At 40.1% G+C, this 288358-nt stretch overlaps 2 protein-coding genes across 2 annotated transcripts; one reads left to right on the forward strand and one right to left on the reverse strand.

The window, feature by feature from the left end:
• Positions 1 to 9959: 9959 nt before the first annotated feature.
• On the forward strand, positions 9960 to 184520 carry LOC126419822 (putative fatty acyl-CoA reductase CG5065). The gene is made up of 8 exons (XM_050087052.1): positions 9960 to 10300; positions 75621 to 75869; positions 79791 to 79936; positions 80024 to 80133; positions 109643 to 109835; positions 136143 to 136385; positions 162686 to 162943; positions 184307 to 184520. Exons 1-8 carry the CDS (start codon positions 10079 to 10081, stop codon positions 184386 to 184388), a joined length of 1503 nt encoding a protein of 500 aa, XP_049943009.1. The 5' UTR covers positions 9960 to 10078; the 3' UTR covers positions 184389 to 184520.
• A 21153-nt stretch (positions 184521 to 205673) lies between these two features.
• Positions 205674 to 206878, reverse strand: LOC126419497 (piggyBac transposable element-derived protein 1-like). Its single transcript, XM_050086687.1, has 2 exons — positions 206171 to 206878; positions 205674 to 206057 (listed from the first exon to the last, which is right to left on the reverse strand). The coding sequence occupies exons 1-2, from the start codon at positions 206876 to 206878 to the stop codon at positions 205674 to 205676; spliced, it is 1092 nt and encodes a 363-aa protein (XP_049942644.1).
• Positions 206879 to 288358: the final 81480 nt, after the last annotated feature.

The raw sequence follows: 288358 nt of genomic DNA on the forward strand, positions 1-288358 counted from the left end.
TATGGGTGTGTTCATTGGCTGAGTTGATGTGTAGGTGAAGGATTAGGTGGGTGAGGGCAATGGATTGTTCAGTTTGAAACTGGTATAGGGACTGATGGAAAGAAGGGTTGCAGCAAGAGATGGGAACTTTAAGTGTGACGCCTTTGGGGGCAATTCCAAAGGTCAGACAAGTCTAAGAAAATAAAATATGCGAGCGTAATCTGGCTAGGGTGAGGGTATGATTGCTGAGGGAATGTAAATAAAACTTAATGGTGTTGTTGTGGGGGTGTTGTGAGGGTGACATGGTATTAGAAGGTGGAAAGTGTAACATGAGGTTGAAATGAAAATGAAAATAAAAATATATGGGGAGAGATAAAGGTGAACTAGAAAGTAACTGGAGATCTGTTGTGAAAAAAGGCGAAAAAGTGTTGGTTAAAGCTGGGCTATGTTGATCCTGTGGTGAACTTGGGTTGGTAGACAACGATGTGCACAAAGGTTAGGTGGTTGTGTTGCCGCCAAAACACGTTAAAGGATGGAGCAATTCGGGAAAATTTCGAAAAAATTGCGTGTAAATGTATTAAACGGAGTGGTTTAGTGGTGGCAGATTATGAAAATGAGGCTAACAATTGTCTGGCGAAGAAATAATGACGTTAAAACCTGTGGGAAACGGCTAAAAATATCAGTGATGTGGGAAAAACGGAAATGGAAATAAAGCGAAAGTTATCAGAACTAGCCAAAATGGTTGTTTAATAGGTGAAAGGAACTGTTTGTGCTAGAAACAGAGGTTTTTATAGCAGTGGTAGTGTTGAAAGCGGAAAAAATTTTTTTGGTTATGGTTTGGAAGTGGGTGACGTATTATTGAGTGTATATAGGCGGTATAAAATTGTGTAGTAGATTACGGTAAACAGGAGAAGGTGAATACAAAGTGAAACTACTGACAAAAACAAAAAGAGAAAATAGGACGACAGAAAAGATTTCGAAATGCAACAGTGCCAATAACAAACATAATTGTTGGGTTCAAATTAATGATATGAATAGAATAGAGGGAAACATTGCACCTGGGAAAAATATATCTAAAAACAAAGATGATGTGACATACCAAACGATGGAGAAATTCGAGAAAATTTCGAAAAAACTGCCCTGAAATGAGATCCATCCTTCATGCAATCCTCACCACTCCAACAAGTGTGTCTTTACGCCATCCACCTAACCTTCGTAACCTCTTAGTTCATCCCTATGAAATCCCCAAACCACCTTCCCTACCCACTGGCTCCTACCCTTGTAACCGCCCCCGATGTAAAACCTGTCCCATGCACCCTCCCACCACAACCTACTCCAGTCCTGTAGCCCGGAAGGTGTACACAATCAAAGGCAGAGCCACGTGTGAAAGCACCCATGTGATTTACCAGCTGACCTGCCTACACTGTGACACATTCTATGTGGGAATGACCAGCAACAAACTGTCCATTCACATGAATGGACACAGGCAGACAGTGTTTGTTGGTAATGAGGATCACCCTGTGGCTAAACATGCCTTGATGGACGGCCAGCACATCTTAGCACAGTGTTACACCGTCCGGGTAATCTGGATACTTCCCACTAACACCAACCTATCCAAACTCCGGAGATGGGAACTTGCTCTTCAATATATCCTCTCTTCCCGTTATCCATCAGGCGTCAATCTCCACTAATTTCAAGTTGCCGCCACTCATACTTCACCTGTCATTCAACAACATCTTTGCATCTGCGCTTCCACCTCGACTGACATCTCTGCCAAAACTCTTTGCCTCTGTATAAGTCCGCTTGTGTCTGTATTAGAGATGGGCAAACTGAAACACATAACTGTTTCGAAACAAATGAAACAGTACAATGTAATGTTTCGATATGCTGTTTCGAAACAGTGAAACAATTTGTGTTTTGTAATCTAATAAACCTACACATTTTATCACCTTGAATGTCTACTGTGTAAGTATGTCCATATAAACATAAATGAGGTGCGAGAGCACTAATCATGTCGCAGAAAGTATGAAACTATCACTTAGGCGTCTTGGCAGTTTCATATTTCCTGCAGAATGTACTGCTTTGGTGTCATGTGACTTTCATACTTTTCAATTGGCTGAGGACAGCCATAGCATTACATGCAGTCTCCCATCCTTCATCAAAGACTCCAACCACTTTCTCGAACACCTGGAATCCTGTTACCCCCAGAAACCATCCTTGTAACCATTGATGCCACTTCCTTATACACAAATATCCCGCACGTCCAGGGCCTCGCTGTGATGGAGCACTTCCTTTCATGCTGATCAGCTGCCACCCTACCTAAAACTGCTTTCCATATTACCTTAGCCAGCTTCATCCTGACCCACAACTTCTTCACTTTTGAAGGCCAGACATACCAACAATTAAAGGGAACAGCCATGGGTACCAGGATGGCCCCCTTGTAGGCCAACCTATTCATGGGTCGCTTAGAGCAAGCCTTCTTGGTTACCCAGGCCTGCCAACCCAAAGTTTGGTACAGATTTATTGATGACATCTTCATGATCAGGACTCACAGTGAAGAAGAACTCCAGAATTTCCTCTCCAACCTCAACTTCTTTGGATCCATCAGATTCACCTGGTCCTACTCCAAATCCCATGCCACTTTCCTTGATGTTGACCTCCACTTGTCCAATGGCAAGCTTCACACGTCCGTCCACATCAAACCCACCAACAAGCAACAGTACCTCCATTATGACAGCTGCCACCCATTCCACATCAAAGGGTGCATTCCCTACAGCCTAGGTCTTCGTGGCAAATGAATCTGCGCCAGTCCGGAATCCCTGAACCATTACACCAACAACCTGACAACAGCTTTCGCATCCCGCAACTACCCTTCCGACCTGGTAAAGAAGCAAATAACCAGAGCCACTTCCTCATCCTCTCAAACCCAGAACCTCCCACAGAAGAACCACAAAAGTGCCCCACTGGTGACAGGATACTTTCCGGGACTGGATCAGACTCTGAATGTGGCTCTCCAGCAGGGATACGACTTCCTCATATCCTGCCCTGAAATGAGATCCATCCTTCATGAAGTCCTCCACACTCCACCAAGAGTGTCTTTCCGCCGTCCATCTAACCTTCGTAAGCTCTTAGTTCATCCCTATGAAATCCCGAAACCACCTTCCCTACCCTCTGGCTCCTACCCTTGTAACCGCCCCCGAATCTCGTCCGACACAGAGCGGAATTAAACATCACTGTTTCGATACAATCAGTCCGTTCCAAGCACAGGTGGAGTGAAACAGCCCTATTTTGAAACAACGATACAGTTTCTGTGTCTGGCTCGAGATCGAGACAAGGGCGGAATGAAACACCGCTGTTTCGAAACAGTGAACCACAGCCGTTCCGAAACACTGAAACAGTTCCACGTATCGATAAACTATATCAAAACATAGAAACAGTGGCCAAGTCTAGTCTGTATATGTGTAGATGGATATGTGTGTGTGTGTGTGCGAGTGTATACCCGTCCTTTTTTTCCCCCTAACGTAAGTCTCCGCTCCCACAATTGGAATGACTCCTTACCCTCTCCCTTAAAACCCACATGCTTTCATCTTTCCCTCTCCTTCCCTCTTTCCTGACGAAGCAACCGTTGGTTGCGAAAGCTAGAATTTTGTGTATATGTTTGTGTTTGTTTGTGTGTCTATCAACATGCCAGCATTTTCGTTTGGTAAGTCACATCATCTTTTTTTTTAGATATATTTTTCCCACGTGGAATGTTTCCCTCTATTATATTCATATCATTAATTTGAACCCAACAGTTATGTTTGTTATTGTCACTGTTGCATTTTGAAATCTTTTCTGTCGTCTTATTTTCTCTTTTTGTTTTTGCCAGTAGTTTCACTTTGTATTCACCTTTTCCTTTTTACCATAATCTACTATACAATTTTATCCCGCCTATATATACTCAATAATACGTCACCCACTTCCAAACCATAACCAAAAAAATTTTTTTCCACTTTCAACCCTACCGCTGCTAAAAAATCCACCATTTCTAGTTCACAAACAGTTCCTTTCACCTATTAAACAACCATTTCGGCTAGTTCTGATAACTTTTGCTTTATTTCCATTTCTGTTTTTCCCACATCACTGATATTTTTAGCCATTTCCCACAGGTTTTAACGTCATTATTTCTTCGCCAGACAATTGTATACCTCATTTTCATAATCTGCCACCACTAAACCACTCCGTTTAATACATTTAAACGCAGTTTTTTCGAAATTTTCCCGAATTCCTCCATCCTTTAACGTGTTTTGGCGGCAACACAACCACCTAACCTTTGTGCACATCGTTGTCTACCAACCCAAGTTCACCACAGGATCAACATAGCCCAGCTTTAACCAACACTTTTTCGCCTTATTTCACAACAGATCTCCAGTTACTTTCTAGTTCACCTTTATCTCTCCCCATATATTTTTATTTTCATTTTCATTTCAACCTCATGTTACACTTTCCACCTTCTAATACCATGTCACCCTCACAACACCCCCACAACAACACCATTAAGTTTTATTTACATTCCCTCAGCAATCATACCCTCACCCTAGCCAGATTACGCTCGCATATTTTATTTTCTTAGGCTTGTCTGACATTTGGCATTGCCCCCAAAGGCCTCACACTTGAAGTTCCCATCTCTTGTTGCAACCCTTCTTTCCATCAGTCCCTATACCAGTTTCAAACTGAACAATCCATTGCCCTCACCCACCTAATCCTTCACCTACACATCAACTCAGCCAATGAACACACCCATATCCCTAATAAAAGTCCTCAATCTTTCCTCTCCCACATCCACACCGGCTGTTCAGAGCATTCTCCTACAGGCCAACCACAAATTAGAACAGCATGCCACCCGTCACCTCAAAAACTATCCAATCTCCTGGTTTCCCACCTCCGGAAAGGCAACTCACTCACCCTTCACAACCTTTCCAGCAAACCTCAAGCTCCTCTCAATGCACACAAACCCAGTCTCTCCCATCTACTCAATCTCCCACTTCCAGCTCCACTCCCTCCAAAACCTCAAAATTCCAATCAACACAATCTGGAACCACATCACCCTAATTTAGTAGTTAACCTTTCCTCCAAACCTCTCGCCCAATCCGAAACCTCTGTCCTATCCAAAGGCCTCACCTTCAGCCCCACTCCCAGACTCAACCAAACAGCATTCGTCAAAGATTTACTGTCCTACACTCGTACTCTCTGCTGGAAATATCACTTTGCCATGAAGAAAAATGATCCTAATCCTACTCCTAATTATCCAACTCCCCAAGACACTATCCAAATTGAACCCTGCCTGGAACAGTTCCGTCCTCCATCACAGCGGGACCCACCTCCTCTTCCTCAAAATCACCCCCTCCAAACCTTCCAGGAATTTCTGACTTCCAGCCTTGCCTCTCAATCCTTCTTAAAAAACCTTAATCCTACTCCCAACATCACCACTGCTGAAGCCCAGGCTATCCGTGATCTGAAGGCTGACCGATCCATCGTCATCCTTCCGGCGGACAAGGGTTCCACAACCGTGGTACTTGATCGTCGGGAGTATGTGGCTGAGGGACTGCATCAGCTTTCAGACAACACCACATACAAAGTTCGCCAAGGTAATCCCATTCCTGATGTCCAGGCGGAGCTTCAAGGAATCCTCAGAACCTTAGGCCCCCTACAAAACCTTTCACCTGACTCCATCAACCTCCTGACTCCACCGACACTCCGCACCCCTACCTTCTACGTTCTTCCTAAAATTCACAAACCCAATCATCCCAGCCACCCCATTGTAGCTGGTTACCAAGCCCCCACAGAACGTATCTCTGCCTACGTAGATCAACACCTTCAACACATTACATGCAGTCTCCCATCCTTCATCAAAGACACCAACCACTTTCTCGAACGCCTGGAATCCTTACGGAATGTGTTACCCCCAGAAACCATCCTTGTAACCATTGATGCCACTTCCTTATACACAAATATCCCGCACGTCCAGGGCCTCGCTGTGATGGAGCACTTCCTTTCATGCCGATCACCTGCCACCCTACCTAAAACTTCTTTCCTTATTACCTTAGCCAGCTTCATCCTGACTCACAACTTCTTCACTTTTGAAGGCCAGACATACCAACAATTAAAGGGAACAGCCATGGGTACCAGGATGGCCCCCTCGTATGCCAACCTATTCATGGGTCACTTAGAGGAAGCCTTCTTGGTTACCCAGGCCTGCCAACCCAAAGTTTGGTACAGATTTATTGATGACATCTTCGTGATCTGGACTCACAGTGAAGAAGAACTCCAGAATTTCCTCTCCAACTTCAACTCCTTTGGTTCCATCAGATTCACCTGGTCCTACTCCAAATCCCATGCCACTTTCCTTGATGTTGACCTCCACTTGTCCAATGGCCAGCTTCACACGTCCGTCCACATCAAACCCACCAACAAGCAACAGTACCACCATTATGACAGCTGCCACCCATTCCACATCAAAGGGTGCATTCCCTATAGCCTTGGTCTTCGTGGCAAACGAATCTGCTCAAGTCCGGAATCCCTGAACCATTACACCAACAACCTGACAACAGCTTTCGCATCTTGCAACTACCCTCCCGACCTGGTACAGAAGCAAATAACCAGAGCCACTTCCTCAGCCTCTCAAACCCAGAACCACCCACAGAAGAACCACAAAAGTGCCCCACTGGTGACAGGATACTTTCCGAGACTGGATCAGACTCTGAATGTGGCTCTCCAGCAGGGATACGACTTCCTCAAATCCTGCCCTGAAATGAGATCCATCCTTCATGAAATCCTCCACACTCCTCCAAGAGTGTCTTTCCACTGTAACCTCTTAGTTCATCCCTATGAAATCCTGAAACCACCTTCCCTACCCTCTTGCTCCTACCCTTGTAACCGCCCCCGGTGTAAAACCTGTCCCATGCACCCTCCCACCACCACCTATTCCACTCCTGTAACCCGGAAGGTGTACACGATCAAAGGCAGAGCCACATGTGAAAGCATCCACATGATTTACCAACTGACCTGCCTACACTGTGACGCATTCTATGTGGGAATGACCAGCAACAAACTGTCCATTCGCATGAATGGACACAGGGAGACAGTGTTTGTTGGTAATGAGGATCACCCTGTGGCTAAACATGCCTTGGTGCACGGCCAGCACATCTTGGCACAGTGTTACACCGTCCGGGTTATCTGGATACTTCCCACTAACACCAACCTATCCGAACTCCGGAGATGGGAACTTGCTCTTCAGTATATCCTCTCTTCCTGTTATCCAGCAGGCCTGAATCTCCGCTAATTTCAAGTTGCCGCCACTCATACCTCAGCTGTCATTCAACAACATCTTTGCCTCTGCACTTCCACCTCGACTGACATCTCTGCCCAAACTCTTTGCCTCTGTGTATGTCTGCTTGTGTCTGTATATGTGTGGATGGATATGTGTGTGTGTGCGAGTGTATACCCGTCCTTTTTTCCCCCTAAGGTAAGTCTTTCCGCTCCCGGGATTGGAATGACTCCTTACCCTCTCCCTTAAAACCCACATCCTTTCGTCTTTCCCTCTCCTTCCCTCTTTCCTGATGAAGCAAACGTTGGTTGCAAAAGATAGAATTTTGTGTGTATGTTTGTGTGTCTATTGACGTGCCAGCGCTTTCGTTTGGTAAGTCACATCATCTTTGTTTTTAGATATATTTTTCCCACGTGGAATATTTCCCTCTATTATATTCAAAGAATTAATTTATTTACAGAAAATTACATTCACACTATTTGTAAGAACAATTCTTTGATCTTAGTTGTCAAATGGTGAAGAATTCATAGTAGATCCAAATTTTAACTACTATAGGAATGAAACTTATTACCATTCACATCCACTACACAATAGAGATACACTGTAATCTGAATTTAATAAAAACTACCTAGTACTTAAACATTTTTATTGATAATTTTATAAAACTAAATACTATAACTTAACTTCAGTGTAGACTTACAATGATGTTGCAAACATATTTTCTCACTATAACACATCATATCTTCTTGGTACGCATATGCTAATATTGCAGCTGTAAATCCATTAAAATTAAACTGCTGTAACCACAGAATTGTAAACAGCATTGTCTTAACAATTAATTTAGCTTATTTAGGCAAAAATACAACAATGAGACATCCCTTGTGTGCAAAACTCATCACAGCACCTGCTATAGCAACGGCAAAAACAACATATTAATATCAGCTAACCTATGTCACTGGAGAAATTACCATCTTTGAATATTATGAACAGCTATCCTACATCTCCATGGAAATTATCACATTTTGATATTTTACAATTAAATTTAACAATTTTGTCTAAAATTCTACAAAATACATGATAGAATTACTGAACAGCACATGAGTTGCAGAACTGTCAGCAAGGGCCAGTTTAACTTTCAATTGGCTGTTCAACAGATTATGCAGTTTTTGCCCTTGAAAATGAATTCCTTGAGTCTCTAAATAGAAAATTGATGACATTTAACGCTTTCTTTTGATTATGGAAGTTCCCATATTGTTATGCTGGAAGCCAAATTGGTTGGAATTAGGGGTGTTGATGGTAATTGGCTACAATCAGATCTCCAGGACAGAAAATAAAAGATAATTTTAAATAGCTCAAGTGGGATGTGGGACACCTCTGCTCAATATGAACAGTCTTCTATCAGTTGTGTTATGCCTCAAGGCTCAATTCTAGGGCCACTGTTGCTTTGATCTTCGTAAATGATCTACCTGTGTGTGCGAGCCTGCCCTTTGATTTTACTTTATTTACTGCTGATAACATCATTATCATGAGTGGATGATCAAGTGACACTTTTGATGAGTCCACAAATGACATGCTCTCTGAAGTGGTTGACTGGTTCAGTGCAAATGGTATTTCACTGAATTCAAGTAAGACCAAATTCATTCAGCTCTGCACAAACTCTAAAAATGAGAGAGAAATAAATGTAACTTGTGGAAATCAACTGATAGAAAGAATTGATGTATCTAAATTCCTTGGAGTGCATACTGAAAAAAAATGAACTGATACACTCATATCCAACAGAACCTAATAAGAGTGAGCTCAGCTACATATGCTATCAAAATGATGTCTTCCACTAGAGACTTAAAAACCACAAAGTGTCCACATACTTTGGCTATTTTCACTCCTTTTAATGTTATGGAATTATCTTCAGGGGGAAGTCAGATTGGCAAAGAAAATTTATGAGGCTCCCAAAAAATACTAATAGAATTATGTGTAGAATACCTCACAGAGCTTCATGCTGTAACCTTTTCAAAAAGTTTCAAATAATAACTACTGGACACCAATACATATATTCATTTACATGTTTTGTAATCAAGGACTCTGCTCTAGATGGCTGTAATAGAAACTGTCACAGATATGAAAAAGAGGGAAGGAAAAACTGCATTATGAACTTAAGAACCTGACAGTGGTGTAAAGAGATGCCAAATGGTATGAAACAGAAATTTTTACCTCTCACCAAACAGATAAGACATCAAATAGACAGTGAATATATTTAAAGCTAAATTAAAGAAGAGTTTTATGCATGAAAAGGGACATTCTATTTAGAAAGGACTAAATAACTCTCTGTGATAAATTATTCAACTGCATGTCAGATGGTTGTCTTTTATAAATGTGCAATCCTTTTTTTTTATGAACTACTCTGAAGGAAAGATTTTTGATGAAGTTCATGTTGCACATAAATATATACTACTACATAAAAATGAGTGATCTGCATTAACCACTGTTAGTGAAACTGCATCTCTCTTCTAAAATGTAATACTGATAGGTCCATTGTTTTCAAATTATTGAATATTAATGAGAGTGTGACTTGCTGATACTGAACTGCCCATGTGGAAGTAATTAGCATATTCATTGCGACAGTAAGCTAGGACAATGCGTACTTCCTGTATTTGTTCTCTGTCATTCTGCAGCTTATTACCAGGGAAGTCAAGTGCACTTGTTTTCTGTGGTGGTAGCGTATGTCATAATTTGAACATATATCTCTCAGTAGACTTTTTCTCCAAAAGGAAGAAAATAATTTAATTTTGAAAAAAAATGACAAACTGTGAGTCACACCAGTGTGAAGAAGAGAAAAGATATGTTTCGGGGTTCTTTAAAGGAAAATCAGTATTTGTAACTGGAGCTACTGGTTTTATGGGGAAAGTCCTCATAGAAAAATTATTGCGATCTTGCCCTGACATTGGAAATGTGTATGTACTAGTGAGAGAAAAAAGAAAAAATCCATATGAACGTATCAAGGATCTTACTGCAAAACCTGTAAGTATAAAAAAACTTTTTCTTTCACACTGACATTTTAATGTGCAAATTTGTCATTTGTGAGTTTTGGAAATATTTTATGAAGACACTCATCATACTATAATTTTTATTTTGGTGTCATAAAAGACATTAATTTCAATGTTTTAGTGCTGAGTTCTTGAATAGTTTTCTTATTTTCTGGAAATCCTCATAGTTGATTCAAGGATGATGACATCATATTAGTATATATCTCATAAAATATTTTAAACATAAGTAAAATTATTTTTATTGGCTGTCATTTGGCAACCTATTAGTTTAGACACTGCAGTTACTTCATCAGTGGCTAGTACAGTACGTTATTAGAGTGGTACTTTCCAGATTTATAAATTAAATACATTATGCAGAAACTACAGTATTGTGTCATACATATTTCTGATAACATACGCATATTACAATAATTGCTGTACTGGCTACAGGATAAAAATTCTTGATGTCATAATATATGCATTTAATTTTATTTTCTAATGAGGAAACTAACTGATTCAGGTAAATTATTTGTAGTGGATAATTGTCCAGATATTGCAATTCACAATAAGGCTGACATTAATTGAATTATCTTAGACACTCTCTTCATTTAAAAATAAGAATGAAAAGTATAAAAGTAATACAAAGGGTAGGAAGTTAGAAACTGCAGAGCATACAAAGATAAGTTACATTCAACAGGTCAAAAGAAACTTGTAGTGAGCAAGCTGAAAGGGAAACTTACATAATTCCTCTCATTCACATTTATGTCTCTGTTTCTTCTTATCTTTCCTTCCTCCCTTCTTTCACTTTGTCAGTTAGATCAAAAGGAACTTGTAGTAACCAAGCTAAATCAGAAACTTACGTAATTCCTCTCATTTTTGTTTATCTCTTTGTTTCTTCTTATCTTTCCTTCCTCCCTTCTTTCTCTTTGTAGGTCAGTCTCAGTTTTTTCCACTATGTCTGACATTATGTTAATGAGTTACTTTCAAGTTATATGGATCATTTGCAGCATAAAGTTAATCATACTGTTGTGGAATACAGAGTGTACATATACAAGTTAGTAATTCCTACTCACCATCTTTTACACATCACAATAATATAAATTCTTCTATGGAACAGAAGGAGCTTCAATTTGTTTTCAAATTTCACTTTGCTGTTTGTCAGAAATTTTGGTTGGTGCATTGTGTGCACCCCTTTCTGTTTTAAAGACAGCCCTAATTAGGAGTGATGAATGTCATTTTTTCTTCTGGCAGGGGAATTATGTACACCATTGTTCCTTTTGAACAGGATTTTTTATTCCACAGCCAATGAAAGAGAAGAAGGTCAAGATAAATAATAATGAATACAGCATAGTCACATTGCCAGCTCCACCTACAACAGAAATTCAGCAACCCAGGTCTCATTAAAAATAAATAAATAAATAAAATTTTGTGCCAAAATATTCAGTGCTTAGGCAACAAAACACTTGAAGTGAGAGTGGTCCTGAATGAAAAAGAACCAGATATATTGTGTATCAGTGAGCAGCATAATAATAAGAAACTATGATTTGATTAATTATTTCTGTAGATCAAAACGTAAAGTTGGAGGTGTTGCCATATATATGAACAAAATTGGAAGTCTACAAGATTCTGTATACTGTAAATATGTAAACCTTCCAGCTTGCATTGAAAAAGATTTTGAAATTACTAGCGTAATGAGTGAAGAGCTCAGAATTATCTGTGTATACAGGTCACCAAGTGGTAATATTACAACATTTCTGAAAAAAACTAGGAAAATTATTATACAAGATGAAAATGAAAGATGATGTAATATGTGGAGACTATAACATAGATATGGGTGAAGAATCAAAACCAAAACAGAAATTGAAAGGGACATTATTACAGTGTAACATGAAAACAATTATATCTGTACCTGTAAGAGTGACTGATCAGAGTCAGAGCATCATTGACAACATAACCACAAATATTTTAAATAGTAAATGTGAAGCAAAAGTTCTACAGACAGCAATCTCTAACCATCATGGATCAATAATTCACATCAACATAAATAGGAACTCAAAAACAGAAGAAATGTGAGATAAGAGAGAAGTCAGGATTATCAACGTACAAAACAACACTAAGGAAAGAAGAATGGGTCAAAACGATGCAAGCACAAGGTACAAATGAGAAGTATGAAGCATTTCTTAACACACTAGTGCATCACTTTCATGTAGTCTTCACCACAGTAGCGTCTCAGAAAAAGCAGGATCACAGTAAGAAATGGATTATGAAAGAAATAACTGAACTCAGGACTAGAGTGAAGGAACTCAGACAAGCAGGGAATATGGAGACATATAAATAGTATCAGAAGAATTAGTAAGAGAAGCAAAGCCATTTCAACAAACAGAGCCATACCAAATTCAAATCAAAAAGTAAAACAACATGGTATATAATCAGTAGTGGAAGATATAGCCAAAAAGTGTAAAAAAACAGCAATTTTATTAAGTCAATGCGAACTAATATACTAAACAACAACTTTATAGATGCTGTACAAAATTTAAAAGGGGAAACAAATCATCAATGGTCAAAGCATGTTAAAAAACACTTGACCAACCATCACACTCAATGTTCCTGGAACCAGTGACAAAGCAGAACTCATAAAAATAATCCAGAAATTAAAACCGTATAAGTCTGAGGGAGATGGTGAAGTATAAAATTGTATAATAAAACATGTGAATGAAGAAATAATCAGACCTCTTTTGGATATTGCAGACTGCTCATTTAGAGAAGGAGTATTCCCAGAAAAATTAAAAGTAAACAAAGTAGAACCAATATTTAAGAAAGGAGACAAAAATGATCCAAATAATTACAGACCAGTGTCTTTAATCTCTGATTTCTCAAAAATACTAAAGATATTCATGCATAGTAAGTTGACCACATTCCTGGAGAAACACAATATTCTGATTCCAGTACGACACAGTTTCCAAAAAGGGAAATCTACAGAAACTACCATCTCAAGCCTCACAGAATCCATTATCGATGACTTAGACAAAAGAATGTCTGTGTCTGCTATGTTTCTGGATTTGTCTACAGCATTTGACACAATCACCAGTACTACACTTATGAAAAAACTTGAAAGCTGTGGTATTCGCAGACATGCAGCCAATTGTATAAAATCATACATCAGCAACAGCAAGCAGTTTGTGGAAATGGAAACTCGATGCATATCTGAAGTCAGAAATATTAAGAACGGAGTGCCTCAAGGATCTGTACTTGACCCACTTCTGATCAACCTATTTGTAAACAATATTGATGTCAATGAGAAAGATAAAAATATACTATATGCAGATGACATGACATTAATGAATACAGAAAAAAATCTGAAAATACTGGAAAGAAGTGCATTTATGTCAATAAATAACACATTACAGTGGCTTATACAAAATTATGTAATTTTAAATCTAAAGAAGAAAATGTTCATGGTGTCCACAAATAGAGAAAAGCAAGACCACATAGATATATCCATAGATGAAACAAGACTGGAACAAGCTACCACTATTAAATTTTTGGGGATTACAGTTGACAATAAGCCTCAATGGAGTCAACATATAGATAATATTTACTGTAAATTAAGCACTGCAATATACGTTATGATACAGCTTGAACATTATGCCAACAAGGAGCTTCTATATGCAGTGTACCATGCTCCATTTGTGCCACACCTACAATATGGAATTACTATTTGAGAAAATTCCAGCAGCAAAATTACAAAAAGTATATTTACATTGCAAAAAAAGCTGTTAGGACCATCTTTAACAAGAAACAAAGTGACTCATGCAGAACTGTTTTGCATAGTCTAAAAATACTGACATTTTCATCTGGAACTGCAGTACTAGAAAGAAATGCAGCCATTCATACATATGAAACATGAAACGAAGGCCAGCTGAGAAGTATACAACAGTGACTGAGAGTTGATGAAAAAGGTCCTTGATACTCAGGTGTCAAACTCATAAAGCGCCTTCCAAAGAGTTTGTAGGACAATGTTAGCAAAAAGACATTCCAAAAAGTTTTAAAGTATTATTTAATGGAAAAAGAATTTTATAGTGTAGAAGAGAATATGTATGAATGAAAATGCTAGTATTACTGTTATAGGGGTACTGTAACTAATAGAACATATTATGATAAGTAAATAACTTGAGAACATGAATACTGAGGAAAAAATGTAAATATGAGTATAATGTAGTATGCAAATAATTTTCAGGTCCTAGAAAAGGGCTGAAAAATGTGTGCAACATTATTATAAGTATTACCTCTTAGATGTATTTAATTGTAATAAATAGGTTAAATACTGCAAGAAAATAGGTTTAAGTTGACTTTTCCTATATTACAAGTACACACTTTGTGCAAAATGTAATCAAATGGGACCAAATAAAAATCAGTCAATCAATCAATCAATCAGTTGATTATTTATAGTTCGCATCTCGTGGTCGTGCGGTAGCATTCTCGCTTCCCACGCCCGGGTTCCTGGGTTCAATTCCCGGCGGGGTCAAGGATTTTCTCTGCCTCGTGATGGCTGGGTGTTGTGTGCTGTCCTTAGGTTAGTTAGGTTTAAGTAGTTCTAAGTTCTAAGGGACTGATGACCATTGATGTTAAGTCCCATAGTGCTCAGAGCCATTTGAACCATTTGATTATTTATAAGAAACATAATGAGGGAATAAACCTACTGTGAAGCAGTAGTCAAAATGCCTAACTCCATAAACAGATGTCTACAAATTGATTGTGGGTGAGCACCACATATTATTCTTATAGCAATGAGATCTTTCTTTTTTAAAAATGAGTTACCCCAAAACATTATTCTATATCACATTATTGAATGAAAATATGCAAAATATGCCAGCTTACTGATTTTTCTCTTCCCAAGATTTGTAGGTCTCTGAGTGCAAATGTGTGCAAACTAAATTGTTTTAGCAGCTACAGAATCTGCTTTTACAGTTTAAATTCTCATCAATATGGAAACCTAGAAGTTTTGAAGTTTCCATCCTATTTAGTATTTCCTCACCATGTGTTACACTTACAGTACTTACTTCAGTACCTCTAGATGTGTAGAAGTGAATATGTTATTTCTTTCTAAAATCAAGAGTGATACCATTCACCAAAAACTGTCAATGATAATTTTAAAAACATCATTTACCATTTCTTGTGTTTCTATATGTAGGCTTGGGTTGATTACAATAATAGTGTCATCCACAAAAGAACTAATTCTGCTTGTTGCATATTAGACAGAAGATTGTTCATACAAATATGAGTAACAGTAACCTTGTGAAACCCTATATATGATTTCTCCTTTCTGCATTCTTTTGATTAGATATGACTTTTACACTATCAACCCCACAAAACTGCAGTGTATCTATAAGAATATTATGGTTCACATGGTTAAATGCCTTAGATATGGCACAGAAATTACCAACCAGTGCTATCTTGTCATTTCAGGTTTCTAAAATGTGATAAGTGAACATCAAAATGGCATTCTCAGTAGAGAGGTCTACTGATGATATTATTGTTGCTTATGTGGGATACTATTCTAGTACCCACCTCCTTCTCAAAAATTTTGATAAACTTCTGATAGAAGGGTTTAATGATGGCATATTTCAGTCTCTCTGGAAAAATAACTTGAGTCAGTGATGCATTACATATTTAAGGGCTTATGACATGGGAAACATTTTAGTACTCTGGTGGAAACAAAATCAAATCCAGATAAGTTTTTATTTGTGAGACAATATAAAAGTGTAATGGGTATTTATTTATTGTTTTTTGTGATCAATGTTGTGACAATATCACAGGATATGGAATGTGTCTTAAATCTGTGATAGCACATAAAAACAAAACAGTAAACTGTAACTTAGATTCTACTACAGAAAATCAATTTTGAGAGATAAATAAATATTACAAAATAATAAGCGTTACAGAAAATGATTATTGCAAAGTATGTGTTTACAATAAAGAATAGACAGGATTACAAACGTAGATATGGGCATATATTTGCAGTTAATAATACAAGAAATGCTAAACACTGTAGTTCTGGAACTCTTCTATCATATAAAATAATCATCGTAATAAGAACTGCCTTAAAGTATTTTTAAACAAGACCTCATCTGCTACCAAACACTTAATTCTTGAAGGGAGGGCATTAAAAATCTTACAGCCAGTGAAATGTACTCCTTTCTGTATCATACTTAGGTTTGCCTGTTCATAGTGGATATCATGTTTTCATCTCATCTTATAACTATGAACTCACTATTCAGTTTAAAAATGATTTTTCTTTCCTTATGAAGCACATCAAAGAGAATATATATATTGAACACTGGATGCAAGGATTCGAAGCTACTTAAAAAGATTCCTACATGTGGCTCTGGGATGGACTGCACACATGATCATTATGGCTCTTTTTGGTGCACACAGTATTTTTTTAGCCAGTGACTGGTTTCCCCAAAATATAATTCCATATGCCACAATGGCGTGAAAATAACCATAATAGGCTGACTTCATGGTTTCCATACTTCAATAAGAAGAAACAACTTGTAATGCATAAGGTGTTGAACTCAATCTTTTGCATAGATCCAGGATGTGGTTTGACCAGTTCAGTTTGCTGTCAATATGCAGGCCTAGGTATTTTGAGGTATCGACCCTGGTTATCACCTGCTCACCTATTTTTACTACTATTTTTTCATCTTTGAATGATGTATGGAACTGAACATGGTTTGTTTTAGTTTAATTTAAAGAAAGGTCATTAATGTTAAACCAATTCACTGTTTCACTTAAAACCTTATTTGTTATTTCCTCAAGTTTATCTACTGAATTATCAATAAGTAGTAGTAGTGTCATCAGCAAAAATGGTGAATTTACAATATTTTGTACAGAGAGGCAGATCACTTAAAAAGATAATAAAAAGTAAGGGGCCAAGAACTGAGCCTTGGGGCACTCCACATGTGATGGTGCGCCTTTCTGAACAAAATGGGACTCCATTTTGACTATCCACTACAACTTTCTTTTTCCTCTCTGACAGGTATGAGACAAGCCATTTCCCTAATGATCCCTTTATACCAAGATACGAACATGCAGAAAACATCACGTCGTAAATTTTGTGACATGCTTGTGGGAAGACTGAGACAGAGAAAAGAACGACCAACACACTGATGTTTGTACATATTATGGTACCACATTTCAAAATATTTGCACATCCTGAATGTTGTTGTTGTTGTGTTCTTCAGTCCAGTGACTGGTTTGATGCATTCATGCTACTCTACTCTCTGCAAGCTTCTTCATCTCCCAGTACCTACTACAACCTACATACTTCTGAATATGCTTAGTGTAATCATCTCTTGTTCTCCCTCTATGATTTTTACCCTCCATGCTGCCCTCCAGTACTAAATTGGTGATCCATTGATGCCTCAGAACATATCCTACCAATTGATCCATTCTTCTAGTCAAGTTGTGCCACAAACTCCTCTTCTTCCCAATTCTATTGAATACCTCCTCATCAGTTATGTGAGCTACCCATCTAAACTTCATCATCCTTCTGTAGCACCACATTTTGAAAGCTGCTATTTCCTTCTTGTCTAAACTATACATCGTCAATGTTTCACTTCCATACATGGCTACACTCCATACAAATACTTTCAGAAAAAACTTCCTGACACTTAAATCTATACTCGATGTTAACAAATTTCTCTTCTTCAGAAATACTTTCCTTACCATAGGCAGTCTACATTTTATTTCCTCTCTACTTTGACCATCATGAGTCATTGTGCTCCCCAAATAGCAAAGTTCATCTACTACTTTAAGTGCCTTATTTCCTAATCTAATTCCCTCAACCTCACCTGACCTCATTTGACTATGGTCCGTTACCTAGTTTTGCTTTTATTGATGTTCATCTCATATCCTCCTTTCAAGACACTCTCCATTCGGTTCAACTGCTCTTCCAGGTCCTTTGCTGTCTCTGACAGAATTACGACATTGGCAAAACTCAAAGTTTTTATTTGTTCTCCATGGATTTTAATTCCTACTCCAAACTTTTCTTTTGGATACTTTACTGCTTGCTCAATACACAAATTGAATAACATCAGGGATAGGCTACAACCCTGTCTCACTCCCTTCCCACCCACTGCTTCCCTTTCTTGTCCCTCAACTCTTATAACCATCATCTGGTTTCTGTACAAATTGTAAATAGCCTTTTGCTTCCTGTATTTTAGCCCCTGCCACCTTCAGAATTCGAAAGAGAGTATTCCAGTTAACATTATCTAAAGCTTTCTCTAAGTCTACAAATGCTAGAAATGTAGGTTTGCCTTTACTTAATCTATCTTCTAATGTAAGTCATAAAGTCAGTGTTGCCTCATGTGTTCCATCATTTTCTATGGAATCCAAATTGATCTTTGCTGAGGTCAGCTTCTACCCGTTTTCCCATTCATCTGTAAAGAATTTGTGTTAGTATTTTGCAGCTGTGACATATTGAATTGATTGTTCGGTAATTTTCACATCTGTCAACACCTGCTTTCTTTGGGATTGGAATCATTATATTCTTCTTGAAGTCTGAGGGTATTTCGTCTGTCTCATACATCTTGCTCACTAGAGGGAAGAGTTTTGTCAAGGCTGGCTCTCCCAAGGCTATCAGTAGTTCTAATTGAATGTTGTATACCCCCAGGGCTTTGTTTTGCCTTAGGTCTTTCTATGCTCTATCAAACTCTTCACACAGTATCATACATCCCATTTCATCTTCATCTGTATCCTCTTCGATTTCCATAATATTGTCCTCAAGTACATGACCCCTGTATAGACCCTCTACATACTCCTTCCTCCTTTTTGCCTTCCCTTCTTTGCTTAGGACTGGGTTTCCATCTGAGCTCTGGATATTCGTACAAGTGGTTCTCTTTTCTCTAAAGGTCTCTTTAATTTTCCTTTAGGTAGTATCTATCTTACCCCTAGTGAAATAAGCCTCTACATCCTTACATTTGTCCTTTAGCCATCCCTGCTTAGCCATTTTGCACTTCCTGTCGATCCCATTTTTGAGATGTTTGTATTCCTTCTTGCCTGCTTGATTTACTGTACAGTATTTTTATATTTTCTCCTGTCATCAATTAAATGCAATATTTCTCCTGTTACCCAAGGATTTCTACTAGCCCTTGTCTTTTTATGTACTTGATCCTCTGCTGCCTTTACTATTTCATCTCTCAAAGTTACCCATTTTCTTCTACTGTATTTCTTTCACTTTTTCTTGTCAATCATTTCCTAATGCTCTCTGTGAAACTCTCTGCAGCATCTGGTTCTTTCAGTTTATTGAGGTCCCATCTCTTTGAATTCCCACTTTCATACAGTTTCGTCAGTTTAATCTACAGTTCATAACCAATATATTGTGGTCAGAGTCCACATCTGTCCCTGGAAATGTCTTACAATTTAAAAACTGGTCCCTAAATCTCTGTCTTACCATTATATAATCTATCTGAAACCTTCCAGTGCCTCCAGGCCTCTTCCATGTATACAACCTTCTTTCATGATTCTTGAACCAAGTGTTAGCAATGATTAAGTTATGCTATGTGCAAAATTCTACCAGGCAGCTTCCTCTTTCATTCCTTACCCCAATTCCATATTCACCTACTACCTTTCCTTCTCCTCCTTTTCCTACTATTGAATTCCAGTTCCTCATGACTATTAAATTTTCAGCTCCCTTAACTACCTCATGTCTATCTTGGCTACAACAATGCATTCACTATGCTGTTCTCAGTAGCTTACCCACTTTTTATTCATTGAACCTACTCCTGCATTACCCCTATTTGATTTTGTATTTATAACCCTGTATTCCCCTGACTGAAGTCTTGCTCCTCCTGCTACCAAACTTCACTAATTCCCACCATATCTAACTTTAACCTGTCCATTTTCCTTTTTAAATTGTCTAACCTATCTGCCTGATTAAGGGATCTGACATTCTACACTCTGATATGTAGCATGCCAGTTTTCTTTCTCCTGATAACGATGTCCTCCTGAGTAGTCCCTAACTGGAGATCCGAATGGGGGACTATTTTACCTCTGGAATACTGCAACTACTGAAAAGGCTGCTGCCCATCTTAAGGAACCACACATTTATCTGGCCTCTCAAAAGATACCTCTCCATTGTGGATACATCTATGGTACAGCTATCTGTATTGCTGAGGCACACAAACCTCCCCACCAATGGCAAGGTCCACGGTTCAGGGGGGGAGCACATCTTGTATAATTTGAATTTTATGTGAGCTGCTTTTTCAGTGTATTGATGTAATTTTTCTCTTGACTGTCATGTTCCTATACTTTCTGCCATATTTAAAAAAGTGATTATTTAACATATTTTCTTCCTGTGACCCATCATTTATAGCACTCCCATTTAATTCAATAGTTATGTTATAGTGTTCTGTGGCTGGTTACATTTTTCTTTGTTCACTACATTCCACTTAGCCTTCAATTGGTTGTCAGAATTACTGGTTTCTGACATAAAGCACTTTTTTCTTGATTTTTTAAAACTTTTCATGGTAATTTTGTGTAGTTTTTGTAGTTTGCAACTGCTACAATATCTATACTTGTTCTTGCCAACAGATACATTTCCTGTTTCCTTTCACAAGATACCTTAATCTCTCTAGTGATCCATGTTTTTTTACATAGCCATTTAATGTTCTTTCTGATTAGCTTATGCAAGAAGCTATTTTGAAATACTGGTATGAATTTATCATGGAATAGCTTAAATTTCATGCCATTATTTGATTCATTACAAATTTCATCCCGGGTCATCTCTTGTAAACTATCCATAAAAAAAATTGTTCTGGAGTCATTAATTATTCTAACTGATTTTCAATGAATATTATCAATCTAATTTATCCTAACTAACTGTGTCTCATGAAAAGAGAGAGTTTATGTTACTTGATTTAAAGTTATTTTCATAATTAATAAAATATTTTCAGGTTTCAAGCTACGTCAAGTGGTTAACTGCCTACAGACTTTCAGCAGAGATCTCCTCTGCCATTGTCAAGTGGTTGACTGTTGTGTGAATGTTAGCATCATGTCACCAGTGATGTCTCTGTTGCTCAGTCCCACATCATGTGTGGTAAAGTTTTGGCGGCATTACCACTGTGACTGCTTCAACTCCTCAGTTACAGGAACTCAGGGCATACTCAACTACAATTCACCATCTTTATTGAGGGTGTTGTCCAGTATTTTGATCTCTATTGTTCGATTTATTATGCTATCTGAGAAGCCACTGGTCCATTTAATAATAGAAGTTATTTTCTTGCTTTGAGCTTCATCAAAGAAAACATTATCGGTTAGTGTCCTACCTTCCTTATCCACCAGTGCTGGAAAGTATTGACATCACATTGCAGTATCCTTTAGAAAATATACATTGGAGTCACCACAGACTTAGCTGTTTTCTACTGTCTGCTAGATAGCATATATTAAGGAATCCAAATTCCTCATAAGCAGTTCAATATTTTCTAGTGGTCTCTATATACAGTTACAATTAAAAATGGATTATTAATTCACAAGCATACACTTCTATGTGGTGGTCACTACAAAATCTGCTTTCCTCAGTGTTTTTTAACTTGTGTCCTATCTTATGTAACAACTGCTCCTTTTTGCATGTTAGTTCTACATTAGTAAGATGCTAGTGTGTAATCTTTTGTATTTAATTTTTCTTACTCTGTTGTGATGATGTGCTCAGATAGGCACAGGTTGTTTATCTTTTCAGAACCCTCTAAATTTTCCAAATAGACAATAAGCATTTCTACTTATTACTTAGTCCTCTAATATTCTGATGAAAAACTCTAATCTTACTTCTCTATTTTATCAGTCATTCTGTGGGGATTTTCTGTTAATTTGTCTTCTTTCATACTGGGGTGCCAGAATCCTGCTTCTAATCTAAACAGGTACTTTTCTGACACCAGTAACTACAGGACTCTTGCTTTGTGTGATGGTGGCCCCCTGTATAATTTTTACAATAAGCTCAGCCAACCTATCTTTCCCTCTGTTATTCAGGTGTAGAAATAGGCACTGCATTGATATGGGATTTTTTTTCAGTCAGCAGCAGCCTGCTCAGCTGTGTTCCACAGCTTATAGCAGTGTTAACTCAGAGCTGGTCAAGGTGCTATAGGACCTTCACAAAATTCACACTTGTATTCTCTCTCTCTCTCTCTTACACACACACACACACACACACACACACACACACACACACACACAAGTATGATATTACATTGGGATCATGGGGTATTTAACAGAAATTTGTGGTCTACAAAACCTAGTATTGATTTTTATTGTGGTTCCATGCCTGGATCACAGTAACACATAACAGAAAACAGCTTTTGAGCTCTAGCTCTTTTCCTACCAATAGTACACACATTCACATGCGTAATCACACAGATGCCCAAACATACATTCCTGTGGCTACAGCAAGACTAGTTATTGATTATTGAAAACAGTTGCCTCAGCTGATAGAGATGGTGAGAGAAGGATGCGTGGAAGGGGTTGCCAGAAAGACGCATGACTTTGGACAGATGACTTTGAGGCTACACAACAAGATGAAAAGAGTACTGAGGGTACAAAAAAAAGCTTCTTTACCACTCCCCTGTCTCCATCAGCTCACTCAACTGCTTTTAATAATCAAGTATCAGTAATCAGTCATGCCACTGCCATAGGAATGTGCGTTTTGGTGTCCACATTGTTATGTGTGCGAATGTGTGTACTATTGCTAGAAAAGGAGGCAGTGCTTGAAAGCTAGTGTGAGTACTGTTTTCTATTATGTGTTACTGTGCACCAGGCATCAATCTACTATAGGTGGGAGTCTGCCTTTCCCATCTGCAAATCCCTGTTATTGTTGTAGTTCTGAGATCTCTGTGACCTTTGTTGACGGCTGACTACCAATCAGCCCATTTACAAGATTTGAGGTACGTTAATTTGTGTATTTATTTATTCACTCAGCAATTGATGATTTATCAGTTGTGTAGTATCTATTGCTATAATACAAAGAAAATAAATAGCTTTAAAATACATACATACAGAATATATATGAGGTGGAATCCAAAATTTTCGGGGCTGGTGCTGCCATCTGTAAAGTAGGAATAGTATATCTTTGCACTGCTACGTGGCGAGAGCTGCATATCTGATGAGTCAGTGTGCAGAGTGGCATTCAGCTGGGAGGACATGTTGCATGTCCACAGTAATTTCCGTAATACTCTGGGTTTGGTGTGTGGAGATTTTATGATCAGAAGGCACAGCATGTTGAAGTGTGCATGGACCTTAGTCAGACCACATCTGACGATCCAATCTTCTTGTGACAGGGTATCATCTGATGATCCAACCTTCTTGTGACAGGGTATCACTAACAATGAGAGCTGTATTTACAGTTATAACCCAGAGACAAAGCAACAGTAGTCCCAGTGGAAGAGCCTGGGCTCTCTGAGACCCAAAAAAGTGAGGCAGGTGAAGAGCAAAGTGAAGAGCATGATGATCATTTTCTTTGATACCAAGGGAATTGTGCACAAAGAATTCATCCCACCCAACCAAACAGTGAATTCCGTGTACTACTGTGACGTTTTGTGATGGCTTCATGAAAATGTGCGGCGACGACAGCCCATACTTTGGCATCAAGGGAACTGGCTGCTGCATCACAACGATTTGCCTCGTCACACGTCCTTGCTCACCAGGACCTTTTTGGCAAAAAACAACATATCAGATGTATGCCACCCACCATACTCCAGATTTGGCACCTTTCGACTTCGTGCTATTCCCAAAACTGAAACTAAAGTTGAAAGGCCATCAGTTGGACACTCTAGAGAGGATTCAAGAAGCGTCACTGGCAGTGATAAACACCCTCAAAGAACAGGACTTCCAGAAATCGTTTGACCAGTGGCAGTTATCATGTTGTTGTTGTTATTGTTGTGGTCTTCAGTCATGAGACTGGTTTGATGCAGCTCTCCATGCTACTCTATCCTGTGCAAGCTTCTTCATCTCCCAGTACCTACTGCAACCTACATCCTTCTGAATCTGCTTAGTGTATTCATCTCTTGGTCTCCCTCTACGATTTTTACCCTCCACGCTGCCCTCCAATACCAACCGATCCCTTCTTCTGGTCAAGTTGTGCCACAAACTTCTCTTCTCCCCAATCCTATTCAATACTTCCTCGTTAGTTATGTGATCTACCCATCTAATCTTCAGCATTCTTCTGTAGCACCACATTTCAAAAGCTTCTATTCTCTTCTTGTCCAAACTATTTATCGTCCATGTTTCATTTCAATACATAGCTACACTCCATACAAATACTTTCAGAAATAACTTCCTCACACTTAAATCTACACTCGATGTTAACAAATTTCTCTTCTTCAGAAACGCTTTCCTTGCCATTGCCAGTCTACATTTTATACCCTCTCTACTTTGACCATCATCAGTTATATTGCTCCCCAAATAGCAAAACTCCTTTACTACTTTAAGTGTCTCATATCCTAATCTAATTCCCTCAGCATCATCCGATTTAATTCGACTACATTCCATTATCCTCATTTTGCTTTTGTTGATGTTCATCTTATATCCTCCTTTCAAGATGCTATCCATTCCGTTCAACTGCTCTTTCAAGTCCTTTGCTGTCTCTGACAGAATTACAATGTCATCGGCAAACCTCACAGTTTTTATTTCTTCTCCATGGATTTTGATACCTACTCTGAATTTTTCTTTTGTTTCCTTTACTGCTTGCTCAATATACAGATTGAATAACATCGGGGAGAGGCTAAAACCCTGTCTTACTCCCTTCCCAAAGACTGCTTCCCTTTCATGTCCCTCGACTCTTATAACTGCCATCTGGTTTCTGTACAGATCGTAAATAGCCTTTCGCTCCCTGTATTTTAGCCCTGCCACCTTCAGAATTTGAAAGAGAGTATTCCAGTCAACATTGTCAAAAGCTTTCTCTAAGTCTACAAATGCTAGAAACATAGGTTTGCCTTTCCTTAATCTTTCTTCTAAGATAAGTCGTAAGGTCAGTATTGCCTCATATGTTCCAGTACTTCTACAGAATCCAAACTGATCATCCCCGTGGCCAGCTTCTACTAGTTTTTCCATTCGTCTGTAAAGAATTCGTGTTAGTATTTTGCAGCTGTGGCTTATTAAACTGATAGTTCAGTAATTTTCACATCTGTCAACACCTGCTTTCTTTGGGATTGGAATCATTATATTCTTCTTGAAGTCTGAGGGTATTTCGCCTGTTTCATACATCTTGCTCACCAGATGGTAGAGTTTTGTCAGGACTGGCTCTCCCAAGGCTGTCAGTAGTTCCAATGGAATGTTGCTACTCCGGGGGCCTTGTTTCGACTCAGGTCTTTCAGTGCTCTGTCAAACTCTTCACAGTATCATATCTCCCATTTCATCTTCATCTACATCCTCTTCCATTTCCATAATATTGTCCTCAAGTACATCACCCTTGTATAGACCCTCTATATACTCCTTCCACCTTTCTGCATTCCCTTCTTTGCTTAGAACTGGGTTTCCATCTGAGCTCTTGATGTTCTTACAAGTGGTTCTCCTATCTCCAAAGGTCTCTTTAATTTTCCTGTAGGTGGTATCTATCTTACCCCTCATGAGATAAGCCTCTACATCCTTACATTTGTCCTCTAGCCATCCCTGCTTAGCCATTTTGCACTTCCTGTCGATCTCATTTTTGAGACGTTTGTATTCCTTTTTCCCTGCTTCATTTACTGCATTTTTATATTTTCTGCTTTCATCAATTAAATTCAATATTCCTTCTGTTACCCAAGGATTTCTACTAGCCTTCGTCTTTTTACCTACTTGATCCTCTGCTGCCTTCACTACTTCCTCCCTCAAAGCTACCCATTCTCTTCTACTGTATTTCTTTCCCCCATTCCTGTCAATTGTTCCCTTATGCTCTCCCTGAAACTCTGTACAACCTCTGGTACTTTCAGTTTATCCAGGTTCCATCTCCTTAAGTTCCCACCTTTTTGCAGTTTCTTCAGTTTTAATCTACAGTTCATAACCAATAGATTGTGGTCAGAGTCCACATCTGCCCTTGGGAATATCTTACAATTTAAAACCTGGTTCCTAAGTCTCTGTCTTACCATTATATAATCTATCTAATACCTTTTAGTATCTCCAGGGTTCTTCCATGTATACAATCTTCTTTCATGATTCTTAAACCAAGTGTTCGCCATGATTAAGTTATGCTCTGTGCAAAATTCTACCAGATGGCTTCCTCTTTCATTTCTCTCCCCCAATCCATATTCACCCACTATGTTTCCTTCTCTCCCTTTTCCTACCCTCGAATTCCAGTCACCCATGACTATTAAATTTTCGTCACTCTTCATTATCTGAATAATTTCTTTTATCTCGTCATACATTTCTTCAATTTCTTCGTCATCTGCAGAGCTAGTTGGCATATAAACTTGTACTACTGTAGTAGGTGTGGGCTTCGTATCTATCTTGGCCACAATAATGCGTTCACTATGCTGTTTGTAGTAGCTTACCCGCATTCCTATTTTCCTATTCATTATTAAACCTACTCCTGCATTACCCCTATTTGATCTTGTGTTTATAGCCCTGTAGTCACCTGACCAGAAGTCTTGTTCCTCCTGCCACCGAACTTCACTAATTCCCACTATATCTAACTTTAACCTATCCATTTCCCTTTTTAAATTTTCTAACCTACCTGCCCGATTAAGTGATCTTACATTCCATGCTCTGATTTGTAGAACACCAGTTTCCTTTCTCCTGATAATGACATCCTCTTGAGTAGTCCCCACCCGGAGATCCGAATGGGGGACTATTTTAACTCCGGAATATTTTACCCAAGAGGACGGCATCATCATTTAATCATACAGTAACGCTGCATGCCCTCGGGAAAACTTACGGCCGTAGTTTCCCCTTGCTTTCATCCGTTCGCAGTACCAGCACAGCGAGGCCGTTTTGGTTATTGTTACAAGGCCAGATCAGTCAATCATCCAGACTGTTGCCCCTGCAACTACTGAAAAGGCTGCTGCCCCTCTTCAGGAACCACTTGTTTGTCTGGCCTCTCAACTGATACCCCTCCGTTGAGGTTGCACCTACGTATGGCTATCTGTATCGCTGAGGCACGCAAGCTTCCCCACCAATGCCAAGATCCATGGCTCATGGGGGGAGGGGCAGTTATCATATGTCTCAGAATTTTAAAAGTGGTGTTTGAGGTACAAATTAATTTTACATAATAGAAGATAGTTTACTAGTAAGTAAGTACTCAGTAATGTTTTTTCTGTTTCAAGTAGTGAATTTTTGTTGGCTTTTAATACATGAATCTTAAGTTTGCTTCTTATATACACTGACAGAATACACAAATTCTTCTTCTTCTTCATGTAAATGATTAACACTTTTTAGTTAAAATGATTGGGCCATAATTTCTTATTCCTTTAAGGTTCCATATAATTTTACTCTATTGTTAAAGAAAATTGGATTTAACAGTAATGTTTCAAATATGGAGCTTGTATATAACCAATCTGGCCAAAACAAGAAGGTTAAAACTGAGTATGGTATCATCAGATAGGTAACCAAATCTCACAAACATCCACTTCAAGTGCAAGACAGTAAGAGTTGAACTCAGTGCTTCTATTATTCACTGAGTGGTCTCCATTATTGCTAAATTATTTACATTTAACCAGAACTTTCCTTACTAACAATATTGCTTGATTATTTTTAAGAAAAACAAACAAATGTACTTAAAGAAAAGATGAACTAATTGCAACCTACATCTATATCTACACTCTAGAAACCACTGAAAGATCATGCCAGAGCCATGTCTATATAGATGCAACTCTATGATATGGAAAACCATACTGATTGATAGGGATGTACTTATCACTCTCTTAGAATGTCATTGCACTAGCGTACAAACAGACTTTCATGTATATGTCAAATAATCCTGTCACCTTTATTGATGATTCTGTTTTTATTACACCATGATCAGTTTCAAGTTGTGTTCCAGCTCATTGTTGTTAGATGCTACACACTTTTAATGATTGTTGGAGATTAATGTGTAACTGTGGCAAGATAGAACGAACAAAGCTAGTAAGAACTGAATGTGATGAGGCACCAGTAATTATTTATGTCAATGATGTAAACTTGAGGTATTTACATCAATGATGTAAATAATTCCTGATGTGTCACCACATTCAATGTGTTATTTTTTCCTCCCCCCCCCCCCCCCCAATCCCCCCCTCCCCTATGTTTCCACAGATATGCAAAACAACCACCAAAATGTTACAATCATTAAAAGTGTCACAACCTGATAGTGAGCTGCTAAGCAAGTTAGCAAGTTGAGACCAAACAATGTAAAATCCAAGATGGAATAACCACAGTATTATGAAAAGGGTAGTTTGCTACTCACTGTTTAAAGGATACTGCTATAGATTTGAACTTTCAGCCAAAAGGCCTTCTTCTACAGCAGAAAACACACACACACACATTCATACAATCACAATTGACATGTGTATGACCACTCTTCCTAGCTGCTGAGGCCTAACAATGTAGAGCAACAGCACCTGAAGCACCTGATGGGAGAAGCAATCTGTGGACAGTGGGGGTAAGGAGGCGACTGGTGTGGGAGGAGGGAGAGATAGCAGGGTAGGGGTAGCATAACACATATCCCTGTTTGTGCAAGTATGCAGAGATGTGGTGAGGACAAGGTAGGGCTGCTAGGTGCAATATGGTGATTTGAAGAGGGAGGGAAGGCAAAAAGGAAAGTTGTAGAGCAGGAGAAAAGGACTAGTGCATGCATTGGTGGAATAGAAAGTTGCATAAGCTGAAGTGGAAGCAGGGAATGGGATAGGTAGGTAAAGGACTGGGACTAATGGAGTTTGAGGCCATAATGGTTACAGGAAGATGGATATATTGCAGGGAGAGTTCCTACCCAAGCAATTCAGAAAATCTGGTGTTGTTAAGAAGAATCCATATGGTGTAGGCTGTGAAGCAGTCTTGAAATGAAGCAGTATGTTCAGCAACTGGGAAGTAAAGCTGTCTCTTTGCTCTTTGGACACACTTTGTGGCAATTCACATGGACAGACTGTTTGTAGGTTGTCATACCCACATAGAAAGCAGCACAGTGGTTGCAGTTTAGCTTACAGTTCACATGACTGCTTTCACAGCTATCTCTGCCTTTGATGAGACAGGTGATGTCTGTGGAGTGAAGTAGGTGGTGGTGGTGGTGGTGGTGGTGGTGGTGGGTGAGTGTTAGGGCAGGTCTCACATCTAGGTCTATTGCAGAGATTCAACTATGAGGCAAGGGGTTGGAAGCAGGGGTGGAGTAGGGATGGAAAAAAGGAAGGAAGATTAGTTTAACGTCCTGTTGGCATCAAGGTCATTAGATATGGAGTACAAGATTGGATTTTGTCAAGGGTTGGGAAGGAAATTTGCTGTATCCTTTCAAAGGAACCATCCTGGAATTTGCCTGAGCAGGGATGCACAAAGATATAGTGGAAGCTTGGTGGGAAGTGAACTACTTCTGTGAAAGGAGTGAGAAAGATAGTCGGTAGGGGGGGGGGGGGGAGGGGGGGTTGGTGATTGGGGGGGGGGGGGGTGTTGTTCTCGATAATTACATGCTGATTGTCAATTTACGTAAAATGAATCACATATATATGAACATTGTCAAGTTGTTACGCTAGCAGGAACTAACAGATATTAAAGCCTATAGAAAGTAAAACTCCGGTATGTGGCAAGTATCTCTGTTCCCACATGTTAACTTTCACATGAGCTCCTGCTTATATGTTGTGTCTCTTCAACAAAAAAGTCACTTCTGTCTTTACAGTAGTGTCTTCTCATATCTCCATCGAATACAGAGTGTTTCAACCTACAGTGGTGACTCCAAACTTGTTTTCATTTGTGAATTTTTTATTCCTTTTCTTGTCTTACCATTACTCATTATTGACCAACAGATGATAGATCACCAACCTTGCAGTGCTTTGTATCAAACTTTGAATGCAAAGCACAGGCAACATCGAAAACAGCAGAGCTCTTCATGCTGTACCAGGCTACACAGTACATCCAGTGACACAGGCTTTTCAATCATGTCATCTGCTCCGACTCTCTCAGTGGCCTTTAAAGCCTCTGTGTGCTGTACATCTTCCATCCCTTAGCGCAACAGGTCCAGGAAAGTGGTCACTTGCTCACTCTTGGTGGAGCCACTGTGACGTTTATGTGTATTCCTGGTCATGTTGTTCTGACAGGAAATGAGGCCGTTGATGCTGCTGCCATGGCTCCAATCCTCATACCTCAGCCTGCTAGTTCTTACATTCTCCCTGATGATCTCTGTATTGCTGTCTGTCAGCAGGTGGTGTCACTTTGACACCACCACTGGTCCTCCCTTCATGAGATCAACCTCCAGGTTACTAAGTCTCTCCCAGTGGCTTGGACGACCTCCTCTCAGCCCTCTCGCAGTGAGGAGATCATTTTAGCTCAGTTGCATATTGGGCACTGTCTTTTTAGCCATTGCTATTTATTAAGTGGTGCTCCCCCACCACTTTGTACTCACTGCACTCAACCTTTGATTGTCCACCATTTCCTGATGGAATGCCATTAAAAGTGGTTAAAACCACTTACATTCTTGTTTGTGTTTGTTGTCTGAGTAATTGGCCATTTTAGTGAATGATGCATGGGCTGTCAACTGCTTTTTACTTCTTATTCATTGTGCCAATATAGTGATGCCCATTTAATTTTTAGTTCATGACCTTTGTTTCTCTATGGCGTATTTTATAGCCTTTTCTCCACATCCCTGTTTTAACTGTCTTCTCTTCTGCTGATTAGGATTAATGTGTAGTCATTTTTAATTCCTCTCTTTCTCTTGGTGTTCTAAACTTCTGATGTGGGCATGTATGACCCTAGTTGTTTTTGTTCCCCAAAAACAAAATGAATAAACAAACATCGAAATTGTGAGCACCAGCTTCAGATGGTTATGGATCTACATGTCACACTGGCCTTTAAGCAACAAACCTAACCACATCTGTGCCACAAAGATGTTATCTGCATACTATAGCTCTGCTCCAAACAGCAGCATACGATGGCCACCATGTTCTGTGTGCCATCACAGATTATGGCCATTGCATATTGAAACAATAATTCATACCGCAATCTTATGTCCTGATGCATCTACCACACCCATTGTCATCTTATCCACAACATATGGAAGACAGTTATTACAGATTCATGTTCTGAGGTAGCATTTGGCCTTCCAACCTACCGCCTTGTCCTTTGACAATCATTATTGTTCCATCCGCACTGGTAGTTTTCTCATCTGCACCTGCTACATCTTACAACACATATGGCAATATCTCCCTGCCCCCATGACCTCCTACTGTGACTTCCTGGTGATGTGTCACATTCTCCTCCCACCTCAGATGTCGCCATTAGGCAAGATTTTGCAACATCTACCAAGGAGATATCAGTGCAGCCTCCTACATCACCACCTCCTCCGCAGCATATGGCGATTCAACCATTGGCTGCACAACACATTCTCGCAGAAAGATTTCCTTACCTGCCTAAACTACAGAATGAAAATCTGAAGATTTGGTTTGCCCTGACCTGCTAGACTTGCACGGAATACTGTATGATGATGCTTGGTTTATTTGCTTAGTTAGTAACCTAAGTGATCACATCGCTCTTATCCTACAACTGAGCCCACCAGCACAGCCCACAAATTCTATGAAAAAAGAAAGAATCATCGAACACCTTCTGCATCCACCATCAGAAGCTGCACACAACATATTCTGTGCAGAACACCTCGGCACAAGATCAGTTTCATAGCTGTGGAGGCACCTGTAGGTGCGGGTGTGACATGCAGTCATGCCTGACATTGCACTGTGGATATTATGACTCATCAAGGTTCCACATGAACTCCAATTGCAGTTCCTCTCCTACTCTGCCAACCATTTGGAGAGCAAGCTTCAGATGGCATACCAGGCCTACAAAATTATCAGACAAAAGCAACCACTCTCAACCACAAATGCTGCAGTGGATTAGAAAGTTGGTCACAGTGGCTCCACATCCCCTCCTCTGATGATGTATTTGGGTGGTAGAGATCCATCAATGTGTCCTGTTAACTCACCATCCATATGGCCATGCAAATGACATGCAGCACAACAGATGGTGCAGTGGTCTACTGCCTTACCTTCCACCTGTAGTACCCATTCTGCTGGTTCCGTGTCACCTTTGGCATTGTGACAAAAAATGCCGCCCTTCCTGTGCTGACCCAAACTCCATGCACAGGTCGGTTTTGATGCTGTGGCTCATTACACTCCTGCAGGGTACTTTTCAGACAACAGTCATCGAATACGGCAACATGTGGACAGCTCTATGTCTCAAACAGTACAATAACATGAACTTTCTCATGGATACTGGAGCATACATCAGAATCATATCATCGTACTGTGCTCCACTCAGTTAATTACCACGAACCCTTTTCTTTCCTTAACAGCTCACACACAAATGTTCACAGGTGCAGTGGAACTCTGGGTCCAGCTTTCACTGCAGATGCAGTTCATTTGGATATTCCACATTGTGGACATTGCTGCCCCTGATCTTAGTACTGACTTTCCATAGAAATTCATTCTCTCTCCAGACATAGAGACAGCATCCCTGATCCATCATGTGACAAACACTCACATCCTAGGCTTTTTTGGTCCTTCTGCTAGTACGTCTTCCTCGTGATCTGATCAGCTTCTCCTAGCCCTATCCAAGCATGCAATGCTGACAGCTTGCCCTCACCAACACAGTATCCGAGCTCACTAGTCAGTGCACTGAGACTGATACATATTACCATTATACCATCCACAACCACTACACCCCTGCCTCCACAAGCTAAGATCAGTGACATCCCTCCTCCAAGTGTTTTGTCTTTTTGCACTAACTCTTTGCAAGATGGTAATTGTGTTCTTTTCTAGCATACTCAAGTTATACAACTAAGTGCTATCACTAATGGACTAATAGTACTTGTTACAGGATAATGATGACAGAAGGTCCTCCCATGCTTTACAAAGCATGATGCCTCACCACTAAAAAAATATGTCATGATAAAGCAGTCATTAACAAGCTTTTATGTGTGGGCATTGTACACCCTTCAGAGAGTATGCTGATTATCAGAAACTTAATGCTCATAGTATTATGGACTGTTATCCCACCCCTCACATTCAAGACTTTGACCAACTGCTTAATGGAGCATGAATGTTTAGTGTTCTTGGTAGTCGCAAAGCATACTGCCCCTGCCATATTCTTATGTTCAAACACAAGAGCCCCAAAACAGCAATTATTATACCATTTGAATTATCTGAATACTAATTTATGTCTTACAACCAGAAAAATATGGCTTGGACTTGACAAAAGTTCATTGCCTCCATTTTATTTAACCTACCTTACTGTAACATCTGACTCAACAATATCCTGATCTCATCCCACTCTGCCAAGGAACATGATCAAACCTGACCTAGATTCTGACTGCACTTCCTTATAATGGCGTCAGAGTTAGCCACAATAAATCATATTTCAGCTGTACAGATGCCAGCTTCCTTGGTCATAGCATCACTGTGTCATATTTATCCATGACCTTCTGTTATATATGACCTGCAGCAATTTGTGTCTTTTCTTGTTGGCATGATCAATTTTTATCATAGACATTTGCCCCATGCCACATCTCCCCAGGCCCAACTGACATGGAAGGTACAGTGATCAGCTGAAATGATTCAAGCATTTGGTGCAATTAAGACTGAATTTTTCAATGCTATCATGCTCATGCACCCCCTACAGGATGCTCGCACATCTGTCACAGCTGATGTTAGTGATATTTTGATTGGCACAGTTTCACAACAGAATGTTGGTGATAAAACCAAAGCCCTTCAGCTTTTCTAGAAACAAATTCATTTCTGCTCAATGCAAGTGGTCAGCTTTTGACTGTGAATTACTTGTAGTTTACAAGTCTGTATGATATTTCTATGATGACACTGAACCACATGACCTTCCTCCAAGGAGATTCCACCACATGGACTTCATCATCCAATATATCACTGACATTTGGCACTCCAGAGTGACAGACAATGAGGTTGCAGATTACCTGTCATGAGTGACCTCTGTCACTTCTCCACTGGACTTGAACTGGCTCATCTCCAAGCGGATGATTCTGAACTTCAGAATCTTCAGCAGGACCCTAACTCAAGACTGACCTCAGTTTCCGACTGCCTTTCTGGTTCCTCACATCTGATACTAAGTGTCACGTCTGTGGATAACCTCTGCACTTCATTCCAGCTCCCCTCTGTTGGACAGGTTTCACAGCTATCCACAACTGCATGCATCCAGCCATCAAGGCTACAACCTGTCTCATCATGGAATGTTTTGTTTACACACTCTTCCAAAGACTGCAAGAGCTGACAAGTGGGAGAAATATTACACAGTCAGCTTGACGGCTCATCCATCAAAGTTGCTGACAAGAATAATATACAGAAGAATGGAAAAGAAAATTGAGGATGTGTTAGATGATGGTCAGTTTAGCTTTAGGAAAGGTAAAGGCACCAGAGAGCAATTCTGATATTGTGGTTGATAATGGAAGCAAGACTAAAGAAAAATCAAGACTCGTTCATAGGATTTGTTGACCTGGAAAAAGTGTTTGACAATGTAAAATGGTGTGAGATGTTCAAAATCCTGATAAAAATAGGGGTAAGTTGTAGGGAAAGACAGGTAATATACAATAAGTACAAGAACCAAGAGGAAATAATAAGAGTGGGAGACAAAGAATGAAGTGCTCAGATTAAAAAGAGTGTAAGACAGGAATGTAGTCATTCATCCCTACTGTTCAATCTGTAAATAAAAAAGTGATTATGTAAATAAAAGAAAGGTTCAAGAGTGAAATTAAAATTCATGATTAAAGGATATCAATGATAAGATTCGGTGATGACACTGCTATCCTCAGTGAAAGTGAATAAAAATGATCTGCTGAATGAAATGAACAGTCTAATGAGTAAAGAATATGGACTGAAAGTAAATCAAAGAGGAAGATGAAAGTAATGAGAAGTTGCAGGAGTGAGAACAGCAGGAAATTTAACATCAGGATTGGTGATCATGAAGCAGATGAAGTCCAGAAATTCTGCTACCTAGGCAACAATTAACCCATGATGGTTGGAGCAAGGAGGACTCCATTAGTATAAAACATAGGCCTTAATTTGAGGAAAAAAAGTCTGAGAATGTACATTTTGAGCACAGAATTGTATGGTAGTGAAACATGGATTATTCGAAAACCAGAGAAGAGAAGCAAAGTATTTGAGATGTGGTGTTACAGAAAAATGTTGAGAGTTAAGTGGACTGATAAGGTAAGGAATGAGGTTGCTCTCTAGGGAATCAGTGAAGGAAGGAATATATGGAAAATGCTAATGAGAGGCAGGCACAGGATGGTAGGACATCTGTCATGACATCAGGGAATAACTTCCACAGTACAGGAGAGAGCTGTAGAAGGTAAAACTGTACAGGAAAGCAGAGATTGGAATACACCCAGCAAATAATTGTGGATGTTGGTTACAGTTGCTACTGTGAGATGAAGAGGTAGTTGACATTCACATCTCCAACTTTGCCCAACCTCCAAGAAATCATCTAGCCATGCCTTCCTTAGAAACTTTCCATGACATTGGTGCTTATACAACCACGTGTGTTGGTTCCTTCAATGCTATTTGACTATCTGACGTCTCTAAGCACCTTCCCACCAGTTCAATGTGTACTTTCTCTCCCTCGTGCCCAGCACTGCTGGAGTAATGGACAGGAGGGGCACTGTGGAAGCTGTCAATAACCAAACAAACTACTCCTGTGGTGAGTTGTGATCTTTGATGTCAGTCTCTGATCTCATGTGTTAACTTTTGCAAATACTTTTTTCTCACATCTTCATTGAGTACAGTGCGTGACAATCCACAGGAATATAATGGAAGTTATATGTTATGCATAGGAAATACATGGCACATAGCTCCACATAAGATATTGCTGACATTAACATATAAAAGAAATGGCATGATTTTCATGATTGTATGAGACATAAAATACAATGGAAACTGTGTCTATTTTTCAATGCAAGCTGATAGTTGAATAAATCTTTGGGTTTTTTTGGAAGGAAGGCTTATATACTTCAAACTCTTCTTAGATATTCAGTTTATAACCCTTGTCAACCATATGTAAAATTTCCACATTAAGGACAACAGGAGGAGGAAGTGTGTTTCTCACTTTTGAGATGTTCTGCAAAGGTCGACTTACATGAATTTTCACCCTCTTCATTGAACAAATGCTCTTGAAAGTTGGTCTTAAATGTCCTCCCTGTCTGTCTTACATATGTCCTGTATAAAATTTAGACATATATTCATTGAATTTTGTACAGCCAAGATGTGAAAAATTTGTGAGTTGTAAGATTTTCATTATGTATAAAGAGCTGCTTGGTGGCATTATTGGTGGTAAATGACCCAATGACGTCATATTTTTTAAGCAAATTAGTTATACAATATGAAATATCACCTAGAAATGTAATTGCAATGTATTTCTTAAGAGTAAACTCATGTTTATTGATTATACAGGAATTTATATTCTTATTATTGGTTTTGTTTCTAGAAAGGAATGCATTAGTGGTCTAGGGATAGTATCTTTGATTAGTAATCAAAACATCCTTGATCTCGGGTTCAAAACCTATCATCCCTTAAATTTTGATTAATAATGAAACTGGTGGCTCAAGACTTCTGGCATAAGAAGTCACTCTCATTCTGCCAATGGCCATATCAAAGAAGGCAGAGGAGCAGAGAAAGGTTCACGGTACTCTCTTGTTCTAGGGGTGGGAAACTGCCCCTAAGGGTGGAAGAATCAGCAATCAGCAATGATCAATGGCTTGAGGACGTAGAAGGCAGTGGAAACCATTGCATTAAAGACACATAACATGTATCCACAAGACATGTGGCCTGTAATTGAAAAAAAAGTGTCTTGATGATCTCTCCATTGGCTAAAGGTTCCAGAATAATCCACCATTCAGACCTGTAGGAGGGGACTGCCATGGGTGAGGTGACCATGAGAAAAAGACTGAATAACCAACAAAAGGATAATGTTTTACGAGTTGGGGTGTGGAATGTCAGAAGCTTGAACATGGTAGGGAAGCCAGAAAATATGAAAAGGGAAATGCTAAGGCTCAATCTAGATACTGTAAGGCTCAGGAAGTGAAAGGGAAAGAAGACAAGGACATCTGGTCAGATGAGTGCAGGTTAATATCAACAACAGCAGAAAATGGCATAATGGGAGAGGTATTCATTATGAATAGGAAGGTAGGGCAGAGGGTGTGTTACTGTAAAAAGTTTACTGACAGGGTTATTCTTATGACAATTGACAACAAACCAACACCGACAATGAAAGTTCAGGAATACATGCCAATGTCACAAGCTGGAGATGAAGAGATAGAGAAAGTATATGAGGGTAATACAGTATGTAAAGGAAGATGAAATTCTAATAGTCATGGGCAACTGGATGCAGTTGTAGTGGAAGAAGTAGAAGAAAAGGTTGCAGTAGAATATGGGCTTGGGACAAGGAATGAGAGAGGAGAAAGGCTAATCAAGTTCTGTAATAAATTTCAGCTAGTAGTAGTGAATGCTCTGTTCCAGAATCACAAGAGGAGGGGGCATACTTGGAAAAGGCTGGGTGATATGGGAAGACTTCTGTTAGATTACATCATGGTCAAACAGAGATTCCAAAACCAGATATTGGATTTTAAAGCATACCCAGGAGCAGATACAGATTCAGATCAGAATGTGGTAGTGATGATGATTAAGCTGAAATTTGAGAGATTAGTCTGGAAGAATAAATAGGTGAGGGAATTAGGTTAGGAAATGAGACACTAAAAGCTGTACATGAGTTTTGCTATTTGGAAGGTAAAATAACTGATAATGGCCAAAGTAGACAGAATATAAAATGTAGCAAAGCATTTCTGAGGAGGAGAAATTTATTAACATCAAACATACATGGTCCACTCAATTAAGGTGACCACCACCTATGTTGGACATCAATGTGCAATAATCACTCACATTTGGCTGGTGACAGCACTAGTAGTGGAGCATATATGAAGCATGTCAGGGTATACAGGAAATAGTGCAGTCATTGTTTTAATGCGGAAATTGAACAATTTACCTGACTTCCAAAGGTGCATAATCACTGGCTTTTGGGCAAACATGGAAGCATTGCCAAAATGGTTTTGTTTGTAATCTGTCTGCATACTGCCATGATTAAAGCATACCACGCATGACAATATGACACTATCCAAAACTGGCACTGAGGTAATCAAGGTGTATTATGGGCCAGGGATGGCAGGGGTGAATGACAACTGTGGAGATGTGTACAGGTGAATAGACATACAACTGTTGTGCAAGTGACAAATCAGATGAACCAAGGGGATACTAACAGTGTCTCCTCAATTACTATTCAATGAACATTGTTGCGAATGTTTCTTCACAGCAGGTGCCTCTCGATGCACCCATGCTGACTGCTGCTCATCAGTGACAAAGGCTGGAATTTACCTGTCAGTGCCACTGCTGCACATCCACTGACAGGTAACAGGTGGCCCTTTCAGATGAATTATATTTTATGCTCCAACAGACAGATGGCTGTTGCTGTGTATGATGTGCAATGTCTGTCTGTCTGAAAGCAAACACACTGCATATGTTATGTCAGGGGAATTTTTTTGTGGTGTTCCCTGGATGATCTCATTATTCTGGAAGGCACAACAGATGCAATCATATTTGGGGACCATGTCCACTTCTACAAGCAATTTATTCTTCCTTGGCACAATGACATCTACTAAAGAATGATACAATACATGTGAAGCTCTTCTCTAAGGCCACAGATACAGTAATTAGGAATATCTAGGTAGACAGTACAGTTGAAGAGGAATGGAAATCTCTAAAAAGAACAATCACAGAAGTTGGAAAGGAAAACATAGGTACAAAGATGGTAATTGTGAAGAAACCAAAGGTAACAGCAGAAATAATTCAGCTGATAGATGAATGAAGGAAGTAGAAAAATGTTCAGGGAAATCCAGGAATACAGAAATACAAGTCACTGAAGAATAAAATAATCAGGAAATGCAGGGAATTAAGACAAAATGGCTGGATGAAAAATCTGAAGAAATAAAAAAGGAAATGATTTTTGAAAGGACTGATACAGCATTTAGGAAAGTCAAAACAACCTTCAGTGAAATTAAAAGCAACAGTGGTAACATTAAGAGTGCAATGGGAATTCCACTGTTAAATGCAGAGGAGATAGTGGATAGGTGGAAAGCATAGATTGAAGGCCTCTATGAGGGAGAAGATTTGTCTGATATGATAGAAGAAGAAACAGGAGATGATTTAGAAGAGATAGGGGATCCAGTGTTAGAATCAGAATTTAAGAGAGCTTTGCAGAACTTGGTGTCAAATAAGGCAGAAGGGATAGATAACTTTCCATCAGAATTTCTAAAATCACTGGGGGGAAGTCGCAACAAAATGACTATTCACGTTTGTGTGTAGAATGTATGAGTCGGAAACATACCATCCCGACCTTCGGAAAAATATCATCACACAATTCTGAAGACAGCAAGATCTGACAGCTGCAAGAATTATCAAACAATCATCTTAACAGCTCATGCATCTGAGATGCAGACAAGTATAATATACAGAAGACTGGAAATGAAAATTGAGGATGTGTCAGACAATGATTAATTTTGGTGTTAGGAAAGGCCAAGAGACTAGGGAGGCAATTCTAATGTGATTGATAATGGAAGCAAGACTAAACAAAAATCAAGAAATGTTCATAGGATTTGTTGACCTGGAAAAAAACATTCAACAATGAAAAATCCTGACAAAAATAGGGGTAAGCTACTGGGAGAGATGGATAATATGCAATACATACAAGAGCCAAGAGGAAGAAATAAGAGTGGATTACAAAGAATGAAATGCTCAGATTAAAAAGAATGTAAGAATGGGATGTAGTCTTTTGCCCCTACTTTTCAGTGTGCACATCTAAGAAGTACTGATGGAAATAAAAGAAAGGTTCAGGAGTGGGATTAAAAGTCAACGTGAAAGGATATCAATGATACATCTTGCTGATGACATTGCTAACCTGAGTGAAAGTGAAGAAGAATTACATGGTCTGTTAAATGGAATGAACAGTCTAATGAGTACAGAATATGGATTGAAAGTAAGTAAAAGAAAGATGGAAGTAATGTGGAACAGAAGAAATGAGAACAGTGTGGACTGATGGTTGTAAAGTAGATGAAGTTAAGGAATTCTACTTCCTAGGCAGCAAAATAGCCAATGATGAATGGAGCAAGGGGGACACCTAAAGCAGACTAGCACTGGCAGAAAGAGCATTCCTGGCTAAGAGAAGCCTACTAGTACCAAATATAGGCCTTAATTTGTGGAAGAAATTTCTAAGAAAGCACATTTGGAGCACCGCATTGTATGGTAGTGAAACATGGACTGTGGAAAAACCAGAAGAGAAGAGAATCAAAGAATTTGAGATGTGGTACTACAGATGAATGTTGAAATATAAGTGGATTGATAATGTAATGAATGATGAGCTTCTGTGCAGAATCAGAGAGCAAAGAAAAATGTGGGAAACACTGATAAAGTGAAGGGCCAGGGTGATAGGGCGCCTGTTATGACATCAGGGAATAACTTCCATGGTACTAGAGGGAGCTGTAGAAGGCAGAATCTGTAGAGGAAGACAGATATTGGAATACATCCAGCAAATAATTGAGGATGCATGTTGCAAGTGCTACACTGAGATGAAGTGCTCGGCACATGAGAAGAATTCGTGACAGGCCACATCAAACCAGTCAGAAGACTGATAACTTAAAAAAAGTTTTTATACAAAGTTTGCTTCATATCAGTTTTTGAGTGCTATATACTTTAAGTTACTATGTTCAGTAGCAATATCAGTAGTCATTAGGGGGACCTAAATCATATGGTCGATCGTAGTGTGAAAGAATACTGATTTGTGCTTAAGGGGGTGGTGAGAAGAAGCTTGAATGATGTTATCTGTTGTGGTGGATTTGCTGTAAATATCGAAGTTTCGTATGTAAATTTAATTTTAGGATGGAAGCAATTCAGGGATTCACTAAGCAGTACCATATCATCCACGACACTGTTTAGTACAATGATAGTAGCATCAACATACTATCTATAGAAAGAAATACTATTAGCTAGAATGGGACAAGAATTAAAAAAGAAGTATTTCAAAATGATTAATGAACATGTCAGCTAGAAATCCAGCTAGGTAGTTTCCCATAGCAAGGCCTTCAACTTGTTAACATAGCTGATCATTGAAACTGAAGTAATTGTACTCTAGAACAAGTCTCAAAAACATTATAAAATCTTTAATTTCATCTCAATTCAATTTCTTGTGCTTAGTGAAATTGTCTTCAATAATATGAATCATTTCATTTACTGGAATGGTGTGGTCTACGGTCTGAAGACTGGTCTGGTGCAGCTCTCAATGCTACTCTATCCTGGGTTAGCCTCTTCGCCTCCAGATACCTACTGCAACCTATATCATTTTGAGCCCACATACAGTATTTATCTCTTCATCCCCATGTGCAGTATTTATACCCATGCTTCCCTTCAGTACTAAATTGGTGGCCCCTTGATGTCTCGGAATGTGTCCTATCAACCAATCCCTTCTTCTAATCAGGTTGTGCCACAAATTTCTTTTCTACCCAATATTTAGTACCTCCTCATTAGTTATGTGATCCACCCACCTAATCTTCATCATTCTTCTATAGCACTCATTTTATAATATTCTACCCTCTTCTTGTCTGAACTGCTTATCATCCACATTTCACTTCCACACAAGGCTACACTCCAGACAAATACCCTTAGAATAGACTTCCTAACACTTTAATCTACACTGTCCAGTCACATTAATGTGAACACCTGTTGAAAGCCTGAGTAATCACCTTTTTGAGTGTGGACTACTATGAGATGTGCAGGGAGAGTCAGTGAGGTTCAAAAGGGTACTGAAAGAGATGTGGAGCCATGATGCACTAGGTTTCTTGGCTGAGGATCCATAGTGCAAACAGCTCAATCAAGGTGTTCCCACAGACTCTCAATTGGGTTTAAATCCAGAGAGTTTAGTGGCCAATGGAATCTAGTAAACTCATCCTGGTGCTCTTCAAACCACGCATGCGAGCATTGTAACATGCAGCACTATCCTGCTGGTAGATGTCATTGAGCCAAGGAAGACTAATTGCTTGTAGAGGTGGACATGGTCCCCAAGGTTGGTTGCATCCATTGTGCCTTCCATAATAATGAGATCACCCAGGGGTCAATACAAAAAAATTCCCCAGACAATAACATATGCAGGGTGTTTGCTTTCAGGCATAGCACATCATACTCAACAACAGCCATCTGTCTTTTGGAGCATAAAATATAATTTATGTGAAAAGGTCATCTGTTGCCTGTCAATGGATGTGCAGCAGTGGTTTTGACAAGCAAATTCCAGCCTTTGTCACTGATGAACAGCACTCAGTGTGGATGCATGGACAGGCAGTTGCTGTGAAGGAATATACGCAGCAATGTTCGTTGAATAGTCATTGAGGAGACACTGTTGGTATCCCTTTGGTTTATCTCACTGGTCACTTGTGTAACTTCCCTTGACCAGTATTAGATGGTTGAAGAGACTGATAAGTTCAGTGACCTACCTGTTATTATTGGTTTAAAGTGAAGATATAATGCGAGGTGGAGCATTTCGCCTGTGCAAGCAAAATATTTATTCCGTGACTTAGAATTGCTCCATGGTGAGTGAAGAAAAGTTAGAAAATTGGAATGTGGTGGGACTTTGTTATGAAACAGGATCATGAGAGGACGTATAGGAAGTGTGTGCAATGAGACAGTCATTGGTAGCCACCATATCAGATAATTTGTGTTTTTGAGATTCACAAGCAATACGTAATGTTAATGCGGGGTTTAGTAATGTTCGTAATGCAGTCTGTTGCATTTCAAAGGTAATTGCACATATTTAATTTTGATCAAGGGATTCTGTGGTGAACTATTATGTACTATAAGCTTGTATAGGACTTCGAACATTTGATGGTTGATGTTTGCTGTAGAACCTGCTTCAATAACACAGTCAAAGGAATAGAGAAAGTTTTCTCTGCTAAAAAGAACTCATTTCACTCGCAGACAATCATTGAATGACCAAATGGAATGGCACTGTTCCAATTCAAGAAGATCCTATAAAAGGTTTCTTTCTCTTACATTTAAAAAATTTTACAGGCAGCCGTTGGAGTCAGCAGCTGCTTCTCCACCATGAGATTAAGTTGTCTATGTGTATGAAATTATGTATGCTGTGGGAGTAGTCGATGCCAATCAACAGAGTTTCCCTCACAGACATACAAACGGAGACATTACACACACTAGTTCAATAACAATGAGTTTAATATTACCAGCTTGAAAAATGTTAAATTCTTCTTTTGAGCATAAAAAACAGGAATCTTGGACAACAGTTACATGTCTATTTGCGTGTACAAATCTGCACAGCTGTTGTTCTTCCCTGCCATCTCTGGCCCATTATACAGCTTGGTTGCCTCAGTGCCAGTTTTGGATAGTGTCATATTGCCATGCATGGTATTCTTTAATCATGGCAGCATGCAGACAGATTACAAACAAAACATTTTGGCAATGCTTCTATGCTTAGCTCAAAAGCCAATGATCATACACTGCTGGAAGTCAGATAAATTGTTCTGTTTCCACATTACAACAATGACTGCACTATTTCCTGTATCTCCTGACATGCTTTGTATATGATCCACTACTCCACCTGCCAAATGTGAGTGGTTATTGCACATTGATGCCCAACATAGGTGGTGGTCACCTTGATTGAGTGGACCATGTAGATTTGATGTTAATAAATTTCTCATCTTCACAAATGCTTTTCATACCTTTGCAAGTCTACATTTTATATCCTCTCTAATTTGGCCATTATCAGTTATTTTACCTTCCAAATAGTAAAACTCATCTACAACTTTTAGTGTCTCATTTCCTAACCTAATTGCCTCAGCATTGGCTGTCCTTTTCTACGCGGTCTGTATAAAAAGTATCCGACCTTTGATTTTCCCATGAAAAATAGACATAATAGTGCAATGCCACAGTACACAGTAAAGGAAGAGACATTCATGTGCATGTGTGAATTTTGTCCCCACCTTCCAGAGCTTCAGTCACTACCTATTGGCCACTGATTAAGGTGCTACACAATGTGTTCGTCGGATTACCGATTCTCTCAATATGGCTGAACGTTTGAGCTAAGATACTGCATCAAATTTTGTCAAAAGCTTGGTGATCCTCAAAGCAAAACAATACGTAAGATTCAGCAGGTGTTTGGAAAAGATGCAACGGGTGTAACACAAATTAAGGAGTGGTTCAACTGATTCAGAAATGGCCACACAGGAGCAGAGAGTGACCAGAGTTCTGGCAAGCCCCAAACTGCTTGGAGTGCAGCTGTTGTTGTGAGGGTGCCAAATTTGGTGATGGCAGATCATCGTTTGACCATGCGGGAGACTGCCCAAGAGGTTGGAGTGGGTAGTAGAGATTGGTCATTCGTGAACTAACAGGTCCAAAGGAACGGTTCATCAAGATGAACAGAATGAGCAACGAATGAATTCTAAGGAACAGTCTTTCATAGTTCACTTCATTCATGGCTTTCTACTTATAGTTCCCAGAAATGGGAAATGATTGGCCTCGTTCCTACAACAGCACGTTGGACAGTCTTGTTCCAGCTTCAGACCCATTCCCATCGATCTTGGTCATGGCTTTCTACTTATAGTTCCCGGGAATGGGAAATGGTCAGTCTCATTCCCATGACAGCACATTTGCCAGTCTTGTTCAAGCCTCGATCCCATTGCCATATGTCTAGGTCTTGCTTGGCTGGACTCATCCTTCTTTGTGTGGTCGTTCATCGCAGTTCCACTGCCAACTGCTCATAGTTATTTCAGTATAGAGTTGTTCATTCCGGTTCTTTTTGTATTCTATTCAGCATCCATGACTGCTAATTAAAATTTATTTTATAATTCCATAAATTACATAAAATTACGTGGTATGTAAGACACACATCTTTTTAGGCAACAAAACAGCATATCAGCTTACTTCACTATTTCTTGTAATATTACCTTCAAGTTCATTTCTTATGTATGTCCCCTCTATATACTCCTTCTACCTTTCATTTTTCTCTTCTTTGCTTAGTACTGGTTTTCCATCTGAGCTCTTGATATTCATACAGCTGCTTCTCTTATCTCCAAAGACTTTTTCAATTTTCCTGTCTGTGGCATCTCTCTCTCTCTCTCTCTCTCTCTCTCTATTAGTTATATATACTTTTATATCCTTACATTTGCCCTCGACCTTTTTCTGCATCATTTTTATATTTTCTTCTTTCATCAAGCACATTCAATATCACCTTTGGTATTGAAGTATTTCTATTGGAAACCGTCTTTGTAACTAATTGATACATTGTTGCTATCACTATTTCATCTCTAAAAGTTTCTCATTCATTTCTCCTGCATTTATTTCCCCTGTTCCAATCAATCACTACCTTATGCTCCCTCTGAAACTCTCAAGTCCTCTGGTTCTTTCATCTTATCTTGATACCATCTCTTTAATTTCCTACCTTTTTGCAACTTCTTGAGTTTTAATCTACAGTTCATAACCAATAAATAGTGGTCAGATTCTCCATTTGCCCATAGAAATATCTTATAGTTAAAAATGTGGCTCTGATATGTCTGTCTTACCATTATATAATCAATCTGGAATCTATTACCATTATATAATCAATCTGAAATCTACTGGTGTCTCCATATACCTTACATGTACAAAGCATTCTTTCATGATCCTTAAACCAGGTATTAGCAAATATTAAATTATGCTCTTTATGAAATTCTACCAGGTGATTTCTCTTCCATTCATTCCCCTTAGGCCATATTCACCTGCTATTTTTCCTTTTCTACCTCAACTTACTATTGAATTCCAGTCCCCTTTCAGAATTAAAATTTCCTCTTCCTTAAGTATGTGAATAATTTCTTTTATCTCATCTTATATTTTTTTCTGATCCCTTCATCATCTGTGGAGCTAGTTCACAGATATACTTGTACTACTGTGATGGATGTTGGCTTTTATCTTGGCTATGATAATGCATTCACTATGGTGCTCATAGTAGCTTTCCCACAGTCCTGTTTTCTTATTCATTACTAGATCTTCTCTTGCATTAGCTCTATTTGATTTTGTATTTATAACCCTGTACACACCTGACCAGAAGTCCCATTTATCCTGCCATCAAACATCGCTAATCTGCAGTATATCCAACTTTATCACACCCATTTCTCTTTTCAAAGTTTCTAACCTACCTGCTTCAGTAAGAGATACTTACCTACCCAATTAAGGGATCTAACATTCCACACACTGATCTATAGAACACCAGTTTTATATTTCATTATGATGATATCTCCCATTTGAAGATCCAAGTGGGGGACTACTTTACCTCTGAGAAATTCTACCCAAGAGGATGCAGTCATCATTTAACTATACAGTAGACCTGTATGTCTACATCTACATCTACATCTACATCCATACTCCGCAAGCCACCTGACAGTGTGTGGCAGAGGGGAAAATAACAGCTGTAGTTTCCCATTGCTTTCAGCAGTATCAACACAGCAAGACATTGTTGGCTGAAGTTACAAAACCAGATCAGTCAGGCATCCAGACTGTTACCCCTACAACTACTGCAGTCCCTCTTCAGGAACCACGTATTTGTCTGCCTCTCAACAGATAGTGCTTTGTTGTGGTAGTAATCTTCTTTAGCTTCTTACTGGCACACATCATTGTAAAAAGAGAATTATTTTTGCAAATTCCTGGCAGATTAAAATGGAGGGCAGGTCGTGAGTCATGTTTGGGTAGCTCAGTCGGTAGAGCACTTGCCCGCAAAATGCAAAGATCCTGAGTTCGAGTCTTGTTCTGGCACACAGTTTTAATCTGCCAGGGAGTTTCATATCAGCACACACTCTGCTGAAGAGTGAAAATCTTATTCTGGAAACATCCCCTAGGCTGTGGCTAAGCCATGTCCCCACAATAGCCTTTGTTCCAGGAGTGCTAGTTCTGCGAGGTTTGCAGAAGAGTTTCTGTGAAGTTTGGAAAGTGGGAGATGAGGTACTGGCAGAACTGAAGCTGTGAGGATAGGTCACAAGTCATGCTTGGGTAGCTCAGTTGGTAGAGCACTTGACTGCAAAAGACAAAGATCCTGAGTTCAAGTCTCGGTCCAACGCATAGTTTTAACTTGCCAGGAAGTTTCATATCAGCGCACACTCTGCTGCAGAGTGAAAATGTCATTCTAGAATTATTTTTATTTTTATTTCTGTGACTACTCTTATTAGTTTTGTTTGTAACAAGCTCATCGACTTTGGAACTTATTTCAGCTTGTTCACATCTGTCAAGCAAAGTGGTATTCACGGCAGTTTTGACATCAACAATCATTTCAGTAACATTGAGCTGATCTAGAGAGGTTTTGATGTTATGTTTAAGACATCTACTTAAAATATTAGGTTGTGCTGTGACAGAGATTTTGTTGGTTTTGGTAATGATCCTCTCATAGAAATAAAAATTAAGGACATTTTAAGTTGGTTTATTTTTATAACAATAAGTTTTTTGGCTTTTTCGTGGTGTTGCTGAATGATCAGATCTCACTCCACAGTTAACCACACATGAATGGATTTTAAAATAATATCCAACTGTGTGGCAAGTATAACAGCTAAACTTTAGTGTTAAGAGAATCTTTCTTACTGTATATATCACATGTTATTAATCAAGTGAGTCACACTTTGCTTCATAGCTGCACAAAGAGTTTTCCTTAATTTTTGTATATACTGACATATTTAGGAATCAGATTTTGTAAAAGCCCTGTTTGTTACAGAAAACATGTTGGCTGGCTTCAAGGATTTTGACCTAAATGTTTCTACATGTGCAACACCTTTTTAACCTGACTAGGTAGTAGATTTTTATAATTTTATGTATAGCTGTTATTTTCTCAGCAACTGTAGTATATGTTCCATACAAAAAATGATGGTGAAAAATGGTATGCAAAAATCTGAGAAAAACATAAAAAAGAATGAGTCTTTATGTATGAAAAAAAAAAAAAAAATGAAAAAAAATTGTGATTCGACCAGGAAAATTTTACTGCTGTGATGATAAAGCAAACAAAGTCATTACAAGATCAAAATCTAGTGAAAAAACTGTGGCAAATGTAAATTCAGTGACATCCATATGTAAACATTGTGACTAATATTGTCTCATTTTTAACTACAAAAAACAGTGAAATCAATGAGCTTTAAAAGGCTGTAACCTTATTGGAGAAACAGCTGCAGAATCTTGGCTGTAAAAGTCAACAACCAGAGCATCGACTCTAGAAGAAAGAAATATCGGATACCAGTGATGTAAACAAAGCAAGAACCACAGTGGGAACCAGCACAAAACTTGGAAATATAAAAGTACATGCATTAAAAAGCTATAATGACAAACATGATTCTACAAACAATGTTATGCAGAAACATATGAGTCCAGATAAAAATTACAAATAACAACAGCCATGCAATGTAAATTTTTCTCACATGTTGCATCATAAACCAAGAAATATGATTAAAAATTCAGTTGACTGGCCTCTAGTGTGCAAAAAAGGACAAAAAGTCTTAATTTTTGCTGATAATCACAGACATCAGACAGCAGAAAAGGTGGCACATACACAAACTAACGCGAATGTCCAGGCCCATGTCAAGCCAGGCGAAGGCATTGGAAAAAAAAAAATAAAATAAAATAAAATAAAAATAAAAAATAAAAAAAAAAAATTAAAAAAAATGAAAAAAAAAATGGTGAAATCGTGTGAAACCCTTTACTCTAAAGACCGTGTCATAATTTGTGCAGGTGCAAATGATTTGCCAGTGGCAGCTGCTGTGTTGGGGCACAATAGCACATAAACATCATAACTTTTGACAGCTTGTGGATTTATTGGTTATTCTTCTTCGTATGCAGTTAAACATAATGTAGATGCAGTAATCTGAAATACACAGCACTACGTATACCACACCATGCTACAAATTGCTCCTTTTGACTCAGTGAAACTTGGCATCAGCATCGCGAGACCACATTCACTTGTGCATGCTTTAAGGAGCTTCTTCGCATGCACAACTGGCGTGATGTAGTTGTCTTACGGGCCAAATACATATGGATTTGATAAACGATGTGCAAAGTCCACAGCATGCACAGCTAGCCCTTACCATTCAGCTACAAATTATGTCAATGCCACTAGGTGGTAGCACATCGCAGCAGACTTTTATCTATGTTCACCATAAATCCTGCTAGGCTGTAGCATACTACACAAATATGCAAGTTCACTCTATAGTAAAATTACATCGCACATCAGTGTATGTTACAGTTACACTGGTAGAAAAAAAAAAACCTATTTTGTGGGATTCTGAATGAGGTATAGTACATTAAGTTTTAGATTTTATAACAGAGTAATCCATTTGAGGTGGTGAGAACAAGAAAGCACATCACTATCTATTGTGAGACTGTAACATTTATTCATGCTTCTGTGTCTGTTGATCTTATGGTGGGTCAGGTTTATTTGTACTGTAGGACCACATTGTACATATATCTGAACATCCATGAAAAGCTGTCTCACTGGTTTCTCTGACATTCACTTAAGTATGGGGGGGGTTTTGAGACAGTGCACTTTTGGTCTTTATGGCTCTCTGCACGTCATTTGTATTCTAGTCAAGTGAACTCATTGGTAGATAGTACTGCTTGAATTTAATCATTTCCACAAATGATGATTTGTGTTTGGAGTTGGTTGCCTACTGCCAGGAATCAGCTGTCCCGTGGACTGCCAACATGAAATCTGTTGAGCCTGGATTAAGTGCTTACAGAAAACAATATTACCAGGGAAAGCTAGCTGCAAAGAAACAAGGGCATATCAGATCAGATCCACTGTCTGAGAAAGTAACAAAATCAAATAAGTGCAACTACAAGTGAATATTTAACAAAGAGGTTTATAATAAGCACATGTTTTTATGTGGGTGCAACGTAAGAATGCCAGATTTTCAGCCCAGAAGTTAATTTGTAAACTATTATTAGGGATCTCGTACACTTATTCAAAAAAATTAAAAAAGTACAAAAACTCCTACTTACACAAAAATGCAAAATGGATAATAGTGAAGCCTTAGCATTATTTTGTTCTTGCCATAAACTGTACTTAATCATATGCAAAACAACCAAGAACAACATAAACAATTCTTTTCTTTCAGACAAGTCATGCATATTATTATTGACAGTGGCTGAAGTTGTATAAATTTGTTGATAAGCATAACTGCTATGCAGCAGATGCTATTAATTTTGCACTCTCATATTTATCTGAATTAAAAAATTTGTGATCACCCGGAATGTATACCTACAAGCTGCCACTGGATGTTGCCAGAGATAAGGGTAGTAAACTCATACTGTTCATGAAAGTGTGCTACGCAAATTAGGCAACAAAAATGTATCTGTTGTGAATCAACCACCCAGGTATGACCTACCTCCTTCGTCATGCATAAATAAATTAATAGGAAGAGTAAACAAAGAGAGATGAAGTTCCATGTGTGAACTATTACTTCACATCTCCCAGCGGAGGGTGCTGGGAGCACAGAGTGAGCACTGTGGCTGTTGAGGGGAGAGGTGGGGTGAGGAGGGGAAGTAGCTCTGCCTCCATGTACTGCAAGCATGCAGTGTAAACGTGTTTCTTAAACTTCCACAAAAGCAGCTATGTTTAGGACAGAGTTAACCATCAGTTAAATACTTTGTGCTATCAAAATTGAGATCACTGTTTGTACTAACATATTAAATAAAGACATTAACATCCTACATTATCAATTACCGTATCAAAATAAATGCAGAATTAGAAGTAGGTAAAATTTATGACACTAGGTATGAAAGATAACTTACTATTTATTTTTTAAATTTTTGATGCCACACATTTCAGCAAAGCTATAATAACAATTAGCACAATTGTATAATGAAACAAGAATGAAACAGGCCAACTTTGTTGAAGCTTCTGAGAATTCCGATGCACTAACAGTTTCACTTTCACATGTAATCATTTTCTTCAAATCGTCACTTGTATCTGAAGTGCCGATGTCGACAATGTGGTTGTCAATGGCTTTTTCCATCACACCATCATGCCTCCAGTACTCCTGCTCAAGCTGTTGTACCTTTTTGCAGTAACCTTTCCAGTCTTCCTCAGTAACAGCCTGAAAACAAGCACTTGCAAGAGTCAACAGATTTTCAGATGACATTTCATCTGTAATGTTGCATTCCTGAAAGGATCTTATTATTTTTGCCCATGCTAGCTCAATGCCATTCAAATCACAATTGCATGGCGGCAAGCAAATTACTTTCTTGTTGCCAGTATGGCAACTGCATACGACTTTGCTGCCGCCCTATTCTCCTGAATCTGGGAGTACAGAGCCTCCTTTGTCATAGTCCCATCACATTGGATTTTTCTATTCTGCAGCTACTGTATCATAGATACTTTCCTATCATATTTAGTGGGTGGTTTGTTGAGTTGTCTGCTGTGATAAGGTGCATTGTCCATGATTATTATAGGTATGTGGAGGAAGATTTGGGAGTACAAGTTCTTCAAACCATTTTTTGAAATTAGCAGAATTCATCTGCCCATGGTAATCTCCCTGGGTTGATTTGGCCCAGAACTTTAGCTTTGTCTGCCTAACAAATCCATTTTTAGACCCTACACTTCCAACTATTAGTTTCTTTTTATGAACTGAAACTGCATTCAAATATTTTGAGAAATGGGTTAAAGCATACAATTAGTCATTACTATAAGTATCTGTCCTTCTACTGGTTCTATCAGTAAAAGAGTACAGTCAAAACACAGCTACTACACTCTGACAGCAACAGCATAGCTATGCGAATGACATAGCAGGCAACAAAGCAGACAACAAAGGCAGTGTACACTGCACAGTTGGCAACATGTATAAATCACCACTCTACGCCACACCATGAAATTTCTCTACTGCAGACGATAGTTTCCAATCTGGAACTAGGGGGCACCAATATGAAGTGATAGTTCCCATACAGTATGCAAAAAAATTTCTGTATGTGAATTCAATAAACGTAAGCATGTAAGACATATGAGTCATGGCCTTCAGTTAACTCACAGTGGGAAACAATTTTTGGTTGAAGAAATCTGTTGTTAGCACATTTGAGTCACAAGAGGCATAGTATAGAAGCAGTTCAAAGTACTTGGGACAAATGAGTCATAAAGAGAGATGCAATACTTATAAAAAGGGCAGAAGATATTTTTTGGGAAGTAGACTGTATCACAAAAAGATGTGATGCAGACCTAAATTGCAAATACAGACTAAAGATTGTACACCAGAATGTATGGTCATTAACAAACAAAGTTGATGAAATAAATATACTCCTCAACAGTGAATGGAAAGATGTTTCAGTTTTATGTTTTTCTGAACATTGGTTACAAAATGAACATTTGCAATACTTAAAAATATTGCATTTTAACCTTGCAAATTGGTTTTTTAGACTGGAATCAAAACAGGAGGGATCTTGTATATATGTAAAAGAAGATGTAGATTATAACAATACAGCCCCTGTATGCACACTAGGTTCTGAAAGAGACTTTGAAATCTCTGTTGAGTTAATGTCTGCAAAAAACAAATTATTTTATGTGTGTGTAGATCTCCTCTTAGCAATATCAGTGGTTAAAAAAACAACATAAGTGGTTAAAAAAAAGAAGAAGAAAAAGAAGAAGACTGGACCGTGCTTTAGTCAAACTTAAGACAACTGGGAAAACAATGGTACTGTGTGGAGATTTTAATACTGACTTTCTGAGCCATAGCCCTCAGAGGAAAAAGTTCTTAAATGTTAAATAAAAGCCTACAATCTATGTCTGACTGTTAGCTGTCTGATACATGTAACAAAAACTAGTGTCATTCTCCTTGATCTGGTATGTGTAAAAATGGACAAGTGTACACCAGAAAACTTTGATACCGGCTATAGTTACCACCTTTTGCAATTACTAACCATACAGTTCCGTACAGTGAATGGTATGATGCCATTAATAAATATAGACCTTAATCAGAAGCATATAGCTAAGGTAGAATATTCCAAATTTTTAGGTATGTCCATTGATGAGAGATTAAATTGGAAGAAACACATTGATGATCTGCTGAATCGTTTGAGTTCAGCTACTTATGTAATAAGGGTCATTGCAAATTTTGGTGATAAACATCTTAGTAAATTAGCTTACTACGCCTATTTTCACTCATTGCTTTCATATGGCATAATATTTTGGGGTAATTCATCACTGAGGAATAAAGTATTTATTGCACAAAAGCGTGTAATCAGAATAATAGCTGGAGTCCACCCAAGATCTTCCTGCAGACATTTATTTAAGGATCTAGGGATATTCACAGTAGCTTCTCAGTATATATACTCTCTTATGAAATTTGTTATTAACAACCAAACCCAATTCAAAAGTAATAGCAGTGTGCATAACTACAATACTAGGAGAAAGGACGATCTTCACTATTCAAGATTAAATCTAACTTTGGCACAGAAAGGGGTGAATTATACTGGCACTAAAGTCTTTGGTCACTTACCAAATAGTATCAAAAGTCTGACAGATAACCAACAAGTATTTAAGAAGAAATTAAAAGAATTTCTGAATGACAACTCCTTCTACTCCATAGAGGAATTTTTAGATATAAATTAAGAAAAAAAAATATTAAAAAAATAAAAAAATAAAATAAAAAAATAAAAATTAAAAAATAAAGAAAAAAAAACACAAAAAAATAAAGTTGTTATATTAACTTAAGTATGTTGTTAAATTAACCTAATTATGTCATGCATTGGAAAATTCGACTCGTTCCACATCATTACGAAATATCGTATTCATGATCCATGGAACTAGTATTAATCTAATCTAATCTAATCTAATCTATACCTGCAAATCACATTTCAACAAGTGTACAAAATATTATCCATAAAAGGCTTACAATCAGTATCTAATCAGTGACCAGTCTTGGAGAGAAGTATGTGATACTTCTATTACCAATGGAAAGATGGAAAATTTTTTGAACATATTCAAGCATAACTTTGACATGGCTTTTCCACAAAGGAAATTGATTTCCAGAAGCACAGACAGATTCAAAAACTGGATATTATCAGTCATTAGAGTATCTTGTAAAAGGAAGCAGGAACTTTTTATTGCACTCAAAAACTGACGGCAGTTGAGAATTTCTTAGTTATTTCAAAAAATACAAGAAAGGTTTGAAATGTGTCATAAAAGAGACAAAAATTAAGGGAAACTACAGATCTATTATGAAGTCATCCAACAAAACTAAGTCCATGTGGAAAGCTGTCCAGGATCCTCCAAGGAGGAAGACAACTGACAAAAATTTTGTGATCACATGATGGCAAGAATGTCACTGACCCTAGGGCTTCAGTTCTTATCACACAACTGTTGCTGGAAAATTAGTGAAGAAAAAACCGGTAATGCACCTAATACAACACTGAAAAAACTTTCATCCATTGAAATAAATAATATATCCATGTTCCTCAGTCAAATAGGCCCAACAGAACTCCTAAATACCATTAATTCACTGAAGAGTAATTATTCAGCTGTATTGATGATATTCCAGAATATATTATGAAAATAATAGCAAGACACATACTCTCTCCTTTATTAGACATATGCAACTCATCCTTTTTATGAGGTGTCTTTTCACAGCAACTGAAAATAGCGAAAGTAATACCTCTATATAAAAAAAGTTGATCAGCAATGTATGGGTAACTATAGGCTCGTGTCACTACTATCAGTGTTTTCAAAAATTCTTGAAAAAGTGTTCGTTTCACAACAAACTGCATTCTTCAACAAAAATATTATTTATGGATGTCAACATGGCTGAAGACCACAGTGATCAACTGAAACAGCCACTTTCAACCTGATAAACCATCTCTTAAATACAGTGGACAGTCACAGAAAAATCTTACATTTATTCTTGGACCTAACAAAAGCTTTTGGTGTGATTGATCATTCTGTGCTCCAGAGAAAGTTTGAATGGTATAGTGTAAGAAGTGTCCCAAATCAGTGCATTAAATCCTATTTGGAATATCACTCTCAGGCAACTGAAATTAAGTACATGGAAGGAAATGAAGTCAGGGTACACCATTCAGAATCATGTGGACTAAGTCATGGTGATGCACAGGGCTCTATTTTAGATCCCTTCATTTTTTTGGTATTCGTTAATGATTTTCGATTATGTGTTATGGATTCTGAACCAGTACTGTGTGCACATTGCACCAGTCTATTGATAGAAGGAAATGAAGAAGAAAATCTTACTGCATCTGCAATATTAATGTGACAAATGAAATTACGTCTATGAATATGTCTGTCAAGCACATAAGAAGATTAAGAACCACATGCTTAACAAATGCCACTACAGTATAAGTGAATAACTCTGCTCAACTGTATAAGAATATATGATATCATAAATGTGACAGATGAAATCACAACATCAAGGAATAGGTCTGTCAAGCACATAAGAAATTATGTTATAAAAACACTTATTAGTTGTATACTGTATTAAACATAAGATAGATTCATATGAATTCAGCATAGAAAAAACTTTTGTAATGATATTATATAGTTGTTGAAATGTTTCCTGACAAATCCTATATCACAAATGTGATCACTGGGATGATAATAAATAAATAAAAGTTATTACAAAAAAAGTCTGCATGGTTTACCAGAAACAGGCTAATAGTTAATAGTTAATCCCCAAAAAACAACACTTGTGAATTTCTACACTGATCAAAATAAAAATGCATCACAACCAGTAATATGTATAGATAACCAAAACATTAGTGCTGTCACTGAAATTAAATTCCTTGGGATACATATACAGAAAAATCTTAAATGGAGCTCTCATATCACATCCCTAAATTCAGAATTAGTAGAAATGAGTTACATATTAAGAATTCTTTTCAACAATACAAATGCAGAAATAGTTAGGGCTGTATACTTTGTTCATGTACATTCAATACTGAAGTACATTATCATTTTCTGGGGAAATCTACACCAGGCCAAAACAGTTTTTAGGAAACAAAAGGCAGTTATTAGAATAATGAAACAAGCAAGCAGTAGAAAACCATGCAAACCTTTCTTTAAATATCTAAAGATCTTACCTCTTCCCTGCATTTATATAGTGGAAGGAGTTGTGCACATCAAAAAATTGTACTGAGAAAAGAAAACCTTTTTCCTCAAACAAAAATATCCATGATTACAGTACCAGGTCAGACAGTGAAATACGTGTTAGTCATTGTAACACCACATTATGTGAAAAAGGTGTATATCACGCAAGAACAAAACTATACAATAGATTACCTAGACATATAAAATCTCTTCCTGAACTACTACTACTACAACTACAGTACTTTAAAAAGTCCATGACAGCCTACATTCTGAAAAACTGCTACTACGCAATCTCACAGTATTTATGAAAGAAAAAGTGTAATTTGGTTATAATAGAGGGAAACATTCCACGTAGGAAATATACATCTAAAAACAAAAACAAGATATATAGATAGATATATAAAAAGTGTAATTTGTATCTTAAATTGCAAAAATAAGTCATTAATAAACAGTATTTAATAAAATTTGTAACTATTAACTGTATAGATCCAATTTGTTATAAAAATTTAAATGATGTATCAATATAATGGAAGGAAACATTCCACGTGGGAAAAATTATATATAAAAACAAAGATGAGGTGACTTACCGAACAAAAGCGCTGGCAGGTCGATAGACACACAAACAAAAACAAACATACACACAAAATTCAAGCTTTTGCAACAAACTGTTGCCTCATCAGGAAAGAGGGAAGGAGAGGGGAAGACGAAAGGAAGTGGGTTTCAAGGGAGAGGGTAAGGAGTCATTCCAATCCCGGGAGCGGAAAGACTTACCTTAGGGGGAAAAAAGGACAGGTATACACTTGCACACACGCACATATCCATCCACACATACAGACACAAGTAGACATATTTAAAGACAAAGAGTTTGGCCAGAGATGTCAGTTGAGGCAGAAGTGTAGAGGCAAAGAAGTTGTTGAAAGACAGGTGAGGTATGAGTGGCGGCAACTTGAAATTAGCGGAGATTGAGGCCTGGCGGATGACGAGAAGAGAGGATATACTGAAGGGCAAGTTCCCATCTCCGGAGTTCGGATAGGTTGGTGTTGGTGGGAAGTATCCAGATAACCCGGACGGTGTAACACTGTGCCAAGATGTGCTGGCTGTGCACCAAGGCATGTTTAGCCACAGGGTGATCCTCATTACCAACAAACACTGTCTGCCTGTGTCCATTCATGCGAATGGACAGTTTGTTGCTGGTCATTCCCACATAGAATGCATCACAGTGTAGGCAGGTCAGTTGGTAAATCACGTGGGTGCTTTCACACGTGGCTCTGCCTCTGATCGTGTACACCTTCCGGGTTACAGGACTGGAGTAGGTGGTGGTGGGAGGGTGCATGGGACAGGTTTTGCATCGGGGGCGGTTACTCATCAGGAAAGAGGGAAGGAGAGGGGAAGACGAAAGGAAGTGGGTTTTAAGGGAGAGGGTAAGGAGTCATTCCAATCCCGGGAGCGGAAAGACTTACCTTACTCCTAATGATCCGACTCCTCAAGACACCATCCAAATTGAACCCTGCCTGGAACAGTTCCATCCTCCGTCACAGCGGGACCCACCTCCTCTTCCTCAAAATCACCCTCTCCAAACCTTCCAGGAATTTCTGACTTCCAGCCTTGCATCTCAATCCTTCTTAAAAAACCTTAATCCTACACCCAACATCACCACTGCTGAAGCCCAGGCTATCCGTGATCTGAAGGCTGACCGATTCATCGTCATTCTTCCGGCGGACAAGGGTTCCACGACCGTGGTAGTTGATCGTCGGGAGTATGTGGCTGAGGGACTGCGTCAGCTTTCAGACAACACCACATACAAAGTTTGCCAAGGTAACCCCATTCCCGATGTCCAGGCGGAGCTTCAAGGAATCCTCAGAACCTTAGGCCCCCTGCAAAACCTTTCACCTGACTCCATCAACCTCCTGACCCCACCGACACCCCGCACCCCTACCTTCTACCTTCTTCCTAAAATCCACAAACCCAATCATCCCGGCCGCCCCATTGGAGCTGGTTACCAAGCCCCCACAGAACGTATCTCTGCCTACGTAGATCAACACCTTCAACCCATTACATGCAGTCTCCCATCCTTCATCAAGGACACCAACCACTTCCTTGAACGCCTGGAATCCTTACGGAATGTGTTACCCCCAGAAACCATCCTTGTAACCATTGATGCCACTTCCTTATACACAAATATTCCGCACGTCCAGGGCCTCGCTGCGATGGAGCATTTCCTTTCACGCCGATCACCTGCCACCCTACCTAAAACCTCCTTCCTCATCACCTTAGCCAGCTTCATCCTGACCCACAACTTCTTCACTTTTGAGGGCCAGACATACCAACAATTAAAGGGAACAGCCATGGGCACCAGGATGGCCCCCTCGTACGCCAACCTATTCATGGGTCGCTTAGAGGAAGCCTTCTTGGTTACCCAAGTCTGCCAACCCAAAGTTTGGTACAGATTTATTGATGACATCTTCATGATCTGGACTCATAGTGAAGAAGAACTCCAGAATTTCCTCTCCAACCTCAACTCCTTTGGTTCCATCAGTTTCACCTGGTCCTACTCCAAATCCCATGCCACTTTCCTTGACGTTGACCTCCACCTGTCCAATGGCCAACTTCACACGTCCGTCCACATCCAACCCACCAACAAGCAACAGTACCTCCATTATGACAGCTGCCACCCATTCCACATCAAACGGTCCCTTCCCTACAGCCTAGGTCTTCGTGGCAAACGAATCTGCTCCAGTCCGGAATCCCTGAATCATTACACCAACAACCTGAAAACAGCTTTCGCATCCCGCAACTACCCTCCCGACCTGGTACAGAAGCAAATAACCAGAGCCACTTCCTCGTCCCCTCAAACCCAGAATCCCCCACAGAAGAACCACAAAAGTGCCCCACTTGTGACAGGATACTTTCCGGGACTGGACCAGACTCTGAATGTGGCTTTCCAGCAGGGATACGACTTCCTCAAATCCTGCCCTGAAATGAGATCCATCCTTCATGAAATCCTCCCCACTCCGCCAAGAGTGTCTTTCTGCCGTCCACCTAACCTTCGTAACCTGTTAGTTCATCCCTATGAAATCCCCAAACCACCTTCCCTACCCTCTGGCTCCTATCCTTGTAACCACCCCTGATGCAAAACCTGTCCCATGCACCCTCCCACCACCACCTACTCCAGTCCTGTAACCCGGAAGGTGTACACGATCAGAGGCAGAGCCACGTGTGAAAGCACCCACGTGATTTACCAACTGACCTGCCTACACTGTGATGCATTCTATGTGGGAATGACCAGCAACAAACTGTCCATTCGCATGAATGGACACAGGCAGACAGTGTTTGTTGGTAATGAGGATCACCCTGTGGCTAAACATGCCTTGGTGCACAGCCAGCACATCTTGGCACAGTGTTACACCGTCCGGGTTATCTGGATACTTCCCACCAACACCAACCTATCCGAACTCCGGAGATGGGAACTTGCCCTTCAGTATATCCTCTCTTCTCGTCATCCACCAGGCCTCAATCTCCGCTAATTTCAAGTTGCCGCCACTCATACCTCACCTGTCTTTCAACAACTTCTTTGCCTCTACACTTCTGCCTCGACTGACATCTCTGCCCAAACTCTTTGTCTTTAAATATGTCTGCTTGTGTCTGTATGTGTGGATGGATATGTGCGTGTGTGCAAGTGTATACCTGTCCTTTTTTCCCCCTAAGGTAAGTCTTTCCGCTCCCGGGATTGGAATGACTCCTTACCCTCTCCCTTAAAACCCACTTCCTTTCGTCTTCCCCTCTCCTTCCCTCTTTCCTGATGAGGCAACAGTTTGTTGCAAAAGCTTGAATTTTGTGTGTATGTTTGTGTTTGTTTGTGTGTCTATCGACCTGCCAGCGCTTTTGTTCGGTAAGTCACCTCATCTTTGTTTTTATATATAATTTAAATGATGTATGTTTGATTTTTGTAAAACCAATAGATAAAAGGTTTTCAGTCCAATGTCCTGTGTATGATATATGTACTGAAAAAGATATTTGCATGGACAAATGAAAGCTCACCTACCACAGGGATTATACAAGGAGTGTTCAATAAGTAATGCAACACATTTTTTTTCTGAAAGCAGGTTGGTTTTATTCAGGTTTCCAATATACCTTATTATTGCCCCATTCTCTTGACTACAAAACCATACTTTTCAGCATGATCTCCATTAAATTTGATGGTCTTATGCCACTTTACTTGTAGTGGTTCCACCTGCTTTACTCCTTCATTGATTGTCTTCGGTGTCAACGTACTGCGTTGCTACACTGGCTGAAAAATGGAGTTTGTAATTTGGACGTTGACTACGGTAAATAATGCAGCCAATAGATGCACAGTTACATTTCACAGTATTTTAATTTCACTGTTCACAACCCCCCAATAAAACACAGCTATTTGGCCAGTGCACAATTGTTTAATTTTCAATAAGCCTCATTAGGTTTGCATGCAAACCTCCACACACTGCTACAATAGTTTCCTGTTGAAACCCTAAGAGCAGTAAAACCTAACCACCAAGTTCACAGTTCTTGAAGAATAGAAAGATACGTATGGAACAGACATTGTTGTTGTTTGAACACACAGCCTAATTGTGTAACACTGTTCGACAGTTAAGTTGAAGCATTGTTGTTATTCTAACCAACAATGGCTCCTTGTCTGACGCTTGGCCATGGACTGACTGTCTCTTGACCAAAAATCGGGCCCTTATATATCGTCACAATAATAGGTGCTGAAAGTACATATTGTTCAAATTTTAATTTACAGAAATTACAATAAAAACTTAACTCATTAAATTTACTGAATACATTGAAACATTGGTTCTTTTTAACAGTTTCTTCTACTACAAGGGTTAGGCCGAATTATTTGTATAAATGCTGAAATTAACAAATATAGTTATGCAAACAATACTTTTGACAAAATTGTTAATTAATTTGGAATTAATGAAGAGTTGGTTTTGCTAACAATGTTTTTGAAAAGAACCAAATAGATAATTTAGGATTAGTAGCATTTTGTCTTCCAAACATTTATAATTAGTGCAGAATTTATATTTGTTTATATGTCAATAATAGAATTAAAGATACGAAACAATTACTGATTTCACCCTATAATGAAAGATACTAAATAGTAATAGTCAAAATAAATTATAAAATCAATTACATACATAAAACTAAGCATAAAATTAGATCTGATGTTATATTCTTCAAAACTGAGGCCAGTCTTTCTCTTTTACGAAAATGCAGATTATATTCATGTATGCTAATGGCAAATAGTTAAAAGTGAAAAAACGAATTTAAGGAGGCAGATGGCAAAACAAGAGGGGAATTAAAATTATCTCAGCTTGCTTCATCACATTCTGAGAAGGCCTATATGCTTGCATGTTATCACTCTACTGGTTGATGCTGGAGCCAATGTCTTGCTGCATCAAAAACCTATCATCATTCACATATTGCATCCTGGGCCAAACAGACAGAAGTCAGAAGGTGTGAGATTCAGGGTGTGGGGTGGATGAGGAAGAACAGTCCAGTGAAGTTTTGTGAGTTCCTCTCGGGTGCACATACACGTCTGAGGCCTTGCATTGTAATGGAGAAGGAGAGGTTTGTCTGCATTTTTTGTGGCAACAAACACACTGAAGTTGTTTCTTCAATTTCCTGAGAGTAGCCCAATACACTTGAGAGTTGTTGCACTTTGAGGGAGGACATCAAGCAAAATTACTCTTTCAGAGTACCAGATAACTGACACCATCTGAGTGTGCAGCTTTGAACTTTTTCTTCAGAAGTGAGGTGATGTGATACCACCCCATGAATTTGCTGTTTTGTTTCCAGTTCAGAGTGATGAATCCATGTTTCATCACCTGTGGCTATGTTTGACAAAAAATTGCAACATGCAAGCAATTCTGTACAGATGCTCCTTCATTGTTTTTTGTGGGTCTTCTGTAAGGCAGTGAGAAACCAGTGGGCTCACTCCTCTTAGTACCCCAACTGGCAGATGAGGGTGTCAGTACTACTAACAGAAATGTCCATTTGACCAGCGAGATGTTTGTGATCTGTCACCTCGAATGAGTGTGTCTGCATGTTTCGACACTGCAGGAGTCACAGCTGTGGGTGGCTGGCATGCAGGAGATCAGACACGTTTGTGCAACCTTGTTGCAATGATGACAGATGCCTCACCCAATGACTCACCGTGCATTTGTTCACTGACAGTTCTCCAAAGATTTTCTGCAAATGCCTGTGAATATCTATGATGTCCTTGTTTTCTGGCAAAATAAAATGACAGCTTTCTGCTTGGAACACACGTCTGTTACAGACACCTTTTTGAGCACTGCCACCTATCAGAACTTCATGAAACCGTAGGGGCTGAAGTGGAGTATTTCATAATGTCCCACAGCAAATTCTGCATTTTTTCAAATGAAATTGGCCGAGAAAAAAAGTGTTGCATTACTGAACCAACTTTTGATGTGAAAATTGCCATGAATACCATCTTGCTTGATAGATATGAACAAGCTTAAATAAATTGCAAAGTTGATGAGCTCATCGCAAATGAAATTAAGAGCAGTCATAGAAATAAAAAGAAAAGCTATTTATTAGTCATGAACTGTACATTAAAACTGAAGAAATTGCAAAAAGGTAGGAAATTAAGGAGATGCTACCAAGATAAGATGAAAGAAACAGAAGGTGTGACAGTTTCAGAGAGAGACTTAGGCAATGATGACTGAAACAGAGTCAAGGAAAACAGAAGAAAACCCAGCAGAAATGCTTAAATATTACAGGTGACACTGAATGTAATTAATGAAAGAAGAAAATATAAAATCCTGCAAATGAACCAGGTGGAAGGGAACACAAACATCTAAAAGGTGAGATTGAGTGGAAGTGCAAAATGGTTAAGCAGAAATAGCTAGAGAGCAAACGTATGGGTATAGAAGCATATGTAACTAGGGGAGAATGAGAGACCACCTACAGGAAAACTGAATAGGTCTTTGGGGATAAGAGAAGCATCTGTATGAATATCAAGAGCACAGATGAAAAACCAGTACTGAGCAAAGAAGGAAAAAGTGGAAGTTGAAAGGAGTACATAGAGGGGCTATACAAGGTAAATGAACTTCAAGGTAATGTTACAGAACAGGAAGTGAACACGGATGAAGATGAGACGGGAGGTATGATACTGTGAGAAGAATATGACAGAGAGCTGTGAGGTCTAAGCTGAAACAAGGCCCCTGGAGTAGGTGACATTATGTCATTACTATTGATAACCTTTCCAGAGCCATCCATCGCAAAACTATTCCTTCTGGTTTGCAAGATGTAGCAGACAGGAATAATACCCTCAGACTTCAAGTGTAATCTAATAATTGGAATTCCAAAGAAACCAGATGCTGATAGGTGTGAATATCACCAAAGTACCAGTTTAATAAGTTATTGTTTGCAAAATACTAACACAAATTCTTTACAGAAGGATGGAAAAACTGTTAGAAGTTGACCTCTGAGATCAGTTTGGACTCTGGAGAAACGTAGGAACACGCAAGGCAGTAGTGACTCTACAGTATTAGAAGATAGGATAAGGAAAGGCAAACATACATTCATAGCATTTATAGACTTAGAGAAAGCTTTTGACCATTATGACTGGAAAACACACTTTGAAGCTGTAGAGGTACAGTGCTAAAATGCATGGACCAAAATGTTATTTACAACTTGAACAGAAACCAGATGGCAGCTATAACAGTTGAGGGGCATGAAAGGGAAGAAATGGTTGAAAAGGATATAAGAGAGATTTGTAGGCTATCTTCAATGTTGTTCAACCTGAACACTGAGAGAGCATTAAAGGAAACCAAAGAAAAATTTGGAGAAGTAATTGAAGTACAGGGTGAAGAAATAAAAATTTGAAATTTGCCAATGACATTGTAATCTTATCAGAGATGGAAAAGGATCTGGAAGAATAGTTGAATGGAATGAACAATATATTAAATTCAGTGTAATATATGTCTGAGTTTAGTGAGGTCTATGACACTGAAATCAGAGACATTGATTGTAAAGATGATTGCACTTGCAGATGAATGTCATAAGGACATAGGGGAACTGTATCATGTGGTGCACTGGGAAGGGTGGAGGACTGGATAGAGTCACCATTGCTTGCAGCGAGACCCTCATCATGAGTCTGTTCCTGAGGTGAATCTGCGGTTGGAGGAGGGTACTCGTCCAGTGTCCAAGCTGGTTTAACGTTGTTAATAGAAACTGTTTGACATTTCCCACTGAGAAGGATGTTTGTTGCGTTATTTGCATGGCTAAGTACCCTATGCTGACTGGAGTATGGAGGCTGGAGGGCTGCCTGGACTGTGTCATCGTGTAGCATGATGAACTTACAATGTTCCAGATCATTGTGTGTGAACACTTGCAACAGGATGTCAGTACACAGGATTGGTGTGCATATAGTAGTGAAGTGAGAACACATGAGCTCATCTACAGCAGAAAGCTTGTACCAAGATGGGAGTTCAGTGTCCTGAACAAACTCTGCATGTAGCATTAGAGGCTCACCAGAAAGTGAGGGAGGCATTCGGGTCATCTTTGTGAGCTGAGCAGATGCCAATTAAGACCAACAGCAGGGACTCTAACTAGGAACCACTGTCATATACCATCTCTGTTGCGATCATTGGACAGCTTTTTATAATGGTTTGATTACCAACGAGCTGTCTGCAAAGATGAACGACCACTGCCAAATTGTGACCAAGAGCAAAGTAGACCACGCTGGGACACAACATGCATCTGAACATAAAATTCTTGATTTCAGTGAGTGCTTCATGCCAAAGCCATCTGGATCCTCCCCATCACCACCAACTTTTCTTAACTGCACAGATAGAAGTTATCCTCATATCACATTCTCCCCTTCTAAAACTATCCCAGGCTCATCTATGGTAACCAACTGTCCCCCATCTTCCATCCAACAGTTTCCACCACTTCTGTACTGTTTTTTCTTCCTCAATCTTGTCTTCTACCATCTTTGTGTGCCACTCTCTGCCAATGTACCTCTCTGTCTTTCCCCTTTCCCTCTCCTCTCCTTCTTGCCACACAGCCACTTGGTGCTGTGCCTGTTGGCAATCTAGACCATTTACACTGTGGCAGACAGCATTCTTCTGTTCCCTCCCCTCCTCCCCCCCTCCAGTCACCACCCTTCCCCTTCCACACTCCCTCCAGATTGCTGCTTCAGTTCTACATGACAGCTGCATTACAGACCAGCTGCCAGAGATGGCTGTCATGTGTTTGTGACATGTACTTGCTTGTGTGTATGTGTGTGTATGTGCATGTGTGTGTGTGTGTGTGTGTGTGTGTGTGTGTGTGTAGTTCTACATGACAGCTGCATTACAGACCAGCTGCCAGAGATGGCTGTCATGTGTTTGTGACATGTACTTGCTTGTGTGTATGTGTGTGTATGTGCATGTGTGTGTGTGTGTGTGTGTGTGTGTGTGTGTGTGTGTGTGTGTGTGTGTGTGTGTTTGAGTGTGAGCTGACAAAGGCTTTGGCCAAAGTCTAATGTGTGTCTTTCCTTTGTGCCTGTCTGCAACTCAGCATGTCATCTTTAAGGTAAATAGCAATCTATCTTTTCCTTATATTGCTCATTTGAAAAAAAAAAAAAAAAAATGTAGATATTATCAGTTTATTAAGCTATCATCAGCACAAAGCAAAAGCAACCAAGATTTGAGTCTAGACCTTCTTTAACATAAACAGTTTAAAACATCATTTACTCTTTGATTCCAAATTCTGGATGGTTTTTGTAACCTGTACATAACCCTCTTTAACGTCAAAGCATTTCATTTATCATTTCAAAGATTAAAACTTTCAAGTTTGCCTAGAAAAACTTCCTCTTTGAGAGTGTCATTTATAGAGACTGTATTATCAAGATGTGTGATATTTGAATCTAATTCAACAGATAAAACCATTAAAAATTTAAGTATAGAATGCCTTACCACAGAAGAAAAGATTTAATAATAATCAGTTCCAGCTTTCCAAGTAAACCCCCTGCCACTAACCTAGCACAATGCTCCATTTCCCTTCTCTGTGGACTTTTTTCTTGAATACCTATTTCCACAGCACAACACTAGCACTTTCTGGAAGATTTACCACTACCCAAGCATTGTGGTCTTCAAAAGCTTGTATTTTTTCATCCATAATATGTTTCCAACCTTTTGTTTCAAGTCTCAAAATGCCCTCCTGAATGGTTGTTGGGCTCTCCATTTGAATTGAAGTTCCAGCAGAAACGTGGGTCTCATAATCATCAAATCTTCTGTTTTATCTGCTTTGTCACTGTGAACTTCTTATCTTCTTCACTTCATCTTCTTGTGAAACAAGTTTTTGATCATCAGTTTTTTTCTCTGATCTTAATGAGTTTTCTGAAGTATCATGCAGTATAGGCTCAGCTTTTTCTTTTTCTTTATTTTCCCCTACTGAACTCATGATTTCTTGATGAGTCTTTATTTCATTTCCTACATGATTAACATTTTCCATTGTAGTCACATCTCAGCTTATCACTGCATCATGTGTTTCTGTATCATAAAGCCTGAGGTGTCCTGTCATGGTCTGCACCGTTCGGCTTCCCCCATCAGGGGTTCGAGTCCTTCCTCGGACATGGGTGTGTGTGCCGTCCTTAATGTAAATTAGTTTAATTTAGATTAAGTAGTGTGTAAGCTTAGTGACTGATGACCTCAGCAGTTTGGTCCAGAAGCCCTTACCATAAATTTCCAATTTTCCATAAAGCTTGTCGCAAGCTGGGTGTGTTGTACTTGCGATCTCGTTATCGTATTCTTGTTTGCAGCAAGAATAAGATATGCATGATGTATATTACTTCATTTAGGCAAGAAGTTATTTTTAGCTTACATAACAGCAGGAAAAACATTACGAAACATTTCCAGTGCCACAAATATTACCAGTTTTTTGGCAACTAAGTCCACCCCGATAACTGAGTGGTCAGTGCAGCAGTCTGCCATGCCAAGGGGTCTGGGTTCAATTCCCAGCTGGGTCAGAGATTTTCCCTGCCCAAGGACTGGGTGTTGTGTTGTCCTCATTATCATTTCATCATCATCAGTGGAAGGCAATGGGAAACTACCACTTGAATCATTTCCCCAGAGGCTCATGTGGTGGACCTCTCTGACGAGGCTTCCCCCATGACAAGACCTGCCAGAAGTGACGTCCCTGAAGTGTGCCAGGAAGTATATCTGTCATCTGCAATGCATTTTCCATTCAATTGGAGCTGGTGATGGTGCTGGGTGGTGGGCGGAGGTTTTGCCTGATTGCATTGCAGATGTGAATGTGAAGAGTCTGGTTTCACTCTATCGATGGAATCATTATTCATCTTGCCATTGATGATGATATCAAATGTTTTGTCACTTCTACTGACAACATGATGTGGAACATTATATGGTGGTGTGAGTGGCAGTTTGATGCCCTCTACTCGCAACATTAAATATGGACAGGATCGTAGCTCCCGGGGTATGAATGCTTGAGATGTACCATGGCATGATGCTTGTTGCAGTCAGATCTGCATCAGCCTTTTTCTGAGGAGGATGACAAATACTGGTGTATTAACATCATCCAATGAAATCACATGTGGGTAGACAAACTCACTGGGAAGCTGTAGGACTTCTTCATATACAAGTTCTTCTGGTGAGGTATCTAGATACAGTTTATACATGTTACGTAGGCTGAGCAAAACCAGTGGTAATGCTGAGGTCCATTGTGATTCGTGGCACATTAAGACGGCCTTAAGAGATGGGTGCCGGTGTTCAATCATGCCATTACTCGCAGGATGGTAACTTGTTGTTGTGTGATGCAATGCACCATGAAATTTACTTAGTTGGGCAAATAGATCAGATTCTGTGGTAATATGAGGCGGACAACCAAAATGGGCAATCCAGTGTGACACAAATGCAATGGCTAGCATCTCAGTAGAAATGTTATCTACCGGAATAGCTTCTGGCCAGTGTGTGAATCAGTCTGTTACTGTCAATAGGTAACATTGTGCTTCTGAAGGGGGCAGCACACCTACTACATCAATATGAATATGGGCAAACCATGCTGTTCTGTCTGGAAATTTGCCCACCGGTGCAGAGACATGGCGAGAAATCTTGCTGTGCTGACACTGTACGCCTAGATGAGCCCATGTGCGACAGTCTTTTTTTATTCCAGGCCACACAAAATGGCTAGCTATTAGTGTAATTGTTGCCTTCATGCTGGAGTGGCACAAATTATGTAAACTTGTGAAGGCTTGCTTGCGTAGCACCATTTTCCCAGTTGAAAAGTCACAATACAGCTTTGCGTTTATACCTGGAATGTTAATTGGCTGAAACTGAAAATATGCATCTTGTAAACAATCTCAAAGTTTTAGGTCAGACTCCTGTGCTTGGGCTAGATGTGTGAAATTACAGTCTTTGTGATGCTGCCCACCCAGGATAGACTGTCTGCAATGACACTGTCAATTCCCGTTATTTGCCGTACTTAGTGAATTGTGTGATGAACTTCTGTTGGTTATATTGTCTTGGAGAACATTTGTCATTATTTTGCCAAAAGGTATAGGTGAGGGGTTTATGGTCTGTAAAAATGACAAAAACTCTAACTTCCAGTTGTGTACGGAAATATTTAGTGGATTCACAAACAGCCAACAATTTGCGATCGTATGCACTCCATTATTGCTGCACAGGAAATAGCTTTCATGAGAGGAATGTGAGAGGCTGCCAGGATATGTCTACATATTGTTGCAAGACAGCACTGATTGCCATCTTGCTAGCATCTACTACCAGTGCAAGAGGTGCTTCCAAAGCTGGATGTGCAAGAAGGACTGCATCTGCTATACCTTTTTTTATGCTTCGAATGCATTTTTCATCAACTCTGTCCACAATACCAAAGTTTTGCCTTTAACCTCAGGACCAGCTAAAGCTGTGGTAAGCAGCTCTTGGAATTCTGCCACATGAAGTAGGTGATGTCGGTAGAAATTAAGGACTCCCAAGTATCGTTGTAGTTCTTTAGCAGTTTCTGGCTGGGGAATATTCAATATACCCTCTACTTTCTCTGGTAATGACAGTGGTCGATTTGATGAAATCCAGTGGCCTAAAAAAGTAACCTCTGTCTAGCCAAAAACACACTTTGAGGTGTTCAACACTACTCCGTATTCATCAGTGTGTTTAAATACCTCAAGTAGGTGCTATTTGTGTTCTTCTGGGTCTCTGAAAAGATGAGTGTATCATCAAGATATGCAAAACAACACTGCAAACTTTGCAAAACGGAATCTATAAATCTTTGCCATGTCTGGGCAGCATTTCTCAATCTGAACGTCATAAACAGGCTTTCAAACAGACCAAATGGTATTATAATGGCCATTTTTGGAATGTCTATTTTGGCAATAGGAATCTGTGTATAAGCCTTTGCGCAATCTAATACGCTAAACAACTTTTTTCCACATAATGCATAATTACAATGTTTCAAGAGAGGAACAGGGTACTGATCTGGTATTGTCCTAGCATTCAAGGCTTGGTAATCACCACAAGTATGGCACACACCATTCTTTTTTGGCACTAAATGGAGGGGTGATGACCAAGGCCTACTAGATGGGCAAATGAGGCCTTCCTTCAGCACTGTATTAAGTTCCTCCTCGGCAACAGTGTATCAGTCAGGAGCAAGGTGCCTGGGTCTACACAAAATTGGAGGGCCTGCAGTAGTATTGATATAATGACGGTATTGTGACTCTCCTATTGTAGGCCCCAGGAGGTCTTGTGATAGCCGGGAATTGTTCTAGAGGTAAGGTATTTGTATCAATTTGGCATTCTATACTGCCCTGCTATGTCAGAATCCATCAGCAGATAGTCCCATGATGTTGTCTATTAGGCAGGCATTGGCGATGTCTGGCAGCAGTCAATAATGCGCAAAGAAATTGGCTCCAATTATAGGCTCGGTTATGTTCGCCATGGTGAAATTCCACTTCAAGGTGCGACATAATCCCAGGTCCAACTCGATGTGCTGCATTCCATATGTCACAATGGTTGAGTTATTAGCCATGGAAAGGCAAAATGAGTTGGCTGGCTGATACTTGTGTAACTGGGTCCATGATAAAATACTTAAGTTGGAACCTGTGTCCATCAAAAACTTGCACCACGTATTGCAATCTGTCACAAAGAGATGCAAGGATGGCAACCAACAGTCCAGAGTGACTACTTCTGCCTGTCACTTACAGCTGAGAAAGGTACATGGCAAACTACAGTTGTGCACCTGACCTCCGAATTTCCTGTGGTACCAACACGTCTGCCTGGGTGGAATCTTCAGCAGTGGCGGAATTTGTCGAGGAACAACTTCTAGATCTTCTGTGGGACTGTTCTCTAGTTTACCTGTTGGAGAGTATTTCACCCATCTGCTTACTCAGCGTGTTGACCTTACTCATGAGACTGTTGTAATCAGCTCACGTTACCGCTGAGGTCCTTTTACATGCTGTCGAAATTTCAGGGCAGGAGGTGGGTAAGATGGCATCTTGAATTCATTGTGCCAGGTCCACAAAAAAAGGCATCTCATGACATGTCCATTTGCAATGCTATATGGCTTTCATCTATGAGACTGTTGTAATCAGCTCACGTTACCGCTGAGGTCCTTTTACATGCTGTCGAAATTTCAGGGCAGGAGGTGGGTAAGATGGCATCTTGAATTCATTGTGCCAGGTCCACAAAAAAAGGCATCTCATGACATGTCCATTTGCAATGCTATATGGCTTTCACCTGTGCCAGCAGACGGCTGCTCCACAATGTGCATAGTAATGAATCAGGCACCATGCATGCATCAACCTTGCTTCTTAAATGATGGAGGTACTGCAATGGTCTTCTGTCACTGACATCCTTTTGTGTGAGAACCTGATGCACTCATTTTTCCTGTGAAGCAGACACTTCTCGAATTAATTCAGTCTTTAATTTCACTAATGGTTCCGTATTTGGAGGTGAAGCTATGACATCTTGAACCTCAGCTGTGAGCAGTGGTCCAGCTGACTGACCAGCAGTCTGAACTCAGTGGAGTTGGCAGTCACTCCAGTGCAGAGGAATCTCACTTCCACCTGTGCAAACCATACTGCTAGGTCGTGGGGCCAAAATGGGGGTCTGTTCCCGCACCAATTTCCAATTCTTGAAGTTCACTGCTAGCCATTTGTGCAGCTGGTTTATTCTCTCTCTAGCTGTTATCACATTGGGGTCACCACTGTCGCAAGCTGGGTGTGTTGTACTTGCGATCTCATTATCATGTTCTTGTTCACAGTGAGAATATAATTCTGTCCAACGCTTTATTTAGACAAGAAGCTACTTTTAGCTCACATAACAGCAGGAAAAACATTATGAAACATTTCCAGTGCCATGGATATTACCAGTTTTTTGGTAACTAAGTGAGGAAATTGTAACAGTAACAAGAATACTGTAAAAGTCAAAGCAAATTATTAAATTCGTGGAGCCTCAAAAGTAAAAGCAAATTATTAAATTCATGGATCATGTGGTGCAGCAAGGAGAAAGCATCTCACAGTGCTCCTGGCGATCAGTGCACGAACCCTGTTGACATGTGCCAGCCAATTAGCTGATTAACTGACATCTGTTTTGGCTGATGCCCAACTACAAGCCTATAACGTTTTGTGGTATAGCATTATCACACTCAGGTAATTTCCTTTGCCTTTTTATCCCATTTTGTACTCTTAACTTTGGGAATATGCATTATGACCTTGCTTCCAATTATCCTGAGATGACTAATGCTTGGTTTCTAACCACTCCTCAGTTCATTGAGTGTTTTGTTTCCTAAACTTAAACCCGTTGACCTTTCTACTGAAGCATTTTGTTCTGGTATATAACTATTAGTCAGCTGATGTCATCCCAGGCTTTTTCAGCAAACTGTTAAATCTCGCACAACAGAATTCTTTGCCAATATATGTTCTCACTGTTTTGATTTCCTTTTATTGCTGTTTTTTTTTCTTTTTTTTCATGAGTCTCATCCTCTGTCTTCAGGAACTATATGAACCCATTTTGGTGTGACCATTGTCGAAAACAAGAAAATACTTTACACCACTTTATTACTTACTGTGGTCCACACAGATCTGCTTGTAGAACTTTAAGTAGCTTAAGTGCCTTGATGTGGAAAAGGCTGTCTTGTTTTCTTGCTTGTCTTCATTACAAACCACACAATTTTGTTGACCAATGTTAATCTTAACATCTTCACACATCATTCTTTCAACTGCACCATTTTTCATCATTATAAGATCCTTAGCATTTAAATGACCAAATGTTCTATGCTAAATAGACGTAGTAACCATTCCTAAAAAAAATTCTTCTCCTGTCAGTGTTCAGCTTATAAACATCATTAATGAGACCTGCAGCTACAACTGTTTCCTGATTGTTATTAAAAATATTACAGTGATCACTACCAAATTCAGCTGAGTTCTTGTTCAGTCAGTCTGCACACAGATAGTAAATCTGTTGTTAGTTACGCAGCACACACAGCATTTTTCACTATAATATCATAGAAGGTCCTCCCAACTGCTGTTGCTAAATAAATTACTTCAGAGTACAACACTAGACTCAATCTGATTTGCTGCCACAATTTTATGCATGCTAACACTGTTCACTGTAATCTTCATCCAATTTTTATTTGCTGTGAGATGCACACTAGCACCCAAATCAACATATCAGTCACTGCTGTTATAAGAACCATTTAAAAATGTTGCCCTGAAGACATTTCAGGTTATATTTTATCTGATATCTTTTCTCTCACTGTTAGAGCATTTACCTTTAAAATGTAGTTGCTTTTTGCACTTCTCTCTTTTCAGAGTCAACAAACAACAATTGCAGTTTCTACCAAATCCACTGTCACTTCTGCTCCTTTTGCATTCTTGTAGAAACATGGTTCAATAGCAAGAATTATTTTCACTTGAACCTTGGCATCTTTGTTTCAACAACTTCTGAGACACATTTTGCAGTCCTTTGAGAATTAAGCATGTTCTTGATTGCAGATGCCCAATCTCCATAATTGCTGTACCCTTTCAGCTTCGACACATTCATAAAATAATTCGTCACCTTCTGTTTTGAGTAAAACAACAGTATTTCCTGGACTTCAAATAATGACATGTTATTCCTGACATTTTAACCATTTTAATTGAAAGTTATCTGGATACCTGTCAAGAATTCTGTTGCATGTAGGTTCTGCTTATTATCTACTTCTACGGAGATCACTGGTAGGCAAATTACTGAACTCTTTATCAGACCACGTCATGTTAAAAGAAACTTAGATATTCTACTGCACTCAGTGCTACAGGATGTTCATCAAACAGACATAATACACATGGCTCACTTGGTATGAGCAAAGCAAAGACACTTACATGTAAAAGAAAGACATACTAATGATCACAGCTCACACAGACCACACATATTTAATTTGAATGCTTTGATTAAGCTCAACAGATATAAGCACTTTTAAATTTATAGCAATTTATGGTTATGTTATTTTTATTAAGCAACTATATTTCTGCAGATATTGCAGGAGGAATGGAACAGAAACTGAATAGATATTGTATTACAAATACTTTACTTGCGATGAACAACAACCAATGTGTGCAATGCATATGGATGACATTGATGACAAAGAATGTGTAAATGAATGATACAACTCAGTTGAAACTTGTAATGCATAAGTAAAATAATTTGCCACTTGAACAGCATTTGACTGAAACACTGAACTTTAAAATGCTAAAATTCGACCAGACATTTCATATAAAATCACAAAAAGTCTATTTTGGCTGAAACATAATGCATGAATGTTAGGTATCTGTTCTTTCATGTAGATGAAAATTTTATTATTTTATTATGAAAGATATGTTCATCAATATTTGGGATGCTCAAGTTTAGATTACAACTCAATCTGAAGTTGAACTGCCATCTGCCACTATTTCTAAGAAGTCAAACAGAGTTTAGTAAATAGCACTACTTACATTTGGCTAAAAACAATGAGACAAACAAAATATGTCTATGATGTTAAATTTCAGAATGAAAGTGCTCTGCATGACTTAATTATATAGTCCTTGACTGGTCACATATCATCCACATCTTTCATTACTTTTCGAGCAGCAAATGTGTATGTCTAGTTTCTTCCAATAAGTGGTAACTCTTTCCAGATACTGGCATGGAAAATCTTGGCTGAAGTATAGCCTAAATAATGGGATGAAGAAATAGAAAATCATGGTGCAATATATACAAATATGAGTGGTCAACAGTACTGGTATTTAACTTCAAGAGTAGAATTACTTGTGGTCTACAAACTAGTGAGCAATGTTTAATTAATATCATTCTTAGCTAGAAGTCTCTTTGGTACTTTTGGCTGCAAACAATGGGACAAACAAAATATGTCTACGATGTTAAATTTCAGAATGAAAGCGTCCTGCATGGCTTAATTATATAGCCCTTGACTGGTCACATATCATCCACATCTTTCCATAGTTATCCAACAGCAAATATGAATGTCTAGTTTCTTTCAATAAGTGGTAACTCTTTCCAGATACTGGCATGGAAAATCTTGGCTGAAGTATAGCCTAAATAATGGGATGAAGAAATATGAAATCATGGTGTCATATATACAAATATGAGTGGTCAACAGTACTGGTATTTAACTTCAGGAGTAGAATTACTTGCGGCCTACAAACTATATGGGGAATGTTTAATTAAGATCATTCATAATTAGAAGTCTCTTTGGTTACTTCATTATATTGTAAATTTCATATGTGAAATAAATTATGAAAATCAGTAATTTTCTCATTACTGGAAATTTGGTATAATCATGAGCAAGCATCTGATTAACCATTCTGTCTTGTTTCTTATTTAATCTATCAGACTTGCAGATACATTCAATAGAAAATTAGTGTGTGTAATTTTGAAGTTTTAATATCTATGACTTTAATCATTTCAGTTTTGAAGTTTTAATATTTATGACTTTAATCATTTCAGCTCTTTGATGTTGTGAAAAAGCAAAGACCAGAAGCTATTGAAAAACTTAAACCAGTGAAAGGCGATGTAACAGAGCTTGGGCTTGGGCTCAGTGATGAAGATCGTGATTTACTAGTACGGGAAGTCAGTGTTGTTTTTCATGCTGCAGCAAGTGTACGTTTTGATGATAGTCTTGCCTATGCAACAATATTAAATGTAAGGGGAACACGTGAGACTATTAACCTTGCCATGGAGATGAAGAATCTGAAGGTCAGTTGAAAGACATGTAAAAACACTGTACTAATGTAACAAATTCAATTCAGAAACTACTGTGACAGGTTTTAAATATAACAAACATTGAAACACAGATTATTCCAGTTAGTGAAAAAATTGTTAGAACAAGAACCAGGAGAATATTAATTCAGTAATCATCAAATATTTGATAACAAATGAACCAGAAAATAAAAATTGAAAATCTCTTACATGAATATATAAAAAACCAAATCATGTATAATTATATATAAAAACAAAGATGAGGTGACTTACCGAACGAAAGTGCTGGCAGATCGATAGACACACAAACAAACACAAACATACACACAAAATTCAAGCTTTCGCAACAAACTGTTGCCTCATCAGGAAAGAGGGAAGGAGAGGGGAAGACGAAAGGAAGTGGGTTTTAAGGGAGAGGGTAAGGAGTCATTCCAATCCCGGGAGCGGAAAGACTTACCTTAGGGGGAAAAAAGGACAGGTATACACTCGCACACACGCACATATCCATCCACACATACAGACACAAGCAGACATATTTAAAGACAAAGAGTTTGGGCAGAGATGTCAGTCGAGGCAGAAGTGTAGAGGCAAAGAAGTTGTTGAAAGACAGGTGAGGTATGAGTGGCGGCAACTTGAAATTAGCGGAGATTGAGGCCTGGCGGATGACGAGAAAAGAGGATATACTGAAGGGCAAGTTCCCATCTCCGGAGTTCGGATAGGTTGGTGTTGGTGGGAAGTATCCAGATAACCCGGACGGTGTAACACTGTGTCAAGATGTGCTGGCTGTGCACCAAGGCATGTTTAGCCACAGGGTGATCCTCATTACCAACAAACACTGTCTGCCTGTGTCCATTCATGCGAATGGACAGTTTGTTGCTGGTCATTCCCACATAGAATGCATCACAGTGTAGGCAGGTCAGTTGGTAAATCACGTGGGTGCTTTCACACGTGGCTCTGCCTTTGATCGTGTACACCTTCCGGGTTACAGGACTGGAGTAGGTGGTGGTGGGAGGGTGCATGGGACAGGTTTTGCATCGGGGGCGGTTACAAGGATAGGAGCCAGAGGGTAGGGAAGGTGGTTTGGGGATTTCATAGGGATGAACTAACAGGTTACGAAGGTTAGGTGGACGGCGGAAAGACACTCTTGGCGGAGTGGGGAGGATTTCATGAAGAATGGATCTCATTTCAGGGCAGGATTTGAGGAAGTCGTATCTCTGCTGGAGAGCCACATTCAGAGTCTGGTCCAGTCCTGGTATGTATCCTGTCACAAGTGGGGCACTTTTGTGGTTCTTCTGTGGGGGATTCTGGGTTTGAGGGGACGAGGAAGTGGCTCTGGTTATTTGCTTCTGTACCAGGTCGGGAGGGTAGTTGCGGGATGCGAAAGCTGTTTTCAGGTTGTTGGTGTAATGATTCAGGGATTCCGGACTGGAGCAGATTCGTTTGCCACGAAGACCTAGGCTGTAGGGAAGGGACCGTTTGATGTGGAATGGGTGGCAGCTGTCATAATGGAGGTATTGTTGCTTGTTGGTGGGTTTGATGTGGACGGACGTGTGAAGTTGGCCATTGGACAGGTGGAGGTCAACATCAAGGAAAGTGGCATGGGATTTGGAGTAGGACCAGGTGAATCTGATGGAACCAAAGGAGTTGAGGTTGGAGAGGAAATTCTGGAGTTCTTCTTCACTGTGAGTCCAGATCATGAAGATGTCATCAATAAATCTGTACCTTTCTTTTAATGATTTCCAGCCCAAATCCTGTATCATTTCTGTGACACTCTCTCCCATATTTTGCAATAATACAAAATGTACTGCCTTTCTTTGAACTTTTTCAATGTACTCCATCAGTCCTATCTGGTAAGGATCCCACACTGTGCAGCAGCATTCTAAAAGAAGATGGACAAGCATAGTGTAGGCAGTCTCCTTAGTAGGTCTGTTACATTTTATGTGTCCTGGCAATAAAACACAGCCTTTGGTTAGCCTTCCCCACAACATTTTCTATATGTTCTTTCCAATTTAAGTTGTTCGTAACTGTAATACCTAGGTATTTAGTTGAATTTATGGCTTTTAGATTAGACTGATTTATCATGTAACCAAAGCTTAACAAGTTCCTTTTTGCACTCATGTGGATGACCTCACACTTTTCATTATTTAGGGTCAACTGCCACTTTTCACACCATTCAGATATTTTTTCTAAATCGTTTTGCAGTTTGTTTTGATCTTCTGATGTATTTATTAGTTGATAATCGACAGTGTCATCTGCAAACAACTGAAGACAGCTACTCATATTGCCTCCCAAATCGGTTATATAGATAAGGAACAGCAGAGAGCCTATAACACTACCGTGGGTAATGCCTGAAATCACTTCTGTTTTACTCAATAACTTTCCATCAGTTACAATGAACTGTGACCTCTCTGACAGGAAATCGCAACTCCAGTCACATAACTGAGATGATATTCCATAAACACTCAAGTGAAACTAAATAATTTGCCCCTGATTAGGAACTTTTAATATGTCACAAAATCAGTTTACTTTCTGACGCAATATGAAAACACGAGATCTGTGGCTATTAGATGTTAAATTTACATGCAGAAACTCAAGAAATTAAACTATTAAAGCACACAGATGATACAATAAAATTCGCTCCTGGTTAGGAACTCATAAATGACACAAAAGCGTTTACTTCCCTGTTGCTGCGTCTGTCTCGGTTGGCTACTGCTGACTGACTGGTACTAAGATGAGAAATTGTCATTTGTGTGAAATTCAATGTAGGTAATGTATTTAATGCTTCTGTAAAATGGTGCATACTTTTTCAAAATATGAGGTTACATTAGCCCATGCCAAAAATATCCCAAAACGAAGACAAGGGGGTGCTAGAATCTGATGGTGTTCATGTGTCCCAGAAATGGGACTGAGATGAGTGATGAGGGTGCTAATGCAAAACTTTATGGGAAAGACAAAGTCTTACTGCAAATGGCCAAAACAAAAGATAAACAACATTTTTCTTGGGAAGATTTGATAAGAATTATCAGTCTAACATGACTAACAAAATGTAGCTATTTTTAAGTAACAGAGCTTCATTAATTTTCATAAGAAGGCTCATATCCATACCATTCAGTGTCTTTACATATGACATAGTTTCTTTGCAGATAGTTACCATAGTGTAACACATAACTCGAAAATTAATTAGTCAATTAATGAAAGATACAACACTTGCATATTTGCAGGTAAACGTTTTTGACAATACTGGAAAAATGTATTTGGAATCCTCTCTATGGCACTATCATTTGGTTTCTTGCCACATATAAAAACACAGGCAAAACTTGGGCCAAGGTAACCACAGTTTATGGTAACTGATTTTGTGTGTTAATTATGTAGGGCTCTATACTTTCAGATGAAGCAGCATGTCTATCCACACAATGGCAACTTTAAAGCATTGATCATTTATGCATATTATTATTATTATTATATTATTATTATTATTGATAGTGGCTGAAGTTGTGTAAATTTGTTGATGAACATAACTGTTATACAGCAGATGGTATTAATTTTGCACTCTCATATTTATCTGAATTTAAAAATTTGTGAACACTCAAAATGTATACCTACGAGCCATCTCCAGTTGTAACATATATAGTTTGATAAGTACCTGTTTGTGTTCTATCCTAAAGTAGGAAATACATTCAAAATCTTGAAAACTCAATATTTAATCAGTATTTTTTTCTGTTCTTGTGTCTGGAATCTCTGTTGTTATCGCCTTCCTGATTAGTAAGAAGATAAGACCTCTTTCTCACATTTTATCTAGAAATAATCACTTAATATTATAACAAATTCTAAAATCATTGACAATGTTCAAAACATGTTACTACTTATTTAATTTACATATTTGGAATTTTCATATGTGATGTATTTAAGTATTTCTAGGTATTTGTTCACATCTCGACAGCTTATTGTAATCTGCATGAAACAGTTGTTGAAGAGAAGCTGTATCCAGCTCCTGCTGACTGGCGAGAAATGATAAGCATAGCTGAGAATACAGAAGATCTCACATTAAGGATACTCACCCCGAAGTGAGAAGACAACTTATATCTACCATTGGTCAAATTCTGAATTAACCTATAGCTAAGTCTAAAACTGATTTTCTTTTTCACTTCTAGGATTCTGGGAACATATCCAAATACTTACACATTCTCCAAAGGCCTGGCAGAGCATTTAGTAAATGATCACAGTGACAGAATTCCTTCAGTCATAATTCGACCAACTATCTGTAAGTTCTGAAATGGTAGTACGTGGAAAATCATGGTAGTTCAGTCATTATGAACTGTTAGTGTTATGGTGTTGCTGTTAATGTATATAACTGGAAACCACAAGCAGTGTTCTGCACAGAATACCTAAATTATAATCAACAACATGAATTAGGATAAATTATTAGTCACCATATAGAGGAAAAATTGATCAATGGAAAGGCACATTTAAAGTATGATTAAATGCTGGATAAGGTTCTTCATCAGATATGCAAGGTAGACTATTTTAATCCATAACAGAGATGAGATAGAGCAAAACATTTTAGATAAAAGTTGTAAGTGGCAAAGAGGTTCAAGCATTGCTACTAATGGCCATCACCTTTAATGTGATTTTCAAGGTGATTTGTAGGTTATAGTGATTTTTAAAATGGGAACCATAATATTTAATTTAAGAGTTTAACAGAGCAACAAATTTTGTGTAGAAAGTGATACATTGTTCAAGGTAATGGCAAGATTCAATGAAGGGTAAAAAAGGAAATATTTTTTTAGTTCTAGTAGAGATTAACTTGGAAAGGAGGAGGGATACAGCAAAATACAATGTTAGATTCAAATTGGAAGCGAGATGAGTGATCATGTACAATTACCAATAACCCTGATCTTAAAGGTAAGTATCAAAGGTCATTCAAAGTTGAGTTCAGTTCATGGTTATGTCTGATCTGAATTTTATCTTTCAGTTAAGGTGTTTTGTATCTAACATTGTATTTCGGTGAATAGCTCCTCTATTCTGAGTAAATCACTACAAAAACTGAAAATATATTTGTTTATTTGACCTTCATTGAACCTTGGCATGACCTTAGACAATGCATCACTCTATACATAAAATTTGGTGCTCTTTTCTGAATATTAAATCAAATATTAGCATTTCCATTTTAAAAAATCACTTCAATCTCCAAATTACCTTCAAAATCACATTCAACATCATGGTCATTAATAGCAATGGGTGTCCCTTTTGCTACACACACACACACACACACACACACACACACACACACACACACACACACACACACACACACATACATACATACACAGCATATGGCCCCTGCTGCCTCTAGCTGATGAGGCCTTGCTGCTACTAGAATCTAACCAAGAGATGAAAGTGGCTGTGTGTGTGTGTGTGTGTGTGTGTGTGTGTGTGTGTGTGTGTGTGTGTGTGTGTGTGTGTGTTTTCTGCATCTGATGAAGGACATTGTCCAATAGCTTATCCAAAAGTCTACTTCTAAATCTGCTTGTCTGCTGCTCAATGCCTCCTCTGTGCAGTGAGTAATAATCTGTCATAATTTATGTTGCTATTCCATCCTAGATTTTCCACTGTATAAATTCAAATCAGTTACACAAACACTAGCCATTTTATCAGATATTATTTCTGATAAGGACTCACACTCTGTTGACTCTCAGATTTCTTCTATATGTTCTTATTATTACTCTAAGAGTGCTCAACAAAAATGGAAATATTGGTTTCTGGTGGCTGCTGTCTATCCAGATCCGTAAGTATGACACAGAATTTAAAGATTTGTTGAGTATTACATACACCAGCCGATGAGTTGTCTTGATAGTAATTTATTTTGTATGTAGCCATTTTCTTTACTACCACTGATTCTACAATAATATTATAGTAGCTCATATCCATCTAGATGAATTTTTCCACTGATAGCAGACATCTTGCATGATATAGATACAATATTATGAAGCTTCTCAAGATACCATGTCAGCTGCACTATAAATAGGACCAAGGTATGAAAATGCAAGTTGACAGATATTAAGTACAAGATGTTTGGTTAACAGAAAGACAGTGATCAAAGACTTCAATAACACCATATCAGATACAATTGCAGCTCATATCACAAAGCCCTTAGAATTATTAGCAATATGTTGAAGCTTTCAGGGGCAGAAAAGAAATTTACAGGAACTTGTTGGTAATGAAAGGACTGAAATGAGTGACCACTAAATGAAAGCTATACAAGCCTGTAGGCTCTGAAGAAGAACTTAAATTCAGAAATTGAGATATACTTCAGTTTATGTGGCTATTCATTGATCAATACACATACTATACAATGAATGGTTGTTTTCACTCATACATTATTTGTGTTCCATCCAGGAGTTTCTATTAGCACATTGAGTAGATATAACAATTAAAGGTATATTGTACAGGTTTCGTGCTAAATTTACTTGGTCACGTGTAGCTAGTGTAAGCACAAATAGTGTTAAGCTGTATAATGACAGTTTATTGTCAATGAAGCACACAGATCAAGTTTCTCAGGGTTGCTTCTCTGCTGTTAAAATACACTGTTCCATATCTCTGACGATTCTACTTTTTGATGGGATTTATGGAAAATGATGACTGAATGATATTGATAAACAAGTGAATTGTAATTCAGCTAGCCCACAGGTATTAATGGATTCTCTATGATCCTTTGGACAGATAATTTTTTTCAATGATTGAGGGAGTATAAAAAAGGAGAAGGGGCAGCAAAGTTCATACACAGAACCATCACCCTGTATCACCCACAAATGTTTCTAGCACAAGTTCCCACATGGTAATCTGTGGGGAATGAAATTAACTTTTCCAATATAGATTCCAAGAATAATTGATTTGATGTCTTGTATAATGGCTGTGAGTATCACAGTATGTCTGCTGGTGTTTCAGGTCAATAACTGTAGGAAATTTAAAACAGCAAAAATATAAAGACCACTCATTGATTAGACCTACTATAGGTATAGAAAGGGTTTTCTTGCATGGGGAGTCCCTTTGTATTGTCCCCTCAAACAGGGCTTGGTTACTGGTAGTTGCACAATATCTTAAGAAGTTGACAGTTGGTTTTTTCATGTCTTGAAGTCTCGTTTGTTGATATACTGAAAAGATGTTCTGGAAACTGATACTATAAAGGGTAGTTTCAAATAATGTAGACCACATAACACCAGGTGATTCAAAAAGAAAGAACAATTTTCAAGTGTTTATTACAGGCAAACTATAAATGATAGAAACAAATTGTGCATGTCACTGCATAGAGGAAGGTTCAATGATTGACACAGATGCGCTGTTGTTTGCTTGTAGCAACATGGCAACCACATCACAAAAGAACTCATTTTGTGTGTTGGAATTTGTGCAAAGGCAATCCATTGGTCAAGTGCAATGTGCATTCCACCATCAATTTAGCGAGAATCCACCTCCATACGAGCAGATTTATCACTGGCAGATTTCTCGGAAGCTGGTTGCTTGCATACACATAGGGAATAGCACTAGTTGGCCACATATGTCTGATGAAAATGCTGAGCATATGCAAGATGAATCAATGGAACTCTAGGAAGTTCACAAGGTGGGCAGGCCAGAAACATCAACTTCCTCAGAAAAAGGTGTGGTATGTTCTGATCTGAAACAATTCCTGCATATGAGACCTTACAAGTTGCAGTTACTACAGCAATTGTATGCTGTTGTCTATAACAGAAGGTAAGAATTTTACATTTCAGTTCTCCAGGGTATGGCAGAGGACACTTTTTCTGAATGGCTCATCTTTTCAAATGAATTGATATTTCAGCTCCCTGATCAAACAAACTGCCATAATGTAAGAATTTGGGGGTAAAAAAATCCTGGCATTGTCATATAACATCAAAGAGACTTACTGAAATCAAATGTATTTTGTGCCATTTCTGTTCACAAAGTATATGGACTTTTCTTTTTGGTGGAGGAAACTGTGGCAGAAGTGTCATATCTGGACACGATGCAAAATTGATTATTTCCTTGACTTCATGAAGATTCCAATGACTTTATTCTCTCACCTTCACTCTCACCTTGAGGTGTGTCATTATCTTAACTACACCATTGCACAACACAGGGTCACAAAAGGTTTTCAAGAAGATTTTGTACATTGATTTTGGCCTCCTAGGTCACCAGACCTCACATTTTGTGATGTGATTTTTTTCTGTGGTGGTACATTAAAGACAGAGTATTTATCCCACCTGTGGCAGCTACTTTTCAAGAACTGAGAAATTGAAGCTGTCAAATCGATAAAGAAGGACCAGTTGATTCATGTGTGGAATGAAATGGACTACTGTTTTGATGTTTCTCAAGCAACACACAGTGCTTATGTTTATTGTGTCATATAGTTTCATGAAACTTTGAACCTTCCCCTATACACTGACATTTGCAATCTATTTCTAGCCTTCATAGTTTGTTGGCAACAGACAATTGAAACCTGTTATTTCGTTTTGAATCTGCATGCAGATAAATTTTAAGTGGTTCATCTCACTTTATTTGCACTACAACATTGTGGTGGCCAGTTCCAGTTTTACAAATCACAGTTTGTACACATAAAGAGACACATATCCTTTCCTTCACTCATACTGTTGGGTCCAGGAATCCTGCCTACTAGATTTGACAGACAAACAAACAAACAACTCCTATTAATGAGTTTTATTTCAACAAGAAAATTACAATACTTAACTTTGCTAGATGTGTCACAAACAAAGTGTGGCATACAAAATCAGTCTTTTCAGAATAGACAAATACAAGTCTGTGCTATGTAGAGCTTGCTAATAAAGTCACTAACGCTGACACTGCTATCAAAGTGCCTAACACTGAAGCTGCTATCCAAGTGGGCTGCCACTAGTCGAGCATGGTGCTTTGGTGCTCTTCACCTAGGAGCCACTGCTGTCACGTTGAAGTCCTGGAAGGGAGGCCCATCAGCATGCTATTGGCTGACCCCTTCTCACAGCATTCTCTCCTTTGTTGTTCCCAACAGGCATGCCAGTGCTTGACTTTATACTGTAAAATTCGTCCCCCCCCCCCCCCCCCCCCCAATCAAAATCATATATGGAGCACAACAACAGGAGGGGAGGCAGGAGCATGGACGGTCTGATGGACCAGAAGTTGTGGCTGCAGCGTCACACTTTTGGTCGTACCCTGCCATTTGACCGTCCCTCTGGTGGAAACATCACCCGAGAAACACCCAGAAGTTTTTGCATCCACCTCCTGAGGCCCATAACAAGATGTAGAAGGTGTCGAGCATGGCGACATGGACAGTAGGATGAGAGGAGGTGGAGGAGGCGAAGGCTCCATCTCAATGGTGTCATCCCACAGTGTTGGGATGACAACCTCTGGCAGTGGCTGCTGTGGCTACACTGTCCTCAGGATCCGTGAACCTGGGGGAGGAGATACAGAAGGATCACTGTGCACATGACAGAGGCGAATTTGATTGTGATCTCAGCACTGCTGTCTGGTTCTGAAATGAGATATTCGCATGCGCCAAGTCAACGAAGGATCTCACCTTGTGACCATTGTCTTATGCCCCTAAAAACCCTGAAAAACACAATATCATGTGGCGTAACCTTCAGCGCCAGATGCTGAGGAGTGTGGAGCAGGTGGAGCAGTATCTGATTGGCAGCGGCCGTGGAGCAGTTCCTGTGACAATGGTCCATACCATGGATGCGAACAATACGAAGCAAGAAACAATTCCATTGCTTGATCCCTGGTGTGTGCACTGCAAAGTTCGGCCGTTTTCTGCCTGAAGATTCTAACAAAATGTTCTGCTTTGCCATTTGACTGTGGATGGAATGATGCACTAGTTAGATGCTGTATGCCATTGCATTCACACAATGTTTTGAATTCATTTGACGTGAACTTAGTGCCGTTGTCTGATACTATGACTTCAGGCAAACCTTTGAGGCTAAAAATAGAGGACAACACCTAGACTGTGGTATGTGGTGTCGTTGAATTCATTGGCACAGCAAACAGAAACTTGCTATAAGAGTCTAACACAATCAACCAACGAATGTTGAAAAAAGAACCCACAAAGTCTATGTGGACACATTGCCATGGTGATTACAACTTAGGCCAAGCAGAGAATTTTTGTGGCAGAGCAGACTGATTTTCCACACATACATGACATCATAATGTCATCTGTCCTGTTTGGGTGTCCATACCCTGTCAAGTACAGTGTCGACATGCTGACTGTTTCGTACAAACAATCCACCAGTGTCCTTGGCAAAGTAACTGCAACACTTCTTTTTGCAAATCTTTTGTATCAACACACATGACTGTCCAGTGTCATTTTGAATGAGAATCACACCTTGGTACATAGCAAGGCTATGCCAATGTGCAAAGTATCGTCTCATGACAGATTCCACGATGCTATGTAATGAGTGAGGCCAAGATGTGCAAATATATTTTAGCAAAATGTTCAAATCTGAATCAGCTTCTGTGGCCTGTGCAATTTTGTACAGTTCAGAGGAAAAGATTGAAGCAACACAGAATCCTGAGCATCAATGTGACAACAGGATGCAGCAGAAGCATCAAAGTGTATATCAGGGCCAATCGAAAGACGTGGAAATGTGTCCGAATTACTATGTTGAGCTGGCAGATGATACACAATCTTGTACTGGTATTGAGACAACAACAAAGCCCATCTTTGCAATTTTTGGGCAGTTCATACAGGAACCGATTTCATCAGATGAAACAAGGCATGCAATGGCTTGTGATCTGTTACGAAGTAGAATTTTCTGCCATACAAATAGTGGTGGAATTTGGTGACACCATACACAATAGCCAATGCCTTTTCTCTATTTGTGAATAGCTACACTGAGCTTTGGACAACACTTTTGATGCAAAAGTAATAGGCCTGTCTCTATCACCAAATCCATGTGAAAGCACTGCACCAATTCCCTAATGAGAAGTGTCAACTTGCAGCGCAACTGGTTTGTCAGCATCAAAGAGAACCAAGCATCGATCACTGAGCAATGCATCTTTAAGGTTTTGAAAAGCTTCTTGGCACTCATCTGTCTAAACAAAGGGCACATTCTTGTGATGTACGTGATGCAATGAAGCTGCAATTTGTGTGGCACTCGGTATGAACCGAATATAATAGTTCATTTTCCCTAAGACTGACTACAATTCTGTGATATTGTGAGTAACTGGCAGGTCACGTATGGCTAACAAATTCGACTGAAGGGGATGTACACCTTGACTGTTTATAACGTGACCAAGATACTGCAACTCAGGTTTAAAAAAATCATTCTTGTCCAGTCTACACTTTAGTTCTGTATCAGCTAACACACGAAACAAAGCACACAAATTTGCAATGTGTTCTTCAGGTGTATGACTGCTATGACAATATTGTCCAAATAGTTTGAACAGTTTGGTATTTTAGCAGTCAGCTGTTCCAAATATGATTGGAAAATGGTGAGTGCAGAAGCACTACCAAAAGGCAAATGCAAATATTCCAACAATCCCAAATGAGTGCTCACAACACACACGGTTTTAGATTCTTCATCTAGTGATATTTGAAGATATGTGTCCTGCAAATCAGTTTTTCAAAAGTAGCAAACAGTGTCTAATCTGTCCATGAGATCCTCTGGGCATGGCAAATAGATAAGTATCAATCACAGTTTATTGATTGACTGTAGACTTAAAGTCAACACAGAGGTGAATGTGACCTAAAGGTTTAGTGAGCAAAACCAGTGGACTTGCCGACTGACTAGCTTGTATGGGCGCAATACCTGCTATCTTGCAATTCTTTAAGTTCAGCAGAAGCTTTATCCCATAATGCAACAGGAACAGTTCTGCCCCAGCAAAATTTTGGCTGAGCATTTTCTTTCATAATAATACATGCAACAAAATTGTTAGCACTGCCTAAACCTTCAGAAAATAGTTCAGGGAATGCTTTCAGCAAGCTAGCTACACTGTCTTTGGCATTGAATGCAGTCACTGACAACACATTGTCCTGAATTTGAAAGCCAAACAAATTAAGGCCAAATACGTTCTCACAATCAGATGATTGTAGTTCAGTGAATGTCACAGGCAAAGCACATTTTCCAAATATGAGAATGTCTTGTCCAGTATAAGCCCTGCAGTAGGCTTTGAATACACTGCATTGATTACATGGGCCTTTTGACTATATTTTTGTGATTGGGGAGAAGTCTTATCTTTGTTCCATTGCAAACATGCAGTTTGTATGTGACCTTTCTTGCCACAAGCGTAACACTGTGCTTGTCTGGACAGGCAATCTAGGCATTTGTGCAGTGTATAACACTGAGGGTGTGACTATGTTCTATTTACTGATGTAGCTGCCCAGTTAGAGAACTATTTATGAAGCTTGGCACATGCATGCTGTTGCTGCCTACTGGGCCAGTTGTGAGCAAGGGATGACTCAACCAGACAAATTGGTGACTGCTCAACTTTATCAGGCGCTATGGCACATGAATCATACTGACCTAGAACTTGCACTATGTGCTGAAATGTTGGATCTTACTGTTTCAAAATCTGTTCTCGAAGGTTGAAATCAGTTACACTGTACATGATCGCATCACGCAACATAACTTCTGAATATAAAGCACCACGAGCACATCCGAATTTGAATTTCTTAGTCATACCCCACAAATCCATTACCACTCAGGATAAGTTTGTTCTGATGTTTCCTCATTCACTTGTTGGTCATGATAGGTAGACAGCCTATAACCTAATCATAGGAAATATCTCTCAGAGTGGTGTTACGGAACAATTTCTGGATGAGGCAAAAGACGGTACTTCCTACCAATGACAAAAAGCAATGTAGTTTCCCAGTACCTGACACTTTGTGAGCAATGATGTGAGCTTCATACTGTTGCAACCACTCGAGCCATTCCTCTTCTTTTTCATTAAAATGGCGAAAAGGTGTTATGGTACTAGGAGCTACAGTTTATGCATGTGGCATTGTGTTAGTTGTTTGGTTCATCAGTAACTGTTGTACTGTTCAAAAGGGTTGCAGTCTGCTGGCCTGAAACTGAAACGTTTGTCTTAGCTGCATTCCATCTATTGCTTGCAGCTGAGGTGCCTAAGCAGGGGTTGGGAGAGATGGGTTGCTAGTATTAGAATATGCAAATGGAATAAACAGACAATGCAAGCAATAAAAACAAACACACAAGCAAAGAAAATTTCTGCAACGCCCACCTGAAAACAATTAATAGTAAAAACACTATAAGAGACACTGTTCAAACATGTAAACAAACTCCTGCAAAGAAAAGACAAGGTAGAATTAAGCCGCCAGCAAAACACAAAATCTCACGACAAATCTGTGGCAGCTATTGCCTCTGGGTGAAAAACATGAACAGGTTTTAATGTTGATGTTCGTTCATCTTGTCGCCAATCTTGTTGTGTCTATGAATCCTGCCTACTCAGTTCACTAGACAAACAAACAAACAACTTGTATTAACAAGTTTTATTACAACAAGAAATTTACAATACTTATCTTTGCTAGATGTGTCACAAGCAGAGGGTGAGATACAACGTAATCAGTCTTCTCCAGCACAGACAAATACAAGTCTGTGCTACACAGAGCTAGCTAACGAAGTTGCTAATGATGATGCTGCTATAGAAAAGCCTAACATTGAAGCTGCTAGCCAAGTGGGCTGCCACCAGTTGGGTAGAGCGCTTATGACCTCCTCACCTAGGGGCCGCTGCTGTCATGTTGTCATCCTGGAAGGGAGGTTGGTCAGCGTGCAATTGGCAGACCCCTTCTCATAGCCTTTTCTGCTTTGTTGTTCCCAACTGGCATGCTGGTGCTTGACTTCATGCCATAACACATACATTTGGAAAAGAACTCTCCTAACCATTAATCAGAGTCATGGTCCTTGTAGAATTTCACAGAGGTGTAATATAAAGTGACAGAAGCATGAAAGCAGTAGTGCATGACATAATTTGTAGAATGGTCAACAGAATTCGTAACACTGTTCAGTAAATACTGTTTGAGGAATATTGACATACTGATGGTGAGTATGAATACTGGCAGCAGACTTATTGTACATAGATCTTACTCGAGTGATTACCAACCTCTCTTACTCATGTGATTACCAGCCATTAACTACATGATTTGACTTAGAGGGCTTGTATGTGTGCTGGCTGGTCACAGACTTTGAGTCAAATTGGCCTGATTATGTTATCCAATCACTTGCCTGTCACAGACTCTAATGTGACCTGACTGGAGGTGTTATTCAGTTACTTGCTAGTAGCGGAGTGGTGATTTTGGTGGAAGGCTTACTATTTAAAGACATGCAAAAGGATATGATGTTATTTCTGAAACTGCTTAATGTTTTGAGAAGCAGCTAGGTTAGATTTTCTATTCTGCATGGGCTCTGAGATGTTACTACTATTTGGTTTATGAAAAATGTTTGAGGTTAGTAATTCACAAAAATATCTGGAACATTATTATTCATGTGTCATCTAAATCCCATACTAATGACTCTGGCATTGATCTTGAAATAAATTGTTTGTGAACCTAAATTATTCGAAATCTTAGCTACTGACTGAATTTAATAATGAGAGAGAAAATACAGTAATAACATTACGTCATTGAAGCTCAGAATCTTGCAGGCATCAAGACAAAAGAGGCAACTGAAATTTTGAGGATCCGAATGTTTACTGTCAATTATTTCATAAGTTAATTAATTTCGGATACTTTAAAATATGTTCTCAGAAAGTTGGGACTGTCTGCATTGAAATGAATGGTAACTACAAGGTGTGTCCTGAGAGTAATGTGTCATATCTTTTTGTGACATGACTATAACTTGCAGAGCAGTCAGACTGATGGGTACTCTTAGCTTTCCAGTGGTAGGCCACTCAATTTCCTCCATGATCTTCAAGTGTTAGGATGGCTTTTTGCATGAACCTCTATTAGTGGTTGCATTGAACTTACAATGGAGAAAACTTTAGAGCAATGATATGAATAATTTTTTTTGTGAAGCTCAGCAAGATGCTGCTGAAAACTTTTGGAACGCATGGGGATGATTGCCTTTCTATATTGCAGTTGAACAGGGGGCACAAGATGTTTAGAGAAGGTCAGGTGGAGGTCACCAACAAGGCACACAAGGACAACAGTCAAGATTACAATTGAATGACCATGTGATTTGTGTGCACCAGTTACTGAATTCAGCCCTTCAAATGAATGCTGGCTTGACATCAGGATTATGTGACTTACTGCAAATGTTTGTTCATGAGATTGCGTTGGAAGACTTGACCATGTAGAAGGTTTATGCAAAACTTGTGACCAGAGTTTTGATCGACACCAAAGGGAAATATGAACTAAGGCACTTTTGTGAAGATGATCCCATTTCTTGCACTATGTGTTCAATGGGGAGGAGTCATGGGTCTTTCAGAGGCAGAGTGTAGAATGGCACACAATGTTGCCACCTCACCAGAAGGAGGCTTGCGCAAGCAAAGATCATTAGTGCTCAGTTTTAGAAGGAAGTGCTCCAAAGATTGCATTACATGGTTGCCTGCATCCAAAAGGTCTTCTGCTCTTTGTGGAAACTGCACCATGAAAATGTGCCAGCCCACACCTTCTTTGTTGTCACAGCCTACGTGACATGGATGGATGTGACAGTGGTGCTGCAACTGCACTACAGTCCCAACATGGCCCCAGCGGACTTCGTTTTGTTGCCTCAGCTGAAAAGGGACCTCAAAGGAAAGTGTATTGAATTCAACAACACACAAGTTACTTCAGTGGCTTCCCTGAAGATTATCCTGATTGAGGAGTTCCAGAAAGTTTATAATGCATGATGCAGAAGGGTCATACTACAAAGAATTTTAAGTTGTTGGGTCTATGTGATTAGTAAATTAAAAAAAAGCATTGTATTGCTTTCTGGACAAACCCTGTATACCTCCTTTGCTGCTGTTTAGCTCAAAGTGTTTATTTTACTAGATGACATCACTGTAACTTCACTTATCCATGATTTTTAATTACTCTGGGTTCTAGTAAAACCATTTGCATCATTGTTATTAGAAACACAAATGTAAACAATTGAATGATAAATAACAGCTTGACACCTTCCTGTACATGTCACATATTATGTGTACACCTACACTATATATAGAATGTAAAACAAAAGAATTGTAGTCTTTCATGGATTCTGGAAGAAGAAAACATAACAGTTGAATTAGTTCCCAACTTGCTACATTCATCACCTCACCCCCCCCCCCCACCCCCCCACCCCCACCCCTCTGCCAAACTGAATGAGACAGACAGTTGTGGACAAATAGTTGACTGGGTAATTCAGTGGCCTGTAAGTTTGTCACATAAAGAAAACAACATTATCATAATAAATTAAAAGAATTTTCACCTTAGGTATTTAAAGTAAATGTTACCTAACAGCCTTCCTTGCCCACTTGATAACATCAGTTTTTACAAACATTCAAAAGAGATAAATAAATTGCATTTTATGGTATTACAGTATTTCACAATATATTTATTATATTGCTCTATACTCCCATAGCTTGCTTGCACTGCTTCATCAATTTTTCACTGTATTAATAAAAATTTATTACTAACCACTAGCGGCATTTTTACAAAAAACCACTCTCACTGCCTAGTGTAGACCCATTCTGTGAGTCCTCTTTTATATTTTCACTTGTAACCATGGATAAGGTGTGTTCAGCATGTGTAAACATGAAAAAGCAAACAAATTTTCTACATTTGTGCACTAGCAAGCATTTTATTTGTACCTGTAATAAATATGTTTTCTCGTTATTTGCACATTTGTTATTCATCACAAATGTACATGACTTGTAATTTAATACAAAAAGAAAATTTAAAACTGAACATGTATAGGAATAGAAAGCGAAAGGAAGCTGTTTTATTTACTTGATTGGTCCCATCTGAAATATGATCAATTAAATTTCTTGAAATTCAAATTATATTAGTGAAATTATCATCATTTTCTAAAATTTATATCAGAAGAGCAATCACATTCCAAAGGAGGTAAACATTATAGGAATGGAATGAACTTACAGCAGCATATATTCAGTAAGTCATCACACAAATTAATATTTCAGTTAGCTTTTTCAAACAATTTCTTAAGAGAGTTTCGTTGCTATAATCATTTTTATGTAGAGTACCAAACTGTTCCTGGTTGCAATGCCATACTTTTAAGTAGATTGTCAACAAGCTGCTTCATTTATTTATTTAGCATCCAATAGATCACACATGTAATATAGGATTTGTCATTTGATTACACGTAACACATAACAACACATACACATAATAAATGGACAAACATATTCAAACAGCAAAACAAATTACATACACATAGTACATAAGTAGTGTACAAGAACTTATTACACAAAAACAAAAGTACGCACTCATGATAAACAATTATAGATAATGAACTACGCCTTATACACAAAACGTATTATGGATGCTTAACAGATTTTTCATAAGTACCATAATTACAAAGTTGAAAACATAATTATTTTAGTTTAAATTTTTTTAAAAGTAAGTACAGGTTTCAATCCACAGCCTGAGACTGGTATTCATTTACACTGAAGTAGCATTTCTCCATCAAGTATTTTTTTACTTCACGCTTGAAATTATTTTTGCCTTTCAATTCTTTAACTTGAGATGGAAGTGCATTTAAAAGCTTTATTCCTAAGTGGCTAACATGTTTCTGACTTCTAGTTTTTGCTACATATGGAATGTGGAAGTCTTTACAATGCCTTGTATTGTGATCATAGTAGCTTGAGTTGGTTTGGAGATCACAGTTATTTTTACTGATCATTTCCAGGCATTTAAAAATATATATCAATGGTATTGTCAGTATCTGAATAAGGGCCTACAGTGAGTTTGTGGTGGGCTGTGTGTCATGATACGAATAGCTCTTTTTTGCATAATAAAAATGTCATTTAGTCTTGACCTGGTTTTTCCCCAAAAACTTATGCCATAGCTTGCAACTGATTGGAAATATCTAAAGTACACTGCTCTAATACATTCCTTGCTACATACCTTGGATATTATTCTTAAAGCAAAACATGCTGAGCTAAGTTTCTGTGTAAGATATACACTGTGTTCATTCCAGTTTAAATCTTGGTCAATTCGCATTCCCAAAAAATTTGTGGTGCACACTTTTTCTATTTGTTTGCCATCCACCATAAGGCACATATTTTCCCCTTGACACTTGCTTCCATTCTGTATAAAGTTTGTTTTTTTGTATTTAATGTCAGCTTATTTGAATAAAACCATGACTGTATGTATGAGAGCATTTTTTCTGCTGTAGTACACAATGATTCTTTTATATCACTAATTATGATACTCGTGTCATCTGCAAATAGTAGAATTTTGGCTGAGCTTTTTGGAGCCTGTATACCATTGATATAAATTAGAAATAACAATGGGCCCAGATTGCTGCCCTGTGGAACACCTATTTCAATTTGTTTTGGTTCAGATATGAGTTTAAAATTGTGAAGATTGTTGAATGACCTCAGCTCAACAACTTGTGACCTGGTTTGCAGATAAGATTCAAACCATTTTTTAACAGTCCCCATGATGCCTATTGCTTGAAGTTTCCCTAGTAATATTACATGGTTCACAGTATCGAAAGCTTTGGATAAAACAAGATTAATTCCAACAACCTGTTTATTTGACTCCGAATTACTTACTATTTCTGTTATGTAGTCCAATATGGCTGTTTCTGTACTGTGCCCTGCTCGAAAACCATGTTGTTGTTGTTTTCTTCAGTCCTGAGACTGATTTGATGCAGCTCTCCATGCTACTCTATCCTGTGCAAGCTTCTTCATCTCGCAGTACCTATTGCAGCCTACATCCTTCTAAATCTGCTTAGTGTATTCATCTCTTGGTCTCCCTCTACGATTTTTACCCTCCACGCTGCCCTCCAGTACTAAATTGATGATGCTTTAATGCCTCAGAACATGTCCTACCAACCGATCCCTTCATCTAGTCAAGTTGTGCCACAAACTCCTCTTCTCCCCAATTCTATTGAATACCTCCTCATTAGTTATGTGATCTACCCATCTAATCTTCGACATTCTTCTGTAGCACCACATTTTGAAAGCTTCTATTCTCTTCTTGTCTAAACTATTTATTGTCCATGTTTCACTTCCATACATGGCTACACTCCATACAAATACTTTCAGAAACCACTTCCTGACACTTAAATCTATACTCGATGTTAACAAATTACTCTTCTTCAGAAAGGCTTTCCTTGCCATTGCCAGTCTACATTTTATATCCTCCCTACTTCGACGATCATCAGTTATTTTGCTCCCCAAATAGCAAAACTCCTTTACTACTTTAAGTGTCTCATTTCCTAATCTAATTCCCTCAGCATCACCCGATTTAATTCGACTACATTCCATTATCCACGTTTTGCTTTTGTTGATGTTCATCTTATACTCTCCTTTCAAGACACTGTCCACTCCATTCAGCTGCTCTTCCAAGTCCTTTGCTGTCTCTGACAGAATTACAATGTCATTGGCGAACCTCAAAGTTTTTATTTCTTCTCCATGGATTTTAATGCCTACTCTGAACTTTTCTTTTGTTTCCTTCACTGCTTGCTCAATATACAGATTGAATAACATCGAGGAGAGGCTACAACCCTGTCTCACTCCCTTCCCAACCACTGCTTCCCTTTCATGCCCCTCGACTCTTATAACTGCCATCTGATTTCTGTACAGATTGTAAATAGCCTTTCACTTCCTGTATTTTACCCCTGCCACCTTTAGAATTTGAAAGAGAGTATTCCAGTCAACATTGTCAAAAGGTTTCTCTAAGTCCATAAATGCTAGAAACATAGGTTTGCCTTTCCTTAATCTTTCTTCTAAGATAAGGTGTATGGTCAGTACTGCCTCACATGTTCCAACATTTCTACAGAATCCAAACTGATCTGTCAGGAGGTCAGCTTCTACCAGTTTATCCACTCGTCTGTAAAGAATTTGCAATAGTATTTTGCAGCTGTGACTTATTAAACTTATAGTTTGGTAATTTTCACACCTGTCAACACCTGCTTTCTTTGGGATTGGAATTATTATATTCTTCTTGAAGTCTGAGAGTATTTCGCCTGTCTCATACATCTTGCTCACCAGATGGTAGAGTTTTGTCATGACTGGATCTCCCAAGGCAGTCAGTAGTTCTAATGGGATGTTGTCTACTCCCAGGGCCTTGTTTTGCCTTTGGCCTTTCACTGCTCTGTCAAACTCTTCACGCAGTATCGTATCTCCCATTTCATCTTCATCTACATCCTCTTCCATTTCCATAATATTGCCCTCAAGTACATCGCCCTTGTATAGCCCCTCTATATACTCCTTCCACCTTTCTGCTTTCCCTTCTTTGCTTAGAACTGGGTTTCCATCTGAGCTCTTGAGATTCATACAAGTGGTTCTCTTTTCTCCAAAGGTCTCTTTAATTTTCCTGTAGGTTGTATCTATCTTACCCCTAGTGAGATCAGCCTCTACATCCTTACATTTGTCCTCTAGCCATGTCTGCTTAGCCATTTTGCACTTCCTGTCGATCTCATTTCTGAGACGTTTGTATTCCTTTTTGCCTGCTTCATTTACTGCATTTTTGTATTTTCTCCTTTCATCAATTAAATTCAATATTTCTTCTGTTACCCAAGGATTTCTACTAGCCCTCATCTTTTTACCTACTTGATCCTCTGCTGCCTTCACTACTTCATCCCTCAAAGCTACCCATTCTTCTTCTACTGTATTTCTTTCCCCCATTCCTATCAATTGTTCCTTTGTGCTCTCCCTGAAACACTCTACAACCTCTGGTTCTTTCAGTTTATCCAGGTCCCATCTTCTTAAATTCCCACCTTTTTGCAGTTTCTTCAGTTTTAATCTACAGTTCATAACCAATAGATTGTGGTCAGAGTCCACATCTGCCCCTGGAAATGTCTTACAATTTAAAACCTGGTTCCTAAATCTCTGTCTTACCATTATATAATCTGTCTGAAACCTGTCAGTATCTCCAGGATTCTTCCATGTATATAACCTTTTTTTATGATTCTTGAATCAAGTGTTAGCTATGATTAAGTTTTGCTCTGTGCAAAATTCTACCAGGCGGCTTCCTCTTTCATTCCTTACCCCCAATCCATAGTCACCTACCATGCTTCCTTCTCTCCCTTTTCCTACTACCGAATTCAGTCACCCATGACTATTAAATTTTTGTCTCCCTTCACTATCTGAATAATTTCTTTTATTTCATCATACATTTCATCAATTTCTTCATCATATACAGGGCTAGTTGGCATATAAACTTGTACTACTGTAGTAGGCGTGGGCTTCGTGTCTATCTTGGCCACAATAATGCGTTCACTATGCTGTTTGTAGTAGCTTACCCGCATTCCTATTATCCTATTCATTATTAAACCTACTCCTGCATTACCTCTATTTGATTTTGTGTTTATAACCCTTTAGTCACCTGACCAGAAGTCTTGTTCCTCCTGCCACCGAACTTCACTAATTCCCACTATATCTAACTTTAACCTATCCATTTCCCTTTTTAAATTTTCTAACCTACCTGCCCAATTAAGGGATCTGACATTCCATGCTCCGATCTGTAGAACACCAGTTTTCTTTCTCCTGATAATGACGCCCTCTTGAGTAGTCCCCGCCCGGAGATCCGAATGGGGGACTATTTTACGTCCGGAATATTTTACCCAAGAGGACGTTATCATCATTTAACCATACGGTAAAGCTGCATGCCCTCAGGAAAAATTACGGCTGTAGTTTCCCCTTGCTTTCAACCGTTTGCAGTACCAGCACAGCAAGGCCACTTTGGTTAGTGTTACAACGCCAGATCAGTCAATCAACCAGACTGTTGCCCCTGCAACTACTGAAAAGGCTGCTGCCCCACTTCAGGAACCACATGTTTGTCTGGCCTCTCAACAGATACCCCTCCATTGTGGTTGCACCTATGGTACGGCTATCTGTATTGTTGAGGCAAGCAAGCCTCCCCACCAATGGCAAGGTCCATGGTTCATGGGGGGGAATTAAACATTATGTTTTGCAAACTGTTTGCTTTATTATCAACTTAAAAAATTCTTTCGGTTCTCAATGCACTTTTTAGTTGAGCATCATTATAACTCTAATAATTTGTCCACGGCAGCTACTGGCAATTTAGCAACAAACCTCTTTGCTCTGGCCACCTTTGCTTTTACTGCACTCACCTATTTCATTCCAGTATTCCTTACACTAACTTGCACTAACTGTTTTTCATGTTTTTTATTGATTTCATTGTTACCTACAAAAGTTTCACTGTTTCCTTTAACCAGATCAATACTGTCAGTAATATTATTATTATCATTGCATAAATTACTCGGAAATACAGTTAAATTCTTGTTTATTCCCATATTTCTTACATAATTAATAAATTTCATACTCTCTTTCCTCCACCACTCAGGATAAACTCTTTTACATGAACCTGCCAATTTTTTCACATTTCCTGATCAAATTGTCCATCCCCAACATCTATCCAAGCTATACAAAGAAAAATATTATTCAACAGTTCACTGACAGCTTTGTTCTGAATACTTTCAGTAACCAAATTACAAGCCTCATTTGACTTCGTATTCAAGGCATTCAATTTTTATTATTTCCATTAACTTGATTAAATTTTCTCTTCTTCTCCATCAAAACCATTATTTACATTATAAGTATTACCATTAACCATATTTTCTCTCTTGGTTTCAACACTATCTAATACTTTGTAGGAAAAGACAGATTGCTACTTATCATAAAGAAGACATGTCAAGTTGCAGACAGGCACAATTATGAAGGTTATTTGAAAAGTTCTTGGAACGGAATAGAAAAAAATTACTTCCATCACTGAAACTTTTTTTATTTTTCAATGTAGTCTCCTTGTAGATTAATGCACTTGGTCCAACAATGCTCATGTGCCTTGATCCCATCTTGAAAATGACTTTGTTTTGTCTCTGGGGTACAGTAGTGCACCCAAGTTTCATCTGTGGTCACAAACCAGTGCAAGAAATCTTGTTTGTTTCTCCTAAAATGGGCCAAACATTGTTCCGATATGCCCATTCTCATGCATTTTAGATCCAGAATCAAGAGTTGCGTCACCTATCTTGCAGATAATTTTTTCATTTCTAATTCTTCAATTAAATGTGATATACCCTTTCGGTTGGCATCTGGCAACCATGAGCAATTTCACGTACTTTCAATCGGTGATCCTTCATGACCATTTTGTGCACTTTTGCAATGATTTCTGGAGTAGTGACACATTTTGGCTGACCATTGTGCAGATCATCGTCTAAGCTTTGTTGATCAAATTTAAATTCATTTGTCCACTTGGTAACAGTTGAATATGAAGGAGCAGAGTCCCCCAGTGTATTCTGGAAATCAGCATGAATGTCCTTTGTTTTCATACCTTTCTTCACAAAGTACTTAATTACTACTCGAATTTCGATTTTTTTTTCCATCTTTGCAAATCACTACACTGGAACAACAACAGAACCACGTCACAGATACAGCTATCTTCCAAGAGCATTGACATGGGAAGTGTTTACAGGAAACAGTCCAATGAATATCAAGTGAACAACTCGTTGCAATAGTGCTGACCTCTCCTGGTGATTCTGAAAACTTTTCAAACCACATTCATAAATGACTCTCACATAAAGCTTTTGCCACACCCTTCATCAGTAAAACACACACACACACACACACACACACACACACACACACATACACACACACACAAGCTAGCAAACCTCATGTACACATGACTGCCAACAGCAGCATCTTAGGCCAGAATGCCACATCACGTGGGATGCAAACAGTAATTTGGCGGGGGCAGAGAAGGGGAAGGGATAGTAGTATATGGGTGGAGAAAGAGACAAATGGTGTCTGGTGGAATGTGCAGGGACCTGACTGCCAACAGGAGCAGCATCAGAAGATTGTGAGGTGAGGCAGGGAGGTGGGAGAAAAAAGGACCCAAAACGGCAGCGAGTGGGGAGAGACACACAGGTGCATTGGCTGTACACATTGTTCATAAATTCGTCAGTTGAATAGTAGCACCTGTGTATTCACCTCACACGTCAGAGAAAAATGAGCTTTGTCTGTCCATAGGCTGTTCAACTTCAATCCTTGGGAGAAAGTGGAGAGGGAAGTCAACACGTCGTTGTTTGTCCTGTGGTATGAGCTGCTGTACAACATGGATCTTGTATAGATACTATTTGAGAATGGACTGAAGCAACTTTGGTACAGTGGACAATGGGATGTTCAACTGCTGTGATGTAGCATGTGCACTGTCTGACCATCAGGAATTATTTGCAGTGTTGTCTGCCATAGCAGCAACGATTTCATCAACCACCTGTGGTGTAACCAGTAGCCGGAGTGACGCCCAGTTCATCTGAACTTCTTCATCATGTTCTGCACAGCAAATGGAGAAAGAGGGCCCTCCCATAACCCTTTTAGCTGGCGATATCCTCGAAGCGCAGCTGCAGCATTACTGGTGTTTTGATAATAGAGCTTCACCCATAATGCCCTGCTCCTTTTGTCCAAGTATCAAAAGTGCACTGCGACTGGTCAGGTGTGTGAGACCATGAATCATGATGGCCATAGTTGGAACTGGATGGTGGTGCTGTGACACATGGATATCATGCACTCCATACTTTGGACATTAATGCTACCACATTTGGTACGAGTACAGTATGGTAACTAGTTTCCATGTTATAATGAGTTAAATAGGGAAAGTTTAATTATAACCACCCAGTATTTGAAGCTCGTCTTGAATACTTTACTTTTCAAGAATTTTAAATAAAGCAATCAGAAGTGAGACTGGGTGGTAGTTGGTAGCATCAGACCTATGACCTTTTTTATGCAATGGTTTAACAAAAGCACATTTTGGTCTGTCTGAAAAGATGCACTGTTTCAAACAGCTACTATGTATGTGGCTGAGAATCCTTCTTATCCATTGGGAAAAAGCTTTTAGTACTCTGTTGGAAATGCCATCAATTCCATGCGACGTTTTATTTTTGAGTAAATTATTATTTTCCTAATTTCAGTAGGAGAGGTGCGTTGAGTTTCAGTTTTATCAAGTTGCTTAGGTATTGCCTCTTCCATGCACAGCATTGTATTTTCTAATGATTAACTGGATCCTGCTTTCTCTAGAACACTCAAAAAATGATTATTAAAAATATTTTCTACTTCTGACTTTTTGGTATCAAACTTTTCATTGAGTTTGTTATAAACACAGTCTTCCTGTGCTCTCAGTTGCCCTGTTTCCTTTTGAACAATATTCCAAATTGTTTTAATTTTATTATCAGAGATGCCAATCTCAGACTAATTGCACATACTCCTAGGCTTTTTAATAACTTTTCTTAACACAGAGCAGTAATTTTCACAATGGTTGATGTTTCTGGATCATTAGTCCTTGTAGCTATAAGATACATTTCCCTTTTTAGATTACAAGATATTTTTAACCCTTTAGTAAGCCATGGGTTTTTAGAGAGTGCCTTATAATTATGTTTCACTGTTTTCAAATATACTCATAAAGGTATAATGAAACAGGTTAAATTTTAATTTAGCATCTAGTTCCCTGTACACCTCCACACAGTCTAATTGTTGCAAGCTTTTCCTAAAATTTGCAATTGTTAAATTGTTAACTAAGTGTACTATTTTGGAGGACTGTTTCGCATTAGTGTATGGAGCTATGTCATATATTGTAACTAGCCGTACATCACGATGAGACAGACCATTCTTAACAGAAAAAGTTTTTGTTTGATTGAAATTGTCTTGGTTTATAAAAACATTATCTGTCAGTGTGCTGCTTTTCTGTACCACCTGAGTAGGAAAATCAGTAACTGACATCAAATTGAGAGAACCAAGTAATATTTCAAGGTCAAGATTTCTATTGGACTCTTTCAGAAAATCTACTCTGTAATCCCCACAAACAATAATTTGCTTCCCTCTGTCTGAGAGATCGAACAACAAAGAATCTAAGTTTTTCAAAAATAGTTGAAATATTCCCAATGAGGAGCTATACACAGCTACAATTGTAAAAGTGAGGACACATGACACATGAACTGATGCACTGTTCTGGTGTGACATCCAAGTCTGCTTTTGCACAATACGGGCCTCTTCCTGAATCCCTCAAAGATGCTAAAATTACCCGATAGATCTCCTTGTTAACCATGCAACAGGCAGTTCAAATTCCTGATGGAAAATGCCTTGTCAGTCAAGAAAACACAGCCATCATCTCCTCGATTTCTGACTGACTCGTGCACGATGTTTTTGATCAGTCAATCCTTTGCACACCCACTGCAACAGATGCACCATTATTTCAACATCACAGCTATAAACTCACATCTCATCTCCTGTTATGATGTTCTTAGGGAAGTTTTCACTGCCATTTACACTAGCAAGCAGTTATTGACTGATTTCAGCATAATCTCAAACTTCTACAAAACTTTTTCTCACTGGCTTACGGAATGATGAAAGTAAAAATTTTATTGGTCACTATGTTTTCACTATTCATGCAGTAAAACTTCAGCATCAAACATGATATTTTAATTTATTATTTCTTTACTATTAACTCTATTTGCAAAACACTTTGCAGACAGTACCTACATACATAATTGAATGTGCCTGCAAAATTATATCATTGTATAACATATAGGTCATAAACATTGAGCACTTGCTTTTGCTTAAAATGTTGCAAAAATTACCCAGATTACATTCATCCAGTGTTTCACAAGGAAGTTTGATTCTTTAAAAAATTGGGGGTTTACTGATTGCTACTAATCTGACAAACAGCAGGTGTACATGTTTATTTCAAAGGTTATGGCTTGGTGACTAATGGCCACAAAGAAATGAGACTAATGACAATTTGTTGTCTAAAACTGCCACTAGGTGTGCTCAGTAGCAGCAGTGGGTTCAATTGTTCACACATTATTTCAGAAGTTCAGTCTTTTTTCAAATACCTAATCTAAAAGTAACTATGACTAGTCATTTACAAAATATTTCTTTTTTTGTGAGCTGTTTTTTTTAACATTTTCAGGCTTATTTCCAGATGAGGAATGCACATATATATATATATATATTCATACTTGTAACATGATGCTGGACACTGGAAGATGCTTCACAATGAAACAGTAAAAACATGAACAGAATGGGTGAGGCAGCAATCTGTGGCTGTTTGCTGATGATGCTGTGGTGAACTGGAAGATGTCATCTTTGAGTGACTGTTGGAGGATACAAGATTACTTAGATAAAATTTATAGTTGATTTGATAAATGGCAGCTTGCTCTGAATGTAGAAAAATATAAGTTAATGCAGATGAGTAGGAAAAACAATCCTGTAATGACTGAATACAAACATTGGTGACGTGCTACTTGACACAGCCACATCAATTAAATATCTATAGTGGCCAGCACAAAAATAGGGCTTCAAAGTCATCTCACCATCTTAGAGCATTGCCAGTTTTTTTTTATAGCTACAACTTGAAATGTTCATAAAAATTTAAAAAAAAATATTGGGCAACTCTATTTTTACTCTAGAATTGATGGAGTACTTTTCAAAAGAAAATTCTCACTAGCTGCTAAGGGGGAAAAAAAAGCCTAACGTTACAAGGAATTTTGGAGGAAAATAATATTTTACTTCAACCTATGGTAGTAGCAGAATCACCAATGTAATTGGACTAAGAAAAAATGAACATCCTCAAAGATTACAGATCCATATGCTACACCTTTTATTTCAAAAACATAAAAGTATTCTGAGATAAAAAAATAAAATATTGTAAGAGGTGTGAAACTGCTGACTGCATAGTGAAAAATGTTGTCGCTGATTAATTTTTGTTCTGTAGGACTTCAAAGGAACTTTCCATGAGAAAATTTTTAAGAAAGCTGCAAAATTATTTTTGGTAAAATTCAGACATCATTATTGTATCATATCACGTACAGAGGCAAATTACTTCTGCAATATTCCTTGCGCAGCAGCATGCAAGTCACTGTAGGCTGTCGCCAAGAGTTTTGTTCAGACAGCTTGCTTTAATATGACCAAGAATATTCCCTACTTTCCAAAAACATTTTACTGGGTGCTAATGCATATCCTTTGTCATTGCATCCATCACTCAAAATGACAATATACACTATACAGCAGTAATTGTAGTTATTTTGAGGCCAATATTTTCACTGAAGTCAAGCAAAATATTTGTTTGAAAGGTTTTGTGAGACCTAAGTTTTATCTAAATTTGCTGTAAGCCTATTATTCTCAGTATGCAATATGTGCTTGGTACACAAAAACCTTGTTCTTTTTATTTATTTTTTTTATTTATTTTATTTATTATCATCCCAATGATCACATTTGTGATATAGGATTTGTCATGGTACATTTTAACACCTATATAATATCTTTACAAAATTTGTATCTGTGCTGAATTCATATTAATCTATCTTATGTTTAATACAATATAGAACTAATAAGTGTTTTTATAACATAATTTATTATGCACTGATGTAATTTCATTTGTCACATTAACTTAAACATATATTTTATACAGTTGCGCAGAGATATTCACTTATGCTGTAAAAGCATTTGTCAAGCATGTGGTTCTTTAGAACAGTTTTAAATTTATCCTTATTTTCCAGCTCTTTGATATGTTTTGGTAGTGCATTAAAAAGTTTGATGCCTTGATTACATACATGTTTCTGGCTTCGGGTCCTTGTTACAGCTTGTATGTGGAGATCTTTACATTGCTGTGTATCGTAATTATGGAAGTCTGTATTGGTTTTCATTTTGCCCTGATTTCTTTTGATCACCAACAGACATTTCAGAATGTATAATGATGGAATTGTTAAAATTTTCAATGCTTTAAAAAGGGGCCTACAATGTGTTTGAGGTGGGCTGTGGGTTATTATCCGAATAGCACGTTTTTGCAATTTGAAAATCTCATTTAGATGACAATTTGTTTTTCCCCAGAATACTATCCCATAGGATGCAATGGACTGAAAATAGCCAAAATATACTAATCTGGTACAGTGATTACTACAAACTCTTGAAATTATTCTAAGCACAAAACATGCTGAATTTAGTTTTAGTGCTAAGTTCACCACATGGTCCTTCCAATTAATCTTCTCATCAATGTGTATACCCAGGAATTTTGCACACTGTACTCTTTCAAGTTGTTTGCCCTCCATTGTGGGATTTAGGTCGTCCTGTTCACTTATTTTTCCATATTGCACATAATTAGTTTTTTTTGCATTCAGTGTTAGCTTGTTAGCACTAAACCATTTTTGTATATCTTGTAGGACATGGTCCACAGTACTGTGCAATGACTGCTTCATATCACTAACTATTAAACTAGTATCATCAGCAAATAACATTATTCTAGCTTTTATCTCTGACACCTGAATATCATTAATGTAAATGAGGAACAGCAAGGGGCCTAATAAACTTCCTTGCGGTACTCCTACTGTGACCTCCCTTGGATCTGATCTTAGTTTAATTTTTTGATTAATATTTGGTGCTGTAATTTCAACCACCTGCATCCTCTTTTCCAGATAAGACTCAAACCACTTTTTTACCGGTCCTCTGATACCTATAGCTTCAAGCTTTTTCAAAAGTGTGCTGTGGTCAACAGTGTCAAAGGCTTTTGACAAATCTAGATTTATCCCAACTACACTATTTCCCTCTTCCAATTTAGTGATTATTTCTTTTGTATATTCTAGTACAGCTGTTTCGGTACTCCTCCCAGCTTGAAATCCATGCTGATTACTGTTTATCAGATTGTGTATATTAAGATAATGTGTGACTCTATATTTCATTAGTATCTCTAAAACTTTAGAGAAAGTTGGGAGGAGTGAGACAGGTCTGTAGTTTTCTATTTTAAGTTTATCACCCTTTTTTCAACAGGGGAATGACTTTAGAAATTTTCAGTTTTTGTGGAAACATGCCCTCAGCCATTGACAAGTTTGCTATGTGCACCAATGGTTTTGCTATCTGATTAGCTGTTTTCTTTACTAATATTATTGGCACCTCATCTACTCCAGCTGACATTTTGGACTTCAGACTTTTAATCACTTTTAAAACTTCCTTTTCGTTTGTTGGAACTGCCATCATACTGCTGGCTGCCTTGGGTGCTTCCATCTTAATCTACTCCCCAAGATTCCTGCTTAATGTCTGGGGTACCTTTAAAAAGTAATTATTTATATAATTAGGCATGGCATATTTATCTACCATTTTATTCTCCTCATCTTTTAGAATAATTTCCTTGTCTTTGGTAGGTACCCCAGTTTCTTTTCTCACAATTTCCCATGCTATTTTAGTTTTATTTCTGGACTGTTTTATTTCCATATTATTACATAATAACTTTGCATTTGCAATTACTCTGCGGTATATTTTCCTATACCTCTTTACATATTCTATAAAATCAATATTTGTACACTCCCTCAACTCTGAATTCAGTTTTTTCATGTTTTCACATGATTTCTTAATTCCAAGAGTCACCCAAGAACTTGACTTTATGTATCCAGTAGACTTGACTCTGGTCAGTTTCTTTGGAAAACACATCTCAAAGTTCATCATATAAATCGACGCAAATACACTATATGCCTCATCTGTACTTGACCGTTTCATAACATCTAACCAATTTTCATTTTCTAAGATACTTATGAATGATGACAGCTGTCCACAGAGAAGTTTCTTTTGTAAATATTATTTACACCTTTATCTTCCTTTGACCGTAAAGGGATTTCAATGGTGAGAGCATTGTGGTCAGACAATCCTAAATCTATGTTTGTTACCTCTATGTCAGTTTCTGACATATTTGAGAAAATGTTATCTATGACTTACTACTCTTACTACTGCAATGTCTCTGTCTTGTGTTACAAATTTCATCCATCATTACAGTTTCTGAATTAAAAACCAAGTGGGCAGAGGAGATAGTGCATAGAAGTGACTGGCCAGAATAATCAGTTTTATCATGGAAATTATGCTGCATTTCTCTATCCATTGGATACTATCCTCTGTCATACTAAAGTAATACAATTCTACATTCTAGCTTTTTGTAAAAGTCATCAAATATCATGGACTTCTATGCTCTTCTTGGAGAATCAGAATAGGTGCTGGGAATGTTCTGATGTTACTGCACTGTTTACATATACACTCGATACAGAAGCACCAAAATGTTTTGTCATTTTATGAACTGCATTACCCTTACAATGAAACAGCCAATAAATCCTTCTATGAAAAAAAGGAGTTATATTCCGAGTGTAGAAGTAAACCGAATGCAGTAAGATTATATCAGAATGTAAAGACATTCAATATAGGTTTTTAGGAAACACTGTTATTAATTAATGCAGAATTGACTGTCTTATTTTAATTGACAGTTACTGTTGAGTAAACTAATTGTTACCACTTGTGATAAATTTATCAGACATTTACTGTAAGGGATAAACAGTCGCAGTATGTCCTCTGTAACTAAATGAACAGACAAACATTTAAATCAAGTCAGCTTCTTACATAGGGTCTTCTGGTTCCGTGTCTTCAGATTCACTGTTGCTTGTTTCAGCCAAGTGTATCATCACAGATTCCACTACGGTGTCTCTCAAATCCTGGTTCAAGAAACCAGTTTCATGAAATGCTTCTGCATGTTTTACACACCTCTCCCAGTCCTGCTGAGTAACATGTTAGCTTCTCGACATCAGCAAGTTTGAAAGTAGTATTTCTTTTCTCTACTTCTAACTTTACTTGGGCCCATATCAATTCAATGGGATTATGCTGGCAGTGATACGGTGGTAGACATATCACTTGGTGTCCCATTTCATTTGATAGTTAATGTAATTCATGTCTTTTTGGCACCTATGATTTCTTCCTAAGACAGGAGTTCAGCCTTCATTTCATCAACTGAAAATGAAACATTCTTTCTCTTTAACCACTCCATAATATCTGCCTCATGCCAATTTGAACGTGGCAGCTTTTCTATCTGAATGGAGTTGTAGCTGGCATTATCCATCATGATAATTGACCCTTCTTCCAGCGCAGACAACAGTCAAATAAGGCAATTCTTAAAAACTTCTCCATTCATTTCTGAATGGTAATCTGATTGGCAAGAACTTTTCCCATCATGAAAACTAAGTTTGGCCTGGTATGAAGCCTATGGTTAATGAATCAGTGTGGGCAATAATTAATCGGCCACCTCCACCAGTAGGCACTTTCAAACCGCCATTTCCTTTGGAGTTGTGCCATATATACTTATTGGTGTGGTTCTGTGAAACTCAAGTTTCATCGAAATACACTACAGGCCTCATGTCTTTAGCACACAAGAAGTGCATTGCACACAAAAACTTAGCTCTTGTTGCTGCAAGTCTTGGTGTTCCATTAAGAATTTCCGTCCATCATTACACTTCTTGAATTTGGAACCAAGGGAGCAGAGAAGATGAAGACCAGAGGCCTCTGAGCCCAAGTAATTAATTTTTTCATGAGGTCAGCCTGTATGTTTTTAGCCGTTGGATCCTCTCCTCTGTCATAATATCCAAGTACAGTTCTACCCATGAGCTCTTTGTTAAAATCAACAAAGGTAATCGATTTCTGTTCACATTTGTATCCCTTTCTTGGAGAATTAAAACACTCATTCATGTCTGGAGATTCTGCCAATGACACAGATTTGATATAGCATGGTGACACTGAGCTTTCTGCTTCTCTGACTTACTGCACAGCTAATGGTACCTACATGGCAACAAAGCTGAGAGGCAGTCAGATCACAGCCCACAGCCCCTGCTCGCAACAGGCAGTGGCTGTGACCTTGAGAACTCTTCTTTTGTGCCAGTCACTCTAGGCATAACCTTGCAAAGTTAATTGAAATGAAACAAACACATATATGCAGTAATAGGGAAAGAAAATGGTTGACTTTGGTTTATGGGGAGAATTTTAGGAAAGTAGGGCTCATCTATAAAAGAGACCACATACAGAACATTAGTGTGACCCATTCTTGAGTAGTGCTTGAGTATTTGGGATTCCCACTGAAATGGATTAATGAAAGAAATCAAGGTTACCAGATTTGTCACTAGTAGGTTCTATCAATGTGTCAGTGCTACAGAGATGATTTGTGAATTCAATTGGGAATACTTGGAGGGAAGACAATGTTCTTTTCCCAAAACACTATTGAGAAAATTTAGAGAACCTGCACTTGAAGCTGACTGCAGAATGATCCTACTGTCACCAACATACATTGTACATAAGCACCATGTAGATAAGATAAGAGAAAGTAGGGGTCATACAGAGGCATATAGAGTGTTATTTTTCCCTTGTTCTCTCTGTGTGTGGAATAAGAGAGCAAATGATTAGTAATGGTACAAAGTATGCTCTGCTGTGTGCCATACTGTGGCTTTTGGGATGTGTACGTAAATGTAGAAGTAAATGTATTTTTCTGCATGTTACACCTGAAGATGAGCCTGGGAATGTTAAACAACTAGTTAATGAAAATAGGAAAATATTTCATAAGTGGCTGATCACTGCATACATACTCATTACATAATTCTTTCAACAAAAAGCTTCTGACAAAGCACTTTTCCTAATGCTGCATCTTCCAGCTTCATGGAATATCTATTTCTGAAAGTTTTAAGAGAGTGTTCAGTATGTGTGTCATATCAAATTTTATTTTGTAGTATATTTAAGATTGTATTTCTAAAAATCTAATAATTTTATAAAATTTTATATAATTATAATATGTATCTTTGTTACTAAATGAAAGTATTTTTTTCCAGTGATTTCAACAACTAAAGAACCATTTCCAGGATGGGGAGATACATTCAATGGTCCAGTTGGTCTTTTAATCGCTGCATCAATGGGTGTTGTACATGTCAGCTATTCACGTAGGAGTTGTGTGGCTGACTACATGCCGGTAGATATTGCTGTCAATGCTACAATACTTGCAGCATGGAAAAAAGGAACTGAAAGGTCTGAAATAATTTAAAAAAACTGCTTCACAAGATTTTGCTTTTATACATTTAATGTTTCATTAGAGAAACACTGAAATATTCCAGCAGAATGTTAAGGAAGGAGAAGTTCACAAACTGACTGCAAACAGTTTAATGCTACAGATGGGATTGAAATGCAGTCAGACAAATAAGTAATGTAAAACATCAAGTCTGTGAATAAAATTTAGCAATAAACAAAGGAAGAGTTGAAAGAAGTAGATAGCTGTATGATAATCAAACAATGGAAAATCCAGGGTGGAATGTAACAATATTATGAAACGGAAAGTTGCTGCTCACCATATAGCGGAGATGCTGTTGCAGATAGGCACAACAAAAAAGACTGTCACAAATAAAGCTTTCGTCCATAAAGGCCTTCATCAACAATAGACATAGTCATCAAAAAGGAAAGAAGTAAAAAGACTGAGTGTGATGGTGGAATGATGGCTGTGTAGTGCTGAAATGGGAACAGGGCAGGGGCTGGATAGGTGAGGACAGTGACTAATGAAGGTTGAGGCCAGGAGGGTTGCAGGAATGTAGGATGTATTGCAGAGAACGTTCCAACCTGCACAGTTCAAAAAGCTGATGCCGGTGGGGAGGATCCATATGGCACAGGCTGTGAAGCAGGCATTGAAATGAAGGATGCCATGTCTGGCAGCGTGTTCAGCAATAGGGTGGTTCACTTGTTTCTTGGCCACAGTTTGCTGGTGGCCATTCATGTGGACAGGCAGCTTGCTGGTTGTCATGCCCACATAGAATGCAGCACAGTGTTTGCAGCTTACCTTGTAGATCACATGACTGGTTTCACACGTAGCCCTCCCTTTGATGGGATAGGTGATGTTTGTGATCAGACTGGAGTAGGTGGTGGTTGAGGGAAATATGGGACAGATCTTGCATCTAGGTCTGTTACAGTGTTATGAGCCATGAGGTAAGGAGTTGGGAGGTGAGATTGTGTAAGAATGGATGAGTATATAGTGTAGGTCGATGGATGTTGGAATACCATTGTGGAAGGGGTGGGAAGGATAGTGGATAGGACATTTATAACTTCAGGGCACAACAAAACCCTGGTGGAGAATGTAATTCAGTTGCTCCAGTCCTAGGTGGTACCGAGTTATGAGGGGAATGCTCCTCTATGGCCAGACGGTGGGACTTTGGAAGGTGGTTGGAGACTGGAAAGATAAGGCACAGGAGATTTGTTTTTTTTTTGCAGGGTTAAGATGATAATTACGGTTTGTCCAGGCTTCAATGAGACTCTCGGTATATTTCGAGAGGGACCACTGGTCACTGCAGATGCAACAACCACAGGTGGCTAGGCTTTATGGAAGGGACTTCTTGGAATGAAACTGGTGGCAGCTGTTGAAATGGAGGTATTGCTGGTGGTTAGTAGGTTTGATATAGACGGAAGTACTGATGTAGCCATCATTGAGGTGGAGGTCAACACTTAGGAAGGTGGCTTTTTAGGTTGAGCAGGACTAGGTAAAGCAAATGGGGGAGAAGTTGTTTAGGTATTGCAGGAATGTAGATAGGGTGTCCTCACCCGCAATCCAGATCACAAAGATGTCATCAATGAATCTGAACCAGGTGATGGGTCTAGGTTTGAAAGTTTCCAGGAAGGATTCCTCTAGTTGGCCCATGAATATGTTGGCATAGGATGGTGGCATGCAGGTGTCTATAGCTGTACCCCGAATTTGTTCATAGGTAATGCCCTCAAAGGAGAAGTAATTGTGGGTGAGGCTATAGTTTTGTCATGTCTGAAATTAGAAATGCCCTGCCCACTATCCTTCCCACCCCTCCCACAGTGATATTCTGCTGTCCACCGAACCTACACAATATACTCATCCACCCTAACACAACCCATGCTCCCAACCCATTACCTCATGCCTCATACCCCTGTAACAGACCAAGATGCAAGACTTGTCCCATACAGCCTCCCAGCACCACCTACTCCGGTCTGGTCATGAACATCATCTATCCCCTCAAAGGCAGGGCTACCTGTGAAACCAGTCATGTGATCTACAAGCTAAGCTGCAACCACTATGCTGCATTCTATATGGGCATGGTGACCAACAAGCTGTCTGTCAGCATGGATGGTCACCCACAAACTGTGGCCAAGAAACAATTGGACCACCCTTTTGCTGAACATGCTGCCAAACATGACATCCTTCATCATTTCAATGACTGCTTCATAGCTTGTGCCATATGGATCCTTCCCACCAACACCAGCTTTTCTGAACTGCGAAGGTGGGAATTCTGCCTGGAATACATCCTACGTTCCTGTAACTCTCCTGGCCTCAGCCTTCGTTAGTCACTGTCCTCACCCATCCAGCCCCTTCCCTGTCTCCTTTTCTGCCCCCCCCCCCCCCTGCACTGGTGCTGCAGCTTCCAGTCTGGTTTCAGTTGCCTGAGACTGCAGTCCAGGCATGTGTGTGAATTGCGTTAGCACACGCGCCCGTGTGTGTGTGTGTGTGTGTGTATACGTCTATTGTTGATGAAGGCCTTTATGGCCGAAAGCTTTATTTGTGACAGTCTTTTCATTGTACCTATTTGTTACTCGGCATTTGCGCTATATGGTGAGTAGCAAATTTCCTTTTCATAATATATGTACTATAAATGTTAGAAAAATGAATGTGTTTGAATGATAAAAAGTATGTGAAAGGGAGGAAATGAGAAACATGGAAGCAAGAAGGAAATGTTAATGGTATTGGAGGTGGCATGGTTAAGAGACAGAACATGGCAAATGAAAAGTTTGTAAAACTAGTTTATGATTAGGAAACTGTGAACTATGGAGGACTTTGCAGAATTTGTGACTTTCATAGCTATTAAATTTGTTATCCATTATCATTGTCATTTTTATCAGCCCTTTTCAGCATGCAGCATGCTGGTTGAGTCCCTGTTAGTTGTGTCCAGGACTTAAGTGATAATGAAATGGTTGTGGGAACTCCTTTTGCAATGTCAATGAAGTGAGAGGGATAAAAATTCTTGATTGCTTAAGAACAGGTAGTGGAATGGAGTGGATTTCCAGGCACAATAGACCCATTGTAAAGGTAGGAAGTTCCTCAGGTTTAATTAGTTATTGACAGAATCTGACTGGGACTTATTTCTTCAAGCTTTTGCCTTACTAGAAGTGGTATCTTACAGTTGGCTGGCTTTTTACCTAATCATGTAGTTGACACAAAGGCAGTTCAGCTTTATTCTAATTCTGTCAAATTTCTGCTACTTGTTATAGAAATGAGAACTACTGATGTCCATTATTCTATGTGCACACTACGATCTCTGTTATAACTCAATACTACTTTGCTGAATACTTATCCAACCAGACCACAGACTCCTTCGCCATATATTACTAGTTTCTTACAGATTGCCTCAGCATAAATTCACTCTCTCATGACTTCAATCACTGTCACTTCATAGCTCCCTGACTGTCATTCTCCTGATGGCTGCTTCTAGGATGGCTACTCACTTATGGCTCTTTTCTCCAGACTGAATTCTCTCTGATGCCACCCCTGAGCTACCACAAGGATTCTGGAACTTTTCCTGTTTCTACAGACATTGTGTCTCGTATATGGCAATCTTTCCCTTGTGGCTCACTAGGCTCTGGAACTTTTTCAACACAAAGATATCTCTCTAGAGTTTTGAGTGTGATGGCCTTATCAGGATCATGACAACTATGAAATGTATACTTCCTCTTCATTACCAGTCCCCTAAAAGCTTTACTTTGGTTAAGCAGACAGCACATCTTATGATGGCTGCTTGGCTTTAACACCTGCTTATGTCACCTTACCACATTACACTTGTGTTAGTTCATGCAGCTATAATGAAATTTTCATCCCTAGAGTAATTAATGAGCATTAAACAATGTGCCTTAAATATATCATCATAAGAAAGGCACATACAAATTCTATTTGTAATTCAGTACATATTTTACATTCCAATATTACAGAGTGTATACTTCCAAAGAGATAGAGGGGCTGGCCAGTACTTACCTCAGCTCAGTACAGCCGATAGATACACATAAAACAGAACCGAAAATTTACGTTCCTAGCTTTCGGAACAAATGTTCCTTCATCGGGGAGGAGAGAGGGGAAAGAAAGGGAAGAAGGGAAAGGAGATTCAGTTACTCACAACCCAGGTTATGAAGCAACAGGGAAAGGAAAATAGGGAGGGTAGCAAGGATGGAGGCATGGTTGTCAGAGGGAAGCCAAAGATATTCTACTGTAAGTACTGTGTCAGCTTCAAACCAAAGAGGATGCATACAGAAGTAAAGAGGTATATAGTATAAAGATAAACACAACTATGTAGGATGAAAAGATGCGTGAATGGCTAAAGAGGAAAGGGAAAGAGGAGAAGACTGAAGAGTAAATGGGATTGAGGTTGTTTAACGTAGGTTCAGTCCAGGGGGATGGTGGGATGAAAGGATGTGTTGGAGTGCAAGTTCCCATCTGCGCAGTTCAGAGGGACTGGTGTTGGGTGGGAGAAGCCAAATGGCACATACGGTGTAGCAGGTTCCTAGGTCCCTAGAATTATGCTGGAGGGCATGCTCCGCTACTGGGTATTGGGCATCTCCTAGGCGGACAGTTCGTCTGTGTCCGTTCATGCGCTCAGCCAGTTTAGTTGTTGTCATGCCGATGTAAAAGGCTGTGCAGTGCAGGCATGTCAGTTGATAAATGACATGTGTAGTTTCACACGTGGCCCTGCCTTGAATTGTGTATGTTTTACCAGGAGCAGGGCTGAAGTAGGTGGTTGTGGGGGGATGCATGGGGCAGGAAAAGGAATCTGAATTTCACCTGGTCCTTCTCCAAAACCCAAGCCACCTTCCTGGATGTTGACCTTCATCTTGTTGAAGGTCACATCCACACCTCTGTCCATATCAAACCCACAAACAAACAACAGTACCTTCACTTTGATAGCTGCCATCCTTTCCACATCAAACGCTCCCTTCCCTACAGCCTAGGTATTTGTGGCAAACGTATCTGCTCCAGTGACGAATCCCTCAACAATTACACCAATAACCTGACCAATGCTTTCCTCTCCCGCAACTATCCTGCAGACCTTGTCCACAAACAGATTTCCCGAGCAATACATTCCTCCCCATCCAACAACAATGTTCCTACCCCCAGACCACACAGAAGCATCCCCCTTGTCACCCAATATTATCCTGGCCTTGAAAACATCAACAAATTACTCCGCCAGGGATATGACTTTCTCAAGTCAACCCCTGAAATGAGATCATCCCTTGACAAAATTCTCCCCACACCACCCAGAGTTGCCTTTCGTCGCCCCCCTAACCTCCGTAACATCCTTGTTAAACCCTACAATATTCCCAGACCACCTTCTCTACCCAGCGGTTCCTACCCCTGTAACCGACCCCGCTGCAAAACCTGCCCCATGCATCCCCCCACAACCACCTACTTCAGCCCTGCTACTGGTAAAACATACACAATTCAAGGCAGGGCCACGTGTGAAACTACACATGTCATTTATCAACTGACATGCCTGCACTGCACAGCCTTTTACATCGGCATGACAACAACTAAACTGGCTGAGCGCATGAACGGACACAGACGAACTGTCCGCCTAGGAGATGCCCAATACCCAGTAGCGGAGCATGCCCTCCAGCATAATTCTAGGGACCTAGGAACCTGCTACACCGTATGTGCCATTTGGCTTCTCCCACCCAAAACCAGTCCCTCTGAACTGCGCAGATGGGAACTTGCACTCCAACACATCCTTTCATCCCGCCATCCCCCTGGACTGAACCTACGTTAAACAACCTCAATCCCATTTACTCTTCAGTCTTCTCCTCTTTCCCTTTCCTCTTTAGCCATTCACGCATCTTTTCATCCTACATAGTTGTGTTTATCTTTATACTATATACCTCTTTACTTCTGTATGCATCCTCTTTGGTTTGAAGCTGGCACAGTACTTACAGTAGAATATCTTTGGCTTCCCTCTGACAACCATGCCTCCATCCTTGCTACCCTCCCTATTTTCCTTTCCCTGTTGCTTCATAACCTGGGTTGTGAGTAACTGAATCTCCTTTCCCTTCTTCCCTTTCTTTCCCCTCTCTCCTCCCCGATGAAGGAACATTTGTTCCGAAAGCTAGGAACATAAATTTTTGGTTCTGTTTTATGTGTATCTATCGGCTGTACTGAGCTGAGGTAAGTACTGGCCAGCCCCTCTATCTCTTTGTTAGTAATTGTTTCACATCTCATATGAGATTTTCCATTAATCATTTAGAGTGTATACTTCATCATCTATTTTTTACATATACTTCATTTTTATCTCCCTGAGGATTCTCTTTGTATATTTCTAGGTCCTCAGATCTCTCTCATTGTCCTAAAGGTAACTTTGTAGTATCTGTGGTATTTACCATGGTAGTCTTTACACAAAATGAGTGGAAACATTTTTCTCCTCCAAACTAATTGGAAAGAGTGTTGTACATGTACTTGCAACACAGACAATACAAACAACAGTAATAAATTACAACTATTATCAGTAAACTTATATTCACACACATGGTTATTGGGTAGTGCTGTATACGAGGGTTGTTTTTTAAGAAAGGGCCGTTCGCGTGTCTAGTCCCGTAGTTCGCGCGGATGCTGCAACAAGCCACTTGCCAGCATCCTTCCCATTCACACTGATGCAAGTTGCAGCTCTGTAGCTGACGTGTATGCATCACTGTGCTACTTTATAATGTTTACGATTATTGAATCGCCCGCCGCGTGTGAGATACGGTCAGTGATATGTTTTTTGACCGTGAGAAGCCTATCAGCTGCCGAAATTCATCATCAGTTAACAGAAGTTTATGGCGTGAATGCAATGAGTGAAGGTAAAGTGTGTCAATGGGTTAGAGAGTTTAAAAATGGCCATCAAAATGTCCATGATGAAGAACGCTCAGGCCAGCCATCTGTGATCACTGATGATTTGGTGGCTGCAGTCAAAACAAAGATTCGTGAGGACAGAAGATTCACAATTTCCACTCTTTCTTTGGAATTTCCACAAGTTTCAAGATCGGTTTTGTACAAAATTGTGTCTGGAAACCTAAACTTTAAGAAACTGTGTTCTCGGTGGGTACCCAGACTCCTCACGGAGGACCACAAAGGGAAGAGATTTGCCACTTCATTGGACTTTTTGATTCATTACGAGGAAGAAGGGGATGACATGTTGAGCCAAATTGTCACTGGAGATGAAACATGGGTATCCCATATCACACACAACCTCACCCGTCAAGGTCAAAGCCAAACAGACGCTGTCAAAGTGCAAGATTATGGCAACTGTGTTCTGGGACCGGCGCGGTGTTTTGCTAGTGGACTTTATCCCACAAGGAACGACAATCAACTCAGATGCCTACTGAGAAACTTTAAAGAAGCTCCACAGAGCAATTCAAAACAAAAGGTGCAGCAGGCTGACAAAAGGAGTTTTGCTCCTGCACGATAACGCTAGGCCTCACACCTCTCAAAAAACTCGGGATTTGATTGATTCTTTTGGCTGGGAAGTTTTGGACCATGCACCATACAGCCCCGACCTTGCTCCTAGCGATTTTCACCTTTTCCGGTACCTGAAACACCATCTTGGTGGTCAGCACTTCAATGACGATGGTGAAGTGAAAGTGGTCGTGAACTCTTGGCTGTCGGAGCAGGCGGCCGAATTATTTGAAGAGGAAATTAAAAACTTAGTTGTACGGTATGACAAGTGCTTAAATAAACAAGGCAACTATGTAGAAAAATAGGTAAAACCATGTAGAATCAGAAAATAAAAGTTTTTTTACAAAAGTATTTGTATCTTTTTTTTAAAATGAAAACGGCCCGTACTTAAAAAACAACCCTCGTATTTTTTTCTCAGTGTAATTCATTCTGCTATTCAAGTACAAGTTTATTGGTATCTTCCAAACACTTACCTGTGACAAATGGTAATAATCCAAACTCATTAAAACTGATGGCCTGGGACAGATTCTCAGCATGTGCAACTGTCGTGTGTCCCTCATTCCGAACTATGTACAATCTATGGGAAATGTTTTACTTATAATAATTTATCTGTGCACTTCTCATGCACATACAAGGACACATTACAAATGTTTATTTATACATTTTGCTTTCTTTATCTTTTTGTTACATGATAATTAGCATGCTGAAAGTTTAGCATACAATTTCTAACTGGTATTTGTATGTACATACTCATTTCCTGGCTGTATATGTGTGTATTTTCCCTTTTAATTATTCACCTTAACATCTTATACATATTGAGTGTTGTATTCTCAGTTAGCAAGGCACTAATCACATAACTGACAACATTACCAGACACAAATATATGTAGGTCCATTATCTTCAGAAGTAAGTAGCTGCCAACCTCTGAAACAGGTACTGAGACTCTCATGTTCGTGAGATCATACTGATTCAATCTTAAAGCTGAAAGTTCAGGATGGAATAACTGTCTCTGTCCACCATCTGCCTATATCATGTTCCCTGTTCCTGTAACAGAACACACGCGCGCACACACACACACACACACACACACACACACACACACACACACACACACACCTTCCACGCCACCAACACACTTACAGATTCTTTCCTCTTCTATACTTCTCTGTCTTTCCTCCCATAACCCTCCCAGCACAGCCTCCTCACCTAATGAAGCTGCACCTAGCAGCTCTATCCTGTCCTCAGCCATGTCCCTGAATGCTCCTTCAATCAGCACTAGCATCTGCCACTGTCTCTACGCTGTTAACCCTCTCCCTGCTTGCCCCATGTCTCCTCCTTACTCCCACTACCCAACTCAAATAGACTGCTACTCATGTCTGATACAGTCAGGTAGTAGTGCACAGAGAAAGATCCCTTGTGTGTGTGAATGAGATTTTTTTCCAATTGTGCCTGTCTGTGACTCAGTGGCTCCACCTTGTGACAAATAAATGTTAAATACTTAACTATTTGCCCCAGATTTATTACATGTGGTGCCAAAATACCCTTTTGGGTATGCACTATGTCACTGACTCACAGTTCATGTTCAGTACCTACTTTGTTGAACAATAATTTGTTCAGCAATCATTACGAATGCAGCAAGCCTTTTTTAAACTGTCATCCATGTCTTAATAAGTAGCTTGCAAATTTTGCTAATTTTGTAGTTTTAGAATCCTGTTTCATAATAACTATTTGTTAGTTGCAACTAAATTTGCAGTTTGAATCAACCCTGACAGTGTGGTTCGTACTACAGCTTCTTCTTTTTTGGAGAGTATAAGAAGTTTTATGACCTGACCTCCTTTGCCTATATTAGTCTTACAACAGGCAGCATTAGTCTTGTCCAGAGTTATGATCAATCTCTTTCTGATTTATCCTACAGAGTTAAAGATTCCCCATTTTTGCAACTGCTGAACCAAATCTTTTGTGTGTTCCAGTTTCTTTAGATTTTACTTCACTTTGTTGCTTAATATAAGATTGCATTCAGTTCTACTAAAATCTACCTTATGTAAAATTAAGGAAAGGCAACCACTCAGCTGTAGTGGATTGATGCATAGGACACAGAAACATATAGTAGAAAATAGCATTTACACTAGCTTTCAAGCACTAGCTCTTTTTCTAGCAATAGCACACACATTCATGCACACACAACAGCACAGACACCAAAATGCACACTCCTGTGGCCACAGAAAGACTAATTATTTAAGCTTGATCGATGATAACAGTTCCCTTAGCTGATGGATGTAGGGAGGGGATAGGGAAGAATGCAAGGAGAGATGTAGGGAGAGGGAGAGAGGAGAACAGCGAGAGGGATAGGGGGGAACAGAGAGGGGAAAAAGGGAGGGAGGGAAAAGAAGATAAACGTGAAGATGAAGAGGGAGAAAGTGAGAGGTAAGAGAAGAGAGAGGTGTTGTAAAGGGGGCAGAAGAGAGATGAGAGGAGAAGGAGTGGGAGAATGCTCACATAGAGGGGTGCAGGGTGGGGGAGGAAGATTGGTGGGAGATGGCAGTGCGTGATCTGGACAGAGAAGGAATGGTGTGGACAGAAGACAGTAGGGAAAAGACCGGTGCCCACAGGAAATATGTTCCTGCAATGGTCTTGGGACATCACATTAGTTCCCTTGTGCAACAAACATTGTGAACGCTCAGCTATATCTGGGACCAGGTGGGAAATCAGTGCATCAATAAAAGGTACCCAGTTAAGTCCTTTAACTTGTCAAATGTTACTGAGAACATGAGTCAATTTAAAATGCAAGTTCAGAGAATCATGTATTAGAAGAGAGTATCCAAATGGCCTCTCCATTTTTGCCCCCTCTCAGTTCTTCCTTCCCTTTTCCTGTATCTCTTTTAGTTGTAACCGCTGCATTTTTTCATCATGTTGTGCAGCCATGAAATCATCTGGCTAAAGAGCTGCCTCTTTCCCACTGTCCCTTACATCAGTCCTTTCCCATCTCCTCCTCACAACTATCAGCTCAGGCAACTGCTATTAATAATTGAGTATCAATAATTAGTCTTGCTGTGGCCATGGGTAAGTGTGTTTGAATTTCCGCGTGGTTGTGTGTACATGAATGTGAGCACTAGTGCTAGAAAAGGTGCTAGTGCTCAAAAGCTAGTGTCAATGACATTTTCTGTTCATTGTTTCTGTGCTCCAAACATTGATCCACTATAGGTCAGTGGTTGCTTTTCCTTAATTTTCTGTATGTTCCATCCAGGAATTTTCATTATAGTTAATGTCTTAACTTACTTAATTTCTCTTGGCACTGTTGAGCTACCTAATTTTCCACTCTGATTATCTTATAAAATTTCTCTATCATAGTTTTCAAATTCATGTATGTTACAGTATTTTGTGTTGGTTTGTAATCTCCACCTCATCGTGGTAACATATTCCTGGAGGTACCTCTATTTCCTGAATCTTCACAATGTTATCCAAGATTCCTTGTACCTTCATTACACCACAGCACAACATATCGGCATACAATGAAACATTCTCATCTGTAAATTAAAATGACTATAGTCTACTCACTTCTGTTGGGACAGACTTTGTAAGTATAATACATTAAAGATAGGTCTTCAATATATTCACAGGCACCTTCGTTATCTTGTTCCTGTCAGTTTTGATCATTACATTCAGTTAATCTATCACTATTACTTCATACAGTTCTCTAAATTGTGAGTCTGACTTCTTCAATTGACCACTTCTCACTGTTACATTGTCTAGCAAAACTTTGTATTATATCTCTAATTATTTAGGATTCTGCATTCTGCCATACTGAGCTGTACTGGTTTCTTTTGCTTTCCTAATTTCTTGCACACCACTTGGAGGGTTTCTTGCATCCACATTGTAAGTTGATACACTTATACCTTGTAATTGTACTGAAAAGTTCTTGTTTCTCACAGTAGTATTACCAGAATATTAGCTGTTCTTTCAAACATTAGTTCAAATGGAATGTATCCTGTACTATTTTGTGGAATCATGTTGAACACAACTGTTTGAATGGTACCCATAGATCTCAGTTACTATGCTCCTTACTTATAAAATGTCATATGTACTCCACTAGTGTCATACGCATTCTCTCTAACGGTCTGTTATTTTGTGGGTGGAATACTGTTGTTTATACCTCCTTGATTCACTTCATTTTGCATACTTCTGTGAGTACTTTGCTAATAAAATTCAATCCCTCCTCATTTTATAGTACTAACAGAATTCTCAGCTGCAATATAGCCTCTTCCACAATTTTTTGTTACTGTCTCAGCATCTTGGTGCTCTGTTGGAGCCACTACAGTAAACAGTAAAGGTAGGAAGCAAGGAAGATTGCCATCATTAGAGATGGAGCACAATGCAGATTAAGAAAGGATGAGGAAGGAAATAAGCTGTGCCCTTTAGAAAGGAACCATCTTGGCATTTGCCTGGAGCAGTTTAGGAAAAACACTCAAAACCTAAACCATGATGGCCAGAAAGGGATTTGAATGGCCATCCTGAATGTGAGCCCAGTGTGCTAATCACCATGCAACCTTACCTGGTCCTTAATTGAAATGTTAGTATGTATCTATTTCTTGTCTCTGTTACACTTAATGGACCAACTATACCCATACTGCACATGCTCTTTTAGTGTGCTTCCATAGCAAATAATATTATTCAAATATACTAGAAAATTTTTTCATTGTAATACTGACAAAGCAGCATCCATTAACTTCTGAAAAGTGCTTGATGAATTTTTTAGTTCTGTGGGCATTCTCATGTATTCTAAGTAAAGGAAGTTCACCCGGTTTTTCATTTTCCAAATATGTGGTTGTATCCAATAGCTAAATATATTTCTCTTCTCCCCACTGGTCCAATATTTCACTGACATTAGGGATGAGGAAAGCCTCTCCAACCAAAATGTCATTCATCTTCTAGTACTCTGTCATGAATCTATATTTTATTTGCCTGCTGGCATCCCCTTTCTAGGGCACAAACCTTGGTCTTTGACTTCCAACAGTGTCTTCCAAAATTTTTTCTACACATTCTTATACAATTTTCTTCTGTGCTTCATGAATTCTGTAGGGACATTTATGACATTCCATGTATGCTTTTGTAATACATGAAGTGCACGCATCATTGTTTCAGTGTGTGACAATTTGTCACCCATTAAGTAAAACATATCACAATATTGACTACAGAGCATATCTAACTCTTACTTTTCCTCTCCTTTTAAATGTCTTATACATCCAGCTTCCCTTACATGAACTGTGCAATTCCTAAATGTTTCCATTTGGTTTAGTCCTGCCTGGGTTATCCTATCAGGCAGTACTCTCACTAACTCTTCTGCCTTGTTGATGATTATGGGCTTAAAAAGACTAAACATCTATGGTCAGCAGTATCCTATTCACATCATTCCCTGGGAAGGAATCTGTGTACCCCCATCAATCTGTGTCTCAAGTAAATTTCAAACAATGGAAAATGCAGGGTGGAATGTAACAATATTATGAGAAGGAAAGTTGCTACTCACTACATGCAACTCAGCATCTCCGCTATGTGGTGAGTAGCAACTCTCCTTCTAATAATATTGCCTCAAGTAAATTTCATGTGTAATTATAAGAATGTTTTCACAAATGTTTGCATTGCATATAGCCAAGGTGGGATGAGGGTACCAGCCCAGGACAAACCAGACGGAAGTGGGAAACTGCCTAAAAACCATATCCTGACTTGCTGTCTCACCAACCCTCATTGTTAATCCATGAGATAGATTAGATATATGTCAGACCCACCTCCCTGTGTTCTAGAAGTAGCACGTTGATGTTTGGTTCTGCCATTACTGAATATAAGTCACACTTGAACTCATTTGTATGTAGCAGGTTTATTAAACATTTTTCTTGTTTTATGTATAGCATTGACTCTGGTACATAAATGTCTTTCAGTACCTCCTGCTTCCATATCAAACGAGGAAATGCTCTGCTGTTTCACAAACAGAATTTGTTCTTTCCTCCATCTTATTGTAATATCCAATCTTGTTTTGATAACTCATCCTTTTACAATATGCCTATATTAGTTACCTCATGACTTGTATTAGTTTCAAACCTCAATCTCTGTTTGTCCATACCAAGCAGATTATTTGTTCCCCATTTGTGACATCCACTCATTTTCTTCTTGCACAGTTTGTGTGGGATTTACTTCATACTTTTACAGGTTTTTGTTTGTGACACCTGATTATGAGTTCTTGGAAAACCAATGGCTTTTTCTCATGTACTGTTCACAGGAAATTTTCTGACCTTGAGTTCTGAACTTTCTTTTATCACATCATTTTGCTTCTTCAAAAAATCTCAACCTGTTTAAAGGGAATGTCCTATCCTCTTCCTTTGACTTGGAATCAGTGTTCTACTGGTACCATTCCCACCATGAGTGAACACAGTTTTGTAGATCCTAATATGTCCATTGCAACTTGCATGACTCCTTTCAGTCTCCAAATATATTTGATAATGAATTTTTATTCAGAAGCTGCTCCTCCTGTAGGAGGTTTTGTGTGCTTGTCTATCACGTAATAATTTTACATATTTCCTGACATCACGACACTCAGCCATAATTATCTCTTTTCCACTGTGCAGTTTTGGACTCTAATCTTCCATTTTACTGTGGTGACATGTGATGGTGTTGTGTTCCACTTTCATCATTTCCCTTTGGGTTCACTAATCTCATCTCTCTACCCTTTGACCCGATACATCAATACTGATTCCATCTGTAACATTTAGGTGTCTTACAATCTTGCATATTGTGACATCGTTCATAGATAACTATCCTCATACATTTGGTACCTATATGTCCTGTTTTTCATAATGATAGCATCAAGTCGGAAACCATTTGCCCTCACTTCAATTCCCTGCTTTGCCTAAGGTCTACTTCTTTACAGGCTGCTGTAGGGAACTTATCCCTTTCTTTTATCAACAGTAATGAACTTTCTTCTTGTAATGTGGCTTCTACTGAATCACTCATCTTATTTCTTCTCCTTGACTCCTGACAATAGACTGCATCCTATCATTCATTAAACCTTATATGAAACATACCTGTCCTGTGGCATATACTGAGTCTAATGCACTTCTTAGTTGTGCTGCTTCAGTCACTCTCATTCCAAACAATTTTGATAGCTCATTGATATGATTACTCCATGAAGCTATTGATTCCTAAAATTCTGCCTGTCTCAGAGCATGTGGCAGTCATAAAAATCAATCATTATTTTATCTGGATAGTTGTACTCCAGAATTTCCCACGCTAGACCAAGTGTATTGGTGTTGTCAGACATTGTTCATTTTGTCCTTGCACCCCAGTTACTTTTAATCTTACTATTAAAATACTAAAGCTTTATCTTCCAAACTGACAGCTGCTTTCATATTTTTGTTGAATTCCCTCAGTTCTAGCTTATTTCCATTTAAAGACTTACTAATTAACACTAGTGTATTCCTAGCAAAGGTGCCCGTATGATAGTTTGTGGGGCAGGGGGACTAGACCTCGGGGTATGCACTATTTTTAATATTTTGAAAGACAAATGGTGACCTTTAGTCAGGCATTATAAAGTTCCAGTACTCACTGTTAAAAATTTGCATAATACTGACTTTTAAATGATTTTCTTGAAAGAAAAACACCTGACTACACTACATTTTTTTCTTTCCCGGAGTGAGTGGGGGTGTGTAGCCCCCAGGTATAGGCGTCCTTAATTCCTAGCACTTATACCACATGGCTACTGGCAAGACTCATGGTACATAGTCGAAACATAACCTAGTAAATAAAACTGATATGACCTGCCTGCATTATTCTTCGTATTGTAGTCCAGTGACATTGTCTTAACTTGCACATCTTGTTACAAGTTCTGATGATTCTGGATGGTCTCATTTACTCTTCCTGTAATGTGGCTGGTTCAAACAGATTCTTTTGGGCTTTTGGGCATGCTTCCTTCTTATTTGTGTAACCTGCCTGTTTTTGACAGATTCTGCTAGGCTTCCTTCTCCTTCTCCCTCTCCTTCTCCTTCTCCTTCTCCTTTCCTTCTCCTTCTCCTTCTTACAGTATTTGTGTTGGAGAGGTTGAATGGATTTTCTTCCTACTCTCTACTCCCATGTTCCCTATAGTGATACATGATGTCAGAAATGTTGCTAAGAACAGCCCCACATCTGACATCAAAACTATTTTATCTTGCATCCCCATTAGTTGGACTTGAACAGAAATAAAGTGGTTAAAAGATGTTCCTTTTGCAGTGTCAATGAAATGAAAGGGAGAGGACACCTTAATTGCTTAAGAACACTAATGGGATGGAGTGGACCAAAAGGCACAACAGATCTGTTATAATAGTAGGAAGCTGACTTAATGTCATTGATAGAACCTGAATGAGATTTATTCCTTGAAATATTTTTCCTTGTCTGAAGAGGTGTCTTACAATTGGCTGACCTGATACCTAATTATGCTGTAGAGACAAAAGCAGTTCACCTTTGTTCTACTTCTACAAAATCTCTACTGCTTGTCTTAGATATGAGAACCACTGATGTAAACACACTGTTAGATCACCTGATGCTACTGTGCTGAATACTTATCCATTCAGATCACATGCCAATGGCGATGTGTTACTGGTTAGAGAACTATGAAGCTCCACAGTAATTGAGCAGAGTTCCAGGAAGATGTGTAAGGTGAATTTAGACAATAAAGAGAAAGAGATACAAGTATAGAATAACATGAAAAAAAAAAACACCTAGAGTATAAAAGCAATGAAATGAATTATGAAAGTCAAATATATGGTGGAGAATGTGCTCCCAGTTTTGTAGGCACCATTAAGAATGATTCAAACAACTACAATGGAATGGAGATCACAGTGAAATATATCTTCTTTTATGCAATATTTTGTCTTATGCACCTGGGTACTCAAAATTTTAATGTATGCTACTCGAGTATGTAAATAGCCAAACCAACTGCCTGTATAATTTTATTTCATAACATATTTCTCAGTGTGATCAATGGAACTGCTCACCAGGTACACTATCAATTATTTATTTATCCTTACTGTCAATCATGAAATATTTCTCAGAACACCACACCAGGCTCATTATTCTTGGTACATCATTACTATTAGTTTTTGGAATTCCATACCTCAGTTGGTAAAAATGGAACCCTTATAGGATAACTCTGCTGTCTGTTGGTTTGTCTGTCTGACTATTAAAAATCCCTTTTCTCAGGACTTGGTAGAATTATCAAGTTGAAATTTGTTATATAATAAGATCTATGCTAACTTGGTGATGTAAAAAAATTGAATCTTCTAAGTCAATCCAATCAAAAGATATGGTCATTTATCTCACATATTTTGATACTCTCAGACTCACTCATCATAATCTGCAGGATACTTTCCATTGACCTAGAATCATGAAATTCAGAAGAAGCAAGGTTATACAGTACAAAATTAGAAAATTGTTAATTTGTAATTATACATGAAAAAATATTCTTTCATTGTTTGTTAACCAACTTCAACCTAAAACATTCTTGAAAGTCTTGGAATTCCTGGAACTGATATCAATGTCAATAACAGGCAAAAAGCATCAAGATTCTTGATTGCTTGGACAGATCAACTGTCTATATACATACTCACACCTAACTGACTTTTTATTCTGCCAAACATAACAAACATACATTCTAGGTTATTCACTAACAAATTCTTATTCAAATTCTCGTTTTTCCCTACATTTCTTCCAACTACTTTCTTCTATCCTCTTAATAATTTCTTGGATTCTGTTAAATAATTGAAATAAAATTTGTATTTTATTTATTAAAAGGATGGCAAGGACTTTCTCCCTCTCCAACTCATGTATTGCTCAAAGACCAAGATATAATTGTGACCCATAAAAACGTTTAATTATTTACTGTGGTTCTTGTTGTTACATTTATTTCTTAGTTTACTTGCTGTTTGGATCATCTCCTGATTATCACTGTTCCATATTTTCTGTCACTTCAGCCTACAGATTGTCCAAGAAGTACTGTTACTACTAGATCAAGACAGTGTCTTAGATAATGAAGCACATACATACAAAAATTATCTAGTCAGCAGATATGAATGAGCACCATCATGCCTTACACAGAGTTATATGCATCTACATTCACTCCTTAACATCTGGTAGACCGTCTCATGAATTATGCTTCAGAAGACTTCCTCAACACTGTTGCACATTTTTTCATTAGTCATGTAGCAATGCTAAGCAACACAGAACTTGACTGCTCTCCATAAAGAGCTGTCTGCCACAGTGAACTCTGGGCTTTTTGGTGGCCAAGTCAATGAGGCTGGAGATTTTGCTGAATCAAACCCAGTCCTATGATATTCAAATTGTTAATCAAAGAAACTCATGCACGTGAATAGCAAAAAGTGTTGGAGCTTTGTACTGTTGTAACCACACATGATCCATGATTACCTTGTCTTCAAGTAGTTTGTAATATGTCCAAATAAATATTTCAATTCACATACTCTTAAAAAAATTCTCTGGAAAGGTCTTGTAATATCTTCACAGCCTATATTATATTATGAGGTGAGTTCTGTTCAAACCCCTGCATGTAAAGAGAAATTTCCTTAGATCTAAAAACTATGTTATTTCTCAGTTAGCTATGGTATATTGCACATTCATCATAAAATAACACTATTAAACAAGAAATGGAATTTGGAAATTGTGACAATGAAGCACAACAGGCTAAAATTCACATTTCTGTGTTTTTGGCTATTATTCATGCACAGACATTAGTCTGAAATCTATCACTAAAAACTTTTTAAATGATTTAATGCATAGCTGGCTGCAGTTAAAGAAATTCACCTGCTCTTTTGTGAATGAATTTTGTTGGAGACTGTTTAGTTGAGTAACAGCAGCAGTTCTGGATTAGCCATGTAGCAAGAGTTAGCAAATGCTACTGGCCAGCACATTAGTGGGCCCTGCACATTAGTGGGCCCTGCACCTGCGTACACGAATGGTATTCTACCCAATGTTCAATGGAAAGATGATGGTGTCAAAGTCTGTAATGAGAAGTAATATTTTAGCTCATTGCTTTAAATGAGTGCTGGCCACACTATACACTGTGTGTCATAAGATGAAAACATAGCAATGTTGTCCGAGCTAGTCATAGTAACCAGTCAGTTAGAAGAGGATACTACTGATTACCAATAAGATTCATCATAAAATAACACTATTAAACGAGACATGGAATTTGGAAATTGTGACAACGAAGCACAACAGGCTGCAATTCACAGTTCTGTGTTTCACTTTTGTAAAATATTGAATCAAAACACCTTCAGCCATCTAAATTACAAGTTATTATTTTATTTGAGCAACCATTTTCTGAGCTACATTATGACATCTTCAGTCCCTGTGTAAAGTCAACAATGATAATAGCATGACAGTGTAAATGTTACATTTAGTGGTAATATGTAGTAACATATAACAATAACAAATTGTAGAGGGAGTAACATCAAAGTCAAAGGTAAATTAAGGAATAAAATGAGAGAACAGTTGCATACTTTATTTATACAACACCAAACTTTAAGGGGAGTAACATCAAAGTTAAAGATAATATATATGACATATAATCATAAAAAAGAACCTACTAAATGGAGGTCAATATTGCATGTTACACATCGATTATAATGGTGTAATGCTAATGTCAATTCCTGTGAAACATCTGGGGCAAAACAATCACAGTCACATACTTATGTGTGCACACTGTAGGTAAAATATTTATTTATATATTGTCATATGCTAATAAAACATAAAACAACTTACTATAGGTCATCCCGTGATAATCATCTGTATCACAATGTTCTGTATACTCTTCTTTTGTTTCAGCATTTGTCCCACGTGCCAGCAGGGTCCACAACATGTGTCCATTATCTCCATTTCACTCTGTCATGGGCTGCATCTGGGCGGATGTTCATGTATTTAATGTCTTTATGAACTGTATCAGCCCAACATTGCTTAGGTCATCCTTTGGGTCTATTGCCGATGACTTCAAGTGTGTAACCTGCCTTGGCAATAGAGTCATCACCAGCCTGTCAAACATGCCCAAACCATCGAAGACGACTCTCGTGTGTCTTGTCTTGGATCAGTGCAACACCAAACTGTTGCCTAATGCTGTCATTAGAAATGTGATCTAACGTAGTGAGGCCCATTGTCCACCTTAGCATCTTCATTTCCATTACACTTAGATGGCATTCTGTCTCAACTGTAGTCGGCCAGCACTCACAACCATACAAGGTGATTGGTCAGATGACAGTGCGATAGATTTTTGATTTTAAATTATCTTTCATACTGTGATTGCAAGTGACTCCGGTTATTGTTCGCCACTTCATCCAGCCTGCTTGAGTTGTGGTGTTGACCTCTTCAGTGAGTCAGCCATCAACTAATAAAACAAGAATATAAAGTTACAACAATGCAGTCTATCGATCAAAGATTCATAAGGTGCAACTTGTGTAGTAAAAATATTTTAATGAATAAAACTGTGAATTTAATGTAATATACTGTAACAAATTCCCACTAAGCAGGAAGTATTGAAATATATGAAAAAGGTCATAACCAACATTATCATGAAAGTGAGAAGTCTTCTGGTAGGCAGAGACTATGAAGTAAATCTAAAGGAGAGTACTGCATTACATATGCAGAAAATAAGAAAAGCATTCATTTCAATCAGAACAACCAAAGCCACATACCTCTATATGACACTTAGTCCTTAAGTAGGGTAAGACATAGAAAAGTATGACGTATCACCAGAAAAATGATCAGAAAACATATCAGGGTATACTATGAAATGTGTAACACGTCAGTTGGTACCTTCATGATAGTTGGTTAAATGAAAATATTCCTTAAATTATCTTTAACTTTGATGTTATTCACCATACAGTTTGGTGTTGTATGTTACCACATGTTACCACAGTACATAATACTTACATATCCCTTTTATTATGTATGTCACACAGTTATCGTTGTTATCATTACACAGGGATCTGAAGACTGCTTAATGCAGTGCTGAAACTGGTTGCTCAAATAAAATGACAAGTGGAAATTTAGATGGCTGAAGGTGTTTTGATTCAAAATTTTATACTCAACAGCAGAGATCCCACAACCATCTGTATAAAGTTATTTTTGTAAGTCTTTTATTACAATAATTCATTCCTTCTACACTGTATGTACTTTTCTTAAAGTACTTTTTATACAAGCTGTATAGAGTGAAGGTTGCTTTCTTGTTGGTGGACTATTGTTGTCTAACAAGTTGTAATTTCATGGCTGCTGCGTGCCTTTCATGATGTTGCATCTTTGACAGTTGGATAAATGAATTGGATACAATACTACTGTTTAACAACAGTAGAAAATATTAATAGAGTCAGATATTTGCAATTCATATCACTATGTAACTATCAGTTATTGGTGTTTGATCTGATAGTAAAACATTATCATTATAATTCATTTCCTTCTGAATACAGTAATAATGACTAATAACGACTATCACTTGGAATGAAATGCTGGAGCACTTGCAAGTGACTAGCATTTTGCTATTGTCATCTGATCAAAACCTTAACATGGTATACATCCTTTATATGGTACTTTCAAGCAATGGGATCCATATTTTGATATATTGAAGCAAAAACAAAAGTGTTGACCTGCTGTGAAGAATATAAACAACAGACTTAAAGATGAAACAAGCATAATATAAAGTAGGACAATTTCAGTGGCTCTTCTACACTTGATGAAACAGGAGAAATTTAAATGCCTAGATGACATTTTGAAATTCAGGCATTTATTGTCATAGCTGAGACTGTGCTGTCTCCATTAGCTAAATGCATGGAATCATACTATCATGTGACTAGTGTATTTCGAATACTTTGGTGATTTAAATCTTTAAAAGCAGAAGAAATCTTGAAAAGATCTCAATTATTATTGTTAGTGCTTAGCCAGATGATTTGGAAGAAAGTCTAGTTGATGAATTGATGCAGTTTGCTGAGATGTTCAAAGCAGATGTGGCTGCTGCTATTGACAGCAGAAAGCACAAGCCCCTGTAACTGCAGTTTTATATACTTTTAATGGAAAATCCATCAGCATCATGCTTCCCAAATGTAGAAATAATCTTAAGCATTAACTTGTCTTTAATGATCACCAATAGCAGTGGAGAATGTTCTGTTTCAAAATTAAAACATACTAAAAATGAGTTATACAGTTATATGAAAATGATATATTGATACTCACTATATAGTGGAGCTACTGAGTCAAAGGCAGACATAACAAAAAGACTACTAAACAAGTATGATTTCAGCCAAAAGGGCTTCTTCTGCATTAGATTACATACACATAAGGACGCATGCAAATGCAACTCACACACACATGACCACTGTCTTTCACTGCTGACGCCAGACTACTTCTTTTCAAGTGCTGTTCTATTTTATATCCTAAACTTTGAGGCCTAAAGCAACCCAAGGGCCTGTTCTACAATTTGCTATGGGCCCTGTGCTGACTTCATCTGTTGATGGAAAGCAGTGCACGTTTGCTCTCATGTTGTGTTACATCCACTATGTGGTCTATCATTGACACTACCTGAAACAAAAGTATTTTCCTCCCAATCAAGTAAGGGTGCTTCATAAGGTGCGGCTTTGTCAAAGCAATCTCTAAATGCTTTCTCATTACCTCTGTTACTTTATTCTCTGTGTTCTGGACATTTGTACATGGCACAAGTGCATGTGCATGCATGCAAGCATGCACATGTACACACACACACACACACACACACACACACACACACATACACACACACACACACACAAACACCCTAACTGTACGAATTCAAGAGGGGTGCGGGAACTTTTCAGACACCATATGTGTATTTTCTTAATGACTGCTATTTAATCTAAGATTTACTCCCTTTATTTCAATGTGTCTCCAGGTAAATGCTTATGTCTCCAATCACATGTATGTCTGTCTCATCAATTACCATTCCGTAATATTTATTTCTAACAGTCTCATTGCTCTATGCACTCATTTGTCTTTGACCCTAAAATATTCCAGCAGCTTTAGTTTTCTTCCTTTTTCTCTCTCTCTTCTCTCTCTCTCTCACTCTCTCTCTCTCTCTCCCTCTCCCTCAATCCCAGAAAAGAAATTCAAAAACTTTCACAGCGCATACTTATTTTGCAAATATCACTGAAAACTTCAATTCCTTTTGAGAAGTGGAGGGTTATTACTACTCCGAGTTGAATTGTGAGATTTTTCATTGATGCTGTATTCTGTATATAATACAGTTCACACATTGTCGCCTAGAAGAAGGTGTAATTAGATGAATGATGAACACTAACTTCCATTAATGTAATACTCTTGAAGATGTATTGCCCACCTGGCGAGTCGCCTGTTGGATCCTTAAGACTTGTCAATCAAAAAAGTGAATGATGGCCTGTCACAACTGTGAATGGCCTTCCAAAAAAATACTGTCGAAATTTACACATGGCCCAGATCACAGCAAGTCATTCTCTTTGTGTAGTTGAGTAGTTTCTCTTGGCTTTTGTATGTGTCCTAGAAGCATAGGCTATAACCTTCTCTTTTCCATCTGAAATTTGCACCAGAACAGCACCGATCACATGCCTGCTGGCATCTGTGTGTAGTTCTGTAGGTGCTCTCTCATCATACAGACTAAGTACATGGTCAGTCATAAGAGCTTTTCACAGCACATCAAAAGAATCTTGTTTAGCTCCACCCCAGATAAATTTAGCATCAGCTTTTAACAACTCTTGGAATGGCGTGGCTTTGATACAAAAGTCTTTCATAAAATGACATTAATAAAAACATAATCTGAGGAAGCTTCCCACATCTCTAATACTTTTAGGAATAGGAAAATCCATTAGATTTCACCTCTTCTGGATCTGACTGCACACCTTTGTTTGACACTAGGTGTCCAAGTATTTCGATTTCCTTTGCTCCAAAGAGACACTTTCTTGGATTAAGTTTCAGTCCGTCTTGTTGGAGACACTTAAGAATGGCCCTCAGTCTTTTTATATGTTCATCAAATGTCTCTGAGAACACTATAATGTCATCTAAATAGCAGAGACACATCATCCACTTCAGGTGTCTTAGAAGATTATCCATCATCCGTTCAAAAGCTGCTGGTGCATTACACAAAGCAAACGGCATTACCTTAAACTCAAACAGGCCCTCAGAGGTGATGAATGCAGCTTCCTCACGATCAGTCTCATTCACTTTGATTTGCCAGTATCCCAAGTACATGTCCATGGTTGAGAAAAACTTAGCCCCCTTCAGACAATCTAGTGTATCGTCAATTCGTGGAAGAGGCTAAATGTCTTTTTTAGTTATCTTATTAAGCTTCCTGTAATCAACACAAAAGTGCCAACTGCCATCCTTCTTCCTGACAAGGACCACTGGTGCTGACCTTGGGCTCTTAGAAGGCTAAATGACATCATTCTTCATCATTTTCTCTACCTCATCGTCAATTATTCAACGTTCCATTGCTGACGTATGGTATGCTCTCTGGCTGTTGGTTGATGATTTCCAGTGCTAATCCAGTGCTTCACCATCGATTTGTCTAATTTGCTCTTCACCTGTGGACTGAACTATTCAGAGAACTCTTGAAGAATGGCAAGGAGCTTCTTCTGTTGTTCCTTAGTGAGATCTAGTGATAGTTGAGCTAGAAGATCTTGTCTTGTAGTGGTAGCACTAATTTCGCCCACAGACTCAGCATGGGAGGTTTCTATTATGCTCAGCTGTTCTTCAATTAACAGCTCAGCATTTGCTATGCACATGCATCTTGGAGGGGTCTATGGTTCTCAGTGACAGTTAAGTATTCACAATTCACTGAATCCATTCTTAAACAAGACGACAGAAGCTGGGATGACCAAGTTATTCTTCAGTGGTATGCTTCTCTTACATTCCACTACAAGATCCATGGGTTGATGCATGGCATGACTTGTGACAGGTACCTCTCTAGCACTGACTGCAGAAATGATCACTTCATCCAGCACACATAGTTTCCACACACTCGGATGCGCATCTTCCTGTCCACAGTATCTCATCTCGTTTAGCATAAACTTCGAGTGACCACAGTCTATAATTGCCTGAGAAGCTTTCAAAAAGTTTCATCTGAGAATGACGTTATGACTACACTCTTGTAATATGATGACCCTGACTGGTGTGTTAGGGAGCATCCTCTCCAGTGGCTAGCTTGTGGCAATGGTGACCTACGTCATCCTGTACCCACGTCTTCTTGTTCATCTTCGTCGTCCCGGAGTTGGCATTGACTAAGACCGGTCTACTGTCTTCTAGTGCAGGTCTCATCAAATATCCACTGCCTTTCTCATCAGCAGTGGAAACATACTGGTTGTTTATCCTGGGTCCTCCAGACGTCAGTCTTCCTTGGTGCGCAAACAGGTTCCTTATGCAGCATTGTAGGAATGTAATTATATGTGGGTCTCGACTTTTCCACCATTTTAAAGGGAAATGAAGGATGAGAGATTGGGTTCAATGTCTGTTCCACTTCCTCCCTTATGACCTCTTCAAATGCCTTGGTTTTTTGCTCACTGTGCAATCCAAGTACCTTCTGAACTATCTCTCTCACTATCTGACGAAGAACACTTGTGAAATCAGTTCCTTCCACCATCACAGACATCAATACGACATTTGGGAGCCATTCAAACTTCTTGCATGTAATTCTTTTTTGATGCATTGTGTCACTGAATTGGTACCATTTTATGAAGTCGTCTGCTGTCGAAACCTCCTTCAGGAGTAGGGCTTGATACATGTCCTCAGCAACATCCTTCATGAGATGTGCAACCCTATCTTCCTCCTTCATTCTAGGATCCACTATTTTACTCATCTCCAAGATGTCTTGAATGTAGGATGCTGTAGCTTTTCCTAGACGCTGTGCCCTGCACTTTAATTTATCTTCAGCATTGCATTTCTGTCGTCGTGCGGTGCCGAAATACTTGCGCAGTTCCACCTGAAATACTTCCGAGCTTGTGAACTTTTCCTCATTGTTCTCATACCATTGTTTGGCAGTGCCCTCTAAGTAAAGAAATACATTAGCCAAACACATGGTGTCATCCCATTTGTTAAATTTGGCTATATGCTCATATATCTTCAGCCACTTGTTTGGATCTTGACCATCATCACCAGAGAACACAAATGGATGTCTCATGTAGTGGCACACAGTTGCTGTCATGATAATGTCCTCTTCTTCTTCTGTCTCCAATAGATTGTGATCTGTTAAATATGGCTCAAACTCTGGTTTCTCGCCACATAAATGGCGGCTCTGTCATCGCCTGATGGGAGCCACTATGTCATCAATAATGTGTGCTATCACAAGTTCTGATACCCGGCGCCTCGACCGGAATAATGTCACATAGATGAAGGTGTAATTAGATGAATGACAAACACTAATTTCATTTAATGAAGGTTTATTCAGCACTTGCACACACAAGAGCGTGGATCCAACTGCCTCTGACTAGAACACATGCAGTATTTAACAGCTACAGAACATTCCAGTACAATGATTCTTGACATTTGTGGATACTTCTAGAATGTACTTAAACCAAATATAGATATTAAAAGTGTACAGTCCATGTGAGTTGTGAACTCATGACCCTCCATGCAAGAGTTTAGTATCATAACCACTACACCATGGTGCTACTCAGTTTTTTCTCCGACAATATTGTTTGTGTTTGATTTTATGCACTATGAGAATTTGTTGAACACAGAAAATATAAAAAATACAGAAAGTGTTCAGTATAAAATATACTCTTATTTGGACAATGTTTTCAGTAATCTGTTAATATAATGTGCTATATAATGCTTAATATATTATTTTGCAGTTCACCAAAGGAAGTCAGTATATATCAATGTTCAAGTCATAAACACCAAGCATTAACTTTGAAGGAGGTTGTGGATATAGGACAAAATCTAATTTGGGATTATCCTCTGGGATACTGTCTATGGTATCCGTCTGGAGTTATTACAGATAACTGGTTTATATATTTCATAGCAGCTATGATGTTCCATATAATACCTGCAGTATTCTTTGACCTGCTACTGAGGATAGCTGGGAAAAAACCAATGTAAGTTAATAGAGACATTAATAGTTTATTTGTGCCATTAACCACATTTTAAATGCTATAATTATTAGTGTATTATTACTATTAGACTGTGTTACTTAGTGTGTGACAAGCAGTGTCAACATTAGTAACACAAATCAGAGCAGACTGGAAATTATAGAAGCTTTATGACTTTCATTGTTGTTCTTCCCTTCAGTCCAAAGACTGATCTGATGCAGTTTTCCACACAAATTTATATTGTGGAAACCTGCATGCTCTGACCCACAGAATGCCAGATTTGTTTCTTCTGATGAAATCCTGTGAGCTCCATTTTCAGCTGTTTGGTACTGTATTGATTCATGGACTGATTTATTTCCTTTTCCTTGTCTGATCTGAGCTTGTAATCTGTTTGCAATGCCACTGTCATGCAGAAGATGTTAAATCACAGTCTTCCTTTCATACTTACATATAAATTATCACCCACTAGATAAATATTCAAGAAATCACCCACCAGTCACAGTAACATTGGATAATGATGTTATTAATATTAGGGCCATAAGACAGCACAGTCATAACAGGCTTAAATGGTTGGATGATATAGTGCTGCAGATGAATTAAATGATACTTATACTACTGGAAGCAATAGAATAGTGAAATAGATCTATGAGAAGTTAAAAAAATGTAATAATTAAAAATAGATATATTCAAACTAAGAACTATGTGTTTACACATTAGTAATATAAAACATAGCAAAAAAATTACACTGTTATCCCATAAACTTGAGAATGAGATGAGAACTTGAAATTTAATGTATTAGGTGGGTGATACAGTCTTTGTTATCACCTAAAGTAATGGGCAAATTCAGCAGCTAAATTACAAACTGCTCTCCCGTATACAGACTGGGCTCACTCTTCTAAAATGTGCCACACAAATAGTCGTATGTCATAGGCACTGCACATTGGTTGAAGGTGCAATACATGTGTCTCAGGGCAATGCTCAATCTAGAGGATACTGAGAAGGGATTTACAAGGGCACTTCAGAAAGTAACCATTGTTCTAGTGTGTATGTGTTTGTGGAATGTGGCCATTGTCACATCTGCATGTTCTCTGACACATTAAGAGTCTAATTGTGAAAGTATGAATCTTGTTCTTTCATGTGGTCACTTGTTGTAACCTCAAGACATGACCACTGTAATAAAAACTCCCACAAAGTATGAAGTGCAAGCAGTAATAAGAATTCTTTCAGTGCAAAAAATTTCAGCAGCTGACCTGCATTATCTACTGTGTATTGTACATGGTCCGAATATTACAAGTGGAAGTGTTGTGCAGCAGTGGATCCAATTTTTTTGAAAGTGATAGAATAAATATTCATGACATAGAGAGGAGGTTATGGCTATGTTTTTTTGGGATGTCAAGGAAGTTTTGGTGGTTGAATTTATGGAGCATGGTAGGATTATCACTTCAGATGTCTACTGTGAAACTTCAAAGAAACTTAAGCAAGCCATTACAACAAACACTTGTAAGCTGTAGTTTTGAGATGTAGAATTATTTTTCTATGCAAGCTTTTTATTTACAACCAAATGGAGGTTGCCTTCCGAACTGCCTTGGATTTTACTCTTGTGGCGGGAGTGAGCCACAACACTGCCATGTTACAGACTACACCACTCACAATGTGTTGTCCTTCATTCACACTCAATTGCTCCATGTGAAGTATGATGTTGTGCCTCAACAGTGAGGTAACTCTGCAACAGTAGGTAGCATGCAGACACACTTGACTGTTGCATCTTCCACTTTGTTTCCCCAAATCCCAACATGTCCCAGTACCCAACAGAATTTCACCATCTGCCTTTGAAGTTGTAAGTTGATAAGGGTATTCTGAATGAAATAGTCTGGTTGCTTTGTTGACTACATGCATTGGGTGAATGGAAGCATGCACAGTAATTTCAAGTAAATAAGGAATTTTGTAGCTGAAATACATATTTACACTCTTGTGTCTTAAATATCATACATATCTCTGCATCACAAATAGTGACTTTGTTTGGCAAGTGGATCTTGAGAACATGATGAAGAGAACCACAGAAAATCTACCTAAGCTTGTACCATTGTTTAGACTCACAAGGTAAAATAATTGTGGAGTTCTTGTGAAATCAATTGGTAAATATGATCTGGCCAGTCTTCTTCTGGTACTCCAGTAATTCTACAGTAATAACAGAATATACTACCACCACGGGGACAAAAATAGGGATTAGTATATCTGGTCCACAACAAGTGTGACAATGTCTTGTTTTCTGAAGATACCAAAAAGCTTTGTGGCCCATGGGTACAAAAGCAATTCACAGGGAAGGTGGAATACTGGTAAACATGGGTCAGACAAGAACCTATACACCCAACAAACCATGAGGAGCTACCACTGGATGTATAATGTTGGCTCAACTGCCTCAACAAGGTGATTCACTATGGGGCTAGTTGGTTCAGATGGTTCAAATGGCTCTGAGTACTATGGGACTTAACATCTGAGGTCATCAGTCCCCTAGAACTTTGAACTACTTAAACCTAACTAACCTAAGGACACCACAACATCCATGTCCGAGGCAGGATTCGAACCTGCGACCGTAGCAGTCGCATGGTTCCAAGCTGGAGCACCTAGAACCGCACAACCACCGTGGCCAGCTCAGGGCTAGTACTGTAGGTTTCTGTGACTAGCCCAATCCACTCATAGTGAGTGATGTTGATGGCCCTTCAACACATAAGCTTGTTGACTGAAACATCTGGCACTCACACCTCAGAAAGAACCATATAAAAGCCTTGCACAGCAGGCAAAGTCAAAACAATGGACATTCCAGACTAGAATAACAACAATACTATGAAAAGCATAGATTATGGTAAAATGGAAATGAGTGTTTGGCATCATTGGCCGGGAGGCCCCTCATGGAACAGGTCCGTCCGCCTTGGTGCAGGTCTTATTACATTCGACGCTACATTAGACAGCCTGTGCGCCAGATGGTGATGAAATGATGATTAAGATAACACAACACCCAGTCTATGAGCAGAGAAAAATCCCCAACCCAGCTGTGAATTGAACCCGGGCCCGTAGGATGGCACTCCGTCATGCAGACCACTCAGCTATCGGGGCGGACATAGATATGGTGAGTAGCAATCTATCCGCTTCCGTAATATTGTCCTCCACAGCTGGAACAGATATAGTCTGGCCTACCCTTATGTCCTATAACTAAGGTATTTTTTGACAATGAGTGCTTTTTCATCCAGTTTTATCAAAAGGAAAACTCACTTGTGAAAATTATAAAATTATGACAGATTGGAATGGCAAGTACTTACTTTCAGGAGACAGGCTTTTAGTGCTGCTGAAAGATTCATATAAAAATAGAGAAGCTGTCCTAGCTTTTACAACTGTTAGCTTCATCCTCAGGGAGGAAATAGGGTTACAGATGCAAGGCAGGTTTCTCAGACATCAGTTTGAGAGTAACCCATATGTTGTGGGGATGATGGGAGGCAGCTGGCAGAGAAAGAGTAGGAGGTCAAGGAGAGTACACAAGAGTGACAGAACAATAAAATGAGAAGTAAAGGTGGATTAAGAGAAAGAGAAGAGAGCATTGAAATTAGGAACTAGGGGAAACTAGAGGAGGATGTGAGGGAAAACCAGAGAGGGAGAGATGGGGACGGGAGACAGAGAAGAAAGAGGGAGGGAAAGGTAAAGGTAAAAAAGTAAGAAGTAACTAGAGAAAATTTTAAGAAAGGGACATTGTGTTGTTAACAGAGGTTAAGTAAAGGATGGTAACAGTGGGCATGGGTATGTTGGTCAGCAATTTCCCATCCTTGCAGTTCACAGAAACTATTATATCCAAGATATTAGAATATCCAAGACACTAGTATATCCAAGATGGAATCTGAATGAGACACACAACTACTTTCCTCCATAAAAGTACTTCTCTATTTAAGAATAAATAGTGGTAAATTTAAATTTGTTTTGTTTTCTATGTTTGCTGTAATGTCTGCTTCAATTGCGCTTTTTCTGAAAAACAACTTGTGTCACTTGAAGTACTGGCTGTGTTGAAGTATGCCAGAATCTTGCATGACATGAACATTGAAAACCATATTTAAGTTTTCTTAATAATATACATTTCATTAGATCAAGGCAGCTAATAGCTTCAGTAGATCTATTCTTACCCTAAAAGTGTAATTAGATGTTTCTAAATTGTATTTCTTAACCCATTTTATATCCTCTACTAATTAAATAAACACAATATAGGGCTAAATTTTCAGAGTTACAAAGCATTTAAAAACCTAACCAAACAGTTTTGGTAAAGCAAATTCTCTAAAAACAAAGAAACTACTAACTCATTCTATTTCCATTACTGGTATATCTCTAAATCAGCAAAAAAAAGACAACAGCACAAAAAACTTTTAGTGTGTCAGTTTTGCTTGTATTTGAAACTTAACACATGCAACAGTGGGACCATGGAATCATTCCATTCAACATTAATCACTACATGTAATAAGACACTTATCCCACTGGGAGACAAGACAATCAATTTCTGTTTTGTAGAATGCATTCAGCCACTGACGAATCAACAACCTCACTTCCTCATCTGACTGAAACCGATGTCCACACATGTCTTCAGCATGCTAAAGAAAGATCTGGGCTGTAGAGTAGCCTTTGCCCAATTGTTAGCGTGAGCATGGGCATTGTTGTGTAACTGGATGATTCCATCTGACAGCATTCCAAAAGCCCAAGAGCAAACAGCAAAACCAACAGTGGAAACATCTCACATCTCCCACACCAAAGAGTGTTGTGACTCGCCGATCATTCAAAGTGCCGCCACGCAGTTATGCATGTCCTCTACATGTGGCGCTGCCTCCCAGCCATGCAGCAGCTGTGCCACCTACACGGCCAGCCAGCCAGTGGCCACTAGACTTGGAATCAGTGCTCATTTGAATGTTACTGTGTTCACATGTCTTGCTTTGTCAACTTGCTCAGTGACTTACATGTGTTGTGTCGTTTTGAAATATATGTGTTCAACTTGATGTTATAACAAATGGTGACAAGGTAGTGGAATTTTCCTTTTCATCATTGACCCATAGGTTTCCATGGCTACTTTAGAGCAACTATTGCCAGGTCTCATTGAACAGCAAACGTTTCTCACATCGGTGATTCACGATTTTGGCGCGGCATCCAATGCGGGCCGTTTCTCGTCGTTGTCTCTACCTCCTTGTCCTCCTTACGATGAGATGGTGGAAGACTGGTCTGATTATGAAAAACGTCTTCGACATCACTTCTTGGCATTTCATGTCATGGATGAACAAACATGTAAGTCTCTGTTCCTTTCATGGATTTCACCTCAAATGTATCGATTGTTGTCACAATAGGCTCCTTTGAAAGATCCTGTGTCTTTGTCCTTTGCTGAAATGTATATATTGTGTGAAATGTATATTTTCATAAGCAAATGCATGTGGTAGCCTCTCGTGTTGCCTTTTATTGTTGTCAAAAACAACCGAATCAATCCTATCGCGCTTGGGCTGCTGAGCTTCACGGCCTCAGTCGAAAGTGTCAATTTGTTACTGATGTTCACAAAGAATCCTACGCAGATTCCATGGTACGGGATGCTATTACCCGGTCGGCACACGACAAAGAAGTGAGCCAATGTGCCCTTCAGTTGGCAAATCCGACTCTAGATGAAATCCTCTCCATCGCGCAGTCTTTTGAAATTTCTCACACCACTGGAGCGCAAATAGTGATGTGGGGTGACGTCGGGGGACATACAACCTCTGTGCGCTGTTGACGATGCGTGCGGCATGTCCCTGCCAGCTGACGTGGCCGCAGTATGCTCCCACGTGCAGCCTTGGCCTAACCGTAAACAACCCTCTCAGAAACTGCAGCAAAATGCCCAGCAACTTCCACACCAGGGAAATTTCCAAAGTATTTAAAGCAGGCAAGAGTTATACCTCTCCTAATTAAAAGTAATGGAGAAGACATAGAAAATTACTGGCCGATTTACCTGCTATCACTATTTTCAAAAATAACAGAATCAGTTATGAGTTACTTCAATAAATACAAACCTTTTAAGTGATTCACAGTTTGGTTTCGAAGGTGCAGAAATACAGAATCAGTCGTAGAATTCACAAAAGTGTTACTTTATGATCTTGAGAAAGACAAATGTATCACAGGCATATTTTTATATCTTCCTGAGGCTTTTGATACTGTTGTCCATGACATTCTATTAGAAAAGCTGATATAATGCTGCTGCCAGGCTTTTAGCTAAAATAATAAGAAATAGTGAGAAAGCTACCATGAAGCATTGCATTAACAGCCACAGACCTGTAGCTGCAAGTGTGGTGGCCTGTGGATCACAATAATACACACACAAGGGGATTGAAAGATGAGGCTAGTCATGCTCACCAGAAACCTGCACCACACAGCAGTAATGATTGTAGCAGGTGGGGTGATGTCACCACACTAGGGCAAGTCTCTTGTTACGGGCGTTGTGACTAGGGGCACAGATTTAGCAAAACAAATGCTTCTTGGAGTGATATAAATATGTCTAGAGTTTGAGGCAGAGGCCATTCCCTCATCGTCAGAGTCCAGCAGCACCACCATGATGCCAAGAGTCATGCCAAGCAGCATGATGGCTGGGCGTGGCTAGCAGTAGTATGGGTTCAAGACCAGGCTGTGCCTGCTGCCACCAGTGTTAAGTTCGTCAGGGGACGTGATGCCATAGCCCTATCATTGTGCTATCCATGCCTGCTGCCACCAGTACTGAGTTCCTTGTGGGAATTAGTACCTTAGCACCAGCCACCCTCTGACTCCTGCCAGAGGGCAGCAAGTCGAAGCCCACCCACTTCCATCTTTGTGTGCTACAGCGCTAAATGCAAGCAGAGCCAAGGGCCCACCAAGGCTCTGTGCTGCTGAGGGAAGTAGAACGTTGCTGACATCACAGCTGTGGTCTCCAGGGGCCACTGGCTTGCAACCAGACTTCTTTCAACATCACAGGCTCCCTATATGGCATCCTGGGTAGAAGCCACCATCGATACATTAGCACTGGGTGAGAAAAACAGAATGAGGTGTGTTTGCCTCACTGAGTTGTGACACATCATGCGTAGAAATTAAAGAAATGCATTCTTTGCTGTCAACAGTGTTTCCATTGGGCCTGCTGGCCTGTCACAACCAGTCACTCACGCGCCCCACCCCCTGAGTGCAACACCATTTTACAGAGTGATGTCAGGGGTGCAGATTTCGCCAGAATCAACAGCAAACAATCCTTCTCCCACAGCACAATGTCCAAGTGATAGCGAGCATTATCATTGTTTATGGTGAGTGACACATTGTTGCTCTTATGTGGTGCCAGCCATGTGGTCAAAATTTATGGGGCACGATTATACAAGGGTTACCTTTGTAAAACCTGAGGTACCAGTGGATATGTCGCAACTCAGTGGTAATGCTAGACATGAATGGTTGGTGCCTATATGTTGTACTCAGCACAATTTACCTTGGCATCCTGCCCCCTGTGCTGAATCTGTAGCAGTGATTTGTTTGACATATAATCATTTTAGGCCCACAGCTAGACAATGTGGAGAGTCCAGTTGGCTCATCATAAGGCATAAGAAGTAGGTTGATAATACAAGCAGCTGCAGAGTGTTCTATCTATGTTACTCTTGAGCTACTGTTCTTGTGGTTTTTTTATTTATTATTTCTGAGTCATAAAAATGAGTAGCGATGAGACAGTGGTGAAATATGACACAGTGGGTGTCACCAAAGATGAGGCTATAGAGTCATTAGTGAAACAGTTAGCTCAATTAAGGGCAGCTGAATATAGCAGTGAAAGATAAGGAGATAGAATTGTTGAAGTCACAGACTTCAGGAGTGGATCTGGCTGTTGTCAACCTTGTTTCTCCCTTTTCTGGTATGTTGTCTGAGGATGTGTTAGTGTTTGATGAGCATCTCAAGTTGACAGGTGATAGGAGTTGATCAGATAAACAGTTATTGCAGATTGCTGGGTTTTTGTTTAATGGGAGAGCTGAAGTTGTTCATATGGTGCACAGAAGTGTTACACAATGCAGAAACCTTTGACCAGTTGAGACAGGGATTGGAGCAGAGATATAGGAAACAAAACAGCGCATAGGGTGTCTAAAAGGCTTAACGACATAGCAGAGGACTTTGCACATAGAATTAGTATGTTCCCACTTAATCATACAGGGTGTTTCAAAAATGACCGGTATATTTGAAACGGCAATAAAAACTAAACGAGCAGCGATAGAAATACACCATTTGTTGCAATATGCTTGGGACAACAGTACATTTTCAGGCAGACAAACTTTCGAAATTACAGTACTTACAATTTTCAACAACAGATGGCACTGCAAGTGATGTGAAAGATATAGAAGACAACGCAGTCTGTGGGTGCGCCATTCTGTACGTCGTCTTTCTGCTGTAAGCGTGTGCTGTTCACAACGTGCAAGTGTGCTGTAGACAACATGGTTTATTCCTTAGAACAGAGGATTTTTCTGGTGTTGGAATTCCACCGCCTAGAACACAGTGTTGTTGCAACAAGACGAAGTTTTCAACGGAGGTTTAATGTAACCAAAGGACCGAAAAGCGATACAATAAAGGATCTGTTTGAAAAATTTCAACGGACTGGGAACATGACGGATGAACGTGCTGGAAAGGTAGGGCGACCGCATACGGCAACCACAGAGGGCAACGCGCAGCTAGTGCAGCAGGTGATCCAACAGCGGCCTCGGGTTTCCGTTCGCCATGTTGCAGCTGCGGTCCAAATGACGCCAACGTCCACGTATCGTCTCATGCGCCAGACTTTACACCTCTATCCATACAAAATTCAAACGTAGCAACCCCTCTGCGCCGCTACCATTGCTGCACGAGAGACATTCGCTAACGATATAGTGCACAGGATTGATGACGGCGATATGCATGTGGGCAGCATTTGGTTTACTGACGAAGCTTATTTTTACCTGGACGGCTTCGTCAATAAACAGAACTGGCGCATATGGGGAACCGAAAAGCCCCATGTTGCAGTCCCATCGTCCCTGCATCCTCAAAAAGTACTGGTCTGGGCCGCCATTTCTTCCAAAGGAATCATTGGCCCATTTTTCAGATCCGAAACGATTACTGCATCACGCTATCTGGACATTCTTCATGAATTTGTGGCGGTACAAACTGCCTTAGACGACACTGCAAACACCTCGTGGTTTATGCAAGATGGTGCCCGGCCACATCGCACGGCCGACGTCTTTAATTTCCTGAATGAATATTTCGATGATCGTGTGATTGCTTTGGGCTATCCGAAACATACAGGAGGCGGCGTGGATTGGTCTCCCTATTCGCCAGACATGAACCCCTGTGACTTCTTTCTGTGGGGACACTTGAAAGACCAGGTGTGATTGCTTTGGGCTATCCGAAACATACAGGAGGCAGCGTGGATTGGTCTCCCTATTTGCCAGACATGAACCCCTGTGACTTCTTTCTGTGGGAACACTTGAAAGACCAGGTGTACCGCCAGAATCCAGAAACAATTGAACAGCTGAAGCAGTACATCTCATCTGCATGTGAAGCCATTCCGCCAGACACGTTGTCAAAGGTTTCGGGTAATTTCATTCAGAGACTACGCCATATTATTGCTACGCATGGTGGATATGTGGAAAATATCATACTATAGAGTTTCCTGTTGTTGAAAATTGTAACTACTGTAATTTTGAAAGTTTGTCTGCCTGAAAATGTACTGTTGTCCCAAGCATATAGCAACAAACGGTGTATTTCTATCGCTGCTCGTTTAGTTTTTATTGCCGTTTCAAATATACCGGTCATTTTTGAAACACCCTGTAGCTAACATTTAGTTCAAGAATCATGAAAGAAGGTTGTATACATGGAGGAGGCCTGGAGACACTGGAAGGTTTCAGATAAATTATATAATGGTAAAACAGAGATTTAGGAACCAGGTTTAAAAATTTTAAGACATTTACAGGGGCAGATGTGAAGTCTGACCACAATCTATTGGTTATGAACTGTAGATTAAAACTGAAGAAATTGTAAAAAGGTGGGAATTGAAGGAGATGGGACCTGGATAAACTGAAAGAACCATAGGTTGTAGAGAGTTTCAGAGAGAACATTAGGGAACAATTGACAAGAATGGGGGAAAGAAATACAGTAGAAGAAGAATGGGTAGCTTTGAGAGATGAAATAGTGAAGGCAGCAGAGGATCAAATAGGTAAAAAGACGAGGGCTAGTAAAAATCCTTGGGTAACAGAAATATTGAATTTAATTGATGAAAGGAGAAAATATAAAAATGCAGTAAATGAAACAGGGAAAAAGGAATACAAACGTCTCAAAAATGAGATCGACAGGGAGTGCAAAATGGCTAAGCAGGGATGGCTAGAGGACAAATGTAAGGATGTAGAGGCATGTATCACTTGGGGTAAGATAGGTTACTGCCTACAGGAAAATTAAAGAGACCTTTGGAGGAAAGAGAACCATTTGTATGAATACCAAGAGCTCAGATAGAAACTCAGTTCTAAGCAAAGAAGGGAAAGCACAAAGGTGGAAGAAGTATATAGAGGGTCTATACAAGGACAATGTACTTGAGGACAATATTATAGAAATGGAAGAGGACATAGATGAAGATGAAATGGGAGATACAATACCATGTGAAGAGTTTGACAGAGCACTGAAAGATCTAAGTTGAAACAGGGCCCCGGGAGTAAACAATATTTCATTAGAACTACTGATAGCCTTAGGAGAGCCAGCCCTGACAAAACAGTACCATCTGGTGAGCAAGATGTATCTGGCAGGCTAAATACCCTCAGACTTCAAGAAGAATATAATAATTCCAATCCCAAAGAAAGCAGGTGTTGACAGATGTGAAAATTACCGAACTATCAGTTTAATAAGTAACAGCTGCAAAATACTAACACGAATTCTTTCCAGACGAATGGGAAAACTGGTAGAAGCTGACCTCGGAGAAGATCAGTTTGGATTCCATAGAAATGTTGGAACACGTGAGGCAGCACTGACTCTATGACTCACATTAGAAGATAGATTAAGGAAAGGCAAACCTACATTTCTAGCATTTGTAGACTTAGAGAAAGCTTTTGACAATGTTGACTGGAATACTCTCTTCCAAATTCTGAAGGTGGCAGGGGTAAAATACAGGGAGTGAAAGGCTAGTTATAATTTGTACAGAAACCACATGGCTATTATAAGAGTTGAGGGGCATGAAAGGGAAGCAGAGGTTGGGAAGGGAGTGAGACAGGGTTGTAGCCTATCCCCAATGTTACTCAATCTGTATATTGAGCAAGCAGTAAAGGAAACAAAAGAAAAATTTGAAGTAGGAATCAAAATCCATGGAGAAGAAATAAAAACTTTGAGGATTGCCAATGACATCGTAATTCTGTCAGAGACAGCAAAGGAGCAATTGAATGGAATGGACAGTGTCTTGAAGGGAGGATATAAGATAAACATCAACAAAAGCAATACGAGGATAATGGAATGTGGTCAAATTAAGCTGGGTGATTCTCAGGGAATTGTATTAGGAAATGAGACACTCACAGTAGTAGATGAGTTTTGATATTTGGGGAGCAAAATAACTGATGATGGTTGAAGTAGAGAGGATATAAAATGTAGACTGGTTATGGCATGGAAAGTGTTTCTGAAGAAGAGAAATTTGTTATCATTGAGTATAGATTTACATGTCAGGAAGTCTTTTCTGAAAGTATTTGTATGGAGTGTAGCCATGTATGGAAGTGAAACATGGACAACAAGTAGTTTAGACAAGAAGAAAATAGAAGCTTTCAAAATGTGGTGCTACAGAAGAATGCTGGAGATTAGATGGGTAGATCACATAACTGATGACGAGGTGCTGAATAGAATTGGTGAGGAGAGAAATTTGTGGCACAGCTTGACTAGAAGAAGGGTTTGGTTTGTAGTACATGTTCTGAGGCATCGAGGGATCACCAGTTTAGTATTGGAGGGCAGTGTGGAGGCTAAAAATTATAGAGGGAGACCAAGAGATGAATACACTAAGCAGATTCAGAAGGTTGTAGGTTGCAGTAGGTACTGGGAGATGAAGCAGCTTGCACAGGATAGAGTAGCATGCAGAGCTGCATCAAACCAGTCTCTGGACTGAAGACCACAATAAAAACAACATCATGTTCACACTTATGAATTGTCTCAAGGGTGAGGAGGTGAACAAAATGGTATGACAGGAGGCTGAGCAGCTAGAGGTTTAGCACCAGAAATGTTGAGGAGGGTGTGCACTGGGGTTCCCAAAGATCTCCATGCACGGGTTAGATTAGCACTGGAGTATGAAGAAATCAGAAGGTCAACAGGGGTAAGGGATCCGACACAATTGAGGGCTTATGCAGCATATGCAAAGACAATACTACCAGCCACAAAGGAGTGATGGGGATTGCATGGGTTACCAACAGTTCAATGAGTTTAGGCTACCAACAATTCATTGAGTCAGAAGTAGGGGGTAGCGGAGGTCACTGATAGGGATATAGTAGTAATGGAAAAGGTGGTTTGTACAGTAGGAAATGTACATTAAACTTAGAGCTGCCTACAGGAGTTCCCAGTGAAAATAATTTCAGTGAAAACAAATGGAGAAGCAGAATACGCCATAATTGGTACAATAAATGGTAGGGAGTATAAAGAGTTGTTGGACACAGGAGTGCATGTGTTACCAGTCTCAAGAAGGTTAGTAGGTAGGAGGCATTCGAACCCAACATGTTACAAGTTGTGTATGAGCACTGGGATCAGTAATAATGAATTTCTCATTTCAGATAATCTAATTTAGGCAATGTATGGAAGTGGTGCTTCATGTAAGCAAGGACTACAGCATGATCCTAGCATCAACATCATGCCACAATCGGCTTTTGATTATGTGTAGTGGAGTTTAGCGGGATAACATTCCAGCTAGGGGAAGCTGTTGTCAATGTTAATCTGTCATGAGGAGCATCTAATGCACAACACAATCCAGTTAAACTGTGAGCAATGACATTAAGGTTTAATTCACATGACTGGCTGTCAAGTAGCATGGAAAGTCACTATGGGTGAATGTGGAGCCTGAAATACCAGTTAATATATATTATGAGTAGTGGAACTGCTGGGAGATGGTGAAGTGTTACATACTGTGTGTTGTTTGGTGAAACATAGTATTATATGCATAGAAGAGAGGATTGGAGGCAAGGCAGTACCTGTCAATGTAGACAATTTTTCATGCTTAAGAAGTTAAGTCACTGAAAGGAATATTGTTGGTCACAATAGAGATTCCAGACGTGAAAGATTGCCGAAAAGGAGATCTAAGCTGTAGGAGGGCACAGGATGCTGCTAGCATTGCATTTCATGAAGTAGCTCATGGGTGGGGTGGGGGGTTACAGGAATTGTAATCATGGTGAAGAAGACTATGGATGGCTTGAAAAAGTATCATTTTTGTTACAATTACTATGATTTGAACAGTATGACTATGACATATGCCTACCCAACTGCAAATAGTGCAGAAACAGTAGATAATGTAGGGTAATGCCAGTACTTAACAATAAACAGGAAGTGTGGATACCATCACTTAGAAGTTGCTCCACAGGGTAGACTGAAAATGGGAGTTTCAACACCTTTGGGGCACTATCAATATAGAAGGATGTATTTTGGGTTAAAAAAAACACACCAGCAACATTCCAAAGGTTACTGGATGAGGTGGTTAAAGTATTAAAGCCATGCCAGTGTCTGGTGTATCTCAGTGACATAATAGTCCTTACAAAGAAAATCCAGGAGCATAGGCAAAGACTGAAGGAAGTGTTCAAGAGGTTACAAGCAGCTTATTCAGTGCACAAGTACTGTAAAATATCATTTTGAGCTGAAATAAGTCCATTATTTAGGCCATATCATTAATGAGGATGGTGTGAGGGCTGAGCCAAGATTAATACAAACAGTGCAAGATTTTATGGTACCAGGAAGAACCAAGGAGTGGCAATCTTTTCTGGCTCTCACAAATCATTATAGAAAGATTGTGAAGGGATTTGCAGGTATAGCAAAACCACTTTTCAGTAATTGAAAAAGTATATTAAGTTTGTGTGGTTGAAGAAAATGCCAAAAAATGCTTGTCAAATTGAAAAAGAAGTTAATGTTCAGTCTGGTGTTAGTGTTTCTAGACTTTCAGAAGGAGTTCATATTATCACTTGATGTGTCAAACCATGATCTTAGGCATGTCTTAAGTCAGGACTGGGCAGAAAGGAGGCAGGAACAGTGAGTTCATGAGGGAAGCAAGGAGAAAGATACAGTGAGCGAATACAAAGTCACAGGAGAACAAGAAGACAAAGTGAAGCTGGTGAGAAAGTTACAACAGTACAAAGTAGGGTAATGGGTGGTGTTATCAAGTCCATATACTTTGAAGGGGAAAACAAAGAAGTCTGTAACACAGTACCAGGGCCCATACATACCATGTGATTGTGATCACTTCAACAGTAAATGTAAAGTTGCAGTTGTCAACAAGTATAACATTCATGCATGTTGGGCATATACAATTATTCAAGGTTGCACCAGAAGTGATTCCACAAGAGATGGGAATGAGAGTGAGGAAAGAGATAGAGAAGAAGAAATGAAGGAATAAACAACAGGAGGAGGAGGTCTAGATACCTTATGCTTGATATGTATTGAAGCCAAGGAATTAGTCAATATGTATTGTGCTTTTGTATTTTTAGGTATTTTTTTCTCTCTCATGTATAGTATGGGTTGTTAATGTTATTTTAGTTAAGATTGTATGTTTTGTTAGGATAGGATTTATCTGTAGTTTACAGAGATGTGCTCTCAGAGATAGCAGCCTTCTGAGGGAGGGTAGGAGGGTAGGTGACAATGGTCCCTGCCCTCATGTTTCCGTATGGAAAAGGGCCAGACGAGAAGAATGACAGTTTTGGCAGTACTATATCTCTTTGCTAGAGGCAGAGTGAGGGCACCGCAAGACCGTCACCTGGATGGTGGAGTTGTATTTTCCAGACAAAAGGGCAGTGTTATCCAGTCACAGATGGTCAAGGAGTTTAGTGTTTAATGTTTGGGAGTTATGGAATGAGGTAAGGAGACTTGAAAAGCTGTTTTCAGGGGTGCAACTATTAGTAAAAAGTAACAGGCTGCTTAGAGATTTTGCCAAGAAACACAGGAAGCTACTCACAGCACATGTGTGATTAAAAGAACAGATGCAAGAGGTAATCAGAGTACTACCAGCAATCGGCACATCACATGAATGCAGTAGGGTAAAAGAGGGATGGACAGATGTGGGGGGGTAGAATTTTGAAGGTCATATCTGGGACCGCAGATGCAAGTGATGGGAGCAAATTTAATGAAATTGTGGAAGCCATGAAGGGGTTAGCGGAGGCAAATAGACTAAAAATGTAGTGGCATTACATGCAGACCATGAGTCTGAAAGTGGTGTGTTGAACAACACATGCATATTTCGACAACTTACCAGGGAAGTTGTGGATTATGTCAGAACCTCACCTAGTGCTCTGAACTGAGATTTGGAAACTGTACAAGCACTGATCCAGCTACTGGTTGTGAGGATAATTCTGACAACATTATTGTAATCTCTATGTGTAGTATTTGGGATGCAACAGTAAAACTGACAAGCTTGCCAGAGGAAGGCCATCAGGCACTTCACTGATACTTGTGTCTGGTATTGTTGTTACCGGAGCAGTATTTGAGGGAGTTGAGGGTGGTACAAGGGGCATTATCATGAGAATTACAGATAGTAGCAAACTAGGTAGCCAGAAATTGTTATTCTACAACCATAGTGCAACTGTGGAAGCGACAATGTATAATGCATGTTTATACATAAAAATGAGGATACCGGATGTGAGCAAGCATGAAAACGTTACATGGTGCACACCCATCCAGTGAAAATAGCAACTGTGGGAAAGTTTGTGCAAGTGAAAGAATAGGGGGTGTTGCTAGTGTCAGAAGGTGGGGATCAAAACATGGTAATGACCAAAGGTGAGCACCAGCAGTGCCAGAGCAGGATGGTCACCCATGCCCACTGTGTAAAGTTGCAATGGGCGGAAGTGCATGAATCATGCAGTTGTTCAGAGGTGGAGCTGAAGGACCTCCCTGTCAGAAAGAGATGGTAGAATCAAAGTCATATTTTCAGAAAACAGGATTCATTGGATATATTCAGTATACGACAACATAGTAGTGTTATTAATTGCTGTGAGCAGGGAAAACACATGAGAACATGACATTTAAAGTTAGAAGGTATTGTATTGTTGATTAGTGGGACTAAATGTGGTGTTAAAGGATATATGTTTCATTTACCAGCTCTTACAATTGCACTTACTCTCATGAGTGTAACACAGCCACAGATGTACTAGCCAAACAAACCTCTGGAGTTGTCCAGACATATCCTTATCTTCCTTAACAATACTTTTAAAATCAGTGTGGACCATCACTGAGTCAGAGGATAGCTACAAAAGAGGGGCAAATCACAGAAGAAAAGTTGTTGCAGCATGTAAGGCAACATAGGTATGGTAGACGTCAAGTAACCATGACGTTGAGTATCCCAATTCTTACTGACATAGTGATTTTGATTTTGCTTGGCTTAGCCTTTACATAGCTGAGACAATCAGTCTTTCAAAGACCTTATCCAATTCAAGTTCCTGTGCACCAAATTCCTCAAGCAAGGACTGGGGAATATATAGTTAGGTTCAGGATTAATATGGCAACTATGTTGTAAATAGGAATAACTGGTCTAATAATAATTGTATTTATCTATAGATTAAGGGGGAAGTAATTTTAGCAGGAAACATGAGTGAAATAAGATCGAATGGGCCAGGTCTTCTTTGTGGAGGAGATCAGTGTAATGCTGATACACAGCTTTTAGCTAAAATAATGAGAAGTATTGAGAAGGCCACTATGGAGCATTATATTAACAGCCATAGGCCTGTAACCACAAGTGTGATGATATGTGGGTCAGAATAACATACAAGTAAGGTGATTGTGAAACAAGGCTAGCTGCACTCATCAGAAAATTGCACCACACAGCTGTAATCACTGTAGCAGGTGGGTCAATGTCACCATACAAGTGCAAGTCCCTTGTTTCCCTTTTTATAGGCAAAGTGACTAAAATGCACCTTGGAGCAATATGAATATGTCTAGATTTTGAAGCAGAAGACATTGTCTCATCACTGGAGTCCAGCAGCACTAGCACTATGCTAAGGCTCTTGCCAGGCTGCGAGACAACTGAGTATTCCTGGCAGCAGCCGTGGGTTTGAGACCAGGCTGTGCCTGCTGCCATTGGCACTAATGTTCCTCTTGGAACTTGGTACAATAGCCCTGCCAACCTGCCCTCTGTGCTCACTGCTGCCATCACTGAGCTCCTGTCCACTTCCTACCAGAGGGCAGTGTGTCAAAGCTCATGCACGTTGTCTCCCTGTGCCGCTGCGGTAAACCTGCATGCAGAGCTGAGGGGCCCCTAGGGCGCTGTGCTGTGGATGGAAGTGTGACATCATTTATGTCACAGCCTCTAGAAGCTGCCAGCTTGCCGTGGTCTTATGTCAGCATTTCAGGGTGCTTACACAGCATTCAGAGCAAAAGGAACCACTCATGTCAGCATCAGCCAGGGGCAACAGAGTGAGGCATATTTGCCTTACTGAGACATGATATGCCATGTACTGGAATTAAATATATTCATTTTTTACTGTCAACAGTGTTTCCATTGGGCCTACTGGTCTATCACACCACTTACTCACCCCTGAGTGCAACAGTATTACTAAGAGGGATACCTAATGACTGGCTCCAATCATGCCTAGCAGGTAGCATATAAAGAGTAGAGGTTGCATATACTCCATGTAAGTTCAAAGTTTTAGTAAAATAGCCAAAATGTTTTATTATAGTTGTACCTTGGGGTATCATTTTAACCCAGTACTGTCCTTGAAATACATCAATGACTTCACCTCTAGTGTTGGTCCTTCTCTTTGCTGATGACAGCAATATTATAGTCACTGAGAAAATTTGAACACACTTTTCAAACTATGGGAAAATACAATAAGAATAATAAGCAAGAATGGTAGATAACCTCATTGTAAAGATATGTTCAAAACACTGGGGATTTTTTAGTACACCATCTAAGTACATTTGCCCATCAGTTGTAAATGTAAAAAATAACATTGATAATTACTGCAGAAACAGCTCTGTTCATGACTATGGAACAAAATCTAGACTGAATTTACATTAACCAAGAAAGAGAAAACATAAATCTCAAAACAGAATTTCCTACCACAGAATAAAACTGTACAATAAATTACCAAAGGAGATCAAAGAAATTGCTAAAACAAACTTAATTAAGAAGTACATGTTATGGCAAACATTCTGAACACTACAGAATTACTTGGATAGCACAGAGTAGGTATTTAGCCAAAAAGTAACATAAATAATAATGATAATAAAGTATCGAACGATCCATGTTAACCCCTAACACTATATTTTCCCCTTCTTTGTTTCCTTTCACACCCAAAGCTAGGCAGTATATGATAATAATGCAGGGTTGCCACAGGTTCTGGAAATCACAGGGAAAGCAGGGAATATCAGGGAATTTAAGACACATGAGGGAAATCAGGGAAATATCAAGGAAATTTGAAAAACACTGGAAAAATCTAATTTTTTGCCTCAGTAGATAAAATTGTTTGTTTACTGAGATGTCAAACATTGTTGCTGGTTGGGTGCAGCTGAGTACGTGCATTGATTCCCTAATCCCTCATTCCTACTGCTTCTCCCATTGGTACCACTCCCCTCAGCCTGCAGTCAGTGCTGCCACCACTTTTTGCCACTGGCATAGTAGTTCCCGACAAGAAGCTGGGAGGCATGAGGAGTGGTTTGTTTGGATTTAATTCTCAGAGACTGTAGACACAGTGGTCAGAGGCAGTGGTCATTTGTTCAAGAGTAGTATCTGAGTGACAGTCTGAATGTATGTGTACTCTCATTTTATGACAAAAGCTATGGCTGATAATTTAGTTGTGAGTGTGACTGTCTTTTCTACATGCCTTTCTGTGGCTCAACAACCATCTTTATGGTGAGTTGCTACCTATCCTCATAATTTTTGATTCTCAGAGTGTTTGAATGAGTTTATCAGTTGCATGAATTGATCACCATGGTCTCATTTTATCAACATGATGTCTGTGGCTGATGAATAGCTGGCCATATGAGTGGATTTCCTCAATGGGCAAAAGCCGAAGGCCGTTTCTGTGGGTATCTGTAATGGGTTGGGCCTGCTGATATGAAGCCATTCGGTTCCCACTAACGTGCAGGCCCTGCCCATTGGATATAGTCTCACCGATCTATCCCAGGCTGGGTCTGTTTGTGTATGGCATAATGCAGTAGATTTTCGTGGTTTATCCATGGGCCCACTACTGCGGTGCTCCTCAGCAAGCCAGAGACCATGAGCTATGGGTTTCAGGAATTGTGACTGTCTCACTACAAGCATGTTGCACAGTATGGTGCATTTATATACATTTAATTTGTTTTAGTACATTTTGGCACTTCAAAAGCAGTTTATGTCTTAAAAAGTATGGACAATAAGAAGAAGAAAATTGTGTCAGTCACTGATGGTTTGTATGCTCTGTACTCAGAGATTTCTCAAAAGGAAAATCACACAATATGTGTAAAATAATAACCGACCATAATGAACATAGCAGAATCAACATTTTATTGGTGGCCACCTACAGACAGCGTTGGCTTACACAATTCTTCCTGACTTATACATTTCTTTCAAGAGGTCTACTTTTTTTCTGAGGTTATTTCTCTAATCAGTGAAGGTATTTTAAATCCATCTTGTGACTCCAAGGAAATGCATATTTTTGTCACCAAATATATTTCGTTTTATTGAAATATAATAACAGTAGTGGTCTTAATGAGACACATATACCATTCAGCTTGCATTGTCCATTTAAAAACAGCTCATTACAAAAGATGGTGATATTAGCACTTAAGATTTTTGATTTTTGCTCACATAAGGAAACGTCATCTGCTTTTTTTTTCTATCATCTTTCACAAGGGAACCTCCTCATCACACCCCCCTCAGATTTAGTTATAAGTTGGCACAGTGATTAGGCCTTGAAAAACTGAACACAGATCAATCAAGAAAACAGGAAGAAGTTGTGTGGAACTATGAAAAAAATAAGCAAAATATACAAACTGAGTAGTCCCTGCGCACGATAGGCAACATCAAGGATAGTGTGAGCTCAGGAGCTCCACGGTCCTTTGGTTAGTGTGAGCAGCTGCGAAACGAGAGGTCCTTGGTTCAAGTCTTCTCTCGAGTGAAAAGTTTAATTTTTTATTTTCAGACAATTATTATACGCCCGTCTGTCCACTATATTTGCTGGATTCATATTGCCCATGGAATTCATCTCACGTATTTAATGCAGTCTCGTCCAAAGTAGCAAACAGTCAACTGCAAGCCAGGGAGCCTCGTTAGCAGGAATACTCTCTCTTCCGTGCGCTGTAGTCGACTGACGTCATGCGTTTCGATGTTTGTTTAGGTGTAGTGTCCCCATACTATGGCACAGTTACCTCACATTGGACTGATGGACAGACAGATAATAATTGTCTGAAAATAAAAAAATTAAACTTTTCACTCAAGAGAAGACTTGAACCAAGGCCCTCTCATTCCACAGCGGCTCATGCTAACCACAGGACCACAGCACTCCTGAGCTCAGACTCTCCTTGATGTTGCCTATCTTGCACATGGGCTACTCAGTTTGTATATTTTGCTTATTTTTTTCATAGTTCCACACAACTTCTTCCTGTTTTCTCGATTGATCTGTGTTCAGTTTTTCAAGGCCTATCCACTGTGCCAACTTATAACTAAATCTGAGGGGGGTGCAATGGGGAGGTTCCCTTGTTAGTAACTGACTTCTGACTTTCAGCTCACAATCTTCTTTAGTAAAAATTGAAGAATCATTTGTTCCACTATAGTTTTTGGCAAATAACTTGTTGTGATTCCATATTAGCTTCACTTCCACAGTCAAATTCAAAACATAATTTTATTTTTACATCATAGCAGGATTCAAAACTTGTGATTTGGTTTCTTGAATGTTGCTTATATTCTGTAATTTATTGTAAGCCTCCTCTGCAATTGCAATAAATATTTTTAACAGCCATTAGCAGAGTGACTACTTTCACTGTATCATACAACTTGCAAACTTGGTGGAATAATTTTGTCGTGGCTGGCTTTCCCAATGATCTCACTAATTCTCTGGGGAATGTCATCTACTCCAGTGGTCTTTCAGTGCTCTGACATATTCTTCATGCAGTATCAAATACCCCACTCAACTTCACCCACTCCCTCAACTCTTTCCGTAATACTGTCCTCAAGTTTGGTTCCCTTTCATACATGCTTTATATATTCCTTCTACCTTTCAACTATCCCTTCTTTACCTAGTACTGGCTTTCCATGCTTTTCAACTGAGCTCCTGATATTCATACAGCTGTTTCTCTTTTCTCTGAAGGTCTGTTTAATTTTCCCATGTGTGTCATCTATGTTTCCCCTAAATATGCATGCTTCTACAACCTTGCATTTGTCCTCTAGCCATTCCTGCTTACCCATTTTGCACTTTCTGTCACTCTCATTTTTTAGACACCTATACAAGTATTCTTTTTCATCTATTTCATTTGTTGCATTTTTATATTTTTCCTTTTGCCAATTAAATTCAATACCTCCTATTTTAACTAGATATTTCTGTTAAGTATGTTTTTAGCCTATGTGATCCTGTGTTGCCTGTTCCATTTCATCTCTCATTTGTCTTCTATTTTATTCGTTTCCGCCATTTCAATCAAATGTTGCCTAATGCTCCCTCTGGAACTCAATACCCTATGGTTCCTTCAATTTATTAAGGTCTCATCTCCTTTATTTCCCATCTTCCTCCAATTTTGCAGCTTTATTGTTGTCAGAGCCAACATATGCACCTGGAAATGTTTTATACTTTAAAATCTGGTTTTGAAATCACTGTATTGCCATTAGGTAAGCAATTTGAAATCTTCCAGTGTCACTGTATCTCTTCCACATATACGGCCTTCTTTTATGATGCTTAAATCAAGTGTTAGTGATGATTAAATTATGCTATATACAAAATTATACCAGTTGACTTCTTCTTTCATTCCTTTACCCAGTCCATGTTCTACCACTAGTTTTCCTTCTCTCCTTTTTCTTGATACTGAATTCCAGTCACCTACCACAATTAAATTTTCATCTTCCTTAACTATCTGAATAATTTCCTTTATTTTATCATATATTCTTTCACTCTCTTAATTATTTGTGGACCTAGTTTGCAATAAATTGTACTAATGTGGTGGCTGTTGGCTTCATGTCCATCTTGGATATTATGATGCATTCACTAGTTTGTAGTAGCTTGTATGGATTCCTGTTTTCTTACTCATTATTAGACCTACTCCCATATTACCTTTGTTTGCTCTTGCATTGATAAATGTATAAAGACCAGACCACAAGGCCTATTTTTCTTGCCACTGAACTTCACTAATTCCCATTATATCTAACCTCAATGTATCCATTTCCTTTACTAAATTATCTAATCTGCCTACCTAGTTAAGGGAGCTAACATTCCACACTCCAACCCATGGAATGCCATTTTTTCCTGATGCTTGACAATGCCATGCATAATTAATCTATATTTCAGAGGCAGCTATATCTCTAATAATTCCTACCATCTGTTAGGCATTGGTTTAAAGATTATGCAAATGCAAATCTTTTTGCAAATAACATTTAAGTATATATTTTACTGTATACTGAAATTCTTACATTACACTGAAATAAAAAATCATATCATCTTCATTATCAACAACTACAGTTTTGAAACTTACTGGCAGATTAAAACTGTGTACCAGACTGAGACTTGTCTTTCACGGGCAAGTGCTCTACCATCTGAGCTACCCAGGCACAATTCACGCCCCATCCTCACAGCCATACTTTTGCCAGTACCTCGTCTCCTACCTTTCAAACTTTACAGAAGCTCTCCTGTGAAACATCCCCCAGGCTGTGGTTAATCCAGGTCTCCACAATATCCTTTCTTTCAAGAGTGCTAGTTCTGCAAGGTTTGCAGAACAGCTTCTGTAAGGTTTGAAGGGGGGAGGTGAGGTGCTGGCAGAAGTAGGGCTGTGAGGATGGGGTGTGAGTCATGCTTGGGTAGCTTAGTTGGTAGAGCACTTGTTCACGAAAGGCAAAGGTCCTGAGTTTGAGTCTCGGTCCGGCACACAGTTTTAATCTGTCAGGAAGTTTTATATCAGCACATATTCCACTGCAGAGAGAAAATCTCATTCTGCTAACTACAGTTATACTTAGGTACTTGCTCCATTGATCAAATTCATGATAACTAGTATGATATGGAATGTGTCAATAGAACAAACATAGAACATTTATATAAAATCAAATAAAAAGTTTAAAAAAGTTATATGGCTGCATGCTAGTCATTTACAAGTATTTTTAAAAACTGATTATTGCTGCTCAAGACTTCCTCAATGGTATAGAAGGAGTTGCTGAGGAGAAACCTCTGTAATCTCTATGGGGCAGTCAAATGAAAATGAGACAGGTATAAAAAAGTAAGTAAACTGTTTATTATTTCAAAAGTAATCACCATATCTCTTAGTACATTTGTACGACTGTGAGACAAGCTAGTCATTGCCTTCACGGAAAAATGTTTGCGGTTGCCTATGGAACTTCTTCATCCAAAGCAAACTGACTGTCTTGAATATCTTTCTTCAGGGCTCCAAAAATATGGAAATTGCATGGGGAGTGATTGGGAATGTATGGAGGATGTATTAGGATTTCCCAGCAAAACTTCTGCTACGTTCTTGAAACAACCTTGACAACATGATGTCCCACCCACTTTTACTGTTGATACTAAATTTTTTAAGTGAATAAATGTTCTGTGAAGCAGTGGTTAATATTCACAACTGCTTAAAGAGATACCTGCAAGACATGTGTTAAGTACACACAGAATTGTAACTACTTTCTTTTGTACAGTGAATAGTTTTTGCCTAAGCACCAGTATGAGACTTTGCATCTATCTGAATGGGTCCTCTCAGCTCCATGCTTTATCACTTTGCAACGACTTAATTCAGGGCTGGTCTTGGTGGCACAGAACCTCCAGAAAAACCAAATCCATGCACTCAGTAGCTGCTCTTATTTTATCCAGGTCACCATTAACACTGTATTTATGCATTTTTAGTCATGTTGTTTCCATCTCTCATGTCAATACCTGATCATCTTTGTTGAAATCCATACACATTTATCATAAGTTTTCTGTTACCTGGCTAACACTAATGCTTGGATTCATGAAACTTGTGGCTTGGTCCTCTGCACCTAATTTTTCCTGTACATGCTGGCCTATACTCCTCCCATGACTGCTACCTAGTAGCAGTTCCAGTGTCCTTGTAATCCTAAGCCATTTGGTGGATTCTGTCATCCATAAATTTTTGGCAGTGGCTGATCGCCCACACAGCAGCGATCATACCCATATCTGGAGTGTTATATAAATTCAGAGGCAGGATGATGTATGACAAGTATGGAGCCTATATGGCTTGATAGGTTGAATGGCCATGTAACCCACCTGGATGATGATGATGAAGAGAGCTGTGTATATCATGAAGGAAGCACAACATGAATCTTAAAGAAACTTATTTTGTATTCACTATACCTAACACACACACGCATTACAAAAATGTTTCTATATGTGTTCCACATCTCCTCCTAAACTACTGGACCAATTTCAACCAAGCTTGATAAAAATATCACTTACTGTTTGGAAAGAATTGCTGAAGAAGTGTAGCCCATGATGGGCAAATACCCACACTTTATTCATCCAGTATTTGAGAATAAGAGCACTTAGTGACTTGCAAGAAACTTTACACAAAATTTTAAACCTTTAGAAAACTTTTTCTTGCAGATAACCCCCGCAAAATGATGAAAGGAAAAAAGTTTATCACTTACTAATGTTGCAGCAGGCATAACATTTTAATTCACTAATTTATTACTTCTTTACTACTAACTGTATTTGTGACACATTTCACAGACAGAATCCACATAAGCTGCTGAATGGACTTACAAAATTGTATCATTGTACAGAAAATAGTTCAGGAGAGATGACATCATAAACATGGAGATGCGTAAAACACTGTCACATCTTCCAAACTATTTTAATTTATTACTTCTTAACTATGAATTCTATGTGCAACAAATTTTGCAGATGCTATCCACATATACCACTAGGTGTGACATGGGCAAAAAACTCCTCCTAAACCCCTGGATTGATTTCTGCCAAACTTGGTACAATGTTTCTTACTATCTGCAAAGAAATACTGTGGTGTAAGAACCAGCAACCTCCTATTAGGGTAGGGGTGATAATATGGAGAGAGAAGGGGGCAGAGGAGATCGATGAACAGAGAGGGGGAAGGAGTAGATAGACACATATTGGGAGGGGAGGAGGAAGTGGACAGAGAAAGGGAGAGGGAGAAATGGACAGAGAAAGGAAAGAGGAGGAGATGGACAGAGAGGGGGAGGAGAAGATGGGCATATGGAGAGTTTGAAGGAGATGGACAGGGAGAGTTGGAAGTGGAGAGGGACAGAGAGGAGGATCAGTAAATGAACAGAGGAAGGGAAGTGGAGGAGATGAACAGAGAGAAGAGGTGAGAGGACGTGGTCAGAGAGAGGAGCAGAAGAGCATATGGGCAGAGAGAAGGGGCAAGGAGCAAATGGACAGAAAGAGTGGAGAGGTGTAGATGGACAGAGAGAGGGGGGAGGAGAAGCTAAACATACAGAGGGGGAAGGAATAGATCTACTAATAGAAGATTGGAATAAATACAAACCTCGGCAGTGTCAGTGTTGCCAGTAGAAATCGTAAGTGAAAACTGTTGGTGGTACAAATCATAAGTGTAAACTATTTTCATTTGCAAGTTGTACAACTCTGAAACTTTTAAGAGTGAAAATCACCAGAGGTGTGCACTGTCTACATTGGAACACTGTAAGGCAGCTTAAAGCAGCTATTGGTTTGTAAATTATAATTTCTCGCTATAATTGAAAAATTATTGGCCCATCATCAGCATCATGCTTTTTGCAATTCTAATTAAAATTTAAAAATTGAATTTTCTCTGATTATGGTATTGCTTGATGGTGAATTTGGTTATATTGTGCTGATTAGACAATATGAAACAAATTTATATGAGGATCAAATGGACAGAAAAAAATTTATTATGATAAAAAGTTTATTTCAAGTCATAAGCATAATAATGTGAATGAAAATTATTTTATGTTCAAACAGACTTCTGAAGATAGCTCGACGCATATACCTTGCCAATACAGCACTCAGCCATTTTATACTTAATGAATGGAAATTCTCGAATGAAAAAGCATTGGAGCTGGAAAAATATCTGTGTGGTTCAGATATTCAGACATTCTCTTATCACAAGGATGAAATAGATCACATCAAATTTTTTCGTAATGGCTTGGTCGGGGCCCGGAAGTATTTGTTGAAAAGAAGTGAGGATTCTCTTGAAAGTGAAAGAAGACACCTGAAAAGGTAAGTGGGACTTCATATTTATGACTTACACCTCTTCTACACACATCAAACGAGAAACAAAAGTAAGAATGAAAATGTGGTTAAAAATAATGCTATGTACACTACTGACCATTAAAATTGCTACACGATGAAGATGACGTGCTACAGATGTGAAATTTAACCGACAGGAAGAAGATGCTGTGGTATGCAAATGATTAGCTTTTCAGAGCATTCACACAAAGCTGGCGCTGGTGGCGAAACCCACAATGTGCTGACATTAGGAAAGTTTCTAACTGATTTCTCATATACAAACAGCAGTTGACCAGTGTTGCCTGGTGGAACATTGCTGTGATGCCTCATGTAAGGAGGAGGAATGCGTACCATCACATTCCCAGCTCGGATAAAGGTCAGATTGTAGCCTATCGTGATTGTGATTTATCGTATCATGTCATTGCTGCTCACGTTGGTTGAGATCCAATGACTGTTAGCAGAATATGGAATCGGTGGTTCAGGAGGGTAATACGGAATGCCGTGCTGGATCCCAACAGCCTCATATCACTAGCAGTCAAGATGACAGGCATCTTATCCACATGGCTGTTACAGATCGTGCAGCCACATCTCGATCCCTGAGTCAACAGATGGGGACGTTTGCAAGACAACATCCATCTGCACGAACAGTTCGACGATGTTTGCAGCAGCATGGGCTATCAGCTCAGAGAACATGGCTGCGGTTACCCTTGATGCTGCATCACAGACAGGAGCACCTGTGATGGTGTACTCAATGACGAACCTGGGTGCATGAATGGCAAAACGTAATTTTTTCGGATGAATCCAGGTTCTGTTTACAGCATCATGATGGTCGCATCCGTGTTTGGTGACATCGCTGTGAATGCACATTGGAAGCGTGTATTCATCATCTCTATACTGGCGTATCACCCAGCATGATGGTGTGAGGTGCCATTGGTTACATGTCTCTGTCACCTCTTGTTCGCATTGACGTGGACGTTACATTTCAGATATATTACGAACCATGGCTCTACCCTTCATTCGATCCCTGCGAAACCCTACATTTCAGCAGGATAATGCACAACCACATTTTGCAGGTCCTGTACGAGCCTTTCTGGATACAGAAAATGTTCAACTGCTGCCCTGGCCAGCACATTCTCCAAATCTCTCACCAATTGAAAACGTCTGGTCAATGGCGGCTGAGCAACTGGCTCGTCACAATGCGCCAGTCACTACTCTTGATGAACTGTGGTATCGTGTTGAAGCTGCATAGGCAGCTGTACCTGAACACACCATCCAAACTCTGTTTGACTCAATGCCCAGGCTTATCAAGGCCATTATTATGGCCAGAGGTGGTTGTTCTGGGTACTGATTTCTCAGGATCTATGCACCCAAAATGCGTGAAAATGTAATCACATGTCAGTTCTAGTATAATACAGTTTTCCTATGAATACTTGTTTATCATCTTCATTTCTTCTTGGTGTAGCAATTTTAATGGCCAGTAGTGTAGCAACAGCAGCACACTGGTACACACACTACAGGGTTAATCAACAAATTGTTTTCCGTAATGAAGGAAAGTGTGAAGAAGAAACATGTAGATAATTGTGCTGTTTGAGACTTTTTTGGCATAATAACTGCTTCAATGATTTATGGGCATCATGTTGTATAATGTTTGAAAGCTCCACAATATTTCAACAAGAAGCTGCTCATCATCTTCGGATGCTGCAGGCTTCCATTCAGTCCCTTGTTGGCCAGTCTTGTGTGGCAGTTGAAGCTGAATTTTTAATTTTCACATTCAAGAAATCATCCACACAAGAGAATTGTGCAAACATACCATCATTTGACCATCAGACTGGCTTCTATATGGATGATACAGTAATAAGCATTGCCATAGAGAAACAACTGAAAGATGTGAATGCAAATAAATCATCAGGTCCTGACGGAATCCCAATTCAGTTCCTGCAATTATCATGAATCTCTCACCAAGCACAGAGTCCTAAATAACTAGAAAAAGTGCATGTGGCTCCAGTATATAAGAATAGACCCTCAGAATTACAGACCAACATTCCTAATTCTGGTTTGCTGCTGAATCTTTGAACATATTTTCAGGTTGAATATATTAAACTTTCTTGAGATAGAGAAGCTTATGTCCATGAATCAGCATGTTTTTAGGAAGCTTCACTCATGTGAAACCCAGCTTGCCCTTTTCTCACATGATATACTGACAACTATGGGTGAAAGGCAACAGGCAGATTCCATATTTCTAGATTTCCAGAAAGCATTTGATATGGTGCCCCATTGCAGACTGTTGACGAAGGTACAAAAACAGGGAATACATTCACAGATATGTGGGTGACTCAAAGACTTCTTAAGTAATAGAACCCAGTATGTTGTCCCCAATGGTGAATGTTCATCAGAGACAAGAGTATTGTCAGGAGTGCCCCAGGAAAGTGTGATACAACCACTGTTGTTCTCTATATAGATGAATGATTTGGTGGGCAGGATGGGCAGCAATTTGTGGTTGTTTGCTGATGATACTGTGGTGTCTGATAAGGTGTTGAAATTGAGTAGTTGTAGGAAGATACAAGATGACTTGAACAAAATTTCTAGTTGGGCTGATGAATGGCAGCTATCTGTAAAGGTGCACAAATATAAATTAATGCAGATGAGTAGGAAGATCAAACCTGTAATGTTCAAATACAGTATTACTAGTGCCCTGCATGACACAGTCAAGTCATTTAAATATCTGGGTGTAACATTGGAAAGCGATGTAAGATCGATGAGCATATTATAACTGTGGCCTTCCATTTATTGGGAGAATTTTAAAAAGAGTGGTTCACCTGTAAAGGAGACTGCATATAGGACACTGGTACAACCTATTCTTGAGTACTGCTTGAGTGTTTGGAATCTGTACCAGGTCAAATTGAAGGAAGGCATCAACTAAATTTGGGCTAAGGCTGTTAGATTTGTTAACAGTAGATTTGAACAACATGTAAATGTTACGGAGATGGTTTGGCAACTCAAATGGGAATCCCTGGAGGGAAGGTGACGTTCTTTTCAAGAAACACTACTGAGAAAATTTAGAGAATCGACATTTGAATCTGAGTGCCAAGCAATTCTACTACTACCAACATACATTGAGCATAAGGATCACGAAGATAAGATAAAAGAAATTAGCGCTTATACGAAGGCATATAGACGGTCATTTTTCCCTCGCTCTATTTGTGAATGTAACAGAAAAGGAAATGACTAGTAATGGTACAGGGTACCATTTGCCATGCACAGAATGGTGGCTTGTGGAGCACCTATGTAGATGTAGATGTTTTGCTGCTCTGGCTCCTCAATATATGCACCAGCTCACAAGAAAAGTGCAGGCACCAAGGGATGGGGCTGCATTGTCATCGTAGATGAACCACAGAGGATGTTGATATTCAAATACGGGCCATGGTCTTCACATCTGCAACACAAGATGGGTGGAGGCACAAATTGTGGTCCTGTAAGCACACGAACAGAGTGTTGATGCCGAGTTTCAGTGTCCTGATTCCGAATCTCCACCTGAGTTGCAACAATGGATTTGTTGGTCTGTGGCCACCACCAGGTGTGGGAATCAGCATTGGTGGCACAAAGGCATCATTAGCCACAGACCAAGTCCAATGAGTCAACACAGACGGCAATTTCAAGTCAGGATGCTTAAACTGGACACCAACACTCTGCCTGAATGTGGATAGGGCCAAGAGTTGTGGCCACCCATGACCACACGTATGCAGAGACTGTGGCCCATTTCTCTGGCACAGGGCTCTGGACGTCAACATTCTGTATGATTCATCTACAATGACATTATAGCTGCATCAGTTGGTGCCTGTGCTTTTGTAGCAGACCAGCATATACAAGGTGGTACATTGATAGTGACCGGGCCAAATATCTCATGAAACAAGCATCAAACAAAAAAGCTGAAAAGAACAAAACTTGTCTAGCTTGAAGGGGGAAACCAGATGGCGCTATGGTTGGCCCGCTAGATGGCACTGCCATAGGTCAAACGGAGGAGGATCAGTAAATGAACTGCGTTTTTTTTTTTTAAATAGGAACCCTCATTTTTTATTACATATTCGTGTAGTACGTAAAGAAATATGAATGTTTTAGTTGGACCACTTTTTTCATTTTGTGATGGATGGCACTGTAATAGTTACAAATGATAAGTACGTGGTATCATGTAACATTCCACCAGTGCAGACGGTATTTGCTTTGTGATACATTACCCGTGTTAAAATGGACCATTTACCAATTCCAGAAAAGGTCGATATTGTGTTGATGTATGGTTATTGTGATCAAAATGCCCAACAGGCATATGCTATGTATGGTGCTCGGTATCCTGGACTACATCATCCAAGTGTCTGGACCATTTGCCGCATAGTTACGTTATTTAAGGAAACAGGAAGTGTTCAGCCACACGTGAAATGGAAACCACGAACTGCGACAAATGATGATGCCCAAGTAGGTGTTTTAGCTGCTGTTGCTGCTAATCTGCACATCAGTAGCAGACAAATAACGCGAGAATCAAGAATCTCAAAAACGTCGGTGTTCAGAATGCTACATCAAGATCGATTACACCCGTACCATATTTCTATGCACCAGGAATTGCATGGGGATGACTTTGAACATCGTGTACAGTTCTGCCACTGGGCACAAGAGAAATTATGGGATGATGACAGATTTTTTATATGCGTTCTATTTAGAAATGAAGCGTCATTCAGCAACAGCAGTAACATAAACTGGTATCATATGCACTATTGGGCAACGGAAAATCCACGATGGCTGTGACAAGTGGATCATCAGTGACCTTGATGAGTTAATGTATGGTGCGGCATTATGGGAGGAAGGATAAATGGCCCCCATTTTATCAATGGCAATCTAAATGGTGCAATCAATGTATGTTGCTTTCCTACGTAATGTTCTACCGATGTTACTACAAGATGTTTCACTGCATGACAGAATGGCGATGTACTTCCGACATGATGGATGTCCGGCACATAGCTCACGGGTGGTTGAAGTGGTATTGAACAGCATATTTCATGACAGCTGGATTGGCCATCGAAGCACCATAACATGGCCCACATGTTCACCGGATCTGGCATCCCCGGATTTCTTTCTGTGGGGAAAGTTGAAGGATATTTGCTATCATGATCCACTGACAATGCCTGACAACATGCGTCAGTGCATGTGCGAACATTACGGGAGGCGAACTACTTGCTGTTGAGAGGAATGTCGTTACATGTATTGCCAAATGCATTGAGGTTGATGGACATCATTTTGAGCATTTATTGCATTAATGTGGTATTTACAGGTAATCACACGTTCTCAGAAATTATAAGTTCACAAAGGTACATGTATCACATTGAACAACTGAAATAACAAACGTACCTACATTCTGTATTTTAATTTAAAAAACCTACCTGGTACCAACTGTTCATCTGAAATTGTGAGTCATATGTTTGGGACTATTACAGTGCCACCTATCACAAAGTCAAAAAAAGTGGTCCAACTAAAACATTCATATTTCTTTATGTACTGCATGAAGATGTAATAAAAATGGGGGTTCCTATTTTAAAAAATGCAGTTGATATCCATTTGACCTATGGCAGTGCCACCCAGCGGGCCAACCATAGCACCATCTGGTCTCCCCCTTCAAGCTAGACAAGTTTCGTTCTTTGTAGTTTTTTCATGTGATGCTTATTTCGTGAGATACACTAAGTCAGTTTTACAATTTGGAAGTGTATAAGTAAGCCAGTGGCATAATATCCCAGTCAGTAAAGACCAAGACAGTTTGAATGTGGGAAACAATTCCTATAATCCACTGAAGAGTGAAAATTCATTCTGAAGACAATCTCCCAGTCCATGGCTAAGCCATGTTTCTGCCATATTCTTTCTTACATAAGTGCTAGTTCCACAAGTTTGTCAGGAGAACTTCTGTGAAGCTGGGAAGGTAGGACATGAGGTACTGACGGAAATAAAGCTGTTGAGGACGAATCATGACTCATGCTTGGTAGAGAGCTTGACCATGAAAGCCAAAGGTCCTGGGTTTGAGCACCAGTCTGGCACAGAGTTTTCCATCTAACTGGAAGTTTCATATCTGTGAACACTTTGCTGCAGGGTGACAACTCATTCTTGAGACAATGAGTGATATCAATTTTACATAATGGATATACCATTCTTGGCTTACTTACATAAATTAATGTGCAAAATGCACAGATTTTACACTTAGCTCATTACACTAACATGAAAAAGGTAAACACAGTAACGTTAGTTTATCCCATGAAGCAGGAATATTCATAGACAACAACAACACATGTATTTTGTATGACCTACTAAGTATTGAGAAGTACACAATAACTTACATACAGTAAAAGCTACAGACCTACTATTAGCTGATGAAAGCAGCAGCAGATATAAAATTAGAAAAATACCTGCCACAAGCCTTTATGACCATAGTAGAGTGAATTACAGTAGAAGAAGATAAAAAGAAGATAATTATGATTAATAAGAGATAGACTACTATGTTTGGGGTGCTTGGATAGGAGCTTTTCCATTTTTCTACTGTATATAAATTTATTGGGAAGTCTCATAGAGCAGCTTCTGGTGTTATTACTTAGTGAAATTTCAAATTTTTGGCTCTGTTAGTGATATAGTAACAGTTCATTAATTAATTCATTGTAATCCATAAATCCCACCAAGAACAAGAACCTTCAGGAATGTGGAACAAGTTTAGGCAGATATTGAAAAGAGACTGACAAATAACAGAAACTGAATCTGTAGACCTTATTAATAATAAACTGTAATTTTACTGCTTAATGCCGTTCATGCTTAGGCCTGCTTAATCTCACCAAGTAAATGAAAAATAAATCTGACACTTTAACAATGAAGACAATTAATTTTAAACGCTCACTAGCTTCAGCTGTTCCAAATTGCATGTTCACTAATTAAAAGTCAGATTACCTTTCAGTTTAGAGGTTTCCATGCCGTGTACTCAGAAATAGTTTGGTACAAATTTCTTCATCAAAAGTATTAAGAAAAGGACACTCAAATTTCAGATAAGTGTCACTGTTGAAGTCTGCAATTATAAGCACAATTTACTGAGTGAAAAACGTGGACACACTTGATGTATACAGTTAATATAAACATACAGAAGTTTGAAGTTACACAAAAAAAAGGAGTCAATCAAAAATGGAGTCCATGCATAGTCTGCAGTCAGAGCTAATGTAGTCAATTGATAGCACCCAAAAAAGTGAAAGCTCCACATAGTGAGCACATGAGGGAATGAATGCTCTGAGCTGCAGGCACATGGTTAGAGGCAGTCAGCGGTCACGTGGTCTCATCAGATGATGTGACGTTCAGTCTGGGGGCACAGTTTCTTCCCAGAGAACCGCTTGTGGGAACAACTTACAGACCATGGTACCACCGGTGGTGAGGGCTGTAAGTAAGGGTCAATCTCTGACAGATGCGTTGTATCCCTTGCTGCTCATAGAGATGGGAGAACAGGGACTAGGCGAAGCAGGGACCACTGTCAGAGATGACAGCCTTTGGGAGGCCCTTGATGGCAAATATTTGTCTTCCTTGTGTGACAGCATGGCATTCACTTCGAGCTGTGAGACATTCATGGTAAGAAGACAAGACTTTGCTGATGAAAACAAGATGAGTCACAGCACCAACAGGAGGGCTCGTTTAAGCATTAGAAAAGCTGTGTCACCTTCTGGTGACCACTTGAATGTAACGCTTTTTTTCCACAAAGTATTGAGTGGGTAGGGTACTTTTGTAACATGGGTAATTAAACAGACATAATAGCTAATTTTTCCCATAAAGGTTTGCAGTTCCTTTAGATACCTGGGCCTGGACATGTTCTCAATGGCACAGATGCATTGCTTGATGGGATGAATGCCCTGCTTGCTGATTATAAATCTAAGGTATCCAATGGACTGTTGAAAATTTTACACCTCCGGAAGTTACATTTGAGACCTGCATTGGTCAATTGAGAGAGGGGGGGGGGGGTGGTAAAATACAGCTGGGACACTGAAAATACAGAAGGGCAACCTGTTGTACCGGTAGACAACAAAGGAGGTGTTAGATGTTGAGCACTAACAGGTTCCAAGATTACAGGTGTAATGGTGACTGCAGGTACACATCTGACAAATCAGCCTTAATACAACAGTCACCATGCAGCATCGGAAAAGTATCTGTGACCTGGGTACATTAAAACCCTTAAAATCTCCACATAGTTGGAAAGAGTCATCTGGTTTCTTTACTATTATGACAGGAGGAGCCCATTAGATAAAGAAGACAAGAGTAATCACACTGAGGTCATTGTACATATCCAATTAAAGTCGGGTGTGACCCCAAGAAGTGTCACAGATGCTGTTTTAAATGAATTTCTACTGCTACATCTGTAGCCTGATACAAGCCAGGAGTGGGCAGATCATAATGTGAGGCAGTTAATTCTTCAGTGCCATGAAATGGAGTCTCTGTGGACTCCAAACACGTATTTCCTGAAATGGAGAAACCAAATGTTTGAATTCGTGTAATGCAGACATATTTTCTGCATTACCAAAAGTAACTACTAAGAATAAAGTAACCTTGAAATGTTTTTATAAGATTCTTCTGCAGTAAAAACACCTTTCACCAGTATGTAATGGGCATGAGAAGTGGTCACTTTCCTACGAAATGGTTGTAGCAGAGAGGAACCTAAAGCAACATAGGTAGTGCTATTTCTGATAGAAGAGGATGTTACTGTACTCACCTCAAAAGGGACCTCAAACCCATTCACTTATAGGGTCAATAACAATTTGACATGCTTACCCATTTCTGGATGAGTTATGTTTCAGTGGAGTGCACTACTTGATTTAGCATACTGTTATGTCAAGTTGAACACATATATTTCAAAAACGACACAACACATGTACGTCACAGAGAAAGTTGACAAAGCAAGACATGTGAACACAGTAACATTCAAATCAGTACTAAGTCCAAGTGTAGCAGCCGCTGGCTGGCTGGCCGCTTAGGTGGCGCGGCTGCTGCATGGCTGGCAGACAGCGCCGCATGTAGAGGATACATGTAACTGCACGGCGGCACTTTGAATGATCGGCGAATCACAACACTTTTCCCCCATTTGAAATTTTTGCACTGGTCTTGATGGACGTGGACTGTAGATGTCTAATGCCCATAGGTGTTGTTTGACTGGCTGTAAAGTCTCGAGGAGGAGGCTTCCCATATGGACAGAAGTGTCCCCGATGATAACGGGCTGAGATGAAAGGAGACATAGGGGTCGAATCTGCTGGGGCCCCATGCACTAATCTGCCCATTGTGGCAAGTCTGGTTGTTATGACAGGAGACATGGGCGATGTGTCGGCATCTGTAGGAGAAGGAGGCGAATAGAGTTGCTCCGACAAGTGATGGTCATCCAGTTCCTGCATGGGCACGTTACCTGGTGGCATCTGTTCTTGTGCTGGCACCAAAATGATTGTGAGAGGGCTGCATTGTGAGTAATGAGAGATGCCAAGATCCCAAGCATCAGGTAGAGCCGAAGGTGGTGTAGCGGCATTCGGAACAGCGATGCTGGCACACGAGGCCAAAGCTGGTCCAAATGATGAACTGCAACACCTGTGTCCATCTGGATTTCATACAGGTGTTGGCCATGGTGTCATAAGATGCAGCCAGGACTCCATTTTGGCTGCTTGCCATAGCCCCGTACCCATACAAGGTCGCCGGCGGTGAACCGGCCAAGCAAAGGCACCCGCGGCCATGAGGTGGAAGGCCGCAGAAGATGAAGTAGCGTGCGGGGCTGACGGCCCTGTAAGAGCTCAGCTGGGCTGTGGTCGCCTATGGGGGTGAAACGGTAAGAAGCCAGAAATTGGAGAAGTGCATCATCAGCAGCAGAAGAAGTCAGGAGTTTCCTCATCTGAGCCTTCAATGTGCGGAGCAGTCGTTCAGCCTCACTGTTGGACTGTGGATGGAACTGAGGGGCCGTGACATGCATGACACTGTGACAGGCACAAAAATCCGCAAATTCGGAAGAGGCAAATTGCAGACCATTATCAGTGACAAGAGTAGAGGGAGACCTTCCAAAGAGAAAATGCGAGCTAGAGCATTTGTTGTTGCCACGGTGGTAGGCGACGTGCAATGGACAATGAAAGGAAAGTTAAAATAGGTGTCAATTATGAGTAGCCAATAAGTACCTAAAAAAGGTCCCGCAAAGTCAGCATGAATACGCTCTCAGGGCTTCTCAGGCAAAGGCCACGGTGACAAAGACGACTTCGGGGTGGCAGCCTGTGACGCACAAGGGTTGCAGGCAGCGACCATGTGTGCGATTTTAGAGTCGATGCCAAGCCAGTACACATGACGGCATGCCAGAGATTTTGTGCGAGAGACACCCCAGTGCCCTTGGTGAAGGAGGCGCAAGATTGACACACACAAAGACACAGGTACCACAACACGCGGTGAAGCATTGTCGGTGGAAAGGAGGATAACACCATCCCTAGCCGTGAGGCAGTAGCGCAAAGCGTAGTAGTTCTGCAATGGATCAGAAGACTTAGCGGATGGTCAATCTGGCCATCCCTTCTGAATACAGCGTAAAACCTGGGAGAGGGTAGGATCAGAACCTGTAGCAGCCGCCAGCCGGTCCCCGGTGATGGGGAACCCATCCACAACCCACTGCTCGGCAACATCCAGGTGGAAACACAAGAGTTCGTCCCTATCGAATTCCAGATCAGGACCCATGGGAAGGTGAGACAGTGCATCAGCATTTGCATGTTGAGCTGTCGACCAGAAATGAATCTCAACTGAAATGAGACAAGTACAGAGCCCAACACTGGAGGCGGTGTGCAGCCTTGTCGGGCAGCGATGTTGATGGATGAAATAAGGGAACAAGTGGTTTGTGGTCCTTAACAAGATGAAATTTGGATCCATAAAGAAAAACACCAAACTTATGAAGAGCATAAATAATGGCCAAAGCTGCCTTTTCAATTTGAGAATATTTTCGTTGGGCATCCGTGAGCGTTTTGGAGGCATAAGCAATGGGTTATTCAGAACCGTCAGAAAAACGGTGCACAAGGACTGCACTAACCCCATATTGAGAGTCGTCCATGGCAAGAACGAGATGTTGGCCAGGTCAATAAGCAGCCAGGCATGGGGCCTGTTTCAGCATAGTCTTCAATTTCAGGAAAGCCACATTGCATGACGCGGACCAGTGAAAAGGCACATTTTTATGCAACAGGCAATGCAACAGCTGAGCCACCGAAGCAGCAGACAGTAAAAACCTGTGATAGTATGATATTTTCCCCAAGAAGGCCTGCAGTTCCTTAACAGATATAGGGTGAGGAAGGGCATCGATCGCAGCAACAGTTTGCTGAAACAGACGAATACCATCCCGAGAGAGTTGAAACCCCAAGTACGTAATAGATGCCTGAAAAAAATTGTGATTTCTGAAGATCACACTTAAGACCGGCAGTCTGTAAGACATGAAAAAGTGTGCGGAGATTCTGAAGATGTTCTGCAGTGGTGGAGCCAGTGACAACAATGTCGTCCATGTAATTGATACACCCAGGGACAGGGAACAATAATTGTTCCAAGAATTGCTGAAAGAGAGCAGGTGCACTGGCAACCCCGAATGGCAATCGTTGGTATTGATAGAGGCCGAAAGGCGTGTTAAGGACCAGAAACTGCTCGGAAGCAGCATCGAGAGGAAGTTCATGATAAGCTTCAGACAGGTCAATTTTAGAAAAATACTGGCCTCCCGCAAGTTTAGTGAACAATTCTTCAGGTCGGGGCATAGGGTAAGTGTTGATGAAGCATTGCGCATTTACAGTGGCTTTAAAATTGCCACAGAGACGAATATCACCATTGGGCTTAGCAACGACAATGACAGGAGAGGACCGCTCACTGGAAGTGACAGGAAGCAAGACCCCTGAAATAGTGAGACGATCCAGCTCCCGTTTTACCCAATCATGAAGGGCCACAGGAATGGGCCAATCCTGAAAAAACTTAGGCCAGGCAGTGGGTTTGAGCATGATATCAGCTTCAAAGTCATTTGCATGGCATAACCCAGGAGAAAAAAGGGACGAAAATGTTGTCGACAAGGAATCCAATTGAGCATAAGGAATGGCATCAGAGTTGATATTGACAGAGTCATCTATGGAGAACCCACAAAGGTGAAAGGCATCGAAACCAAAAAGATTTTCTGTGTTACTCTGGTCGACCACAAAAATGGGAAAAGTGCGAACGACAGATTTGTAAGATAACAGCATTAAATTGTCCCAAGAGAGAAAACTTCTGTTTATTGTACGTCCGTAATTGCCGAGTGACAGGTGATAGGAGTGGAGTACCCAACTGAATATACCTCTGAGAATTAATGATAGTGGCAGCAGAACCAGTATCCACCTGCATGTGAACATCCTGACCAAGGATTTGGACTGTGAGGAATAACTTCCCTGAAAGGGAAGAAGTGCAGTTGACAGACAACACAGAAGTAGAATCAGTGTCAAGGTCATGAACATCATGTATGCGGTTGGATTTGCAAACGGAAGACACATGACCCTTCTTTTTTGCAATTGTGACACATGGCCCAATGTTGGGGCCACGTGGGAGGGTACTGCAGCCACGTCGGCCGGCGGGGACACGCGGCACACATCATCAACAGCGTCAACAGTTGTATGTCCCCGACGTCACCCCTCGCCACTATTTGCACTCCAGTGGCGCGAGAAATTTCAAAAGACTGCACGATGGATAGGACTTCATCTAGAGTCAGATTTTCCAACTGAAGGGCACGTTGCCTCACTTCTTTGTTGGGCGCTGACTGGATAATAGCATCCCGTACCATGGAATCTGTGTAGGATTCTTTGTGAACATCAGTAAAAAATTGACACTTTCGTCTGAGGGAATGAAGCTCAGCAGCCCAAGCATGATAGGATTGATTCAGTTGTTTTTGACAATGATAAAAGGCAACACGAGAGGCTATCACATGCGTTTGCTTATGAAAATATACGGACAGAAGTGAGCACATTTCAGCAAAGGACAAAGACACAGGATCTTTCAAAGGAGCCAATTGCGACAATAATCGATACATTTGAGGTGAAATCCATGAAAGGAACAGAGACTTACATGTTTGTTTGTCTGCGACATGAAATGCCAAGAAGTACTGTCAAAGACGTTTTTCGTAATCAGACCAGTCTTCCGCCATCTCGTCGTAAGGAGGAAAAGGGTATATAGACAATGACGAGAAACGGCCTGCATTGGATGCCACAACAAAATCGCGAATCGCCTATGTGAGAAGCATTTGCTGTTCAATGAGACCTGGCAATAGTTGCTCTAAAGTAGCTATGGAAACCTGTGGGTCAACGATGAAAAGGAAAAATCCCATCCTCGTCGCCAATTGTTACAACGTCAAGTTGAACACATTTATTTCAAAAATGACACAACACATGTACGTCACAGAGCAAGTTGACAAAGCAAGACTTGTGAACATGGTAACATGCAAATCAGTACTAAGTCCAAGTCTAGTGGCCACTGGCTGGCTGGCCGCTTAGGTGGTACGGCTGCTGCATGGCTGGCAGACAGCGCCGCATGTAGAGGACGCACGTAATTGCATGGCGGCACTTTGAACAATCAGCAAGTCACAGCACATACATTGATGAGAGCCATCAGAGAAGGAAATGATCGAACAAGCACTGCATCAAGCCTATTTTGCCTTGTGGTGGGCAACTGGCACACTCTATTAATGTAACCCTCAATTCTACATGAAAACCAGGCAGCTGACCAATATGGGCACTGGGAGTGAGGGTGCCAGTGGAAACACTAAGAACAAGACGGTAAATGATGCTGACTGAAGTTTCATTTAATTGGAGAACTCAGAAAATTCTCAGAGGTTGAACTATTAAAGTGAGAACATTCAGAAATTCTTGAAGTTTCACTGCCCTGTTTGTGTACCTGTGGTCTGGTGTGCTGAGCAGAAGGATACTGACATGGCACAGCACAGCCTGAGTGCACACTGGACTTCCTGTTGTGCTTATGGGAAGAGTTTACTGCTGCAACAGTGATGATGGTGGACACTGCTGACTGATGCTCCTTCTGGCTGTTGGTTTCCAGTGTGAATTCAAAAGCCTGAGCTACTGTGATTACTTTATTTAGGGAAGGGTGTAAATGTCATAAATCCCATGTGTGTACTTCCTTCTAAGCTGGGTATTGAAGGCATTGGAGGGGAAAGTCCAGAATCATGGAGTCAGGATATAACTGCAACTGAGGTAGGTGTAGACAGGACACAACAAACTTTCAATAGGAAATTGAAAAAGAATGTAGGAAAGTCATTGAAAAGGAAGAAAGTTTTGTTGTTAGGCAGTTCTCATGCCAGAGGTGTAGGCCAACTTCTGCAGGAGGAATTAGGACCAGAATACCAGGTCACAAATTTTTTCAAACCAAGTGCTAGTCTGGATCAGATGACAGAGGATTTAGGTTCACTCTGTAAAGGATTTACCAGGGAAGACACCGTGGTTATTGTGGGAGGGCCAGGGAACAGCATCGACAGAGATCCTGGGTACAGTATAGAGTGTGACCTGGTAAAGATTGCGTCGGCATCGAGACACACCAATGTTGAGTTTGTATCTGTCCTGAGACGCCATGACCGGCCTCATTTGAACTCTTCTGTTGGGAGAGTTAATTTGGAGTTGGAACGGCTGCTTGGGTCGGGTGCGGGGGCTCATATTGGTGTGGTTCCTGTTGATTATCTCAGTAGGTGGGACTATACCAGGCACGGCCTACATCTCAACAGGAAAGGGAAGGGGAAACTGGCTGGGGTAATAGCAGGAAATTTAAGGGGGGGAGGCACTGCCATGAATGGTAAAATACCAGTGGTTACAGGTGTTGGAGCAGCACCTTTTTTAGGATAGGTAAGACAGAAAGATGTCAAGTGCTACGAGAGGTCAGGATTGAAACAAATCTTCAGTTTAGGAAAGAAATTAAACAGCACAATTCTAGCACATTGGATCACCAATCACAGCTACCAATTATAAATTTTCACCAATCACCAGAAATTTTATCTCCACCAAGTTGTATATCAGTCCTAGGTAATTGCATTGATGAATTAAAGTCACCCAACCCAGTTGACATAATCTGCCTCTCTGAACACCATGTGACCACTGGTATAGGAACTAGGCCTAAGCACAATGAGAAACTCAGACAGGAGAGTACTGCAAATGTTAGAATAAGGAAAGGTTCTCATAAAAGTATAATTAAAAATAATGTAAGTATATTTCATCAAAATATTGGGAGTTTAAAGAATAAAGTAGATGAGCTTCTGGTTTGTTTAGAAGATTTAGAAGCTGAGAATGAAATAGATATACTATGCCTGTCTGAGCATCACATTGTTACTGATATGGATAAGGTAAATGTAAGTGGTTATAAGCTCTCTGCACATGTAATGAGATAAAATATGGAGAAAGGAGGAGTTGCCATATATGTCAAAAGTTATCATTGTGTAAAAAGTATAGAAACAAAAAAGTTTTGTGTAGAGAAACATATAGAAGCATGTGCCTGTGAGCTTAAATTAAATAAAGGCACATTTATAATTGTAACTGTATATAGGTCCCCATCAGGAAATTTTCATCTATTTCTGAAAAATTTGGACTCCTTGTTGTGCTATCTGTCAGACAGGGGAAAGCAAATTATTATTTGTGGGGACTTCAATGTAGATTCTCTGAAAGAGGGTAATAGGAAAAATGACCTTGAAGTATTACTCGGTTCTTTCAATTTGACACCCGTTATTGATTTTCCTACTCGGGTGGTAAAGGATAGCAGCTCACTGATAGATAACTTCTTTATAGACCAAGATAAGTTTAACCAGATAAATGCTCAACCTGTTGAGAATGGTCTTTCTGATCATGGTGCACAGCTAGTTACAATATATGACATAGCTCCATTCAACAATACTAAACAGTCCTCCAAAGTAGTACGTTCAGTCAATGATTTAGCAATTGCAAATTTCAGGGAAAGCCTACAGCACTTAGACTGGGATGAGGTGTACCGTGAACCTGATGCCAATTTAAAATATAATTTATTTCATGACATTTTTGTAAATGCATTTGAAAACTGCTTCCCCAAGAAAATAGTTAAATATACTCGTAAGAAACCTTGTAACAAACCATGGCTTACTAAGGGTATAAAAATATCTTGTAACCGGAAAAGGGAAATGTATCTGACAGCAAGAAAGAGTAGTGACCCAGAAACTATCAAAAATTATAAAAACTACTGTGTTATATTAAGAAAAGTTATTAAAAAATCCAGGAGTATGTGTATCATGTCTGAAATCAGCAACTCTGATAATAAAATTAAAACAATCTGGAATATTATTAAAAGAGAAACAGGTCAACCAAGAGCAGAGGAAGACAGTATTACGAACAAAAAGTCAGAAGTTGAAAATATTTTTAATAATCATTTTCTAAATGTTGTGGATATAGTAGGATCCAGGTGTTCATTAGAAGATGCTAGGCTGTTAATGGAAGAGGCCATACCTATGCAATTTGATACAATTGAAATCTCACCCACTTCTCCCTCTGAAATTAGGAAAATAGTAAACTTGCTTAAAAGCAAAAACTCACATGGAATTGATGGCATTTCCAGCAAAATACTAAAAGCTTGTTCTCAGCAGATAAGTAAGATTCTCAGCCACCTGTGTAATAGCTCTCTGGAACAGGGCATTTTCCCTGATAGACTGAAATATGCTATTGTTATACCTTTGCATAAAAAGGGGGATAGATCTGATGTCAACAATTACCGTCCAATCTCCCTTCTAACAGCTTTATCCAAAATTTTTGAGAAAGTAATGTATTCAAGAGTAGTTTCACATATCTGTAAAAATGAAGTACTAACAAAATGTCAGTTTGGTTTCCAGAAAGGTTTTTCAACAGAAAATGCCATATATGCTTTCACCAGTCAAATTTTGAATGACCTGAATAACCAAACACCACCCATTGGGATTTTTTGTGATCTCTCAAAGGCTTTTGATTGTGTAAATCATGAAATTCTGCTAGACAAGCTCAAGTATTGTGGCATGAGTGGGACAGTGCACAAATGGTTTAATTCGTACCTAACTGGAAGAGTGCAGAAAGTTGAAATAAGTAGTTCTCGTAACATGCAAAAATCAGCACATTCCTCAAACTGGGGAACTATCAAAAATGGGGTTCCATAAGGGTCAGTCTTGGGTCCTTTGTTGTTCTTATTATATATTAATGACTTGCCATTCTATATTCATGAAGAGGCAAAGTTAGTTCTCTTTGCTGATGATACAAGTATGGTAATCACACCTGAGAAACAGGAATTAACTGATGAAATTGTCAATACTGTCTTTCAGAAAATTACTAAGTGGTTCCTTGTAAATGGACTCTCACTGAATTTTGATAAGACACAGTACATACAGTTCCATATAGTGAATGGTATGACACCATTAATAAATATATACATTAATCAGAAGCATATAGCTAAGGTAGAATATTCCAAATTTTTAGGTATGTCCATTGATGAGAGATTAAATTGGAAGAAACACATTGATGATCTGCTGAAACGTTTGAGTTCAGCTACTTATGCAATAAGGGTCATTGCAAATTTTGGTGATAAACATCTTAGTAAATTAGCTTACTACGCCTATTTTCACTCATTGCTTTCATATGGCATCATATTTTGGGGTAATTCATCACTGAGGAATAAAGTATTTATTGCACAAAAGCGTGTAATCAGAATAATAGCTGGAGTCCACCCAAGATCTTCCTGCAGACATTTATTTAAGGATCTAGGGATATTCACAGTAGCTTCTCAGTATATATACTCTCTTATGAAATTTGTTATTAACAACCAAACCCAATTCAAAAGTAATAGCAGTGTGCATAACTACAATACTAGGAGAAAGGACGATCTTCACTATTCAAGATTAAATCTAACTTTGGCACAGAAAGGGGTGAATTATACTGGCACTAAAGTCTTTGGTCACTTACCAAATAGTATCAAAAGTCTGACAGATAACCAACAAGTATTTAAGAAGAAATTAAAAGAATTTCTGAATGACAACTCCTTCTACTCCATAGAGGAATTTTTAGATGTAAATTAAGAAAAAAAAAGAAAAAAAAAATCAAAACAAAAATATTAAAAAAATAAAAAAATAAATAAAAAATAAGAAAAACAAAAAACACAAAAAAATAAAGTTGTTATATTAACTTAAGTATGTTGTTAAATTAACCTAATTATGTCATGTATTGGAAAATTCTACTCGTTCCACATCATTACGAAATATCGTATTCATGATCCATGGAGCTAGTATTAATCTAATCTAATCTAATCTAATCTAGGCCACAAAAGTGCAATGACAACTAAGACTCCAAAGGTCAGTGACCCAGCTCTTACAGGATTCTGACTGCCACTTACAAGACCAGTAAAATTCCAATTTACTGTACATTATTCAGGGTTGACAAGTGTAGTGATCCAACAACATCTTATGAAGTTCAGCAAAAGATAAACTTCAGAATTTGTCTTGGGGGAATACTTATGGAGCAACACCGACACAATATGCAAAGACCATGAAGGAAAAAAGTGATCATTTTTTAAAATGAACCAGTTACTTTTCAAGCAGTGAAATAGATGGTTGAGGTGCTGTAAGTATGTTTCCCAACTGTCAATGCCATCAAGAAATAAAGAAAATGGCAAAACTGCCAAGGTGTCTTGTTTCTTATAGAGAATGCTGTTATTTGCTACTGTAATAAGGCCAACTGATATTGCTGTTGTTCCAGCAGTTGTCAATTAAGGTGTTGTTGGTCCTGTTGTTGTAGAAGTCACTGGTTCATAAATTCTGGGTCCATATTGCCTCCCATATCTAAGATCTGAAAGCTCGAAAATATGCATCCCCACTACTGAAGTCTGCTGCTTGAGCACAATTTACTGGGTGAAATACAGTCACACAGTAGATCTGTACAGTTAATACAAACCACATGTAAGTTAAAGAGTTACACAAACAGAAGGAAGCCAGAAAAAATAGAGTCCATGCATAGCCTGCAGTCAAAGAGAATGTAGTCAACTCATAGCAGCCACCAAGTGAAAGTTCCATGTAGTGAGCACTTGATAGAATGAATGCTCACTCAAGCTGTGGGTGCACGGTTATAGCCAGTCAATGATCACAGAGTCCCACTAGGTGACTGTACTAAAAGAGTGGGGCAGGGGGTTCAGAGTGCTTTCTTCCCAGAAAGCTGCTTATAATGACAGGTTGCAGATCATGGTGCCATCAGTGGTGAGGGCTGTAACTAAGGGTCGATCTCAGACAGGTGTGGTATCTCCATGTTGCCATCAGCCACAGGTGCAATGGGTAGAAATCTCTCAAACTCACAACAATCACATTATAAAATACTTCTCCAATCCAGAGTATATTAACATTGGAGTCCCTCATGGAAGTGTGCTTGGTCCGATACTCTTTCTGATATATATCAACGATATATTGTATAAACTTGGTGGAATGGTACTGTTTGCCGATGACAGTAACATCCTACTCACTGATGCATCGCAAAACATACTAAACAATAAAGCTGAAGAAACATTTAAGCAAGTGTGCAACTGGATAGATAACAGTTCTTACTTTAAATGTAAACAAAAACACAGCAATAAAAAATCCAATGGTAACTCTATAAAAGTGAAAGATGAAAACATAGAATGTGTCTGAAAAACAAAATTTCTGGGGATGCATACTGACACTCAACTAAAATGGACTGAACATATTAATGCCCTTGGAAAGCAAATAGCATCAGCAGGCTATGCCCTTAGAACAATAAAATCAGTGTGTAGTAACTCATCCACAAGAGCAACATACTTTGCATATGTGCAGTCAATCATTTGTTAAGGAATAATCTTTTGTGGAACAAATCCTCAGAATATGCAATAATCTTCAAACTACAAAAAAGAGCCATCCAAATTATGACAAGTAGTAACAAGAGAATGCACTGCACCGATTTGTTTAAATCTATGGGAATCTTGTCTGTTCCCTGTGAATACATTTTTCAAACAGCGATTCACATAAAGAAAAAACATCAATCAGTAGCCAATGAACAATTCCCTACATGAACATGAAACCAGATCAAGTCACCACCTACATCTGAGCAGAAAAAACAAAATGAAAACACAGGATAGTGTACTACACAATGGACTTAAACTATTCAATGAAGTTCCACAGTATATAAAAGATAGAAGTGAAATACATGCCTTCAGACATAGCCTAAAAAGTTAATTGTTAAAAAGTGTTTTTATTCTGTCAAAGATTACTTGGAAAGTAAATAAATTTTGTCGACAATGTGACTGATTAAGTACTGTAACTGGGGGTTTTCTTTGGTATCTTCAATACCAGAGTGGTACATCAGGTATAATCATGAAACACAGTAAGGCAAATAACTGAAGTTTATATTTAGGTAATGCAATTGTACTTTTATATACACTTGTGTCTGTACCATATATATATGCATTTATTGACATTGTTGATGATGTATTTTTTGGCATGTTAACAATGTGACTGATTAAGTACTGTAACTAGGGGCTTTCTTTGGTATGTTCAATAACAGAGTGGTACATGATGTATAATCATGAAACACAGTAAGACAAATATTTGTAGTTTATATTTAGGAAATGCAATTGTACTTTTATATACCCTTGTGTCTGTATCATATATATGTATTTGTTGACAACATCCATACAATCTATATTGTCTACAGATGGATAGAAATAAATAAATAAATAAATAATTTATTAGTTATTATAGTTTGAAAGAAACGAGCTGCCTCAATTTCACAAGGGTAGCACTAATTATCCATGACCAGACAACCTATCTAGCATAATGATAATAAATTATATACACAAACATTCCTCATTAATCAGTCTATCTATTAATGAAAACTATATCAAAGTCCCTACAGTAGTCCCTAACAGAATAACACAGTGAGGGACTTTAACTTAATAATATATATAGATATAACATCCTTAAATTTATGTCTGTTGTTGTAGTTAATAAGGAAGTGATGGAGACAGAGAAAAATGACTTGTGTGTCTACTAATAATTTCAATATTAGTTCTTTAGTTGCCAATGCTGAAGGCCTGAATAACTGTCTTGTTGATGTCTTATTAGAAGAAGCCTTTTCTTTCTGTATTTCTGTAAATTGTTGTAATTTCTTTGATTCACTGATGAGATCATGATGGGGAAGCATTATGACTGAAACAGCAAAGTAACAACCTATGTTTGGCCTGACACTTCAAATATTGCCTTGCTTGATTTTTTCACTGTCATAAAGCTGCTTTTATGGGATTCTAATGTCTTGTTATTTGTTTCAGGATGTATTATCTTGCCCTGCTGACAAATAGCCTATTTGCTGGTTTCATTCTGTGGTACATCTATACTAAATTCATAGCATAACAGTATAAATGAAATATTAATTGTTTAATGTTTTATAATGCAGATATTAATTTTATGTCTGTCATGTTTCACTAGAAACATTGAAATTTTCATTTAACAGAAAATAAATATATCTCTTTTGAATAAGACAAATTTTCCTTTTAATTCAGACATCCATGAAGGAAGAAGACCATATAATGAAGTTTTAGAGAAATACAGGAACAAATATCTTTCAGTGTTGGGAACTGATGTAGTGGTCTTTAAAAACTGCGGTTTTGCTTCAGGTATTGGATGCTAATGTGTTATTCTTCTAATGAGATTTCCTTTTATGCCACCATACCATAAAATAATCATCTGCTGCCTGTCTGGAGCGTTGTGAGTTATGTGACAAATGTCAGTTCCAAACCTACATTAAGAGCTGTTTTCACAAGAAAACAGTGAAGTAGGGCACTAATAAGACTGGGTATAGACAATGATGGTGGTGAATAATCTCTAACCCAGATACAATGTAGAGCACTTTTATTATCACACAGAGCATACATAAAACAAGGAACCAAATACAACAAAGCCTTCAGCCAGCCCATCTATTACAGAGTTTTTGAATGGCATTCCAGTTGGCCACCAGTGATGCTGATGCATGAGAAATAATCTGCCACAATGTTCTCTGTGTCTTTGAGGTGGCAGATGTCCATGGTAAACTGGGAAATGTAGTCTAAATGCTGAAACTATCAGCAGCAGGGGTCCTTGGGTGGATTCTAAATAGAATTGGCAAGCGAGTGATGATCAGTATAGATAATCAGAGAGCATCCTTGTTCACCCTATCTGACATAGCATACTGCTTCATAGGGTGCCAGTAGCTCCCTGTCATATGCAGAATACATGCTTTATTATAATGTGAACTTGTGTGAGAAGATACAAAGTGGCTGCTACACACCTCCCATCACTTTTCTAGCGCAGCTCCGACAGTAATGTCACTCCTGTCTGCCATTATGATGAGCTGTGCATCAGGGAGGGTGTGTGCCTAGGTGATGGACTTGGTAAGGCAGTCCTTAATGCTTTCAAAAGTGAGCTGCATCTTGCTCATCCATGTAAGTTTCCATTTGGTGGTGATATTCTTGCCAGTGAGAGCTTATGTTAATGGCACTTGCATGGAGGCTGCCTGCGAAAGGTGTCTTCTGTAGAAATTTCTTATGACTAAGAAATGACATAGTTCTTGATAGTCTTGTGGTGGAGGTAGTTGTTGGATGGTCTCTACACATCATGGGGTGGGAAAGATGTCCGATGCATTGATAATATATCTGAGAAGGTGACTTCTTTGAGTTGAAGTCGACATTTCTCTTTGTTGATTATGATTATGACTCCATTGTGAAAGAGGGTGTTAAAAACTTGTTTGAGATGGTTATTGTCAGATTCCTCCTCTGTGAGAAAATTAAAATAACAGAATGGCAATTTGAGGAGTAAACCACCAGTGAACAGTTGCCATGATTGTGTTGCATTTTTAAGTCCGTATGAGATGGCATAAATTCAACCAAACCAAAAGATATGGTAATGGCAATTTTGTGAATGTCATCTGGACACACAGGTATTTGTAGGTAACATGTCCATTATAATTATCCGGGCTATTATGCTGTGGTCGGTTGATGAGTTCTGTGTTGACTCCCAAAGTTTCGTCTCCGACTGTGGGATACATCTTCAAGGGGGTCCGTAGCTCGATGGAAGGTCCAACACACCCACTGGCTCGCTACTGACTGCCGCTAAATTCCGTGTCCATGCGCTCCCACGCCGCGGCGTGACGTCAAGTGTTTTGAAAACGTCAGTGCAATTGGCCGCTGTCCGTCGCCGTTGATCGCCGTTGCCATCACCCAGTAGTGGACGGGTGGTACACATCTTCTTTAACACCGGCATCCACATGCCATTTAATTTCACGCCCTCCTCCTTTCGGTTGAAATTATTTGGGTGTTTAGTGATTTTGATTGCCTCCCTGTAGAGCCTTTCGTAATATCCGCTTGTGGCTGCTAGTACTTGCGTCTCCTTGAAACGAATATTGTGGTTCCCTGGCTGGAAAGCATGCTCCGCAACAGCTGATCATTACGTTTCTCCTCTTCTACAATTTCCCTTGTGCTCTTCCAAACGTTTAGAAACCGTTCTTTTAGTGGTACCCACATAAACATCACCACAGCTGCATGGGATCCTATACACTCCAGTTTTTTCCAATGGTTTGCAAGCGTCCTTGACAGGCTTAAGGTACTCCTGTATCTTCCTGGTGGGCTTGTAAATTACGGTAATATTCCACTTCATCAAGATCCTCCCTATTCTTTCCGTCACATTTTTAACAAACGGCAGGAAAACCTTAGATTTTGCAGTAGCCTGTACGTCAGTATGATTTCTGCGTGGCTGCCTCAGCGCACATTTTATTTCGGCGGACGAATGTCCATTCTTCATTAGTGCATTGTGGAGATGTTCCATCTCAGCGTCGAGCAACTCAGGTTCACAAATCTTTCTAGCTCTGTCCGCTAACGTCTTGATAACACCCCGCTTCTGTTGTGGGTGGTGGTTCAAATCCCGGGGCAAATATGGGTCTGTGTGCGTGGTTTTGCGGTATACTGAGTGGCCCAAACTACCATTTTCGTTTCTAAAAACAAGAACATCGAGGAAATGTAATTTTCCGTCTACCTCCTCCTCCATTGTAAACTGAATTCTCGTGTTTATACTGTTCAGATGTTCGTGGAACTGGCTTAGTTCCTCCCTACCATGTCTCCACAGCACAAACGTGTCATCCACTTATCAGAACCAAACATTTGGTTTTTTGCTGGCCTTAGGTACTGCCACCAAAAAACCAAATGTTTGGTTCCGATACGTGGATGACATGTTTGTGCTGTGGAGACATGGTAGGGAGGAACTAAGCTGGTTCCACGAACATCTGAACAGTATAAACACGAGAATTCAGTTTACAATGGAGGAGGAGGAGGTAGACGGCAAATTACATTTCCTCGATGTGCTTGTTTTTAGAAACGAAAATGGTAGTTTGGGCCACTCAGTATACCGCAAACCCATGCACACAGACCGTTATTTGCCCCGGGATTTGAACCACCACCCACAACAGAAGCCAGGTGTTATCAAGACGTTAGCGGACAGAGCTAGAAACATTTGTGAACCTGAGTTGCTCGACGCTGAGATGGAACATCTCCACAATGCACTAATGAAGAATGGATATTCGTCCGCTGAAATAAAATGTGCGTTGAGGCAGCCACGCAGAAATCATACTGACGTACAGGCTACTGCAAAATCTAAGGTTTTCCTGCCGTTTGTTAAAAATGTAAAAGAAAGAATAGGGAGGATCTTGACGAAGCAGAATATTACCATAATTTACAAGCCCACCAGGAAGATACAGGAATACCTTAAGCCTGCCAAGGACGCTCGCAAACCATTGGAAAAAGCTGGAGTGTATAGGATCCCATGCAGCTGTGGTGATGTTTATGTGGGTACCACTAAAAGAATGGTTTCTAAACGTTTGGAAGAGCACAAAGGAAATTGTAGAAGAGGAGAAACATAACGATCAGCTGTTGCGGAGCATGCTTTCCAGCCAGGGAACCACAATATTCGTTTCGAGGAGATGCAAGTACTAGCGGCCACAAGCGGATATTACGAAAGGCTCTACAGGGAGGCAATCGAAATCGCTAAACACCCAAATAATTTCAACCGAAAGGAGGAGGGCATGAAATTAAACGGTATATGGATGCTGGTGTTAAAGAAGATGTGTACCACCCGTCCACTACTGGGTGATGGCAACGGCGATCGACGGCGACGGACAGCAGCCAATTGCACTGACATTTTCAAAACACATGACGTCACGCCGTGGAATGGGAGCGCATGGACACGGAATTTAGCGGCAGTCAGTAGCGAGCCAGTGGGTGTGTTGGACCTTCCATCGAGCTACGGACCCCCTTGAAGATGTCTCCCGCAGTCGGAGACGAAACTTTGGGAATCGACCCAGAATTCATCAACCGACCACGGCATAACAGGCCGGATAATTATAATGGACATGATATTTCTGGCCGTGAAAGTCTACATTTTAGTATTTGTAAGTAAGCCAAATTGCAGTCAATAACACTAAAAACAGAGGTGTTCACCAAATAATGGGTGAAGTCTGGGATATTTGGTACCAGATAGCTATCCGTAATGATGAGTGTGTTGAGGATGCTGTACTCACAGCAAAACCTGTGAGATCAGTATTTTTAGACTAATTTTATGGGCGAAGCCTAGGAAATATTGGAGGGTGTGAACTATCCCTGCTGGTAAGTATTTGTCCACTCCTACATTGATGACCCTAATGGTTGTAGCCAACGTGGTCTGTGGTGTACTGGGGTATTCGTAATGGTACACTGTCTGAATCATTGTGACATGGGGGAGAGGGCAGGTGTATGAAGGCTCAGACTAGGGTGGGCAAGTCATCTGTTGGAGGGGCTGGGAATGGTGTTGTGAGCTTGTTCTTGGGTGGCAATAGAGATGCCAAGATAGCATAGTGTATAGCTGTCTCCAAGGTGGAGGCAAAGAACAGGTGTGATTGATGTAGCCTGCTGAAAATCTGTCGTGTTGCATGGAGTTCACATTTGACATCTTGTTACTTCTGTTGAATGATGACGCTTTCCTGTTGTAAGTGCAAGTTTGTTTCACTTGTATTGAAACAGGGGTATTTTGATGTGATGAATATGGTCACTGGTTCGGAGGAATTCCTGGAGAAGCCCATGGTGGGAGAAGCCAATAACCAATGGGTATATCTGCACGAAGTGATGAAAGTGGCGCAGAGTGAGTTGTGCCACTGTGGTGAACCATTGAGGGGGCATGGCCAAGTACACGAGAAGCCTAGTGTGATTAGCATGCCGTTAGATGGGTCCAGGACTGAGTGGAAAGACCAGTCATCTTGGAAATTGTGTCTAGCATTCCATATGTATTGAAACAAGAGTTGCTGGATATAGCAGAACCAGCTGTCGGTGCAGACTTTCTCTGGTGTCCAAGTGAATTCTTTGTTGAGGCCAGGGGCTAGTGTGCAGACTTGTGATTCATAGACTTGGATTGTTGAATCATATGCTGCATGGAGCTGAATGAGTGTGTGGGATGATGTGTAGCCTAGCAAGCAGGACAGTGAAGTGCTGACCTCTGAGCCAGTGTCAACGAGGTACAGCTGGCCGCTGATGTGGTCACATATGAAAAGTCTATTATAGTGGAGGAGATGGGGCAGATACAGTCTGCAATTGCCGTTATAGGAGTCGAGGTGACTTAAATATCCTACATGATCCAGCACACCTCCAATGAACTGTGCATGTAGTTTCAGAAATTGCATGGAGCATGGGAGCCGTGAGTGGAATCAGTATATGTTGTACAATACCAACAAAAGCTATTCTGCATGGGCACAACAAGGTCAGGGGCATGTTCTGCAGGTGTGAGCATGATGCAATTGTCCATATTCTGTGTAGGTGTGGGTTCAGTGTGAATGGTGGGGAGGTGTAGTTTTGTTAATGATTCATGAAAGTTATCACGCTGCCTGGGTATGGTGATATCAAAGCTGGCAGAAACTGATTGGGGGCAGTTTGGTTTGAGGTTGACTGACTGTCATTTGTACTGCTGCCAAAATTGTGAGTCATGCTCACCACCATTGCTGCCGACATTACTGAAGCACTGTCTGTGTTGTATGACAGAGTATATCCAATCAGTGAGTAGAAGGCATACATCCAAAGATTCATGCTCATTGATGACCATGGCTAGTTGGACTTGTGGGGGGGTGGGGGGAACTTCACAACTTACAGAGTCCAGAACATATAGTCAGTCACAAGGTAAAGGTCTATCTGATAGTGGAGGTGATGCTATAATTACGGAGTCCTGTCACTTAAAACTTTGTTGTAAATGACATGACAGATTTGTTCCTCTTGTGAGAGGGTGAGGCAGCAGGATAGTGCAGCTTTCAGTGTCTCATAGTTAATGTCTGATGGAGGGGGGAGGGGCAGGGGGGGGGAGGAGGGGATGATATCACTTATTGTGTTCACATGTTTACCCAAGTGGCTTAGCAGGATGACAAGTTTTATACCACCACTCATGATGTCGCTTAATGCCAAAGATCCCATCCACTGTGGTGAACCACAATGGTGGATGGTCTGGCTGCAATGGTGTTAGTTTGAGGTGTGTTCTGTAGTTGGTAGGCTGGCAACACAATATTCTTAATGGAACAACAGTTGAGCAAGTACTGTCCATCATGCGCAAGTTGACATGATGCACAGCAGATGATACGGGAGTCAATGCAGCTGAGTGTATGAGGTTCAGAGCAATCACATTCACATGTGATGCTGTTGATATCTCTTTGAAAGTGAGTAGGCCTGTATCCAACTGTTTGGATTGCTGGGCCTCGGATGTAGCTTGGTCTGTGAGAGGAGTCGGGTCCCGAGTGCACTAACAGAGTGAATTGTATGTTACACTCCATTGCTTGGTGGTGTTGCACGCTAATGTAGAACTGTCTGAGAGAGTGTCACTGTCAAGTTTTATCACAAGGGCTGCATATATTGTGTTATCCATGGCATCCAATGTCATAGCATGAAAAAGTTGTCCACATATGTAAATTGCTTGGCACAATGGGGGCACAACGGCAGAATGGTAGTTTCACAATAGTTGGAACTGATGAAATTATATATGAACACAGTCACTGGGGTCACTAGTGTAGTTCTATAGGGCATAGGTGATGTCAGTAGCCGGCCGGAGTGGCCGAGCGGTTCTAGGCGCTACAGTCTGGAACCGCGCGACCCCTACAGTCGCAGGTTCGAATCCTGCCTTGGGCATGGATGTGTGTGATGTCATTAGGTTAGTTAGGTTTAAGTAGTTCTAAGTTCTAGGGGACTGATGACCTCAGATGTTAAGTCCCATAGTGCTCAGAGCCATTTGAACCATTTTTGATGACAGTAATGAATAATAACTCAACCCAGATGCAATGTAGAACAGTTTTATTATCACATAGGCCATACTAAAGACATGCAACCAAACAAAACAAAGCCAAGCTAGAATGTCTCTCAGAGAGTTTCTGCCCAGGGTTTCGGGTTACCGCCACTGAAGCTGTTTATCAGTGCAGTATTCCCTCAAGATATAAAAAAAATATTTGGATTAAAAAAGTAATGAAACCATAATACATGAAGAAATGAAAATTATTTAAAGTGATTAGGAAAAACAGAGAAAAATGACTACATGATGGATACTCCTGATTGTTTCCAGCATGTGTCTGTGAGTTGCGTTTATGTGATTGTATAAATGTTTTCAATTTCAGAAGAAGGACTTTGTCCAAAAGCTTAATATTTTAGCAGTTTTTTTCATTGTGCCAGAATGCATTGTTATTAGAGAAAATTTACTGATTTCTTATTACAAGAAATATTCTTGTATCTTAAGGAAAGTAATTAAAAAATTGGAAATGTCTATGTAGTGAAAGAAATTAATAATTCACATAGCAAAATTAAAGCTTTATGAGCAATAGTTAAGAAACTGAAAAATCAGTTAGAGTCGATTAGATTAGATTAGACAGACACACAAACAAACACAAACACACTCAGAAAATTCAAGCTTTCGCAACCAACGGTTGCTTCATCAGGAAAGAGTGAAGGAGAGGGAAAGACGAAAGGATGTGGGTTTTAAGGGAGAGGGTAAGGAGTCATTCCAATCCCGGGAGTGGAAAGACTTACCTTAGGGGGAAAAAAGGACAGGTATACACTCGCACATGCACACATATCCATCTGCACATATACAGACACAAGCAGACATTTACCCCCTAAGGTAAGTCTTTCCGCTCCCGGGATTGGAATGACTCCTTACCCTTTCCCATAAAACCCACATGTCTGCTTGTGTCTGTATATGTGCGGATGGATATGTGTGTGTGTGTGTGTGTGTGTGTGTGTGTGTGTGTGTGTGTGTGTGTGTGCACGTGCGCGCGAGTGTATACCTGTCCTTTTTTCCCCCTAAGGTAAGTCTTTCCGCTCCCAGGATTGGAATGACTCCTTACCCTCTCCCTCTCCTTTCATCTTTCCCTCTCCTTCATCTTTCCTGATGAAGCAACCGTTGGTTGCGAAAGCTTGGATTTTGTGTGTGTGTTTGTGTTTGTTTGTGTGTCTATCAACATGCCAACGCTTTCGTTTGGTAAGTTACATCATCTTTGTTTGTAGATATATTTTTCCCACGTGGAATGTTTCCCTCTATACCAAACGGGAAAGCACTGGTAGATGGACACAATAAAAAACACACAAACACACACACAAATATCAAGCTTTTGCAACCCACAGTTGCTTCATCAGGAAAGAGGGAAGGAGAGGGAAAGACGAAAGGATGTTGGTTTTAGGGAGAGGGTAAGGAGTCATTCCAACCCTAGGAGCGGAAAGACTTACCTAAGGGGGAAAAATGGACAGGTATACACTCGCACACACACACACACACACACACACACACACACACACACACACACACACATCCATCCTCACATATACAGATACAAGCAGACATATGTAAAGGCAAAGAGTTTGGGCACAGATGTCCATCTCTCAGTAATTGATGAATGTAGCCAACAGTGATCCAGAACTTCTAAACAAGACTATAAGAGGTGACAAAACCTGGGTATATGAGTATTACTTTGAAACCAAGTCTCAATTGTCCCATTGGAAAGTGCCTGAAGAGCCAACATTGAAGAAAATTTGAAAAGTTCGGTCACATGTGAAAGTTCTTCTCATTGTATTCTTTGATTACAATGGGATATTGCATCATGATCTCTAGCCTTATGGTTGTATGATCAATAAGGAATACTACCTGGAAGTTATGTGCTGTTTGTCTGAAGAAATCTGACAAAAACAACCAGAATTGTGGGAAAACTACTCATGGGAATTCCATCACAGCAATGCTCCCACTCACACCTCAATGCTTGTTCATGACTTTTTAACAAAACACAAAACTGTTATGTAGTCTCAGCCACTTTATTCACTGGATGTGCAGTTTATTTCTGTTCATGAAGTTGAAGAGAAAGAATGAGATAAAAACAGAATCGCTGAAGGAGCTGAACACCATTATGAAAAGTGAGTTCCAGAAGTGGTTCCAAAATTGGAAAAAGCACAAATCTTTTATTCCTGAGGGGGGTTACTTTTAAGGGGACAAAGTTGATGTTGAATAAATAAAACTTATTTAAGAAGAACAAAATTCTCGTTATATTTTGATCACACCTCACACACAACACATCTCTATCATAGGGGATATTTCCACTCAGACTGAAAAATTCTATCATCAGACCCCTTTACAAGAAAAGAAGTAGGAGAAACATTAATAACTGCTGACCAGTCCCACTGCTTACGACATCACAAAGGTCCCAGAAAAAGAGTTACATATACAAGACTCATAATTTACATCTCCAAAAATAAGATACACCATTAGTCATTAAAATTACAACACCGGAAATAGTAGCAAGTAATAAAATTTGAGTTATTGTTTGTGCACAGTATATTCATTTGGGGGTGTACAGGGTGCAAAATGTAAAACACATGGGATGACAGTCTCCATGGGGCGAGGCATGTGGTGCCAGGATGCATTGCACCAACCATGGAGGGTGAGTGGCTGTATCATCCTAGTCACAATCTGCTGTCCTCCAGGGCAGGAATCTGGCTGCTGCTGGAGAGAATCTGGAGGCAGCTAACTAATAGAAAGATGCTAAGTGCAGGGGGGAGGACTTATTGCCAGAAGATAGTCCAGCAGTGGCATAGGCCCAAACTGGTGGTGGCTGCTCGCTAACCCACATCACTCCTCTACTCACTGTAACTCTCTTGTCGAAGTAGATGTTACAGGACTGTGAATACCTCTGTTAGAATTAATGAGTATTTATACTGTTTAGAGGCTCATTTGTGGTTTCAATGTATTGCTTCTAGACATGTACAGAACATCAAACCCATGGCTCAGTGGCATAGAAACAACCTGGCCTATCCTGCAAAAGCCTTGTTTTTCCACTATGTCTTCAGAATTGCAGTGCTCAACCTGGCTTGCCTCACAATGTGTAAACAGCCCTGTTTTGCATCAGGTCTACTGACACCTTGGTGCCCACCAGCTGCTTATGGCTTGCTGTGGTCGAGCTGCCTTTTTCTACAGTAATGCCCAAAAAATAGTGACAGCACCAGAGTACTTCTCACCTTCTGGAGACCCGACCTGAGGACTCTAAAAATACTCAATAGAAAATACTCAGCATGTCCAGACAACTATGTACAGTATTTAGGGTTTTCTTTCTAAGTGCCTGGCAACTTCAACCACAAATTTGGGAGAGTGTGAAATTAACCTACAGCTGTAGCCATCTGGCTGCTCATTCATCTACACAGTATAACTTTTCTGAAATATCCACTTACAACTAAAATGTCAAATCTTCCATTTCCACTAATTAACAGTCAACTAGTTCCTCATGAAATCATTTAACACAATATATAGCTGCTAACATCACCTCTCACTAGTCACGCCATCATGGCAACTTCCCACATGTGGTTTAACACCTCAGGATAAGTCAGGAGGTCCTTGCCTTAATCGACAGTGTTTTGTAACATCTTAAAAACTGGAAAGCATATCTCATGGTGGAATGTTCATGTACATAACAATTTTTAACTGAACCTCATATGTGACTGTGCCAGTCTGGATGCTCAGGTCGGGCATATTGTAATCCATTCCTTCTGATAGTGTTCCCCACCTTAATGGGTAAGTGTGAATGGTGAAACACCTAAATCATGTGTGACAATTATCAGTTGGGAATCAAATCAGCACATGTAGTCATGCTTGGTCCATCCTAACTGTTGCTATATTATAGGAAAGTGAATTCTACTTGCTTGGCTCTGTGATGAATGTCAATTCTGGTGGTAACTCCTCCTGCACCTTCTGTAAGCCAACAGTGCTAGATTTAGTTGTCCAGATACATCATGGTGAATGACTTCTTGTAAACTTGTCATCACTACTTGTGCATCTAATATGCTGTTGGCTAACGATTAAAACAGCGTCGCAACTGTTACTCTTGCATCCAATGCATCCACTCGGGTCTGTGTAATCTCTAGATTTTGGTTCATAGTGTCAACCACTGTCTTCACATACTCCATTAAGTCCTTACCTCTGTATCGGCTCCCATAACATGCACATATTGTTTAATTGTTTAATACCTCTTGTTCCAAAATTGACAACTGCATGGTCAGCTATTCTATAACTGCCTTGTTACTTTTACCCATTTCTTTCACTCTCTTCATGGTACATTCAGCTCCTGGATATTGTTGTCATCCCCAGTCCACCCCAGCATCTAACCAACCCCTCCTGCGCCACTGCAAAGTACATGATAACACATATATTTCCTGCTGCATCTGCCCCCTTAACCATTTGTAGGACATACGCAATATATTGTACTACCTAAATAATTTACTGAATACACCTTTGCTCACCATTTCTCTTCAAAACCCTAAAAATACATCCCCCAGCCTGTTCACCTCATTTCTAATCTCCCATGCATTAAAGATTAGTCCCAGCGTCCACCAGTGACTGGTGAGAACCACATCCTCTAGCTTGGTAAAGAGCACTCTGTTTTCCAACTGCTGATACCACAGCACTCCCACTCCACCTTTGGGAGAAGCATTGCCATGGCTAAGATTCCCTTCACTTTTATCTTTGGTGCACAGCAACATGGGAACCTTGATGATTGACCCCTGCACATGTTTCCATACTCCTCTTAGTATCTTGACAAAGTTTCTAACTGACTCCCTCTCCTTCCCAATTTTTGTTTGACTATATCAAACCATAAAGGCACTTTTCTCCTCTACACTGTGTCATAAGGGAATAGCCCAGCACTAGTGTGAACCTTCAAACTGTATTCTGCTATGGCAAATGACAAGTACATATTCCAATAATTATGGTGAGAGTTTACATAATAACCCAACAGCCTACCAACTGTATGTTGCACACATTATTTTCTACCAGATGCAGGTGCAGCAGACTAGTTCTTAATTTCTGAACCTATAGCAAATGACTTAGTTGTTTCATAAAGTCCACCATGAAATTTGTCCATTGGTCTGTGAGTACCACTTCCTGTACACTGGACTTGAGCAACCAATTGCTGACCATGACCTAGGCCAACACAGCCATTTGTCGATTTTGAAAGTTGTTCATTTCCACATACCACCAGAAGTGCTCAATAATTGTTAAAATAAATTAGTTTCACGCTGGAGTCTGGTTAAATAGTTCTAGGATATCTATCCCCTTCATTTCAAAAGGTTTAGCCACAACTCATAACCTTTGTGATGGTACTTGCTTATGGTTCATGTCTGCTCACTGTGCACAATGTTTTACACACCAGTCTACATCTTCCCACCTAGTCTTCCATCAGCACTACAGCCAGAGGTCATGTGATTCTGTGTTTCCTTGAAAACATATTCCTTGAGCTTACCCGTGCTACCATACATGGCCACAACATAGTTAACCAACATAACAGGCTGCAACACAAGCTGAACTGTGGCTATGTCTTGTACAGCTTGTGCTGTCTGCCACTCCATAAGGCCATGATCCGGTGCCTGCCCAGCTCAAACCATCCACGACTCCAACTTCTTGTCTGGGTTATGCACAACTTCATAATCAAACTAGCTCAGTCTTAACACCTACATCATGAGTCTGTTTGATAGGTTGTTCAACAGATATAACCATTTTGGACTTGCCTGATCAGCTACCACCCTGAAATTCTTTCCGTACAAGCAGCATCAAAGATACATAATTCCATATATGTAGACAACCAATTGGCGGTGAGTGAGTGATGTGCGTTATCTTGACTCACAAGTTTACATGAAATCTGGAGGTGTTTTTAAGCAGTTAGTCTAGTCTATATATACTAAAGTCGTATATCTAGTTCCAAGTATCGTATTTTACATCACATACTGAGTACCAATTACACGGAATAACACTTAAAATGGAAAATCGCTGATCAACGCACAGTGCAGCCAATGGCCAGGCCGGTGACAGTGCAGGGGTGGAGTCTACACGGGGAGTTGCAGCCACTCTGCCCGGTATCGCTGACATCACCGCATTGGTGAAGGCTGAGGTGAGTGCCATGCTGCAGGCTAAGGAGATGCTCGGGCTTGTTGTTCAAACCACCACTGATGCTGTCACTGCAGCAGTGACTGACAAAATACAGAAAACTCTGGAGGTGAATGCAAGCGAGATCTGTGCACTGGACGTATTGTTAGAAGCAAGTGCGGAGAGAGCACGACTGTTTGAACAGAAATTGATTGAGAAGTCAGACGAGCTCGAACAATATCAGAGACACAATAATCTCAGACTGTTCAGCATTCCAGAGAGCAGCAGAGAGAACATGGATGAACTAGTGATAAACCTTACCCAAGAAAAGGTAGGCATGCAGGTGGCTCTGAGTGATATTGACAGAAGTCATAGAATGGGTCGTAGGTTGCCAGATTCTACAAAACCAAGACATATATAATCTGATTAGGTTAAATAAGTAAATAAATAAATATATATATTAAATGGAGCATATGTTTTTCAGTCATGGTATAGATGTTTTCTGCTTTGTTCAATTGCCATGAAGTATTATGTTCTTCACCATCTACCACCTGACTTACAATACACTCCAGTGCCTAATTGGAAGTGTCACATGATGGCACAAACTCATTCTGATAGACTGGAAATGTCAACAGTGTGCTTGACGTCAAAGCTTTTCTTAATCCCTTATATTATGCTTGACACTCTCTTGCTTACTCAAATTTCTTGCGTTTTTCCAGCAGTTTTGTGGCCACGCAACTTCTGCCAACCCCTTTACAAATTTATAAATTATAGAGTGCAGAAATCAGTCGTCTTTTTTTTCTGGTTTCATTATGCAAATCCAGATTTCATCTAGTGCCTAGCCATTACAAATGCTAAAAATACAAGAATTACATGATCAAGTGATACAATAAACAGTTACAACTCATGCCATAACATCTATGGCTTATATATTGGATTATATAACACTATTTTCTAATCTCGATGCATGTTAATTCCCTGTTGTTTGGGTGTCAGTCACAGTTCTTTGAATACTACTGTATAAAGAAGGTAGGCTGTGTGGATAACACATCAATTGGTTATATTGCACCCTCTATATGAACTACGTATACAACATTTAAAGGAAAGTAAAAAAAGATTCAAATATGTACAAGAATTACATAAAATGAAACATTAATAAAATTCTCTACATTGCTGTCTGACTTATTTCACATTTGGCAGTAAACAGAAAATACAAGAAAATTTCCAGGTTCACTCCTTATGAGTAAGTTGCTTTATTCTTTAAACACATATGTAACATCAGATGGGTGAAACCTTTTTTAAAAATTTATTTGTAAGACACAAGGAGGCATTATTAGGATTGATCTGATTTAAATGTTTTTACCTTTGTATTATTTTTTCTCTTTATTTAAATGTCATGACAGGTATGTTGTTCCTCTTATTTACTGAATAGTTCATAGATAGCGCCAAATGTCAGCCAGATGGATGGTTGGTGTGACTTGGTCTTCTGTTACAGATATAGAGAGTACTAGACTCTGTGTCACTTCAAACAGATTTTACCTATAAATACAATAAAACCAATACACTGAATTGCTGTTATTAATTATGTACATTTACAAATTTTCTATAATAAGTGGTCAATCTCAAAAATGATTGAACTCCTTATCTGTCTTAGGAACTGGAAAATTCTGTACTTCTGAAACCTTGGATCCGTCTTCACACCTTCTCTATTAATTATATGCTACAAGTAAAATCAATATTCTGCAACACAAAATGACACTTCTCGGAGCTTAACATAAGTTGTGTGGTGTGTACTATTTTAGATACTTCTTTTAACCAATGTGTATGCTCCCTCACAAATAAAGCAGTCATCAGTTTGTAGATGGTTTGGAACACAACAATGCTTAACTAGGTGTGGTCCTGTTGGACATGATATGCTGTTGCTTTCTTCAGACCTTTGAACTGACTTACCCAGCTAGTTACAGGGGGACTATAGTTTAATGTGGATTCTGAACCATGGTGAGACTCAGCATTTCTCACATCAACAAACATTGTCAGAAATGAAAGAAGTGATAAGTGACAGATAATTATTGTAGGATTGTTTGGGGATTGAACCCGAGACCTTTCGAGTTGTAGTCTGGCATTTAACCATTGAGCCACATCCCTTTAAAAACAATTATATCAAGTTACACCATAAATTGCTGAGGTTTGATCCACTTAGTACTCTATCCCACAAGTGCTGAAACGTTGGCCATGCATCCAAATGGCTTCCTCCAGTAATGAAAATGACCACAAGAGATGGGGAATTCTGTCTTTGGTGGCTTTCCTGAAACTACTGACTCCTTAAGTCAACAGTATAGAGCACTTTCCCAAGTTATCAATGGTCTCTGAGATTTTGGGTATTGGATACGCATCTGTTATCATTTTATTATTAAGTTGTCAATAGTCACAACAGAATCCACATTTTTTGAACCCTCTGCTGGCTTTTTGGGCATGGCCATGATGGCAGAATCCCCTTCGAATAGTTGGTGGTTAATGAAATTGGTCATAAATTTTGAGGTATGCAATATGGTTTTTGATATACTTCTGCTTATTTTCCTGTCAAAATTTGATGTTATGTTAAATCTGATGATGCATTATGTGTATCACTAGCAATGGGCGTTGGGGATAAAATAAGTCCTTGGACTCTAATAACAATTTTTCCATCTCCACCCTTTCTGTTCACTTCAGATGCTCTACCTTCTAATATAAAAATTCAGTTCCAACAGTCCCTTTGTTAGCTTTACCTTGTTGATGCCAAAAGTGGCTAAAATCATGGACACTGCTTTCCTGCTATCTCTCTCTTGTATGTGTACAATGCTTCTTCTCACAAAACAAAGTGATGAGTCCAATACATTGTTCTCTCTAGTGGCTCTATTTCACACAACATATCAACAGGCAACTCTGATTCTACATTCATCCAAAGCACGTTCACAGTACCTTCTGGCACAATATCTGTGAATGAAGCCTTCATATTTTTGTTTGCAGTTTATTTGGTTTGCCCCTTAAGGTAGATGAGCCTAGCAACCTAGCAACACAATTTCCCATAGCTGGAAAGATGTCCTACTAAGTTCCATCTTACTTCGCTAAAGTCAATTTTGGCATGATGTTTTGAGAGAAAGTCTAACCCTAGGATCATACAGTTATTATCACTTAGATGAGGTACTACTTCCACACATTGCTTAAACTATTCTACCCCAAATTGGAAATATAATATCACTGAACCTAATGACTTCACATCACTGTCTCCCACCCCACGCAGCTAATAGAACAATTGGTTCAACTGCTTCTGAACCTGGGGGTCCAGGTTCACCAATGACACAAGCACCCCTGTATCCAGCAATAACTATTGCTGCACATTATGCCTCTGAACACATATCTGCAGCATCAAAATTTAACAGGACTGCCACTCATTGGATCTTACATTCTCTTTGGCATTTACCACCTGTTTACTTCACCTGTTGCCTTTTTTCCCATTGCTTCTACAGTCTCACCAAATTTACCCCATTGTGACAGTTGACATTGCCTCTGGACATGCTCCGACTGTCCACATCTGTAACATCTTACATTAGTGGAAAACATCCCTTGCTTATCACAAACCCCAATGACTATGTCAATCTCTTCAAACTCCACAAACAACCTGACAGCAGTGTACAGGCCTTTTGGGGTACCTGTCAGAACCCAGGCCCCTCAAGAAGGCATATAGTGCCCTAGTGCTTGATGCTTGACAGTGTAGAAACCACCCAGCTTGTTTCCTGAAGAAGCTCTGTCTTTCCACTGCATCATCAAGACTGCTATACTTGGCCTAGCTCACCTCATAACAGTTAAAGAGCCCTGTTGCTGCAACAGATGTCCAATGCTTGAAAACATGCTGGCTGCTTGTGGCTTCTCCAGTTACTGTGGCTGAGCTGCCATTTTCCACAGTAATGTGAAAAAAATAATGACAGCACTGTAGGTGAGATATCTGGGGAGTATGCTGGCTAGGGCTATAGTCAAACACTCTCTACGTAGAGATAAGTCAGGACAGCATGTGAACAATGTGATCTTATGTTATCTTGTTGGAAGATAATGCCACAGAGGACTCAAAGATAGTACACACCTACCGGCCTTAATATGCCAGAAAAAAAGGGTGATGTCTGAACAGATCATGGGGTGCCACTCCTCTGTTCAGTGTTGATGTTGGGAACATCACTGTTGGCACACTTTTCTCTGCTGCCATGTAAAGGGAAGCTGCAACAATGGTTGCTGTAGTGTGCCATGGTGCTCCAGACATTGTTATTGCACCTGTAAGGATACTTTTCTTGATGCAAACAAGCCCATTCCTTGTTCAGGGTACATAATGCTGCTGTGTAAACCCACATGTCTGAGCAACTAATATGTATGCCCTCTCAGTTACTAGTTATGGATGGGAGGGAGGTCGTGGGAGTGGCATTGAGATCCTGCAAGAGAATGAGTATGGTCCTACTGAACCCATTGATTTGTAGCATCGATAGGTCATATTGACCATGAACAACATAATCTTTGACTTTAGATTGCTCATCTGAACCGCCATGTTAATTTATTCAGTCTGCATTTGTATCTCATGTCATGTATATGTGTCCAACTACTGTAAATATATATACTTATGTGCAGATGTTTTTGGGACACTTTCTCCAGTATACCTCTATACATGACAACTGTGACTTCCCAACTAATGTGAGGAGCAATATCATTAAATGATAAATCACAGTCTCAACAGACAACGATCCTGCTGTGATGAGTTCTAACACATCCTGATAGATGTTCTTACATGTGGTATAATATGACCTTTTTACGAATAACCATCATTCAAATGCAATTTCTGAATGAGAAACTCATGGCATAATCTTTCATTATGTACAGAATGTATATGGCCTTATACCTATTTACATTGTGCAGTTGTGCTTAAATGCTAATCATTTGCAAAACCAAGGATTTAGTAAGGCTTCATACCAGTTTGACAACTGTTGCATGCCATCTTCACAGTGTTGCAACCTTAATGATCATTAGTGTATAAAAGTTCAGATTGGGTCAGCACAGGGAGGGAAAACGGGTGTGTCCTTACTTCCTTAAAAAATTTAGAGAAACAATGAAAAGCAAGAACTAAATCTGGATGGCCAGTCAGTAACTTGGACCATAGTCCTCCCAGATAACAAATAACTACAGCTATTCTTATTTATCTTTGAGTATATCATATTTTGTGCCACTCCTGAAACAGTTGTAAAATGTGTTAGCTACTTCTAAGAGATTTTTTGTTTTTATTTTTACACAATGCTCTGTTTTCACCAATTTCTTTTTTACAGTTAGATAGTGAGAGAAAAGATTGATACATGAGCACCTGTCAATGTCACTTGAACTGTACACTGTGAAGAGTACGGTATGGAGAGTACTGGTGGATCACTGATTACACTCCTACCAATGCTTTATTAGACTGACGGGTGTCGGGTTGGGTTTTTTGGGGGAGGAGACCAAACAGCGAGGTCACTGGTCTCATTGGATTAGGGAAGGATGGGGAAGGAAGTTGGCCATGCCCTTTCAAAGGAACCATCCCGGCATTTGCCTAGAGCAATTTTGGGAATCACGGAAAAACCTAAATCAGGATGGCCAGACACAGGATTGAACAGTTGTCCTCCCAAATGTGAGTCTAGTGTGCTAGTCACTGCCCCACCTTGCTTGGTAGCAGGTCTCACTTTGAACAGTTGCTATGTGCTTAAGGTGTTCCTATATGACGTAAAGTGTTTATGCCAATAGAAAAATAAATAACTACTTCCATTGAAACTACTTGGCTTAGAATACTCTGCCAAGTGTATAACTTTGGCTACAAAGATTTGGGACACCCAGTACATTACTCCTACTGTTCTGTTCACTTTTACTATACAAATGTGCTGTTCAGGTTGATATGACCCAACATAAAAAAATTCTGAAAAAACTTCAACTCACACATATTTTTCTCAACATTGTTGTTATGTTACAGTATGTTGTTAATGAACATAGCAAAAATAATAATAGTAATAATAATAATGATAATAATAATACACAGAACTTCAGTAATGAAAATTTGTTATTTTAATATTCATACTGGGTGTATTAGGAACAACAGACATTTTCACCAAAAAGTCATTCTCAGCAACCATCTGTCCATCTGCACATATCACTTTCTTTTCTTCTTACTGCAGTTTGGCCACAATTAGATGATGTATGTTTTGCACACATTTTTATTAAACTTTCCACACAATATGTTTGTTTTATTATAATTGCTTGAAGGACGGAACATACAGCATGCACATTTAGTAGAGTTTCTTGTTGTTACTGATTTAGTCACAACTGCAACTCCTGCAAGGTCTTGGGTGCTCCTGACATTCTCAAAGAATCATCTGTTCTTGGAAAATGCCCTATAACCAGTGACTTTCCAAGTTCCTCCAAAAATATTCTCCTTCTAGTCAATTTTCTTGCTTTCCTGTTATGGTCAATCGAAGTCCACAAGATATATGTATTATAAGCAGCAACATCAAGCATATTGTAGAAAACTATCATGGGCCATCTACTGGTTTTTCATTTGCATGTATATGTATCTGTTAGCTGATCGAGTGTATCTATAGCCCCTTTGGTTGAATTATAATCGAAAATCATTTTTGGCTTCTTATCAGCCCTGTTACTTATTTCTTCACCATGGTGGGGAGTGCTCATTAGTACAACATCCTTATTTCTCTTAGGAATATAACTGAACACGATAGTGTCATTTATGAAATATAATGAAGAGCTATGCCATTCTACATTCCCGTTTTTAGGAACAGAGGTCTGTAGACTACTTTGAATTGACTGTGGTCTGTCGTCAGTGTCACCAGAACACTCGCTTTCAGATGCATTGCTGACATTATCTTTGAACTCAGAAAGTGATCCTTTGTCTGTTGAGCTGTTTACTAATTCTTCCAACTCAGCATCAGTCAGTGATGTAATTGGCACGATGTCACAATTCTGACTTATTACGAACCACAGAGAATACAAACTAAGCAGAAACAATGGATGATTCGAACACTTGAAAAGTGTAATAACAAGTCCATTGTTGTAAATGTAGCACTTTTGTTGACTTGTTGAATGTTAAGAGTAAGTATGAACAATGAAAGTCATTACTACTACAAAATATGAGACAATCAGAAAGTATTTGACTTTACAGTCACATTAATGTCGGGTCACACTGACCTGAATATTACATATGTAACTCTTAAGGTTTATGACCAGATAACTTAAAATATTTTAACCCTTTCCAGCCCAACTTTTATTTACTTGTGGGAAAAAATATTTTTTTGTGTATTTCCCTACATAATGATTGGAATAATATATATTTATAAGAAATTTTGTTATTTTTTTGTTAAATTTGGGATGACTCCATATGGAATCATTGGGCAGGATTTGTTTCCTTCAGTCAGGTGGTTGGGATATCACAGTGCTTGGTAATGGAACTTGAATGAACATTTTAATTACACAATTTGATGCAGTTTATTAAAGAAAAATTAGTACATACAATGATGCAACTTGCATTTCAGGACAATTTTATGTTTTTTTACAGCATGATTGTTACTTTACATGAAAATTTAAGAAACAGTTCCTGTCTTTGGTAAAGCAAAGAGGTTTATTACATTTGATGCATTTCATTCGAGAATATGCTGTAATGCACAATTTAAATCTCTGTTTGTTTTCTACATGCTGTGGCCAGTGTCCAATGTTGTCATACCTTACATCATCAACTGGGCTGGGAACCAATGGGGCTCATTTCTTCACAACTGTAGGTGATGGACTGTCATCTGATGGCCGTCCTCGTCTTCTTACCAAAATGTCTCCTGCTTTTAGTAGTCCATGAGCTACATCAGACCGAAAAATCAACAGAGACATGTGTTTGGTAATTCCTCTTTATCTGCAATGTCGGCGGTATAGGAGCCACGCATTCACAACACACATATCAAGGAGATGGAATACGATCCTTAGATAAAATCTTTTCACACCAATATTACTCCTATACAAAGCAACCAGCATGTCATGCAGATCAACTCCTCCCATCGAATGGTTATATTCTCTAACAATGTCTGGCCTTGGAACATCAATATATTTTCATTCTCCCACTGACCAATGTTTCACTGGTTCTACTGGACTTACTCCTTTGTATGATAATGCAAGAACGACAGACTTGTTATCATACTACTTCAGCGCTATGATGTTCCTTTCTGTTTCAGTTCGATAATCGTATGAGCCTTGTCCCTGCTTTTTCAGCTCACTGTCTGCTTTTAGATTGCAGCCTTGAAGTCTTGTGGGTCTAACAGTTCCAACAGCCAAAATGCCATAGTTTTTCAGGGCAGGAATAATATTGTAAGAGGTGAACCAATTGTCTGTAAACACTTTAAAATTTTTATATTTTGGCAGTCCTTCCAGAAGCCTTATCACAATATCACCACTTATACCAAGACCAGTATCATTATGTACAGTTCCTTTCCCTCGGTATATTTCAAAATCGTATACAATTCCACTAGAACCAGCATGGGCAAAAACGTTTATACCCCACTTGTGTGGTTTGCTTTTTACATACTGTTTCAGGGATGAATGACCTTTGAAAGGAATGATTAATTCATCCACTGAATGATATTCCTCAGGTTCAATAATTGAAAACCTTGTTTGATTTTGTCAACAAATCGTCTCACCTTGAACAGCCTGTTATAATCAGGGTCCTCTCTTTGTTTCATTTTAGTGTTGTCATTCACATGTAAATAATTTCTTAGCTTATCAAACCTATTTCTAGGCATTGAGTCAGCTATTGGAGAAAACCTTGTAGCCTCTGGCCAGTACATTCTGTAACTAGGCATTTTCAAAACACCTGCTAGGATGTTCATCCCTATATACTTTTCTATTTCACGAACATTTGTATCTAAAGATGCAGCTGTTTTCTGTGTGCAGTATAGAATAGATTGCTCGACTAGGTTCTGGATAATGTCATCACTACACATTGTTCTTAAATACTGCAAAGGTGTCAGTTCATCTCCTGGAGGGTCAGAAAAAACTGCATTACATGATGTGTCCACTTCTTCAATGTCCTTCATTCTCCACCAAAGATCCCGGTGTGTATCACACTGAATTTTCTGAGCTGAATGACTTGGTGCAAGGTTTGGCTCAGCAAGTAATCTTGAAGCTAAGGGAACATCATTTTCATCATTGTCTTGAGGGTCCAGAATTTCAACCATATCAAGGTCCATTTCTTGAAGAAACTGTATATCCACTGTAGTAGGGTCCTGATGCCGAGCTTTTTCAATATCTTCCTCCACATCAGACATATCAAGGTCCAAATCAGATAAATCACCTTTGAGAAGCAACAATATTTCTTCTTCTGATAATGATTTATGGTTGCGAATCATCTGGTAAACAAACCAGGAATTTTTTACTAAAGCAGCAAAAAAAACTGGTAAATTATATCAATAAAAATTTTAACATACTAATATTAGTTAGTATAATAAAGCTTCAAAAGAAACTTGAAAATATTAGAGTTACACATTATGGTAAACTTTAGTCAAAGTTATTGCATGTACTACATTTTGTAACATAACAAATGCCCAATGATGCCAAATGGAATCACACATTTGTGACTTCCAAGCAGAAAATTACCATAACTAGCATTATTTTCAAAGTGTTTACCAGTTAATTTACACTTTCAACCATAATTTATTAGTGCAACTTTTATATTAGTTTGGTTCCTTTGCCATGATATACTATTTTGGAAGTCCAGCTGGGTGCACTGTACTGTAGACACCATGCAACAATACTTTTGTCAAGGCACTGTAGCCTGGTGCTCTCTGTTTTAGCGAATTCACGGTAGCCAACCTAAGAACAATGAACTTTAGAAAGCCCTGCACACTTGTTTATAATCTTTGGATAGATAGTTTGGTCTTGGGAAAAAGTTAAATACGATGATGCCATATGGCATCACTGGGCTGGAAAGGGACTTTTTTAACCACATACTGTCCTTGCATTTTCAGACAAAGTCACCAAATTTCATAAAGTTCTTTTGATATTGAAATAATAAGAAATGAAATTTATAACCATTTCACATCATATAAACTCAAACATAACAGCAGGATTAATCACTTGAGGGACAATATTGCTTTTAATCTCAAGCTCTTTGCAGATGACTATTTAATCTACTAAACTTGCATTAAGAAATGCAAGTATGATGATACTACCATTTCATAACCAATTTTTGACCACAGTACACTCACACATAAAATACATTTTGAAAAAAATTTTCAGGGTGCAGGACTTGTGCACTAAGAAGTGCACAAGTGATAGTGAAGGATCTTGTGTGTAATATTGAAACAGTAACAAATACTGTAGTTCATGAAATAAGTTCGTGGCTTGTGGAAAATAATTTGATGCTAAATCACAGTAAGACTCAGTTTTTACAGTTTCTAACTCACAATTCAACAAGAACCGATATTTTGATCAGACAGAATAGGCATATTATAAGCGAGACGGAACAGTTCAAGTTCCTAGGCGTTCAGATAGATAGTAAGCTGTTGTGGAAAGCCCAAGTCCAGGATCTTGTTCAGAAGCTAAATGCTGCTTTATTTACCATTAGAACAGTATCTGAAATAAGTGACACTTCAACACGGAAAGTAGTATACTTCACATATTTTCATTCGCTTATGTCATATATTATTTTTTGGGGTAATTCTTCTGATTCAAAAAGGGTATTTTTGGCTCAAAAACGGGCTGTTCGAGCTATATATGGTGTAAGTTTGAGAACCTCTTGTCGAGCCCTATTCAAAAATCTGGGAATTCTGACATTGCCCTCACAGTATATATTTTCTTTAATGTTGTTTGTTGTTAGCAATATTAGCCTATTCCCAAGAGTTAGCAGCGTTCACTCAGTTAATCTAGGCAGAAATCAAATCTGCATGTAGAATGCACTTCCTTGACTCTTGTGCAGAAAGGAGTGCAATATTCTGCTGCATCCATTTTCAATAAGCTACCACAAGAACTCAAAAATCTTAGCAGTAGCCCAAACTCTTTTAAGTCCAAACTGAAGAGTTTCCTCATGGCTCACTCCTTCTATTCTGTCGAGGAGCTCCTGGAAGAGCTAAAAAATTAAGCAAATTCCAGTGTTACATTGTCGATTTTCTTCATTTAAACTTATGACTTGTCACCTGAATATGTTTTTTTATATTTCATTTTATCTGTTTCTAATATCGTGTTATAATTTCATGTATTGACTCGTTCCATGACCCTGGAGACTTCTCCTTAATTTGGTCCCATGGAACAATAAATAAATAAATAAATAACAATTCCATACAAACTTAATTATGTAAGTAGATAGTTCATCCATCAACAATCTCAATCATTTTTGTCTTTTATCAGCGTTGATACTGGCAAGATATCAGTCCCAGAGATCTCAAGTGTTTCAAGAATGTTTTAATTCCAGTAACATAAGTGTAACATAAATTCATACAGGAGGCAGGCACCCATTGTTACAATAATCAGCAACTTTGCATTCCAGCCGACTGGATCACAATGGCAAAAGTCAAAAATTAGGCAAGGAATGGCTTTATTGCTCATATGATGCATTATGGAATTTATCCATCATAAGATATCCAGGAGCAATTACTACACGTAGATATGGCTCAGACTATCTTCATGACATAATCACTCCTGGACATCTGATTATGGATAAATTCCACATGATGTCATATAAACAATAAAGTCCTTCCTTGTCTAACATTTGACTTTTACCACTGCAATTCAGTCAGCTTGAATGGAAAACTACTGACTGTTTCAATTTAAAGTTTGACATTGGATAAAAAGTGATGAAAGGAATTTTTTTTGTGTGTGATATGATTACAAATTAACAGTTTTTGGATTTTTTCCTTTACTTGAATTGTGAGACCTCACTTTTTGCCAAATTTCATGATTCTAGTACCCTGTAAGTTTTGATGAGTGAATTTTTGAGGATCAAAATGTGTGACCTAAATGGTCATAGGTTTTGGTTTCACTGATTTAGAAGCTTACATTTATTACACCATCAAGGGCCTATAGACATTGGTATGTGACATAAATTTCAACCTGATATGTCTACCTGTTTCTGAGAAAAAGCGGTCGTAGTATCTTAACATACAGATGACTGACGGATAAGCAGTTAGGGGGGGGGGGGGGGGGGGGGGGGGGGGGGGGGGAAAAAAAAAAAAATTATATGATATAATTACAAATTTTGTGATTGTAGGTCAACTGGTAGTACCCTATAGGTTTCAAACTGAGAGTGTGTATCAAAAAAATGTGACATAAATGGCCATATCTTTTAACTACATCGATTTAGCTTTTCCTTTTTACCCCATAGGCTTTCATGTTTGATGTGAATTTCAACTTGATATGTCAACTCATTAATCAGAAAAAGGGATCATAACAGACAGATGAACAGACAGTAAGATAAGAAATGACAAAAAAATGTTTGGTCTGATATTATTATAGATTTACAGTTTTTGGATTTTTTTCCTTTTTTTGTGCTGTGAAACCTTCCTTTCTCCCAAATGACAAAAAAATGTTTGGTCTGATATTATTATAGATTTACAGTTTTTGGATTTTTTTCCTTTTTTTGTGCTGTGAAACCTTCCTTTCTCACAAATTCTAGGGTAACTGGAAGTACGCTATTGGTTTCGATGAGTGAGTTATGTGGCACAGACGGTGGTATCTTTTGATTGCACTGATTAAGAAACTTCAATTTTTTTATATTGCCAAGGGACAAATAGACTTCACAATCAGTATCTGACATAAATTTCAACTTGATACATCTCTCTGTTACTGAGAAAAAGGGTTTTTAACAACCAGACAGATGCACTATGTGATCAAAAGTACCCAGTCACCTGGCTGAAAATGACTTATAAGTTCGTGGTGACCTCCATCGGTAATGCTGGAATTTAGTATAGTTTTGGCCCACTCTTAGCCCTGATGACAGCTTCCACTCTCACAGGCATATGTTCAAACAGCTGCTGGAAGGTTTCTTGGGGAATGACAGCCCATTCTTCATGGAGTGCTGCACTGAGGAGAGGTACTGGTGTCGGTCGGTGAGGCCTGGAACGAAGTCAGTGTTCCAAAACATCCCAAAGGTGCTCTATAGGATTCAAGTCAGAGCTCTGTATGGGCAAGTCCATTACAGGTATGTTATTTTAGTGTAACCACTCCACCACAGGCCGTGCATTATGAACAGGTGCTTGATCGTGTTGAAAGATGCAATCGCCATTCCCAAATTGCTTTTCAACAGTGGGAAGCAAGAAGGCGCTTGAAACATCAATGTAGGCCTGCAAGCCCCCTGCAAGAAAAACGCAACCACAACTTAACACCACTGCCTCCGAATTTTACTGTTGGCACTACACACGCTGGCAGATGATGCTCACCGGGATTTCACCGTACACACACCTTGCCATCAGATCACCACATTATGTACCATGATTTGTCACTCCACACAATATTTTTCCACTGTTCAATCATTCAATGTTTATACTCCTTACACCAAGCGAGGTGTTATTTGGCATTTACCAGCTATGAGCTGCCGCTAGACCATGAAATCCACGTTTTCTCACCTCCCGCCTAACTGTCATAGTACTTGCAGTCGGTGGTCTCTTTCAGCCAACAGATGAGGTCAGCCTGTACACTTTTGTGCTGTATGTGCCCCTTCACATTTCCACTTCACTATCACATCAGAAACAGTGGACCTAGAGACGTTTAGGAGTGTGGAAATCTTGCGCACAGATGTATGTCACAAGTGACACCCTATCACCTGACCACCTTTGAAGTTCGTGAGTTCCGCAGAGTGCCCCATTCTGCTCTCTCACGATGTTTAATGACTACTGAGATCACTGATATGGAGTACCTGGCAGTAGGTGGCAGCACAGTGCACCTAATATGAAAAATGTCTGTTTTTGGGGGTGTCCGGATTCTTTTGATCACATTGTGTAGATGGCCAACAAACCCAAAAAATAATGCTCCCAGTATTGAAATGCAAGTAAGACTATTTTAAATGAACAAGGCAAGAGGTCATTTAGAAATGCCTACTACATGTTACAATAAATACACTGTTAACAGAAGTAATCAATTTTTGAAAACATGATCTAATAGGATGGATGAAAAATTTACTCACCAAGCAGCAGCAGGAGAACACACATATGAAAGGTATTACATATGCAAGCTTTTGTAGCCAGTGCCTCCTTCTCCTAACAGAAGGGTTGAAGGGGAAGGAAGAGGAGTTAGGGTTGCCATATCCAGCATGGAACTCATAGGGACACTCTACCATGGCAGTGTAGAAATGAAGTAAGAATTTATTTAGTATAATTTCTTTTTGTTTAGAACACAATTACATGGAACTTGTTGTGGCAGAAGTAGTTGGTACACCATACTTTTCAGAAGATTTCATCATTTTCTGAAAGTCTTCTTTCCCTTTCACATATTTATAAAACTCAGTGCAATTCAGCCTGTTTGAGGGTGAGTCAAATTTAAACCTTAAATTTGTAATAACAAATGAAAATTTCGCACCATTATCCTGTAAGTTGGTAAGTGTGCTACAAACAGTGAGCAGAATGGCCTGTAGATGGCAGCATAGTGCAGACGCACACATACTGTCACAGTATCGGTATAAAGATGGCCGCCCCACTTGCGACTTGCACCAGGGAGGAACAGCGTTATGTTATTCCATTTTTGCGTGGTGCAGCTGTGAAAGCTATTGAAATTTACTGACGAATGAAGGTTCAGTATGGGGATGCATGTTTGCACCGCAGCAAGTCTACAAATGTAGTATGAAGTTCGCAAATGGTGTGACTTCAGTGGAAGATGCCCCTTGTCCAGGTCAAGCACAACAAGTTGTGACTCCACAGAACATTGCAGCAGTTGAAACCATAGTGAAAGAAAACCACCAAGTGACATTGAATAACATTGCAGCATGTTTACAGATTAGTCATGGGTCAGTACACCACATTGTGCATGATGTGCTCCAGTTTCACAAAGTCTTTGCAAGATGGGTGCCATGTCAGCTGACTCCTGAAATGAGAGAACGATGCGTTGATGCTTGTGAAGAACTTCTTTGGCACTTTGAATGCGAAGGTGATGGCTTCCTTGTAAAAATCGTTACTGGGGACGAAATCTGGGTTCACTTCCACCAACCAGAAATGAAGAGAGCAAGCAAGGAATGGTGCCATTCCTCATCACCAAAACCAAGTTTCAAACAGAACCATCAGCAGCGAAGGTTATGCTGACTCTCTTTTGGGACAAAAAAGGCATCATTTTGTAGCATTACATGCCTAGAGGGACCACTGTCACCAGTGCATCATACACAGATCTCCTAAAAAATCATCTGTGGCCTGCAATCAAATCAAAGCAGTGTGGATTGCTGTCAGCAGATGTCCTTTTGCAACATGTCAATGCAAGGCCCCACACCGCCCATACAACAGTTGCAACAATCACAGATCTGCATTTTGAGTGTCTTCCTCAACCACCATACCCAGCAGACCTTGCCCAAGTGATTTTCATATGTCTGGGCCACTCAAAGAGGCAATGGGAGGAAGTAAGTTCCATTCTGATGAAGAGGCACACCACGCGGTGCATGAGTGGTTGTGCGGACTACCAAAAGAATTTTTTTCTATAGGAATTTATGCACTTTGTAAGTGCTGGAAGACTTGTATTGAGTGTGGGGGAGATTATGTTGAAAATTGATACACAATAAATAAGTGATGCACAATAAATAATATTTAAAAAATATTTAAGGTTTTCATTTGACTCGCCCTTCTAGTTACACTGGCACTGTAAGATTGATTCCACAGTCTCTGGCAGCAGTTAATTTCATTCATCAGCTCACTGGGCGGGCATAAGTGAAAATACTCTTTCCACAGGGCATCATATGTGGGAATAGAAAATATATACTCACGTATATGCTGTTGTGATTTACATTCAGGATTTTTGAATTACTTAAGAAAGTGAACCCACGTTTCTTCCACAAAGTGTTTAGACTTCCATTCTTGTGATTCACACTTAGTTTCTAAAAAGTTCTTCAGATACATACTTGCTCCGGACACTGCGAGAGGGCTGTACAAGCAATGATCACACGCACGGCACAGCGGACACACCAGGAACCGCGGTGTTGGCTGTTGAATGGCACTAGCTGCGCAGCATTTGTGCAGCGCCGCCGTCAGTGTCAGCCAGTTTGCCGTGGCATACGGAGCTCCATCTCAGTCTTTAACACTGGTAGCATGCCGCGACAGCGTGGACGTGAACCGTATGTGCAGTTGACGGACTTTGAGCGAGGGCGTATAGTGGCCATGCGGGAGGCCGGGTGGACGTACCGCCGAATTGCTCAACACGTGGGGTGTGAGGTCTCCACAGTACATCGATGTTGTCGCCAGTGGTCGGCGGAAGGTGCACGTGCCCGTCGACCTGGGACCGGACCGCAACGACACACGGATGCACGCCAAGACCGTAGGATCCTACGCAGTGCCGTAGGGGACCGCACCGCCACTTTCCATCAAATTAGGGACACTGTTGCTCCTGGGGTATCGGCGAGGACCATTCGCAACCATCTCCATGAAGCTGGGCTACGGTCCCGCACACCGTTAGGCCGTCTTCCGCTCACGCCCCAACATCGTGCAGCCCGCCTCCAGTGGTGTCGCGACAGGCGTGAATGGAGGGACGAATGGAGACGTGTCGTCTTCAGCGATGAGAGTCGCTTCTGCCTTGGTGCCAATGATGGTCGTATGCGTGTTTGGCGCCGTGCAGGTGAGCACCACAATCAGGACTGCATACGACCGAGGCACGCAGGGCCAACACCCGGCATCATGGTGTGGGGAGCGATCTCCTACACTGGCCGTACACCACTGGTGATCGTCGAGGGGACACTGAATAGTGCTCGGTACATCCAAACCGTCATCGAACCCATCGTTCTACCATTCCTAGACCGGCAAGGGAACTTGCTGTTCCAACAGGAAAATGCACGTCCGAATGTATCCCGTGCCACCCAACGTGCTCTAGAAGGTGTAAGTCAACTACCCTGGCCAGCAAGATCTTCGGATCTGTCCCCCATTGAGCATGTTTGGGACTGGATGAAGCATCATCTCACGCGGTCTGCACGTCCAGCACGAACGCTGGTCCAACTGAGGCGCCAGGTGGAAATGGCATGGCAAGCCGTTCCACAGGACTACATCCAGCATCTCTACGATCGTCTCCATGGGAGAATAGCAGCCTGCATTGCTGCGAAAGGTGGATATACACTGTACTAGTGCCGACATTGTGCATGCTCTGTTGCCTGTGTCTATGTGCCTGTGGTTCTGTCAGTGTGATCATGTGATGTATCTGACCCCAGGAATGTGTCAATAAAGTTTCCCCTTCCTGGGACAATGAATTCACGGTGTTCTTATTTCAATTTCCAGGAGTGTATTTTTCTGAAACCAATTGTTACCTGAAATCTTCACACCAATTTCAGTCAGGTATATAATAGTGTTTTCCGGCATCACCAGATCTAGGCTTTCAGACAGGAGCATCCAATCAAATACTTGATATTTATAAAAGAAATAGGCCATTTTCCCCTAAGTAATTAAATGCTATGGTACAGAAGCCATTGTCTCTTCCTCAAATTTTGAAATCAAATTATTTCTTGGTTAAGGTTCTCATTCTGTAATTTGTTCAAATTCATCACCTGCTGATTTAATGGTATCCCTGACAAAATTATTAAATATAGTACCGATAATGTTGTCTCTCAACATGCGGACATAATCAGTGACTCCTTTGAAACTGGTGTGTTTGCAAGTAAACTTAAGCAGTCAACAGTAATACCAGTTTATAAAAGTGGTGACAAGGTTGACATTAAAAATTTCAGACCTCTATCATTATTATCTGTATTTTCGAAAATAATTGAAAGAATAATGTATGACAGATTGATAGACTTCCTAAACAAAAATGAAATGCTTGTAAATGCACAGAATGGTTTCAGAAAAGGCAAATCTACACAAATAGCTCTCTTCAGTTTCCCAAAACTTGTTTACAAAGCTATTGAGGACAAGTAAATGATCTGTGGGTTGTTTTTGGACCTTTCCAAACCATTTGATCTTATAAATCATAATCTACTGCTCTTAAAACTGTATAATCATGGTGTTCATGGTATTTCTTATGAGTGGTTCAAGTCATATTTAATTGAAAGGAAACAAAGAGTACAAATTACTCAGGATGGAAATGTGTAACATTCTGAATATAAAAAAAAGTTAATTATGGGGTGCCCCATGGCTTGGTATTGGGACCATTGTTATTCTTGATTTTTATTAATGACCTACCTCAACAGTTTTCAACAGCTGATACCATATTATTTGCTGATGATACCAGCTTCATTATGAGATGCAGCAAAAAGTCGACAAAACAGCAGTAATCGCAGTAAAATGGTTTAAAGATAACTTTCTAGTTGTTAATGACAAGAAAACTGTATGGATGAACTTCAACCATATAAGGAACAAAAATAGGACCAATGTAAAATTCACATTATTAAATAGCCAAATTCAGCAAAAAAATCACACAAAATTTTTAGGATTATGGGTGGATAAGGATCTAAGTTGGGAAAAACACATAGAAATGCTTAACAAAAAATTAAGCAAGCACTGTTATACAGGGTGATTCAAAAAGAATACCACAACTTTAAAAATGTGTATTTAATGAAAGAAACATAATATAACCTTCTGTTATACATCATTACAAAGAGTATTTAAAAAGGTTTTTTTTTCACTCAAAAACAAGTTCAGAGATGTTCAATATGGCCCCCTCCAGACACTCGAGCAATATCAACCTGATAATCCAACTCATTCCACACTCTCTGTAGCATATCAGGCGTAACAGTTTGGATAGCTGCTGTTATTTCTCGTTTCAAATCATCACTGGTGGCTGGGAGAGGTGGCCGAAACACCATATCCTTAACATACCCCCATAAGAAAAAATCGCAGGGGGTAAGATCAGGGCTTCTTGGAGGCCAGTGATGAAGTGCTCTGTCACGGGCTGCCTGCCGGCCGATCCATCGCCTCGGGTAGTTGACGTTCAGGTAGTTACGGACAGATAAGTGCCAATGTGGTGGCGCTCCATCCTGCTGAAATATGAATTGTTGTGCATCTTGTTCGAGCTGAGGGAACAGCCAATTCTCTAACATCTCCAGATACTGTAGTCCAGTTACAGTAGCACCTTCGAAGAAAAAGGGACCAAAAACTTTATTGGCTGAAATGGCACAGAAAACGTTCACCTTAGGCTAGTCACATTCATACTGAGTTGTTTCCCGCGGATTCTCAGTGCCCCATATACAGACATTGTGACGGTTGACTTTCCCATTAGTGTGGAAAGTTGCTTCATCACTAAACACAATCTTTGAAATGAAAGATTCATCTGTTTCCATTTGAGCAAGGATAAAATCACAGAAATCGATTCTTTTAATCTTATCAGCTGCAGACAGTGCTTGAACCAATTTCAGACGATAAGGTTTCATAACTAACCTTTTTCGTAGGACTCTCCATACAGTTGATTGTGGAATTTGCAGCTCTCTGCTAGCTCTGCGAGTTGATTTTCCTGGGCTGCGAACAAATGCTTGCTGGATGCGTGCTACATTTTCATCACTCATTCTCGGCCGTCCAGAACTTTTCCCTTTGCACAAACACCCATTCTCTGTAAACTGTTTATACCAACGTTTAATACACCACCTATCAGGAGGTTTAACACCATACTTCGTTCGAAATGCACGCTGAACAACTGTCGTCGATGCACTTCTGCCGTACTCAATAACACAAAAAAGCTTTCTGTTGAGCAGTCGCCATATTAGCATTAACTGACGCTGACGCCTAGTCAACAGCGCCTCAAGCGAACAAATGTACAACTAAATGAAACTTTATAGCTCCCTTAATTCGCCGACAGATAGTGCTTAGCTCTGCCTTTTGTCGTTGCAGAGTTTTAAATTCCTAAAGTTGTGGTATTCTTTTTGAATCACCCTGTATATTAAGAGTGCTTTAAGATTGCAGTAATACTGAAACAGTGTTAAGTGCTTATTACGCATACATGCATAGTCTACTGAAGTATGGAATAGTGTTCTGGGGAAATACCTCTTTTGCAAAGGAGTCTTTAAGCTTCAAAAGAGAGCTTTAAGATTAATAAGTGATCTTGCTTACAGAGCACCATGAAGATGTATCTTTAATGAATTAAAACTCATGAATTTACCATCTATATTTATATTTGAAAGCATATGCTTCATTAAAAATCATCAAGTTTCACCTTTGAATAGTGAGATCCACCATTATCAAACAAGGAACAGGGATGACTATCATAGAGATGTGCACAGAAAATCAATATATCAGGACAGTGCTGATTACAAACCAAAAATTCTGTACAGTTCATTGCCAGATAGCATACAAAAAATACCAAACAGAAATACATTCAAAAAAGAACTAAAAAAATCTACTAATAAACAACAGCTTCTACAGCATTAACGAATACCTGGTATTTTGCTCAAATCTGTAGATTTACTTCAAAACTCTCTAAATAAAAATTCATAATTATCAACCACACCTAGATAAAACCAAACTTCTTTCATCCATGTATCTATGTAATTATGTACCTAGCTTTTGTGTTGTATGTTACTATGCCTAGTTAACTTAAGTACTGGTATTTAATAGTTTTTATAAAATCAAGCAAGGCGTTTTGCAAGCTTTTCTTCTATCTGTATGTACGTAAGCAGAATAATGTTTTTGTTGTAAAGATGTGTTGACACCAATGACAAGATTTTGTGAATGATGTAAATGAGTAATATTTTATACTGTTCTATACTGTGACAGGTCCAACATCATGAATGTGATAATATGGGCACTAAATAAATAAATGAATAAATAAATAAAATCTTAGCTTACAAATCAATAAATGTGGCTTTCATTTAGACTTCTTTGAGTGTTGATTAATATATTTCTTCTTTCAGTTATCAAGACTTTATTCTTCTCCACCCGTTTTATATTTTTCTCAAACAGAGGGTAGTTTGACTCTAGAAACATGAAGGAAATTTCACTTATCAGACTACTAAAATTACACTCCTGGAAATTGAAATAAGAACACCATGAATTCATTGTCCCAGGAAGGGGAAACTTTATTGACACATTCCTGGGGTCAGATACATCACGTGATCACACTGACAGAACCACAGGCACATAGACACAGGCAACAGAGCATGCACAATGTCGGCACTAGTACAGTGTATATCCACCTTTCGCAGCAATGCAGGCTGCTATTCTCCCATGGAGACGATCGTAGAGATGCTGGATGTAGTCCTGTGGAACGGCTTGCCATGCCATTTCCACCTGGCGCCTCAGTTGGACCAGCGTTCGTGCTGGACGTGCAGACCGCGTGAGACGACGCTTCATCCAGTCCCAAACATGCTCAATGGGGGACAGATCCGAAGATCTTGCTGGCCAGGGTAGTTGACTTACACCTTCTAGAGCATGTTGGGTGGCACGGGATACATGCGGACGTGCATTGTCCTGTTGGAACAGCAAGTTCCCTTGCCGGTCTAGGAATGGTAGAACGATGGGTTCGATGACGGTTTGGATGTACCGAGCACTATTCAGTGTCCCCTCGACGATCACCAGTGGTGTACGGCCAGTGTAGGAGATCGCTCCCCACACCATGATGCCGGGTGTTGGCCCTATGTGCCTCGGTCGTATGCAGTCCTGATTGTGGCGCTCACCTGCACGGCGCCAAACACGCATACGACCATCATTGGCACCAAGGCAGAAGCGACTCTCATCGCTGAAGACGACACGTCTCCATTCGTCCCTCCATTCACGCCTGTCGCGACACCACTGGAGGCGGGCTGCACGATGTTGGGGTGTGAGCAGAAGACGGCCTAACGGTGTGCGGGACCGTAGCCCAGCTTCATGGAGACGGTTGCGAATGGTCCTCGCCGATACCCCAGGAGCAACAGTGTCCCTAATTTGCTGGGAAGTGGCGGTGCGGTCCCCTACGGCACTGCGTAGGATCCTACGGTCTTGGCGTGCATCCGTGCGTCGCTGCGGTCCGGTCCCAGGTCGACAGGCACGTGCACCTTCCGCCGACCACTGGCGACAACATCGATGTACTGTGGAGACCTCACGCCCCACGTGTTGAGCAATTCGGCGGTACGTCCACCCGGCCTCCCGCATGCCCACTATACGCTCTCACTCAAAGTCCGTCAACTGCACATACGGTTCACGTCCACGCTGTCGCGGCATGCTACCAGTGTTAAAGACTGAGATGGAGCTCCGTATGCCATGGCAAACTGGCTGACACTGACGGCGGCGGTGCACAAATGCTGCGCAGCTAGCGCCATTCGACGGCCAACACCGCGGTTCCTGGTGTGTCCGCTGTGCCGTGCGTGTGATCATTGCTTGTACAGCCCTCTCGCAGTGTCTGGAGCAAGTATGGTGGGTCTGACACACCGGTGTCAATGTGTTCCTTTTTCCATTTCCAGGAGTGTATATGAAAGTATTTTAGGTGACCTGTCTTCATCATAAAAAACTGTTTTTAATGTAATCCAAGGCTTAAGAATTCTCTCAAATATGGGCATTAATGACAGCTATCTTGTTTTTGAGTAAGACAAGAATCTGATATTGACATCAACATATAAGCAAAACTCTTTCAGCTTCTCTGTCTTTATTGTGTACATTAAAAGATAATCAAATATTTTCGTTATGATTATTTCAATGTTGACGAAATTCCTTCTACATTTTTCCTAGTTTTTCTTTAATTTGGTGAAACACATTCAGCTGGCCACATCGATGAAGCCCTCCAAAGTTGGTAATGGTATTGTCTCCACAAAAAGCAACTAATTTATCTAGCCTAATGGAATTTGTAGTTGTCTTAAAGTGTGTACACAAAACTTTGAAATTGTCTCTGATGTTTTGTTATTTAGCAGAATCAAGCTTCAACAGCTCCTCTTGGATTCTTTTATTTTCAGTAGTACTGAACAACAAAAGAAAACATCTTTCCAGTCTAGTGGTTCGATGCATCGGTGCCTGTGTTGTAAAATGAAACATCTTGTAATTTTCTTATGCATACAGATATGGAGTGTGAAGTGAGAATATTTATAACTACACTGAAGCTTTGGTCCTGGCTGTTGACTACTAAAACATGATGCATAAGTTCATAAGCTCAATATATATTTTCCTTGTATGTTGAAACATCATAAATTATGAGCACCCTTCAATAAAAGCAGGGAAATAAGATACATGTAACTACATTAAAAAAAGCGAGTATTTGTAATGTTTTGCTCTAATAAAACTTGAGCACACTATGTGTTGTAATATTAATATTTTACCTCCAATAAAATTTGGATATTGTGTATTAATATATTGTATTATATATTTCTTTTTCTTCTCAGCATCCAAACCACTTTAGAGCAGGGTCTTTTTTATTTACACATTAGCTTCCATCTTGTGAGATCTTTGGCATCTGGAGTGATAACTCTGATGTGAAGATGTTAGCCCTTAATGTGTCAAATCAATACTTTCTTAATTAATATAATTAATTATAATGTCATAATAATCACAAAGTTTGGAAGTAATAACATAAGATACACAGTTCTAGCACAAACCAATACATTTTTTTTAATCCTTGTGCAGATCTAGCACACAGTCAGAATAAGCATCTAAAACCTCCATAACCTTAAAGTACTCTTCCCAAAATCCAGCTTGTATGAGCTTGTGTCAGTACAAGTGCAATATTTGTCAAATAATATTTTGTGAAATGGCTGTTCGTAAAATGTTTGTAAGGATTGTATCCTATTGTGTGGTAGTTGTCACTTGTAGACCAGCGATTAGCTGCCTGCAGGCAGCTGTATGTATTCTCACCTGCTTCTATTAAGAAGTGAAGAGTAACTGTCTGTCTGTGCCGAGTAGTGTTTATTAATATTCTTATAAGTGTTTGTGGGTTTTTTGAGTGTTACTACTGCATAAGATGGCTTTGCAGTGTAATTTCAGGGTGAGAAGCGCCAGAGTTGTCTGACTCAGTTTCAGTTATCAACCATTACAACAGTATTTGTATTTCATCATTGGTCCTGTAAATAGTAATTTAGTACATAGTTTACACTTATGGTATAGGACAAGTCAGTTTTGAGACAGTAAATATAATTTACACTTTTTATTTTCTATTTTATTTATTTATTTATATCCCATAAATCCAATACTGCGAGGCATTCGAAACGGATGTAGGAAGTGTCAGAATTACTACAAATAATACAAAAGTAATACATAAAAGTACCTCTTGAAAGAGGATAACTGGTATAAGACGAAATACACATTAATAGGTATAGAAAAAATTACATTAAAAATATGGTAGATCTTAATAGCTAAATGAAAGACACAGTAATGTTAACAGTGATTGTGAGTATTGTAATGCACAATAGTGCATCAAATTAGTAAATGAAAAATCAATTACAGTTAACTCTACTGAAATAGTCTTCTGCCAAATAGAATGATTTATCTAATAAATACTGTTTGAGCTGTTGTGTAAATTTGGGAAGTTCGTGGATAAGTAATTTCAGTGATGATGAGAGAGCATTGAACGCCTTGCAGCTCATATAATGGACTCCTTTTTGTACAACAGTAAAGTTTTTTGATTCGTAATGGAGGTCCATCTTCCTGATATTGTGGGTATGGTATGAGTCATTGGTTTTATACGATTGTCCATTTTTACCAATGAAACATAACCGGGAGTAGATATATTGGCATACAGTTGTCAGTATCCCTAATTTTCTGAAAAGGTTCCTACAAGAGTGTCTAGGCTGGACTCTCCTCATTATTCTGATAACTCTCTCTTAGGCAATGAATATTTTCTTGGATAGTGGCTGATTACCCCAGAAAACTATGCCATACAGCAATAATGCATAGAAATAAATAAAATAAGCAGTTTTTGTGGTGTCTCGGTCACATACAGTGGAAATAATATGAACAGTGAATGTTGCTGAGCTGAGTTTTTGTGGAGGTGCAAAATATTTTCACACCATTTTAGACTGTTGTCAATATGTACACCCAGAAACTTGGTTGACTCAACTTGTAGTAACCCACTACCATTCAATGTAATACTTAACTGATCCTCAACATTTTTCCTTACTTGGAAATGCACAAACTGGGTCTTATTAACATTTAGTGATAACCCATTATTTACAAGCCAATTACATACTTTACTAAAGACAATATTGGCCGATTCCTCAAGATTTAGATTGGGAGTTTTGTTGATGAGGATAGAAGTGTCATTAGCAAAAAGAGTAAAGTTAGTTTTAAAGCTAGTATGCAAGGGAAGGTCATTGATAAAGATGAGGAAGAGAAGGGGGTCAAGTACAGAGCCCTGAGTAATACCACAGCCAACAGACCCCCAGCTAGATGACGCAGAGTATCTCTCAGAGTCAGTCAACATGACCTTCTGCTTTCTTCCAGCTAGGTAGGATTTAATCCAACTGAGCCACTCATACCACAATATTCAACCTTTGCTAAGAGGATTTCATGATTAACACTATCAAAGGCCTTACAAAGGTCACAGAAGATACCAAAAGGAGATAATTTATTATTAAAAGACTCTAAGATTTGATGGGTGAAGGAAAAAGTAGCTTGTCCTGTTGATACACCCTGTTGAAATCCAAACTGGCTACTGTTTAATACCGTATAATGCATGAGGTGTTCAATAAGTCTTTTCTTAACCAATTTCTCAAGAATTTTGGAAAAGTTTGTTAAAAGGGAGATAGGCCTATAGTTGGTAACGTCAGCTTTATTGCTTGTTTTGAAGAGAGGTTTGACAATAGCTTACTTTAGTCTCTCAGGAACAATCCCGTGCTAGATGGATTCATTGAATATGTGGCACAGTATTTTGATTATTGGCTTATAGCACTCCTTCAGTAATCTTGAAGAGATACCATCCAAGACAACAGAATTCTTGCCCTTCATCTCTCTAATTATATTATCAATTTCATGTAATGTGACAGGAGACACTTTAATCTGCTTGGTTTTTTTATTAATAGCTTTTTGAAGGGATAACATGGCTTCATTAACAGAACATGTTTCTCCAGTTTGTACTGCTGATGCCAGAAAGTGGTTGTTAAAAATGTCAGTGATTATTTCAACATTGTCATGAATGGTATCACTTGTTTCAATGTCTATTGTGTTTTCTGCAGCAGTGATTTTACCTGTTTCCCTTTTTATTATGCCCCATATGGTTTTAATTTTGTTATTAGAGACATCAATTTCTCATTTTATACAAATACTCTTTGCCCTTCTTAGAACTTTTTTAAGGATAGAGCAGTATAGTTTGTAACGTTTTTCCTTTTCTACACAATAACTGGATTTGAGTGAGGCATACAGATTCCTTTTCCTTCTGCAAGACGTTTTAATGCCCAGAGTTAGCCAGTTTTTATTACAGTAGGTCTCGCGTTTGGATTTGACAGTCCTTTTAGGATGACATAGATATGCATGACATAGATATGCATGACATGATGGCTGAGGAACTAGACCTATTTAATTCCACCTATTATGCATATTACAAAGATAAAACTATCACATTTTACATTTTAATTTTTATAATTCTTTTCCTAATAAAAATGTTATTTTTTCTATAATTTGGCTGATTCTGGAATAAAGCTTAGGTCTACTATGTAAGTATGGGCTATTACAAATTACTCCACCAGTAAAACATATCACTGCATCTAGTACACCAACTTTTAATGTATTTAGTCCTACAAAAACATTCTTGGGTAATCTTTTCATATGTAACGGTTGAAACTTTCATTTGTATTCTGAGTGCCCCCATGAAGACATTTACTAATCAAAACAGGGTGACTCAGGTCTCTAAAAATTGGCTTTATTTATTCATAAAAGGCTCAGGAAGAGAACACTTATGATTTGACCACTTTCTTTTGCTTTTTGGTAACCACTACAAGAATCTGTTCATTTAGGGCAAAGTCCATGAACAGGCTGGTCATCTGTGGACAACTTATGAAAGTGAGTGTTCCATACAACTTTTCTCATTGCTGTAACATCATTCAGAGGTGCGGTTCACCTTATGTCCAGTCCATAATATCTCTGAAGAAGGTCTATTTCAGTTTCTGTCAACCTGCCACGGCAAGACAGAGATTTTCCACCAGATAGCAACTTTCCTTTCATTGCTCTTCATAGCTTCCTCAATCTAGCACCCATCCCCGTTTGCACATTTCCACAAGACTCCAGTTTTCTTACCAAGGTATCACCACAAACATTGAACTCATTAATTTTATTCAAAGCTTCAAAGTCCCCATCACCTAGGTACTTCGTATATCTAATGCTATAAACCGGCGCCAACATCTGAAACATTTTTAGAGCTCCATCACACTCCATACCTCCACTGTAACCATCATAATTCTTAGAACACTGATGTTCAATATGTCCTTCAGTGTTACCATGGCAGGTGTGGCACTACTTAGATAAGCACTCAACATCAACAACTTTTCCATTCTCTAGAGAAGTAGCACTTACAACACCATTCAAGGAACAATGTAATCGAAGTTGCCATGTCCCATCAAGTGCAGCAGCAATGTCCCTTGTTCCACTAATATTTAGGTTTCTTCTGTTGCACGTTTCATAAATGCCTTAGACACAACCGTCAAGGCGCCTGAATTATGTTTATGTACTTGCTGAACCTACTGGGAGGAGGAGGAAGGCCCATCAAATCACAAAACGTTTGAGCAGCCTTTTTTCCTTTTCCTATTGCACGCATTGCATACATTAACTTCAAATTCACATCATATGAATTACGCACAATGTTCGAAATCATTTTCGAGGTAGATTTATTGCAGTATCGGTAATTTCCAAGAATGATTGCCTTTCGAAGTCGAGGGATCCAAACGATACATATCGAGCGTGCGATCGTAAATCGATCATGCAATTCCGCTGGCAGGCATTCTGATCAATTATTTATGATAGTCATTTTAATCTGTTTTGCATCATTCCCTTAGTTGCTCTAAATTACATACCTCCCCGAATTATTCGTGAGTTTCTAGGGAAACCCAGGCGATATACGTCGCTAGTTAGTTGGATGTCTGGTGTACTTGACGTTTATTCGGCGGATTCTCTCACATGGAAGAATCTAATTCCATGTTTATCCAGCGTAGAAAATTGTTCGACTTTTTGTCGCAAATATGGAGTACTACCAGAGGAGGAAAGAAGGGACTGTGTAGACTGTGGTGGTGCGAAGTGTGCAAAACTTCGGAAGAACAGTTTCGATGCTGAAATACCGTTACACTTCCATTGTGGGCAGTGCGAAAAACGAACGAGTTTCAGTTCGACTCATCCAAATTATACATGACCACCGTAATGGACTTTCACATGACGACAACACCGAAGATGAGTAAGGTAAGTCGTCTCCTTTGCAGTAAGAAGTATCTTTGAAATGCTTTTGTTTTGTCGTGTAGTGCCGCACGTAAACATACTCATAACGTCCGCCAGCGGAGTTGCATGATCGATTAACGATCGCACGCTCGATATGTATCGTTTGGATCCCTCGACTTCGATAGGCAATCATTCTTGGAAATTACCGCAATATCTACACAGAACAACTAATTTTGACGCTAAACCCTTCCTGCTACTTTGTTGTTCAGTTATTTCCAGGCAGCCTACACCATCACAATGTTTACATTTCGCCACTTCCTTAGTCAAAGAAGATGCCCATATCAACAACAACAAAGCCACTACAAACAGGGTCATCGTTAACACAAAAATTTGAATCACCAGGAGGTGTGCCATAAGGGACTTTCTCCCCTGAAGAACTGATACATAGGTTACTTTCAACGGTGGGGCTTGCTTTGCTTGTAAACTGGTTGCCATTGAATTTCTTGATGCGTGGCATAGTTCGTATTTATTGCACACTAAAGAATATGTACTTCCACAAATATATGTAGTACTTGGGCAACAAACATGTGAACAAACTGCTTCAGTGAAACAAAAATAAATTCTAGCAAAGATAATCATTTACAGATACTAGAAACCTGCACTGTTGCCAATATATACAATCCATCATATGTATAATCGCTTGAATCAGAAAGTTCATAGTTCTTTTCGAAATAATACTGGTTTCTGTAATAGAAATAAAGGGAATGTGGCGGCATACATGACCGTAACTTTAAAATTTGGTATATATAGGTCTTTTTGGATTTTGTAGGCCTATACTGTATATATAAATGTAATCAGGAAAGACTATAGCATTTAATAAAGTAATAAAAAATTCGATTTTTCCACCATTTATAAGTACCCTGTACCCTGAAGCTAACTTACACTAAGGACAACGCACACTGCCATGACCGAGGGAGGACTCAAACCTCCGACGGGGGAAAGCGTTTGACACAGTACCCCACTGATGACTGTTAATGAAGATCCGAGCGTATGGAATAGGTTCTCAGATAAGTGAGTGGCTCGAAGATTTCGTAAGTAATAGAACCCAGCACATTGTTCTGGAAGGTAGTTTGGATTAGGGACAAGCGTATCATCAGGAGTGCTCCAGGATTGCGACAGGATCCCCCTTGTCCTCTACATACATCATTTTTCTGACGGATAAGATGGGCAGCTGTCTGCAAATGTTGCTGATGATACTGTAGTGTATGGGAAAATGTCATCATTAAGTGTCTGCAGAAGAATACAAAATTACTTACACGGAATTACTATTTGATGTGATGAAAGGAAAATTTCTCTAAAAGAGAGCAGATGTAAGTTAACGCAGATGAGTAGGAAAAACAATGCTGTAATATTCGAGCACATCAGTAGTGACACAGTCAAGTCGATTAAATATACAGACTTTACATTTGCAAAGCGATTTGAAATGGAACAAGCATGTAATGGCTGTAGTAGGGAAGGCAAATGGTTGGGTGTGGTTCACTGGGACAATTTAGGAAAGTGTAGCTCATCTATAAAGGATACCGCATGCAGAACATTAATGGGGCCCATTTTTGAGTGCTGCTCGAGGGTGTAGGATCCCCACCAGTCCGGATTAAAGGAAGACATCGAAACAATTGAAAGGCGGACTGCTAGGTTTGTTACCGGTAGTTTCGAACAAAACACAAGTATAACGAAGATGCTTCGTGAACTAAGTGGGAATCCCTGGAGGAAAGACGACCTTCCTTTATGGGAAAATTTAGAGAAGCGGCGTTTGAAGCTGTATTTAGAATGCCGCCAACGAACATTTCGCGTAAGGACCACGAAGATAAGATGAGAGAAATTAGGGCTCGCACGGAGACACACACAGTCGAATTTGCCACACTCCGTTTGCGAATGGAACTGGAAAGGGAATGACTAGCGACTGCAAAAAGCAGCCTCCGCCATGCATCATATGTGGTATAACGTCTTTCTCTCTCTCTCTCTCCGCCCCCCCCCCCCCCCCTTCTTTTTAATGTATCGGTTTGTCGTGGATGAAAATATCTATTAGTCATGACGTCGCGTATACATCGCACACTCGTAGTAGCTGCTAAAATATACTAGCACGCTTACAATCATTAATGTTGCTACGTAGGCAAATAATTCTGAGAGTAGAGATATTAGGTTGGGTTGTAACAATTTGCGTATGTTGTCACACACATCTACTGTAGCTCAGAAAGACGCGTGGTTTGTTTAAAACTGTAGTAGGCCTAGTTAATGCCCGATAAATAAATATTGTTGCAGAGAGAGACACGATACAATCACCTTCGTGGCTGCATTATTATTCTCAATGTTACGTAAATTGTTTGTTGAACATTAACATTCTATACTGTTAAATGTGATTTGAATAATCACCTACGTAGCTTCATTATTATTCTTAATGTTAAGTAAATTCTTTTTTGAACACTAACATTCTACTGTTAATTATGATTTGAATGATATTTACGGCAGTGAAAACAAGATTTTTGCCAGGCAGCAATTTAATCATAAATAAGTCTGAAACTTTTCAGTGAGTGAAGCCGGAATATCATGTGATTTATTTCACGTAATGGCTGCCAATGCGCCATTACGACAAAAGAATGGCAGATGGCCAATGATAAAACTTGAATTCTAACAATGCTTAATTATTTCCCCTTTATTATATTCATATGGAGGGAGAGCTATGAAATGAGATTACAAGGACAAATACTTTTTATACATATATTTTGAAAAAAACTTACATACAACTAACAAATCGTGCGTTCAGAAGCAACCTCTTACAAACTGTCCAGTAGGTTCAAGCTGAGGACAGAATGATCATTTTATTCACCAAGTCTTTATCACACAATTAGATAGAAATTCCATGACATGATACTCTCATAGTCTTTGTCGTTGTTAGAGTTTGTTACACAGAAATATTTTTATTGTTAATATTCTTATATTCAAAACACATAAAGGTAGAGAGTTTTTCTCGTTTAAAAATAATATTTCATCGTTGACAGCAAATTTACATACATAAACACTAATAGTTTTGTTCGTGTTTGAGACAATTCAATTGTGGTTACCGTAACATTTTACTACGGTTTTTAAGAAGGCTTTTCGGGAGACGGTACAGTGGCTTGTAGGGTATGTATGTAGATGTAGACGAAGATATAGATATAGATGTAGACTTTTGTATTATAATTTATAATATGTACTAGCATCGTCACACAGTCGGCCGGCACATTCATTTCATCGGTTCGTGCATTGAGCAAATCGGTTGGTTCTTTTACATTAGGAATGGTTCAAATGGCTCTCAGCACTATGCGACTTAACTTCTGATGTCATCAGTCGCCTAGAACTTAGAACTAATTAAACCTAACTAACCTAAGGACATCACACACCTCCATGCCCGAGGCAGGACTCGAACCTACGACCGTGGCGGTCGTTCGGCTCCAGACTATAGCGCCTAGAACCGCACGGCCACTGCGGCCGGCTACATTAGGAGTGGTCTAGGGTGGAGCTTACGAAACTTATGAAAGTCATTCGTTCGTGGGCTGTTCCTGAGAAAACCCCGATAAACATGAGTTTTGGGTACCAGAAGGTCGCTTCTACAACTTCTATTCATGGCAGATCATCGAAATTTTTATCACTTCTTAAGATGATGTTCCAGGGAAACTTCGATACTTTTTTCGATTTCATTATCCGTTACAGAGATCCTGAAACACTATTGCAGAAAACCACAAAAACCTGGTTTTTAGCTGTTCAAAATGGTTCAAATGGCTCTGAGCACTATGGGACTTAACATCTGTGGTCATCAGTCCCCTAGAACTTAGAACTACTTAAACCTAACTAACCTAAGGACATCACACACATCCATGCCCGAGGCAGGATTCGAACCTGCGACCGTAGCGGTCTTTTAGCTGTTCTTGGACCATGAGCAGCAATTATCTAAGTAACTAACCACAACAAATTGCTCAAATTTTACCTGTATGTTTTAAGATATTTAGAAAAGCGATTTTCCGTTTTCAAAAATCTGTTACGGTTATCGAGATACACCCCAAAAACCATGACTTCGGGTACCAAACATTCCAATTTTTGACTTTCTGTGGGAACCATGAAAAATTTTTCGATATCGTTATCCGTTGCCGAGATCCAGAGGCTCAGAGGTTACGATACTCATTACGAAAAAATGCATGCAATCCGATGTGTGGCATAAAAGTAGTTTTAAATGACGTAGCGAACACATGGGGGTGGTTCCAGGATTATCGCAGGGAATCCGAGATAACAAAACTATGTCTTTAGTCAGCATTTTTTCACGAACTGTTGAGTGTAATAAGCATTACACACCTACGCAAATATGCTCATTGCTGCCAGAAATTACATGAAACTGGAAATACTGCACATTCAGTAAAACATTTCTAATAATACTTTTACTCTTTTAATATAGAAGTTATAAGCCGGTCGCTTTCGATGAACTGCGATCGATGAGCAACATATCAAGAAAAAATTAAACCATACGATTTTGTCTTAACCTTAACATTATACGTACTTAACTGTTGATTATATGTGTCGAAGTATATAAATGTGTCGAGGTATATAAGTAAACTATCAAAACTCTAATGACCTGCAGAATTTGTTTTATGCAGTCCGCAGTGTTACACCAGACCTTCAAAAACTACGTGCGAAATTTTTATTTTCTCTTGCTGGCGAAGCGTAAAACATTAGTCAGTCCGAAAAAAATGAACACCATCTTTTTGTAGGAGATTTAATGTACTTAAATTTTGTACAGAGCTACTGTTTCACTGGAAGCCACGGTTTTCGAGCTATTGAAGAAAAACGCACAAAAGTGACCTTCAAAAGTATCTCCATCCCCACACTTATCCCTCACCAGTCAAAATTTCTACAGAATGGGGCAAAGGAAGGTGGCCCGGACGATTGGTCACGACTGGACGTGAATTTGTGGCAGAATTAACGGAGAAGGAAAAGACTTACAGTTATTTCCAACAGGACGGAGCAACTACCCATAACGCCGGCCGAGCCTTGGAGCACATTTACAAAGTCTTTCCGCCTGACAGAGTCGTTAGTAGAAGCCAGTCTGGTTGCAGCCCTAGCTGGCCACCTAGGTCACCTGATCTGTCAGTGCGCGATTATTTTGCTTGGGGAGCCCTCAATTCTAAGGTGCATCGCAACAACCCACATAGTCTTCAAGAACTGCAACAGAACATTATGGATGAGTCAGCAACAATTCCATCAGTCTAGCCACGATCCTCCCCCAGCAGCTTGTTGACTAGGGCCCAAAACTGCCAAGAGATGAATGGTGGCCGTCTAGTCTAGTTTGTACTGTATTTCCTTTCATATGCCGTGTTTCTTTGTACTCTCAATTTCTGTTCTCTGGGCCACTTTAATTTGCCCCACCCTGTAGCAGCCTATGTTGTTCGTGGCAGTTCCTCCTACTACTGCACAAAAATTTCCGTGTGCATGAACTATTCCCGATATTCAACCTTATTTAGTCTCTGCTGATTGGGCTCTTACGCCACGACCATAATCGGCTACTTCGTTATAATTATTAATTTAAACGTGCCCTGAGGGTAATGAAAGAAAAACGACTTTTGTAAACATTACCTTAAAACTAATCACGTTGACAATTCGATCCAAATTTAACCCTTACAAGCACAGCAGTCTCGTTGTCAGAAGAGTTGACGAATACAACGATGTAATTGTTTATTTTATATTGTTAAAATGCATAAAGCTGTCAGGTAAAATTACTCAAACGTCAGTTTGACAATTTGTAAGTGTTCGACTAAGCCGGCGGCGTAATAAGGCCAATCAATGAAGACCAAAAAAGGTCGAATGTGTGAAATAATACGTGCAAATAAACATTTGCGTCGTCGTATTCGTTAGGTCGTCTGAATACGAAACTACTGTGCTTGTAGGGATTAAGTTTGGATCGAATTATCAACGTAATTAGTTTTAGCGCCACGTTTACAAAAGCCGTTTTCCTTTCGTTATCTCCAAGGGCACTTTAAATTAGTAATGTTAACGAAATAGTCGACTAAGCTGGTGGCGTAACAGCCCAATTAATAGAGACAAAAAAAGGTCGAATTCGGGAATAGTTCGTGTAGTCGGAAATTTTCGTGTTGTGAGAGGAGGGAGTGCCACGACCCACATACTAGAAATCCTGATCGGTAGGGGTTGAATGTGAGAATGGGGATGTGTTTGAAGGTCGTTTTGTATTTTTTTCTTGGACAACTGGAACACTTGTCATCCAGCGAAAACGTATTCCAGTACAAAATTTAACTACGTTAAATTTCCTTCAAAAATTTCTGTTCATTTTATTCTTTAGGACTAACAATTTGCACGTAACGAGAGAGAGATTATGTAAATCTCGACGGTTGCTTTTGAAGGCTAGATGTAATGTTGTGGGTTGCATAAAACGTCATCGGTAGGTGCAGCTGAATCACCTGTGTAAGTGGCACACCTGCTGTGACAGGGAAAAGAAGGGAACTACACGGAAAAATGCTCATGTCAGAGCTCAATAAAGGCGAATATGTTCCTTTTCAAAAGACTGACGAAACTGGCAAACCAGCTGCCTCAATCCTCATTCTGTCTTCATCATCAAGACTTTATCTTTAGAATATATATACGCCTTTTTGTGCCCAAGGGAGACAGTGACGGTGGAAGAGAGAGGAGACAGTGCCAGTGGAAAAGAAGAGTGAGGAGACAGTGATGGTGGGGGAAAGAAAGTGGTAGTAAAAGCGAAAGAGAGATGGATGAAGACAATAGCAATGGAAGTCAAAGAGAGAGACAGTGGCAGTAAATGAGAGAGGTGGACAGACACGGAGACAGTTGGAGTAAAAGAGAAAGGAGACAGTGGAAATGAAAACTACAAGTGAGTGGAGACTACATTGGTTTGGGGGTCAGGACCATCCGAGACCGGTGAAATTTAACATGTAAGTATAGCGGAGGGCGCATTATGGACCACAATTTTAAACATGTAGGTGTAGGGGTACTCTTTGAGATGCTGAGCTATGGTGGAAACAGTAGCAGTGGGAAGGGCGGATAGATGGAAACAGTGTAAAAGAAAGAGGAGGCAGTGGTAGTCGGATATACTGTAAATCAGTGGCAGAAAAATGAGACAGGGGGAGAGAGACCGAGACAGTGGTAGTGAGAGGGAGGTGTTGAGTGTGGAGGTTTAACTACTAAGAGAGACTGGATAAAAGGATTTATAATGTCCTGTTTTAAGGAAGCACGAATATGTTCGCATACCAAAATTTTTGGTGAGGAAGGCAGAGTAAGAATTGAAGCAGCTCGTTCCTCGCATTTCTGTCGGAGTCTTTTAACAAGGAACATATTCGCCTTTTTTGTTCTCTGATAGGAGGATTTTTCCGCTGGTATTATTGTAGCTTATTACTTATGCCCGAAGTTTAACGACGTGTAATCTTTCTTTTCTTATGAGCTATGCGTTGTTCAGAAGTACTATAGTGCGTTTAAAATTAGTTGCGACTTTTGACGTTTGGCCCAGCAGAGGGGACGTGATGCCATTGCTCAGGTAACACCAATGGCTTTAGCAGGCTTCACAACGCCACCAGCGCTTCGTTTGGTAAAGCGCCTCTGTTGCCACACTGGATAAATATTACCACGTGGCGTCGCGCAATACACGCACCTACATTCGTCATCTCTCGTTGGAGCGTGGTATTTTCTGGCGCTGAAGTGTTATGCTGTCATCAGGTATTGTGAACAAGTATTTTGAGTTGGATTTTTGTTAGTAAAAACAGTGCACCACGTCTGAAAACACAAGATTTACAATGAAAGTGGACGTTAAGAAACACATTCAATGGCTTTGAAAATAATGTTCTGCTGCGAAATATTCCTTCGAATTCGACAATGATAATGGACATGAGCCATACTGGTCTGTTGTGATGGATAAAGCTACAACAATCTCATGGACGAAACCGGATATTTCGTTCTGGGTACAAAGAAATGTTCTACTGGATAAAATTGAACATAGCATATAGAAGGCGAAGTTAATGGAAGTTGAAGTGCTCTATAAGCCAAAAACCCCACGGTAGCAGGTCGACAAACTGGCTGACGCTAAAGGACATAGTTTAATCAGGCTTCGTCCATGTCACAGTAATTTAAATGCGACTGAGAATACGTTCAGTGAGGCTAAAATGTTGAAAAAAGAAGCCATTTGAAACGTTGCACCACAGGACGGGTCTCGAGCTGTCAGCCATACCAAGAAGGTAGTTGAGGAGAGATGGAATCACGAGGGACTATGATGAGTTTTGGCCGTGCGGTCTAACGCACGGCTTTCCGAGCGGGAAGGAGCGCCTGGTCCCCGGCACGAATCCGCCCGGCGCATTTGTGTCGCGGTCCGGTGTACCGGCCAGTCTGTGGATGGCCTTTAGGCGGTTTTCCATCTGCCTCGGCGAATGCTGGCTGGTTCCCCTTATCCACACTATGTCGACGATTGCTGCGCAAACAAGTTCTCCACCTACGCATACACCACCATTACTCTACCACGCAAACATAGGGGTTACACTCGTCTGGTGTGAGACGTTTCCTGGGGGTCCACCGGGGGCCGAACCGCACAATAACCCTGGGTTCGGTGTGGGGCGGGGATGAAGTGGACTGTGGTAGTCGTCGTGGGGTTGTGGGCCACTGCGGGTGCGGCGGGGACGGAGCCTCTCCGTCGTTTCTGGGTCCCCGGTTAACATACCACATGATGAGTTTTGAGTAACACGTAACTTCCCTTGTTGACATGTTAAAATTTCTTCTTCTCTCAAAACAGGGCATAGTTTACAAATATTCATCTCACTAACGTTCTAACGCAGTTGAAACTGCGACAGAATCATGAAATACTGTATTATTGAACTGGTAAATGACGCCAAGTCAGGTCAGTAGTCTATGACACAGCCCATTCTCAGAATAAAATAGGCGCGTAACTTCACTTATATTGTCGCGAAACTCACAGCAGTTATTATTTCGCCAGCCATCCATGGTCCTTAAAAATTACATTATTTCACTGAAAAAAATTGTAGTTGCTTGATTATCGCGGTGTACATGAAAGTCTCGCATTATTAATCATACAGCAAAATACTCTGTTTTTTGTGTGCTATCGTTTGCAAAAATCTGGTTTCGATACTTCGAGCGGTTTGTTTCATAAGTGGGATTTATAACTATTTCTTTCTGGCTTTTTCACTGGCGTGTGCTTTCATGACTGAGTGGTTTACATACATTCCATTTTCTCGAGCTGAAGACAGATCCCTCCAAGTTTAAATAATAATTCCGTATGTTTCTACATTTCATATGAGGCAACATATGACCTAACATGCACGAAATGCAAATTCTTAGCGACCCATATTTTTGACTGCAAACTTTAAGAATTTCTTGCAGTAATATCGAAATATCAAAATAACTATGAGCATTAACGAAATGATATGCAGCTCATCATGAAGCTGACGAATTAACCTACAAGATGTGCGAGAATCAGATGTTTTTAGCAGATAGTTTCTTTATAGTCGTCTGAGAAAGATCGCAGATCGGCCAGCTTGCGCGGCTGACGTGCCCAGCTCACGCTGGCAACAACGCTTCCCTCCACTCGTTCTGCGCCAAACTGTCAAAATTCGCAACTAATTTTAAACGCGCTGTAACTTCAAGAATATTCTTATTATAGAAATTTAAATTTAATTTTGCAATTTTCGTCAAATATATACCGTGCTTCATTTAATTCTTCAAGGCTGATGCCGTTGTTAATATTTTACTTCATTTTTACATTTTTGTTTTTAACGTTCGCTTATGACACAACAATTTATTCTTTTGATGTTGGCAAGAACGAACATCGCAATTGCCACTAGGACCAAAGCAACAATGTTGCGCGAGAATGTTTTCGTACATAATGAAAATAAATTGACGGTTCATCTGCTTATCGTCATTCTTGAGTGACTGTTTTTCACCATTACCTCGTATTGGTACTGGAAAAAAAATCGTTATTTTTTACCGATATTATACCAAACGTAATGTCCATTTGTGACATTTGTGAAATGATGATATTCGCCTGTCGATATTTTTGGATTCATTTTGTGAAACTAAAGAAAAACATCAAAATGTCTGATCAAATTATTTCAATAAATGGCGAAAGATTATCTAACTACAAGTGGGTGTTGTCAGTCAACAGATGTTCCCTCACTTTCGAGAACCTCTGCATGCCATCTGCCATACAGTACAGTAGCTCTAAGATGGTTATACAACCATTTTCGTACAGCCTCAAAAAATGTAATTTCTTAAAGAAAAACATATCGCTATGAAATTAACTGTCCTTTTTATAACTTCAGTTTCAACCTCCTACAAACTTTTGCAGTTCATTCTACAACTCAGTTTACAAATGTTTTATATAATTTTTAAGTCATTGAAGTTGAAAATAAGGTCTTAAGGGTACTGGTGTTTAAGTGTTTCTCTGTTCCAATAAATATAGCCTGCACTATTTTTCAAATAGGACTTTGAGCAGTCATTGTCCTCTGAATGCTCTGCGGTGGCTGCTAATATGCCCCAAGGCTGACAGCAGACGAAACTGGTGAGTGTTTGCACCCCGATAAAGTCACGCTTGACACATTACGCCGTGTACACGCTGTATCGGGGACGAAAGAGGCCGTGTGTTGATTTCTGTGATCGTTCGGGACGCTAAACTGCGGTAGCTACTATCGGTGGCGAATTGTAGGAGCAGCTCATTATACCTTCAGTTGATATATTCATTGCAGTTATGTAAGGTATAAATGTTGATGTACAGTGGTAAATATGCTGTGTCAGACCTGGAGAAAACGTGACACGAATCAAATAAAAATTTTTTAAAAATGAGAAAAATGCCGCCAAGCAGCAGTGCGGAATGAAGCCCACGTTAAAGTCGTCCGAACCGTGGAAAGTCTATCCACAATTAACCACGAAGAATATTAAAATCATACACCTTATTAAATTACTAACTGAATACATGTGACACTACAAAGAAGATTCTCGCTAAACAGAACATTTAACGCACTGGAACGACATAAAACAAAACACACACACAGAAATTATGGTTCAGTTTTTCGGAGATAGTGTTCGACTAGTTAAGTCGCCACGTCGCCTTACCAACGTAGAGCGGAGATACCGGGATTCGTGCCATATTGTCCCACCAGTCATCGCAAGAACGGGCTTAAAACAGGAAAACTTGGTGAGAGTTCTTTGTAGATTGGTCCGACGAGATCCTGCACGATGGCGTTGAGTATAGTCGTTCTGAAACTATTCATTGCATATTTGCATTAGGGTCGTGGGATCTAGCCCAACGCGAGCGACGACATCGCAGAACAATAAACCGCAGTTCCTATGTGCAATGATCCTGTCACGTCGGTTTCCAAAATCAGCTGATAGTCGTTTCTCCTTGTTGCTTTCTGTCTTGGGATCTCAGAGTTTCTCTTAATCTAACGGACACTGTCACGTATTCCAAATGTAGGCAGCTAACTGAGAAGCTACTTCATGTGCGTAGAGTAGGCCTGATCAATCGAAGACAGTTCTACGTGTCTCTGTCCTATACTGTAGGTCGAGAAACATACAGCCTTGCGTCAACACGGAAACAACTTTACCTACTTTTGCCCCCCCCCCCCCCCACAATCAGTTTTAGATAGAGGAACCCAATCAGTCCCGAGAGTTACGCCACAAATCGCGCTACGTCAGTCTGCAGAAAGAAGTGAGTGTGGTCTCAAGAAATGTGGGGAGCGGGGTGGGGGGGAGGGAATGATGTGAGTGGCGATCATTATTCGGCTGCCCCCTCGCTGCTGATGTCTCCCAAGGTCATTCCCTTTCACTGGAGGATGAGTACTTCTGAAAACCAAGTGCACGTCCGAACCTTCCCTCTCTTGTAATGCTGTTTATCTAATAGTGACAATAATGCGCTTCGTGTGTACTTGCATATAACTGACAGCCCCGTTCCTTACACTCTGTGGCTGGCGGGACATTGATGAAGGAAATGTGGTGGTTGCTCGAGCAGGAGAGACTATGCCAGCTGGCTATGCTCCATTATCAAGGGATATACTGTCTCAAAAATATTCATTATAATTATGGGATTAGCTTTACTCCTGTCCACATCAGCTCGGCTCTCTGTTGCCAGACAGTGTTGAGAACAGGAGTAACTGGTAAGTTCTGCGACCTATTGAAGACACTGCCCAGTCGGTCCATCACCAGCGCAATTTTTAGCGGCAATATGACACCAGCCGACAACTGCCAACTCAGCTCCCAGCTGCTTGCAGATAGCAGTCAACTCTACCATCAGCTTACCGTAACGACTACATTTCCTAGCCATGTCTACTAGTGAAACGTACAGGCGACCGTAGTAGTCACAGTCATAGGAGCAGTAGTAGTAATAACACCCGTGGGTTATTCATCCACGGGTAACTTTTACAAGGATACTAGACTTGTCACTGTGCTGCAATTTGAGAAGTAAATAAATATCACAATTCATATACAGGGTGACTCAAAAAAACGTTTACGGACTGACATGGCATACTGGGCGTACAACAAAGGTTGGGCATAGAAAAATGTTAAAATGTGTGTGAAATCTTATGGAACTTAACTGCTAAGGTCATCAGTCCCTAAACTTACATACTACTTAACCTAAATTATCCTAAGTACTAACACACACATCCATGGGCGAGGGAGGACTCCAACCTCCGCCTGGACCAGCCGCACAGTCCATGACTGCAGCGCCTAGACCGCTCGGCTAATCCCGCGCCGCGGTTGGGCGTAGAACAAGGATTAGTAATTACATAGGCACTGCGGGTTGCGAACGGCATGAGAGGGCGCAACGGTCGCGAGAGGTTGGTGCTCTATTAACATGGGCGGAGCGCACCGACACCGTCGCCATTCACGCCCTGGAAGCCTTGGGTGTAACATGGCTGGCTACACGTATCGTGAAATGGCTGAGATGCATTTAATTGATGGCGCTGCCAATTGCAATGGACGAGAAACCGTGCGAAATATCCCGATTGAAAGGGGCCGTGTCACACATTGTTCGCCACCCTGCATCGCCAATTGTGCGAAACCGGCTCGTACCGTGTGCACAATCTGGATGCTGGTAGCCAACTGAAAACACGGACGGTTGCGGCGGAAGCAAGCATTCTCGAGAGGGATGCAGCGTATGCTGTCGAGTACACGAGGTGTATCCAGCGCCACTGATATTCACAAACATTCCTTGTGGCGTATTGTACACGACGAAGGAGCGCATACGTTTCATTTCCAACGCGTCGAGGCATTGCAACCGGGGGAATGCAACAGGCACGTGGGATTTGTGGAGTGGTTACTGCAGGAATCCGCTGCTGACTGAAGCATCACGAGTGTCCTTTTCACCGATATGGTTGCATTATCACTCGAGGATGTGGTCAATGTGCACAGCCTGCATACGTTGGCGGATGTGATCCCATATGCTACACGTAGACATGCCTCACAACGCAAATTTATCCATTACGTGTGGTCTGATATCATTGGAAACTGCATAGTTTATCCATACATTCTCCCTGACTGACTTGATGGTCCCTCGTATTTCTGCGAGAGGTTCTGCCGCACATGCTGAATGATGTTCCCCATCCCTATTTGTTCCCGCAATCGATTTCAGCACGACAGAGCCTCCTTCCATTTCAGCAGACAAGTGAGGGCACATCTGCAGGCAACTTTTCGCGGCCGCTGGTTTGATCGTGGTGGGCCAGTCGCATGGCCACCACGATCACTGGATCTGTCCGCAATCAATTCTTTCCTTTGGGGCATCTGAAGGGTCTTGTGTATGAAACACCTGTTACATCGCCGGAGGACATAGTGGGTAGGATTGTTGCGGCAGCAGGATGTCTTCGAGATGCACCAGGTATTTTTGATGAGAGGATGCGCCGTTCAGTACAGCGTCGATGTCAGGCGTGTCTCGATGTATCTGGACAAAACTTCGAGCGTCTCCTTTAGTGTACGTCCATTTGCAACAACATTTAGTAGCCTCGGATGACCTTTGCGCCCCGGTTCCTATGTGATTACTGATCCTTGGCGTATACCCGATGTGCCACACCAGTTAGTATACGTTTTCTGGAATCCCTCTGTATACAGGCAGTTATATACTTATAGGTGTACTTTGAAAATGATGGCACAGTTAGTCAACCGTAGCCTGTTTGTGGGAATCATGCGGGAATTTTCCTGAATAATAAAGAGAAACGACGGGAAACGTAAATCACGATGGCTGGGTAGAGATTGGACCCGCCATCCTTCCGAATACAAGGCCAGTTTGTTTCAAACAGTGCAACCTCATTCGGTTTATTTATAATGAGCAATACTATTTTGCAAAGAAATTATTTAATATTTTCAACGCTTAGTGCAACACTGTTCATTTTTGTTCTCACTGCTAGTCACTGCACACAATATACAACCATTATTTCATAATGAAATCCTACATACGCTATCAGCTGACATCACAACCACAATGACGATGTTTGGTTTCCCGTTTGTGTACGGCATCTTCTCATTTTCATGGCTGAACACTTTTTGAACTCAGAAAGAGGGCGAGTTTTTCCTCAGTAAGGGTATAACCTACAAAATTCTTACAAAAGATAATAGCTCTTAAACAAACACATATAGAAAAGAACTTTTAGGGAGTGAAGATTAATTTACTAGTTACAGTCCTCACTTACATTCATCGGAAAGCGAGTGATATCTACAATAACATTCACGGATCTGTTTTCGACAAACAACTTCCAACAAGTATGCAATTGTTTCTGGATATTCTGAAGTTATTTCAGTTTAGGGCTCTAAAGCTGAAGTACCATATATTTCGATCTGTAGTATCGTTGGATTCAGTGACATCCTGAAGCAGAATTTCAAGTTTTTCGAACTTATTGATATAAGCATTCATGTCGCCTCCAGTAGTAGTTGAAGCAAAAATTGTTATTCCTCTTTGGCGGAGATCTGCTATACACTGAACCGTCAGTTCTTCTTACCTAACAAAATATTGATACAGATTTTCCTTCTTTTTTATTTAAAAATTTCTCTCTGTTATCTTTCTCTCTTTATACCACTTGGCAGTACGTACCTAATGAATGTTTTCTGATCGAGGATTGAGTGCTTGTTTCTGATCCGGAGGTCCGTCTTGATTAGGCAATTTCACTCATATATTATGTGAAATAAGAATACTTAAGTCATAGATATTGTTTGTTCTGGTACTGATGATGCCTCTAACTCAGCGGTTCCCAACATAGAGGTAATTACCTCCTGAGGGGTAAAATGTAATTTTCTGAAGGGCAAAAACAAAAGCGCTCAATTGTGTTTCGGTTACGAAACTTTCTTACTTTTAAAATATCATTGCCACTATCACTATTCATAGCACTGTAATACTGAATACATGTTACTAATAGTTACATTTTTTCATATACTGTCATTGACACATAACTCAATATGATGGAAGTTACAGCTTGCGAAACGAATGTATGAACATCATTTTCCTCTCATAGGCTACTCGCTACACACATATTTTGTGCCATCAATGTATGACGGTAAAATTGAGACACATACATCACATACGCTTAAATATATCATGGAAGTTACTTCATTATTCACTTCGCAACAAGAAAAGAACTGCCTGCACAACACAACTGTAAAATACAGGTTGTTTAAAAAGGATTTTTACAGCTTTGATCATATATATTTCAAAAATAGAGATAACTAGAAGGGTACGGTTCGAGGCATTATATTCATACACAAGAAGCTTTTTTTGTTTTGCTTTTGCTGGTTAGTTATTGAGGAAAATGCCCCCCCCCCTTTCCCCTTCCTCCCTCACCTCTTAAGAGAGCACAGAGTGTGGAATGGTTAACAGAGATCAAATCTGACACCCAGGTCCAGAAGTACTTCCTCACTTATTAGAGAAACACGTGACCATCACGTCCAACCGTCAGACAGTGGTTCACGCGGTTCAAGATATTCGGAAGTGTCAGGAAGACGACTATTTCTGGGCATCTGAGCACAAGTGGCACAGATGTGAGTCGGGCCTTTATACGGAGCCCAACCAAATCAGTTTGTCAAGCGCCTCGACAGTTGCAGTGCAGCGTGCTACGCAAGACGCTGAAGCTTCGTGTCTACAAGGTGGTCAACTGCTGCATGCGCTTCAGCCTGATGACAGGGCAAAGTAAAAAGCATCTGCTATTGAGATTCTGAGTCGCATCGATGATGACCGATACTATCTGAAGAAGGTGGTGTTCATGGTCGAAATTCACTTTCATGTGCCCGGAGAGGTAAACCGACACAATGTGAGAATCTGGGCCTTTGAGAACAACTTTAGCATGGGAATTGTGCAAAGAGTCCAAAGGTAAGCGTGTCGTGAGGCCTACTTAATGAAGGAGCTGTGTGGCCGTTTTTCTTTGCAGAGACGTCGATAACCTCAATTGTTTACATGCACACGTTGAAAAAGTTTGCTTTTCCACACGTCTAAGAACCGCAACCTGACATCACGCTGCATCAGGATGGTGACCCTCCCAAATGGGCCACGGATGTGAAAAACCCACCGGCTAAAACCGATACCGGTATCTTAGTACTGGGTATATATTTGGCCTAGGTTATAACAGACGTTCTTTATTTTTTACTAATAACTGAGTAAAAAACCGCCATTACTGCAGTAATAAATTTGTTTTTAAATAAACCCTTTATTTAAAAAAAGAGTAATTTTTATTCGTAAAATTTGCATTGGTTTGAAATATGCCGGCAGAAACGAGCAGTAAACGCTTGTCATAAGAACTGGTACAGCATTGTTGAGACAATGTCCCTGTTGGCGTGTGTCGTGGTTTAGGGTTTTGGTGTTGTGTGCCGTGTGCCGTGTGCAACACCTGCCCGCAACTGGTCTGTATGGTAGTTTCTCGCTGTCATCGCGGGACATCCATTGCATTGCAGAATGACACTAACCCTAGTCTGGAAATAATTTTACAAAGTGATGCAGAGATGAAGTACAATGTTTCATTTGTTTTAAAAGATTAAAAATGTGTGTGCCATTTCCATGAAACAATAAAAGAGGAAGGAAATTATGGTTAGAGTAATATATGGAAGATTTAAAAATTTATTCATAGTACACAATAAAAACAGAAAAGAGCTGCTCTGCTGACTGTATCTACATGATACGCCTTTTGCTGCTGTTAGCCCTTGAAAATGAACAAATTAACACGAAAAACAGAGTTTTTTTAACTTCTTTCTTCACCCTTTAGCACTGACTATTCGTCGTGCCCAAGTAGAAGCATGATCGCCGATTACATTATGATTTTTAAGCAGAGTTTCAAAAAGTTAGAATCGGTGGGAGAATACTGGTGGTTTTTTGTAGTATTCAACCAGTTACCACTTTTCAAGAAAATCAGCGAACGATGGACGGATTAAGTTTTCTTTTATTTGCCTTTTTAATTTAATATTTTGATTCTGTGCGTCTTGAAACTGAGAAAGTCAAAATTTTTCAATATTTGTTCGTTTTCTGCGTTTATTACAGTAAATAATGGGATTTAAAAAATGGAAAAACGTTTATTTCTGGTTTTAACAGCCAAGAAAACTGGCGTGGAAAGAACCGATATCACCGAAAATCGGTTGTTTCAGTGACAACGGCCATCTCTAACTGGGCTGGGCCTCGATTGTTAGAAAGGCTTTGGACGACGCATTGCCAGATCGTTGGATTGGCAGAGGAGGGCCGCTTCCTGGCCCCCACCTCTTCAGACATAACCCAATTAGATTTTTTTCTTTGAGTTTTTGTGAAGGATGCTGTCTTCCAGACCCCGATGAGCTACCTGAAGGTATTGTGAGCTCACATTAGAGCAGCTACTGCACACGTTAGCCTGGACAGAGGATGAATTTGAATATTGCTAAGATACCCTGTGTGCTACAGATAGCGCATTCCTCGAACTATGTTAAACAGCTATTGAAACTTTAGGCGTGCTTAAGCCTTGTGCCACAAACTGCACCTTTCCACATACCCCATTTCTAAAATACACATGTTCAATGTTGTAAAGCTTGTTTTCGAACACTTTGTATTACGGCTACTACACTGCTGTACGGCCTACACTGTTTTATTGGTATTATTACTATAAGTATTATTATTATTATTAGTAGTAGTAGTAGAAGTAGTAGTACTAGTAGGCGCAGCAGTGGTTAGATGCAAAGCATGGCAGCCCGAAGTCTTACCGTTTCCGTTCGTTCAGAAGCAAGGAGTCCAGCGATCAAGCAATTTACAAACAATAAACCTAAGTATAGTGTACACATTTTAATCGGATTGATTGTAAAGGGGGTTGTAGAGTGTGTGGGAAGCAAGTGTTGCTAAGGAGAGAAGTGGTGCAGAGGAAACATGTATCTTCCATCAGTGCGGATAGGTAGTTTTCTTTTTTTAAGAAGGAGTTGCATTTAGCGCTCGTGACACATCGAGAAATGATTCATGATTCTATAAACAGGGTTATTAGAAATAAGCGGTACCAAGTGACTGACTCATTAGTTCCTCATTAAAAAAAAGATTTACAAAAAGTAAATATCGTTTATCTTTCATTACTCAACCGTTCAAAGAAAACTCTTTTTAATTCTAAAGTTTAGTTGGACCTTAATGTTGATGGTGGTGGGCAAAAAAGGGGGTAATAGCTAACAGGTAATGGACTAAGAAAAGATGGGAATCAATGTTCTAACGTCCTCTAGTCACAAAATGTGTTTAGTTTGTAATATGCTGTATGGAATGAGCCAATTTGGGCACTCTATTAAGGAGGAATGATTTCGACTGAGAGGACACTGTATCGATTAGGTATGTAATTCAACTTATTGCCTCAGTCTACAGAAAATTGTTGCCCATATTGTCTTATGTTCAATTTTGTACCATAGATCTGATGATGGTGACCCCGAAATGTGTCATGTGGAGTGAAAAATAATAAAAAAAAGAAAATATTTTGGCAACCAAGTTAAGAGAAATTTATTAGTTCCAAATAGGCCTGTCGATATTTTTAAAAATGACTGGTATCCTATATGTCAGTCTTAAAAAAAGTCATTATCGGCCCTCAACATGTCGAATAAGTTATCCACATCCCCCCATGAACCATGGACCTTGTCGTTGGTGGGGAGGCTTGCGTACCTCAGCCATACAGATGGCCGATCCGTAGGTGCAACCACAACGGAGGGTTATCTGTTGAGAGGCCAGACAAACGTGTGGTTCCTGAAGAGGGGCAGCAGCCTTTTCAGTAGTTGCAGGGGCAGGGGCAGGGGCAACAGTCTGGACGATTGACTGATCTGGCCTTGTAATACTAACCAAAACGGCCTTGCTGTGCTAGTACTGCGAACGGCTGAAAGCAAGGGGAAACTACAACCGTAATTTTTCCCGAGGGCATGCAGCTTTACTGTATGATTAAATGATGATGGCGTCCTCTTGGGTAAAATATTCCGGAGGTAAAATAGTCCCCCATTTGGATGTCCGGGCGGGGACTACTCAAGAGGACGTCGTTATCAGGAGAAAGAAAACTGGCGTTCTACGGACCGGAGCGTGGAATGTCAGATCCCTTAATCGGGCAGGTAGGTTAGAAAATTTAAAAAGGGATAGGTTAAAGCTAGATATAGTGGGAATTAGTGAAGTTCGGTGGCAGGAGGAACAAGACTTTTGGTCAGGTGAATACAGGGTTATTAATACAAAATCAAATAGGGGTAATGCAGGAGTAGGTTTAATAACGAATAAAAAAATAGGAGTGCGGGTAAGCTACTACAAACAGTATAGTGAATGCATTATTGTGGCCAAGATAGATACGAAACCCATGCCTTCCACAGTAGTACAAGTTTATATGCCAACTAGCTCTGCAGATGATGAAGAAATTAATGAAATGTATGATGAGATAAAAGAAATTATTCAGGTAGTGAAGGGAGACGAAAATTTAATAGTCATGGGCGACTGGAATTCAAGAGTAGGAAAATGGAGAGAGGGAAACATAGTGGGTGAATATGGATTGGGGGAGAGAAATGAAAGAGGGAGCCGTCTGGTAGAATTTTGCACAGAGCATAACTTAATCATTACTAACACTTGGTTCAAGAATCAGAAAAGAAGGTTGTATACATGGAAGAATCCTGGAGACACTAGAAGGTATCAGATAGATTATATAATGGTAAGACAGAGATTTAGGAACCAGGTTTTAAATTGTAAGACATTTCCAGACGCAGATGTGAACTCTGACCACAATCTATTGGTTATGAACTGTAGATTAAAACTGAAGAAACTGCAAAAAGGTGGGAATTTAAGGAGATGGGACCTGGATAAACTGACTAAAGCAGAGGTTGTACAGAGTTACAGGGTGAGCATAAGGGAACAATTGACAGGAATGGGGGAAAAAATACAGTAGAAGAATAATGGGTAGCTCTGAGGGATGAAGTAGTGAAGGCAGCAGAGGATCAAGTAGGTAAAAAGACGAGGGCCAGTAGAAATCCTTGGGTAACAGAAGAAATATTGAATTTAATTGATGAAAGGAGAAAATACAAAAATGCAGCAAGTGAAGCAGGCAAAAAGGAATACAAACGTCTAAAAAATGAGATCGACAGGAAGTGCAAAATGGCTAAGCAGGGATGGCTAGAGGACAAAAGTAAGGATGTAGAGGCTTATCTCACTAGGGGCAAGACAGATACTGTCTACAGGAAAATGAAAGAGACCTTTGGAGAAAAGAGAACCACTTGTATGAATATCAAGAGCTCAGATGGAAACCCAGTTCTAAGCAAAGAAGGGAAGGCAGAAAGGTGGAAGGAGTATATAGAGGGTTTATACAAGGGCGATGTACTTGAGGATAATATTATGAAAATGGAAGAGGATGTAGATGAAGATGAAATGAGAGATACGATATTGCGTGAAGAGTTTGACAGAGCACTGAAAGGCCTGAGTCGAAACAAGGCCCCAGGAGTAGACAACATTCCATTAGAACTGCTGACGGCCTTGGGAGAGCCAGTCCTGACAAAACTCGATCATCTGGTAAGCAAGATGTATGAGACAGGTGAAATACCCTCAGACTTCAAGAAGAATATAATAATTCCAATCCCAAAGAAAGCAGGTATTGACAGATGTGAAAATTACCGAACTATCAGTTTAATAAGTCACGTATGCAAAATACTAACGCGAATTCTTTACAGACGAATGGAAAAACTGGTAGAAACCGGCCTCGGGGAAGATCAGTTTGGATTCCGAAGAAATGTTGGAACACGTGAGGCAATACTGACCCTACAACTTATCTTAGTAAACAGATAAAAGAAAGGCAAACCTACGTTACTAGCATTTGCAGACTTAGTGAAAGCTTTTGACAATGTTGACTGGAATACTCTCTTTCAAATTCTGAAGGTGGCAGGAGAAAAATACAGGGAGCGAAAGGCTATTTACAATTTGTACAGAAACCAGATGGCAATTATAAGAGTTGAGGGGCATGAAAGGGAAGCAGCGGTTGGGAAGGGAGTGAGACAGGGTTGTAACCTGTCCCCGATGTTATTCAATCTGTATATTGAGCAAGCAGTAAAGGAAACAAAAGAAAAATTCGGTGTGGGTATTAAAGTCCATGGAGAAGAAATAAAAACGTTGAGGTTCGCCGATGACATTGTAATTCTGTCAGAGACAGCAAATGACTTGGAAGAGCAGTTGAATGGAATGGACAGTGTCTTGAAAGGAGGATACAAGATGAACATCAACGAAAACAAAACGAGGATAATGGAATGTTGTCGAATTAAGTCGGGAGATGCCGACGGTATTAGATTAGGAAATGAGACACTTAAAGTAGTAAAGGAGTTTGGTATTTCGGGAGCAAAATAACTGATGATGGTCGAAGTACAGAGGATATAAAATGTAGACTGGCAATGGCAAGGAAAGCGTTTCTGAAGAAGAGAAATTTGTTAACATCGAGTATAGATTTAAGTGTCAGGAAGTCGTTTCTGAAAGTATTAGTATGGAGTGTAGCCATGTATGGAAGTGAAACATGGACGATAAATAGTTTGGACAATAAGAGAATAGAAGCTTTCGAAATGTGGTTCTACAGAAGAATGCTGAAGATTAGATGGGTAGATCACATAACTAATGAGGAGGTATTGAATAGGATTGGGGAGAAGAGGAGTTTGTGGCACAACTTGACATGAAGAAGGGACCGGTGGGTAGGACATGTTCTGAGGCATCAACGGATCACAAATTTAGCATTGGAGGGCAATGTGGAGGGTAAAAATCGTAGAGGGCAACCAAGAGATGAATACACTAAACAGATTCAGAAGGATGTAGGTTGCAGTAAGCACTGGGAGATGAAGAAGCTTGCACAGGATAGAGTAACATGGAGAGCTGCATCAAACCAGTCTCAGGACTGAAGACCACAACAACAACAACAATGTAGATATATCGAAGGAAAAAGTATCGCCATACCAGCCCAAAAAAGTATCGGCTGCACATGGTAGCTATACTGCCAATTTAAAAGCTGTATATTTAAGTATTGATTTCTTAATAGATAATCTGTACATCAACAAGCTAGCACCCTGAGGCATCAAAGAATCACAAATTTAGCATTGGAGGGCAGTGTGGACGGTAAAAATCGTACAGGGCAACCAAGAGATGAATACACTAAACAGATTCAGAAGGATGTAGGTTGCAGTAAGCAAAAGGAAAGCGATGCACGTTCACTCTTGGCGATAACCACTTTGCTAACATTGGTGACTACAGGTAAGTGACATAATAAAATATGTCTGATGTGTCCGTCGTTCGGTTTCGTCACATATCGGATTTATCTGGAACACTTCATGTCAACTTTCCTGTTATTTCATTTCTGCGAACGCCAGCTAGCTATCAGGTGTAGCGTCAAAATAGTTTGGTGCAGTTAAACCAAAATGGATCAATTGGCTCTGAGCACTATGGGACTTAACATCTACATCTACATCTACATCTATACTCCGCGAGCCACCTTACGGTGTGTGGCGGAGGGTACTTATTGTACCACTATCTGATCCCCCTTCCCTGTTCCATTCACGAATTGTGCGTGGGAAGAACGACTGCTTGTAAGTCTCCGTATTTGCTCTAATTTCTCGGATCTTTTCGTTGTGATCATTACGCGAGATATATGTGGGCGGTAGTAATATGTTGCCCATCTCTTCCCGGAATGTGCTCTCTCGTAATTTCGATAATAAACCTCTCCGTATTGCGTAACGCCTTTCTTGAAGTGTCCGCCACTGGAGCTTGTTCAGCATCTCCGTAACGCTCTCGCGCTGACTAAATGTCCCCATGACGAATCGCGCTGCTTTTCGCTGGATCATGTCTATCTCTTCTATTAATCCAACCTGGTAAGGGTCCCATACTGATGAGCAATACTCAAGAATCGGACGAACAAGCGTTTTGTAAGCTACTTCTTTCGTCGATGAGTCACATTTTCTTAGAATTCTTCCTATGAATCTCAACCTGGCGCCTGCTTTTCCCACTATTTGTTTTATGTGATCATTCCACTTCAGATCGCTCCGGATAGTAACTCCTAAGTATTTTACGGTCGTTACCGCTTCCAATGATTTACCACCTATGGCATAATCGTACTGGAATGGATTTCTGCCCCTATGTATGCGCATTATATTACATTTATCTACGTTTAGGGAAAGCTGCCAGCTGTCGCACCATGCATTAATCCTCTGCAGGTCCTCCTGGAGTACGTACGAGTCTTCTGATGTTGCTACTTTCTTGTAGACAACCGTGTCATCTGCAAATAGCCTCACGGAGCTACCGATGTTGTCAACTAAGTCATTTATGTATATTGTAAACAATAAAGGTCCTATCACGCTTCCCTGCGGTACTCCCGAAATTACCTCTACATCTGCAGATTTTGAACCGTTAAGAATGACATGTCGTGTTCTTTCTTCTAGGAAATCCTGAATCCAATCACAAACCTGGTCCGATATTCCGTAAGCTCGTATTTTTTTCACTAAACGTAAGTGCGGAACCGTATCAAATGCCTTCCTGAAGTCCAGGAATACGGCATCAATCTGCTCGCCAGTGTCTACGGCACTGTGAATTTCTTGGGCAAATAGGGCGAGCTGAGTTTCACATGATCTCTGTTTGCGGAATCCATGTTGGTTATGATGAAGGAGATTTGTATTATCTAAGAACGTCATAATACGAGAACACAAAACATGTTCCATTATTCTACAACAGATTGACGTAAGCGAAATAGGCCTATAATTATTCGCATCTGATTTATGACCCTTCTTGAAAATGGGAACGACCTGCGCTTTCTTCCAGTCGCTAGGTACTTTACGTTCTTCCAGCGATCTACGATAAATTGCTGATAGAAAGGGGGCAAGTTCTTTAGCATAATCACTGTAGAATCTTAATGGTATCTCGTCTGGTCCGGATGCTTTTCCGCTACTAAGTGATAGCAGTTGTTTTTCAATTCCGATATCGTTTATTTCAATATTTTCCATTTTGGCGTCCGTGCGACGGCTGAAGTCAGGGACCGTGTTACGATTTTCCGCAGTGAAACAGTTTCGGAACACTGAATTCAGTATTTCTGCCTTTCTTCGGTCGTCCTCTGTTTCGGTGCCATCGTGGTCAACGAGTGACTGAATAGGGGATTTAGATCCGCTTACCGATTTTACATATGACCAAAACTTTTTAGGGTTCTTGTTTAGATTGTTTGCCAATGTTTTATGTTCGAATTCGTTGAATGCTTCTCTCATTGCTCTCTTTACGCTCTTTTTCGCTTCGTTCAGCTTTTCCTTATCAGCTATGATTCGACTACTCTTAAACCTATGATGAAGCTTTCTTTGTTTCCGTAGTACCTTTCGTACGTGATTGTTATACCACGGTGGATCTTTCCCCTCGCTTTGGACCTTAGTCGGTACGAACTTATCTAAGGCGTACTGGACGATGTTTCTGAATTTTTTCCATTTTTGTTCCACATCCTCTTCCTCAGAAATGAACGTTTGATGGTGGTCACTCAGATATTCTGCGATTTGTGCCCTATCACTCTTGTTTAGCAAATATATTTTCCTTCCTTTCTTGGCATTTCTTATTACACTTGTAGTCATTGATGCAACCACTGACTTATGATCACTGATACCCTCTTCTACATTCACGGAGTCGAAAAGTTCCGGTCTATTTGTTGCTATGAGGTCTAAAACGTTAGCTTCACGAGTTGGTTCTCTAACTATCTGCTCGAAGTAATTCTCGGACAAGGCAGTCAGGATAATGTCACAAGAGTCTCTGTCCCTGGCTCCAGTTCTGATTGTGTGACTATCCCATTCTATACCTGGTAGATTGAAGTCTCCCCCTATTACAATAGTATGATCACGAAACTTCTTCACGACGTTCTGCAGGTTCTCTCTGAGGCGCTCAACTACTACGGTTGCTGATGCAGGTGGTCTATAGAAGCATCCGACTATCATATCTGACCCACCTTTGATACTTAACTTAACCCAGATTATTTCTACTTCAAAAGAAGAACTTCAAATATTTATCGATGATTGCGAAAAAAGTACAATACAAAATAAAAATATTGGCGCTTGAAATTGCCGTTTCGATATCGATATATCGATACGGCAGAAAAAGACCTGTCCTCAATACGTACCACAACTTTCGACATAAAGCGATGACATATCGATATATCCATATTTTATCAACAACCCTAGTGCCAAACATGGTCGAGATGCCCTTAAGGTATGGTTGGGAGGGTTGCCTGGGGGGGAGGTTGTTGTGGGGGAGGAGACCAGACAGCGATGTCATCCGTCTCATCGGAGTAGGGAAGGACGGGAGAGGAAGTCGGCTGCGCCCTTTCAGAGGAACCATCCCGGCTTTTGCCTGGAGCGATATAGGGAAATCACGGAAAACCTGAACCAAGATGGCTGGGCACGGGATTGAACCGTCGTCCTCTCGAATGCTAGTCCAGTGTGCTAACCAGTGCGCCACCTCGGCTCGAAGCCCTTAAGGAATTCTTCCGTAAAATATTGATGTATCATTAATACTAAAGATGGTTTCAGCGAACCGAATGTGGCTAATTTTTAAAATTATCATTGTATCTATAGTAGCAGCTCACCAGTTCAATTGGTCTTATGAATAATACCTTCTCCTGAAGTTTTTTGGTGAATAGAAAAATGAAAAAACTGTAGAACAGTCGAGCATCTGCTGAGCACACATTTTCCACAATGTTCTTTATCTTCGACCCGTACAAGTGTTCCCAGAACACTTAATCCGAGTGTCTGCCTCCATCAAGTCACAAAGTAGTTTTGAAATCCGAGAACCGATGCATGAGATGCTAAGGAATTAAAAAATGGCGCCACGTGCCTATTTGCGTCACAGCTGAGGTCGTTTAGAGAAACGCCTCCCACGCACGCTTGCTCTAGAGTGCCGACTCGTCAGCTGACGAGAAGGTCACCAAATATCGCCAAGCGACTTGGGTGTTCTTGAACGTAATGTCAAGAACAAAGTCAACAGGTTGAGAGATACGCGGTAGATAAGGGTAAGTGGTTACAGTATGAGATGCTCCCACCTGACACAAGTTCACTGAAACTGGCGGCAGTGAGATAAAAATAAACTCTGGACTTTTGTTTGGGAGCAGCAGACTTCAAAACAGGATTTCATCATCCATCTTAAAATTTCAAATGGTTTCCTTGCATCATTTCAAGAGGACCCAGACATGGCTGCTTCATGAATTAATTAATTGATTAAACTTTTCGAAATGAATTTAATATTTTTTCTTCATCTGATATTGACGTAGGTGACCCGAAACATTTTGACATAGTATTCCTGTGTCTGAAAGTTCATCATGTTACTGTCTTATTAGCTGTTTCAGATCTGAAAATGATGGTAAATACTGAAACTGGTCATTAACTACTCAATTACGATTTGGTGTATTGACTGAAATATTGTCTATCATGCTAGTCAATTCCAAAGTATGCTCCTGCTGATTATAAAAATAAGAACAAAATCATTACAATACGATTCTGAAAGAGCAGAGGCTTGGGCAGGTCTGGGTAACTGCCCTGGGCAGCAATCTCAGGGGGCCTCCAATTCATGTTCTTGAAGGAAGAAAACCTTGTTACACAAAGCGCCTAGCACCCAGTGCATGTTGGACTATCGATTATTCGTATGATTTTGAAAAGCAACCCTGCTGGGTTTTGACCATTTTTGTGCACAGTCTAATTTGATTTTTGAACGAACCACAAGTTGATTTTTGAATGCGTGCACAGTGTACGTGATGTCTGTGTCCATCGTATTAAGAAATAAGAAACTTACCCGCAAACAAAAGGAGACGGTGCTATACGAGCTGAGCCGAATAAACCCGAACGGGTGAATACCAATCTCTGTTTGCTTATGTGGTTGACAGGGTGTGCGAATGATCAGTGCTGTTTTAATAGCGAAATCCATAGATTTAAACTACCCGAGAGGAAATAAACGACTAACAGGAGTAAGAAGTAAGGAAGATTACGTATTATCTTCTCGGTGTGTCCAAGAAAATGAAATTTTGACGGAGAATAATTTCCAGATGGTTACATTATTAAGGTACAGTTGTACAGTCACCGGTTAGCAGCCGCTTAAGCTCTGTTTTCGGAATAGCGAGGAAAACGCGTTGCACGCACATGTAATAACCGGAGAATAAACGCGGGATAACTGAACCGGCCATTCTGTGAGGGTTAGTGAAGCTAACCGGAGGATAATTTTTGAGAATGGCTGGAATAGTTGCAGAATTAATAATGACGAGATTGTTACTTAGAACGAGGAAAGAAAAGGAACGGGGACATCACGTAAATTATTTGGAAGAATATGAAGATGCCAAATTTATATAAAAATTTCGTACTACTACTTTTCGATCTCCTGTTTGAGAAACTGCAGCGTATGAATGAAAAGTGAAACTATTTAACATAAAACTTTTTTCTTGTAGTAGGCGTAATAGGTACTTGATATTAGTACGTCGTCAGTATGGCTCAAATGGCTCTGAGCACTATGGGACTTAACAGCTGTGGTCATCAGTCCCCTAGAACTAAGAACTACTTAAACCTAACTAACCTAAGGACATCACACACATCCATGCCCGAGGCAGGATTCTAACCTGCGACCGTAGCAGTCGCGCGGTTCCGGACTGCGCGCCTAGAACCGCGAGACCACCGCGGCCGGCCGTCGTCAGTATATTCTGTTGTGTTGTTAATACGCAAATGAGGTAGATGAAAATGACCATTTGTGCCATAACAGTTTCGCTTATTTGGCATGTGTTACAACTGTCGCAATATTAGAAAGCCCTGTTTCGTTTTATCTAGAAGACAGTGACAAAATAGATGCAATCAAAACGAGAAACCACACCAGTCTTGGGTACTATTAATATTAACAACTTGGCTCAAATGGCTCTGAGCACTATGCGACTTAACTTCTGAGGTCATCAGTCGCCTAGAACTTAGAATTAATTAACCCTAACTAACCTAAGGACATCACACACATCCATGCCCGAGGCAGGATTCGAACCTGCGACCGGAGCAGTTGCTCGGTTCCAGACTGTAACGCCTAGAACCGCACGGCCACTCCGGCTATTAACAACTTTTTCGGTATTAGACAACGACATTTTGATCTGTCATGTAGCAAAACGTCTTACGAACTTTATTGAGGTTATACATTCTTCTGCAGAAAAGGAGGCATTCTGTGTATGTAGCAATATTAAAGCGAAAAAATGCTGAGACCTAAGGATTGAAGAAATGTGTATTGTCTTCCTTGGCTCTTTAACTTTCTGAAGAGTTTTTATTCTCCAGGTCACAAATTATCCCACCCAGTATTAATTGTCGGTTTTTTTTAAAGGGTGTTAGGATGTAACTCCGCCTGCAACAGGTAACGAGTGGATTGAGTAGCTCGTTAACAGTTGTTGCCGGTCCCAAGCCCGGATAAAGGAGGAGGATTGGCGCCAGGAAGGGCATCCGACCAGAAAAAAACCTGCCAAAACCAAAACAATGATGGATACTTGTCAAAGTAAATGTTCCGGGGTAATGGTCTCCCAGTCGGATCTCCGGGGGAGACGCTTTGTGAAGAATCCAACAAAAGAAGAGGGTGCGAAAGAAGGACTGAAGTGCAAAATCAGAGTCGGAACTTTAAACATTGGGACATTGGAGGGAAAGAGTCTAGATTGTAGAATGGTGCAGAGAAGGAAGGTAAATATTCTTTGCTTAAAAGAGACCAGGTGAAAAGATGACAAAGCCAAACTATTGGCAGAAGGATGCAAGTTGTTCTATAGCAGTGCAGACAAAGAGTCCAGAAACGGAGTAGGGATTATTATGGATAAAGATCTAAAAGAGGAAATCTGTGGAGTGGACAGAGTCAATGACAGAATCATGAGCGTAAAACTTACTATTGGAGGAGACGTCATCACAGTTCTAAGTGCGTATGCACCCCAGACAGGGTGTTCGGAGGAAGAGAAGGACGAATTTTGTAAAATTCTAGATGGAGTTACAATGGAAATACCAGACAATGAAAGGGTGAAGATTGGGGGAGATTTAAATCGACATGTTGATGAGAGGAGGAGTGGGGAAGACAGAATTCAAAAATGGTTCAAATGGCTCTGAGCACTATGGGACTTAACATCTGTGGTCATCAGTCCCCTAGAACTTAGAACTACTTAAACCTAACCAACCTAAGGACATCACACACATCCATGCCCGAGACAGGATTCGAACCTGCGACCGTAGCGATCACGCGGTTCCAGACTGAAGCGCCTAGAACCGCACGGCCACACCGGCCGGCTACAGAATTCATGGTGGATGGAGTTATCGAGAAAGAAATGCAGCAGGGCACAAGATTGCAGAGTGCGCTGTATCTTTTGACCTAATGACTGCTAATACCTACTTCAGTCGGAGAAGAGAACAAATTATAGCGTACAGGAGCGGAGACCATAAAAGTCAGTTAGACTACTTGTTGTCCAGAAGGAAACACATAAGGGAAATAAAGAATACCAAGGTTATATACAGAGAAAATGTGGCTGCGCAACACAAACTCGTAGTGGCCGATTATGAAATGGTAGTGGGGAAACGACGTAAATGTATCAAGCGAGGAGAACAAAGAATGAAGTGGTGGAAACTGAAAGAAGAGGTGCTGCTAGAAAAATTCAAGGAAACAATATTAAGAGAAGTGAAATTACCAGGGGATGTACAGGAGTAATGGTTTTAGAATAGCAATGTAATTACAAAAGCTGGAAAAGACGTGCTGGGTGTAACAACAGGAAAGGGACCACCAGAAGATAAGAAGGCATGGTGGTGGAATGAGGAGGTTCAGAAAGCGATGAACGTGAAGAACGAGGCAAAAAACAATGTGACTTAATACACTACTGGCCATTAAAATTACTACACCACGAAGATGACGTGCTACAGACGCGAAATTTAACCGACAGGAAGAAGATGCTGTGATATGCAAATGATTAGCTTTCCAGAGCATACACACAAGGTTGGCGCCAGTGGTGACACCTACAACGTGCTGAGATGAGGAAAGTTTCCAACCGATTTCTCATACACAAACAGCAGTTGACCGGCGTTGCCTGGTGAAACGTTGATGTGATGTCTCGTGTAAGGAGAAATGCGCACCATCACGTTTCCGACTTTGATAAAGGTCGGATTGTAGCCTATCGCGATTGCCGTTTGTCGTATCGCGACAGAGCTGCTCGTGTTGGTTGAGATCCAATGACTGTTAGCAGAATATGGAATCGGTGGATTCAGGAGGGTAATACGGAACTCCGTGCTGGATTCCAACAGCCTCGTATCACTAGCAGTCGAGATGACAGGCATCTTTTCCGCATGGCTGTAACGGATCGTGCAGCCACGTCTCGATCCCTGAGTCAACAGATGGGTACGTTTACAAGACAACAACCATCTGCACCAATAGTTCGACGACGTTTGCAGCAGCATGGACTATCAGCTCGGAGACCGTGGATGCGGTTATCCTTGACGCTGCATCACAGACAGGAGCGCCTGCGATGGTGTACTCAACGACGAACCTGGCTGCACGAATGGCAAAACGTCATTTTTTCGAATGAATCCAAATTCTGTTTACAGCAACATGATGGTCGTATCCGTGTTTGGCGACATCGCGGTGAATGCACATTGGAAGCGTGTATTCGTCATCTTCGTCATCGCCATACTGGCGTATAACCCAGCGTGATGGATGGGGTGCCATTGGTTACGCGTCTCGGTCACCTCTTGTTCGCATTGACGGCTCTTTGAACAGTGGACGTTACATTTCAGATGTGTTACGACCCGTGGCTCTACCCTTCATTCGAGCGCTGCGAAACCCTACATTTCAGCAGGATAATGCACGATCGCATGTTGCAGGTCCTGTACGGGCCTTTCTGGATACAGAAAATGTTCGACTGCTGCCCTGGCCAGCACATTCTCGAGATCTTTCACCAACTGAAAACGTCTGGTCAATGGTGGCCGAGCAACTGGCTCGTCACAATACGCCAGTCACTACTCTTGATGAACTGTGGTATCGTGTTGAAGCTGCATGGGCAGCAGTACCTGTACATGCCATCCAAGTTCTGTTTGACTCAATGCCGAGGCGTATCAAGGCCGTTATTACGGCCAGAGATGGTTGTTCTGGTACTGATTTCTCAGGATCTATGCACCCAAATTGCGTGAAAATGTAATCACATGTCAGTTCTAGTATAATATATTGGTCCAATGAATATCCGTTTATCATGTGCATTTCTTCTTGGTGTAGCAATTTCAATGGCCAGTAGTGTAGGAAGACAGGAGGATAGGGAAGCCTACAAGACTGCAAAAAAGATGGCAAGAAAAGGAGTGTCAAAAGCAAAGGCTGAGGAAATGGAAGAGGTGTATGAAGAGCTAGAAAGAAGACAGGACGGCAGGCAACTCCAACGGACTGAGAAAATCCTGAATAGGTACTTTGAAAGGCTAATGAATGAGGAACATGTACGAGAGAAGTATGAGGATGGAGATATAAATAAAGGAATGACACAAAGTATAAGTAAGGAAGAAGTCGAACACGCAGTGAAGAAAATGAAAAATGGGAAGGCCCTAGGGGCAGACCAAGTCCCAATAGAAGCATGGAAAAGTCTGGGAGAATAGGGAACTGTTGTTTCTGGGATCTAATGCAGAAGATCTAGAAAGGAGAAAGAATGCCGCATGCGTGGAGGAGCAGTATACTGGTTCCCATATATAAGGGGAAAGGGGATATCCAAAACTGTGGCAATTATAGAGTGATAAAACTGATGTCCCACACAATGAAGATCTGGGAAAGGATAATTGAGAAGGGATTGCGTCTAGAAACTGAAGTATGTGAAGAACAGTTTGTGTTTATGCTGGGAAGAGGAACAACCGACGCAATTTTGCACGAAGGCAACTGATGGCGAGGCACAGAGAAGTACAAGCTGAACTGCATATGGCCTTTATCGATCTTGAGAAGAGATATGACAGAGTGCCGAGGCAAGAGATATGGAGATGTCTGAGAAGTAAATGCCTGCCAGAAAAATATATCGGGGTGGTAGAAGACATGTATGTAGGTGCAATGACACAAGTCTGGAGCAGTGTAGGTGTAACAAAGGCATTTCCAGTAAGAGTAGGACTACATCAGGGATCTGCTCCCAGCCCATATCTCTTTGACCTTGTCATGGATGTACTAGTCAAAGATGTGAAAAAAGAGGCACCTTGGACCATGATGTTTGTCAATGATGTAATCTGTGAACCCACCCCCGAGGCACTTCAAGACAAGGTTCAACAGTGGAGAAAAGCTCTAGAGGAAAAGGGAATGAAAATTAGCAGGGTGAAAACAGAGTGTATGTGTGCAAAGGATGTCAAAGACCTATATATCAACCTGCAAGGAGAACAACTGACGCTGGTTTTCAACAGTGGAGAAAAGCTCTAGAGGAAAAGGGAATGAAAATTAGCAGGGTGAAAACAGAGTGTATGTGTGCAAAGGATGTCAAAGACCTATATATCAACCTGCAAGGAGAACAACTGGCGCTGGTTAAGAAATTTAAATACCCAGGCTCTTACATGCAAAGTGATGGAGGACTGGAGGTCAAAATACAGCACAGTGGACGGATGAACTGGAGGAAACTGAGTGGAGTACTGTGTGATAAGAAGGTTAACTGCAGAATGAAAGAAAAGCTTTACAAGTCTGTGCCGCGCGGGATTAGCCGAGCGGTCTAGGCGCTGCAGTCATGGACTGTGCGGCTGGTCCCGGCGGAGGTTCGAGTCCTCCCTCGGGCATGGGTGCGTGTGTTTGTCTTTAGGATAATTTAGTTTAAGTAGTGTGTAAGCATAGGGACTGATGACCTTAGCAGTTAAGTCCCATAAGATTTCACACACACACACACACACCGCACACACACACACACACAAGTCTGTGTTGAGGCCTGCGATGCTGTATAGCGCAGAAACTTGGCAAATTACAAAAGCCGAAGAGTGGCAGAAATGATAATGTTATGGTGGATGAGTGGGGTGACACGAATGGATAGACTAAGGAATGAGTACATCAGGGGAACAGTAAAAGTGGGGCACATAGAGAAGAACCCAAGAAAGTAGGCTAAGATGGTATGGACATGTGCAGAGAAGAGGGGAGTACTACGTGGGGAGAAGAGTTGAAGACCTAGAAATCGAAGGATCAAGGACAAGAGGAAGACCGAAACTGAGATGGAAGGACAAGGTAACAGGGGACCGACGGGAGAAAGGATGGTTCAGAAGAGAAGAAGCACTGGATAGGCATTTATGGAAGGGAAGGCTCCAGCAAAGCAAAGCCGACCCCACATGACGTGGGAAAAGGCTATGATGATGGTGATGAGGAGGAGGATGTCACAACTGCCGACCGGAAGCAGGAGGGACACCAGATGACATTTTAATCTCCACTGCCTTGAATGTAGGCTTGATGGCTTCCATTACAAAATATACACGTTAGAACTCCGCAGAACGAAATACAGTGATGTGCGATAGAAGAATGTTGTGTGAACAGGCGTGGCACTGAACTTTGACACATTTTGGACAAAATAACATGTCTAACATTTCCTCGAACGTGTTTGTTTTATAAATCAACCTCTTCAGTAAGATGTGCGCTACAAAATGAGCATATTTTTGAAAAATCGATTTCGTTTAAATTTTTGACGTCCTATCTCAAACGCTCGAGTGGTATTGGGGGTGGGGGCGCCACTATCTAGTATTTGCCATTTGCCCCTGTTCGGAAATGTCGTAGATTCGGGGCTGGCTAGCAATTATGTGCAGTGGCTACATTCCTGCCAAGCTTTCTGCAATATCGCGGAAGGAACATCCAGCTTCTCGTAGTTCTATTAGACCACCGTTCAAACTGTGAGGTGTTGGTAACGACATCGTCACGCCTCAGTGTGAAACGCAAGTAACGTTCACGACCATTACAGCGTGTATTTAAATCAAACCTGATTTGCGTCCTCCTAGTGGCGCTACTAGCGCCACCCTTATGTGACTGGCGCGAAATTTGAATAGGCATCATTTTTCAGAGGTAGAAACACTCCTATCAGCTTTCGTTTACGTTGAAAAACTCCTTTGTTTTGCCATTTCTTCCACGTCAGTCTATGAGAGAAGTGGGAAATGCGATATATTTGAAGACCCTGACTTCCGGAAAGTATGAATTTAACCTTTATGTAGTACGCTATTGGGATACTATCCGTGTATTGGCCCCCACTTAGAATATTTCTCGCTTGTTTTAGCGAAAAATTCCACAGCTAAAATTAACAAGCGTTACATTGTTGTACACCTCTGTTCAAGACATTTCTTATGCGGTAATGGAACATGATTAATTTGAACACTAAAGATTTTTCTGTATCTCCATGGATACAGAAGATGTGAGTATTGGCCATAGAAAAAATACTCGCTGTGTTGATTACTATTAATACACGGAACATATTGTTTCGGTATCCCGAACAGTTTACAATATTGTGCATGTCCATGTTACGTTGGACGTCTTGAGTGTGAGAACACAACGTGGAGACAATAGTGTTTTGAGCCAAGCAGCTGAAACAGTTCAGGTAAAGATGAGAAAGGACCATTAAATGTAATAGCTGCAGCTCACAAAAACTTCGTTGAGATATTGAGGGTTTTACGGAGCACTATTTGCAAACAAGAACTATTAAGACAGATACGCCGATGTGATGCCAAGCTACGTTTCTCCTGCAGTTTCTTGTCTTTGTCGTTTATTCCTACGTTCTGTCTTCTGTAGTGCTCCTTCTTTTTATTTGCCTATATTAGACTCTCGGTTCGTTTCATCTTTTGAACCTGTCAAGAAAGATTGTTTCAGTACACACTCCATTGCATTTAAGAGTCGAAGTTTGTTCCTATGTCAGCTTGGCACTGATAAACCGAACAGAATCATTTCTAAGAGGGTTGGAACTTAAATAGTGGCAACTATTTATTCACAACCGCTACAAAAGAGTTACATGTTTGCACCTGTCACTGTCCTTCAAAGTAGTCACCAACGTTGTGTAGAACCCGTTGCCAGCTATGTGGAAGGCATAGTATACCGTTAGCAGAGCCTGTTCTGTTGATGGTGTGAATGGAGCGGTCTACTGCCTGTCGAATCCCTGGAACAGTTCTGAAGCGAATGCCACGAAGTAGTTACTTCATCTTCGGAATTAAATCAAAGTTACAAGGACCTAAGTCCGGAGAATATGGTGGATGGTACAATACTTCCCAGTCCCATCGACCGAGCAGGGCAGCCACAGCTTGCGCTCGCTGTATGCGTCCGCGCATTGTCGTGCAAAATGATGTGTGGTTGCGCAGAAAGTGTCGTCGTTTCTTTCGCAAAGCTGGTCGCAGATGATTCTTCAAAAACGAACAGTAATACGACTTAAGTCCTTGTGACTTCTATTTGATTCCGAAGATGAAGGAACCAATTCGTGACATTCGCTTCAGAATTGTTCCAGAGATTCGACAGGCAGTAGACCGCTCCATTAGCACCATCAACAGAACAGGCTCTGCTAACGGTATACTACACCTTCCACATCGCTGGCAACGGGTTCTACACAACGCTGGTGACTACTTTGAAGGACAGCAACAGATGCAAACATGTAACTCTTTTGTATCGGTTGTGAATAAATAGTTGCCACTATTTAATTTCCAACCTTCGTATGTTAAGGAGGTGAATATGAATCGCTAAATTTGAAGCATTAAAGTTATATGCTTACAAGACAGATCACTGTTATGATTCTCAGTCAAATGAGCGTCGCATGGTCAAAGTAGCTTTTGCATTACACTTAGGTCCCTAAATCTGAATTCATTTTTACCTACGTCTCCACTAAACTTACTTTCTATCATATCAGTCATGTGTAGAAGAAACGGAGAAGCTGCGCTCGTACAGTCACGCGCATTAACACGCTCTTCGGACAGGTGACACGATCCATATGGTAACAGTCGTCATGAGCATTAACATATGGATCACCAAAATAAGCAACTAGACATGTTTGTTGAATTTTGTCTCTACTTTCGATCATTTATTGTGACTAACGGAGCCTCTTTAAGACCTGGCTTGTTGAAGATATTAGTCTGAAAATTGTCAACTGCTCAAAAACGTTATTACTGCGGTGGATGACCGCTACCTACGGATTATGGTTCGGAGAAACCCTGACAGCAACGCCACCATGTTGAATAATGCTTTTCGTGCAGGCATAGGACGTCGTGTTACGACTCAAATTGTGGGCAATAGGCTGCATGATGCGCAACTTCACTCCCGACGTCCATGGCGAGGTCCATCTTTGCAACCGCCGGCCGGTGTGGCCGAGCGGTTCTAGGCGCTTCAGTCTGGAATCGTGCGACCGATACGGTCGCAGGTTCAAATCCTGCTTCGGGCATGGATGAGTGTGATGTCCTTAGGTTAGTTAGGTTAAAGTAGTTTTAAGTTCTAGGGGACTGATGATCTTAGATGTTAAATCCTATAGTGCTCAGAGCCATTTGAATCATTTTTTTGCAACCGCGACACCATGCAGTGCGGTACAGATGGGCCCAACAACATGCCAACCTGCCACCACTTTTCAGGAAGAATTGTTTAAGATTCCCTTCACAATGGTACTGGATCTTTATTTATCCATTCCTAGACGACTGGAAACTCTTTTAAATGTCAAAGGGTTTCCTGCACCGTAGTAGTAACGTCTTGTGTTTTTGGTGTTTCCATATACAGCGTGCGGCAGAACCGACTAAGCAGTTTTAAGGAGCAATAAAAAGTAAATCTGGATGTATAGAGAAAAATGTTTTCATTTTCTGAATTAGTACAATATTCCATTTTAAATTCGTTTAGTTTTGAAAATAATGTCCTCAAGATGGCGGCCGTTAGCATCAATACATTGTTGTAGACGATCCCTTATGTTTCGAGCAGCTCTTGCACACATATTCACTTCATCAATAATCCGCTCTTTTAACTCTGGTAGGGTGTGAGGGCGGCTTTTGAAAACCTTTTCCTTCAGATATCCCCAAAGAAAGTAGTCACAAATGCTCAAATCTGGTGATCGCATTGGCCACCCGACATCACCCCTCAAAGAGACGAGGCGTCCTGGAAACATTTCTATCAAAACATCAAGTGAAATTCGAGCTGTTGGAAGCACAAGTCCCCCAGTCTATGTTATTCAACAATCTTGACGGTTGGTGTAGTCTGCTGGGCGTAATTCTTGAGCAATCATTATTTTGGAAGTGTTGAACTTCAAATCGCATTGCAGAATCCTTCTGAAACTGCGGCCTGAAATCCCCAATGCAACAGCATGTCGTCGAGCAGAACGCTGCGGCGTTGTTGAAATGCTGTTCTCACCCGCTGCAGATTTTCTGGTGTTCTGATGAATCTGCGTCGGCCTTGTGTATCTATTCTTAGTGTGCTACCAGTTTCCTCCAACTGCCGAACACAGGACCGAATTGTGTCTGCATTAGGAACGGCACTGTTGCGTGGAATGTTGAACTGTCACCGAAAAGCTCGTTGTGTAGCGATCACAGATTTTTTGTTTTCATAATAAGCGCGAACGACAAAATCACGATGTCCACCGGTCCAGACCATGTTGGTTACTGAAATGGGGTCAAGGACTGATCAAAGGCAAACCACGTGCAACGGCCTACCCCCACCACAGCCCCAGCGGTAATCGATGGAAACTGCTTATTTGGTTCTGCCACACCCTGTATTTGTGAACACAGACGCAAAATTGTAGGAAATATAAATTGTATTGTATTGTATGTTAACCGGGGACCTAGAAACGACGGAGAGGCTCCGTCCCCGCCGCAGCCGCAGTGGTTCACAACCTCACGACGACTACCACAGTCCACTTCACCCTCCGCCGCCCCACACCGAACTCAGGGTTATTGTGCGGTTCGGCCCCCGGTGGACCCCCCAGGGAGCGTCTCACACCAGACGAGTGTAACCCCTATGTTTGCGTGGTAGAGTAATGGTGGTGTATGCGTACGTGGAGAACTTGTTTGCGCAGGAATCGCCGACATAGTGTAACTGAGGCGGAATAAGGGGAATCGGCCCGCATTCGCCGAGGCAGATGGAAAACCGCCCAAAAACCATCCACAGACTGGCCGGTTCACCGGATCTCGACAAAAATCCGCCGGGCGGATTCGTGCCGAGGACCAGACGCTCCTTCCCGCCCGGAAAGCCGCGCGTTAGACCGCACGGCCAACCGGGCGGGCTAAATATAAATTACCTATAACACACTAAACAAGTTTTTAGAAGAAGGAGCTCTTGTGCAAGAAACCTAAAACGGGTGAAACAAAATTGCAGGGAATGTTGGAAATGTCTGTCTTCAGCTATTCAAGAATTAACATTGACTCGTGCACTTGCTCGCAGAGGCTCGGCAATTATTCGCATCCTTACAGACCACATTTACTTTTGGGTATCATGAATTAAACCTTTCAAAAGTTCCCTGTCGGTAGACGCTGGTCGTTATATTTTTTATGCTCTGTAGCGTCTCTGGATGAGGTTTGCCGGCATGGCTTTCCTGTCTTCAGTTTCTTTCCTTCAAGCACCGGCTATCAGTTGGAGCCATCCTGTAGACTGTAGCATAGTCTTAATCTCGTTTCCAGTCTAGCAAAAAGACGCTGAGTTCTGAGTGAAAAGTCAAGAGATTTCTCCCTATTGATATGATATGAATGAACTGTACAGTTCCCAAAAATTCTCCGTCTTGTGCTCATGCCAAGTTTCACCAAAGACGTGTAAATCGTCTTTCTTTCTCCGTAAGGGCCAAGGGCCATATATTTGAAGACAAGGTCTAGTATCCCATGTTAAATGAATCACACCAATCGTGACGTAGGGGAAACACGGGAAATCTCAGCCCGGATGGCCAAAGAATGATCTGAACTGCTTCCGAGCAAGAGCCTTTTTCTGAAGTACTGCATAATTTTGCTCCATTACTAACTATGCTATTGTTCCGACAAAGTACTGCATAATTCTTCTTCCATGGGAAGTATTTCATCTTCTGATAATCAGCATTAATTCCAGTCGTTAGAATATGGATTCCCGCATTTGAAACTATCTTTTCTTCTTATTACTGTTCATATCATGCATTCATAAGAAGATGGCATACAAATAATTTCTACTGTTTTTGTATGAAATAAATATGCATCTACTAATTTCCTGATTTCCCTTACACCTAACTGTAAAGGATACCTGCATGTTACACGGGATACTGAAGGTGTTTCTCTCTGTGACTTACGAAGTAATAAATGAAAGGAATATTTATGTAGATAAGTAGAGGTAAGAAACGTTACTCTTTCTGCAGTTTTGTGACATGATTTATTTATAAACTTGTCTCAATTCGGTTATCCCAGCACGCTTCCAGCATCGATCTGATCTTCAATATGTCATACTATCTACGACCCCATTAGTCCTAAGTCTAGGGGACTAATGACCTCGATGTTAAGTCCCATAGTGCTTAGAGCCATCTGAACATTGTTAAAAATAAATAGTTTAGTTAGCAATTTTCCAGGGGAAAGCAAAGAGTTATAATGTTTAAAACAGAACATTATTTTTTTCCTGACATTTAGCTGATGTATTTAAATCGACTTGCACAAACCAATGTAAATCAAATATCTAGCAATTTTAATTAGGGAACTAGAAAAATGCGGGGTTTTAGGGATGGATGCAACTTGCTGCATATATTTGCCTGTGTTCATATGTGTAGACTGGCGGGAGAATGTTCATTACAGGAGGTGCAGTTGGGAAAGTAAATGTTCAAATGTGTGTGAAATCTTATGAGACTTAACTGCTAAGGTCATCAGTCCCTAAGCTTACACACTACTTAACCTAAATTATCCAAAGGACAAACACACACACCCATGCCCGATGGAGGACTCGAACCTCCGCCAGGACCAGCTGTTGGGAAAGTAGACACGCATTTGAACACAAACTCAGGCTTCCTAGTTGCGGTGTTCGAAGTCATTTGGCGTTGTGGGCTCGGTGGCATAATCACGATTCTTTAGGTATCACCACAAGAAGAAATCTACTGTTGTAAAATCGAGCGATCGTGCAGGTAGTTTCTGTGGACCACTGTTTATTTCTATCGCTTGCGCCGTTGTCCCGCATTGTGCGCGAGGTTGGCGTGGTTAAATCGGACTTGGCAAGTTAATGTGAAGGGGTGGCCGGATGCCCTTCCTGCCGCCACCCGTACCCCCTGGGACGGAATCAGGGCACCCTATCTGCCTGCGTCTAGTGTAAATCATGGAAAAGTGCGGATATGTGTCAAATGTCTGTGAGTCGTGTAACTGAGGCGGGACGTGGGGACCAGCCCGGTATTCACCTAGAGGGATGTGGAAAACCGCCTAAAAACCACATCCAGGCTGGCCGGCATACTGGCCCTCGTCGTTAATCGGGAGGGCGGATTCGATCAGGGGAGCTCGCCTACCCGAGTCCAGGAAGCAGCGCATTAGCGATCTCGGCTAACCTGGCGGGTTTTCATGTGGACCACTGTGTCCTAACCTTATTCCAAGAAATCCGTTGTCCAGTTCTTGCACAAAATCATGCGCAAAATCGTGATAAACCTACTTACGACTTCTAATGTCTTGATCGTCATTTTCAGGAAAGCAAGTAAACTGCTAACGACAGAAATTCGCTACATCTCACCTGTCAAAGTATCTACGAAGTGGTGTGAACTGATAATTTCATCTCCAAAGAGTCCACATCACACATTAATCCACCGCATCCTATGACGATCGACATGACGTACCGAGCTAGGATTTTCTGTGTCGAAGTAATGCATATTATGACGGTTCACTTCAGCACAATTTGTGAACGTGGACTCATCAGGTAACATAATTTTTTCTGAGGCATACAGAGCGAAATTGTTCACAGCCCTTGCGCAGAAAGTAATAGACTGAAAACACTCTCATGCAGCTCCTGTCTCAGCGATAGATGAAACTTATGACCGTATACTGCTCACCACAAAGATGTAAGACTGATACTGGTGACTGCAGCAACCTCTCGTAAACAGAAATGAAGATCGTCGCCTACTGCAAGTAAAAAAAAAAAAGAAAAAAAACGCTTCCATATCATCACTTTTTGTTGATCTTCGTCTATTGTCGCCGCGTCTTTCGAACTAATTGTTACTCAAATTATTTATTCAGCACGTATGTACACAATGGCTGATGGAGCTCTCACAGCTCAAGCCATGACAGTTTCATTGACATCGTGTTGGCATTAGTCGAGCATCAGCACATGTCGTGTTTATTTCACCTCAATATCCATGCCAGACCGAACTTTCCGAACTACTTTTTGTACTATAGTGTAAGAATACATTCACGATCTAATCGAACATGACTTCAAACAGCGCATCGAGGAAGCGTGTCACTCCGTGACACCAGCAACTTTACTTCTCGTCCGCAAATGGCTTAGAAGGCGCACTGAGTTGTATTCAAACGAGTGTTCATTTTCCTGAATGCACCTCTCGTAATGAACATCAGCCAGCAGAACTTAAATATAAACACAGCTAGTTACGTACAGCATGTAACTATCACCAAAACTTTGAATCCTCCCTTCTCCTTAGGTAAAAATGATTGACAATTGATTTAAATTGGTTTGCGAACAGCCGCTTTAAAAACCTCAGCTACACGAGAGAAAAATATATTCTATTTAAAAAGTTATGCTTCTTTGCTGCAATTCTTCGCAAAATAACTAGAGAAACTGTTCCTAACGCCGCAGAAAGAGTACCGTTTCTTACATTTACCTGTCTAAATATATGTTCTTTTCACTTATTTTTTGTAAATTCCAGAGAGAATTACCTCATACGAAACACTGTGCATAATTGCGAGAATTTTGTGTGTGATCAAAGTAAAAGTCTCCGTGAGTATGAACAATGCGACAAAGTCTGAAACCGAGCGAGGTGACGCAGTGATTGGCACACTGGACTCGCATTCGGAAGGACGACTGTTCAAACCTGCGTCCGGCCTTCCAGATTTACGTTTTCCATGATTTCTTACAATCACTCCACGCAAATGTGGGGTTGGTACCTTTCAAAGGGCACGACCGATTTCCTGCCCCATCCTTGACACAATCCGAGCTTGACCTCCGTCCCTACTGCTCAATGTCAACGGGACGTTGAACCCAATTTCCTTTTTTTTTTCTTCCAAAGTCTGAAAGTAGTTTTCGTTTTTCTTAGCACATCAGTTCTCCGGAACTTATCTGATGAATGCTATAGACGACAGGTATTGTGAATGCGTGAAACAGTAGCTAAACACTTTAATGACGTTGATGAGCTGGGAAAAGCACTGCATGCATTAATGGAACAAACAAGAGAATAATCTGTGAGAGGCACTTCTCCCGAGCCTTTTATTGTGGTTAGCTAGAGATATGACGGAATTTTTATGCTTAAGACAAATGGGCTACCGTCACTGAAGCAATCATAGTAGGAGAGTCATGTTTACTTATACTTAAAACAGTCAACAATTTTGGAGTCAAATGGATGCAGTTTTCTGATCGTCCAAGGAACATGTCCCAGACGGGTTACTGCCCTGCCAGTTTGGGAAAAATGAGCCAAATTCTTTTTTAGTTGACCAGTTATTTTTGTGTAGTGCAGTTGCAGGAGGAGGTGACTAATGCATGTGTTTGTGACAAAACTCTATGCTTTTTAAAGTCAACATACGGCGGCTGAATGTGTTATTGACCAGTTGACGCTGTTATATTACGTACTTTCAAGTGCTTTCGCCCTAAAGTTTCTCTGTGTGCATTGAAGTTCTGTCTCTGGCCGTACACTATGAAGGGAGTTTGAACTGCCATGCACATATAGAAACCATATGTCAAAGGAACGATGGTTCAACTGAAATATTTCTCTATATCTTTTAGGAGCGTTAAAAAAATGGTTCTGAGCACTATGGGACTTAACATCTGTGGTCATCAGTCCCCTAGAACTTAAAACTACTTAAACCTAACTAACCTAAGGACATCACACACATCCATGCCCGAGGCGGGTTTCGAATCTGCGACCGTAGCGATCGCGCGATTCCAGATTGAAGCGCCTAGAACCGCTCGGCCACACTGGCCGGCCTTAGGGACGTGTCACTGCGTTGTCGTAAATGGTATCAAGCACTACGTTCAAGCATTAGGACTAACAGGTAGAAGCACGACGAATAATTGGACTCTAATAGTTCAATGTTCTATAAATACTGGTCGCTCTTGGTGAAAAAGCTGTTATGTTTGCTAGACCTTGCAGTGGAGTAAAATATACCCAGATGTTAAATTTCGGATATCGTATCCACGTATTTCATCAAGATCTTTCCGCCTCACGTCTCTGAATATATGGATTTCACCAAATACATCACTAATAGCAGATCGGGCCAGGTGTTGTGTTGTTTTGGCTAATGTCATAATATGTTGTGTTGAATCTTGTATTCGAGGAAGATTTTCCTCACCTTATCACTGTCCAAAACCGGTAACGTGCAAATAATATTCTTAGGTGGTTCTATTCAGAGGGTAATTAATTTAGTATTATCAAGTTTGGGTTTTAGGTTTTGGTTTCCGGTTCTGTTTTGTCATCCCTTACTATGTGAAGTTGAAAAGTTCTTTCAGCTTTTAATTATTGAAACAATAAAGTATTTTTTACTGTGTAAATTTTCAAACACATTGTATAGAATGCAACCCGTTTCAGTTAAAAAGATAGCAGGTGTAAGAAATACAGCAATAAAGAGGTAATAAATAAAAGATATCCTGCCGAATAAAGATATATGGGGTACGCCTGAAAAACTGCAGAGAGTAAGTCTCCTCCTCTAAAACTTTCCTTATCAGATGGCGTTCAATACTTAACAACTCAGGTCACATGTTGCATCCGATGGTGTTCAAAATCGTCACACTTAGTGCGTCCCCGTGACGGTAGCACCTGAGATATACATGGTCCAGTCACATTAATGTGATCACTGTCTATGTTCGACATCAACGTACAATAACCCTCATAGACGGGAGGTGGCAGCACTAGTAGTGGACGATATATATAAAGCGTGTTAGGGGGACCTGGACAACAGATCAGTCGTTGTCGTAAGGCAGAAACAAGGCGAGTTATCTGACGTCCAAAAGGGCTCGATCATTGGCTTACGGACCAAGGGTGGAAGCATTTCAGAAACGGTTACGTTTGCACCAGGTGTAGAAGTATGAAACCGGAATTTCCTTATGGATGGTGCTATCCGTCAGTGTACGGCCCGTGAGATCGCGTCTGCAGCGCCATCTGTTTCCTGCAACGGCTGACGACGCATGTCAACACACTGTAACAGAAATTCCATACATTGGCATCTATTACAAACCCGTAAAAATGTAGACTTCTGTGCCTATGAACTACGATTTGTGGACAGCGTTGGTTTTCTGTTATCATTTGAAGAAATATATTGCAGAATCGCATCGAATGCTTGTCGAAGCTTTCGGCGGACGTGCTCTCGGGGACACACAGTGTTTCGAGTGATTAAAAAAACTCAAAAGTGATGATTTTGACGTGAGAAACGTCGAGCGCGGGAAACCACTGAAAAAGCCAAAGAATTGCAGGCCTTATTAGCTCAGGATGATGCTCAAACTCAACAGGAACTCGCGGAACAATTGAATGTGACGCAGAAAGCCGTTTCTCTTTGGTTGAAAGCTATTGGAAAGGTGCACAAAGTGGGAAAATGGATACCACATGAACTGAATGAAAGACAGGAAGCAAATCGAAAGACCACTCGTGACATGCTGCTCACCGGACACAAAAGAAAGTCGTTTCTCTATCGGATAGTGACAAGATACGAAAAATGGATATATTTTGAGAATCCTAAGGATTGCAAATTATGGGTGAATCCAGGCAAACCATCAACATCCACCGCAAGACCAAATCGCTTTGGAAAAACGACAATGCTCTGTGTTTGGTGGGATCAGAAAGGTATCATCTATTATGAGCTGCTAAAACCTGGTGAAACCGTTAACACTGATTGCTACCAACAGCAAATGATCGATTGAAATCGAGCGTTACGTGAAAAACTACCGGAATAGGGAAAACTACAAGTCAAAGACACATTGCTCTATGATAACACCCCATCAAACAGAGAAAAACGGGTCAGGGAAACGATCGAGGCGTTCAGTTGGGAAATAATTGGGGATATGGCTTATTCTCCAGACTTGGCTCCGTCCGATTACCATCTATTTGCATCTCAACAACGCTTCAATTCGTATGAAAATATACGAAAATGGCTCGCTGACTGATTCGCTTCAAAAGAATAACCGTTTTTTTGAATGTGGCGTTCATACCTTACCGGAGAGGTGGGAGAAATTTATAAATAGAAACGGAGATTATTTTGAATAAAATATTGTTTATCTGTTAAAAATACAGACGTGTAATTATTACAACCAAATTCCTGTTTCATACTTCTACACCTGGTGAAAGGTTAGCGTGCCGTCGTGGTTAAAGTACAGGGTGTTTATAAATGAATATCGGGATTTTAATGTTGTATAATATCTATTACATTAACCTTACAGTTATAAATGATATGTCAAATGAAAGAGCAACTCAAACAGTTTTACCAAGAACCTTATAAATGTTCACTGGCACAACGAAGTACGCGACTGGTTGAACTTCACTGTACCCAAGCGCTGGATAGGCAGCAAGGGGCCCAATGACAGGGCTTGCTTTGCATGGCCTCCACGTTCACCCTACCTAACGCCATGCGATTTTTTTCCTTTGGGACTTCATCAAGGATCGTGTGTACGTGCTTCCGCTACCAGCAGACCTCCCTGAATTAAGAAACCGCATTGAAGCAGCTGATGCTACAATCACTGAAGACACACTTATCAACGTTTGGGAAGAATTCGACTATAGACTTGTTGTGTGCAGTGTGACAAATGGTGCTCACTTTGAACATTTATAAGGTTCTTGGTAAAACTGTTTAAGTTGCTCTTTCATTTGTCATATCATTTATAACTGTAAGTTTAATATAATAAATATGATACAGCGTTAAAACCCCGATATTCATTTATAAACACTCTGTATAGTGCATGGCAAAATGGGGCATCCAAAACCGGCGCAGAGAAAACTCGCTGCATCACTGACCACAGACGACAGGGGTGAGTGACGGCTGGGGTTATTGAGTAATTGACCGCCCATTTGAACCACGGGCCTACCAACAGTGTCTTGTCAACGACCATTCAACTAACGTAGGTGCGTACAAAAGAGTACTGTACGGGATTGGCCCCTTAGCTAGCTCGCATTTATCGTGAATCTCCCGCCCAGCACAAAAGGTTCCAAGCGACTGGAAAAAGCGCAGGTGACTTCTGTATATAAAAAGGGTAACGGATCCCTCAAAATTACAGACCAGTATCTCTCACTTCGGTTTGCTGCAGAATCCTTGAACATATTCTCAGTTCGGAAATAATAAACTTTCTTTGCGAGTGGAAAAGGGATGAAATGAGTGGTAGTGGATTGTCGTACCCCCCACCCCTCCCCCCGCCGCGCACCGTACAGTGGCTTGCGGACTATCTGTGTAGATTTAGATGTCGATGAAGATGTATGGGCCTCCACAACAAACGCCTTGTTCATGCACCCATGCTGCTTGTTCGTCGGCGACGAAGGCTAGAATTTCCAAACCCATACTGCAACTGGACGTCCACTAAGTAGCGAAAGTTGGCCTTTTCAAATGTATCACGTTTTATGCTCCATCTAAGTGAAGCGTCTGAAAGCAAACACCGGGCAACAATCTTCGAAAGGCTCCAGGCCAAAGCAGGGAGTGTTGTGGTCTGTGGAATGTTTTCGTGGCATTCCCTCGTCATTTTAGAAGGCACAATTGAAACGTCCCCTTAGAAGAATTATGAATGACATTGCTGGAAAAACTCTTACGTTATTTGATACAGAAACAGCTGAGTAAAACTGAACGTAATGGTTCAAATGGCTCTGAGCACTATGGGACTTAACATCTGTGGTGATCAGCCCCCTAGAACTTAGAGCTACTTAAACCTAACTAACCTAAGGAGATCACAAACATCCATGCCCCTGGTAGGATTCGAACCTGCGACCGTAGCCGTCACGCGTTCCCAGACTAAAGCGCCTAGATCCGCACGGCCACACCGGCCGGCAAAATTGAACGTACTCAGACATTTCTCTCTTTATTATTCTGATCATCACTAAACTGACACACAGTATTTTTAGCGCAACGCAATCTGACTTTCAATAAACCCTACAAAAGAATGGCTCTGACTAACAATAACCTATACGTTTCATGAATCACTTACGTCACAAAAATCTTCATTACTCGAACTACTGCAATACAACGAGCGCCAATACTGCCAGCTAAGTAAAAGATTCTGACTACTGAAGGCACTAACTACTTTTAGGCATAGTCAGCAAATGAAAGATTTTGATAGAGAACAAACAATGTATTTACCTTAATAAGTCATCATTTATATCTATCAATTCATGACAATCATCTTCACAAATTTCCTTGATCTGGCGGAGACACGCCCAGATCGACCGCTTGTAGTAACCTCTCAAAACTCTGGCATCTCTCTCTCCACATCCACCACTACTGGCGGCTCACCTCCAACTGCCCTACGCTACGCGCTGTTCACATTCAACTGGCCAACACTACACAAGCGAATATTCCAGCAATGAATCCAACCAGCCACAGACTCCACACAGTACAGTCAGTGATTTTCATACAGCGCGCTACGTCTCGTTACCAACATAGAAACCTAAACAGCCTTCTTACACAGTGAATCAACGCAAGTATGCATCCATCCTTGCGAACCATGTCACCTAAACATACAATTTGTTTTCCTTGTCACGACAGCATCTACCAGCAGGACGATGCAACGTGTCACGCAGCTCGCAGCGTAGGTGGGTCGAAGAGCACAGGAGGAGTTTATCGTATTCTCTTGAACCGAGAAACCCAGTGCAGCTTGCCAGGGCACTGACGCTGACATGGCTTCACATTCCTGTCGCCACCTTTCAGAAATCCACTGACTCTCTTCCTACACGTCTCGCAGCGATACGCGCTGCAAAAGACGGTTATTCAGGCTTCTGACAGGTTGTCACATTAATGTGACTGGACAGTGTATATGACCCTCACTGTGGGACAGGCTGAAGTGGTACTCGTGCGAACAAAGGTGCAGTTTGTCACTCAGTACAACAGCAACGACGATCACGCTACGACTGCTGTCTGAGACATCTATGGTTCCCAGATAACGGAAGCCGACACAATGGAATGCCAGCAGGAAACGGCGTCTAACTGTAACGTAAATAGGTACACGACCGACGCAGCGCTTCATCGCAAACGGCAATTGTGGACCGATGTCCAGCATCGCTCGGTCTCACAAATGAGAGATGCTGAGAGTGTTCCCAGTACTGGAAGACAAATAAGACTATTTAAATCATACAAGGGTCCAGGCTCTGACAGAGTCCTGATTAGATTTAGCACTGAATATGCTGCGGAATTAGCCCTTTCTCGGCCTTGTATTTATCTAGATCTTTTCCGATAGTCCCATGCAATGTGATTCGGCACAGGCCACTCCTGTTCACAAAACGGGTAAAAGATCGACTGTACAGAACTGCAGATCGCTATTGCTGGTGTTCGTCCGTTGCAGGATCGTAGAGCATATTCTAAGGTCAAACGTTATGACATTTTTGGAGGTGTGGATGCTTCTCTCACAGAGTCAGCACTGATACGAGAAAAACCACTCGTGCGAAACAGTTTGCTTCGTTTATACTCGATGTCTTGCAAACAGTAGACGATGAACAGGCAGATTTCTTCGCCCTAGATTTTCGAAAGGCGTTGGACACGGAAATATCGTCGACTGGTAATCAAGCTAGGATAATCTACACTGACGGAAAAAATCGCAACATCAAAAAGTAATTAACGTAGAGTAATGAAATTTTGGGATTATATGTGTTTAGGCAACATATTTAAGTGATTAACATTGCAAGGTCACACGTTGATGTAAGCGTGAGATAAGCCATTGCAAATGTGAAATGCTGGTACTTTAATAACCGGTGTAACCAACAGAATGTTGAATGAAAGCATGCAAAAATGCATGCATTGTGTTTATAGGTGCCGAATGTCACTTTGTGGGAGGGAATTCCATGCCCGTTGCACTTGGTCGGTCAATACACGGACATTTAATGATGTCTGTGGATGACACTGGAGTTGTCGTCTGATGGTGTCCCATATGTGCTCGATTGGAGACAGATCTGTTGATCGACCAGGTCTAGGCAACATGTTGACATTCTGTAGAGCATATTGGGTTACAAAAGCGGTCTGAGGGCGAGGGTTATCCTCTTGAAAAACAACCCCCTGGAATGTTGTCCATGAATGGCAGCGCAACAGGTGAAATCACCAGATCGACGCAAAGATTTGCAGTCAGGGTGCTTGGGATTAGCACTAGTGTGCTTCCATCGTCATACGAAATCGCACCTAAGACCATGACTCCAGGTGTAGGTCTAATGTGTCTAGCATGCAGACAGGTTGATTGCAGGCCCTCACTTGGTCTACTTCTAACCAACACTGGCATCGAGGTAAAACAGGCTTTTGTCAGGAAACACAACAGACCTCCACTCAAGCTCTCGCTTGACATGACTGAAGTCGAAAATGGCGGTGGTTTGGGTTCCGTGGAATGTGCACAACAGGGCTTTTGGCTCGGAGCTGACCTTGAATTAACCAATTTGTAACAGTTCGTTGTTTCTCCATGCTGCCAACTACTGCTCAAATTGCCGCTGCAAATACATTACGATGCGCCAGAGTCATAAGACTAACATGATGGTCTTCCCTCTCGGCAGAGCCACCTGGTCGCCCAGAGCCCTGTCTTCTTGTGATGACCGTACATTCTCGTCACCACTACTGCCAGCAGTAATGTACAGTGGTTACATTCCTACCAAGTCTTTCAACAGTTTCGCAGAAGGAACACCCAGCCTCACATAGCCCTGTTACAAGACCTCGTTCAAACTCAGTGATAGTAGGTTAGTGGCGGCTTCAGCGAAATGTTAATATCAAATTAACATGTAATACAATAAATTGATCAATGAATCACCCCTGACCCCGCCCACCCCCGCCCCCAACCACACCCACCCATGCCCCTGCCCCTGGATGATGTCACATGTTTCTCTCAGCTTGCACGTGGGACACTCCTCCTCCCCCTCCCATCCACCAACCTACCCTATTGGCGGAAATATCGAATTTTGGCGGGAATTTCGAGATTTGGTCTGAGTTTCTTTGTTCCAGGGCAGTGCTGACTTCCCACTGCACCCCGCCTGGGGATTGGTGGGAAATTAAAATTGGTGGTTCCCTTTCTGGGACTCAAACCCTAGTCCTCCTGAACAGAAATCCCAAGTGCACCCACTGACACAATTATACCACCAAAGGCGCTTGGAATTGACGGGAAATTAAAAAATGGCGGTACCCTTTCTGGGACTTGAACGCTTGTCTGCCTGGACGGAAAGCCCAAGTGCACCCCCCAAAGCATGGAAACTGTCGAGATGCAGGAGAGGAAGACTAGGTTAGTGAATTTATTTTGGTCGGGAAACTGATGCAAAGATCAGTCCTAATTACGTAATTAACCATAAAGATTGGGCCTAATTACACAACCTTATGCACAGCGCTAGGCAAGGCCGGCATAAAATCGCAATACAGCTCAAAAACTGAAGATGCCATACAACTGGTATTATAATGCTGGGAAAAAGTTTCGCAGTACCTTGTAAAACTAGTGACAGACACACTAAAACTTTACCCTACACCTACAAGGTCGTGGGAAAAAGGTAATGGGTAAAGGTACTATCTCTATTCTTTTCAATGGGAAATATGTTCAACTGATGAGATACTGGTGTTGGGTAGAGAGGAGTTTAAAAGTCCATTACCTGTAAGCATACAGTAACTATCATTGTTTGACGTCAGAGTTCGCTACAGCCGACTACTCAAAAGCTACCCTACAGCCCAGGTAATTGAAGACAATACGCGCTATCAAAACTAATGAAAAAATGCATCACAGTTCTAATTCCACTTCGAAAATGTTGTGAAAAAAAGGAAAACCAGCACTCATAATGAACGGGTAATAATGCAACACATGTACTGGGGAAAATCATCGTCCTAAAAGACTGCAAAGGGGGTGATAGTTGGACGTGCATTCACCTCACTGTACAGTCACACACTGCCACAAACCGAGACACTCTCACCTCCCATAACGCCTCCCCCTCCCTACCCCTGCTTCCAGCCATCTAACTATGGGGAGGACACATGCTTCTTCAAACAGCCAGATGCTCCGCAGAGTTTCTCGCTCCCCCACTGCCAGCCATTTGCTGTTTTTCTGCCGACCTATCTACGGCCGCATGCCTCACCAGGCCCACCTCGGCCACTCGAACACGGCGTGTGTTGAGGCGGCGACTTAGACAACAAGAAAAGGAAATTTACCGGTATAACCCTCCCCATCTGGAGAACGGTCCAGATGGTCCGCAGCACTCGGCTTTCCACCATCTGACCGCCACATTACAGCGATGGTCCTATGCCAACACAATAGCGTGTATGGTCAATTAAACAATAGGAGATAAAAGGATGGCTGCCTCAAGTGTAACTTGTTCGTCTAAAGTATTGTGACACAGCCGCCGCTAATGGTTAGGGAGCGCACCTGCGGCAGCAACCTGACACAGACTAGGCAGCCTACAATGCCTCCAATAGGCCTCTCGTTCTGAGACGGAAAACACTTGTATTTGACATCAATACATGTATAATCAAGTATGTATTTAAAAAATGAAAACACAGTTGCGACGATAATAGATGTCCTCTTTCCACGAAAATAGGCAAAGTCCATTTTCTTTTAGTTTTATGAGCAAAATCGGTATAGTTTTTACATTCGACTGTAGGATACAATTGGCATCTCATTATTTTGTGATGTCCAATCAAATGCACAGCCACCGATCACAAATGATCAACAGGGACATGTCCAAAATGTGTAACACCAGGAAAATAAAACTTTGACTATTTTGCTGCGAAAAATACCGATTTTCGTTATCTTGAATCTGTCATCGGAGTAAAGAGAATGCGAGAATATAAACTCCAAAGAAAAAAAAATCTATATTAAGCAATTTCTTTCAGCTTGTACAAATTACATGACTTGAGGGCGTCTCTCACATTCAGCGTCTGTAAATGAACTGTCATGCACATGTGTATTACAAATCTTTCATGCCATTGGCTCACTTGTCGTCTGACAACAACAAGCTATAATTGAAGAGAACGTAGCTATTGTGTACATTATGACAGGTCCTCTTTTACCAATGCGATCCTATATCATAGTAGCGTTTACGAAACAAATTGTGAGAGCCTGTCTCGCCCTGTGTATGTGGAAGATAGAAAACGATTTAAAAGATATGGCTACAACGAAAAACAAAAGAGAAACGCCTGTGAAGAATCATTCTGTGGTGCCCTAGACATCTCCTCCACACACCAGGTGGCACGTCATTGATATCAATTTGACAGGCTAAGTAATTAAATTGATCATGTGAGGCAGTTTGCATGGCGAGTATTTTTTATTTTTTTGCAGTAGTCGTATTACACTCACCAGGTAGGTCAAACGGGAATCCGTGGACGGAAGACAATGTCCCTTTCGAGGAACACTATAGAGAACCGACATTTGAAGCTGACCGGAGAGCCCACACCATACATTTCGCGTAAAAACTGCTCTATTAAAAACATGATCTTAGCGACTATGTCACGATCATCCTGCATAAAAAGCGGTCTTTAGTCTACAGGCACACATACGACTCACAGATACTGTTGAGTTTTTATTTAGAAATGCTGTCTGCGGTATGGAATCAAGTCTATCCATCCACCAAGTACTTGCGTTGTATCTTGTGGAGATGTCTTTTAATGATAACAGCCACTGGTGAATCATATTCGTGCCACTCTCATATCTCGAAATGAGTCTCCTTTTTCGAGCCAATCTGCTAAGGATCCCATACAGCAAAAAATCCAGCCCTATTTTTTAGACAGTCCCTCTGCATATTGGTCGTCATCAAATTCGTTTCCACAGACTGGTGTAATGTTCCATCGTCTGTACCGTAGGACGACCATACCCAACGGACTATCAATCACACGAGAGGGTTTCTGTATTGTTCCTCCATAAACAGTTTAATACATTGTTTCTTCGGTTGTAATACACCCAATCTGTGTACACCGCCATACACTTTGTTTTTTCTACCATGACTTAGAGATCCATGTCAGGTGCTGCTAAACCGACATTAACACGTTTCGATCTTCTAGCTCGCTCAGAAAGCTGAACATTGCATGGCACAAACTGTACAGCTACCACAACACAGGCTCGTAGAAATAAACCACAGAGGAAATGTTTCTCATTTACAAAAATGTGGAAGACATCGTAACATACAGAAACTGGAAGAGTTTCCGGTACTGCAGAGCGCTTCCAACAGCTATTCGAAGGTGATGACCTGTACAGTTAATCTCATCTTCCCAAGTGACAGGGTACCAGATGTCTTGGTTTTCCATTTCGAAAAGCATTGTTCCTTCATTTTGTAGTCATGTACATAATTACTGTTCCTGTGTTGACCATCATCGGAAGGCGCTGTTCACAACACGCATGGGGGTACTGCAAATAAAGAGGTGCTGTCATCTTATTGGCGAAAAAAAAAAAACATGTGGAGGGCACCGCAGCATATTTAAATAGGACCAGTCTTTAGCATTGAGGAACGCTACCAAACAATTGTATTAACATCTTCAATTTTTTTGGTCCTGTCCTCCTCAGTTGCGCGTAATACTACGGTATGTTGATGATTTTCACTTATGGACCGTCTGACAGCAACTGAATAAAACACAATTTTAGTGCCATACGCGTTTCGCCTTTATTTTCTGCAAGGCATCATCAGTGGCCTGTAATATGTACATATGTTAGCTATTTTATTTACATTTTTGTCACTGTGCCTATAGGTTATAAACAGTTCTGGTGGTTGGTATTTCCTATTAAGTAGTAATGTTTTGAAGTGTACTTACAGGTTGCGTAGAAAGTCTCTTACATATTACGCTCCTGTTGCATTTTTGGTCTTGTTCTTCTTCCTATGAGCGCCAATTTGCTGTTTTTTCTGCATTCCACAGCACTATGCACTGAACGTTTGTTTTAATGCAATGTTTTGGTTTCTGTTGCTGACTGTCAAATGTTTTTGCCAAAGATCGAATATTACTACCAAACTTATGAGTGTAACTATCGAAGTATCTGTGGTCCGTTCGTGTATGCATTTGTGTGTGCGCTTGTGTATGTGTGTGTGTATGTGTGTGTGTGTGTGTGTGTGTGTGTGTGTGTGTGTGTGTGAGTGTTTTTTGGTGTCATATTAAGTTAACTTAATTTTATTGTATTTAATTATTTATTTTTGTTTATGTCCTGTGTGTGTGTGTGTTTTGGTGTGATATATATATATATATATATATATATATATATATATATATATATTTGTGTATGTGTGTCTGCCTGTATTTTGGTGTTATGCATTTTTTTTTTTTTTTTTTTTTTTGGGGGGGGGTCCTGTGTATGTGTGTGTGTATTTTGGTGTTATATACTTTTTTTATGTTATCATTTCCTTTATTAAGTGTAGTAAGGAGCCTGTGCTGATGTGTGTTTGTTCATTTATCACATGTTTGTTTTCTGCTATGGCTTTCTGGATGTGGAAGTTTTCTTGCATTTGTATAAGATGTTTGTCATGGTTGCTTATTCTCATTATTTTCATTTCTTGTTCCATGTTTGTAGGATGATGGTTGTAGTGTTTTAAATGCTCTGCTAATGTGGAATGGTTTGTTTCATACTTCCAACATCTGATATGTTCTTTGTATCTTGTTTCAAAATTCCTGCATGTCATGCCTATGTATACTGCATCACAACTTTGACATTCAAGTTTATATATTCCTGATTGTTGGAATTTGTCCCTCTTGGTAGCTGGCTGGCCTAGGTGTGATTCAATCTTGTTTCAAAATTCCTGCATGTCATGCCTATGTATACTGCATCACAACTTTGACATTCAAGTTTATATATTCCTGATTGTTGGAATTTGTCCCTCTTGGTAGCTGGCTGGCCTAGGTGTGATTCAATCACACCTAGGCCAGCCAGCTACCAAGAGGGACAAATTCCAACAATCAGGAATATATAAACTTGAATGTCAAAGTTGTGATGCAGTATACATAGGCATGACATGCAGGAATTTTGAAACAAGATACAAAGAACATATCAGATGTTGGAAGTATGAAACAAACCATTCCACATTTGCAGAGCATTTAAAACACTACAACCATCATCCTACAAACATGGAACAAGAAATGAAAATAATGAGAATAAGCAACCATGACAAACATCTTATACAAATGCAAGAAAACTTCCACATCCAGAAAGCCATAGCAGAAAACAAACATGTGATAAATGAACAAACACACATCAGCACAGGCTCCTTACTACACTTAATAAAGGAAATGATAACATAAAAAAAGTATATAACACCAAAATACACACACACATACACAGGACCCCCCCAAAAAAAAAAAAAAAAAAAAAAAAATGCATAACACCAAAATACAGGCAGACACACATACACAAATATATATATATATATATATATATATATATATATATATATATATATATATATATATCACACCAAAACACACACACACACACAGGACATAAACAAAAATAAATAATTAAATACAATAAAATTAAGTTAACTTAATATGACACCAAAAAACACTCACACACACACACACACACACACACACACACACACACACACATACACATACACATACACAAGCGCACACACAAATGCATACACGAACGGACCACAGATACTTCGATAGTTACACTCATAAGTTTGGTAGTAATATTCGATCTTTGGCAAAAACATTTGACAGTCAGCAACAGAAACCAAAACATTGCATTAAAACAAACGTTCAGTGCATAGTGCTGTGGAATGCAGAAAAAACAGCAAATTGGCGCTCATAGGAAGAAGAACAAGACCAAAAATGCAACAGGAGCGTAATATGTAAGAGACTTTCTACGCAACCTGTAAGTACACTTCAAAACATTACTACTTAATAGGAAATACCAACCACCAGAACTGTTTATAACCTATAGGCACAGTGACAAAAATGTAAATAAAATAGCTAACATATGTACATATTACAGGCCACTGATGATGCCTTGCAGAAAATAAAGGCGAAACGCGTATGGCACTAAAATTGTGTTTTATTCAGTTGCTGTCAGACGGTCCATAAGTGAAAATCATCAACATACCGTAATTGTATTAAGGTGATGACTTATACATTTAATCCCATGCTCCATAACGACAAGTATTAGATATCCGGTGTTCCGCCATGACTCCCTCCATCACAGCCAAGTGGTGTCAGTAATCATTATCGGGTAATCATCAGCATACCCAGTAGACAGTCGGGATTGAAAAACACCGTTGATATGGAATGATGTTGTATAATACACACCGCAGTTGATAGCGAGATGAATGTTACACAGAGGTCGGGGAGCACTATATCTACCACATTCTGCAGTCCGTGTAGAAACAGAGTGTGCTGAGTTAAAGCTATAGGATTGTGTTTTGATTACTCGGTGGAAATGGGAACATATATCTGGCAACCATGTAAGGTGCCTAAGGTCAGCACCAAACGAAGCCTGCTCCAGCAACACGACGTTGTTTCTTATCGGGAAAACTAGGAAGACTCAACGTCGTACAGTTACTGAAGACCGAAGCAGATCCGCGTCCCTCAGTGTCCATTAACGACTATCACCCAAACATTCTACCGTCGTTTTTCTGTATCACACAATAGAGAAAAATTATGAACTATAAAACCTCCGCTAACTTCATCTGATAGATTGTTACCGCATCTCTCTCTTCCAATATATCGGAAACGAATAAGATCTACGTGCCGCGATTGAGCATATCTGGCGATCCTATTAAATATACAAGTATTGATCCAATGGGGAAGGTGGCCAGTGGTCGATGTCGCTTGCACAGGCAGGTGTAAAGTTTCATCGCCTCTACTATACGAGAACCATCTCCCACAGGATATCAGTTGCAGGAAAGGATCCCTGTTTCATTGCTTGATACACCACTTTTTCTGCTGTAACGTGCTTTGTACACTGCCATTCTTTTTTTTTCTGCCACGACTTGACGTCTGTGTCAGATTCAAAACTGACATTAACACGTTTTGGTACATTGGCTCCCCCAGAAAACTAGACAGCGCAAGGTGTGAATCATGTTGGTGCTACTGATCCCACAACACACCCACACACTGAGTGATTGAAATAAAAGACAATCATAACGTAAGGAAACTGGAAGAGTTTTGAGGCGTTGTGGAGCGATTCTTAACTTCTGTCTGAAGGTGATTGACGAGCTCTACATTTAAACTCATCATTCACAGTGACGGGAAGCTGATGGCGCTGTGTTCCGTTTGATTTATTACTCATATCGCTCCCATGCAGGTGATCACTGTTTCGGTATTAACCATCCCTGGAAGGTGTTCCTTCCTCCACCAAAACTCTTTCTCCATCTCAAACAGGCAATATCAGTCAATCATTATGTGGTAATCTATAGTGTACCAGTGGACTGTTGGGATGGACAAGACACTGTCGACTTACTGTAATAAGAAGCATCATAGTTGACAGTGCAATCAATTTTAGCGACTTTATCGTAATTTCAACACCGACCAATGACGCGGAAGCATGCATACCAATTTCTGTATCATCGCTAAACAGCCCTTCCACTACTTTGCGAGTACCATGACGAATGTAAATAGATGACTGTGCAGAACGTTCATTCATTGTTAATTCTCGAACATACACACCGAAGTATTCCCGACAGCGACCTACATATCTATAGCACTTCGACCATACCGCATAATTTACGATCTTTCTCTATGTGGATGGGTGTCACAGGACATTCTCGCGTTCTTGGGATAAAGTTCTAGACAGAAAGATCTCCTCCAATTGTCTCTGACCAACGCCCCCTGCAGCACTGGCACCGATTTAATCCGCAGCTGACCAGAAGCAGACCGCTACATTCCACGTTTCTTCTAGGAATAGTGTGAACCGATGCTGTAACTGCTGTCCCACACCCATACGAGAGCACAAGATTTCTCCAGGCAGCTGACCAGAAGCAGACCGGCACATTCCACGTTTCTTCTAGGAATAGTGTGAACCGATGCTTTAACTGCTGTCCCACACCCATACGAGAGCACAAGATTTCTCCAGGCAGCTGACCAGAAGCAGACCGGCACATTCCACGTTTCTTCTAGGAATAGTGTGAACCGATGCTTTAACTGCTGTCCCACACCCATACGAGAGCACAAGATTTCTCCAGGCAGCTGACCAGAAGCAGACCGGCACATTCCACGTTTCTTCTAGGAATAGTGTGAACCGATGCTTTAACTGCTGTCCCACACCCATACGAGAGCACAAGATTTCTCCAGGCAGCTGACCAGAAGCAGACCGGCACATTCCACGTTTCTTCTAGGAATAGTGTGAACCGATGCTTTAACTGCTGTCCCACACCCATACGAGAGCACAAGATTTCTCCAGGCAGCTGACCAGAAGCAGACCGGCACATTCCACGTATCTTCTAGGAATAGTGTGAACCGATGCTTTAACTGCTGTCCCACACCCATACGAGAGCACAAGATTTCTCCAGGCAGCTGACCAGAAGCAGACCGGCACATTCCACGTTTCTTCTAGGAATAGTGTGAACCGATGCTTTAACTGCTGTCCCACACCCATACGAGAGCACAAGATTTCTCCAGGCAGCTGACCAGAAGCAGACCGGCACATTCCACGTTGCTTCTAGGAATAGTGTGAACCGATGCTGTAACTGCTGTCCCACACCCATACGAGAGCACAAGATTTCTCCAGGCAGCTGACCAGAAGCAGACCGGCACATTCCACGTTTCTTCTAGGAATAGTGTGAACCGATGCTTTAACTGCTGTCCCACACCCATACGAGAGCACAAGATTTCTCCAGGCAGCTGACCAGAAGCAGTCCGGCACATTCCACGTTTCTTCTAGGAATAGTGTGAACCGATGCTTTAACTGCTGTCCCACACCCATACGAGAGCACAAGATTTCTCCAGGCAGCTGACCAGAAGCAGACCGGCACATTCCACGTTTCTTCTAGGAATAGTGTGAACCGATGCTGTAACTGCTGTCCCACACCCATACGAGAGCACAAGATTTCTCCAGGCAGCTGACCAGAAGCAGACCGGCACATTCCACGTTTCTTCTAGGAATAGTGTGAACCGATGCTGTAACTGCTGTCCCACACCCATACGAGAGCACAAGATTTCTCCAGGCAGCTGACCAGAAGCAGACCGGCACATTCCACGTTTCTTCTAGGAATAGTGTGAACCGATGCTTTAACTGCTGTCACACACCCATACGAGAGCACAAGATTTCTCCAGGCAGCTGACCAGAAGCAGACCGGCACATTCCACGTTTCTTCTAGGAATAGTGTGAACCGATGCTTTAACTGCTGTCCCACACCCATACGAGAGCACAAGATTTCTCCAGGCAGCTGACCAGAAGCAGACCGCTACATTCCACGTTTCTTCTAGGAATAGTGTGAACCGATGCTGTAACTGCTGTCCCACACCCATACGAGAGCACAAGATTTCTCCAGGCAGCTGACCAGAAGCAGACCGGCACATTCCACGTTTCTTCTAGGAATAGTGTGAACCGATGCTGTAACTGCTGTCCCACACCCATACGAGAGCACAAGATTTCTCCAGATGTGCGAATGTCGAGGAGGTTACCACGCCTTATCAGTGTATCATAGATATGAACCTATTGTGATGATGTAACAGACTGCTAAGAACAAGAAACCGGTGGTTTTTATAATTGATGGAGCTCCAGACGGACGGAGTTTGCTGCATTTTACGTAAATCAACTGCGCTATCAATTCTAAAGTATTGTTCTAGTGTGTGGGTTTATTACCAAGGACGTATTGGTAAGAGAGAACATAAACACATGCACTTCTAAGGCTACAGGGCCCTGCCCTTAAAACACGCTATAATGTTAGATGGTTGCGGTTTCTGACCTACTAGTCGTATGGAATGCAACGCTGTTACTATCTCAATGTAAGAAATATATTACCAGCGCATGACATACATCCTACTTGTAGGTTTATCTACGATAAAATATGGTAATAAAATGTAAAATGAAAAACTACTTCCTTAAAACATCGATTCTTGTGATACATGTACAATATAGTTTCCCTGAGGTGTATAGCCCCCACCATTCACATCCGATCACGGTTCAGATATTATACGAGGGCAGTTCAATAAGTAATGCAACACATTTTTTTTCTGAAACAGGGGTTGTTTTATTCAGCATTGAAATACACCAGGTTATTCCCCAATCTTTTAGCTACACAACACTATTTTTCAACGTAATCTCCATTCAATGCTACGGCCTTACGCCACCTTGAAATGAGGGCCTGTATGCCTGCACGGTACCATTCCACTGGTCGATGTCGGAGCCAACGTCGTACTGCATCAATAACTTCTTCATCATCCGCGTAGTGCCTCCCACGGATTGCGTCCTTCATTGGGCCAAACATATGGAAATCCGACGGTGCGAGATCGGGGCTGTAGGGTGCATGAGGAAGAACAGTCCACTAAAGTTTTGTGAGCTCCTCTCGGGTGCGAAGACTTGTGTGAGGTCTTGCGTTGTCATGAAGAAGGAGAAGTTCGTTCAGATTTTTGTGCCTACGAACACGCTGAAGTCGTTTCTTCAATTTCTGAAGAGTAGCACAATACACTTCAGAGTTGATCGTTTGACCATGGGGAAGGACATCGAACAGAATAACCCCTTCAGCGTCCCAGAAGACTGTAACCATGACTTTACCAGCTGAGGGTATGGCTTTAAACTTTTTCTTGGTAGGGGAGTGGGTGTGGCGTCACTCCATTGATTGCCGTTTTGTTTCAGGTTCGAAGTGATGAACCCATGTTTCATCGCCTGTAACAATCTTTGACAAGAAATTGTCACCCTCAGCCACATGACGAGCAAGCAATTCCGCACATATGGTTCTCCTTTGCTCTGTATGGTGTTCGGTTAGACAACGAGGGACCCAGCGGGAACAAACCTTTGAATATCCCAACTGATGAACAATTGTGACAGCACTACCAACAGAGATGTCAAGTTGAGCACTGAGTTGTTTGATGGTGATCCGTCGATCATCTCGAACGAGTGTGTTCGCACGCTCCGCCATTGCAGGAGTCACAGCTGTGCACGGCCGGCCCGCACGCGGGAGATCAGGAAGTCTTGCTTGACCTTGCGGCGACGATGACACACGCTTTGCCCAACGACTCACCGTGCTTTTGTCCACTGCCAGACCACCGTAGACATTCTGCAAGCGCCTATGAATATCTGAGATGCCCTGGTTTTCCGCCAAAAGAAACTCGATCACTGCCCGTTGTTTGCAACGCACATCCGTTACAGACGCCATTTTAACAGCTCCGTACAGCGCTGCCACCTGTCGGAAGTCAATGAAACTATACGAGACGAAGCGGGAATGTTTGAAAATATTCCACAAGAAATTTCCGGTTTTTTCAACCAAAATTGGCCGAGAAAAAAAATGTGTTGCATTACTTATTGAACTGCCCTCGTACTATGCTCGCATCAGTCCTATATAAAATGATCGTTAGTAACGGAGAATGCCTCTTACAAAGAAAGAGACAGACGCATAGCAGTGGTGTCTGACATGTGAAACTACATGTCATGCCGCCGCTAACTCCGTAAACAGCACATCTGTCAAGCAGATGTATACACGGGGATTGTAGTACCTCAGAAACACCTGTCGCTAACTTAGAATCGCCACAGTAATGAAACTATACACTCGATTATACGCCCAAGATGCGGCAGGGGGATGGAGTACGTCGCATAAATCTTCGTTCGTTAGAGGAATGTGTCGAAGCAGGATGGAAGTCCTCTGATGACGGAGAGGAGTCACACGCAGAATACGCAGTTGTATGTGAGTCAAATGCAGG

The sequence above is a fragment of the Schistocerca serialis genome, chromosome 9 (genome assembly GCF_023864345.2).
Source record: "Schistocerca serialis cubense isolate TAMUIC-IGC-003099 chromosome 9, iqSchSeri2.2, whole genome shotgun sequence".
Lineage (NCBI taxonomy): Eukaryota > Metazoa > Arthropoda > Insecta > Orthoptera > Acrididae > Schistocerca > Schistocerca serialis.

Coding starts and splice junctions, on each gene's coding strand:
- LOC126419497 (XM_050086687.1), bottom strand. CDS start 206,878: ATGATTCGCAACCATAAATCATTATCAGAAGAAGAAATATTGTTGCTT. Junction 206,058..206,170: donor ATTATAACAGGCTGTTCAAG/GTGAGACGATTT, acceptor TCCCTGAAACAG/TATGTAAAAAGCAAACCACA.
- LOC126419822 (XM_050087052.1), top strand. CDS start 10,079: ATGACAAACTGTGAGTCACACCAGTGTGAAGAAGAGAAAAGATATGTT. Junction 10,301..75,620: donor AGGATCTTACTGCAAAACCT/GTAAGTATAAAA, acceptor TAATCATTTCAG/CTCTTTGATGTTGTGAAAAA. Junction 162,944..184,306: donor GAAAGAAGACACCTGAAAAG/GTAAGTGGGACT, acceptor TATTTGTTTCAG/GATGTATTATCTTGCCCTGC.